Source organism: Corvus cornix, chromosome 2 (assembly GCF_000738735.6).
Source record: "Corvus cornix cornix isolate S_Up_H32 chromosome 2, ASM73873v5, whole genome shotgun sequence".
In the NCBI taxonomy this organism is placed as follows: Eukaryota; Metazoa; Chordata; class Aves; order Passeriformes; family Corvidae; genus Corvus; species Corvus cornix.
In genome coordinates this window covers 127,935,952-128,224,309 of record NC_046333.1, presented here as the reverse complement: position 1 = coordinate 128,224,309, position 288,358 = coordinate 127,935,952, and the positions used below count along the sequence as shown (strand labels likewise).

Sequence of the window (288,358 nt, the reverse complement as noted above, 5' to 3'; positions counted from 1 at the left end):
AGGATGTCTCCTTTGTTTTTACAGAGGACTTTGAGCAATTTACTTAGATACCTAGAGTAAAATAGAGAAGATATTCTGTCCCTGGTGATGCTGGGATACACACTTGTGGAAGGAATTGTTTGTTACTAGTAATAATTACTGTAATTTTTTTCCATATCAAAAAACTTGGTGTTGTAGGTTCCATTAGTCTTTCATTAATTCACAATAAGATAAAGGAAGTGAATAGAATGAAACATAATGCCAAATAAACTAATGACAGAAAAATAGGGCAGGTTAGATAACGCAAAGTAAACACCAAGGTTTTCAAAAGTTTGAAGGCCTATTTCAACCCTACAGAGTAATTCCAGAATCTCTTCACTTATGCATACCTCTTAATCTTTGATGGGAACCAGTTAGCTGCTTTTGGTTTTGAGGTAATTTAGCTGATGCTGCACTATATGAATCTAGTTTTACACTGCAATTATGCTGAAATCAACAAAGAAAAACATTCTTGTTCATATATTCCTGTGATTTTTTTTCTCAGCATTTTAGCCATTGTCATCCCTATTGACTTGCTTATTACTTCTTAATAAGCACTTTTGTTAGTCCCTTCTAATTTTCAAAAAGGCTAGGAAGCTAAACCTGATTTCTCTCTTCTTTCATGGTAGCGTTACTTCACTGATTTACTTGAACACATCTTTCTTTCTACCATTTTTATAGGATAATCAAATAAATGGGTTTCTTATACATATTTTTTTCTTACCAGTTCTAAGACCCTACCTTAGCCTCTTTTTAACCCATCTCCAGTGGGATTATATTTCTTATCATCACTTTATGAATCAGATTAACTTCCCCTGTTGGTGTTCTCAGCAAGGCAGCAAAATCCTAATTTTATGTTTTGGAGTGTTAAACATGTGTCAGGAAAAGGTACAGCTGACCCTTAGGTATAGAACTGTGAATAGGGACAGATAATTACTCAAACTGCTTTGTTTTTGCTCTTTTTAGTGATCTTGCAACCTGTCAAGATCTATATTATCTATTTTGCAACAACAGAAACCCAGGAACAAAATGTGTGGCACAAAAATTTCTCAGTCAAAAGTCTCTGGCAGCCAAATTGTATATTGGAGTATTTGAATGCATCCAAAAGCTCACTGCCTTCGAAAGGACTTCCATCTGGCCAAGAATGGCTGACCAACTCACAGTCAAACCACGATTTATCAACAGATTATAAGACAATTTATAACCATGAACCAGCCTTCAAAAAGCCTGTGAAATCTTCAAATTATGTTTATTTAGATGTTTATTCTAAAAAAGAGGCAAATAATATAGGCTATTAATGGACTTTACTAGATATCATCTACAAAAGGCTTGGATGCTAGAAAAGCAAGAATGACAGAATGCACTGGTTTTTGCTTGTAAATAAAATCCAATGAAATTGACCGTTTCTGCTGTTTCTGTGGGTAAATCATTCAACCTTTTTATTCTTCTTGCTTCTTACACATAGAACCAAAGGATCCTGAAACTCTATGCTGGAATCTCTCCCACAGTAATACAAGCACCAAATACAAAAAGCTGTTGTAGGAAAAAGCAGAAATATACTTTACTTTGGGGAACACTTGGCTAGATCTCAACTGTCAAACTCACTGAGCACGAACTGAAATGTGTCAAAAGCATCAAGCAGTTGATTAAGAGCATGTCTACACTTTGTCACTGTTTTGTATTCATCATGACAATGATAGAAGGTCCTTTGCTTATCACACTTACCTCCATTAAAGATATAAAATATATATGTTGTCTAAGGCAGTGTAGGTGACTCCTGTGAATTACTGAAATACATAAATTTCATTTGTCAGAATGGCTAAAGTCAGCTGGTTTGTGATGTGTGGAGACTATTTATCACTGTATTTCTGAACTTTATATTAATATATATTAACTCAGTATATTATTGTTCTTGATAACCCTGGTATATATTTAATTTTAGCCTTAAATAAATTAAATAAGTTTACTATATTTATCAATGTGCATTTGTCAGTACTGGAGATGTTCTGGACAGTATTTGCTCATATCCTCATTTGCTCATTCAACATTACAATCTACAGTGTGAGGAACAAATTTCTGTGACACGTGGTAAGTGGACCCTAAGAACACCTCTCTGTGTGTGAGATGGGCACTCAAGTCCAGAGAGAAAGATATATGTCTGAAAGTCTTGTACTGAGGGAAGCTGACAGAGAAAGACAAACATTCTCAACACAGTTGGTGATGTTTCCAAACAGGAAAACATATTACAGTGTAAAAGGGAAACAATCTTGCTTTGAAATTCCTGTTGCCTGTAACATTTACCATGAAGATAGCAAAAGAAATAAAAAGAATCAGGAACACAGCCCAAAAGAAAGAAGACCATTTCTGAAGGTGAACATGAATCATATCACATAGACACATTTTCCAGTCCAACCACCTCCTGCTGACAATGACTAATCATTGTCATGGTTTAGGCAATTTAAAGCTAAAGTATCAAGAAGAATCCTGTGGAATGGGGACAATAACTGCTTGGAGACAAAAGACATCTCCCACTGATCATGAAGAAAGTGGGGGTGATCAAAGTGTTTGTGGTCTTTGTGTCCATGGGAATATTGCAGGGTAAACAAGGAATCAAGCTGCTGCACATGCAGATGAGACTTGCAGATGACTTCTGTCTGGAGAGTGATGAGTGTAAACGACAAAGAATGCTGTGTCTGCAGTACCCATTGCAGCACTGGCATTGGGTACTTAGTGTAGGGAGCCCTTACTGAGAATCATCTATATGGAGGAGCTCAGGTAAACCACATTTTCTTCCTCTTTCTTTCATCTTTTCCTTTCTTTCATCTGACTTAATTTCCCACTATAGTTTCAATATTTCTTCTCCAATTATTGGTTTTTGTCATCTCCTTCTCATCCCCTTTCCCTCTTCTGTGGACCTTCTCACATTATTGTGTATCCAATTTTGTGTTTTCTTCTTCTGCAAAAGTATTGCCTCTTTTACGTTCTGTCACATATATCCATCCAAAATACTTTTCATAGGCATAGTCTAAAACTCATTGCATTTTTACTCACTTTCCCCGTCAGCTTTCCTGCTGAATTTCAACCGCACATGCCATCGACAGATTTTGCTGTAATGAAATTAATTACTGGTGATTACCAATTGCTAGGTATCAGAATACAGATTTGTTATTACATGAAGCAATGCTGAAGGATATTATGCCTCTTCCATTTTAATTCTTTAAAATGTAAGACAGATGATTTAAAAAACAAAATTGTGTTTGCAGATGACTTCTTTCTCTCTCTTATTTTCTCTTTTTTACTTTTATTACACCACAATTGAACAGATCAAATAAACCCAACTGGATTTCCAAAATCATACAAAGTGAATTAACCCAATTTTTAAAGTATTTAAACCCACCCCAAGGAGCCCTAAGTCATTATTTGGACCAAATTAAATATTATGAGTCTTTGAGGGGAAAAAAAGCATAGTAGAAGCGTTTAGGTACAGAGAGAGATGAAACAAGAACCATAGCTTCAAATGACCAGAGCTGAAACAAGCTTCTCTCCTTTAGAAACAACGTATTACAAGTCAGTTACAAACATTTGTATCACAGCTTAGAAAACAGCAATTTTCACAGAGAACAGAGGACTGCTTTGTCTCTACCATTAACCAGTCCATATATTCCTCTAGACCTAAAAAAATCACAGCAAGCAGAAAGCAGCATGCAGACGAGGTGCCCTCAAACACAGCGCAAGTATACAGCGTAGCTTCCTGAGGAAATCACATGGCCAAATGAAAGGGCTCACAGTGTTCGTTCAGACCAGTTTAAACATGGCTACATAATCCATATTTTAATTTGAAAACATAGATTTTTATTGTAATGTAGTCATTTTCTGTTCTGTCAAAGCAGTGCTTCCTCATACATAACCATTTCAATTAGTAAAACTTGCTGATAAATATTGATAAGGGGAGATAAGACTTAGAACTAGATGCTTTCTTGACTGGCTAGTATTGGAATGTAAACATATCTTAGCTTGTTTTTTCAGTAGTACAATCACTGGGGGGTTTTTTTGACGTATTCTGGCGACTTAAATTCCACCAAAATCCTTCTATCTATAACTTCCTCATTATGGGCAACTCTTTACGCAGTGCTCTTCTTAGGACTTTTGAAATGCTTTTTGATGTCTAGAATAACCTGATTTTCTTCACAGGGCAGACACAAACCTTATGGAGATTTAAGTCATTCTGAAAATCCCTGAGCTACTGAATGCTTCTGCCTCTCCTTCACTTGAAGTCTCTATGGATCGTTTCAGTGTACAATTCTTTCCAGAGTTTAATAGCCCTTTTTTTTCGAGGGAGAAGCATCACAGCAGGTTTAGGAAGATTCTTTCACAGAAATGTTTATGAAGGTGAACAATTTATGTGTTGAGCTACTACTTTTATTTTAAAGACTTCTTTTTCAAATATGTTTTTCCCTTCATAATATGCTAACTGAAAACTTACCAGTTTAACAGCTCTTCTATCTAATTTTTGTTAAACCTCTTAAATCTTAATAAAGAATGCTCTTAATGTAACACTTTGCCTCAGAAATTATTTTTGTAATTTACAACTCACAATATCATACTGAAGACTTTTATAACTGGATTTATATCTAGTATAGTATTATGTACAAAAATGTGAAGACGTGTATAAACAAAATAGAATGTTGAATGTATTTTATTTCTACAGAATTTCTTGATAATACTGATATTGCAGGCCCATATCAGAAGAAAATAAACCTAACACACACTTGAAACAGTAAAAAAGCATCCACCATGAGAGTGACTCAGCTATAGAAGCTGTCCATGAAAAGGTTGCCATTAATAGCTATGGCATAACATAATTTCATTTTATTTAAAAGGAATTATTTTCACAAAATTTTATGGAATCATATGGAATCACCCCCCCAAATTTCTGAAATGATACCAAAATGAAAGCTCTTTAGAAGAGAATTAGGAAAAGCAGGTAAGAAAACAACAATGATATAGAATAAAATGTCCAATTTTCAGACAGAAAGGGAAATGTTCTTACTAAAATTCAGCCAATACAGATTTTGAAAATCTGTGCATGTAGGCAATAAAAGCTACCACTTTGAATGCAGAATTAGATGTTTAAAAAGAATACACAGAGTAGGAGTAAGAGAATCACAAGAAGAAGATATATTTTCTGCACGTCTGAGATTAACTGAAATAATCTGAAGAAATATGAGACAAAATAGACCAAGCTATACATTACTTGGAATATTTGTTGTATTATTAAGCACATAACCTGTACATCCTCTGCTCTAAAGAATTTATAATTGAATGTACTTTAAGCTTTTTTTTCCTTTTTAAGAAACTCTTAAGACAATACTAGGTATAAATAAAAATAAACAAAAGAAACAGTCATCAATTTCTTTCTTCTAAAGAATTTTTGATTGGAGAATGCCAGTTACAAAATTCAAATTATTCATTTTTTGAAAAAAAAATTTTGATTATAATGGATTCCTAAGAAAGCCAAAGAAAATTAGCATGCAACTTGAATCTGTAACTGTAACAAAATCAGAAAAAAATTAGAATTCATTAAGGAGGACTTCATTGTAATAGTAAGCATGCAAGGACTTAGTCAAATGTTAGGCAGAGACAGGTAATAATGATTCTGAAGCCTAAATGTGTCATAAATCTTCATCTCCTTGGAAAAACAGAGAGGACCAATTGGATGAAACACAAAAGTAGGGAATTATCTTCCTCTGAATTACACTCTGTGGGCATTATAATTTGAAATACTGCCCATATCTTCCAGTAAATGAAGCCCAATGCACAAAATAAGTTATTAAATAATGTCAACCCTATACATATAAGTTTCCATTCTCTGAAGCAGAGATTTCCTGCCTCTTCGAGCCAAACTAGTTACAATGAACACTAGTAAATTAGAAATATTTAATGGTCACTACGCGAGCAAGCTTCACTGCATGACAAATGTATACGTCCTAAAATTATAGTCTTTATATTATTTCTCACAGTACTCTTGTTGTTATATAATTCTTGTTGTTATTATCATTAATTACTTTGTTCCTGATGCCATAACAAAAATCTGCAAAGCCTAATAATAGATGAACAAGCACTGCTTTACAAATTAGGCACTTAATAGTTTATAATACTAATATAAACACATTGTTAAAATATTTGCACCAGGATTCTATTCACAATCTATAATTCAATGAATAACAGCAGTTATTTTAATCTTAGTACTTTTTTAGATTCTAAGAACGGCAGTTTAAAAGAAAAATACCTGTAATGATGCTCTTACTTCTTTGTTTGAAATATGACAAACATAATTAAGGTACTAATCAGATGTGTTTTAATTAAGTTCAAAAATCCAATCAAAAAAGATACTATTGGGTGAAATTCAACTTTATATAAGCCCATTTCCTTCAAATGAACATCAGCTGCTCACACCAGATCTTGTTGTTATGGGGTGAAAACAGATATTGGTAAGATGTTGGTAAGAGAGGAAAAAATCCTTAATATCCAGAAATCATGGCCTTCTGTCTTTCCCTTTTATCTGTTGATAACATGGTTAAATACTTCGTTAAATAAATGGGATTCCTTTTAAGTTGAATTTTTTGACAATTCATTTATCCCTAACCCAAAGAGACTTGTAAATATATATATACATATATATCGGTTTAAAGGGAAAACTTATTAATTTGAGACACAGAATGGCAGATTCATCCTGATGGATCTAGGATATCTCTAAAATTCAGCCTAATAATAAATATGTTTATAATTCTCAAATTTTCCCTAGACTCTTCAGAATTCCAAAATGGCAGCCAGCCAGTCTGTTGGAAAATGCAGTATTATTCTAAATGTTCCTGATCTACCAGAACAAAGTGCTCCACTGCCTGCTCTTAAATTATATGGCAATGGAGCAGACTAAAATTGAAGATGCTGGAAGAAATACTCATGGTATAAAAAAAAGAAAAAAAAAAACAACAAAACGAAGAATCAATTTTAATTTTCATTTCCTAAGGGTGACATAGAAGTCCTTGAGCTATATGTTGTAAGAATGGCAGGGAACCTAAATATAATACAAGTGAATTGAAACAAATTATGTACCAAGCCTAACTGAATTTAGGCAATATATGTGAATTCCTCATTTTTAAATTGAGATTATCAACAGTAGAGACCTTGAACATCTTATTTCCAGAAAAACATCACAGTGTATAGGGAAAATGTTCAAATGAACAATCACATGAAAAGCATACCTGTCCATGGATCTCTCTTTTCACTGATCAGAAAAGTGTGTTAAGTAGCATGTCCCCTTTACTTTAAACTAGAATTTCCCTTATGTTGTGCATCACTAATATGCACGTCTCAAGATGAATTTGTGAACTGGTTATCCAAATTTATCTTGCTATTCTTGGGTCTTCCAATAAGCATTTTTAATCTGTTTTTCTACCATATCCATAAAGACAGTTGTCTGACAAAAATTAGATTAATTCCCTTTTTTTTCGTTTGTTTGACCACATTTACACAGCCCTTAATTTGAGCCCTCAGTAGGTTATGATGATGAGCACAGAAGTATTTGTCTCAGGATAGGTTCTAATGTTTTTTAGCCACTGGGCCATTTGCACTGTGCAGTCCTGAGCCAGTTCATGCTCCTTGTTCCTGCCTCTTACAGCACCAGGCTGGCACGGTTAGCTCCAGTATGTGCTCAGTGCAGGGGAGAAGTCAACACAGAAAGATGTTAACAAAGGTTATAAACTTCTGGTGGAGATCAACCTCACTAATCCCAAAGTATGAGCCACACTATATTGTCTTTTTCTTGAAATGTTCCCCTCCTTCTATTTTTCAGTTTTTCTTCACACCCTCACCATTCTTCTGTCTCCAGAGCCAGACAGCAGTCACATTTTCTGTTGCACAGGAAATTCCAACATTTTAAAATTTGTTTTTCTTCTGTATTAGACATCACGTCATTTCATATTAAGCATTAACACTACTGGCATGTCATATTATATTAGAGTATGATACATTAGCTAAAATATTATATTATTTAATTTGCAGCATTATTTTGATTATGTAAGACTGCTTTTTGTATTTTACTTTTATATTACTTTAATACCAGATGCTTTTTCATTGTCATGCTCAGTGTCAAATGTGGCTCATTGCAAGAAACGTAAAACACACCACATTAAAAAAGTCATGTCTTATTATCTTCTCCTAATTAGAATAAAAGGTTTGAACTGACATTACTGAATGTGACACGCTAATCGCAAATCAACCAAGAGCTCATTGGAAGGAGTTCTAATTTAATCTGTTTATTGGCTTGATCTTTGCAAAATCTTCATTATTTGAGAATGAAGATTTAGAATGATTATATAACATAAAAAAGAGCCTTTATCTATTAAAAGTCCAAATTGTGTTCTCTAAACCAAGACATAGTCCCTGTCAAAAGGAAACAGACCCAATGCTGTGTATCCACCATCATGAATACTGCTCATGTGCAGATACTGCTTCTGGAAATTGTAGCTTTAGCCATTGCAGACCTTCCTACAAAGAGGCACCTATTTGTGACTCTGAAGCACTTGGTAGCACGGGGATGAAGCAGAGTGTATTAGCAGGAACACCAGCTAAAGTGCTGATATTCAAAATATACCTCCTGTTCTGGTTACTTCAAAAGGAAAAAGAGGACTGAAACCAGCCATTATGATTCTAAACTTCACAAATTATGTAAAAACAAAGAATATTAATTAATGAAAAAAACCCCAACAGAGATGTCCTTGTATGTGATACAGGCAGGGCTTAGATAAGAGTTATCCAGAGGAGGATGAAACTATTGAAAGTATTGCTGATTTCATGCTTCTAGGGAGACGAGAGACATTTAGTCTAGAAAACCACCTATGGGCAAGAATTTTTTTTTTTTGAAGCAACTGCAAGCAACGTGATTATGACAAAAGTAAACCACAGGAAACTGTATGAGAAATGTTTTCCGTATCTATTCATATCCTCTTGTCCTTGCCCTCTTTACTATGATTCAGCTTTTCCAAGATGACGCTTTCATAAGCAATATGACAGTGATAAGCAATATGACAGCTTTGAAATTCTCAGCAATGTTCTACAGGGATGTAGTCTGATGACAACTGTCTTTGGTAGATTCTTTTCACTGCTGCTTTGTCATTCTCTCTTACCCAGCATGTAAGGTGTATATATTTCCATATAGAATCAGATGGAAAATTTGTCAACATTTAGGGAGAGCTGAATAGCACAAAAGAAAGAAAAGCTGGAGTATATTTCTTAACATTTCTCACACACAGTGAAGATGAGCACTACAGCATCTGATACAAATTTTCTATATTCAATAATCAGTGGCATGAAAGAAGCATTTACTATTGTTTATTTTTTCATAATTTTGGAGTTAATTCCCTGCTTGATGAATCTTGATAGAAAATACAGACAAAGAGTTACTCAAATTCTCTTCTCCAGGGTCAAATATATGGCCTCTCTACAAATCAAGACTCGCTTTTGTACCTGAATAGCATCTAGTTATTCATTCAGTTGACTAAGTGGTGTTGGAAGACTAAAATACAGTTGAAAACTACTAACATTTCACTTTTAGCTACTTTTTCCAGGTGCATGTTAAGTTCTACTGTGAGACATTAGATTTTCGAACTGCACGAGGAGCCAGAGAGACAAAAGGATGCTGCTGAAATAGAAGAAACAGAAGAAAAGGAAAAGTTCATCAAGCATCTGGCACCAAAGCTTTTTTCCCCTCGTGTGCTCAGTAGCGGTACAAAAGCTAAATAATGAGCAAATGCTAACATATAAGAATCAGGTGTAATTTTAAATGTCTTCAGTATCTAAGCCATACTCACAAGGCAGTTGAGAGATGACAAAGAAGTGATGCCCTAGAGAAAATGCTGCAGGCGAGGCAGGACTCCCATAGGGATCTCAAAACACAATTCATGGGCAATTGAACCAGCTCCTAGGTCTCCACTAGTTTCTGTAAGTTATTGAACACCAAGTTCCCACACAAATATTTGTATTTGGACATTAAAATACACTGAAGTCTGTTAGTATCTAATTTGCTAGTGTCTGTGTAACTGTAATACATTCACAAATTTTGAAATAGGAAAAATGCTTTATATTCTCAAATATTTTTCCTTAAAGTGAGAAAAAACAAAAGAATATTTTATTAGTTTCCTCCATTAACTCCAGCTTTTTAGCATTTCCAGATGAAATTTGCTTTATCAGAAGTTTTTGACCTTTTTCTTGAATTTTTCTTTTCATCATCCACATGGGCAGTTATCAAGGATTCCTGTCATAAAAATGGCCATCTTGGATAGAATTTTAAATGAATGTTTCAGAAATTCACAGAAGATTGTTAAGAGAAACACAGTGATAATAAAATAATTTACTAGATTTGTAACATAAATTTCAACATGACTGGATATTGTTAGATCTGGACTAGTAAATGGTAATTGTTACATCAGTTGCTATCCACTCATACAATGTGGCTAATATAGCATTTCTAAAGTCACAGTTTCTGAAGTGAGGTTGTCATAAGGGAAAAAACCCCTACACACTCATAGTTAAATGTTAAAAATGTGAATCTATAGATCAAGAAAGATAGAACACTGAAGATAAATAAGAAGAAATTAATGTTTAGCTCTTAATTTACAATGCTTTTCAGGTTGTTAAATCATGAATTACACCAAATTTGGCAATACCAGACTTAAATCTAAGAGGTGTCAATATTAATGCCGCATCTCCAACAGTGGATGGTATCAGACTTCACATTTTTACCTCTTTCAGCAAGAAATGTTTAGGCCTCATACATATTAAGGACAATTTTGAAATAAGGTGAGTCAAAGATATTACCTGAACATAAAGCAAATTAACAATAAAGGGCTGCAACCCTGCCACGTTACTTGAAGACATTTTCCTCCTTTGTGAAGGTGAAAATGCAGCAAAAGTGTATGTCTTCCTAGGAAGACAAGGAAACATCAAACAATTACTTTTGCATCAAAAAGAGAACACTTAATGGACAATTTATTGACTTTAAAGAAATATGCTGTTGTTCGTTAGATTTTTCCATTAACCTAAGAGCTGTGCTCAGAAAATCTGACATTGTGAGTCAGGAAACTCACTTTCTGTGAAGAAAAATCTCTCTTAAAATTAGAAAAGTTTAATAAGAAAACATAATTCCATTTCAGGAAGTATACAATGAACATAGCTTTTAAAGACTGGTATTTTTGCTAACCTTATCATTTTCCCCAGCACAAATATCTCACCTCAACTAAAGTTTCTATGGAAAAAAATTGAGAATGAGTGATAAAATGCAAGAGAGGTTCAAACTAGGAGATGTTCCTAAAGCAGTTATGTAATGGAACAAATTAAAAGAAACATTACAATTCAAAGCCAGTCAACCTGTATGAGATGTTCTCGACAACTTTTGCTACTTGGCATTTAAATTACTCACTGTCTCATCATCCTTGGAAAGCAGTCTGCCACTTCTTGAGGGGTTTTTGCAGCTGAGAGGAAGCTGAAGGGGGTTTACCCCTCGTGTGCCAACAAAAGGAAGCCCGGAGGTCAAAGCTACAACCCCTCGGCAATCCCTGCTGAGAGACACACAAAGAAGGGGTAGAGCTCCTCACCCAAAGGAGCTTTCCTCCTGTTGCTGGAATAAAGGCACAAAGGCAAAGAAGAAAGAGAGGGGAGTCTCCATATGTGTTCCACGCAGACTCAAACCAGTGAAACGGCAGGAACAAAGAGCCAAGTTTATGACAGGGTCCAGGGATTTTATAGTGAGTACGGAATAGGCGGGGAAGGGGATCTCAGCCAATGGAGTAAAGGCAAGTAGGTGGGGTTGACAGCAAGGAAACCAATGGGGACAGTACATAGATGGGACTTAGGGAAGGATCCAATGGGGCATCAAGGAACAAAGAACTTTCCAGAACTGATACATATTAAAGAAGGGAAATGAATATACATAACTTCATACATAAACCGGGAGGAGAAACATGCAAACAGCAGAACAAAGGAATTATGGGTTCTCACTGTGACTGCAAAGTTATATGCTAAGCTTGGGTTGCTGACCATCGCACTTGGTTGTCTGAGTTCTCTTCTGGAGATAGAGTGGCTGGAGCCACTTGCACTGCCTCAACCTCTTACATTGAGTTTGAAGAAAGTGCGTGTTATTTATGTGTGCCTTATTCCTTACTTTTTCCTCTCATAAAAGACAACCACTGCTACATAAATACGCTCCAGGAATTTCCAGGCGAGATAGGCAAGTACGCAGTGTACCATTATTTACAGGCTAACAGTATCAGTAAGGCTGTTTGTAAGACTGTGTGGGGTGAAATAATACATTTCTGGATAGGGAGACAGAACTAAGGATGTGTATGCCTACCAGTGCTCAGGTCTGTTAGTACTGTACCACTGAGAAGAGAGTTCCCTGCTCTCTGGGAAGGAAAATGGCATGTCATGTCTATGGCAAGCCCTATAAAATTGCTTAGGAATCCCTAGGTGCAAAAGTCAGCGGCTCTGTGCTGTGTGGAAGGCAATTTGTGGATGCAGATTCCCGAGGGCACTCCTCTGGCTAGCAACATTCTTCTGCATCTTCTTTTTCTACACAAGTCCAAACTACAAGAATTTTTTGCTTTCATGAGAATGCAGAAGACACTGTTCTAGACCAGACTGAAGGTCCACCTAGTTCAGATCTTGTCTTTGACACTCTCTGACTTGTAGTCTACTTTGTTCTCTCGTCCTGATAAGAACCATGTTTTTGTAATTTAGTGCACATGATTCTATTCCTAAGGTTTTTCTTCACAGCATAGTGTGATCTTTAGCCAGGGAGAAAGTTTTGATAATTCCATTATTTTGTCCAGTGAGAGGGTGTTTCAGACAGAACAGATATCTGAGCTTTCTGACTGACTGTCCTTGAGCTTTCCTGTCAGAGGACATTCCTCAGTATTTCATGTTTACTAGTTCAGTGCTCTTATTTTTTTCCAGGAAATAATATATATACTTAATGGAAATCTGATATGCCTGATTTAAACCGACCTCAAGGATTTCTGTCAGTGCTGGCATCTTTCAGCAAATAAATGGATGATGCTGTTCCTTAATCAGCCATGAGGTGGCTGTTAAGTTTTCCAGAACAAATTTCATTCAAGGCACACCTGCCCATCACAGTCTAAGGACTTAATGGTGTTTCTGTCACAATCTATGCGAAAATTGACGCTGCTTTCAGCTTGTGCAGGATCAGCAGTGAAGAGCATGGAGGTATTCAAGTCTGTGAAGTGACAAGAAGTTGCAGCCAGGTGCAGAGTATAGCAGGGAAAACTGTTCCGTTAAGATCACATCTCACTACCTTTTTACTGTTATTAGTTAGAATTTGAAACAGTGTATTAAGAGGTAACTGGAAATGTTAAATAACCTTATATCCTCTTGATTATTTGTTTATTTGGGGACTTTAGGTGTTTGGTTTTGTTTTGGTTTTTTTAATGATTGTCACTTTGATATTTTGTCACACTAGTAGCCACAACTATATGAGCTACAGTTTTAAATCTTCCCTGTTCTGATATAGTGCATCCTGAAAAGTTGCCAAAAATATTCTTAGAAGTTATTTTGACAAAAAGTTCCAAGTCTTCTCCCACTGTAGCCAAAAACTGGGACAAAATCAAAAAGGACTTACAGCAAACAGCAAATTATTAGCAAAACATATTTCTTTTTATTTTTTTAACTTTCATCACATAATATTAATGATCTAAATAAATCTAATAACAAAGATTGAAATAGAATTAGTTCTTCTGAGACAGCAATTATGGTGTCTAAACCAAAGGTTTTCTATAGTAGGACTACAACATCCATTAGATGCCATTGCACTGAATTTATTTACACAGCATTTGTACTGCTCAGGATTGCTGACCAAGGATGTAATAAACTGCTTCAGAAAGCAAAAATATATGAAATATAATGCAATTGTGAACAATAAAACTGACAAACAAATTCATTCAAGTATGATCTGTAAAAGGTGCAAGACTGCCCATATACACTTTGATGTATAATATGTTGCTTTCCCAAAAAATAAAAGACACTACCTGAATTATCAATAAGATGTGCAATTGCTCATGTCATTGATTTGAATCTTCAGTGTTAACATTCACTTTAAACAGACATTGCTCTTGCTTCTGTTGTCTTGTCCTCATAATACAAGTCAGACCTTTGCTCAGAGTAGTAGAATTCAATACTACCCAAAAATTCTTTTATATTAGGATTAGCAGCTTCTGAACTACTCCAGTAATGTTTCACAACAAAATGCTTTAAGATTTTTTTACTGATAAAAACGTTATGAATAAAATAAAAAATATCACTAAAATAAATTCAGGCTTTAATGAGTTCAGATGAAGGTAAAACGCTAGGATTGAACGTGCAGTAAGATTTAAGACATAATAGTATTCACACTTAGAGACATACACATTATTTAAAAAATATTTTATGTCATAAATAGCAAGGACATTTTCCTAAAGAGACATTTACTTTGTCTAAAAAATATTACATTTTTAAGGTTCAAACTAAAGCTATTAAAATAAAAATAGCATAAACCAGCTCTTTTTTTTTTTTTTTAGCATTAAAAAACAGAAAACAAAAGGACTCTTCTAAAATACTGTATTTTAATAAGAGCTTAGAGATTGTGGTTTCCCTTTTATGCATTTCATGACCAAAGCACTGCAAATGCTGTTTAATAATCATCATTTTGTTTATGTTTATTACATAGGTATATTTCTATTCAAAGTGAATTTTAATACATAACTGGAAGCCAGATTTTTTTTTTCAGTCATAGATAGTTTCTAGGAGTAAAGAGAACAACATGTCCTCACCACGTCTCAATGTGACTCCTTTGTAAAGAGGAGAAGTTAAAGATATTTGTAAATAGCATGAGATTGTCAGATAAGTTACAGAAAAAGTATCTTCTGTCATGATTATTTCCTGATTGCTAATATCTGTATAGGTCTTGAGCTTGTGGATTGTAGACAATTAACACCTCTTTCCCTCAGAAATACAATTTGTCTTTAGGGAAAGCACATTTGCCGATATCCATGATAAAATAGATATTTCAGTACATTTTTTTATCTAGCTGATCATGTTAACCACTACTAAATTTCTTTTTTTTTTTTTTTCCACTAACCTTTGGATTTTGAAACTATGTAGTTTTCTTATAGATATGAGAAACAAATTACGCCCTCAGCTGTTTTCAGATAGGTGTTACCTTATATTATTGGCCTTGCTAGTACATAAAATACCTTACGTAATTGCATTATTGGGTTATTCATTGTAGATATGTAGCTTGCATCAGCTTTGATTTTTATTATTTTTAACATGTACTTATATTCTTAGGGAAAATGTTAAAGTTCTTGATTCTGTGGTCTGTATAGAAGTATAGAACAAAATATCCTTAGGAATCAAGCATTAAACTCTGAACACCCTTTGGTTATTTTAACACTTCAAATATGAATACAAGGAACTAAGTCTTGTTACAGAAATACAAGATACATGTTGGGTTTTTTCTTCTGAAACACACACACATATATGGCCACATGACTCAGATGCATGCACACTTAAGAGTAGATTCATTGTTATAGAATTAGGTAAGACTACTAAACATATAGCTGAGAAAAAGGATACTCTACATGGGATGTGAATAGTAAAAAAATAAGTTAAATTAGTATTCTTGGTAAAGCAGAACAACTTCTAACTAGGAAATAAACAAAAAGTAAGACCTACATTTAGTTGATTTTCCTTTAATGCTTTGAATAAATTATTCGTCTTCTCAGACAACAAAATGTTGACCTTTTCTTGTAATACAATGTAAAGTTCACTTTGGGGTGAACTATGGTGACAAACTATTTTTATTACTGAAGATTCACTTGCAATTCATATTTCTTCCTACATATTTCAAAGGAAGAAAAATCTACAGAAACATGAGACTAACACAAATTCCAAATACCTTTGCCAACATCTCAAATTTTATCCTGAATATATTGCTTAAAATTTCTCATTACAACTTCAATTTTTAAGTATTTTAATTAGACTTTAATTCCATGAGTGTAATGAAATATTGTATATTCTATACTGGTCAGTCCTCATAGATTTCCTGCCTTCTAGTTATATTGGCAGGTGGTTTTCATATCTGCAAAGTGTTTCTATATATTTTCATTAATGACTTAATTTCTCTTTTGTGCTGTTCTTGGGAAACAAAAATGTTGTTGCATTTTTTGTGTTATTGACTTTCTAGGAAGAGAAATGACAAACCACTTACCTCCTGCAGTAAGAGAATGTGACAAATCAAGGTTAATGAGGATGAGAGATAATGAACATCATGAATTCCAAATTAAATACTTTTCATTTAAAGTATTGGTCATGAGGTTAAAACTCTTTTCCACAATGCTAACAAATACTTTGGATATGGATACATTACACTGAAAACCTCCTAAAAGTGAAAAAAATGAAGGTGACAAAATCTCTCATCTTTGCATTAGAAAATAAAATGATGTTTTATGCCCAAAGAAGAATTTAATCTATATGTGTTGCTACTAAAACAGTGCTACTTTGAAATAACTGTGACTGAAAAAGGAGTTAGAAGACAGCTTCAGAAAAAGATCTGAGGGATCTGCAGGGTTATGCATTTAGGTACCCATCTGTCAGAGAAGAATAGAGAAAAGAAAGTCAAGTCACAAATGCACCTGGGTGTCATAGACTGGGAACAAAAGGAGCCATCTCACCAGGCGGGTATTCCCCTAGTCCAAAAGGGAAATAAGACATTAAAAATATTTAACCATAGTTTTTGGCACATTAATAGATTATCTACTTACAACTACCCTTCTACAGTACTACACAGTCTCCATGCTGTCTTTTCTGTATTTCTGCTAGGCAATTCTATTATAAAACTATTAAAAACACAAATATCAGTCTCTGAAACTCTATTCCTAGCTCTGCTCCAGTGTAAGTACTTCAGGGCTGTAAAGCACTTTATTCTTAAACGTACGGCTGAATACAATCTCCTTCACTTTTCAAAGTTTAGTGTATGCAGCTCTTAATTATGCATCTTATAACGTGCCAGTCTTAATATTTGCAAAAGAAATGTGTATCCCACCCACAAAATAGGTTTTATATGTATGGGTTGACAGTATGAGTTGCAGGCCCCAAAATTTAGACAAAGGTTCAAAGCATAATTGTCCAGGCTCCCTGTGCAAGTGTGTGCAGTCTGCTGAAGGGAAGACCTGAGGCTGTCCTCAAGACGACTCAGCTCCATGTGGCCAGCAAGCCAGAAAACATGGTATGGCTAGAGAGAAATGGGATCTTTCATCAGGCAGCCTGCAGGCAGGCCACATGATCTCAACTAAACATCTCTTGGGACTAAATCCAGAGGCTGCTCTTAAGAGCATAGACACGTCATCTCTGTGCTAATAACGTCTTCCAGCTTAACACACATAGCCTGGCTTGCAAATGGCTTTGAATTTGTATGCTTCTTGACTTAGTGGTAGAACTTCCAAGGGTCACCCCTCTGTAGCTAATTGAACATCCTGATATTAAATTACACACAGATGTAGAGTCCTTAATAACCAGATTGCTCTGCTTCAAGAAAATGGGAATTGACTACTTGGCAGAACCATTGGATTATTCTGAGTATATATAATTGTTCCAAACTCTTGAAGTAAAGGAATTTAGTTCATACCAGTTTTTGCAACAAAAATTCCTCCTTCCCCTACATGAGGCTTGTACACCCTGTACAGGTAAACAGAAATTGTGTTCATGCACCCATCAAAAGAACAATTCAGCATTTTAATGATAGAGAAATTCCAGTCTGTCACATTACATTTACATGTGTTTTCAGGGATAAATTTACTTGGGTGAAGACTATTGCCTTGCATTCTTTTATCTGTTAGGCAGAAATGTATCAATTATTAAGATATAATTCTTGGATTTCACATATATGCTAGATACGTCCATTCACAGATTTTCTTTCTTAAATCTGGGTATCATTATTATTCTGAGTAAATCAATCTGTATAAAATGGGATGAACAGCCAAGCCTTTAACTTTGCTTTAAAGCTGCAACTGATTAATGCTATCGCTCCATGTCTTAAAAGCTAGAATAATTTGTTGTTGTTCATAAATAATATAGAAATTATTGCTGTCTGCACAGAAAAAAACCATTCTATCTGTAAAGAATTAGTAAAATTTCCTAACAGCACAGTGCTAATTGATCTTTAAATTATTCATAGAATTCCTCTGGTTCTTATTCTCCACAGGAGGGGTTTAGTGTTTTTTTTCTTTTTCCCTGAGTAAAATGACTTTATCATTATTGTAATTTCCTGTGAAGTAACTGTAGCTTTTGTTTGGAGTTTAAATGAAGAACTGAGTGCATTAACATACAGATTTACACATTTTTTAAGTTAAGACCTTGACTAAAACACTGACATATAGAAATCAACAGAAAAATTATTGTCATTTCATAGTAATTACATTAGCACTATCAGGAAAGTTAGAATAATTCTGTCTGCAAAATAATTTTGGCTAGGAAGTTGCATCTCATTGTTTTCCCCCACTACTCATTAAATTTTTGTTTGCCCTAAATAAAATATGTTCAACTATCTGATTAATGAGCTCTGTTAACCTTTGTCTGTGTGTAATTCTGCATGTATTTCTTTTTCATGAGAAGATTCATGTTTTGTGTCTAACTGTATAAATCTAGAAGGAAGTTTTTTCTCCAGTTCTGTTACTTGTGATTTTCTGAGGGGAGGGGGATGTTTGTCTTTAAATCACTACAGAGACAGTTATTTCTCTCCTGAAAATATCTATAAGAATATTTCCCAGGCACCATACGAAAAAAAAAGCAAAGTCTGACCTGGATTTTTGCTATTATGGGTTACAACTTCTTTTCAGTTCTGTTGTTGATATACATGGTGTATATAATCCCATATGGTATATGACAGTATATTGACATACACTAGAAAGAAACTCTGATCCACAGCATTCACATTAAATGACATCTTTCTTGTTCAAGAAGATACTGCCTGAGAAACTGCAAGTACACTCTTGAGCAAGTTTTCCATAGCAGGCACCCAAGTTACATGTACAAATGGAACCGCAGAAAACTAATCATGTAAGGATTAATTAATTAATCATGTAACAAACAGCAGTTTCAGTTCACAACTATCATGAGCTCTTTTAGGGTGCATATTTTACTAATAAAAAATAGGTAGTAAAAAGATACAAACAAATTCAAGACTGAATACCTACTGTGTTGATCTCATTTGATATAGACTAGCTAATCCACCTAGAACCTTCACTTTATATCAGCTTTATTTTCTTTCATTATTTAAGGTGAAATAAAGTGTCTAGCTAACTATTGCAATACAGAGAGTGAAAGAAAAGAGCACTTAAGAAGTATTTAGTCAGTGCTAGTGGTCTTCTGTGTCATTTTTTGGAGGTAACTTATGGATTATATTTCCATCACCGCGCACTAGGACTCATCTAGTATGAAGGTTGGACCAAAAAACTTTAAGAGCTCTTCTGCAGCCTACTTATTTCATAACCCAGAAATAAGACTAAAAGAGTACAGAAACACCTGTGGTAGAAAGGAAAAATGTGCAGTTGAAACATGATACACTTCCTCTATTCTTTTCTTTCTCTTTAGACTACATTAGATGAACTAATCTGCCAATTAGCCTATACTGTGCTAAAGCTTTGTCTTGGGGTGACTTTATGATGTGTATCCCATATCGCTGCCCTATGCCCAGAAATTAATTCTGGTGCCTTTCTATGCCTCTAAACTGAGCCTGAGAGGGGAAAGGAAAAACTGAGCAAAACTTTTTCAAAGCAGTTTGCAGCTTGTTCAAGGTCACATAGAGATAGCAACTTTTTTTTTCCCAGCTGTGGCAGAGGAGCGAGGAAGCTCCCGGCTTGCTGCTCCCAGGTCAGTTTTTGACCAGCTGTTCAGCTTCTCTTTCTCTGGAGAGAGACTGAGAGGTGAATTTTTTTTTCCTTCCCTGGAATTTCAGATTTTCTCCCTTTTCTACTGGACTGCTTCAATATCAGAGCACATCAGGAGGACTTTCCATTGGGCACAGAGGCCTGGCCCTGGGCCAAGCCCCAGCTCTGAGGATACCAAAGGGAGGATTCTGACACTTTCCCAGGTTTTTTCTCCACATTGAGAGATTTTATTATTTAGCATTATTTTCCTTTTCCTGTCTGTTTGTTAAATAAATAGTTTTTATCTCTTTCACTTTCCTTTGAGGAAAATTTATTTTTTCCCAAACCTGGTGGGGAAGGGGTGGTGACCTGCTTTCTCTCAGAGGATATATTTCTAAATTTGGCCAAACCGGCACAAGCTTGTATAGGCTAATTGGAAGATTTCTTTTATTCATGGAAAGATGTTAATTTGGGGATTCCTTAATTAAGAAAATAATATGGAAAAAAGAATTCCCAGATATGAAATAACTGATGGTTAGAAAATTGCTAAGTAGTAGTACCATGTATTGTAGGAAAAGGAGCAGTACTTGCTTCTTTCTTCATCTTCCTAAGTATGTGCTCATGGCCACTAAAATTAAACACTAGACCCTTCAGTCTTAGACATGACTCAGTATGGACATTAGTTTTTTATTCTGTTTATCATCAGGATTTCTCGTCTGATGGTATCTGTCATGTCAACAAATAGTTTGTGACTTTCTTGGACTCTGACTTTTGGCCCAAATAGGTTCACCCAAAAGTTAGCTTTACTCTAAAGTGAAACGGGGAGCTAAATTAGCCTAACAATGTCCCATTCACAGTATGTAGGTGTATTAGCAAGACTGAGAAAATAGACTTTTTGGAGCAACCATAATTTTAAGATACATCCCTTGTGTCTACTACAGCACCACAGCCCAACTGGAATCATAAGAATCACCTAAGAACAAGATGAGTACAATTTAATAGCTATACACAAGGCACAGTGTTGCAGTGTGAGTGGCTGTAGCCACCATGACCCCAGAGGGGACAGCAGCATCTGAGTCCTGGTGGTCTGGCACCGATGTCTAAGATCACCTCCTTGGTGATGGCAAGTTCCCATGATCCTTTGTTTCCTTAATTTGTTTAATACAAGTTGATTGGTTACAGTTCTCCTAGCTTTATGTATAAGGCCATAAATATTTATACCCTTAGTTGACTATGTATTAGTTCTGGAAAGTTCCATGTTACTCGACCCCCCCCCCCCCCCCCCATTGGTTGTTCCCTGTGTTCCCTCCTACAAGTTACCCCCACTGGTTGCCTCCTTGTTAACCCCTCCCCTGTCTCCTTACCCGATTGGCTGTTACCCTTATCCCCACCTTTCCTTCCGTGAGTATAAAATCCCTGGACCCTGCTGTCAAATTGGCTTTTCATCCCTGGACCCCTCACCTGCAATAAACCTTGCTTGTGGAACCCATTTGGAGAGTCCCTCCTGCTTCTTCGCCTCTGCTGATGCCTCTACCACCTTAGCCTGGGGTTTGCTTCTCAGAGTGAGGGGCTCGCCCTCAAAACTGCTGTGACTGGCCTGCCAAGGGCTGTCATCAGTGAGACGCTGTGCTGCCCGCCGAGCTATACGAGCTATCACACGAGCTATCACGCGAGGCTCGGCGTCTCAGTACAGTATGATACGACTTACACTGTGTACAGCTTCTGAATGAACTCTGCACATTCACCTTAAGAGTCTGTTCCACTCACCCTGACTTGAACCATAAAAGATCATTTCCTATAGTAACAATACAACCTATTCCATCTTCACCATTCTTGTACTATAGGATAAATGTATTTGGGAATTTTTACTTATTCCACTCTGCTTCATCCAAGGATGAGATAATCAGATACTTTTTTTTTTACTTTAATGCATTTTTCAATATTGTTTGCTTTATTTCATTTCATGTAAGTAGTCAGTGCACAAATGCACAAACTGAAAAATTTAGATTTTAAGAAGTGTATTTTAAATATATCTGGACTTGACATTAGAACAATTACTGTTTTTACAGCAGTAGAAGGATGTGGAAATCCCACAGAAAAGACAATTAAACATTGTGTCAGGGGCTAGAGAGGATCAGTGTCAGCAGTTATCAGGTAGAGATCAGTTACAGAGATTTTGATATGGCAGTCAACATCCAGATGCAGTAGATGTTTTTCAAAAGGCAAATTGCTTCTCTGGAACCCCAATGTGGTCAATGAGAGCAGCAAATAAAGAACATGTGTTCACAGAAATATCTGCAATCTTCTTTTCATTTTAAGGTGATACATTTCTTTTTCTTTCCAGAGGATTTTTTTTAAAATATACAGAAATGGTTAATCTGGGTTTTAAAATTAACCTAGGATCAGATATTTTTAACATAAAAAAAAATTGCAATCAGGCTAGCAGCTTCTGTTACAAGTTGAAGCCAAATGTAAGTTTAAACAGCCAATCCATAAACTTATTATTAAATGCCATTTTAAAGGTAGTGGTTCCAATTTGAGCCTCCATCCTTCCTCTTTTCTGACAGCTACCCAGCATTCACAACTGTTATTCTCAACCTCTCTCTCCTACTCTGCCCCATTGGCTTCTTTCCTGGTTTTCAATGATATTCCGAAATCTCTTTATAAAATTGATCAGATGAGACCAGCCATTTCTCAAGCTTTTCTAAATTGGTTTCACTTTATTTAGAATCAAAGAGCTCTGCTGCTCCTTTATGCAAGTTGACTAGTAAGCACTGGCATCTACCTTCTTTGAAAGATGCTTTCTTGATATCTAAAACTTGGATGACCTGACTCAGCTCAGCTGAATAAAATGCTAAAACTCCCCTAAGTTTATGGATAAAACACAAGTCAATGGGTATTTTATACTGTATTTTAGATAGGACATGGTATCACTGCAAGATTAGACAAGTTTGATGTGTGCTTTTCTCATTTTTGCCACTGACTCAAAATATATGGCAGGATGCATCAATTTACTCAATATTTACTTATATTTATTTTGAGTCTGAATTTTAATTGCATATTCAGTGGAATGAGACACCTAAATGATTAAAAAACCATACACTGGTACTTTTAGCTGTAAGTATTCCCTATTTTTTACCTCTTTATTTCTTGGTCTCTTTACCTATTGCACATAAATCAGATTGCTCACTCACGTATGTTGAGGTATTTTGAAATGTTAATTGAAAGATGCTTTCCCAGCACATTATTTATTTATTTTATTTTATTTTATTTTATTTTATTTTATTTATTTATTATTGTCTCTCCATTCAAATGGAAATTGAGAGAAAAGCAGCATGCAGGTAATTCCAAAAATATTATAGAATCGTAGAATGGCTTGTGTTGGAAGGGATCTTAAAGATCATCTAGTTCCAATCCTCATGCTATGGACAGGGACACCTTTCACTAGGTCAGATTGCTCAGAGCTCCACATAGGGCAGCTGGTAGATAGATACTCATTACAAACATAAAATCATTCTAGCTTTCCATCAGAGCACTGTGTGAAGAGAATCATTAACAGGTAAATTTTAGAGTATTTTCTTCTTACTACTACTTTGATCTGGGACTTGGGCCTTCAGATTCTAACTACCCAAAATGTCATCTCAAGCAGTGACAAATCTGTTGATGATGAGTCAGTCGGTCAGTTGTGCTCGTCTATTTGGTGACTTCTGTATTCTGCAGAAAAAGAGACAATGATAGTGTTAATAGAGTCAGTCTATTCCTTTTGGGGTTTGCAACAAGATGTTCAAAAACATTTGACAGACAGGATAATGGCATTCTAATGGCTCCTACACATATCTGTTGTGGTGAGGATGGTTTTGGATAGACTTGGACAAAACCTCCTGTGTGTAAACTCTTTTAATTTTTCACAGATTTCTCTGCTCTGAAAACACATACAACCTGCCATTTTCTGCACTGTATTTTGGGAAGAATTGGAATTGAAAAAACTGTAAGAGACACTTTTCTTATCCTATTAAGCCTTTTTTCTCCTGTTTATGTACCATGGATTTTGTTCATAATTTTATTACATTTCTCTCTGTTTGTGTTCATAGCAGGAGGGAGTTTGGCTAAGAAGTATCACAGCAGCTTTGAGATTATTGTTCTTCAGTGGTTAAGAGTAGGATTGCTTCCTGATGTAACATTACAAAAGTCTCTTTTGTGTGTGGTGCCTGTCAATATAATATATGCAGATTCAAATATGACTGCTATTTTTACATCTATAGCTGGTCTACACATTTGTCCCTTTATATTATCCAGTTCTCCATTCCCCTTCCATCTCCTATACAGAAGAAAGGGAACAGCTTGTTTTGCCACTATGTTTCACACAGATAGATACTCTAATAGTAGGGAAGTATTTTCATAGGAGTACAGAAACTGAGAAAGGAAAACATTTCTTAGACCATTTTTTTGTGTCTCTACCAGGCTGAAACTGTTCCCTACAGTATAATTTTTATTTTTCTGTCACCTGAAACTTTATTTATCTTAAATGAGAAGCCTTCAACTGTTTCTCTTTAAAAAGCTATTGCATAACCTACTAAAGCTGCTCGATAGCATATTTTCTGTTCAATATTCACCCAAATATTTTTAAAACTAATTTCCAACAGACTGCATAGTTTTTGTGGCCCTTGGTTAATTTTTTCTTTCAAATAATTATAGAAAGACATTCCTTATCCCACACCATTTGTAATTTTACGTAAATGTATACCAGTACATATTGTGGTTACATTTATTATTCTACTAATCTGACAAAGTACCTTCAATCCCATAGTTTGTCAATTCAGGTATCAGAGTTACACTAAAATTAAAGATCCATTAAAAATATTCATTCAGATATAAAGTATTAACTAAAAATGAGTTGGAGATAAAATGGAAACTGTCTAAATCACTTTAGGGAGACTACAGTATGCAAGAGCATTGTCCAAGCTGGAGAAAACATAGTCATGCCAAGACACTCTACGTAAAATTCAATCTATCAACCAGGCTATTTATAGGAGTAAAACATGTCATTTTCTGATGATTTTGACACAAGACAAATTATATGTTATAGTGCTCTTAGCAATTACTTTAAGGGAAAGCAAAAGACTAGGGGTTTCTTTCAAATCACAATCAAACTGAGAAACTCCTGTGTTTGAACTTTTTTTGGCAAGATTGAGCTACTTGTAATATAGTTTAGTATAATTTGTATAAGCTAGCAATTTTTAATAGAAGGTAAATATAACATAACTAGCAACATAAATACTAGTTTTGCTACTCAGCCTTGATATATTTAATGTGCATTTCAGAATGCCATCAACTGACACCATTCAAAACCTCCCTTCAAGGCTTCCCTGTTGAGTGCAGAAGCAAACCTTAGCAGCAAACTCAGTTGCCAAGAGAAATTAAAAACCCCCTCATCCCAACACTTAAAACAATGAAATATTTTTGAGCACTTTTATCCCAAAAAAAAAAAAAAAAAAAAAAAAAGGAACATAATCTGGAAAAAAATATTTTTCTAATTTTCTTTTACATTTCTTTCTCAATATGTACTCACGTAAAAAAGGTGTTTCTTTCTAACAGATGAAAAATGGAGACAAGGTTAACATAACTGTACATCTAGACTAGTCTTTACAATGAAGTTTTTAAAACATTTGTAGTAAGGAGCTTTCTAACCTCAACCCAAGTAATACAGAAGACATGTTGACAGGAACCAGCTTGGAAACCTCTATGGAGGTCTGACCTTATCTTTTGCTTGAAGATAACTTCATGATGGTTGCCAAGTCACTCACTATGAAGCTCAGGTCCAGCTCTTGCCTTTATGAACCACAGGAACACATTGTAGAAGTAGAAAAAATGTTTTTGTTGTCACGAATAACTGCGAGCACTACCAACCATTAACAAGAGAAGTTGCAATAGTTTTTCACTGCCTTTTCTTCCGCCTTTGTCTTTTCAAATATAGCCATGGGAACATCCCGCACTTGGGCTGCTGTTTTTCCAGAGCCTTGGCACTAGACTGACAGTGACATTACAGCTGGCAAAGCCCAGGGTGGGAAATCAATGAACACTGGAACCCGAAATTGCCACTGATGAGCTTTTGGGGTTGTTCTTTGTCACCTTAGACCTTGAAGCTTTGTCCAGATCATTATCTTTGTACAACTTGTCTCTTCTTACTCTGTGGTTTGCTCCATTCATCCTTCAGACTTTCACAAAGACAGTCAAACCAGCACTCTTTCTCCATGTCACAAGTAGACTGGAGCCTCTCCTCTTAACAACTGTAAAACCAATGCAGAGAGTTATTTGGCAAAGTTTTATATACGACCTTTACTGCTCTATCTTTAATTTGTGTAAAGAAAATGCAGTGCCTTTTGCTCTGTAAGCATTTACCAAAATGTTCTCATTTGAGAAAATGTCATGCCATTAGTATTAAAACGTTGCAAGTACTTGCTAAAAGGTTTTTCCTCCTTACTTTTATGACAGTTTTAGCAAATAATGTTAGCAGTATCATTTCAGAGAGACGCCAAAAGAGGTGAGCCTTGGGGCTATGTTTTCCCACTGATTCACTAGATAAAATTTATTATGTTTACAAAATACATCAGCATGTTCATAAAACTTTTTGTTAAAGAGAAGTGAAAGCAGCTTTGTGTTACCTAGCATTGTATTTCTTTGCAATTTTAATTTAAAGCAACTGTAACAATAAAGAGGTATTGTATTTCTTTTTCAGTGTTTAAATACAAACTGGTGAATGTAGGTTGTGCATACCAGACATGTGTTGCTCCTGCATGAATTAATAAAAACAAACTGAATTTTCATTCCCTCAACTTATGAATGGTGCCAGTCTTACAGTGGGATGTCTATGCTATTATGTGCTTAAGAAAATATACAAATTAAAAGCTAGGCTACAGGGGTGCACATTTTTGAAAGTAATTTCAAAATAACTGTATCATAAGGGGCTAAGTTGTTGCCATGTGTTTTTTAATTTTAGTTAATACTGCATTTTGTTTTAAGTGATTGCCATCCAAGGCACAGCGAGGAAACGGTAATCAAATACTGAGTCCATACATCATGACTCCACTTTACTGGAGACTGAAAAGCCACCACCAAAACCACAGTAACATTTCCAACATTTATTTTCCTTACAAAAGCAGAATCTAAGTTCTTTTGTACCAGGGTAAGGTAACTTGTTCATCTGTGCTAGTGTAAATTAAAAGTAACTCTTCTAGTGTCGAGGACTTACACTACTCAAAGTAAGCCAATCTGTTTTTCTACTGCTCATGCACTAAAGCTCTGGTCTTTCCTGTTTTCAAAAGCTTTTTGTCTTCCTATAATGTCTCACATCTTTACTGATTAGCAAATAAATGTTCCTAAATATTGGAAAATTTAAAGGGGACCTGGAGAACCTGATGACTAAGAGAGCTTGTGGAAGAATATTTATTTCTCTTTCTTCTGAAAGTAAAATTGTTGCACTTATCAATTGCCTGATTGAAGACAGTGAAAATCACTTGCAAAGAATACATGTCTAGTCAGTGACAATTAGAGGGTTTTTCTGCATGACCCTCACAAGATACGTGAGGCTGTGCTCCAGACACTGTTTCTATAGTTGGCAAATTAATTAAATATCTGTAGTCATGCTATTTTTTGAGGTTTTCTTGGAGTAGCCAAAAGTGAGAACTTGCTGAAATAATAAACTTTTCCTAGGAGAATGCATCTCCACTGAGGCCTGGAGTATAACAGAAACCACCAAGCAGTGCTTACTCCCCCTGAAAATCATGCCCAAAATTTGAGTGCTTTGGAATACTTGGAAAAAGAAACAGAATTGCATGTAATCACAGGAGATAAATGCATGTGACAGAGAATGTAATCCTCATCTGAGCAGTTGCAGAGATATAAAGAATGAGCATCTCAGCTACAAACAGTTAGAACTTCGGTAAACCACTGTAGGACGACTGATGGGCTATTAGCAATGCCACATGTCATGAGCTAATCCACATTAAACTCTGCATCCCCAAGCTGCTATTAAATACAATAAAGGGGACACATACGACCTTTCATTTCTAGCCAGGAAAACTATACTTATAAAGCAAATATATTTTAGGTTTACAAACAGGGAAATTGATAAATAGAAATGTAATCTTCACAGCTCCATCTATCAAACTAAACAACAGCCTGTTCTCCTGCTATGTAGTGTGAATTTCCCATAATAGGTGTAATTTTCTGGTAGTGGTAGGTGTTCAGCACCTTAAAAAAAAAAAAAAAGGTACCACTGTAGTAATTCCATGTCCCCCTAGCCCATCTCTGTGTCTGCTCCTCTATCACAGGAATACCCAGCATACGGCTTGTTCAAGTCCATATACAGCAAAGTAATTTAAGAAGTGTCTCTTGGGTACCTCAGGAACACAGTGCTCTATTTGACTTTGCTTCTTCTCTGCCAGTGCTAAAAAGCAAAGAACTACGGATCACACTGAGGCAGAGACTTTATGTTTTCAGAGACAGACATCCACTCTGGAAGTCGCAATGCGGATGTGGAGAAGGTTCAAATAGTAAGTAAGCTGAAGAGTAGAAAAGGTTCAAATAGCAAGTAAGCTGAAGAGTAATCAGAAACTTTGACTCGAAGTTGAGAGCAGAGATATGATGTGTTAGAAAAAGTACCCTAAGGATACATTTTTTCTAATTACTTATTTCTGGCTAGGAAAAATATTGAGATGCTGGAGCATGTCCAGAGAAGGGCAATGAAGCTGTTGAAATGTCTGGAGCACAGGAAAGGTCTGGAGTAGTGGCTGAGGAAGCTGGGGGTATTTTTCCTGGAGAAAGGATGTTGAGGGGGTCTTTAGCATCCTCTAAAACTGCCTGAAAGGAGGTTGTAGCTGGGTGGGGGTCGGCTTCTTCTCCCAGGCAATAAGTTACAGGACAAGAGGAGAAGTCCTCACGTTGCACAGGAGGAGGATTAGATTGGATATTGGGAAAAATTTATACACTGAAAGGATTGTCAAGCAGTGGAACAGACTGTCCAGGGAAGTGAAGGAATCCATCCCTAGAATTGTTCAAACGACATGTGGATGTGGCAGTTGGGAATATGGCTTTGTGGTGAACACTGTGGTGTCAGGTTAAGAGCTGGACCTGATGATCTTGGAGGTCTTTTCCAACTTTAATGATTATATTATTCTGTGATTCTGTAACTGTTAGTCTGAGTCTTCACTGAAACAATTACTCCAACCTCCATACCAATCATATCCAGCTCTATGCAAATAGGCCAGTAACACTTGAATTTTCTGAAAGTCTTGCCCAACTCTTAACTTCTAAAAGCTGGCTAGAACTTGCTTGTAAGGATGCTGTCTGACCTGAGCAAGAAATAACTCAGGGGCCATAGTGGATGCTTTACAGTGTAGTTAGTGGAAAAAATGCATATAAATTGCATCACATTTTTTTTCATATAAATGTAACAACTTTTTCTAGATCAGATTTCTCTCAAGTTTCTCAGCTCTCCCCTATTTCCACACAGAATGTTTCTTGTTTTCTTCTTACACCTATGGCAATATTCAGTCATTCCCTCCAGCTCTTTTATATGTTCCTTAACTCTTTTATGTTTCATTTAAATCTCAACCAAGTGCTTGAAATTTCACTGAAAGATTCCTTAAAACTCAACAAAGACTGGTTTTGACACTGACCTAGAAAAAATTGTCTGGAATTATGGTCTTGCTGTGATACCTTGACTTCAAGAATTTTTTGCAATCAAGAGATGTCCAAGGCATAAATAGATTTATTTTTTGGGACAGCACTGTATGGTATTATATGCCCTATGTTTTATCTTACATTGGGAGCCAACAACAACTGGACATTTACCAGAATCATTCCTTAAATTTATGGAGCGTTTGAGGAATTTCCTACATGAAGTGTCAGAAATTGTACAAATATCGCAATAAAGGTAAATAATGTGGTGTGGAAAATATCCATTTTTTATATTGCCTGAGATTTTTCATGTTTATAGCAATACAAGAAAGGCCATATTTTACTTATATCTTCAGTGGAACCTTAATCTCACTATCATATATAGGATCTTTGCCATTAACTTCTGGGTGGGTGAAGATTTTTTATGAAATACTTAGTGTCTATCTTACTAGTGGAAAACAATGTATACAGAATAGATTTTAGGCACATCTTATAGTGTAAAAGAATAAAAAAGTGATAGAAAAATTGAGCTGAAGGTCAGAAGAGGGTCATTAAACAAAGTACTGCATATGCTTCTAAAGCCAAATCCAAAATACGTGATGCAGACCATTCTGAACCTATACCAGCACTCTCTATAACAGTCTTGTAGGTATATTATTCTTTCATATGGGAATATAACAACCCAGAAACAACATGGAGTCAGTTTCTTTGGAGTATTTAAATACAATTGGAAAAGTTCTACAGCAGCTCAGTCTAACTTATGCTTGCTTTGAGCAGGACCTCCAGAGGTTCTCTCAAACCTTTTTGGTTTGGGTTTATTTTATTATTACTATTCTAATTCCAAGGTAGGCAACGTCCAGATTTAATAAAGCACAAATGTTCAATTATCTTCCACTGTTTAAAAAGCTTACTTGCTTTTTCTAACTTTTAAAAATTAATCCCAACAACATGACTTTTAGACTAGGAGCACCAAAATCAAATCAAGACAGCTTGCTGGGGTCATTCAAATATATTCCCCATTTGTTCTAGAAAAGTTACTGATTCTGAGATCTCATGTGGTAGTATTTCCACAGATGCTGAACAATTTGCTGATTTGTGACTAGAGCAGAACCATGTTCCCGAAGGCAAAAAAAATTCTTAAAAGAGGAAATTGTATACATGACCTAAGAAAGTAAGAGACCATTGCTGACCCATATTTCTAGAAAATGTGCATCTAAAAATTAATACAGCTCAAAATAGTTAAAGAAATAAAGGAAATGTTCACATAAGAATTTTTCCTTTGTCACTTGGCTGAACTCCAGTGGGAGGGGTGCATTTTGCCAGGGGTAAATTCTGCCGTGTGTGTTTAAAATAATTAAGGGCCCAGAAAGGAAACATGTGAAACCAGTGGGAGAATGAGCACTGCACTAAGGTCAGGCATCTCAAACTAGCAACTTCCAAGTGCTCTTATAGAAATCTAGAAACGTCATTGCTTAAAAATATGCCTTGCAAGTGTTACCCCTTTCTTAACCTAGTTTGGGGTATCTTGTTCTTCGTGAGCACTATTCAACTTCAAGCATTTCTGATTATGTGAAAAAAATCCCAATTTGATATATGACAAGATTCTTAATCTTTCTGCACCAAGAAGGAAGGTTATCCTGCAAAGTAATTTCCCCTGGGGAAATAGGAAGTCAGCTGAGAAAACACTTTAAATGACCTTGCAGTATTGAGCTGCCACATCCCATTTCTGGAGATTTCTGTACATTAAAAGGCTTCCCTGGTGTGTAAGGAGACCAGTGATGTACACAGCAGAATGAAGGATTAAAAACCACAGGGATATCACTGGGATAGAAGTAGGCATGAGAAAGATGTATTTGGATAAGTTGGAAGGATAAGAATGTTGGGGTGTTTTTTAGCTGAACTCTTAAAAAAATTCTTTTTAAGTGTTATTTGCAAAATAGGTTTTCTAAATATTAAAGTTACCCATTAGTTCAACATAGAAACTGCTCTAATAAAAGTGGGTTTTGTAAAAGGAGTTTATAAAAAGTCTTCTAACTTATATAAGCAAAAGTGGGCATCATCAGGGCAAAACTATAGGTAAGCCTGGCATATTACAATGCTGCCTCACGTGCTTTTAGTTCAACATCTGCTGTACTCCACTGGCAGCATCATGTAAACAGGAAAATGGGTTGCTTGCAATTGCACTAGAAGGCTACTTGGTTATGTAATCTGGAGAGTATATTACCACATTAGTTGCCCTCTGTTAAGCATTTAAATTTAATAATGTTAAAGATGACCTTAAAAAATATTTTTAAATGTATTCATTTATGGGACTGTATGGTTTCAATATATTAATTTATGCAAAAGTATCATTTCTATACAATAGGACTGTGTAGTGATAATTAATCTAATAATTTTTATTTATTTTTCACTACAATATGCATGCTAGGATTTTTGTCACAAAAATAATGAAAAATAGATTTGAATAAAATGGGAACATTCAAGGACCATGGGTAATGAAAAACACCTCACATTTCCTTACCAGAATTTTTGTTTTGTTCTGATGATGATGATCATGAACCACTACCGAGGGCTGGAACATTGCTGGTTTCAGACCATGTTCCGGCCTCCTCCAGATAGAAACAGAGCTGTCCGGGAGCAAAGGAGAGGCACAACCTCAGTGACACACCACTGTGGACTCTGCATGCAGGAAAAATACTTAGCTGAGTGATGAGCAAGGCTCTGCCTGCAATTTCAAGCATAAACTAGAGCAGACCAAAGGAAAAGAAGAATGTCCTATCAGGCTGCTGTGGTAGTCTAAGGAGGGTGAGAACAAAGAAGCACATTTCAAAATTAAGAGCTGAAAACACTTTTTATTCCATCAGATTTTTTTATTCCTTACCATATAACTACCGCATTTATAGCACATTTTATGAAAGCACCCAACACTTCCCTCTGTCAAAGACAGATTTTTGGACTACGCAAACCATTGTTGCAGAACAACTTGGCAGTTTTCACCCTGCCATACTTTGGGTAAGTGTGACTCAACAAATTCCTTGTGCAATTTCCCTCAGATGTTGAACTTTCATTTCATGCCTTGGCAGACCTGTCACATGGCCCAATACTGAGTCTTGTGTTAGAGAGTCTGTTTGTTGAAATATCAAGGAAGGGATTCAGCTGACATGGGAAAATGTGCCATCAGGAGGAGTTTCTCCATTCTCTGACCAACAGCACTTGGCCAGTGGAGAAGCAAAGACTCTATGCCACTATGATATGTATGAGAGGGATACAGGTAGACAGAGGCTGGGTGGGGAGCAGGTGGGAAGAGAATAGGCATTCTAAATTTCTTGTCAAATAATTTTTGAAATACATTGTTTTCTAAAATAGAGATTGCTCAATGCTAGATATACTGATTTTCTTATTATCATTACATATTGTGCAGGCTTGATACGAATCTTAGTAATTCTTCACTGCAAAAACTACTTAGGGATCCTTGAATAATAGCTTCTGTGAAACAAACATAACTGGTCATAGATTTATTCAATTAAAAATAACTATCACTGGTGTCTGAATTGCAGTAGAGCCAACAAGTCCCAAGCAGAGACTGTGGCCTGTACAGAGAAAGCCCTTTAGGAGACAGGGCATCAAGAGCCAGCACATCGTTTTCAATTAATGGTTTCAACAAAAAAGGTGGAAATAGCTACAGATGTAGGAAGTGACTTATTTGAAAGAAATCTACAGGTGAGCTGCCGCATTATATCCAAAGACTGATCAGGGTGAAGAGAGTATCACTCTCAAAGGGGCACAAAAGAAAAGATCCTCCAAGTCTCCAGGGCTGAGAACCTGCAGGAAACATTAAAAATTGTTTATTTTAATGTTTTCCTCCAGTTTTATTCTGGAGAATATAATTGTGCCTGAAAAGAAACTCTCACACTAGTTTCTTTCAGGGATGGGAATGGCTGGTTGCTTTCACATCAATAAAGCTGATGCTTTCTAGGGCCTGTAAGGTGAGGTTCTGTAAAAACACAACAAATAAAGCCCATCTTCTTCCCTCCAGTTCTTACCACTTGCAGGTACAAGTCATCTCTTATAGCTGATCTGTTAAAGTATCTACACTGTCCAAAACAAACTTTCCCATTTCCAGACAACTGTAAATATCCACTGAAGAAAGAGTAGATTTTTAAAAAAACATTAATTCCAACTTACATCACAGAAAATTTAGATAATAGCCCATTAGTTCTAGACTAAACATATGCCAGCCCATATTTTAAGCTCAAAATTCATGTCAGCAAGTAGAAATGGAGTGGACACTAATTATAGGAGGTATTCATTACCTGTAACATTGCAGACTACACACATTCGTTTGGACAAGTTAAAGCTATGTACAGTCTAAAATTTAACTAGAAAACTTTTTGAAATTTGAATATATTTCATAGGCAAATACCTGGAAGAGGGATGTTAGAAGGCAAGGCAATTCACCCAAATAACAGTTTAGACAAACCAAAGACTATTTGATTTCTGCTGTATTCTGCATTTTTCCATGCATGAGTATGGATGTATTCATGAATATGTAATTTTTGGTATTAGGTTGGATCCCACTGTGATGCTGGCACATAATTAGGAGCTCATCACTAATGATTTATGAGCTGATGCCATGCTATTAACATTTAGAAATAAAACTACCACAAATAACCTTTTATTTATACTTTACCAGGGCTATTCTTACAGTAGCCATATTATTGAGCATCTACAGGAAAAATATCAGGTCTTCCTTCTAAAAGGTGATGTTCATAAAACTCACAGGATATGGGTATTTTCTATAGGGGGAAAAGAAACCATTGATGAAAATTTGAAAAAAAACCCCAACCAAACAAAAAATCCCCAGGAAAATAGTTCCTTGGTTTAGAGACACAATGTGACATTGTCATATCAGGTGCAATTAACAGCAATAATTCAGATTAAAAAAAAAAAAAGAGTAAGGAAGTCTCAGAAAGAAAAAAAAATAACCAAACAAGCAAACAAACAAAAAGGAACAAAAAAATACAGCAAGTGCTATAAAACCAAAAAAATTTCTTACTTATTATTGTACAAATCCCTCCAGATAAAGGTTTCATTTCAGTTGGGAAAAGAGTATTTTATTTCATTTTATTTTCACTTCTTAAATACTTCTTTTTCTATGTAGATAAAGATTCAGTCTGGGAAAGAAAAGGCTTGGAGGGGAACCTATCCATGTATATAAATATTTGGTGGGAGGTAATGATGGAGAGGGAGCCAGGCTTTCTCAATAGTGCCAACTGACAGAACAAGAGATGATGGAGACAAGTGAAAAAGAAAACACACAAAAAGTGTTACATTCCATCTGAACACAAGAAAACAGGGGTTCTTTTACTGTGATGGTAGTAAAACATTGGCACAGAGAGATTGTGAAGTCTCCCTTTGTGGAGAACAAAGAACCTGACTGGAGAGGATCCTGGGCAAGCTGCTCAAGCACAGCTATTAGACCAGATGATCTTAGGAGGTCCCTTCAAACTTAAAGGATTCTGTGATAGTCCCAGCTATTTATAGAAGAAAGGTTTTTGAGGAGGCAGAGCATCTTTTACTAGGCCTTGTAGGAAAGCTGGAAAACATCTACTTTGGGCCCACACAAATGATATTAAACCTAAGAAGCAGCAGCAAAAAAACTAATAGTCATACTGCTCTTAGTTTACTTATCACAATATATTAAATAAAAAAATTATACAACATATTAATGTATAACAACAAAACAGCAGTTAGCATTCACACAGCAGAAGTTATTGGCAGAGAAAGAAGGTGACTAGCACTAACAAGTTAATGCTTGCACGGCTCAGTGGTAGAGTTGAGTGAGTTCAGTCTCATAATTGCATGTTAAATTATATTGATAAATTAGCAAGAGCATGCAACTGAGATTTTTGACCTTGTTACTCTTAGACTTAATCTATATTAGTCTTAAACAGTCAGTGCATTTAAACTTCAGCGCTGTCATTTCTCACTCTGCGATCTGTTTGCTGTCTGGAATGCCAGCCATGCTCCTGTGGTTTTCCTTAGGTTTCAAAGCTGACCAGTACCAGAGAAGCAAGCTCCTTTAAAAGAGCAGTAACACAATTCTGCTCGTTCAGGTGGCCATCTGCACCGTGGAATTGCCAACCCAAATTTTATTTTCATCTGTGGCTCATTCTGACAAGATGAACACAAAGTAGCTGCTGCAAAAGACTTCATCTGCTCAGCTGTGGTCAAACTGATGTATGGGAGCAAGCTGTCTTGTTTACCACAGACCAGATACAGAGAGAAGAAGCACATGAAGAAATTAAATTACAGGAGTCTGAACTGACCTTCAGCAGGGTGATGAATGGCTTCCTACTGCACTCAGCCTCTGAAAAGAACAAATAACTAATGGCAGACAATCTTACTAGAAATGCGGGAGAAGAGCCAACTGAAGGAGAATTCACATTTGTGGTGACTTGTACTGAGGTCGCTCGTCATTTACTACAGAAGATAACTGCTGCAAAGTGACAATGGGCGGAAGAAACATTCAGAAGCTGGCAACACCAGCTCTTGTCTTCAGATTTGCCACAATGCAGTTCCACAGGTGATATTCCCCATTTTGAGGAATCTGGTTCCATGACATTTTCAAGTGATGGTGACATAAGAAATCACAGTGGAAATTTCCTTCATGATCAGCTATGTTCATATTAATGCTGGGTTATATATGCACATCTATTACCCTGTTTTCTGGTTTTTTCCTTCTCCCCCTCCAGTTTCATGTTGTGTTCAATAATTTATCAAGAGAAAGGGATATTGCTCAAGTGTTACAAGAGCTGGAGGTCACTGCCAATATTTTCTGCAGTTACTTATGGATGCAGTGACATGATGTCAGGCAAACAAGCCATAATATACAGTGTGCACTTACAAGGAACATTTCTGGGGTCTTAAATCTGGCTGTCTTAGTGCTAACTTGTTTCAGGTGTGTCTGACTGAGTTTTGGCCCATACCATGCTGTTTTGAACAATGACCAGCCAGTCTGGGCATCACTGCAAGCTCCAGAGTATTTCTGGTAGACTTCTCTGAATTTCAAGAGAGCTTAATAGGACTCAACTAGCACACCCTTTTTCAAAGTCACAGAAAGGTGCGGGGCATGGTCAGATTACCAGTTTATCTATTTAATAGCTACAGATAATTAATATTAATTCAGATTTATATAATATACCCTACCAATTTTATAATACCTGGCATTATAGAACTGTTCACAGGCAATATTGGTTGCTTCTAGAGCTTTTTCTGGTATGTCATTAGAGCAGCTGAATAACTGAAAAGTATGGAAAATGCAGCAGTTTCAGTCTTTGGCTGGAATCTGGTTGTATCTTCCTCACATAGATCCTCTTAGCCATGAGTATATTGCTTGGTCCTTGTGATGTCATGGAGAATGAATGTCAGAAGAGCAGGTGCGGAGACCATGTGAAACCACAGCTGTGAATGACTGCTCATTCACTGAATTAGGAGAGCCAAACTGTGAGGGATATCCTAGCTGTCTAGCTGTGCAAGCTCCTGACAGTTGCCTGCTACAAAGCAGAATCAAGCCTATGCTGGGTGACAGCAACAGATCACAGATCAGCATCTTTTGTTCATAGTTGAAACTTTCTCTGACACATCAAGGCCTATAGCCTCAGGAAACTAGCGCTGCAATATGATCCAGGCTCTGTAGCCCTCAGTATAGGGAGTCCCTGAAGCCCATGGAAATTCATTTCCATACATTACAGCAGCTTAGACTTTACAGTCCCTGAAAATCCCAGCTTATAGCTGCTGTCAACCCAGGTCTTTCTTTTTCCAGAACAGGCAGCTCTTACAGTGATTTCACCCAGACATTTACAATGGACCACACAATTTTTGTTACAATCTGACTATTGAACAAACAAACAGTGCAAGGCTTTCCTGGAAGCTAAGTCAACATGCATGTGTGTGACTCAGTTTCCAGATAGATTTTTTTTCCTTGCTTGATCTGCAGCAGAGTCATCTTTCTTTGTGAGATTGAAAGGGTGGTATTCAAACCAGCAGCTTTGGAGTGACTCTGACTTAGATTTAACTCTAACTTCTTTAGTCTTGAGTTATAGGATATTCTGGGGTGGATGTTGGGGATTTTACAGCATCCTGTGCTAGAGTTCTTCCACTATGTGTAAATGTCAAGCACAACTTTGACTCTCAATAGTAAGAAAGAAAGATTTAGAAGAAGACAGGTTTCCCCTCTCATTTGAGCAGATGCACCAAATTCAGTATCTTTTTCTATTACAATTTCTCCAATGTTATGCCTAAACTGTATTTTTGTTTGCTACTTTTCTCTGTCTTATAATAGAGAAGTATCTGGCATACCCACTTCAGAAAGGAAAAATCTATTTTAAGCAGTCTCTAGTGGAAAATGACACAGGCAGTTAAAAAAAGGGAAAAAAAGAAACAAAAGAAAAAAAATTACTTAGTGAAATAAGCAGTTAAGAAATCTCCTACTGGAATAATTTCTAAAGGAAAAAAAGGTGAGAATAACTGGTTGCTCTTTCAAGCACCAATAGTATGGATATAAAATCAATTTGGCCAATACCCTACTACACTCCCTGTATTGCTTGTGGAAAGGGCCAGTTTGTGACAGAGAGCAAACCCTTGTACTTAAGCATTGAGGGGTGAGATGCTGAGGGAGAGCAGTCCTGTGGAATGAGATCTGTGTGTTTGGTTGATGGCAAGTTGAATATGAGTTAAAGGTGTGTCCTGACAGCGAAAAAGGCCGACCATGTCCTGGGGTAAATCGGGCACAGCATTGCTGATGGTTGTCTGTCCCACTTTATGCTGCACTGCTGCAGCCCCGCCTCAAGCACCATGTGCAGTTCTGGGCACCACAGTGTTCGAAGAATGCTAGACTGTGTCCAGAGCAGAGTGACTAAGGTGCTGAAAGGCCACGAAGGCCAGACTTACAAAGAGTGGCTGAAGTCACTTTGTACCTCATCACACAGGGAGAGCTGCTGATCTCTCTATCGCTGGTGACCAGGAGGAAATTGAATGAAGTTGTGACTGGAGGAATTCAGACTGGACGTCAGGAAATGTATCTTCATTGAGAGTATGATCCTGGAATGGTCTCCCCAGGAAGTGGTCATGGCACCAAGCCTGACAGTTTAAGGAGTGTCTGGATAATGCTTTTAGTAATATGGTTTAGTTTTACATAGTTCTGCATGGTGCAGGGGATTGGAGACTCAGTGATTCTTATGGGTCCTTTTCAACTTGACATATTCTATGAGTCTATGATTGTGTTCACATTATGTGGGATGTAGTTGAAACCACAAATAAAAAATTATCACATGTACAGAAACAGAATTTAAAAACTAACACAGAAAATAGGGGACAACTAACAAGAAACATAAGAGATATCACAGAATTATTTTGAAACCCAATTTTATGCTATGGGAAAGTGTAAACATTTACACTATCAATGTGGACAGCTTTGGATTTCTAAGGACAAACTGCCCTGCATAAATTCCTGATACTATGATCTTCAATTCACACACTGATAAGCTTAAAACAATTGGGTTTGTATGACATACATAAAAATCAGGTTTTCTGTTCTTTTCTCAGCAATACATTCCATGAAATGTAAGATTTTTGACACAGAAATTATAATTCTAACCAGACACAATATTGTGTATTCATAAAATAGAATATAAACTAGAAAACTGTTTTAGTAGACAGTGGACTTCACCTGGGAGTTATAGATTTCTGCTACAATGAAGTCAGCATCATCTTTACTGTGCCTATCATTAAAAAAGGATGACTTTGCTTGTTTGGACAGGCAACTCCTTTTAACCTTTTTATGTATAGAAAGCCTCATAGAAAAGCATAGATACGTGAAGTTAACACACTTAAATTCACATGCTCTAGTCCCTCACTCACCCATCCTCACAGCAAAAACTATCATAAGATTAGTCCTTTCCTAAACTTAATTTTTATTTTAATAGTTAATATCAAGGGAGAATTTTGTCTACATGTATTCATATTGAAATAGTGTCTTTTCATTGTGAAGACTAATATACTGGATGGTAGATCAATGAGATGACAGCAGGATCTCATTCTTTCTCATCCAGCTGTAGGTAGAAGAATTGTGTAAGTCCATCAAACAGGCATGCATTTAGGTTCAATCTTCAGCTTTTGAGCACTGGCCATAGGTGTTTAACTCTTGACTGAATTCTGGAAAAGACCAAAAAAACCCACCAAACTCTAAAAAGAACAACCAACACCCCAAACCCTTAAAAGGTAAAAATGAGAATTTGTTGCAGATGTACTCAAGATTCACTTTTCTGACAAACTGTAAGTAACAGCTTTGCAAGAGCTAACAGTTGGCAATTTAAAGTATGAATGACCTTGGCAGAATCAGATTCCAAGTTCAAAGACATTAATGGAAAATGTTTCAAATGGAAAATTAATAAAATCTACAAGAAAATTAAGGAAATTGGAAAATTGCTTCTGAGTGAAATTTTCTACTAACTTGCTGTCTCTGCTTTTCAGGAAGAGATTAATTTATGATCTTGGGTGTAAAATCCCTTTGGAAAGTCAGCCTCACCTGCTTGTGGAATCTTTTTAGTGGGATCCTTGTGGAATCTCTTTAGTGATCACAGAAGACAACAAATGCATAGAAGAGAGCAAACATATACTCATCTCATTTCCCAAAAAAGGGAGAACTCCATCATGAAAATGGAGAAAGAAAGCTTTTTAAAATATAAATTATAGAAAAGACATTAATTACACTGAAAATAATAGCAAAAAAAGAAATTTTGATCACATTTTGACTTTCAAACCAAGAGACTGTTTTTGTGGTATTTTTATTTCTCTGCAAAGGAAAAATGCAAAACTTGAAACAGGAGCATTATCTAAGCCAGAATGATGAGAAAATCTGAATGTACTAAAGAACGGAAGACCCTGAGAAAGCCAGATATCAGATTTTTTTTTAGTGCACGCTTATCTAGCGAGATGAATCCTCCCTGGCAAAACAATCTAATGCAGAAGGAGCTGGTATTTGGCTTGAAGTTTCTACACACTTTCAGTCTCCTTTCCACTGAATTTAAGAACAGGTAGTGCTGGTTTAAGGTGCCCCCTCCATCTCTTATAGAATTCAATAATCCTCCTGCTGATTACTTTAAAACAATATAAAAAGTATTTTAGATAATATAACCTTTAAAAAAATAATCCTAATTTCTCCTAAAAACTCACAATTAGATTAGTTTTATGGGATACATCTCCTCTCCAATTCTATTTTATTTTTTTTTTAGCAATCAAACTTACTTCCCCCATCCAATCATGTCTGAACATCTGTGTTGACAGCCTTAGTGGTAGCTACAATTCAAAGCTCTTACCATATGTGACTCCAAGTCCTATGTATGCTAGTTAATGGAATATTCTATTCAAGTACCTTCTGCTCCTTCAGACATTACCTAACATCTTTTACCTAAATCAGACATATATCACTTGTCTGACAAGCCTCAGGAATTCAGACTCTTTCAAGTAATTACAAGACAAAAAATCTACTGTAACACACACAGCCCCAAGCCTTCCTGTCTCACACACACAGACACACACACACACTTGCCTCTGGGTAAACTTAATAAGATAATTTACTAAATATTTTCTTTAAAGTCTAAAACTTCATGGGAAAGAGCCAGATACTCCTTAAGGAACTAATGAGCAATATTTGAAGATCCCTTCCATTTAATTTTCAGGCCCTCTGTGAGATTCCTTTGTCATATGCCCATTTAGCCTGGCATTAGACAGATAATTAAACTAGTACTAGGACCAATATCATTCCCAGAAATCTCAAGGATGTTCTCCCTCAGCTTAAATTTTCTTTTTTGTAAGATAGAAAAGATATTGCTCTCAGGAGCATCAATGGCAAGTGCTACATGTTCTTTATACTAGGGGTGCGTATTTTCAAGAAGGCAATCAGAGAAAGGTTTCTTTATATTTATTACACAACATTAACACAAACTGTATTACTCCAGGTCTCCTAAAGTCTATAACTAAGAGTATGAAGCTAGAAAAACCTATTCCTTTACAGATTCCCCACACAGTGTAGCTGCCCTAAACCCAAGCCTCTCAGTATTACATGAATATCATTTATGATGCAATTAATATTTCGTTATTACTGGTTTCTGCTACCCACACGATGATGATTTTCCTCCCACAGTAAACACTAAATAATGTTAAATGCTATACTGGAAATGAAACCTCCCTGCATTTTGAAGGACACTGTGTTTACTAATGAAAAAACAAGCAGATAGGCTGTATGCTTGAGAGTAAAACTTTTTATTGAGATGTGGTGACTACCTGCAACCTGAAAATGTGGAAGTCTTAAAAGTCTGTCAGGGTCTGTGAATTGTAAAAGAAAAAGAAACTAAATCCCTTTATTTCTGCCAGGGAATTCCCAGAAAGTCTGCTGTCCCACAAACTCATGAATGTATAGAGAGTTTTTTCAGGAATGAGAATGTGATTATCTATGCCGTACAATTGTTGGCATAGTCCTTTCCCTGGTACTGGGGCAGAAATGACACAGAGCAACTGGTTTTTACAAAAAAAAAAAAAATCTTGGGAATAGTTTGGGAGTTTGCTAATACAGCAGTCATTCACTGACATCACAGCCCCAAAATAGATTCCTTAAGTGTTCGCTGTGGGGTTTATTTGTTTAACATTTATCTCACACCTGAAGTACAGCTTTTCCAGAGGGAATGATGGACCTCATCACTTTGGGGTTTTCAGGAAAAGAAGAGCTAAAATGCTGAGCTAGTTGTGCAACAAAGACCAGATGCCCCAGAATTTGTCCTGTGTCACTGCCTCTACACACTCATAGACACCGATTGGTGTGGGGGCGACAAAAGGAGAACTAAAGTCCCTAAGTGTTATCCATGTGCTATATCAGGGCCAAGATTTTGGATTTGCTGCTTTAAACACAACCAAATTGTTATAAACTTTGATCCCTGAATCATTTCCATTGAGGGTATCCATATTCCTCTGAGGTCCTACTGACAACTGTGGATTCAAGACCTGACCTTGCCCATGCAAATAACAGTTTAGGTCTCAGTCTGTGTGTGAATGCATGTCACATCCGATTAGGTTTTGAACAACTGAGATTTCTACAGTTTTACAGAATTAAAACTATATAATATTATTGCAATATAGTATCTTCTATTATAGAATGAATTTATGGTCATTTTAAGAAAAATACTATTTGTCCATTCTTATACAGAAGCATGTTCAAACAGTTAATTTATTTTTCTCCTGTCTAGTAGTACAGCATCTTCACTAGATTAGAGTAGCTTCAGTACTTTGGGGAAAATACTATTTAATTGTGAATTTTTGGCTGGTTTATTTTAACTGTATCAGGGGTCGTGACACATAACCACTGTCAAATCAGGGACTCAGCTGCCAAACTGCTCCCTACACAACTGACCTGTGGAACAATATAATGCAAATAAAATATAGAAATTTTATTGTAAAAGTTGCTTTACTAAATTGTTTTTGAATTGTGGGTTATAGGTTGAAGTAACAAGTTTTTTCTTTACTTTTCTCAAGCATAATATAGAGCAGTTCACTCTCATAGCTATATTTATACATTTTGTTGTTACATAAACACCTTCAGGAACACTGGATATTGATGGATATTATTTAGAATGTAGATGAGTGAATGGCTTGTTATGAATAATTTATCTAAATCCTTTATTTATGCCATATCACATTTGAAGGAACAGATTGCAGTTCCTTCAAATTTATAAAATACTTAGAATTAAAATAGCTTCTTTAAAAAGTTGTTAGTTTTAGGGACTGAATATGAATTACTTTTACAGAGTATTTGTGTATTGGATGCCTTGATCAACAAAGTCATATGGTACTGTTCTTATTTCTTGATTGTATAGACATCCAAGAAGCTCTACTAGAAATCCTCACACATGCAAACATAATTTTAGATTTCAGGTTATTTTCATAGAAGTGACCTTGTGTTCTCTGTTTGCAAACATTTTAGCCACAAAAAGTAATTTGTACCAGCTTTAATAAAAAAACCCCAAACCGCCAGGTAGAAAATGTGATTAACAGGAATGCACAAAAAAGTCAATCAGATAATGACAGAAAATATTTTGTATTATCTTCCTTTAGCTGATTTATAACCATTAAATTGTTATTACTTTCTTTCTTTTCTCTTTTCCATAATTTATGAAATAAGGTTTGCAAACTGTCATTCCTTATTATGAGTCTTCTGTCTCCTCTGTTTATTGAAAGATCTAAACCATTTTTTTTCTGTGCTAAACAATTACATGCCCTTTTTGTGACATTTAAAAATCAATAAAGCATAATGTTTAAAGGAAAAGTCAAAGCATTAATTTTTCATGGACAGATTATAAATTAATCTGATTGTTCTGAATATGACTATTTTACAGGCACATGCAACTAACTGAAAGGGAATCTGTTCAATCTTCCTCATGCATGCATTTCTCAGTGTACCTCTCAAGACAAAATATGTATGGCCTATGGCTTCTTCACATTCTGAAAAGAATTAATTTACCACCTACATAAATCTGGTGGGGTTCCTGGTCACTCTGTTGTTCAGATCAAGAGCTGTAAGAATGTATTACAGTTCTTTCTGTAACCAAACTGAGAATGATGTCTGCTTTTGACATATTCAGATGCCCAGGAGATCTCCCAGGTATGTAAACTTGTAGTCTGAGAACTAATGTACTAATGTGACTAGAAAGCTATAAAGGCATTATTGCAATATCTCTGTGCTACTGGGTTATTAGAGCTCATAAGGCCCCTCTCCTTCCTTTGCCCTCATAAATTTGCAAAGGAAGAAAAGTTTGACAACGTCTAGGAAAGAAAAGGATGTTGGAATAATGACATGTTAAAGAACACAAAATAGTTAAGGTCAGAGATATTGGTAGAATAAAATTCTTTCCATTTCTAGTCTTGTGTCCTACCTACTGGCCCCTAATACACTGGCAACTCTTTCCAAGTAAATCTCTGAGGTAGCAGGAGGAATCCTCAAGACAACCATCCAGAAGGAATCCTATTTCTGTTTGACAGTTTTTGACAGAAAGCCAATCCCATTTCAGCCTCTCTCATGAATAAATACATAGTTATATTATCATTTAAATAGCATTTTTCATCTAAGGGCCTCCAAATGCTTATCGAACACTAGTTACTTCCATTGCACACAATTCTTAAAGACCTCAAAGATCCATCACTTGCCTGAAGAAATTTCTCATTTTTCTTGCAGCTTTCACTAAACTCAAAGTTGGGTTCATTCAATTCCGAGGTTCCTAGACCTTTTCACTAGAACTAGCGAGACCATCTGCCCTCTGCTAGCACATGAAGCTTGCTGTACTTTCAAATGGGTGATGTGTTGATGGAGAACATTTTAACGCAACATTGAAGATTTAGAGGAAAAGCAGAAGCTTGAAAATTGGTTACAATAGCCATTTGCCTGGTACATTTTTGTCACTGTGTAACCATCTTCTGGTTGCCACAGTATGGGAGCTGCAATGTGGTGTCCCTACTTACCGAAACTGTCTGGATTTCTGACTCCTGGTTACCTCGGTCTGTATGCTGCTGTGTAACAGTCAATGATAGACCAGTCATAGTCACCTCTGAATATAACTCAGAAATGCTTTTGGGTTCTAAAAAGGTGAAAGCAGTATGTGGAAAATCTATGGAAAATCACAGACATTCTATTGTTTTCCTTGTAATTGCTGAATCACATAAAATGTCTCCTGCAGAAAAATATTGGGCACTATATGGACGGGTTTTACATTTTTCTTCTGTGATGTATATTGTATAGGTTGCCTAAGTCAAAGGAAGCATAAAGACATACTAGTTTTAAAATTTTGTTTAGTCTTGTAAGAACAATATTCCTTAGCACAGATAATTGAGACTTTTTCCATTTCCTTTTAAAGACATGGAAGTTATTAAATTGATGATCTTGTAGGTATTCAAAGGTCAGGGGGGCAATAAACTTACAATGTTTAAATCCAGTATTGTAGCACTTACTGTGATATTTACCTTAGGAGTTCTTTTCATTAGGCTTCAAAGGTTTCCATGACATGTTTATCTAATGGAATAGTATTTCTGTATTTGAAATATATTCCAAATACTTTTAGAAAAATCCTAATTTGCTAACTAGCTTTTACAATAATAATGAAGACTAAAGATGATATTAGACACCACTGAAAAAATACTAATAAATGTTCTTATGGAATTAAATATATAATAAAAATTTCATAGTTTAGATTTAACTGTTCAATGAAATTAATCTACAAATGAGACATTTCCACCAAGCTTTCTTTCCATTTTCCTAGTTGCATTTCATTCTTCTCTGAACCAAGGTTATTAGAATTTTCTGCAGTTGGCTGGATTTTCAGAAATTAGAAATTAGAAATAAAATGTGTTTTATTAGGTGACAATAGTAAAGAAGCAGTAATTCAAAATTAGATGAGCAGTTAGCTGCAGATGGGACATGATCCAACATAAATGAACATTTTCTCTTTGATTTCTTTATGTTTACCACAGGAATCTCATAAGTATGGCCAGCTCTTACCCCCAAAAAATCCTTTTAGCTGTGTGAGTTCCGCTCCAGATTCAAGCCTTATAAAATTGAGCATCTTAGTTATTCCCCAGAGGAGTAGTTAGGAGGAAGCGTAAGTAGTTTTCTTAGCATCTTAATCCTGTTTCCCTCCTAACTCATATATGGGTTCCTTCAGGGAATTATAGCTTCCCAATTCATCTTTTAGAGCTTCTTCCATAGGCAGTAGTACCATGCACAAGTCTGTCTGTCTACTTCTGTGACATAAATTAATAGGACTCTAGAGGACTTCCACCTCCAATCTGAAATCTTGAACGCTTGCCTTAAAGAACAAGCATTCTTTTCATGTAGGCTATAATAGTCTACAGATAATAGACTCCTATTATTAGCCTCTTGCACTAGATATGCTTCATGATAACTCCTCACATGAAGGCTCCAGAAAGGAGGAAATTAGAAAAGCAAAGTTTCTTGGCCCTAGCTCTCTATTTTTTCAGGCATATAAATGATTGCTTTGATGTACATCAACAAAAAGGTAATGTCTTCTATGTAAGAGGAATATGAATGAGAACCTCTGGGTCCAGATTGTTTTCAGTAAGATGGACAAATACTGTGCACAGTCCCATAGCTTTAAATGTTATGAGTTACTCCAGGGATAGAGAAGTTTTACATTAGTTCTGGTGCCATACAGATTTTTGGTGCCCTACATATTTTTCATACTTGCAGCCTATATTCTCCACTCTTTTTTCCCATTTGGTAAGATTTAGCCTTTCATTTCTTTGAACAGCAGCTGATGATGCAAAAATAAAGAAAGAAAACCTGTCTGACTTGAAATATGTCCCCCAACAGATGTTACGTAAGGGTGGAATTAAAGAGGACACATCAAAACTTAATGTAGAAAATTCCTGCTGAGCTAAGAATTTTGTGAGTACTCATATACTCTCAGCTATGTTGAGGATGGGCCAAAGACAATCTCAATGTACCACTACCACTGCTTAATCCTTTCTATGTGGTTTAAGTGAATGGCTCCTCTTGTAATTTTGAAACTCTTCCCGATGTAATTATTTTAACAAAAATGGCAATTCAGCCTTTGGAAATTCTTCAGCAAATCCTTTTCTGATATTATTTATTATTGCACTTACTGCAGCACATAATCTCAGTTACAAGTGTATCCTAGTAATGTAATTAGATACCACTGGGCAATTGTGTTTATAGGACTGCTTTTTCAAGATCTCTTGCAAATAAAATGCAAGTTTCAAAAGAACCTATAAGTAATGATGCCATTCCTTCACCTATTTCCACTCACAATTACCTTTCTGAAATTTCAGCAATGGAGCTACAAATTTCTTACTAGATGTGTGCCTTGGTCTAAATTCAATAAAATTCACACAAAGTAGTTCAACTTTACCCAAAACTGAAGTGTGGGAAAAAACTGTTCCCTATGTTTAGAAAACACCTGGTGGCTATTTCTCACAATACCAGAAGCACAGCAAATATTTGAACACAAAACAATGTTTTACTGAAGATGTGAAGCACATCCCTTTGCCTCCTCTATGAGAAAACCCCACAGGGCTATAAGCCTTTCTAAAATTTATGAGTCACATGTTATCACCAGTTATTTTGAGATTGACTTAAAGCCTATGCATGTGTTATGCACACTTCTGTCTGTGGCTGGGTGAGTACTGTTACCTAAGCTTCTGTGTAATGGGATTGTTCTGCTGGCCTTACCCATGACATGCGTTTTCTACTCGCTTAAGCTGAAGAGAACACTAAACCTAAAACCAGCCTAAGAATTGACAGTTTTCCACCTTAGGCTTATGACCCAAACACTCAGAATATCCCTCAGTGATGCTAAAATTAGGAGATGTGGCAAAAGTAGTGACAAATCTTGGACCTGCATTTGGGAGTCTTGTCATTTACCATGGTAACCACAGAATCAGTTTTTCATACTCTCCAAGCCATGGATAGTGCTTTCTTGTGAACTTGGCTTCTTATCTTAATCTGTTTATTTTGTCTAAATAGATAAATAAATTTGAAAGGATTCTGTTACTGAAGATCAAAGCAGCGATATGTATTCCTAGCTTGTAATGGGGAATCACTGCTTCATAGAGAGTGAAGCCCAAAATATGGGGTTTTTTGGACCTGGTAATTTTAGATTTAAAAGAAGAAGAGGTCTTTTAAGATATGCAAAGGAAAAATTAATGCTTAAAAATGCTTCTTTAAAATGATGAGAATAGTCAAACACCTATCTGTATGAGACCAAGCACATGAAAGGTACATAACTTGCAAAACTTATTTCTTTTATGGTTTAGGATTCCCAGGAAGATTCTGTAGTATCAAATGATCAAAAAGACACACCATCCTCAGGCTGGCATATGGCTTTCTTTATAGGCAAAATAAGCTCAACCACAAAATCCGGAACAAAAAGAGACAAGAATTAGTCTGGTCAAATGAAACATTTATCTGAAAATCCATACATCAATAAAGCTAATGGGAGTTGTGTTGTTAATCTCAATGCCTAAACAGCAACAGTATTCTTAACATTTTAGGAGCTATTCTGGCCATCAAAAATTAGGAGTAAAAGGAGTAAAATTTAAAATTATTAAGTAACAAGTAGGTTAATATTCTTAGCCAAGACTATTCCAAAGAATACCCAGAGATACATCCAAAGACTGCCTCTGGTGCTGCAGTTTGAGAAATATTTTTCTATCAGAAGTCTAGATAAGATGTGCCTAGAAAAAGTGAGACTATTAGAACTCCTTTATAATCAAATAGCTTCTAAAATACAATGACAGAAAATGACATTAGCAGTCCATGACAGCTGTTTGGTCTGTTAGCATTACTGTCTAATCCCATATTTAAAGGGATTTGATGAAGACATTAGTGAGAAGCAGGGTCTACCCTGGCAAACTCCATCAGAGAATACTTGTAATAATGATAGCATTAATTAGTAGCATAGAATAGATTATATACTCTTTATAAAGAGAAGATACTGATCCAGAACAGATTCAAGAGTCATCGCACATGCCTGAGAAACTCACAAATATAGACTACTATTAGAAATATGTGTTATGTTTTTGTTACTATATATACACACATAACACATTTTGGAAAATTTTATATCAAAATCCCAGTGAATATGGCAACAAAAGTGTATCTGAATTACTCCAGTGTAAGTTAATCTGAGAACACAGTATTACTTTACTTGCTAAAATTATACACATTACTGTTCTCAGCTATCTACTTCTTGCCTTCTCTTAAATGTGGAAAGTGTTTCCTGTAGTATTCCAACTTTTATGAGTTCAGTGCTAAAATGGTTATAGGCACTAACAAGTATTTTCTGGATTCAATTGGATGATTGGAATAACAAAACATTAAACAGGAGATTAATCACAAACTATCATCTCTGCTTTTTCCTTTGATAAAAAACTGCCTCATATTTAACAACTGACATTGGTGATTATGTGTTCTGGTAATTCAGATCTTAATGGAGCTCCCTGCCAAACCACCCACAGCAGGAGCTGGCGCAAGGCCTATGCTGTGGATGGATCAGAAATGGCATGTACATAGAATCAAGTAATTGTGGGAGTGACAGCTGCTTGGTGTTAGCCGAAGGTGTGAAGGAAAAAGTGCTGCTTACAGACTGACCTTCTGTGGCAAAACTTATACCTGGCATAAATATGTACCATACCACTGAAGACAATTAAACTGTGCCTGTTTATGCCCCGGCTATAATTTGGTCTTTACTTTCAATTTCATTAGTAGATTGACGCAGTGGAGAGCCAGTCATTCCTAACCAGATATATATTTTGCTGCTGTCTTGCTAATGTAGACTTTGAACTTCTGCCAAAATGCCTATACCAAATTTAATTGAATAAATATTGGAATGAATCTGAGCTTGAATAATAAATTCATTTCTGAGGGAGCATCTCCCAGTACTAGCTTTCATTTGTGCATGATCTTCTCTCACAGGTGACAGGGAGCCACTCTTTCTCAAATCCTTACTGATGGGCAGAAGCCATCTTCCTAGTCACCTACTACTTCTTTTCTCAATATGCTGTTCTCTCTAACGGCATATTTATTGCTACTCTTGCAGATATATGAACTATACCAAGCATAACCTGACCACAGATGGTATAAAGCTGACTTTAATCAATCTCTTGCTGTGTTCCTGGAATCAGAACTGTCCTGGCCCCAACTTCATAAGCTTGTTATGTCAATGCCCAGGCGGTACAAAACATCAGGTGCATGGGGCACTAATCTGTTTATTTTTCCACAACAAGCTATAGACTTTTCTCACAATATAGCTTTCAGATGAGAAAATATTTGTTTGCTGGTCGCTGATAATTTAGGATTTCAAGGGCCAGTAATCTGTCCAACCTGAGTGATTCCAGGCTGTTTAGACTTGTCATTTTCTAGCAGGTAATCAGATGATATAGACAGCTTTGATCTTTAAAAAACTAGTTTAGGTTCATTTTGTGAAAATCTTTGGTTAGAGATAAACATTAAAGCAGCAGGGATTGGCCTGATAACAAACTGGATAAGACTAGACTGGAGAGATAGAAGGTGGCCCCATTTGGCATCTAGTGAGGGACATGCTGGGGCAGCATCTGCCATCGTCTGGCACCCAGCAGCAGGTGAGCAACAGGCCTGACTGTCAGAGATATCTCTGTGGGTATAAGCCAGAAGAGCAGCTCCCCTAGAGGCCCCTTCCAGCCTCCTTATGGAGCATGGCTGGGAACAAAAGGACACAACTGAAATTCCAGCACTGTTTTGTAACACTGGGTTTTTGCTTGCCACTCAGTTTTGAGTGCTCTGACTACTTTCTGTCTCTTGACAAAGGCAACAACCGTGGATTTATATGTATGTTTAAAATGTGACAAAGTTTTTTCTAGGCAAGAGATGGAAAACTTCTGCTCATTCTATTTTAATACTGAGCTAGATTTGAACCCAGGCCTTAAAAATAGTTTTTGTGAGATCATTATTTCCAAGATGAAAATGAGGATGTAGCACTAGGGTCTGCAATGTGGAAGATGGAAATACTTTTTCAGTGCATTGATTTTATTTTTTTAAGCAGTTGGTTGATGTTTCCCCAAGGTCTGGAAATTAAAGTAAATCATGGAGAAAATAGGGTAGTGAATAGACGTGAAAGCAGACAATCTAATTCGAGTCTTAAATGAATGTATCACATTCTTCTGAAAGCTATCCAATGCCAGTACAGTTTACTGCAAAGATAATATCCCTTTCTATAGCCATATCCTTGGATGGACAAAGTATTATATTTATATGATACACTGAAAGTGAAAATCAAATTTCACATAGCTTTTAAGAAAGCATTCAAATACACAAGAATGTAAAATCAGGTTGAAAAAATAAATATACAGAGTACCATGCTTATTTGCTAAAAAAACCTCTCAAGGTATGTTAACTGATTGCGTTATAAGGTATATTCAATTCGTTAAATGACTAGAGAATCTGAGAACTTTTAATGTATTTTACTAGGTTTTTAATCAGGTCAAATCCCCATTAGTTTCAATAACTAGTAAGTTTCTGGTTTTGTAGATCCAATCAAGGTATAATACAATTTTTAAGACCTCAAAAAAAGTGTCTCTATATAAAAAGCCTTAAGCAGCATGAAGTCATTTGCACACGGGTCCTATTGAACATGATGATGACGACACAAAAAGATGGAAAATACAGCTTTGTTGGAACAGCATCCTTGCTGTTGTGATTCTCAAAAAGTCAGTTCAACACAGTTTTCTTGAATGGAACTTATTTGGCATGACCCTGCAAGTTATTGAGTGCTCATAACACTACTAAAATGCAACTCTTGGAATATGTATGATATGGTTGATGGGATTCAACAATTTTGAGGTACTTAGGTCATCCTTGGATGCAAAGCAGTTTGAAATGTAGTCATTCATATTGCACAGTACAACCTAAAAATTTCTTTTGGCGTCTGTATAGGGTTTAGGTTGGTTGAGGAGGGACAATGCCACCTAGTTTCTTTGTTCCAGCTATTAGAGTAGTTGTGACTTTAAAGTCTGAAAGCAGACTTTAAATGACTGTGCATTTTCTGGATAATGTTTTCTAAAGCTCTCTTGGCTGTACTTAAAATGTTGCCTTAGAGCATCCTTAACTACTTACTTTTTACCCAGAGTAATTAAAAAATAATGTACAATGGGCAAAACACAGTCCTATGTTTGCTGTATGAAAGCCACAAAATGGCTTAATCTGATACTTATAAAAATGTGATTGTGGTACAACACAAAGTAAATTTTCACAAGACAATAGGGTTATTGTTATAAGAGCAATAAATGCATCTCAACCTCCCATCATATATAGAATATTCAAAACTTTATGAATTTTAGGATTAATTATATCAAAGGGCTATAAAGTCAGAGAAGTGCTAGATAGGTAGACTTTTGCAGGTCATATAATCCAATACAATTCTTTAATATAGGAGATCACCAGTGCTTAATTAAGCCAGTAACATCTTTGCCTCACAGTCTTGACAAACTCCAGAGATGGAAATTTCATCATCTGCTCTAGCACTGCATTACTCCTTATCAAATTTTTTACCTAATCACCAACCTCAGTATTATAAGCCTCAGTTTGTGGCAGGGCAGGCAATCTGCTTAGTCCCTAGGAAAATAATGGAAGAAATCCTTTTGGTATACTTTCCTGGAGACACGAGAGAGAAGGAAGTAATTGGAACCAGTGGCATGGATTTACCAAAGATAAATCACATCTAACCACCTTGATTGCCTCTTATGACAAAATATCAAGGTCTTTGAATGAGATGAGTGCAGTGAATATCACTTACCTTTAGCAAGTCTTTTGATACTGACTTACACAATATTCTTGAATCCAAATTAGTACATTTCTGTCTAGATGGGTAAAAAGACAATTGGAGGGTAGTGGGCTCAGAGAGTAGTGGTTAATGGATTTGTGCTCTATCTGGAGGCGGAAAAAAGTGTAGAATTGCAGGGGTCTGCTCTGGTACCTGTTCTGTTTAACCTGTTCTGTTTATCTTGAAGAAATGACTGTGCAGTCTCCTCAGGTTTTCAGAACACACTAAAATGGTGTGAACAGCTGACATGGTTGAGAGCAGACTGCCATCCAAGGTGTCCTGGACAGGCTGAAAGTATGGTCCAACAGGAACCCTATAAAATTCCCCAAGGACAAATGCAAAATCCTGCTTCTTAGAAAGAAGAATCCCTGGAAACAATACGGGCTGGGAAGAGCCTGGCTGGGGAGCTGCTCTGCTGCAAAGGACCTGGGGGTCTTCATCGACTGCATGAGCCTGCAGCGTCCTGGCAGCAAAGATGGTCAACTGCATTCTGGGTGAAATGAATAGGGGCACAGCAAACACATATGGGGCAGTTCCATTCTACCCAGCACTCAGGAGACCACATCTGGAACACTGCATCTCCCAGTATAAAAAATATTCTGAACAAGTGAATCAAATTCAGCAAAGAACCACCACAATGGCTGGTGCTGGAGCATTTGCCTTATCAGGAAAGGCTGAGGAAGCTGGACTTGTTCACACCAGAGAATGGAAGGCTTCAAAAAGGCCTAATGGCAACCTACCAGTACTATCAGGGAGGTCACCAGGAACAGGATGGCAGGCTCTTCACAGTGGTGCATGGTGGGGGGACAGTGTACAGCATGCAAAAGTTGAAGCAGGAGAGGCTCAGACCAGATATAAGGACAAACTTTTATACAATGAGGGCAATAAAAAAATGGAAGAGGTTGGCAAGGGAGGTTATGCAGTTCCCATCCCTGAAGGTTTTTACACCAGACTGTGTGAAACCATAAGCAAACGGGTCAAATCTCACAGCTGACTATGTAGGAAGTAAGCCCAGAGACTTCTTGAATTCCTCTGTCTATCCTGAATTATCTTATTGCCACTTGTTGAAACATTTGCTGAGAAGAGTTCTGGTCTCTCATGTTTGTAATTACCCTTCAGGTAGTTAATTCATTGTCTCTTAGTCTTCCCTCTGACAGTCCAAAAAACCTCCCTTAACCTCTTCCTATAGGCTTTTTTCTCTAACCATCTTGGTAGATAACTTTTAATCATGTTTAAGAGCATCAGTTTTCTACAGAGACGGAGACATTGTTAAAGACAGTCATACTCTTTCCCATTGAATTTGTGTCAAATCTATGCAATTGCCTTTCACCTGATCACCCTTCTCACAGATGCTCCAACCCTTTCCACAGCAATGCTCAGGAATAAATCTGCATATCAAAATTATCAATCAAAATATAGTGAGATGATGCAAGTGCTTTGGACATACAGATATGCAAGTATTTTTCCTATGCCCAAACTAAAAAATGAAACTATTAATATGAATTGTCCAGGGAGTGAAAAAGAGGGACATGTGAAAATAAAGACAAAACCAGGAAAATAGAATTTTATCTCTGTTAAAACTGATGGCAACATTTCACCAACTTCAGTTGAACCAATATTTCATCCACTTTTTCCAAGAAACAACTCGTTCTCAGAGACCACTCCTAAATTTCAATCCTCTGTTTTGTGAATAATAAATTGCTCTTGATCTTGTCCATTTCTGGTTTTGCTGTCTGATAAGCATTATTACACATCTGCATACTAATCTCTTCTGCTCATAGGAGAAGAAAAAATACAGTCTGTCTTTGATGGAAAATAGCATACAGAACATGTTCAGCACTGCACCCAGTTAGATATTTCTATGCTTGTGAATCACAAGAGTCCTCTGTTTATCTGCATTTCCTGGGTCATTCCTTTCCTCTGGAGCAGCACTGTATTTCAGGCATTGACCTGAAGACCCAGAAAAAAACCTATCAGGGTATATTGATATCATATGTGACTTATGGATGTGATGTGTATTAGAAAGCAATTTCTCTCTTAAGACACCACAGAAATTTGGTTTTTTGGTGCATATAGAAACAGTTGCAGCTTCAAAAAGACTCTTCATTTTCAAGGAATAGGCAGAGTAATATCTTAGTGCTGTCATAAAAATGAGTTTGTGCTCTAACTTTAGTGACTCAATAACCGGCAACACCAGTATAATTCATCACACTGTCAGAAAGAAAGAACCAAGGAAGAGTGAAATAAAACATCATATTATATTGTAAAACCAGTGTTTGCAGTTACCAAGGGAATAGGATACCCAGCTGATTGATATTTAAATATCAGATGACTAAAAATAGCTAAGTTAATAACTGTCATTTTAAAAAGCTTAATTATTTAATTTAATATATTTTTTTAATTTTTTTTTCTGAAGAGTGCTGTTTTGGTTTATCTCCACCTGTTTTAATAAGGAGTCTTTCAGTTAGGGCTGAGTGAATTCTGAGAATATTACTTCTCATTTTTGATTAATATCTTAAAATTATTATCTTTTTACACTAAACTTTTCTGAGATATAATTTCTGAGCTGATTTAATATAATGGGTCATGTTACTTTGTTTCTAAGCCATTTAGAGAAATGCAGCAGATTTAATCAGCTCTTCACTAAAAGAAATTAATGCAGTGTCACATGGGATGTTCATTAAACCAGGAATGATGAGAAAAAATAGAGGAGCTGTATGGTAGGTAAGAAACTGACCAATGAAATTGAAAAAGAACTGAAATTAGATTTTTCTCCATAGAAGAAACCTATTGGTGAAGTTCCTAAAAGGTTAGCCTTGGGTCTGATGTTATTTAAATATTTCATTAGGGAATTGGCACAGAAGTGTCAATGTGACATGTGAGGATGACTGAATGATTCTGAGGACTGGAATAAAACATAAATGGGACAATATACAAAACTCAAAATGCAGGACCTGGCATTGCAGGCTAGACCCCAAAGTATTCTTAGGGCATAGCATGCTGTGTTTACCTTCCATTTTAGTTGTATAAAGTCATGCAAACTTCTAGAGGTAGAGCTCACATTCATTTGGACAGTGGGGAGAGTAGGTGCCTCTGAAGTCCTCATGAGTGACATCATATCTGCCTAATTTAGGTGCTTCACCTTGGACAAATACACGCTTGCACTAGAGATAAATCTTACCACATTAGATACCTAAAATGGGGGTGTTAGCTAGTTATCTAAGTTAAATCAGCTGTATTTAAACTCTAGGAGAATATTGGTTTGACATGTGAGACCTACCAGTCTGGAATCTAAAATACAAATTAAGAGTCTTGATCTCTTACATTGTACATGGTGTATTAGGCAATCCAGACATTGTTGAGCTAATGCAGAAGTTAGGAAGGGAAGGAGGTCAAAATTGATATCCTTTATATAGTTTAAGTAAGAATCCTCACTGGATTTCCATTTCAAGTATACAGATTGAAGGAAGAAGAAGTAGCACTTAGCACCTTGAGGTAACTGGAGATGGGTCAGGATGAACTCAGGTAGAAGTTCTGAAAAGGGGCTGACAATCCTGGGATAGATGATTTTACACACACAGATTGCCTATACAAACTTGTATAAGTCAGGAAACTTAAGCTTTCTTACATCAGACTCTTATTCCTCTGTTCACAGGCATGAGGAGACATTTATCGAGTCTGCAAGGGACAGATAAGATGGCACATTGTACTTGTAATTTCCTTATTTTTAAGTTGCAATTGAGTCTCACCAACTTTTTATCTTTTTCCTGCCCTCACATATATTAAAAGAAAATTGACTGGATTTCTGCAGCAGCAATAACTGCTCAATATAATATAGCTTAGCCTGCCTTTCTTCTGACACAAACAGCATATTGAATCCTATCATCTCTAATGTTTTTCAAATGCTGTCAAGTGAGCCTTTTTCTGCCCAAGATTCCACGAAGTTAAAAGGTAAAAAAAACTTTAAAAATTGAGGAATATACTATTACAGTTAGGAATATTTTGTTTACTCACCTTCATTGATTGTTTAAGTTTCAAGTGCTTTGATTGGTTTTTATTTGTTTCCTGTGGGTCTAAAGTTTCACTGTTGGTTGTTAGTGTTGAACCACTGTTGGTTTGTTAGTGACTTAATTGTTAGGCTTGAGGCACCTTTTACAAGGACACCAGTAAGGACTGTCCAGTGTAATTAAGAGTAATAAAACTTTGGGGTTTGATTGTTTGCTTATTTAGATAAATGAATCATTGTTCATTATTTTATGAGTCAAGAATGTGGAAATACCACATAATGCAAAAGATTACAAGATGCTTACAGGTACCAGGGTTTTGTAAACTCTGATATGCCAGCAACCATTTGTGCTTTTGTGCATGGCACTGCACTGCATAACATCCTTTTTTCCAGGTTTGTGGGGCTCTGGATAACAAAACTGAACCTTTTTAGAATGTGGGCAAGTAATTTAGGATGTTAGTACAGGCATATCATCTCTTTTTGAGCTATTTGGGGAATCTACGTAGAAAGGTGCATTTAGTTGCTGCCAAACACTTCTATGTACCTAAATCTCTCACTAAATCTAGCCCTCTATCTGTCCTCAGAGAAGTTTATTACTTTTTTTGTGGCTCAGTCTGTGGTTGGTCCAACCTTGAACAGGAAAACACAACCCCGTGGGAAGCATTTATTTTAGAATTATTTGTCAATTTTTTAGTTTCCAAACTACTCTTCAATCCCATTAACCATCCTCAATGAAAGCCTTCCAGACTGGAAGGAAACATCAAATTTCTACATGAGCTGCTCTGTAACTTTAAAATAGCAAAGGTAGGGAAAGCAAAGAAGACACAGCACAAATGGAGCCAAACTCATCACTGCTGCCATTCCATAAATAAGAGCTCTCTTTTGTGAGATGCGTCTGTGTGATGTATTAGCTGCCATTGAGACAGTTTTGAATAAAATTAGGAAGTCACTGTGGTTTTGCCAGTTTTGCATTGAAGCTTTTCCAGTATTAGGTACATCTTGAGGCTTTAAATATCCGTTAAAATGATCTGTTTTCTAACACAGCAAAGTAGGAAAGGTATAAAAAAAAATCTGCTGCCAGCATGAATTAATGACTAATCCAATAATGTTCATGCAATGCCAGGGCAATTAAAATTATTTTTAACACTTTAAAATTTCCATTCAAAAATACTAACCTACTAAAAAACTACCTATCCACATTTTCCTACTTTATTTCAAAGTCTTTATCTCCCTTGCAGATAAGGTATATTCCAATCCTGACTTCTTTTTTTTTACTCAGGGAAATTATGCATTACATTTTAAGGCTCTAAATCAGCACTGTAATGGTATAGTGAAATGGATAGCTCATTCCAATAAAAATATGGTAGTAGAAACAGACTGTAAGGTTGTTAACTCTTCCCTCCTCACTTCACATTATATTACAATATATCTATGAACACATGAACACAACTATGAATGAGAAATTTTAAAACCTATAAAATCAAAGTTTAATCTACGTGTATTTAAAATAAAATTTCCAGCTTACATAAAATATAAAACTGTTTTCAGAGAGAAGTTTTCAAATGCCATGTCAGGGGATACTTCTCTGTTTTCATGTGCTTCAAATATTTATTACCAGCCAAAACATTGCACTACCACCAATGAGAATGGAAGCAAAGGGTGTCACATAAATGCTCTCATATCACAGCATGCCATCAGCATCAACAGATGTTTAATTTTTTCCATTAGGATGGAAGTATGTTCATCCCTATTGTGATGAGAATTTACCAGTATGTTGTTAGGTAAGAGATATTTTTAGAGTACTTCAGGTGAGAAGTATCATTATGATTACACTTTGTGTATATAAAAGGAATAGAAATTCACCACATGCCCTTTAAATCATATATTAATTAGACCATGAATTACAGGAATGTATTCACTTTTCAGTTCAGTGTCATGAAAATCCAACACAGTTCCTGCTAAACTGTCTCGGTGGTTAATTGCTTCCATTAACTGCAGTAACTAATTTTGAAATGAAATAAAATATAATATGGTATCAATTTTTCAGTTTGGTAAACTATCTTTAGATTATCTTCCTACTTTAAGATTAGGTATTCTAGATACAATCCAGAAATTATATTAAAACCTTGATCCTCCATTTGTGAAATATTAAAAAAATACTATTTACAATGGCATCTAGGACTAAAGTTTAATCTCTGATATCTTTCCATAAATAGCAATAACTGGAATAACTCCCTGAATGGATTTATATTTTGTAAGAATATCCAGAATCATACAGAAAGCTTTGAAAATATATGCATCATTTTTTAATAAAATAACAAAAAGAGGTATAACTACCTACTTTAAAAAACAAACAAAACAAAAAGCTTCTATCATATTTCATGCCTACATATATCAAAAAAGATGATCTCTTTTACTGTAAAAGGTTCACAGATAGGGAAGGTATATTTGGTTTGATACCTAAGTATCATGACTCTCTACAGCTGGATTTAAAAAGCTCTAATATTTAATATTTCACATCCAGCATACCATATACTTCATGGCAAAATATATATTTGGTCTGTTTTTACAGTACTTGGCACCATTTCGTTCATCCATCCTACATGTCTACAATGGATCTGTTGTATTTTTCATTTAAGTGAGAGATTCCATTCAGTAAGGCTACCTGAAAAATGTGAATAAACCGTGAAATGGGCACTACCACATTGTCAGCTCTCTTACAGTCTCACTGAGAGGAGGCTAAGGAAGTTGTTACCCTTCTAAATGCAATCTCACCGTTTCCCATCAAATTTTAACTTGCCAGTGCTAATTTCCATTTAAAACGCTGAAGTTCCACTGGTGCTAATATGGTGGAGATAAAATTAAGAAACTGCTTTGAGTCCCCTCATACAAATTAAGTAAAACCTAAAATCTCTAAGTAGTGTTAATTGGTAGGCTCTTCCCTGATACTGTGAAGACAAACACTGTATAATTTTACTTTGATGTAATTCTGTGACTTACACTAGTAACCAGTTCTACCTAGATTAAATTTAGAATCCACAACTCAGATAATCCATTTGTAACAGTGTTCTATGAATAAATGGAAGATTATTCCAAGTACTTTCTTAATATTGATTATATAGGATAAATGCAACATTTCTCACTTAAAAATCCAATCAGGGGAAAACTTGAAATTCTGCTTATTTGTACTATATTTAATAAAACAGATTTTCATCCCTTTGTGGTTGCACTAACTGCTTAAAGAATCTGAAACAAATTAATGTATTGATAAATAACACACACTTGGGAACATCTGATATTTTTAAAGCTATTTATTTTGTGCATTTTCAGAAAGTCTACATACTGCAATAGCTTAGACATTAAAACAAAGTCATGGATGGAATCTGGTGGAAAAAATGAAAGATCTTGCCATCAGTTTAAAAACGGTTTGATTTATGGTTGGCTAAACCCAGATTTCTTATTGGAGGATAAAGGTTGATAATTACTTCTGAATCAGAATGGAAAAAAATCTTTTCAGAACTCCTATCAATGTTAGAAAGATTTTGGTCTTTGAAAGTCTGATTTTGAAAGTATTTGTAATACTTGCAAGGTTTTGTCAGCTCATGTAACCCTTGAGGATGTATTAGGCGTGTTCATTTCTCATAGGATGTCACTCTAGGTCCCTCTGTTGCTTTCCTTCTGTCCTTTATATACTGTCGGTCTGCCAACTCCATGCTGTTGCTCAGAGTTTTCTCTCCACTGTTCTCTCAGTCTGTGTTTTCCTTACAGGCAATATTTTCCATGGGAACATGGGCTATTGCCATTGTTTGGCATTTTGACAGTCGGACGTGATCATGCTCAGCTGTAGATCTTCCTTGCTATAGAGGGCTGCCCACATTGCTTGGCATTCTCCTAACTGTGACAGTCTGTCATTTCTCTGATGGGGTCCAGATGACTTCAGGGGATAAAAATGTTTTTCTAGCTCATCACAGCTTGTTTTGTTACCTGGGAAGATGTTTTGCTGAATCCAACACTACTAGGTAAGGATCCCTTTCTGTTTATTTGCCCTTGTCATCAGTTTCTTGGATGTCTTTCCAAGGGATTATGCATGCCTACTGCTATCCATTATGTTTTCAGATTCCCAGATGCCACTGAACCACTAGAATTCTTCTGTAATGTGTTGCTCATTTCCTGACTCAATGTCAGATAGGTCAAAAATATATCTTTAGTTTTGTCTTGACATATTTTGCCCTCTGGATAGACTTTATCTCAGAAATTGTAAATAAATCTTCTGACATCTAAATATTTCTTAAATACTGATCTGATCTTTTCTAGGTCTAGTGGAGGATTTGTTGAGGCTATATGTCTTCTGTAGTGTTTTTACTACTGTTTGCACACTGTTTAAACATATGCACAATAATCTTGTGTACACAGATACTTGTCTATATTTGTCCAGCGTGAAACATACATTTTTATTAGGTCTGCTCCTAAATCTGCAAGGGCCACCTCTGCAGCTCCCTCAGTAATTTGGCATAGTTGTTCCTTAAGACCTGTCCATCTATTCAGTATCCTTCTTAGCATTTTCAAGAAGTAAGGGTATGCTAGCAAGCTGATGGGATCAGTATTTTGCTTTTCAGAGCTACCCTCTAGGAATCTTGCTTGTGCCACCATGCCAACAGTTGTCGGAGGCAAAATATTTTCAATTAGAATAATTTTACTTATGTTTTATTGGCAATTAACAGAAAATTTTGATTACAGATTCATGTATTAAAAAAAAAGAGAAGGAAAACACACAATTAAAAACAAACATTTTCCTCCCCTCTCCCCAGGCTCACCTGCTTGTTGATGCCAGTTAACACAATTCCAGTTTTTGAGACAGTTTTACGTTGCATTAGCCAGAAGACTTTATGTACATATACTGGGGCCAGTGATGCTTCTGAACATGTTCCAAGGCTATTTTCAAGGCCATTACTTCTGCAAACTGACTAGAGCCTCCAGTCCCCTCACAGGTGGCAGCTCCTCCCATGGAGGGATTCCAAGCAGCAGCTCACCACCTCCTGATCCCTGCTGTAATTTTACAAGATCTATCTGTAAACAAACTCCATTGGTTGTTTACAGCACTTAATTCATCATATGCTGGGGCTTCAATAGCCTGAGGAATTTGGTTTTCTCACATTGTTGATTTACTGGCTACAGACTAATAATCCCAATCTGGATCTTGAGTCAGTGCATATTTACTGGGTAAAGGTCAGCACACATTTTTGCTACATAGCAGTAGTTGTTCTTCCACCAGTGGGTTTTGAATCCTTGAACAAAAAATTCAGGACAGATAGTTTAGGGTATAGTCACAGTGATTGCTCTGTGCCTAGCACTGCAGTGGCATGCAGAATGTCCTCAACAGCAGCATAAACCTCTTACTCCCCAGAAATGTAGTTAATTTTGAATCTTTTGCAGCCTCAGCTCTTGAATCCCAACAACTTGCCTTGCATTTCTTGAGGCGCTCATTGCCATACGCTCTTGCTGCTGTTGTCATAAGCTGCTGTTGTCTCCTGTGCTGGTATATGACAGAATTTTTATGTCTCTCTTTCTGGATTGGTAAAAATGTCATTGCATAGGCTACCTCGTGCTTGACCTGTTCAAAAGTTCAATGCTACTTCTGTTCCCTCTCAAAATGACTCTTTTTTTTTTTTTTGACATCACTATGTAAAAGTTTGGTCAATTGTCTGTAACTGAGGATGTGTGTACACCAATATATATCAATGATCAAGAAGGCATTCTTGTTGACTCACCTCTGCGAAAATATAATTGAGAAAGGGCAAAATCCACCACACGAGTGGTTCCTGAAATATTATTTAAAAAAAACACATTGCTGTTCTAGTTTCTGAAGAGGTAAGGTTCTCTAGAAGCTGAATCTTTCCATAGTTCCACTTTGCTTTGTTCCAAAGTACTTATTTGTGCACTAATCAGATACTTGTCTTAACTCTGGATCTGACAAGATAACCCCTTGCCACTACAACTAACATAACACTAGTTACTTTAGTTATATTAACTCAGTACAAAGATGAAAACACATAAGGTTTCTAAAGATAAATTGATTTTTTATTAAGAAAATTCTTACTAATTTATTTACTTTACAAGCAAAAAGTCTAGCTGTAAATAAGCTGCTTTCTTTCTTCCTTCAAAAAAGTACCCTGCCACAGCCTCTAATCTTCTAAGTCTAATACTATTCTGGCCACAAGCTAACATGGTTTATCAGCATATTTAACCTTGGTGCAGACAGCAGAGACCAGTTACCTTCTGTCCCTGTATGCTTGTGTGGTGTTGTCAATTCTTACTGTATTTAATGTGCTGTTCTTTAAATAAAAATATTCAGAGATAAATGTTTTTGCTTTTATGATGCTTGCAAAGAGAACATGAGTAACATCTTATGGCCACAATACAGCAGTAACAGGAAGCAGGACAATATGCTTACAGTGAAGAAGTAATTTAGAAGCCTAATTTAGAAACCACTCCTAGGACAGACGATGGTGAGATGGGGAGTGTGAGTCATGTATACACCACATTTGAACATTTTGGTAGTGCTGCCCAAAGTTGTTAGGTTACACTGTACTGTTGAAAGGTTTCTTGTGTCTGATAAGCCAAAATACTTTGCAGGAATTTCAGGAAATATGGGCAACAAGGATTAACTGATATCGGTATATATGCATCTGTGACAGCTTAAAATGTTGGGGGGTCCTTTTCCAAACAATTTCCTAATTATTTTGTTCTCTTGTCATGTAGACATTGATACCTAAAATCAAAGCACATTACTTTGCATCCAGCTGGATATTTATTTGCGTGATTTTGTATGGGGCAAAAAAAGTGACTGGAGATGAGGAAGGAGATATATGTAGTTCCCTGGCTGCATTTTCTGTATTCTTCCCTTTAATTTGTAGTTCACACGCTAACCTATGCCAGGTTGATCTGGGAGGTTAGAGCAGAAGTTCCACTGATACTTCAGCTATAATCCCTTTCCTTGGGAGGGATAACATTTGGGCTAGCTCATGCAGTCCTCCTCTCGCAAAACTCTGTCTACAGTTATTATTAAGGACAGTTGTGCATGAAGTCGATGCACATCACACCAAAGAAGATATGCAGATCACACCCCTCCTCTTACCAGACACACTGTACTCTTTCTTACACACCCATTGAAAAGACCAGCTTGTGTCTCAATATTTTGTAATATACTTCAGGATACTTTGAATGTGAAAGACAATGAATAAAATCAGATGTTATTACATTTAATCTTTAGCAAAAAAGAATAGGTGAAAAAGACCCAAGATAAGAATATAGGATGATATATAAAAGCATTTTAAACTTCCTTGTCATCCATTTGTTAAGATGAGATGACAAGTTTCAGTCTGTGGAGAGACAATTTTCTCATTTAGAGGTGAATTCAGATATCATTGTTCTGAGCATTTTTTTCTTTTTATTACTATTTTAACTTAGTGCTATGAACAGAAAAGGGGAAAAAACAAATCTTAAAGCTGCTTTACTTGTTACTTTGTTCATAATAATGTACATACTTCAGTGAAAATATAACAGAAATACTAAAATTAGTTGCATTTCATTAGCATGACACAGCTACTTTCTACCTTGGAAAGAAATCTGTATGTAAAGTGAAATGAGCATTTCTTTTAACATGAACACGCAAAATCCTTTTCAAGGAGAATCACCAAAGCCACTTGCCATCCAAAGTCACACAGTCAGTGGATCTAAATCAGAGCAACTTGCTCAGAAATATTATTTTTTGTATCATTCTGACATTGCTCTGCAAGGAGTTTGGGATAATAATGTTATTTTATAGTGGACTTGAGGCCACTTTATTATAATGGTCCAAGCATATTCATTGCATAATTCAACACCTGATTGAAAAAACTTTAAGTTTATAAGAAACTGCTAGTATTTGTGCCTTTCTTTTGGGAAGTAATAGTGGAGGCCCATCAAGAAAGAAAATAGTGATTGTTTTCATTCTTTTACTTACATTACATTTAAAGAATTGCAAAACAATTCATACTAGAAAACTGAAATAAAAAGTCAGAGAATATTCCTTTCATGACTTCTAATGACATGAAAATGTGAAATAACAAGTCATAAAAAATAAAAATATTTTAACTGTTGAGATCAGACTTTTTACCATGCCAAGCAATTCAGACCCCACTTAAACTGCACTGGTAGTTATTATACATTTTTAGAGCAGTGCACGTTGGTGAATCTAGTCTGTCTTTGTGTCTTTGACTTTACAAAACCTTAGAGGGCTGCATAAGTAAAGGCAGTGCTTTGTAAGAGCTGGATGTAGAAAGTCACACTTTGGACATCCTCTGTATCTCTCTGAGTGAAGTTTTCACCCCACATTTCTTATCTTACTTGTCTGGTTCCTTGTGCCTTAGATACAAAGCTGGTCATGGCAAAGACATGAGAAACCTTCAGTTATTTTGGCAGCAAGAAACTACAGGCACTTTTGAGGAGCGTTAATTACAAGGCATCAGGAATTCTTGAAAGAATTTTTTTAATCTTTCAGAGTCATCTCATCATAGATACAACTTCCTGAAGAATAATTCTAAAGAAAGGATTTTCTAACTATCCTAATGTCATTTCTTGCCTTAATTTTCTGAGGCAAACTAATTGGTAAATCACATGGAGAAAAGGAAGACATTGAAACAAAAAGGAAAAATCCTAAAGGAATACTTTAGTTTATAAAGAAACTTGTTTCTTTTTACTTTTTCATAAAAGTTCTTCTATTGGCGAGGACAGGTACTTGAGGAAACTTTTGTACTACTTTTTAAAGAAAATTAGCAGAGATTCTGATTCAAGCAAAAAATTGGATCACAACCGTCCTGTCTATGATTCACTGGATATTAGTTCTGATTTTTTAGAAATCTTTTATTTAGTAATCTAACCACCGTACATAATAGCACAATTTCAGACTTCCAGAAAACCATACACTATGTAGAGAAGGCCTACATATCTGGGCATATCCTCAGAAAGAAAAAAAAAAACCAATTTATTCTAACAATATTTTATTATAGTTATACCCATAATTATGTCTATGCTTTGGCTTCTTTTATAATCTGTGCAGAAAGTTTCCTCCAGAGCTAGTTCAGCATGTTAAGTCAAAGGAGGAACCCTTCTCACTGACAAAGAAGAAAGCTGTGGAGATTATCCTTTTTTCTACTACACCTCCTGGCAAGTGTTAGCAACTCTGAAAAAGAAAGCCCACTAATCCACTTAAAATTCCCTTATAAGGCATATTTGGTAGAAATCTAAAAATAACTCAATCTTCTACCAGAAAATTAATAGGGTTATATATTATTTGTGCTACCTAGACTCTGATCTTGGTTAGAGCACTTAAGGTCCCTTTAAAAATAATATTTTTTCTAAGTTGCTGAAGGATTAATTTGAAAAGTTTCCATATGCAAAAAATAGAGGCTCTGAGTTTACTGAAAGTTCACTCAGTTACTGAGGTCTCCACAAAAGAGGATTTCACTTGCATAAGGGCGAGTATTGCCTTTTGTTGCTGGCATGACACCTTCCTACCAATCCTGCCTTCCTATCATGGGGAGTGAACCTGTAGTTTTACACTCAGGAGCATATAGTTCTTGAGAGATAAGACTTCACATATCATTCAAGACTATTCTTATAATGAACCTAATTTTGAATTTGTGAGAACACAGTAACAGACAAAGATTTCTTTGTAATACAGTATGAGGTTTATTTAGGCTATGCCATACCTGGATCTACAGCGTAATGCACTGGACAGGATGGTTTAAGACATATCTGTAAGGTTAAGAGAACAATATGTGTTCACAGTCAGATGTGGAATTTATCTCTTCAAGATTATAAATCTAGACCTGTATTATTTCTCAAAGCTTTACAGTCATTATTAGTGAAAACTTGCTCAGAAGCTGATTGCCAAGGATCAGAAAGGAACAGCTGCTTTCTTGGGGCCAGGGGCTGGGGCCCTGATAAGAGTATTCGTTGCATTAGGTAGAGCGTATGTCTTTCCTGAAAGTCTATTCCATTAAAACTTCACTTGGACATTCTGGAGACAAAACCCTTCTAGGCTTTCCAATCTGAGTTTTAATATTTAGGTGTGTTGGTTTTTTATTACATACATACTACCTAGATGTGATTAGGATTTGAATCAGAATTGATGCAGATAAAATGACTTTACAGGTCTGGTACATTTGGGGGAAAAAGGGGAGAGGCCATGGACTTACCTTAACATTTACCCAGGTAAAAGGAAGAGATGGTTGCTTCCACATACCTATCAGAAGGCACAAGGAATTCAGTGGCTCTGGCATAATGGGGCATATAGGGTGTGCCAGAGAGAAGGCTCAAGCAGAATATATTCCCCCATCCATCTAGTGCAACAGTTAAGACCTTCTAGTTTACAGCTTCCTGTGTGAATTCCTCTTGGAGCATACATCAATGTTATTTTATTTTCAGGATTAATTCAATGTTACTACTAAACAACATTTACTCATCATCTCTGACGTCACATCCCAGGCATTTTAGCAGCACCTCCTTTGGCATCTGGAACTTATTTCCATTTAAACTGATTTACCTATAATTTCATATGCATGTTTATTTCCTTAATCCATTTCAGACTTTGCACGTAAGTGTATGTGTATATAGCAACTAGAGATATCATTAAAGCTTGGTTAATACTAGGATGAAATTTAAAGAGAGATTTTATTTCTACTTTTATTGCTCAAATTAATTTGCAAAATTAGTTTTATAACTGAACATAGACTAGCTGGATTTGTTGTTTCTCAATAAATGCATGTAACTATTTTTCTCAGAAGAATAACTAATGTGCCTTTTGTTAATGTTGTCTCATTTACTTAATATATATTTCCTATCTACATGTCCTCTACCTCACAGACCTAGACCTCTGTGAGATCTGACTAGTGCCACGACTACTGAGTAATGTTCCTTTAAATTTCCTTGGCTGCTGTTCCCAGGATTCACAGGTAATGGCAATTTTTCCCTGGAGCAAAGCACTCTTATATTTCTTATAATACCAAACAGAATGGCACTTAGACAAAACTACATATAGCCTTTATAAAGTGTAAAATTTAGTTCTTGTTTTCTCTGTTAAACATCATTCAACTTTTTCAAACAAATTAGAAACATTTTGTTATGGAAGGCTTTGTTTGGAATTAAATCTGCAACAGAGTTGTCAGAGTTCCTGAGTCTGAAGGGTCTTCAAAGTACACATGAAGAAATAAAGATGATTTCTTTTCAATAATTCTTTTTTAAGGTTTGACTTTTTGCAGATAACAGACAACAGTCATGCAGAGAATAATAAAAAAAAAAGCTCTCTGGTGCTCACTAACTCTTCGACTGTATGGACATTGTTTGCAAAGAGCATCAGTTGCTGCTTTTCTTCTCTAGTTGTGAACTGACCAGTTAATGTATCAATTCTCATGGTGACAAAGCCTAAAGAAAAGTGATTTTTTGGAATGACAATAGAAGGCTGTATGCTACATGTTCATGCTAAAGCATGTAGTGTCTTTTGTGGTAATAAGCATCAAAGTAGTAAAATCTAGGTGAAGGACACCAATAGACTGTTTATAAGCTTTTGTTAGCCATTGCACTCCAATGAGTATTACAGAATTACAGAATCACAGAACAAGCTGAATTGGAAGGGACCCACAGGGATCATCGAGTCCAACTCCTGTCCCTGCACAGCATCATCCCCAGGAATCACACCACATGCCCAAGAGCATTGTCCAAATGCTTCTTGAACTCTGTCAGGCTGGTGCTGTGACCACTTCCCTGGGGAGCCTGTTCCAGCGCCCAGCCGCCCTCTGGGTGAAGAACCTTTTCCTAATACTCAATCTAAACCTCCCCTGACACAGCTCCATTCTGTTCCCTCTGGTCCTATCACTGTTCACCACAAAGAAGAGATCAGTGTCTGCCCCTTCTTTTCCCCTCATGAGGAACTTGCAGACTGCAATGAGGACTCTCTTCAGTCTCCTCCAGGCTGAACAGACCAAGTGACCTCAGCCACTCCTCATTTGTCTTCCCCTCAAAACCCTTGATCATCTTCATTGCCCTCTTTTGGACACTCTCTAATAGCTTAATATCTTTCTTATATTGCTGTGCCCAAAACTGCCCTCAGGACTCGAGGTGAGGCAGCTTTCTAGCTCAGTGCAGAGCAGAGTGGGACAATCCCCTCCCTTGCCCAGCTGGTGATGCTGTGCCTGATGTCCCCCAGGACACGCTTGGCCCTCCTGGCTGTCAGGGCACTGCTGACTCACATTCAACTTTCCATTGACCAGGGACCCCCAGGTGCCTTTCCCTGGCACTGCTTTCCTCATCTCATTTCCCCAGTCTGTCTGTACATCCAGGGTTGCCCCATCCCAGGTGCAGAATCCAGCACTTTTCCTTGTTCAACTTCATATGGTTGGTGATTTCCCAGATCCCTCTGATTTGTCCAGGTCTCTCTGCAGGGCCTCCCTGCCTTTGACGGAGTCAACAGCTCCTCCCAGTCTTGTATCTGCAAACTTGCTCAATGTCCCTTCCAGTCCTGCATCCAAGTCATTTATGAAGATGTTAAAGAGCACAGGGCCTAAGATGGAGCCCTGTGGAACCTCACTGGTGACAGGTCCCCAGTCTGATGTCACCTCATTCACTGTAACCCTTTGTGCCTGACCCATGAGCAAGTAGCTCACATGATGTGTTTATCCAGCTGTGTGCTGGATATTTTATCCAGAAGGATTCTGTGAGAGACAGCATTGAAAGCTTTACTGATATTCAAAAAGATCAACTGGCTTCCCTTGATCAGCCAGGTGGGTTACCTTGTCATAAAAGGAAATCAGGTTTGACAAGCAGGACTTTCCTCTCACGAAGCTGTGCTGGCTGTGATCAAAGACTGCATTGTCTTTCAGGTGTTTTTCAATACCTCCCAGAATAATCCTCTCCATAACTTTACCAGGCACTGAAGTGAGACTGACAGGCCTGTAGTTTCTGAGGTCCTTGCTCTTGAAAATCGGGACAATGTTGGCCAGCTTCCAGTCAGCCGTAGCACCTTTCCAGATTCCCAAGACCACTCAAAAATCATCAAGAGAGGTTTTGTGATGACATCACCCAGCTCTTTAAGGATTCTTGGATGAATCCCGTTAGGCACCATAGATTTGTAGGGATCAAGCTGGAGCAGCAGACCCCACACAATATCAGGGCTGACTGGGAGCTGATCACTCTCACAGTCATGGTCTTATTGGCTATCATCACACACTTGCTAGGTTTTCTTAATTCATTCAGAACTTGTGTTGTTAAAAATGTATGTGCTCATTAAAAGTTCACTGAAAACCAGTAATACCTTGCACTCCATTTTAATCTCAGTTTTACCGAGCTTTATCAGAACTGTACCTTCATGGAGTTCAGCTAAACAGCAGGATTAATGAAAATATAAGAGATATAAGAGCCTAACATGGCTTTAACACTTTTAAATGAATTAAAATTCTATGTTTATGAATATTCTGAAAAAATATATTGACACTATAAATAAATTTACTGTAGATTATTCACACATCACTCATAATTCAGTTCTATACTTGATATAGTCAAAAGTTAATTTACTGATGTTTGTTCTGACTTTTTATTCTGCTTTAGTTACATACTAATAAATTAAGTCATTATATAAATAAAATAGTTCACTGATAGTATCGATGTGTTTTATTTCATTTTGCAGATTATTTAAGTGTATATGCTATTTCACCATAACATTTACAATATCAATATGGACAGTTTTGCATTAGACATCTTGAAATACAAATGATCATTCTTATGCATATGCCTGTAAAATGTTTAATCCTTTAGTATAACTTATCCAGTAAAAGTCTGAAATTGCATTGTATTCACCATTTTTGTACACTTTCTGTATAATCCATGGATTAAAATTAGGCTTTCACTTACTCTAGCAATCACTACTCATTTCATCAGATGTGAAGCATACATGCTAGAAAGCTGCAGCAAAACTCTGAGGATGAGGTGGGGAAATGACTGGAATATTGCTTCAGGAATATTCTTTTTGCCATTCCTTGCAGTCAAAACATTTTTGAAAGATATTCCTAACTACTCTTCTATCTTTTCTCTGATTCTTTACTCATGTTTTCCCTCTCATACTGTACGGTTTAGTGTAAACTCCTAAAGGATAGCTTTTAAAGACACTGGTAGGTCTTTCTGCTACTTTACAGGTCAAAAAGGGATTTGATAAGTATTTTGCTTTTCCAACTTCTTTATGTAAGTAAAGGACATTTTAACTAGTAGGACATGAGATTATTGTTGAGGATAAATACTGAAGGACTTAATATCTCAGGTTGAATTACACTAGGTAAATGGGGTCCCTGAAATTCTCTACTTACAAAATTGTCCTTCTGACATTTCCCTTTCTCCTCATTGAATAGAGGACCAGTGCATCTGGAGATGTTTACCAGAGTGTTCATTTGTATGCCTGGAATAGGAAAACTGAAGAAACTGGATGAGTAGTGTTCCCAGTCTGGAGTCAGTACAAACACCCTGTCACTTAAATGGTTTCCTGTGCTTTTCCTTATTCACTAAAATTTTTTAATCAAATGAAATGTTGTTATTTCAGATAGATTAACAATTTTATTGCCCTCTAGTGGACTCACTTATTTGCAATTGCATAAATTAACCTGAAGAGATTTTTAAAAGCATATGCTCTGTAACACAGAACAGTAAATCTGAACCAGAAAGTAACTTTGATTGAAAAATATCCCACAAATTACTTTTCATAAGGTATGGGCTGGGGATTATGAAATTTGCCTGGCAGTGGCACCAACCAGTCAAGTATGGCACGACTGCCTGAGGCCCAAACAATACATCAGGCATGTAGTGACAGGACAAGGGGAAATGGTTCAAAACTGAAAAAGGGAAGGTTTAGATTAGCTATTAGGAAAAAATTCTTTACTGTGAGGGTGGTGAGGCACTGGGACAGGTCGCCCAGAGCAGCTCTGGATGTTCTATCCGAGGAGGTATTCAAGGCCAGTTTGGATGGAACTCTGAGCAACCTAGTATACTTAAAGTGTCCTTGTCCATGACGAGGGAGGTTGGAACTAGGTGATCTTTAAGGTCCCTTCTAACCCAAACCATTCTATGAGTCTATGATTTCAGCTCTTCAGTATGTGCATTAATCAGTCTCTAACTCTCAGACATTATTCATATTTTGTTGTAGCTTCAATGCTTGGTTAAATTTCTGAAATTATTCAGCATGTTTAACTTGCACAGGTTCTGTTGGGGACAGAGAGCAAGCCTTGGAAAATGTTCCATCAGAAAAAAAAGTAAAGAGTAAGCACTGAAAGGCAACAAAAGAAAATATTGTCAGAAGTATGTTAGAAAATTATCAGGCCATGCATAAAATAGAAGAGATTTTTAACTACTTTATAAAGATTAAAATTGAAGGGACTGGTCTAATAAAGATAGCTAAGGTGAATAAAGATGCAGATGGATTTTAGAAAGAAACCACTAGGGTAGGTACTGAACTTGTTGACTTCTGAAAGCATTGTTTAATGAACCTAATTTGCCATTGCAAATTGCACTGAGCATCAATCTAGATAGCATAGCTAGAACTCTTCACATGTGTCTAAATGTGGCCTTTATATATAAAATGAATTAAAATTTAGATTTTTAAATTTTGAACAAGCATCAGTGAAACTCTCTTTGGGATAAAATACGTCTGAATTTTTTATGAAATACTGAGTATTAATGGGAGTAAAATATGGCTTCACAAATACCACATATTTCCATGTTGCAGCATTTCTAATATTAATATAATTTGGCAATTTGATCTCTTTTAAATATCTGGTGAGAGTTGTTTTAATATTTGGAGTCCATCAATAATACTTATTTCGCACAATAAGGAGCTACATAAATATTTATTAAATGATGCATAATTTTTCGAAATCATTTCTTAGCACATAGCAGGCTTGCAAATTTGACTGAGAGAGACTGATTACTGCAAATTCCATTGCTTATGCTTTGAAGTGAATTGGATTACTCTGGATTTACACAAGGGCCCGGAGTACATTAACAGGCTTTAGCTAGCCTAAGCAGCCTCACCTGGATCTTCACACAGCCACTCTTCTTATGGGCATGGCAGTTTCATGAAGCTCATGCCAGGTCACACAGCCCCTGCCCCGTGCTACAGTGAAGGTGTCCCTGAGCCCAGACCTGCCTCCTGGTGTTCTGATCCAAGGGGTTCCTGCACAGACCTGAAATATATGCTGCAGTAGCCTTGTATCCAGCCCTGTCTCCTGTCATTCCTGAAGGAATCTCTTTGATCAGCCCAGACTTGACCCATTATCTCACCTTATATGGGACTGCTGATGGATGCTGTTCCTCTCATGGTCCTGCCTTCCTGCAGTAGGGCTGTTCTTTTTGTCAGAGAGGGCACTGTCCTGCCTGTCCTCAGCTCTTGGCTCATACTCTTCAATGGACAGTGAACCATCCTCTTCTGGACTAGACCAGACCCCTTTAACCAAGGGCTTTTGTTGCTCCCTGGAAAACAGGTACATAAAACAAGAATATTTCCCTAACAAATTTACATCCAGTATCAGCAAATTAGGCACAAATTTATATTTGCTTGAACCGTGTCCAATGCTTCTAAGTTTTAAGGGCAGAGAGGACTTCTACACATCAGTCATAAAGAATTAGGGATACATTTTCCTACACAAGAAATACAATGTATTTCTTGCACCATTCTGGATATTTTTTAATCTGGTATTATTTTGCTCCTGTCATAAAGAAGCCTAATATATTCATAAAGCCCAGCCTTCACTTAAAATCCCTTTTCAGAGCTTTAACTGCTACATTGTATCTGCAATTTAGAATTTGGCTTCAGATTGCATAATTTACCAAGTATATTCTCTCATCAGCTGTTGATTTAGGCAAAAAATCACAGTCAAAATCACTGTGAAAGAAGAGACATCCACAGCTGAAATCTAAAATTAGACAAAGACAAATCATCCTTGAACTATTTGGTGCCTACCTGGGAGCTTTACCTCTGAGGGTGGTGGAAGTGTGCAAAATTAACCTGGTGGTGAAAACGTGGGCAGATATACTGTATCTTACACAGCCTCAGAGAAGAATGCAAGGAAATCTGGCGAGTGCTTTGCCTCTTCCATAATAAAAAAAATTGATCAATTTAAGTGCTTCACAGTACAGGTATCACCACACTGATATAAGTCATCATATACATGGTTTCTAAGGGTGAGAAAGGTGAGATGTGTGTCAGCCATGCAACAATTCCATCCCTGTACTATTTCTGGGGTCAGATAAACTACAAAGAAACTCTTTATGCAGCTGATGAAAGCAAGCAGCCATTTGGTCATAACTGTGACCCATCCTTAGGATAGATAAAAAATGCCACTAACGTGGATTCCTCATATTAGGGAATCTCTCTGCTATTCTGACTGAGTTTGAATTGTGCTTGTTTTATTAAGAATTTCATAACATTATATGAAATTATAGGATTGACTCTATGAATAAAATTGATGGGATCCAGATTTACAGCAATATTTGTGAAGAATCTAGGACTAGTTCTATGATAAACAAGTCTATAGGCAAATATTCAACAAACTGGGGGAACTCACATCTCTGTGTTGTAATTATATGATACATGCCCCTTTGAATTTCAGTGGATTCAGGATTCCTGGTTTCTCTTGCAAGGAATCATAAATTGTTTTCTGTGCTGCACAGTAATTTTGCCCGTGCAATTTCCAGATGAAGGATATTTTCTCCCAGTTCAGTCAAGCAGTAACAAAGTCTCATAGTTCCACTTCTTGATCTTATCCTATTACTTCACTATTTCTTTGTTCCATTGTTCCAATCGTGATGTCCTCAGACAGTATCATTTTTCCTGCTTTCTCTTAGTGGCACTGATACCTCATCATTTACCACATCCAATCAATCTCTGGCCTACATCTGAAAAGGATATTTCCCCCATTCAGTTTAACTTATCATTTTTTATCAGTCATTATCTTTTTCCTTGTTCTTGTTGGGTTTTTTTGCTTTCGTTTGGGGCTGTTTTTGCTGTTGGTTGGTTGTTTTTTTGTTTCTTTGTTTGTTGTTCTTTTTTTGTGGTTTTGTTTGTTTGATTTTTATTATTATTATTATTATTATTATTATTTTTCTGTTCTGTTCTTTCCTTATTATGGAGCAATATGAAAGTGGCCTTCAGATGGATGTCACAAAGAGAACCTACCCCTTTGAACAGGGAAGATTGCTTCTTCCATTCACCACAAACAGGAAAATGCCACCCAAAGGATGGGAGAAGAGGCAGAGGCAGTAGCAAGAAACAGTGAAAGGCTGTGATGCCCTTTTCCCATCTGTAACAGTAAGTTTAGAGACTGTGCTGGTAACTGTTATGAGGACCCATGCCTTTCAGAAAATGAGATCACTTCCCAAAGCTGAACGTGCTGTAATTACATCACACTTGTGTTATTGTCATCATATTCTCAGAACGGGAAGCTCATGTCATTCCAAGCAAGTACATTTTTAATCATTAAATGAAAAGCTTTTGCTTCCAGGAGCTACAGAAAAATATATCATCTGTCCACAAAAAGGAAAGGACAGAATACTACTGTTTCAAAGAGTAGTCCTATTAGTCAGCACGCTAATGTGTTTCACAAAAGCCCACAAAACTTCACATCATGTGGTGATCTTTCCTGACCAAGAAAAAAAAATAACAAACTTACATTTAATGATAAAATTTAATCTATGTACTGCAGAAACGCAAATATTTCTCTGTCCTATATTCCTTCTGAAGGGCTGGAACTAGTAAAGAACTTCTACACATATTTAAACCTATATCAAATATCAATTCGCTTTTTTCCTAAGGTTGATTGCATTATTTACCTGTAATTCATTAAAAAGATAATTAGTGGGTCAGTTATTTGGTCAATCTACTCTGCTTTCAGGCAGGAGTAACTTGAAACATTCTTAGTTTTTAATTCTTATGGCCTTTTTAGAGTAGTCTCTTCCAATGTTTACTTATTATTACAGTAAGGCAAAAAATATATCTAACCTAACTGTCTTGGGTGTAAATTAAGTCAAAGTTATCCCACACTGATGAGGGATAAATGTGTTCTTTTCATGATACTGTACATTTTCAAAGAGATTATTACCGTGTCCTCTGCACCATCTTTCTTTCTAGGCTATACAAATCCAATTTTCAGTTCAAGACAAAAGCTTTTCTCATCTGTCTTTAAATCTCTGATCACTTTGTTGCTCTTTTCTGTTTGTTTTCTCGTAGAGATCAGTGCCCAAACCTAATTTCTAGATGAAGCCATGCCAAGACTGAGGAAGGAATAAAAAATATCATTCAGAGCTGTCAGTTTTTGATGAGCCATTCCCAGAAAAACATTCACCTATTTTGGCAACATCTTATACACCTTAATTCAGACTATGGCACATTTATAGTTTTCTGTAGTCTTTCTTGTGTTGCTCTTCCTCCTTTTGTAACTGCCCATAGAACATCTTTGCTGAGCATGGTACCTGTATACATCATCATTAAATTCAATCAGGTTTGGGATCTTTTCTCTGACATATATTCTTCTCCAGAACACTTGCAAATTCCACAGTGCCAGTTCGATACAATGATGCCAATGTCATTGTGTGAAGTACTGTCAAGTAATCTGACATTTTCCAAAGGGTTGGAAAAGTAAGTATCCAGGGATAATACTTTAAATTAAAAAAGCTCGGTGTATGTGATACGTGTCAGCAAACCACGTTGCCTATATCATTGTGATTTAAAAGAGAAAAAGTGAGTAAAAATCCAAGGAACTGTATAGCAAGATTAGAAAAAAGGCTTAAATTTTATTAAGCATTTGTAAAGTACCGTGATGAAAAGGTACCCTTAATGCACATCCAGAACTACTTGTGGATACTGGTCTTGTTAGACTGAAGACCTAAGTTCTATAGACTTTGCACTTACCTGAAATTCATATTATAAAAAATAACACAATATTTAGTTTTTAAGTTATTATTGCTTCTCTTATCACATAGACATTAATCTATTCTCTGATGCATTAACAAAGCATTTGGTTGTACTGTACTACAAGAAATTACTTAATTCGCATACAAATTTCCTGAAATAAGTCCTTTGGTAGTAAAAGTTAGTTCCATTGAAAACAGTGAAATGACTCTACAGCACATTGAACTGAATGCTGGAAATTACTCTGTCTGCTTTACACTTTTTTGGAGTGGAATTTTTAATCAAAAATTATTTTTAATTCATAGGTTACTTGCAATAGCCTTACTGGAAACTTCCAAGTGTTGTATGAGTCTGTGTAGCCTCATAAGTCATCTGATTATTACCTATGGTCCCTAAGTATTTTCTGTATGATCATATGCTTACAGATGTATTAGAATTCCTCATCTAAATATAAAATCAGCTGTTTTCTTTAGACTATTGATCATTTATATGCTTTGAGGATATTTTGATTTTTAACCCTTAAATTTTAGTTTTTCAATGATAAGCTTTGCTCAGAATTACATTAAATAAGGAAGAAAAACAACTACAAAGCTTAGAGTTCATAGAAGCATAGAATGGTTTGCGTTGAAAAGGACCTTAAAGATCATCTAGTTCCAATCCCCCTGCCATATACAGGGACACCTTGCACAAGACCAGGCTGTTCAGAGCCCCATCTAACATGGCCTTGAACACTTCTAGGCATGGGGCATCCATAATTTCTCTGGACAACCTGTTCCAGTGCCTCACCAGCCTCACAATAAGGAATTTCTTCCTAATATTTAATCAAAACCTACCCTCTTTGAATTCAAAACCATTCCCCCTTGTCCTATCACTACATGCCCTTGTAAAAAAAGTCTCTCTCCATCAGTCTTGTAGTTAGACACTTACAGACTACAGCTCTATGCACATTAACATCACTTTGGTAAAATAAATGAAACAAATAAAAATAGAAAAATACCAACTAAATTCTTTTATGAGCTCATATTAAAGTTGTAATGATAATTAAAGAATAGACTAGCTCTCTTATTTGATTAACAAAAAATGGTAAACTTACAGATTTGAGTTCCAGACAAGACAGAGTTGGTAAAACAGACCTTGCTCAAAGAATTAAGGAGAAAATCTCTTTAACCTAACCTCCATAGTGTCTGTCCATTTATATATATATGTTCTCATTAGGATACTAAGCATACATTTCACACTTGTTTTGTTCAATACTAAACATGGATGAACATCCTATGTTTGATGTTAAGTGCATCTATGGGTTTTGGAAAAGTTTGTGTCTCAGAACTCCACCTCTCACTACTTTCTGGCAGCTCTCTGGGTATCTCTGGTAATGAAAAAACAGACATCATGTTTCTTAAGATAATCTGGAACTCTGCCTTCTGTGCACTCTCTCCCTCTCTCTCATACACACACACACACACACACACACACACACACACACACGTGTGCACACACACATTGACAGTGTGCACAAAATAGCAACTATAGAACGTGTTACAATGAAAAAACCCGTATATTTCTAATGATGCTGTTTTGTCATCCTCTGTCCTCCAGAAATTTTATTCATCCTGACAAACATACGCCTGCTCTAACAAAATGTGAGATCCTTTCTAAAAGATACAAATGTTTTCATCTGCCTTTGGGTCAGTGAGAGCTGAAGGTTTGAAAGTCTGCTAAAGGCCCCTCACCTCATAAAGCCCACTGACTACATTAAGAAGGTGATTTTTCACTAAGAATGACTGGACACAATAACAGTGGAAATAATATGAAGAGTAAGAAAGGTGTTCAGAGCAGTTAGTAAGTTGGACAACTGCAATATCAATCAATTAATGTAAATCCTCAGTAAATCTCAGGTGATGACTTAGCAACTAAATAAACAGCAAATGCACTTTTAAAACAATCATACATATAAGCAACTCTCTAATTATACTATTTCTAATTTCAGTCATTTTTATTTCATACTTTCCAACACAGGACATAGAAATAGATGAAGTGTAAGCCTAGTGTTTTCCAAAATGCCTGTGGGATCAGTTTGACCAGTTCCCATCAAAAAAATTAATGAGAAGTAGTGTTCAAATCCTATAGGTTCCTTTGAAATTTCAATCTGAAAGTATGAGTGCTATTTTGAAGCTTCTCTCAAGCTAAAGGTCTAATCATAATTCTGCCTTTTCTTCAGTTATGCATGAGTAAGAATATGTGCATAGGATTTCTATGGGAAGACTCCTTAATGATACAGAAATACTGTATAGCCAGTTCTTGTGCTTTTATGAAGTGTCTTGCAATGAAGAAGTTAGAAAAAAATAAAATTGAGAAGACCAGAAAAATCCAGGCAGAGGAAAGATAAAAAGCTCTGCACATCTTAGGTTATGAAAGATTAGAAGATATATACATTAAAAATATATAAATAATATTTTTCTTGGAGAAAGATAATATAATGCCTTACAAGGACCAGGATCATACTTGTATTTACTTTGTACAGAGCAGAATTGGGGTGGAAAAGGGTGCAGGCAGGTGGGGTGTGTTGCAGAAATCTTCAGTAATTTTTGTATGACTCTGCTGTGCCTGAGTTATATAGGTCACACCAAACTGAACCAGTAAGACTTGATGAAAGTCTACAGCATAATCTAACTACTTTATATATGCTCTTTCCAGAATACAGATGTAAAACTGGACTTCTTATCTCACTTTCTTGCCAATGTCACTGGCACCAGGCGCCACATATGCACAGACTTTTTAAAGCTAATAACCATTAATTGTGCCTCACCTTTTTATAGAATCATAGGATCACAGATTGGCCTAGATTGAAAAGGACCTTAAAGATCTAGTTCCAACCCTCTGATCTTCCCATTTTTTTCCTTTACCAGTGTGCATTAGAAACATAATGAATTTAGCTCTATTTTAGTAGCTCTACACACCTACAATATCAGCATATGTACAGATAGGTTTGAAATGTGACTCTTTACGTGAGGTCATCCCCACCAAAATGCTAGAGTAATATTGTAGTGCATCATCAGATAGATCTTTTTCTTCTTAACAATCTACACCAGCACCTTCATCCTTTTCCACATATTTTATGCTAATTATTTAAATTTCTGTTGCTAAGGTCATGACTGCCACTGGAATAGCAAAGAACAGCCAAGGTGGCCATGAAATTTGACTGATGAAAGAAGTTAACAGGGCAAAATTTGATTTCAGCTTAATTACTTTAAATAATTTCCTATCCTCTTCTGGAATATAAATTAAAAAACACCTGTAAGAGTAAGAAGAGAATGCTCATGGTGCTCTAATTAAGAAGTACAGTGTCAAAAACAGAGGAACTGAACATTCTTTCGTCAGAGGAGCCTGGGCACAGGAAAACTGAGCCAGGTACAAATTTACATTCCCCAAAGATATGTAAAATCATCTGTATGATGCAACTAAATTCTGTGAGTGTGCAATACATTTTCAGATAGCAACATCTTGGTAAACATGTCCACCGTACTATTCCAAAGAATTCATTTTCTGAATCTTTTCTTCCCTTCACCTTCCCAAATTTTTCACCTTGGGATGTGACTACAGTGTGACTATAAATATTCACCCACATACTAATATTCTTGCACTTAAAAGCTACATTTTTAAGTTAAATGTTTCTTATTAGGCCACCAGCATTCAAGATAAAAAGCTGAAATTGCAAATGGAATCTTTATGCTGGTCTCATGAGAATGTGCACTATTTTATACTCCTCTTTGACTGAACCACTACTTCCCAAATGACAAATAGTCAGTTATAGCAAAAGCATGCTAAGATAATCCTAACATGGAAGGTTGTCAATAAAAGGGGAAAACAAACAGATCATAGTTGGAGGAATACAGATACAGAGAACCCAAACTCTCTGTGTGTGATTTTTCCTCTCTTACTTGAGTAACTATTTCTATTTGGTATGTATCCGTCACTTTGGGTGTATCTGTATTGCAGAGTAAAGTAACAAAAAACCTTAACCTTAAGAAACCTCCTTTTTCTTGAAGGCTGGCCTCTCCAGATATATTTTCAAGTGTGTCCTTTTAGAACACATTTTCTTTTGTTAGCACTGCTCTCCCTTCACAAGAAATATGCAAATTTTTTTTTCTCTAAGCTCTTCTCTCAGCTCTTCTTGAAAAAAAATCTCATATGTGTATGGTATAAAGCAAAATGATCTTAAGGAGTCATATGTGTCTGATGGTTTTGAGGGAAGTAACTCCAGTTCTTGGGCTTCTAAAACAGCAGAACTGCTTTTTAGAACCTAAACTCTAATTCATGCAAAAGTAAGTATGTAAAGAAATTATGCTGTCACAGTAAAGATATTCTTGAATGTATATGTCAAGCATAATAATTATTTTCTTTCCCAAGACTGAAGAAAAATAGCTTTGAGAGGTGCAGCGATTTCATTAGTGACACTGCTAATTAACTCTGAAACTCACCAGTGATATTTAAATATTAACATTCCTATCTATTTTACTGGTACTCTTTTTGCCAGATACATCCAATCCATCTGTGAAATTCCAGTCTTAGATTTACTTCTGCCAAACACAATACTATTTCTCTCAAACTCCAATTCCCAAGACTTATCTTTCCCTATATAACACTTCCAATGTTCATTTCTGCTGTAAACATATGGGAAAAAAATGTACTAAGTGTGTTGAAAGATGAAAAGAGAAAATACAAAATTCATTTTTGCAAACAATTGAACAAATGACACAGGTTCTAAGTACAGTTGATATGGGGACGTTAATTAAAAGAGTGATTTTAAAAATGCCTATTTTAAGCCATCCTGATGTGGAATTTCCAGCTGGGTTTGAGCAACACAAAACATGAAATAATTATCTTCCATTTAAGATTCAAATTGTAGAAGCCATCTATTAACTAGTCCTTTAAACACCTCTGAAACATATTTATGGCAGACACCTGTTTGCGTCTTTCTTGACAAAACCCTTCAATATTTCTCAGGGGATTTCTCAGGGGACCTGGTTACTTTTCAACCCATTTTGCTGTGCCTGGGTATCCTTTCAGAACTCCTCGTGTCTTCCTCCTCAAATCTGCCAGACTCACCTGACACTGCTCTGTGTTATTTTTTCTGTTTCATGTACTGCGTTCTTCTCTTAGCTAATAGCAATATCAATCTTAAACACAGGACACCTCGTAAAAATGAAGGAGATTGTTAAAATCTTAGAACCACTGGACTGCCATTCAGACCCTATTGTAAACTCAGTGAATAATCATGAGTCCAAAGGAAAGCTGGACTACTCGTAAGCTTTTGGCTGTAAAGAATCCTCTAACTTGAGATAAATATTTTGGGAAATTGTTGATGGACTTGATGCTTGATTGGGCCTTTCTTGCTCTGCAAGAAAGCAAAAAATCAGAAAGCATGGAGAGAAGGCATCAAGGGAGGGAGAGAAAAAAGCAGCATGACAATTGTCATAAAGTAAAGAAAATAAAGTTTCATGTGAACAGTTTCACAGAGTAAATAAGTAAGGACTTAACTCCTTCAGTGCATTTTTTTACCTCTTCTTCATTAAGCCAGTAATAACTCACGTTCCTAAAAATGTTATTATCAAAAAAAGAGGTTTTTTAATTATTGTATACTTATTGATGTTTTTCTTCCAGGAGCCATTTCTCTTTCTCACTCTATGTTCTTTCTCTTTCAAATATATTTCTCTCAGTCTTCAGCTACAGAATTCTATTTTCTGTACCTATTTGTCTTGACCACTTCTCCCGCCTTCAAGACAAGATACCTGCTCTACTTGTTGAAATGGGTGTTGTCTCTACAAAGACCAAAATAACTGAAAGCCTGACAAACGCCTCACAGAGACTTTACCCTCAAAATAGCTCCCTGAGACAGAGAAATCACATTGCAGATGAGGAAATGATGCTTGGGTTAGACTAACTTGATTCATAACTCCCTGAGTAAGCACCAGAGTAACCTAACCTGAGTTTCCTCTGCTTTGTGCAGAGTTGGACATGACTTATAAAGGTCTAATTGAAACTAAATTATTCTACGATATTATGGTTCAATGAATTAGACATTCAATTTAGAACTGCCTTTAAAAAAAATTTAAAATTTACACTTTCAGATTTTCTTCCTCTCTGACTTCACTGTCTCTTTGTCAAAAACCCCAGCCACACGTGGACCAAAATATTCTGAAATATTACTGATTTTTATGACTCTAAGCATTTTTGTTGTGATTCTACAACTATGTGTGAGGTTTTACACTGTTATTTCTTGTTATCTTTACTTAGGTTCTTTATAAAGCCATTGACGGAGCTGCAAGACAACATAGTAAACTGCACTGACAGTGTAAGTCAGTTCTACTTCCTGACAGGATAACCTTATACGTACAGTGAACCTTGGGTACATAGATACCTGAACACAGGCAATATGAGTGTAATCCTGACAGGAATATATATTCAATGTAATAATCCCTCCTATGCTGTTAAACTCACTCATTGCCTTCACATCCTGTAGGACCTTTCAAATAGTCAAACAGAATTCATACGGACACATCTATGAAAATCTCATTCCACTAGTAAAAGGCAAGGCATCTAGAAAATCTTTTCCAAACCACAACTAAATATAAGTGTGAAATACATGATATCTACCTTCACTCTTTGTGTTTTGTTATATCTTGTAATGAAGCTCTCTTTTTTAAAAGTTCCAGCTGGTACTATCTGCAGCTAAGCAACACAAAGCACAGAAAGGACGACATGTAATATTTTGATTTTTTTTTTTTTAATTTATCACATGACTTTCTATTCATAATTGGTAAACAGAACAGTGAAAGATTTTTGCCTTGTGTTCAAAGCTGGACATGTGAATGCATCATGTCTATGTCAGATTCTGGTATTTTTTCATTGCAAAGCTGTGACTATAGTCATCCATAAAAGATACATTCTAGAGTCTAAGAAACTCTGATGGTATATGGGCTAACTGGTAACTCAGGAGAGAGAGAGATCTCTTCCTGCCTTTTTTAAAAGGCTAAAAGTTTCAAAACTAAAACTTTCAATTTCAGTTTTTCAATTTTGCTTCCCTGCAACAGCTTACTGCTTATTAATTACTGCTGGTAACTGCCATAAGCAAGAATATAAAAATCATATGGGTATTTGATAAAGATAAAAATCTGTAAGATGCTTATAAAGTACATGACTTGAATCATTCAAGCACTTCAACAAACACTTCCCATTTCTTTCCTATTTCATTATTCTGCTTTCTTCTTTTACTTGTTTACTTACCCTTTCATCTTTGTTGCTTTTTTTGTCTTTTCTTTAATCTCTATCATAATCCCATACACACATAAGTACAAACAGTGCTCTGTATGGAGATTTAAATTCTTTTTTATTTTCTTTTTCCTTCTTACATGTCTCATGAGGCTCTGACCCTACTCTTGTATGTTTCTGCCCGCAGCTTACTCATAAATATTCAAAGCCCTTTCCCACCATTGCTGGCACTTCTTCACTCACACAAGCATTCCTGAATGATATTTTTCACTTCAAATATCTTCTCCGTCCTCCATATGCCTTGTCTCTCCCTTGGCGCTCCTATTCATACATTGTTCTCTTTCCTTACCAATCTCTCTCTACCTGTGTGATCTTTCTCTCTCTTCCTCAAACACACTTAAGAAACATTCAGGTGCCTTTGTTGTCCACTATTCTACTCAAACCATTGTTTTCCTTCTTCTTTCTTCCAATGGATACAGTGTAAAGGAAGGAGGTAGCTGTATTTATGGCCCTGTGCTTTTCACAATAAATAGCCACAGCAGTCCTGGCAGGGCAGACAAATGAAATTCCACTTACAGTAACTTATCTATTTTCATTTCCGTTTCCATTTCTGGATATTGCACTAATGGCAGACTATACAAAATAGACTGGCAAACATAAAGCTAGTGTTCACTGAGGGCACAGACACAGTCCGTTTGGGAAAGACGAAAAACAATAGGGACAGTATAAAGTTAGTGTTTCCTTCATTGCAGTTACGATGATGAATTCACAGTAATAAAAGGAAAGAAATTACTGAATTACTTTTTCTAGAAGTAAAAAAGTTTACTGGATCTCATAATACAATCCACTTCCCTAAGAATAGAGAGGTTAACTACAATAATCCTGCCTATCAAACCTACATATGGCAGAGATTCCACACTTCCACTAGGTAGGTATCTTGTTCCAAATGCAAATTTGGAACATTTTAGTTCCAGTATAAATAAACATATATATATATTTCAGTATATAAACTGTAACATTTTAGAAAATTTTGTCCAACGTTGCATCTGAACTTTATAAAGTTTATGAGTTTAATAATTTAGATGACGTTTTTTCCCAGAAAGGATGAAATATTTGTGTCCTTTTAAGAGCAACACTTATCACATAAAGAGACCATTTATTTCTATCTTCTTAGACTAGTGTTCTTTCAACTTCTACACCCATGTCTAACTTTCTACATGTTTTAGTATTTTGTAATTTTCCTCTGGACTGTCTTCAGTTTGAGTCCAAACACAGCTGGCTTCATCAATCCCTTGCAGAAAAATTATTTGTCCTGTCAGATGTACTGCACACCTATTAATACACTCCACAGTGAGGCTGTCTTTTTTCTTTAATGGTAGCACATTGCTGACTCATATTTACATTACAGCCCCCACGTTATTTTATCAAGTGCTGTTATTTTATCAGTATCCTTTTGATTTTACTTTTTAATTTTTCTTCCCAAATATAATTTGCATGAGTCAGTATTGCATTTTCTCCTGCTTTTTCCAAGACATTTCTTTAACTTGTGCTTAATTGTTCATCTCTTTAATTTGACTTCCTGTATTTGTCACTGAAGTGCCAACAGGTCCTTTTAGCTTGCTGACAACTCTGCATTTCATAATTTCACCATTCACATCACTAACGATCAGAAGAACAGAAAGTGCCTTTAGATCAAGCATTTAACATGAAAAAAGTATATCACATAAGGAATTCTGCTTAAACAGGATTACTTTTGGTTAGGCAGATCAGGACTTCTTCAGATAACTGCCTTACTCTTAAGATACCAAATGGTGGACAACATAATACACTCCTACATTCTGCTACTAGGTGCTGTCAAAATTGTATACATCTAGTCTGCATGTGTTTTAATTTCACCCATTGGCCTCAACTATCAGAGTATGGAAATTTCACGTCTTTTTTTCTTCCAGTTCGTCCCATATAATTATCACGTATCTTTGGATGTTTTTTGATACCCAAACAAGTAAAAGATACGATTTTTTTTTTTTTTTTGTCAGTAAGCTCGGCGTTTTGGGGTTTTTTTCCCCTCCCTTCCCCCCCCCCTCGCCCCCCCAAGATGCATTATTGCAGTATCATGTCCACTGATGTTAGGGATCATCTCACCTTCCTTTCACTGGATGACATATCAAAGGGCCGCATAAAAACTCCCGTTTACCATTAAATCATTGCAGGAGTAGTTCATCTGCCGTAATCACAAGGCATTTTGAACACGGCAATATCCAGCACAAAGTTAGTCTGTGCTACAGCATTTCACACGCTGTTTTCCCTTAAGTGCGTGGCCCTATTTTCGGACGCATTGAGCAGGTTTTCACCCACCCAAGCAGCAGCGCGGGCAGGGGAGCGAGGCGTTCCCCGGGCACGGGCACCGCGCGGCCGCGCCAGCGCCGGCGGGAGCCGCGAGTGGCTCGGGGCGCTCGCTCCGCGCCGGGCGCCTCCCGTGAGGAGGGCGGGGAGGCTCCGGCACTCGTGCGGCTCCTGGGGACGGGACCGTGGGGAAAGGCCGCGGGCCGCTCCCGGGCCGCCGCTCCCCAGCAGCCGCCCCCGGAGGCTCCGGGCCGGGGCCCGGCGAGCCCGGCCGTGCGGCGCTGGCGCGGCGGGGCCGCCTGGTGGGGCCGTCGCCTTTAGGCCGCCTACGGGGCGGGTCCATGTAGGTTTCGGCTGAACATTCTGGAGTGGAGGGGAGCGGCGGGGGGCGAGGCGAGGCAGGGCAGGAAGCCGAGCCGAGCGGGGCCACGGCAGGGAACCGGGCAGAGCCGAGCCGGACCGAGGCGAGTCGGGCCACGCCACGGAGCCGGGCCGGGCCGAGCCGAGCCGAGCCAACCCGCCCCAGGAGGAGGCGGAGGCTGAAGGGGAGGAGGCAGCAGAGGAGGAGGAGGAGAGGCGGAGGAGGTGGAGGAGGCGGGAGCGGAGGGAGGACACGGGGAGGCAGCTGCTGCTGCTGGGCAGAGGAGTCGTGCAGGAGCAGCGACTGCACTCGGACGCCACATTCCTCTTTACGGGGCTGGTGGTGAGGATGAGCGAGAGCTGACCCTGCCGCGCCGCCGCCTGTGCTGTGAAGTGTCTGCTCCTCCTCCTCCTCCTCCTTCTCTTCCCCCTCCTCCCCGGCTGTGGGTGAACCTGCGCTACGGGCTCTTCACCGACACGGGGGAGGTTGGTTTGTTTGTGCATTTGTTTAAGGCAAAGAGAGAGAAAGAGAGAGATCTTCCACCCGCTGAAGCATAGTTCACTATGATCGTACTCGCATCCAGCACTGGAAGCCGGTTGGATTTCGTGTCTCAGTCCAGGGTGTTTTTCTTGCAAACCTTCATTTGGATTTTATGTGCTACAGTGTGCAAAGCGGAGCAGTATTTCAATGTGGAGGTAAGATCAGCCGGATGCGTGTGCGAGCGTGTGTGCTTCCCCCTCTCCCTTTCTTCCCTTCCCGTTTTTTATGTCCCTCAAATCAAATCAAATAGCCAGCTGCCATGTCTTCCAGCAGCCAGGGCATACGTCTGTGTAGGCATTCCTTCCAGCAGCCGGTAGCTAGCTCCCCTCCCCGCGCTGCCCCGCCTGATGGATGCGTTTCAGCCGGAGATCCCGTTATCCCGGCAGCGCGATGCTAGCGCTGGAGCGCAGCCCGTGCCTCCCGCTGCCCTCGCCCGCGGGAGACGGGAAACCCTCACCCGGGCACGGAGGAAACCTGGGGCGCAGTATGTACATGCAGCTCGGGAAAGGTTCGCTGGATGTCTTGGACTTAAGATACCACTGTATTGCTGGGTTTCCCCAGCCTTGTTTGGTTTTGTTTTTTTTTTTTTTTTTTTTTTTTTTTTTTTTTTTTTTTTTCAAAGAAGAATGAATGGAAGAGCATTATGGGGACAGGAGGAAGGAAACTTGAGATTTTTGGCACGTTTCTTTGTGGTAGAGTGTCTGAAAAAAAATAAGATCTTTTTCCCATGTAGACGTAAGAAAAAGAGTTGCCACTAGAAATAGTGAAACAAACGGCATAAAGGTGCAACTACAGCTCGGAAGTTAGGGGGTGTGGAGGACAAGGAAACAGTATTTTTCCGAGAGAAAATGAAGATTAAAATGTGGGGATACCAAGGTGGGGCAAACCCTAGGAGTTTACACTGACAGTTCAGTGAACATCCATTTCCAGTCACCTTTATCTAGACTCCCAGTTTTCCCATTAAGAGTTTTTACATAGTGCTTCCACTTAACTAATGTTCCTTTACTGACTTTGATCATCTTTGCATATATTCTTTCCTCCTTTTTCTCAATACTGTCCCTCCATTTGTTCTGCTGTGATCCCTTACTATACTGCAATGTGATGTGTCTATTTTCCTTCTTTTCCTTGGCTGTTCAACTTCTTGATTTTTCTTGTTATGTCTCTGTAATTTATATGTGCTCTTTCAGCTTCTTATACATAATTCTGGTTTTCTGTTAGATCACTCGGTACCTTCACTTTCTTCTGTCCTGCTAACCTCACTCAAAACTTTCTGCTGCACCCGTTCACCAGCCTTTTTTGGTTTTAGTCTCTTTAGTCTCCTGGGTTCCCATAATTCTTTCTCTCAGAAAAATAAAGTCTGTGTCCCTGTCTCACACATATGCACACTTGCTTGTTTTGTATGAGCTCTTGTTCTCACTAAGTGACACACATTCTTGCTCCTTTCTCTGACAAGATTGCTCATGCAGATCCTCCTCCGTTCCTAGACTGTCTCCCTTTTTGTCTAAAGTTCTTACCTGTATGTTTTCTCTCTCTGTCTCATGCAAGATCACATCAAATGTATAAAGAACCCACATTTTCTTTCTCCGTGTCTGTTTTCATCCTACTCTTTCCTTCTCTACAGGCAGTTTCCTTTGCAATTCTCTCAGCTTAACAACATTCATCCATTGCTTCTTTCTTTGACTTCCATCTCTCCAGAAAGTATTGTCTTTTTACTCCATCATTAAAATCTCTCCTGATTATAAATCTGACTCTTTTTTCTCTGTCGTCTGTGGTCTAGTCACTCATTTAATCCTTATCACAAATTCACATCTCAGCTTCTGTTTGATTGCAAGCCCTTTGGAGCAGGACTCATCTTCTCACGTCTATTTATCTGGTGTGTACCATGCTCAAGTCTGGAGTAAAATTGTGAGACTTCTGCTATATGAATATTAAAGCTGCATATTTCAGAGCACACACTGAAGTTTTATCCTGCTCATGTCCTCAGCTGCCTTCTTTACTGATGAGAAGGGGAAGGAGTGTGGAAGAGAGGAAGTTGCTCTCTGTATCCTTCCAGGCTTCACAGGCTGGCCCCCTGCAGAGTATAGGGATGAAATTCCAGCGACAGAACTTTCTCCTCCCACAGCAGTCTGCTTTGCTGGCATCTGGCTCTGCTGGAGAGACGGGCGGCAGATGGAGCTAGTGTGGGAGGAGAAAAAGATTGGTTTAGTCAAGTGGAATATGAACAGGAGGCCAGCTCCAGTCAGGAGGAGGTTTTCTGAGGAAAGAAGGGAAACACTTTCATTTTTGCCACCTCTTCCATATGGGAAACAGCACTTTTTGAGGGTAAAGGCAATATCAGGAGTAAGAAACACTGTTGGATAGAATGAAGTGGCATGTGTGTGTGATGAGGGCACATATTTCTCCTCTTTGAAATATGCCATCTCCTGCTCTTCTTTCCAGCCCTTCTGAAAACAAAGAGTGTTGTCATATGCCAACGCTTCCAGTCTCTTCATATTTAAGTCTTTGAGCAACACATTGCTGGGAGCCAGAAGAGTGTTCCAGGGGATTGCTGTATTATATGAGAGTTGTCCTAATACGGGGCTTTTCCCTAGGTCACTGCCTTTGACCACTGCTAGTGACATGGTCCTGGCCTAAATGAACCTCAGATTTGCCCCAGAACAGCCATTGCCGTGTTCACGTTGTTTGGATAGTGCCGAACATTCCATTTTCTTTTTGCTGGGAACAGCAAAGGCTAAAAGCATAGGAAATTTGAGGCAAAGGACTTGGCAACAGTAAGTATGTATTGTGCTGTACAATTCTGCATGTCAGCACAAGTGCATAAAGCAATTGTACTTCATAGTAAATTGTGAAAATGTAACAGATTTTTTTATGACAATGAGAATAAGTATGCAAAGTAGGCTTCAGGAAAGAAGTGGTGTACATATAGTTGACTAAAACGTCACTGAAAAAAGTGCTTAGGATGGTTGGAACGCAGATTACCTTTTCATTCTTTCTTGTCTTTAAGTAAAGTACAGATAATACCTGTTGATCATTATAAAATGTGGAGATGATTTATTTCCTCTTGTTCTGTCTTGTTTGATCCAGTTTCCTGACTGATAAGTAAAATCTGTGCAGTCTTGTTGAATTTTTTGGTTTGTTTGTTTCAGTGCTGTGAGCCAGGGCAAGTCTTAAGAGATATTACTGTAGCTCAAAGACATTAAATAATAATGTTTCCTTTTAAAAGTTAGAACACAAAACTGAAGTTTACAAGCTTGTATCAACATTTCTGTTCCTTGTAATTTAGTTGTCTCTCTGTAAAATTTCTTTTAGCCAAACAGGTGCATGGAGGAATTCCTCAAACTTCCAATGATAGCTGAATTCAGCTGTCTATCCTGAAATGTATGCAGTATTTCATGTAATAGACACAGCAGAGTAGGATTCAGATCATGGAGTATGGTACACGAGAGGGTCATGCTTGCACTCTATACTGGTGAGAGCTTTGTGCTAAAGCTTCATGAGAGATGATTGTAAATGATAGGTTAAGAAATTATGATGAAGGGCAGGAATCACATAGTTGTATGTGAAGGAAGCTTTTAGCATTAATGTTCGAAGTTCATTGATTACCAGTAGCATTTTTGTGAGACTTTGTTTCTGACACCATGAGAAAAACTAAGGACTACACTGTTAGCTCCGTCTTTTACAGCTGAACTATTGGTCCAAAACAGTAACCTCTTGTAGTATATTAGTGAAAGACTATGTCATCAATGTAGAGTTTTGCTGCTATTTTCAGCTATTTCAGTTTACCAGCAGGGGAAGATGTCTACCAGTGAGATAGTGAATGGAATAACAGTTATTAAAAGAGCATTCTAAATATAAAACTGAGTCAAATACATAGAAGATAATTGTTACTAAAAAATGATAGAGCAATGAACTACCTTCTTCCCCCTACTGGGCTCCTCACTATAGTATTTGTGTGGATCAAAGATAACTCTTCTGTGTGTTACTGGGAGTGTCTATAGATGGTCTTTCACAAGTACCATCCATCTAGTGTGTATATATATATATATGCTTTCCTGAACCAAACAATATTGCACTGTTTGAGCTGGTATTGCTCTGCAATTTTATCTCCTAATGTCATCCCTTAGATTTTGTATGGACTTGAATAATAAGTGTGTTTATATTTTATAAAATATTCAATATAAAAAAATGAAAACAAATGTTACCATTTTGTTATGGGAAACATGGTTATTGAAACAAAAGTACCCTGATCAGAAGACAGGATCAGCATGCATCTAGAATACAATTGATCTCCGGAACATAATACTGCTTACTCTTACTCAGCTGAGTATCTGCCTAAGCCCTGTTGTGGAAAGTGTTTTTCGGCTTGCACCTAGGTTCATTGACTGTATCTGTGATGTGGGAAACACTAGAGAGAAAGCATGCCGCATCATCTCTCTCCTCAAGCTGGCACTTATGCTCTGTTTTCCTCCTTCTAATGCTAAATGTATAGACTTGAATCCCTAGGGGAGATCTTAAAATGACTCTTATTTTAGTGTGAGCAGCTCTTTAAAACAATACAGTCGTCTCCCATTTTCAAAAGTGGGATAGTTAAATTGCATATTGTGGAACAAAACACACTGGAATCCAAACTTCAGAAAAATAACATCAGTTTCCTCCATAGTAATAAGTTTCTGAGAACCCCATTGTTTTCATTGTTAATAAACTTTACAATTAGCCTCCAGCTCCTGCTAAATGGTAAGGCATGACCTTTTATTCCATAAGCTTTTAGGCTTAAAATCAGACCAATTTCATTCTTCAGCTGGCAACTGAAAAGGAATAAACATTTAGGAGGGAAAAAATCCTCCAATATCACTGTTACACACTTTTGAACTAGTGGGCTTGGTTGTGAGGTTTACAGGCACAACACAGTACTTTTATAATTCATTAAAATGCAAGCTGAAAACTATGGAAAAGCAATTAAGGAGGTTTTGTTATCAATACTGCCATGTGTCCTAAGAGGAAATTACAGGTTCTTCTGCACTGTTTTTAGTTGCAGTCACTATGCATGATTCTCAATTACTTAAATTCTGAATCTCACTCTTGCATAGGATATCAATGAAACAAACTGGACTTTTTTTAGAACAAGGAGTTCAAACTGAAATTCTTAGAAGGATGGAGAGGAGTTACTGAATCAGGTGATGAAGCTGATTAGTGGGTGAAATATTAGTCAAGGAAAATACAGATAAAATGTGGTGTATTTCTTCTTTGCTTATTGATGAAATACAGATACAAAGAAAAGCTCCTGTAAAGGTCTCTGATGAGCAGATATATCTAGATAAGGAAAATAATTGGAAAATTGTGTCTGATGGTAGGCAACAGAATTCTATTCTGTCGAAGCAGGCAAATACCTTGAGCTGGTATTTGATCTCATTTGATACGAAGAAATACATGTGTAGACTACTTAGTTGTTAGAGTGTATTTTCTACTGTAAAGTATGAGATTATTTTCCGCTACTAATGTTGCAGGGAAGTTAATGGATTCTGTTGCCTATATTCTTTTCAAAGACAGGTTGGAAGGATGGTGCCTGTTCGTATGGGTTCACTGCTGACATAATATCTTATATCTTAGGTACAAAAGTTATTTGTTTATTATTGTAGTTCAACTTGTTTTCCTGTTGAAATTTTTTGTGAGTTTAGTGTTTAAGCATCACAGCTATTAGTGAATCTCAATTCTACTAAAGAAAAGAAATAAAATGGTTAAAGAGATTTATGTAATCACTTGATGTAGTGCAAGATAAAGCTACAAAAACATGTATTCCTAATGTCTTCTGACATGAGAGCTTACTAAAATAAATATAAAATTTATTAGCCCACCAGTAAACCGTGAGCAAGCCCAAGCTCTCCCCATTCCATTATTTGGAAGGCATAATGTAAAACTCCTGCAGAACCATTCATTGTTTCTTCAAAGTGGATATACTGTGTTCTTTAACTGATTTAAGATTTATGCTGCTCTTTGTCAGTTTTATTTGAATCCGTCTAAAAGGTCAGTGCTTGCTCTAGGCACCTCAGCTCTGCTTATGCACTCAGCAAGACTGTGTTGTAAGAGTTTATAAAGATAGAATGTGGTATTATATAGATTTTTAAAGCATTTCAAACTGCATCTGGTTTTAGTATTTTAAAGTCTGTCTCATCCTTCTACTTTACCAAGTGATTATTTTGTGGTGTTAAACACTGGAGGATTTTGTGTTGATACCATTTGAAGATCCTTAAAGAAACAATGTAACTTAAAAGAAAAATTAATTACCCATTAAAATTGCTTAAATCTTCTCAGCTCTGTGTTTCAGATTCCAGTTTATTGTCTAACCTGTTTGCCATCCTCAAACTACATTGTTGACCATAATCTGAAGGAGCAGGTTGAGTCTGTTTAATTTGTTATCTGTGATACATCAGACGACAGATTTGGTTTCATTTTGTATGAGGAAGGCCAGGATTAGTGCTGCAAACATGATTTTAGTTGGCACTGAAATGGATTTGAAAAATAATTATGATTAGAGCTTTATCCTTTAAAGAGAGGTCATGCTATTTGGAACCTTTATTTATTGGTTGCCTGGCAACTGTTCATTCATGTTCCTGCTTATCGTCATTCATTGTAAGCATCTTTGCTGTACACTAAGAGCAATTAAGTGGCAACACTTTATTTCTGTGATGAATTAAATTTGACATAAATTACAGATAAAGAAAAAAAAAAATTCTGTAGTTTTACTTATTAACCAAAACTGTTGATACAGTGTTTCTTTGCTTATTAACATGTGGTTTATAGCAGCTGAGGAGTTATCTGCACTTCAGCTGTGATAATAATGTTTCTAGCATACCTTTTGAGGTCTTACAGCACATAATTGACTTAGCAGCTTGTTCAGGTATTTTTACCATGTTTAGAAACTCCTGTTAATTTCAAGATCAAGGCTTCAGGGTGCAAGGAAACTTATGTCCTGTTGATTTCAGAGCTTAATATTAGGTAATCCAGTCTCAGGTGTTGAAGCTTGAACCTAGTCATTGGGAAAGGACTTTCACATTCTGCTGTGCTAGGGGATGTGCAGCTGAAGCAATAAGCTGCAATACCTCTGAAGAACATTAAAGTCACTTGATGCTTACTCTCTGTAGAACAATAGCAGTTTTTATTACACTGTGAAAAAAACATAAAGCATATTATTCAACAATTGCTTTGTGACTGTGGATGAAAATATTTTACTTTCTTTATTAATTCATTATGAATCATATCACGATTGACCCTTGTGTGGAATAACAGTGTGGAATGAGACAGTTGGGTTATGGAGTATTTGTAGAAGATGTCTTTGTAAAGAATATTGAAGAAAGTTCCTTATGACTGCATCTTAAAAGAGCAGCTACACTGTATGGCCAGGGTCGAAGTAGATTTGTGTCTCTGCTGCTACCTCTTGGTAGGATTGCCTCTATGCTGGTTGGGTCAGTGCTTTGGAAAAGAGGCCATCTCTATCTACATGGATGACAAGTAGGTGATCAGGAGTAGTCAGCATGGATTTACTAGGGGTAAATCATGCTTGACCAACCTGATTGCCTTCTATGATGAAACAACTGCCTGGATGGATGAGGAGAGAGCAGTGGATATTGTCTACCTCAACTTCAAGACTTTTGACACTGTGTCTCACAGCAGCCTCACAGGCAAACTCAGGAAGTGTGGACTGGGTGAGTGGACAGTGACATAAACTGAGAACTGGCTGAACAGCAGATCCCAGAGGGTTGTAATTGGTGGCACAGGGTCTAGCTGGGAGCCTGTCACTGGTGGTTCAAGGTTCATTACTGGGCCCAGTATTGTTTAACTTTTCGTCATAACTTGGATGAAGGGGCAGAGGCCTCCACAGCAAGTTCCCTGACAACACAAAGCTGGGAGGAGTGGCTGATACCCGAGAGTGCTGTGCAGCCCTTCAGAAGGACCTCGACAGGCTGGAGAGATGGACAGAGAAGAACTGCCTGAAACTCAACAAAGGCAAGTGCAGGGTCTTACACCTGGAGAGGAACAACCTCATGGACCAGTAATGACTGGGGGCCAACCTGCTGGAGAACAGCTCTGTGGAGAAGGACCTGGGGGTCCTGGTGGACAATAAGCTGTCCATGAGCCAGCAGTGTGTCCTTGTGGTCAAGAAGGACAAAGGTATCCTGGGGTGCATTAGCAAGAGCATTGCCAGCAGGTCAAGGGAGGTGATCCTGTTGCTCTACTCAGCCCTAGTGAGGCCACATCTAGGGAGCTGTGTCTGGTTCTGGGCTCCTCAGTACAAGAGCATCTCTCCTGCAAGGAAAGGCTGAGGGAGCTGGGCCTGTTCAGCCTTGAGAAGAGATGCCTGAGAGGGGGCCTCATTAATGTCTATCAGAATCTGAAGGGAGGGTGTCAAGAGGATGAAGCCAGCCTCTGCTCAGCAGTGTTGAGCAATAGGACAAGAGACAATGGGCAGAAACTGGAACACAGGAAGTTCCACCTGAATATGAATCAGTGCAGTGACCACACACTGGAACAAGGTGTGGAGTCTCCCTCACTGGAGATATTCAAGAACCATCTGGACACAATCCAGTGCCATGTGCTCTGGGGTGACCCTGCTTGAGCAGGGAGGTTGGACCAGATGACCCACTGTGGTACCTTCCAACCTGACCCATTCTGTGATTATGTGAAAGAATGTCCCTCTGGGACTGATGTCCTCTTCTTTGAGCTTCTGATTGTATTAACTCATGAGTACTCATCATATCATGCCACAGTTAGGGGGAGCAAAGTAACTGCTGTAAAATCTATATCAATTTTCATCAGATTTTCGCACTCATGTGACATGTTGGTAATACATGAAGATTGTGTTGTGTGTTTTCTCCCTTTTACAAAACAGTTGAACTGGTTTCAAAGCTGTATAGATAATTTGAAAAGAAATGCTAACCTCAGAAAATCTGGTCTTTAGTATTTTTCTCCTCATGATATTGTAGCGAAAAAGTTGTTTTATTTCATTGGTACTGTTCTTTTTTGCTGGGATGTAATCACAAATTCACTTGCAGGTGTGAAATAGATGTTGGCAATGGGAAGACTTACTTTCTCAGAAAATTACCAGCTGAAAGCCAAAAAGAAAATTATCAATGTCTTCAAAATATAGATAGTAAAACAGAAAAACAAGCCTCCCTTTCAATGGGGAGGAAGATACTTCATTTAAATGTATTGGTGGATATTTACAAAGTGTACAACAGAGGAAATTGCTTTCTTTTTGTATGGCATGCGGATCTGAAGGTGATGATCCTGTCACATTTTTCTTTTTTACCTCAGACATTGGTTGTGTGATGCTCTTCTAGGAAATTGCTTTGACCTACTGTCTTTGCAGAGAAATTGACAGATTGTATCTGTCTGTGTTGTGGTTTATGTTTAATTGCAAGTGAAAGAAATGATCTTTCACACCATAAAAGGTATTATTATTATTATGAGAAGTAATAGAGTTGTACTGCTAACTGTGCATCATGATTTTGGTCTTGGCATGTGAGGCTTTTTTTTTTTTCTCCCATTGCTTCTATGTATTTAGAAAAATGAAACAATAATAAAAAAGCCTCAAACCAACTCAGGACAGTGTTCCAGTTTTTGGTTTTCCTTGTTGATTATGAAGTGCCGAGCTCTGATACTTCTGTCCTTCATTACTTGTACGTGAAATGTCAGTTTTAGAAAGGTCTTTATTATATTTTTCTCTATTGCATATATTTTTAAATATGTAGGGAAAAGGATGTGGTTTAAGTGGCTGAGGCATTTTTCTGGGGGGGCTGAAGATGCAGATTGTGTGTCCAGTTCCATCATGAGTCTTCATATGGATCACGTAGTTTATCCATCTTTGTAACCTAGCTTGCACAAATGTGCATTGAACTAATTGAAGAGTGTTTCCAGCCTTTTCCAATACATATCAAGAGCAGTAGAAGAAAAGTCACGTAAAAGAGCCATGAATATATCTTCATCATTCCTTTATCTTGGGACTGTTTCACTTCTTTTCATAAAATGTAGCAGAGGAATATCATAAAATATAAATACAGCATTTCAATTTAATCATCTGTGTAATCGTTCTAGGAGTGAATGTGTTAAAAAAAAAGTACCAGAGCAGAAAAGGTGAAAAACATGTCTATAACAGTTTGAACACTGGTTTTGATTTTTTTGTGGTTGGTTTTTTTTAGGGCTTTTTGGGTTTTGGTTTTTTGTTTGTAGTTTTTTTGTTTGTTTGGTTTTGTTTTGGTCTTTCAAAATATGAGTACCAATACTTGGTAGACAACTCTATTAGGATTAGGTGAAGGATGTCATTAGATGACTGAAGATAGAGTATCGCAGTCTCTTTCAGAATGAAAGTTTGAATTAGATAATTTTTGTTACCAAAACATACTCAAAATAATTTTAAATAAATGTAAAGTTCTTAACAAATAAATAAGTTTTGGATCAGATTGTAAATACCACACAATGAACAATTAAAAACCGTTCTGGTTTTGAGTGAATGTACCCTTAAACAAGTAAGTTGTTCCACATACATTCATGTTTCCTTGTCATCACAATACCTAAGCTTCTCCTTTTGTATTTGAATATTTGTGGATTTTTATGACATATAATAAAAGATGCACTGCTCCAGGCATTTAATGTTTTGTATAAGGCACCACTGACAGGCAGACATGCTGTTCACCTACCCCTGGATGTTAAGAAATTAAAGGGGAGAGGATAAGGTAAACAAGATTCAGTTGATGATTCTTGTTCCTCAAGGTTCCTATACCATCCGTTCACCTTACAAATTTCTTTTTCTTTTTCTTTTTCTTTTTCTTTTTCTTTTTCTTTTTCTTTTTCTTTTTCTTTCTTTCTCTCTTTCTTTCTCTCTCTCTCTCTCTCTTTCTCTCTCTCTTTCTCTCTCTCTCTCTCTCTTTCTCTCTCTTTCTCTCTTTCTCTCTCTCTCCCTCTCTTCCTCTCTTCCTTTCTCTCTTTCTCTCTTTCTATCTCTTTCTTTCTTTCTGTCTCTCTCTCTCTCTCTTTTGCTCTTTCCCTCTTTTTGTGTTTCTCTCTCTCTTTTCCTTTTCTTTTCCCTTAGTTTTTCTTCCTACAGACCATTACCTGCAGCCCAGGAACATGATCAACCATTACTGGACCATAGAATCAGAAATATTAGAGGTGGGAAAGACTCATCAAAAACCTATTTCTCTGCCAGTGTAGGATTGCATAGTAAATCAATATAGCAAGTATAGCTGGAGATTGTCAAGTCAAGTTTTAAAATCCACAGTGGTGGGACTTCCAAATTTTGGATTAAAAAAGCCAAACGTGATAAAAGTACAGTAGGGAATTCTACCATGGAAGAATTCTCTTCAATAGATTTTTTTTTCCTTTGGCTACCAGCAGCAGTTAGCAGTTGGCTCAGGTTAAGCAATTTCTGATTGTAAGGTGTGGCTGTCCTATAATTCAAGATGACAGGGGCTGTATACGAGCATAAGTGGCATGCACTGATAGGTAGTTCAGTGTATTTCTTTGGCTTTAGAGAATGAAAAATAAAGGACAGAGAAAAATAAGGATTGATTAAATTTCCACTCCATTTGAAATCCTTATTGCAGCTGACATGGACTAACACTGCCTGATTTTAAAATATTTGTGTGTAGATTGCTGACACTGTCTCAGGAGGGCTTGATTAGTTTATGATTTTCTTGAAGTATTATGCCTTTTTGTATATAAGTGTTGCTACTTAGTTAATAAAATTGGATACTAGTAGGAGTGTAATGGATATCTAGATCTTATGCTCTGTTAAAAAGTGTTAGTTTGGTGTTTCCCACATTCCATCATTAGTATGGTCACGAACACAGACTTCAGGATGTCCATGACACTGGCAAATGTGAGCGGTCACAATATCCATGTTTTGCAAATGATGTAACACTTGCAAAATGAGGATATCAAGTTATTTTGTGTGGGAAGGTTGAGTTTCTTTGCTCGTATGCATCCTGACAATGAGATTTGTGCAGGATGATTTGCATGAGGTATTATTTTTCTTCAAGTATGCAAGCTGCAGGGGTAGAGGGGAAAGGGATTCAGTTAGAGAGAACAGTACTTAAATTTAGTGTTCAGATATTCCCTGTATATTAGTAATGTTCTGGTGCCTGCAATCAATGAAACAGAGCCAACCAAACAATTAATATATACCAGTTCAACCCACCAGTTAATGTATGTTTCAGAGTGACTTGAAGTATTTTTCTGAACTCTCCTGTTGGTATTGACCAGAAGTGTGATTAAGTTGCTCACATGTGAGTATTGAGCACCTTTTAAGGTGCCTTTGGCCAAGATGTGCACAAGGCTGGCAGAAATAACATGGGACCAACAAAAGCTTCCTCTTCAGGCTAGCAATAGGAAGCCAGTCTCTGTGTTCTAAGTCAGCTCCTATGACTCTAGACACTTCTATTTAGGTAACTAAAACCTGTTTCTAGTTTTGAGTGTGGGTGGAGAGTGATGAGACCTATCTCTAGGGCTCCCCCAGGTAGACACTGGCATTCCAATGTCATAATTTGGGGTTGAATCCCTTCGCTCTGCAATGGTGGGATTCATTACTTATGTAGGGACCTGGTGCTGTTTAGGTCCTGTGGTCTGACTTGCTTGGTCTCTAGATACTGTTCCAGAAAATCATGGGCCTCCTAAAAGTCCAATGATATATCTCCCATCCCCTGGATAATATTGATCCTCTCAAATCACACCAGACACCTGTACTCCTGTCAAAACCAAGAACAGAACTCCATCCTTATGTCACTACAATTTTTACCCTGTCACTCTGATGCCCTGCACACTATTAAATATATTCATCCCTTAGTGTAAGAGGTTAACAGTACTGTACATCTTTGGATCTCATGTATTCTAAGTATTTAGTTAGGGATTTAAAGAACACAGCATTTCTCTACTGTAACAAGGCACTTTTGCCTTCAGCTGTAATGAGATCAGGCCTGAGCCTGTTGAGATCCATGTAAAACATGTTACCTAACTTAGTGCAAATACTTAGGGCAGGTTTTATAAATTTACTGCTTCTGTTATTTGGTGCCTTACCTTAAATGGTTTTAAGGGCTCTCTTTTTCCTAAACTTACAAAAATCTAAACAGCTATTTGTCATCCTCGAGGGGAGAAAACATAATGTTAAGCATTTTTATAAAAAGCAAGTAGTAAGAAAATATATTTTAGAAGAATAAGCTTGCTAAGTGCCTATTGCCTGGTAGACAATCCCCAACAAGATAAAAATGAAAATGATATTTTAATAATTTTTTTGGCTAAGACCCCTAGACTTTCAAGAATAATTATCCTGTTTTCAAGTACTTTTGTTATGTAAAGCGAAATGGGGATTAAGTCAACAGAAATTTGCATTTCTGTATTAGTACCAGAATTTAGATCTCATCTAGGCAGGTATGTAATTTCATTGATTTATTTATACTACTTGCTTTAGGTCTTCAAAACTGTAATATTAACTGTCAGATTGAGAGTGTAACTGACCACCTTGTATTTATAAATTAGCTTATTTTCTTAATTTGTTAATCCAAAATCTGAAATACTTAAGTATGCTGCCTGATGTACTATTTAAATGAGCTTTCTGCTTCCTATAATTAGAGAGAGACTAGATCTGCTGTGGTTTTTTAAGTTTGCATTTGTGAAGAAAGAGTGATACATCTACAATGTTTTAATCCAGAAGAGCTTCCTTTATAATATATAGCTCTACTCTTGTTTTGTACTCACAGGCTCATTTAGAGATAAACCAGTATTTTAGGTCCTTTGTGAACAATTCCATCATTTTCCTGAATGTCGAGAGAATTCACTTTTTGTCGTAGCAGTCAGATAAAGATATAATCATTGTTCTTCATAGATTAGTTGCTTAGATGCCATTTCCACCGAGATATTAAAGAATTTTTCTACATGCAAGATCTTCCTGAGGAGGTGATGTCAATTTAATTTGGACCAAAAGATCTGGATTCTGTAGAAATATGTTCTTTCTTTAACTTTGCTCAAAATAAAGATTCTGTTTCATTAAAAGTTGGGGGGTTTTAGTGTCTTTATGAATATTCGCTTCCTTATCTAAATTTTCAGTACCAGAGGAAATGATTCTTAAGGTGAAATTAAGCTTTAAAAATGATGGAACAATACATTCTGTGATGTTTTGTAAAAGTTATGAGTGCTAACGGACAGGGGAGCTTAAAGCAATTATAGCTTCTCGTGTGTCCCATCTCCAGTAATACAATAGAGAAATTCATCATGTCTGTTAGCAGGCTAAAGCCTGATAGCTAAAAAAGGTGACAGGGACTTTAAATGTCCTGCAGTCTGAGGGCTTTATAGGTTTTAACTTGTTTTTAGAAATAAAATAGCTAAATGTGTGGTTGAAAATTGTGTAATGGTGTTTGGTGAAGCAACTAATAAAAGAAAAAAGAAATTTGTTACTTTTTTTTAATTTGAAACAAAGGATTCATAGAATTCTTGTTGAAAGAAGTCAAGAGCCTTCAGAATTATATAGAAATGGAGAGTATAATTTCGCTCCATGCTTTCTTTTGTTTGTAGCTCACATACTACCTGTGTTTCAGTGATAAGAAGAAACTAGAGACAGGAAGAAGAAAGGGAATCCACCCATATTTAATTTATTTTATTTTATGTAACTGTTATTTGTTTACTTATGTACTTACTAGCCTAATAAAATATCTCGTCTTCACTGGGAAACTTGGATGAGACTCTAACTTCATGGAATTGGTGAAATTGTGCGATTAATTTCATTGCATCCAAGGTTTTACTCCAAGCTGTTTGAAAATCACTGAATTACTAAACATTTTAACTGAGTAAATGAAAAGTATGTATATTATAGAATCACAGAATGATTTGGGTTGGGATGGACTTTTAAGATTATCTAGTTCCAACACCCCCTGCCATGAGCAGGGACACCTTCCACTAGACCAGGCTGCTCAAAGTCATCCAACCTGGCCTTGGAAAGTTTCAGGAATGGGGCATCCACAACTTCTCTCAGCAATCTGTGCCAGTGTCTCACCACTGGTACAGTGAAAATTTTCTTCCTGATATCTAATCTAAACCTGTCCTCTGTCATTTTAAAGTCTTTGTCCTATCAGTACGTACTTTCCTCAAAAGTTTCTCTCCAGATTTCTTGTAGACCCTTTTAGGTATCAGAATGCTGCTAGAAGGTCCCTGAAGCCTTCTCCATGCTGGGAATTCATATAAGTATATTATAATATATATTTAATATGACTATTTATTAAATATTTAAGATAAATACTGGTGTATTATATATACCTGATGTGATATATATAAATATGCCTACTTATATAGGCATAACCTATATAAGGGATGAAATCCGTACAAAAAAGTGGAGATACACTATTTATGCATAAGCTGAATCTTGTAGTTAAAAGAAAGTTCAAAATCATAGAGGGATGTTATTCTTGAACCACTTTCCAAAAAGAATAGTAGTGGAGTCATGTAGAGAAGAAAAAGTTAACTTGAGATGGGATCTAACTGTTTAATGAGTGGGCTTACAAAGTATATCTTTACTCATCAGCAATAATGGACTGGATTCCTTCCTTGTTCTATACTGTGTCTAACAGTAATTTCCTCATTCAGAGAGGCTGATAGCTCTACTGACAGCCATTGACTGTAATGTTTATTCTTCTGCATTAGTGTGTCTGCCTTAAGAACTCTATAGCTATTTATTAGACCGAAAATGTGGGCTATATTGCATCAATACAGTTCTCTGCTTCATTGCTTTTTGTCGTTTACACTTTTCAGTCACCATGTGTGAAAGTCTCTCTTTATCCAGTAACATTTAATTCAATGCTGAAAGTTGTAAATAATGCCTGTGGAATCAACCAGACTTGTTTGAAAATCAAAAAAAAAGGCTTTCAGAATATTTTTGTTTGTCTTTTTCTTTTTGAGCCCTTCGGTTCACATTTTTTTTCTTTTTTTCTTTTTGAAACAAGAGTGAGAAATTCACAGTTAAAGAAGAAACAGAATATTTTCATTTTATACAGTAAGCCAAGTCTTCAAGAAGCTTTCCAAAAGTTTAACATGAAAGCTGTCTAACACTAGCCAAACTGCTTACTTCATACCTCTTTTCAGTTTTGATTGTTTTCAAAATGGTATTTGATGCTATTTTTGCTCCTGATAAAACTTGCCACTTCAAGAGGTCAAAGTACTTCTAACTGCTGACAAACACTGTTTTTCATTATATGATGACTGTTAACGTTACACAATTTGCATAACACCTTTAAACTGTTTAACAGTAGCTAACTGGCTGACCTTGTGCATCACTATGGCAGGAGACACCTGCTTGATTATGAGATTTAGATGCTAATTGTTCTGAAATTTAGCTTTTATTTTTACAGGTGTTGCAATTTCTCCAATAGGAAAAGGAAAACAGATTTTACTGCTTTTAAACTGTGTGGCTTTGTACTCTTGATTTGGTATTTTGTAGCATTTATAAGAGAAAAATAGTGTTGTAGGTAAGGTAGTACCACTGTCACAGAGGTTCAGGATCAGAACTTCAAAACCAGCATATCAAAATACCAGTATCAGTAGTGACGTACTTTTAGTCATATGCTAACATTAATTTGTGAACTAAGGAGTTTAATTTAGATACTAGTATTCAAATAATACAAATTAATTTTTAGATGAGTATTTAGATAATATAAGTCCTCCCTTCTCTTATGTAATCTGGTCCTTTTTATTTTGTTGTTTTATTTTATTGTTTTATTTCACTTTGATTGAGATACATGAAATTTTACAAGATAGGACTGCTTAGTAGCTGATTGCTTAGATAATATTTTCATGTGAAAAATCCCCATGATTGATACATACTCAATGAAAATTGGTTGAAGGGGGAATAACACAACATTATAGACTACCAACAATATAAACTGAAACTTCAGAATTACCATACTGATTGAATTCATGTCATGAATCAGGAGCTGAAAGTCAGAGGATGGCCTCTGGAAAACCTGCTAATAGGATTCTACTTGCTCAAGAATGCAAATGGAGAATTTAACATTATTTTAACCATATGTATTTGTAATAGAGAGTATTTTAAGTCAGCCACCCCATTTCTGTCCTACAATTCAGAAAACATTTCTTGGGTAGAAAGGAGACAGCAAGTAATGAATTTCAAAAAAATAAAGAGAAACAGACTCTAACATGTCAGAAAAGCAGTGGATTGTGTGGCTTTCAGTTTTGAAAAGACGAAGGAGGTAATCTAATCAGACATTGCACTTTGATTGTATTAATTGGGTTAGATTCAGCTCTTCAGCTGTAGTCCCACAAAGGATCTCTCTAAAGATAGAAGGAGCATCTGAGTGTGGAGGTGAAAGAATAGAATCAGCTGAAGCAGAAACATTGTTACCTTTGATCATAACCTACACAGATGGCTCTAGTGAAACATATCCCTGCAGTATGTTTGCAGTACCGCATAAATTCCATTAAGATTGTGGATTGTGGATGATGCAAATGTTACATTGTCACCTCACAGTCTGGCCCTTATTTCGGGGTAAAGTCTCACAGTGGATGAAATTCTGCTGGAAAATGTGTGCCCCTTTGGAGAGAAAACCAAAGGCCCTTTGAGGTACGTGGACAGTTATGTGCTGGTGACACAATTCATTTCTGGGATATGATTCAGGGAAAAGAAGAAACCAGCTTCCGGAGTCTGTTCTGCTGAAGATGAGGCAAGAGAGCTTTCCAAGGCTCATCGTTGCTTGGTGCTTCCCGAGACTGCCAAGGAAGAACGTCACTGAGAATTGATCTGTACTATATTTTTGGGAACTGAGCTGGGATGATCAACTTGTTTTATGTACTAGCAGCCCTCTGAACTCCTGTAGTAGCAATGATGTAGCAGTATTAGCCTTTAAGACCACATTCAGAGTGGTGCTTAGAATCTTCTTATGCTTTATTCTTTTCCATGTCTCTTTATAAAGCTTGGCCTTGTACATAACAGGGGACTTTATCCTTGATCTAAAACATGCTATTGAGAACTGTGTTTAGGAAAGCTAGACCAGTCAGCATCTTGAAAGGAGAAAGCCCAGAGTGGCTTTTTGTCATTGATATTATTAGCCTTCTCTGATAGCCTGTGAAATACTGCCTTCAGAATAATCTGTGTAAACAAAATCAAGCTATTGATACCTACTGGGCTTATTACTCCTACACAAGTCAAATGTTTTCTCTTGATCTGACACCCTCCATTCTTGTTTTGAAAGCTACGTCTTAATCTCTGTGAGCAACTTCTCTAATGTCTGACCTTGTAGGTGAAACTTCTGTGTGATGCAGTATTAACTGATTTGAAACTGAGGCAAATAAAGTGCTCATTGTGTAAAATGTATCGTCTGTCATATAAGCAATACATACAGTGTTGCTGGTTTTGTTTTTGTGCTTTCTCAATGAATTTAAGTTACTCTGGCTGTTCTATGCTGCTTACAGTTTTAAAGTTTGTAAATGAGGTCGTAGAAAGTATTTCCAATTTCTGTTCTAAAAGTGAAGTCAGAGTTATTGGATTGCAGTTTTTCAGATCCTCCCTTGTTCTTTATGTAAATATAGTTATTACCATATACTATATGATTCTTTCTCTCTGCTTTTTAACATCATTTCTTTATTCTAAGTAGAAGAAAGGATATTGAAAATACTGTGAGACTAGTGGCAATGAAATCCCTACAGTGAAATTGTGTCCTGACTGAAAATAACAGGAATTTTACTCTGACCCCTGTGGTTTCACCTGGAGCACTTCTCTTACAAAGCTTTCAGTTCAAGTGGGAGGGGTTATGTCTGAAGCTGTGAATCCCCTGTCACCAGCTCGAGTGCTTCATATTACTTTGCTCTTTGCTCTTTGCTTGCAGGATTAGCTCTTACTAATTCTTATCAGTGCTGTAGCTTGAATGCTGCAGACCACGGGGTAGCTGTAATTCAGGGGAGTATTTCTTGCAGGATGATAATGTGGCTGATAATTTTCCAGAAATGTTTCACATGTACTTGACAAAGTTATCTTCAGGTCATTAGGACCTATTTCTTTTATTTTATTTAGAAAATGTTAAAATTCAAGAAAATATCAAGTGAGGCAACACAGCTATTTGAGATGAGGAAACCTAGTTAGGAATCTTTTCAATAAGGTGTCCGGCAATTTTCGAGGTAATGCCTAAGTTTAAGCCACTTACAAGTGTGGCAAATTATTATCAATATGTTTAACTTATCTATATCCACCAGGTAGATATATACCACATCACTAGAAATATTTTTGTTGTATCTCATCATGATATAGAATGAGAATATGGTTTCTGCACCGACTTGAAATTATTCTCCCTTAAATTTGTTTATTCTGATCTGAATGATCGCCAGCAGAACAAGGTGTAAATGTTGTTACTTTGACCTAACCTTTTTGCTTGAACTGCTCCTGGGACAAATTATTTGCAGTTCCTTTCCATGTGGATGAGGAGAGCATGAGATGGATTGCACCACTACCATTCCACTGGCATTAGCAGTGTTACTGCTTCTTTCTTTAGCCAAGGACCACATGAAGTGTTTCTTTTAAAATATATGAGATACTCATGTCACTATAGTGATGTATAGGTTTGTGATACTGTTTGTGATATGCAAGGTGGATCTGTCCTACAGTACAGAGTGAAACACAGATATCCTGAAAGTTACTGGTTCTACCTGTGCTGTGCTTTGATTGGACTCCCAACAGCAATCGTACACTGCCATGCCTGACCCCCAAATCCCCATATCCAAAGACAGAAAATTAATATCTGCATGAGTAGATCTAAACCTATATCACTTTACTCCTTTTGGACAGAGATCTTGAGGAGATCCCTTCCTAACTTTAAAGTCTATTTTGCTTTATTTCATTTTGCTAGTGAGCCTAGCATTTTGTTAAGCTATTGTCTTGGCTTAGCCCGAGGAAGCAGATGAGCCCTACACATCCCACTTTTCCCACAGTAGGATGGGGGAGAAAATTGGAAGGGTGAAAGTGACAAAAATTGTGGGTTGGGGAAAAGGCAGTTATATAGGTAAAGCAGAAGCTGTGTAAATGAGGAGAGCTGACAGGGTATTCATTTCCCATGGTTCAGCCATCCCCAGCAAAGCCAGGCTTCATCTTGCGTAACAGTGACTTGGGAACTCACCATAACTTTGGAAGTCCCCCCATGCCTTCTTCTTCTCCCAGATTTATATGCTAAAAATAACACTAAATGGCATGGAATATCTCTTTGGTCAGTTGGGGTCAGCTGTCCTGGCTGCATCCTGTATTTTTGTATTACTGTATATAAATGTGCCGTTGCTCAAAATGCTCAACAAACATCATCAAACTAATTCTCATAACAATAATAATGCTGAGTAAAAGTATTATCTCTGCACTTTCTGTAGCATTTTACAGGACATTTATTGAAACCTTGTATATATATGCTGAAAAACATTAGTCATTGTTCCAGACATTCTTTTCAATCACTCTGCCACAGTCTGTACCACTTTTACATTCTAGATGTGATCAATCTTTGTTTAATTATCCCATTTGGCAAATGCTCACCATCCCCAGTGATTTCTATGGATCTATCACATGGCATAGCAGTTACTATGGTGTGGTGGTAAAGTTGTAAAGGAATCATGGTATGGATCCAAAAGTTCTTGCTCCAGAAGGCTTCCTCATATATAGCAATTCAGGTATAAGTGAGATGTTTGGTAATGTGATCTTTGTGGTCAAAAGCAAGCCACAATGCACCATGCTTGATGCTAATACATTTTTACCATTCTAGCCTTGTGAAACTTCAGCAGACCTTTGACCAAAGTATGCACTCTTTGTCAAATGGGATTTTTCTTAAATGCTTTTGTTAGTCTGTCGCAGGTATATACATGAGGAAACTGATGTCAGTTAATCTGCCCAAATCTTGCTACAAGAGACAGAATCAGAGATCATGATTCATATCTGTGGAAGAACAGTGTCAGACCACAATGTCACACATTCTCCTATTAATGAGCTTTAAAATCCTATGTACACTAGCACATAAGCCACACTGTCTGCAAGGGTTACACAGGATAAAAAGAAATGGGGATCAAATAACTAACATCAGAGTGCTTAAGAGTTGCTAAAGGAACCTGGAGATGGAAAGAGACCCAAGCAACCATAAAGAAAGGAGAAAATTGCCTTCCTCTGTTTCAAGTTATGGCTTCCTGTGACAGAAGACAAGGGCATGTACATTCTACCCCATATTTCCTTTCCCCGGAAAGCATAAAGAAGAAAGAAGTAATTGCTTTGGGACAAGGTGAAAATTAATGCATCTAGTGTAAATAACTATTTCTTTACCCTCTTCTGTGTTAAAAGAATCCTGAGTTCTGTAATAACATCTTATGTCTGCTGTAGGGTTCCTGTTCAGAGAAGACTGGAAAAGCAGGTCAGTAGCTGAAAACTAAGTCCAAAGAACCCATTTCCTATGTCTTCTATGTCCCACATGATCATGATAACATGAGAGGAAGCTGTATGTCAGGAAATGTGATTTTTTTTTTTTATTCCCTTTGTTTCTTCGACATATACCCTCAGCAGTCACTGAATCCATCTGTTACATTTTGTAGCAAATTTTCGTGGTAATTGTTCTTTCTATATTTTTCTCCATGTCCACTTATGCTGTGTTCTAAAGGAAAAATGTGTCAACAGACTCTCATTTATGCTATATCTTTGCACATGTTAGAAATAAAACAAATTAAGCTATTATATATTTTTCTTTTTACAAGTAACAGTTTTTAGAAAAGAGATTTACTTACATCAGTAACTGCAAGGATTTAAGGGCTGTAAGTGCAATATTCAGGGGACAATAGATAAATTTAAGGCAGGTGAATAACAACCTTTTTTTTAACAAGCTCTATGTTCAGGAGAGGATAAAAGGCCTGTCTCTGGAATAGATTACCTCAGTTGGTTAGAGCATGGTGCTAATAACACCAGGGTTGGGACTTCCATCCCCATACAGGCTGTTCACTTAAGAGTTGGATTTAATGATCCTTGTGGATCTCTTCCAAGTCAGAATATTCTGTGATTCGAAATTAAATCTCTCCTAGTCCATTTAAATCAGCATGGGCATCAGAATCATCAGCACATTTCCTCAACTGTCCAACACTTGCTGGTGTTTGTGTTACCATATCTGGGTTTTTCACACATTCATAATGAGGTCTTCAGATCCATGATAACCAGGCTGTTCTATGTGCAGCCTTGGAAGCAAACCAGACCTGTCAAAGCCAATGGAAAATAAATGTAATGGCCAGCTGGCTTAGAAGGCTGCAGTTAGATCATCAAGAATGAAAACTCCCCTCAGAGGTCTTCCTTCTCCTGAAGTGGCCTTTGGTCTTCCAGCAACAGATCATGCTATCTCTATCTGAGCTGCAAGGCTCTAAACTTAGGGTTTTTTTAGCACTTCATAATTGAGCAAAATGACTATACTTGTTATAATTTTCTGTCTGAAGTGTGTCAGAGCATCAGCAGAGATTTTTTTGTGTGTTTTAACAGTCTCTTTCTAGACAAGGGAACTCTTGTTTTTGGTGTGATGAAATTGTGAGAAGATGTCCCACGTGCCTTCTGTCCAGAAAATATGGAATGATGAGTCAGGTTTCTGAATTGTTTCATGCCAATATATGACTCTTAAAAAAACCCCATCTTCTCTGGAACATGAAAAAGTATTGTTTTAGCTTTTTTGCCTCCTTAATAGTAAGACTGCAAAGACGAAAGAAATATGTTGATAGGGTGGGTTTGGGTGGGTGGACTGGGATTTAGACTAGGCCTGGTGGTTCTGACAGCAGGGGTTGCCTGTCTTTTATCTCCTCAGAATTTTCAAGAACTGCACTAATTTCTAATTTTCATCTATCAGGTTTACCTCAGTAGAATCTATATGGCTTACATACATGCGATTGCCACTGGGGAGGGACACTGTTGCAAAATGTAGTGGAACTTCTGTTCATGAACTTTAATTTGAACATGGAGAATCTCTGAAGGAGTATTGAAAATCAGAAGAGGTTGATTATTTCCACTCAGCCCTCCTGTACTTTGACTGCAGTGTTTAGTAAACCAAAAATCTGTAAGGAAAAGTGATGGACAAGAATATTGCTAGAAAACATTGAGCCTAAGGAGAAGGTGGGATTAACAGTTATAGAGAAAAAAATTAAAGGAATTAGTCCATTATAAACATAGGTTCTGCAACCCTAACAGGGGTGTGTATGTCAGGCAGTGGGAGGTTCTGTAAGACCTTCCAGGGTAAGCAGTCAGAGATACTCTCCTTCTGTTTTCAGATTTACCACACAGAAGTCATGTGGTCCTCTCACTTACGTACTTGTGGTCTCATACTGTAAATTTCCCCATTATCACCTATAGAGAGCTCACTGTGGCTTGCAAAAGCTATATATATAGTACTATGCTGTATTAATGTGATGTCAGCATTCCACAGAATCACTTTTTCCAATAAATGTGTAAGCTTGAGGACGTGGGAATGTGCTAGAGGGAGGGGTTTTATATGGTTTCTGGAATAAACAGGCTTACAAGTGAGACAGAAAAAGAATCAAGACATTTAGAAGGTTGCAGAATACAGCTTTTTAAGGTTTATACTTTATATTGCTAATAAAAACATGACCAGGCTCTTGATTTAGAGGTGATTTTGGGTAATAAAATATGGTGATGTTTAATAACAGGTGCCTGGAGAACAAGATAGTCAAGGAACAGCACTATACAGCAGGAAAAAAGGAAAAGAATACTGTTTATGAAGTTAACCTGATCTACTATAAATACATCAGAATATACTTTCATTCTTTTCATTCATAAAGCATACAAAAATGCTGGTTTCATGTTAATGAAAAACATTTAGTAAGAAATAAAACAAAACTTCAATAAACACAGTTCAAAAGCATTTTTCCTTATTGATGTAATATTATTTTTCCATTTTTGACTGCTATTTTTTTGTGTTTGATAATAAATATGCCTGTCTTTTTAAAGAGTGATGAGAGAACTCTGAAAATCAGTATTCGACAGAAACTATACAAAAGAGGGTAAAAGAAATCTAAGCAATAAATCTTACTTCTATGTTAGGATTTTATTTTACCCCTCCAAACCTATTTTAGTAATTTAAATGAGTTCTAAAGAAAATCTATCTTTAATAACTTTCCCTCTGAAATGTATAGGATGAGCTATTTGTTTGAAGAGCAGCAATAGCTCTTACTAATAATGGAGGGGTTAGTACTTCTTTCATGTAAAATAATAGTTGTGGCAGTCCAAATAGGAACTGCTTAATGACTCATTTGTCATTTAAGTCTTTCAATGCAGCTACAGCAGATGCTTTTATATCCTTATTTTGCTGCTTCTTTTTTTTTTCTTTTCTTATTTTGTTATACCTATTGTTCACTGCTGAAATGAGCATGGCTGCTCAACTGATGCCATTTTTCACAGTCTTTCTCTGCAAGAGAGGGAGATGAAGCTGCATGTAGGTCTCCATGGCGACCTTGGTCTTGGCCTGATGCCTGCAGTCTGGCCTGCTCACAAAATGCTGTGCCCTGATGAATTATTTAGCTCTGCTGAATCAAAAAAATACAGCAACAGGCTCCTAGTGAGTAACTGAGGAGAGCAGTAAGGTGACATCAGTCAGCTTATACCAACGCGTTCGTCTGCTCTCACCAGCGAGCAGAGGGATTAGTTTGCTCTTTCCTTTCTTAAGGCTCTTAATGTATTTATCATTGTCCATGTTGGATACCCTTATTTTGTCAATGTTTATGAACAGAAAATAAGAGAATAATAATTCAGTAACTTGATAGTCTATTTTTCCTTTGGCGATCATTTAATTCAAACGATTGTGTTCTTCCATTTTTAACAACGCACGTTCTTAGAAATGACAAGAAGAGTTTGAGATTGTAATACACTGAATTATTAAGACCAGAAATAACTATGTCCAAAATTTATATGTGTTTCTGTGTATTTACATGATTATTAAAGAGTATTTGGCAGTTGTCAATACTTTCTAACAACTGACCTTTTTTCTGTATATGCACTGTTACTGCACTTGGTTACATGTATTTAACCCCAAACACACATATGCAGTTCTGGCTTTTGAGGCCAACCTGCAGGTAGGGAGGGCAAGCAGAATAGACAGGAGTTACTTTTTTTTTTTTCTAGCAGTATAATCTGCTGTAGATGTGAAGAAAATTTTGACTTCTGGGGGAAAGGTATTGTATCAAGTGTACATTGCTTGGTTTGGCGCCTCAGACTTTGCGTACAAATTTTACCAGTTAGCCTGATTTTTACAAGTTCAGTCTATAAAGGGTTTTTCCTGTGCATGTACTTCAGGGCAGAGTACTATTACATGAATGTGCATGGCTCAAAAGACTCTCTTTTTCAGAAGAACTCATAATTTTCTTTCTAAGAAAGGGAGATTACATCATAGTACCACTGACTAAAGATCTTGTTCATATTGATAATATTAAATATCTAAAATAGTTTTTACCCTAGACCTGGTATATTTTTGCATGTTTTTGAGCAATACAATAGCTCATCTTATGCCCCATCTGGTACAACAGCACTAAGTAAGGATAACAAATGAGCTGTTCGATGGGTTCAGTGGGGAGCATGTCTTTGTCAGGGGGTTGAAGTTCAGGTATATGTTTTTGCTTGACTGACCAACTCCTTTCAGTGTTGACATGGAAACATGACCTGCCTGAAATCTGAACCAGCAGAAAGAATGTTCCCTGCTTGGCATACTGCTTAATTTGTCCATGAACTAACCTGGCAAAATGCTACCAGTGCTACTCCTCGCCATCAGTGGCTTGCAAAGGAGCCTAACATTCACTCCATTCCTCTTTGCAGCTTTATCCTCAACCAGAAGAATCATCTTAACAGCTCTGTCAGCTTGTAAGTCCAAGACAGGACAGAAAGAGGTGGCCAAGCTTACTCTGTTCCCTTGCACTCTGCTTTTGTTTTAACCAGAAGTTACATAAACTAAACTTAGCTAGGTAAGATTATTAGAAGTAAAAAGCTGCATGTTGACTATTAAGTTCTTATTTTGTAAGCAAGTAAGTTAGTCTAATACTCTCATTTTGCCTTGGGACTCACATTTCTTGAAAATGAAACATGCAATAATTTGCTAAAGGGAAAATTGTAACTCCTCTACGTTTCAAGAATTCACGTCAGTGTCTTCTGAGTGTAGCTAACATCTTTGCATCTGCCAGTTGCAAATAAAGATGAATTAGTAAACACAGAACTCAGTTACAGTCAAGTAAATGCAAGAATGTGAAGACCTTACAAAGTCACTGTAAAGATATATAACATAATTCAGAGGCAGACAGCTAATGATAAAAAAAGAAAAAGAAATAATCATTTTTTGTCAGAGAAACATACCACAGTAATGAAGCGCTGTGGTGAGGAAGCATTGGTGGCTTCAGCAGAAAAAATGCACAGATTTCTGAGTATAGCAAATTATGAAGTCCACATTTTCTGTGAATAATCAACAAGTATTTTTCTCTTTTTTTTCATTAAGCCTTACTTTATCACCTTTAGTTTCTTCATTTGTAGGAATGTTCAGTATTCTTGGGGGAACTGGTTCTGAATCTGTAAGTCATGCTCTACCTAAGGCTATTAGGCACTTAATTACAGCTTTTAGATTGTATTATTTTTGACAGGTGGAACATCTGAGTATTGTTATTATATGGATATATTTACTCCCAAATCATCATGCATGTAAGCTTATACTTAGTTTCACGTTAAAAATCTTACAAGAAACATGACTTCAAAATTTAAAGCATCTTTGTAGAAACCATCAAAAACAATTGTGCAATAAATAAGTTCCTTGAAATATTATTGCAACAGTAGAGATAAAAATCCATTATAAAATCTCATTAGACTGATCTCATTAACATTAGTTGGATAATTTGTAGTTCTGAAGAAGGTACTGAGAGATGGGAATGGGTTCCTTTTGCTTTTAAAGTAATAGCATGTAGGAAATATATTTCATTTTCAGATATGCATATTTTCAGATTTTTTTAGAGTATCAGTTTGCATTAGTCATCCAAGCTGATGGCTGTCTTGCTACTTCCAAGGCCTTCACCAGCTGTGATTACTAATTGACAGTTACAGTGATTTATGAGATATGTCCTATTTTTCCAGCTCTGGCTTTCGAGATAACCTGGTGTTAACCTGGTGGACATGTAAAAATAAATTCTACTAGCAGTGTAGTGTGTGGGTTTGGCTACGATGCTTCAGCACTGCTTTTAGTACAACTGACTATTTTAATCCCCTTGTGCCATTTTGCCCTACTGAAATACCTCCATTTCCCACTGAACCTTTCTGAAGAAAGGATTTCAATCTCTGTATATCTGCTGGTTTTCTAAAGGTTTGAAAGTCATAGTCAAAATACTTGAATCACTGTCTTAGGTTTATTGCTGAATGGCTCAGCTATGTTTAGAACTGAGGTGTAGAACCTCTAATCAGTATGGTTAAAAATTTATCAAAGCATTACTTAAACTGATTTGTCACTGGTCTAGCTGTATAATGTGGTATTAATTTAGAATATTCGCCATGTTTGTTCTTATGTTGTCTTTTGTTACTTGAAACAGAAGAGTCTGGAGCAGGGATAAATGGTACTTTAAAAAATATTATGAGGCTTGCACATCTTTAGTTTGCAGTTTTGTTTACTGAAGAGTTCCATTAAGATAATGTGACTTCAACTAAGCCATCAGAAATGCATTTTGTGCTTTACAAAAAAAAAAAAATCTTTCTAAAAAATACAATAATCATGGCAATCAGAGTTCTCCAAAGCAGTTAAATATCTGTTATCCAGTTTAATATATAATTTCAAATATTTTCCTGGCATGTTTTCTGAATCAGTGAATTTTTTGTAAGTCAGTTTCAATTTTACAGTTTTTACATAGAAAAAAACTCTGTTCAAGTGCACTGCTACTATACCTATCATTTTCATCCTAGAAAAGGGAAGACAGTTTTGCCCCAAGTTGTTCTACAGAATTAATTTCCATGTCCTTAAATTTATGGAGAAACTGAAAGAAAATATCCTAATTAACATTTAATGCACTGTATGATCTCATAGCTCAGCTGAAGAAGATGACTGTAATCCATAATTTAAGAGTGTGAAATGCACTTTTCTTTACTTTATGCAATTAAATCCAACATTATTAATAAATACCTTTCATATTAGCTGGCCTGCCTTTCAAAAATACAGGACAATTTAGATATGGAAGAAGTTTCTATTGTAAATTATGACTCAAAAACTGACACTTTAATTCTTTTTGGTTCATGCAATGGGTTGAATATCCTTCAGTGCCTGCTTACCTTAATCAGCTTTTGGTATTTTCCATCTGTTGAACACTGGCATGAATAAAACAGAAAAAGAAGCCTGAGAGGATTCTCATGACACATCCTAGCTTCTGTAAAGACTGCAGAGGGGAACGGCTCTCAGGGAAAAGGTGTTACCTGGCATGGATTTGGTGTTTGGTATGGGTATAAAAGAAGTTGCAAGTAGAGAAGCAAAATTAGTGTATTCCCCACGCTGCTGAACAGTTTCCCCATGACCTGGTCCTCTGCAGCTGCCCACCTTCCTGTGTGTGTTGCTCCAGAAATTCCTGCTGGTCTGGGTATACTTCTGTCATGACAATGAGCATGAACATTGTCCTGAAATTAGTCTGCATTATTCAGTGTGCTGTTGTTAAAATTAGAAAGCATCAGCTTCAGACTAACTTGAAAAGCATAAGTCTCAAAAAAACCATTTATAAAAGTAAGATTTAGGTAAAGGATTAGTAAAACATACTTGAGGCTTATTCACAGAGTTACAGAATGGTTTCTGTTGGAAGTAACCTTAAAGATCATTGAGTTCCAGCCCCTCTGCCGTGGGCAGGGACACCCTCCATTAGACCAAGTTACTCAAAGCCCCATCCAATTTGGCCTTGAGCACTTCCAGGGATGGGGTATTCTGCAGCTTCTCTGAGCAATGTCACAGTCTGAGACCACATTGACAGTGTTGAGACTAATGGGGCTCCAGAGAGGTGATTGGTGTTGTGGGCTTGGCTTCTCTTGTTTCAAACAGCTGGGTTGGATCTGACTTTGTTATTCATGAGGCACTTCTTTTGCGTTCTGGTAGATGGTTGTCTGACAACAGTCAAGAGGTAAAACCTAGGTAGGGTTGAGTTCTTGAATTGATAGCCAAGTCTGTGAAGTTGCAAGACCAACAGACTAGGTACAGCTCAATTCTGTTATTAGCTATTTTCCTTGGTGTCAGTTTTGTTCGTTTCTTTTTACCAGGAACGTCTGAAGCTTTCCTGATTTGAGAAGTTACTTTTTAGTTGATGGCACCCCACATCAGCCACTCTTGTAAGGCAGATGTCTGTAAAATTTCCTTTTTAAGGAGTTCTTCAAAAGAAACCAAAAGGCTTTTAAATAAACAAGTAAATAAGTAAATTACCTTTAGGTTTTGTTTGAATATAACTAGATTTCATAGCTTCCTAAGAAAATTCAAAGAGCTTAGAGTGGCAATACAAATCAGAATAAATGCAAAATCAGACAATTTCAACAAAGAATGTGCAGCAGATACTTTCAGAAAAATACTCATAGCCTGTGTGTGAAGTTTTTTTTTTTCTATTTTTGTCTGTGCATGATTTTAAAATTAAAATGTTTCATTCCCTTATACATGCAGACAGTTTTGTGATTTGATCTGAAAATGATCCTTCTTCATTTCAAGGAATAGTGAAAGGTTTTTCATTGGGGGCCACTTCTAAATGTTCCTTCAAAATACACTCAAACAGAAGTATTTCTCTGAATAATGCATAATGGGAGTGTTGCATACCTTTTTTTAATATGATGATCAGTTACTTTTCTTCTCAAAAGAGAGACTTAAGAGCAGTGATCCTGGTACCTGAGAACAAGCCATTCAGTCACTGGTGTGTTCTTGATTGTGCTGCTCTGCCTGTAATTGTGTGTATGTGTGCACATACAGTTCATGGGGTTGGTGATTGTGTACATGGAGGAGAGCTTTTTCAGGGGTCAGCCTTATGAATCCCGAGTCCTTATTCATCCCCTTGGTGACAGGCTGTTTAGTGTCCAAGGAAATGCCTCAAGCTATTTCTTTTCCTTTCATTTATTGTGGAGTTTAGCTGGTGAGGTGTGTAGGTTGGACGTCTGAAAGCACTTCTGGTGTGACGTGATAAGTGACTGTGAGAATTGGGCACTTTTACTTATGAAATAGGTTATATAGATTTTGTAAGGTTTGCTTGGTGTGCAGCTCTAAATGAAAGGAAACTTTTCGTTTCCATAGAAATAAGTACAGCATGTGTTTAAAAACTTTGAGTCGTGGCCCTATTTAATACTATCAAAAGAGATTTAACAACAATGTAAATCTGCCTGCTGAAGTTGAAAGCTATTTGCTACTTTATTCCTATTTAACATTTTTCAGTTTCTGGAAATATTTGTATATGCATTGTTTCTCTAATTTTTGAAAAGTATTTTTGCATCAGCAGCTGTATACTAGATTAAAGCTGAACATTCATTCATTCAAATTACTGTTCATGTCACAAATCAAAGTAAAGAAATAGTAAGTTTAATGTGTGGCTTTCATTTCTGCTGGTTATATGTGATGTATAAGCATTGCTGTCTGTTTGCAGCAACAACAGTGCAAAGCAGCTCAGAAACTGAAAGACTGTGTATGGAAAAGCTTTGACAGAACTTCATACTGGGCATCTACTGGATGTTGTTAGGGTTGGTGGCTAGGTATGAATAAGTAAAGAGAACAAAGGAAAACAAAGACAGGTGTGAAAGTTTCATCACAACTTGATCAACAGAGGGATTCCAGGTCTGTTTGTCATCCTGCTAATATAGCCTAATGCATGTTGAAATCTTGGAAGAAATGTCTGGAAAGCAGTTTGTGATAAACTGGAGCCTGTCATTCAGAAACAGAATCCAAAGAGAAGGTTATTTCTAAAAGCAGACAGTAAGTTAGTGGGGTCATGATTTCTTCTGTAGTAACTAAGGCTGTATGGAAATGGATATTTTTCCATTCCTTTTAGGATAGGGAAAGTTTTGCAGGAGCCTCTTGTTTTGCTAAAATATTGCTAAACTAGTGTTGCACAGAAAAAACACAGATTAAATGAGAAAGGCAAGTTTACAATAGCTAGTGCAATGCAATTTTCCCTTCTCAAGCATTGACAGCCATTTCTCTAGTTTTGACCTGCTTGCATGCCAAAATTCTCTCAAGTTGAACACACTCAAGTCAGCCTTACAGTCTCAGAAAAATATATAAGCATACCAGTGTCTTAAGGAGGTGGCATGTCATTATAGGGGAAGTCCAGATTTTCCTTAGAGAAATAATTGCATAACCTTATAGTTGTGATTACATTCTAGAACATTTTAATAATATTTTTCATTATTTCTATTCAATAGAGATTGTGTATCCCTGCAATAGATTTTTATGGTTTGGGATTCTTGAGGGGCAGCTTGCTAAGTGGGTAGAAAAAAACTTGAACTGTTATGACAGATTATAAATTTAAAGCAGGCATGAGCATAAACACGATGATGCTGATATCCTAACCAAATATTTGATATTTTAGGACAGTATCTAGATGAAGAAAAAAAACCTGAATGTATAGAAGGAAAGTATGCATGGTAAGAGAGGCTTATCTTCTTACATAATTCAGGAGATTTAAAATTTAAATTTGTTTTCACCTCTATTGAAAACTTATTAAAGAAGTTCCTCATGTCAAGGTAGACATTAGTGGAATATAAACTGGTAAATTCATCCACCCTGCAGTGTAAAGTAGTCCTGAGAGTACCAGAGTATCACTTGTAAATGGAAGTGTGAAAGGATAATTTTTGAAAGTGAAATATTTGGAGAATGTAGAAGAAACCTCCAGGTGAAGGATATGAGTAATAACTGGCTGTTCTGGCTCAGGAATAGCAGGTACTGTTTCTGTAACTGTTTATAAAACTATTGGACTGCTGGGAGTTTCAAACAGTAAAGAGATTTCTTGGTATAACATAGAGTAGGAAGATGTGGGGAATCACTGCAAGTGAAATAAGCTTGCATTACAAGACAGGGCATTTTTAAGACTCAGCTCCCATAGTACCATATCATTCAGGGTTCATTATCAGAGTATGTTGTAATTTGGGCATGTGCCTGGAACAGAAGCTGACAGTTGTGTTTGCTGATAACTATGAAGTGCTTCACAAAATAACCTGAAACTTACTCAATAAGAATCCAGGAGCCTGTGATAGTAGCCAGAGCCCAAACAAAAACAAATTGATGGGTTTGGGTATTCTGAGTCAGTTCAGATGGGAAAGCTCAGCATCCATAGTGTTTCAAAGGCCATGAAGCAGTCTAGGTTCAACAAAAGATGCACCACCTTGGAAATTAAAATCTAAGAGCAATGTAGTGTCAGATCTCAGGAACTCTCCTAGGGAATGTTCCCACAACATGATGCAGTGGTTAGTCTAATTAGCTGTGGCAGAACATTTCTACAGTGCAGATGTAGAACTGCGTCCAGTATTTGAGCTGGCTTGTGCAACTCCACAGGCAGCATTATATCCTGCTGACATAGGCTGGAATTCAGCTTACTGCCTATGCAGAACAAGAGCATTAGAGCTCAGAGGCAGTTTGAATGGAAATTCAGGTGACAAGGTAAAAATACAAACAGAAGAGTAGGAGTCTATTTTCGTTAAACCCGTTTTCTGTGTTGATGTGTCTCGCTTCTTTCTGGTGACATACTTTCCTGTCCTCACCATGCTGTACCTCCCCATTGTTTCATGGTGAAACAGCCGGGCCCTTGATTATTACTGAGTGAAATGGAATGGATGGGTTAATCCCAGCTTCCAACAGTACCAAAGCAAGCGTGGCGACTCTTCCACTGATTGTTTTGTGTTGATGTGTCTGTGGTGATAGGACAAGGAGTAATGGGTACAGACTGAAAGAAGAGAAATTTAGGCTACATATTAGGAACAAGTTGTTCACTGTGAGTGTGGTGAGATACTGGAACAGGTTTCCCAGGGAGGTTTGGGCATGCCCCAACCCTCATAGTGTTCAAAGCCAGGTTGGATAAGGCCTGGTCTAGTGAACAGTGTCCCTGTCTATGACACGGAAATTGGGATTAGCTGATCTTTAAATTCCCTTCCAATCCATAATATCCTACATTCTATGATTTTCTTTTTGTTTAGAATTATCATGGAGACTTATTTGGAGGTTGTGTAGTCAATGCCTGCAGCTGTATGTAGAAAATTCCTCCTCCCTTCCCAAGCCAGGGTGGTTTGAACACAGCTGTTATAAACAATCCCTTCTAGGGAGAACATTTCTGGAATCAGCATTTATTACCTCAATATCAAACAGAAACTGTAAAATAGACCTTTCTTTGGGCTACCAGTAAATAGGAGAAAAGACTCCTGATTACATCATCCTTCACTGAATCTCACAAATAAATGTCAACTGTTAACAAAGATTAGCAGAAACTTGATATCTCTGCCTGGTTGTTGAAAAAATCTGAATAAGTAATTTCTTCTGGCACAGGTTTACTCAGTTCTGTCTTCTCTGTTACACATTCTTTTTTTTTTCTCTCTTCTTCCTACTCTTTAACCAAGCGTTTCTGTTCTACCTCCGGCTAGAGACCAGTGTTGTTGGTTCTTTCTGCGTGATCTTGTTCACATACACCAACAACAATGTCATGGAAGAACATTGGCACATCCCTGCAAAGCTTAGTATTCTGCCTCCCAGCCCCATCTCTGAATCTTTTTTATTTTTTTATCCTCCTTTGAGAGCAAAGCTGGAAGGAAACAGTCACAGATGGAAATAGGAATTATAGGGAAGAGCGCTTGTAAAAAACCTCCAAGTTGGAAAAAAAGGCCTAGAGAATTCTATTCAAAATTAAAGGCAATGCCAAAAAACTAAGCCATAAATTTACCTCTTTTAATGTTATTACTTATAAGTTTAGACCAAAAAGACCTATTTTCAAATTGAAAATGAGGGTGAGGTTGGAATAGGAAAAGCGTGGCCCTCCTATTTCATTATAACCACATTTGTTGCCTGGGTGTGTTTCATATGGCGTGACTTGACAGATAATTAAACTAAGACATGTTATTTAAAGATTTTATTTGATCCTTTTAGATATTGAGTTAGCAGTTCTACTGAAAGAAGATGTGTTACTTTTTTGTTACTGATGATTAGTTCTGGAATGACCTTACTGCATGAAGGGGAGTAGGACATGAGTGACAGTTTTCAAGGAGGAGGTAACTACTGACTCACCACAAGTTTTAGCGATGTTGGGCAGTCTGCAGCATGTATGTAACATACATGAAAGCATCTTCCGTCTCTTTAATCTCTTTTAAGAAAATATACAAAAAACATCCTGGTACATGAATGGAAATTCAGATGGAATGTTAGGACTTGAATTGAAAAAGAGTTTTTCAAAAGCCCTGCTCAGGGCTGACCACTTACCTACAAGATGTTTGGAGATCATGTAATTTTTGTTCAGGGTGCTCAGGACCCATAACCCTGTTGAGGTTTTGGAACTTCTCAAATGATGAATCCTTAAACTCTGTAATCTTCTCAGCAGTCAATGTAGTAGGATGGTTTGAGGAAATTCAGAGGATCTCCATAAAATTAGAGGACCTCTTTTATAACCAGTGCAGTTGTGTTTCTTTTGCTCTAAACAAACAATTTGAAATAGTCGGTTAGGTAGATATTTATTAAAGAGGAAAGAATTCTGATTTTCAGAATATTAATCAAAAGCAGTTCTGAGGGTGAAAAGTATATGTATTCTAAGGTTATCTCTATCTGAGGCCAAAAGACAAAACATCTTTTACAGATGTTGAGAAAACTCTGAAAGGGTTTCCCCTGTTTAAACAGGATTAGATTACCTGGAGATGCATTTTATGTGTTAAGGGATGTGATTAGACAGTCAAAGCCTTTAAGGTTAAAAATATTTAATGAAAAGCAGTATGAAATTTGATTTTCTGGTTTTCTGGATAATCCATGTCTTATAATTCTGAAAAATAATTTCAAGTACTTGATGAACACAGTTTGGTCAAGCGGTCTTCACATACCAGTGAAGAATGTTAAAGCAATAGTATATTAAATTTGATATTGTAATAAATCAAGACTAATGTAATTGATTAAACCCTGTTGTGTGAGAACATGACATCACTGCCGAAATTTTTTAAACTAATGTCTAATGTGGTCCTGTTTTGGACTAGCTTTGTCAGAAGAGCTTTCATTTTGGATGTAGACTGTATAAGGGAGCTCTCACAAGATGTAGCACTCTGAAGACATTTTTATTATATTTTTGGGTTTATAATGTCAGTGGAGCATTTCCTACTCAGTGCTTTTAGCATAGGACAGGACAAGCTAAGAGCCAGGTGGACTATTTTTATTAGGAAAGAGCACGTGTCAGAAAATGCTTGATAAACCAGAAAAATTTCTAGTGTATCTTTTCTTCTACACTTATTTTCTCCTGTGATGAAGACTCATGAAATATTGGATGGGTTTATTTTTTCTGTCTTTGTTTCTTTGGATAAATCCAGGTTGGTGATTCTGAATTTGTAGCCTGCAGCTGTGAATGGTGCTGGTTACATTACTACATTCTACCTAGCAGAATCATTTCAAAGCATGATAGCACTTTCTTGATAACTGAGGTTTACACTGATTTTACTGTATTTACTGATCTACTGGCATAAGCCCTGGAAGGAACCAAAGAGCTCCACTCAATTTGCTAGTTATATTTCTTTTTAAAAACAATATGGTCTTCTTAAAAAAAGGATAACTTAGGCTGTAACTTTTACTATGTTGACTTACAAGGTGCCTGATATGCGGAGTGATAACTCCCTATTTTCTTCCCTTCCTCTCTGTGTTCCATGAGGCTGCTCATGGTGAAATCACTTAATCGTTTGTTTTATAACTTGGAAAGGCTAAGAGCAGAAGGTGTTATTACATCAGATAAAGTGTTGCTATGTACTACAGATGCCATGCTAGTACAAGATACGCAGTCTATGGGGACATCCTCCCATATGGTCTGTGGTAAGATAAACTCTTGGCTGATGCCCACTATATTTTGCGATTTTCTGAATGTAAATGCCGATTTGTAAAACTTGAGTAAGCATTTATTTAAAATTTATCTTCTGGGTGGCTGATTGAATGTTGATTTTTGGCACGCTCTCTAAGATATTCAGTTATTTTTTTCTTCTCGTATGTCCACTGAAATTTAAAATGCATATGAAACCTATTAGGATAAAATAGGATTGTCTTTTTATAAATGGTGTGTGTTCACTCCACACTCTGTTTGTGTATTGAGCTTTTATGTTCAAAGTGTTGCTACACATTTTATTTCTGTATCTGCGTCTTGAAATGCTTGTACTAGCTCAATATAAGTGATGGCAGCTGCAGAATTTTATTTAATCCTGGAGGATAGCACTTTGACTGTTTGAATCTTCCAGAATTATCTATGCATGTTTATTTTAGATTGTTCAGAATATGATTACTAGTCAGGTTTCTGTAAGTAGGTAGCCAAAAATAGGGTGCTTTGCCATATTCTTAGATTTGTTGTATGTGCCTATTCTTTTCTTTTTTTTTTTTTTTTTTAACTAACTTGAATACCTTACCAGGAAAATATTGCAAGGAGCTGTCTGCTATTCTGGTGTCTGGTTCTAATACTTTAGAGTGTCTTTAGGGTATCTTTAAGTAACTCGATAGCTTCTTCCTGTGACTGGTTGAAAAGGGAATAAATGTCTTCCTAATGAAATGTGCTCTTAGGAACCAGATCTTGATATTTTGCTTGATTTTATTATTTCAAGTAGAAACATGCTGACATTTCAAAGAAGGAAAAAAGTGTTGCAAGGAATTCTCAAATTCCATTACAGTTTTCATCAAGTTGTTTCGTTTTTATCTATTGTTTGTATTTCCAGTTAGTATCATGTAGTTCTATCTATGTCACTAATGAGTTTTGAGAAGTGTCTAGAATGTTTTTTCTTGTGAATTAAGCAAAGAAGAGAGGATACTTTCTGGGCAAGAATCCCCATGGTCCTACCTACCTCTGGTGAAACAGACAGCATCAGTTGAAATTAACTAATGTATTTTCCTGTTAGAAGATGAAGACAGAGTTAAAAGTTCAAAGAAAAGGTGATTTTCTTTTCTCATCCTGAGATTTTAAAAACCTTTATTATTTAAATAGGCAAAGCTATTTTTTTCACTGTTATATCTAGAAATTACTGACTAAGGTGAACATGTTCTAAAATATTTAAAAAGCTCACTATGGCTTCCTGTTTGTTTTTTTTTCTTTTCCTTCTTCCATTTTTCTGTTCTCTGCTTTCTACCATTATCTGTTTACCTTACTCCCCTTTCCACAGAACTTGACCTAACATTCTACTTCCAGAATGCTTTTATAACTGCCCTGTGTCCCCAAACCTTCTGCTTTTTCTTTCCCTTTCCTTCCTCAACTTTACCTCCCAATCTTTATTACTCCTTCCATTGTATTTCCATTTGTCATTGTCCATGTCCCTCCCTGGACACTGTCCCATTAGCTACCTTATTCTGTTCTCCATTTGCAATACCGTGTCCCAGCTGATGAAGTTTTGGTAACATCTCAAATGAGAATATGGGATGAAGCAACCGCAGAATATACCCTGCGTGACTGCAGGCACAGCAGGTGAAGCAGATATCAAAGCATAGCAGAGAAATGTTTAAGAAAAGTAAGCACTCCACAGGTAGGTCTGGCAAAAGCTATTTCAATAATACATTAGAATACCAATATATGCTTAAAAATTTAGAACAAACTTCTGCAAAAAAGTTAATGGGGAAGGGGTGAAGAGAAAGCTTTTGTTCAGCTCATCCATGTACACTGAAGAGAAATATGCAGTTCTGCACATTTTCTTGTTCTGTGACAGCAACAGACAATCTGCACTGCTTATCCCAGAACTCTTCAGCTAAAGGCAGCTGTATCCAAACCTCTGACCTTAATTTATCTTGTCTGGGCTAAACTGTGGCTGATGAACTACTGAAGAAGTTTAATCCCACAGTACCAGCTAGCTAAAGCTATTACTCTTAAGATTTACTATTGGAAAAACTTTACTTTTCTGTCTGTAAGTGGCTGCTGAGTCAAACACATGTAATTCAGAGATGGACTGCAGTTCCATAAATGCGACTTGCTTTTTCCCTGCTGCAAAGTGAAATACCCTGGACCAGCTCCAATTTTCTACTGAAACAAAATACATGGAAGGTTTTATTATAATTTTTAATACGCTAGGCTCTGTAGACAAAGTATTTGTAAAAAATTTAATATTGTCACACAGGGGTACACATGCAAGAAATTTTGTTGTGAATAAAACCTCTGTAAAAACAGGATTTTTTTCAGTGTAATAACAACTCAGCAACTGTCCTAAAGGTCACTCTTTCTTTTCCAAATGCCTTTGAAGATCTGTATCTGCAAGTTACTAGAGCTATGTATTTGTAGGGAAAATTGTAATTGACTCCATGTATCATTCATTTACAACATATTATGCATACAGTATTATTTTCTGGTTAATTTTTTCTTTGAGACATAAGTAATCCTTATATACTAATTATTCCTTAATTTTTTTTTCTTCTCTCTCTTAATAAAAGTCAGACACTTCAGGGCATAAGCACAGCAGTGTTTGTTACTATATTAGCAGTACAAGAAACAAACCCCAGCTTTTTATTCAGGTCCTCAAAGATAATGTAATCAGACTACTTTGATTGCAGTGTAGCCAGAAGACAAACAGATATTAGTCTGGCATGATACATTATTAAGTAATAGCATGCCAGACATCAAATCAGGCTCAGCTGTTGAGTGTTATCTTCTGCTGCGTTGTAGTCTTCAGATCCCCCTTAGCTAGGATGGGTCACTGTTACTGTAGTGTGTTATTAGGATTCCTAACATCTCTGTTTCTGTAGAGTACACATTGAGTCTGGTTCTTTGCCTGTTATGCTGATACATTTGAAAAACATCCACTATACCTAGGGTTATGCAACTATCAGTCAAATGGTGGTAGCATACAGACAGAGATATATGGAAATGTCAAGACACTGCAAGTTGGAGTTACTCTTGTTAAACAAATGCAGACATGCAAATTTCACTTCTGCTCAAGGCACAAGGAGAAAAATCAATGCTTTCCAAATATATATCAGTGTAAATATGTTAAAGTGTATCTCTGTCTTCTTTTACTTAGTTATAGTTTCTAGTGGGTTGTTGCAGTCAGTGCACTGAAAACTATGAACATAAATTGAACATTTTCTTACCTGAACAGGATAGAGGAGCACTGCTAAAAAATACTTTTTCCTTTAAATTCTTGGCTTATATTTGAAATTCTTTACTCCATTTCTGAGTGTATAGATTCCTGAGAATGTGGAGTTTAAAACACATATGGTTTATGCACTTTATACATTGAAATATCCATTTTATGTAATAATAGACAGCTATACTTATAAACATATAAATGAGAAGAATTTGCATGGTTAAGAAGCAGCACTTGACTGAAATTAGACAATAAAGGGAAGCAAGTCATGTTTGATGGGTAATGGGTTTGTTCTTAATGACCTCTAGTCTAGTCTTTGAAAGGGTTTTATATGATGTGTGCTCAGATACTAGAACCATAATAAAATAATACATAAGGTATAATTTTATGAGAATTTAGCTATATTGTGAGCAGTTGTTTGAAATACCATTTGCAGAAAAGAAATGAGAACCTAAAATAAATGCTGCAGACTGAAAAGAGTGATACAGGGCCCTCAGATATGAAAGGATTTGCAAATTCAGGATGGTAAGTATCGCTTGCAACATAACAGATGTAAGTACTGCTGTATGGGGAATTAAGACAGTTCTTAGCCTCTGTTCTTATGCAAACACCACCTTCTCCCCATTCCTTTGAAACTAAAAGGCTTTGTACTTTTGTATGGGATTCATTAAATAGATCTATAGGCAGATATATGTGGCCTTTATGGAATGGTGTTTAAATGGTGATATGACAGAGCGTTCACATAATCACAAGTTTTGATTCTTTTATAAGCATAACCCTTTAGTTTTGTAGTTTGCATAAATATACTTAACAAAATGTGGCACTATTTTTCGGAAGCATTCCCACAGTTCCATCAGGAATCTTTAGTGGGAGGAGAGTGCAGATGCAGCACATTTCCATTTAAAGACATTATGCATATGATATCTTGCGATAAAAGCCACTGTGTTGCAAATTGTTTGTTATTTTCCTCTCTTGGAGGGGCTGATATTTATACTAATTATATAAGATTTTTTTGTTAACCCTTAAGGAAAAAAATCCTTTTTGCCTTTTCAGAGCAACTGCATCTATAGAACAGGTTCACATTGCATATACATACTACATGGCATTCATTTCTTCATCTTTGAAACACTTTATCCTCTCTTCTTCTTTCTACTGTTTACTTTTCACCCAGCACTATGTGAAACAGTGAACCATTGCAGCTGCTTTTGAGTAGTTCTTGCTTTTATTATACCATTTTTTCTTTTTCTTTTTTACATTTTGCATAGTCAAATAGAAAGAACTCTTTAGAAATGGCGTCAAAAAAAGATGGAGGTATTTGCTTCCTGGAATTTTTTAGTCTGGAAGAGAATTTTATGTTCCTTAAAAGTTATTAAAACTGAATTCATATATTTCAAAATGCTCTGTAAACATAAATGAATTTAATTATTCATTTTTGGCATTGCTATGAAAAAATATTACGAACATTTTTGCAGTGAACTTTCCTTCCACATTTTGTGCACCTAAGTGCTTGAGAGTTATGAAAAAAAGGGAGATATTTATATTTTCAATAATTATATTATCAGTGCACATATCTGATGTTATCTTCCATTTTTAAACAGCTAAAGTGAGAAGTGTAACTCTTCTGAGGTAATTTTGGATGTTTGAATGGGGAAGAAGCATAGTCAAATATTCAGGAAACTTTTGGGTTGCTTTTCTCAATTGTACTGAATTGCAAAACTCAGGCAGTTTTGGACCAAGTTATAGAGTCATAGAATCATGGAATAATTTGGTTTGAAAGAAATTTTTAAAGTTAATCTAGTTCAGTGGTCCATCAGTTACTCAGGTAAAATGCCCCTACATAACTGGGACAAAGTCTTGCCTAAGAAAGACTAATTGTATCCACCCCTCAGTGAGATGCAGGTGGAAACTGTCTCTTTCTCTCCAGGTACTACAAGGTCTTTCTACAAGCAAATCCTTAATGTTCCCAGTGACCTGTACTAGCCTTAGAGCACAACTGCTTCTGCAGTCTTTGTGCTGCTACTAATCTTCAACTTTTCCACAGGAAATTCTCAGCTTTTTAAATAGACCCGTTGACTTAGATAACATCAATTACATTCTTAGTAGTTAAATATATGCTTGAATTACAGCCTAATGGAACATGATAAAGTATATCTACAGCAAACAATTCTGGGCATTATTAAGATACAGTTAATGAAGATAATATTTAGAGTATGAGGCGAACTGTTTAGCTTGGGAGGAGTACCCAGGCAAAATAATTTTATAACATGTTCATAATTGAGCACTACTCCTGATTATACCTATATGATTGTTAATAGGCATGCTATGTGGTAGAGTCTGAAGCTTATATTCTAATTAAAACTTATGAAGAGGTCTGACAGTGGGAATTACAACTATTTCATAACCTAGCCATCTTCTTGATCTGTTTAAAAACACTTTACTGCTGAAGAATGGTTGTAGGAAAGTCAGCCAGGGCCTATTACTCACATGATTGATGTTTTAGTTGTTGACCTTGAACACTATGGCTCAGTGCTGCACCTTTAATTGCACAGCCAAGTGCTGCAAAATGCAGGTGTTTGATTAGGTAATCTAGAATTTAACTCCTGACTACCTAAAATATTATGAAAGGTAGAGGTTCTTTTTGTGCAGTCAGAATGATTAGCTGCCAAAACTTAATTCTTTGCTAACAGAGATGATAGTTTACCTGTAAATATTAAAAATGAGATGTTGATTTATGGCGAAGAGGTAAGGGGGGTTTATTGTGCTTGTGTAGTTTTTAAAAATATGAAAAAGTAATTAAACCACTAATACTAGCAAACATTAAAAAAACAAAGTTGGGGTGTAGTAATTTGTATCCTCATATAGCTTGGCTTTACTCAGCAGGTGAAGGTGGTTGTAGCCTTCCTCTTTAGTTCTGCCACACAGTCTAAGTGTGGTGCAGCTGCTTGACTGTAGTGCCTCTCCGTATTTTCTGCCTGTCTGCAATCTCCCAACCTCTCACAGACTGTGGCAGCATCCATCCTGATACCACTGTACTGGATGCTCTGCTATCATTTGTATGGTGATGAGATCCCCGCCCTTACTGGCGATGCTCTGTCTGTAGCAAGGGCAGGTGACAAATTGTTATTGAATTTTATGCCCAAAAATATGTACCTATTTTTTAATGTTGCTTAAGTCACGTTATTCTTAATTGATATACAACTGCCCTTTATTCAAGGTGAGCTTCTAGACACTGAAAATAGCCTGCAGAACCCAGTGCCTGCAGAACCCAGTGCCTGCAGAACCCAGTGCTTCACAGTGATTACAGAGGAGCATTCTCAAATGCTCACATTAATCTTTGGGGCTGCTACTTGTGCTGCCTGTCTGGTGTTACTTGCCTTTAAATAGTGTGTAAAGACATTTATTTTCAAAGATGTGCCTGGAGTTTGTATCTGCCAGCATTTTGGAGAATTTGGAATAGATTGCAGATATGTTCTGATATGTATATAGGATTTCTAAATATTATCAGTCAAATCGTTATTTTCAATGAAGATAGTTATTAATTGTCTACATTTACTGATAAGGGTAGTAGTTCAGAGAAATGATCCTTGCCATAGTTGTCTCTAGGCTGTGTACAAGCTGGATCAAGATTACTGGGAAAAATCTGAGAGAGAAACAAGCTTTCTGGATCCCATGCTGACAGCTTGAGAGGGGCTGGAGGGTGGAGTGGCATGCTTTGTTATTATCTTGTTACTTGTAAACTGATAAATGCCATTAAAATACACTAAACACTGAGCTGTGAGGTGCTGTTTCCACAGAAACATTCCTTGGGGTTGAATCACCCTTTAAAATTGACTGTGCTTACTGGTTCAAGAAGCATATTTTGCTGTGCTGCATTCTATAACTATGGAATGGTTGATGATGGCTAAGGTGCCACCTGGACTTGAAGATCTTGGTGTTTTGGGGTGTTTTTTCCATGTATGTCTGTCTTTCATTCTTATTTTGAATATGATTGCTGCTAAGACTGTGAGAGTTAACTTTTTTACAAGTGAACTATTGCCCAGTGTGGGAAGATGTGAGAGACAAAAGCAGTATTATTGACATTGATTCCCTTTGGGAAAAGCATGGATGTTCTTTAGGCAGGGCCATTTGCTCTGAGCAGCTCTCTGGCCAGAAATCCAGTAGCAAGTGACAGGAGCATTAGAGCAAAAAGAACTGCTGCTGAAACAGCAGAAATAAGAACACTTTAAAAGGAGCTTGGTGTCTGGAAAAAGAAGGCTGCTTTTGCCCAGAAATGCAATATGAAGGAGGAAAATGAGCAAGCTTCTGGATGAGCATAAAGTTTATTGGAAGTTTCAGAAGTAAAACAATATTCGGGAGGCTGTTGTTTCCTTAAGGAGTTTACTTTTCCCCCAGACTCACTTTTTTTTTTTTTTTTTTTTTTTTTACTTTTTTCACATTTTTCAGGAGAATAGCATTTTTGTGTGTTTTAGAAATTCCTTTGCTGAAGCTGAGTTCTTTCTGTCCGTTACCAACTTGTTGTTTCAAAAACTGATGATATGCCAGCATCTCTGATATAGCCATTTTTTTCTAGGAGAAATATACTCAATTAACTGTGGTACTTAGGAGGCTAGAAAGGCTGTTCCAGAGTTGAGACAGCTGAATCTGAGGATCCTGCTCACCTGGAATAGTGTCAGATTAGAATTTGCATTGAGAGAGCCAAACCTAACCATGGTTTTTATCCACTGCTTGAACAGGGGGAACTTTATAGCATGTCATGTTCTGTGAATTCTATCAAACAGACTAGCTTTCACTGAGAATGGCAGAGCTGAACCAAGCTGTGATAGAGGGCTTGGTTTTAATGTTGTTATCAAGGATGAACCCATTGAAAATATGTACACGGAAAGAGAAAAAAAACCTATATTGTGGATTTTCAGTGAGTTGAACAGGGAATAGATTATATGCTTGTCATTTTACTGTTTGCACAGTTGAAGGAACAGAAGATGACATGGCTTAGGACCACAGTGATGAACAGAGGGGTTCGAGCACCTCTCCTTAAAGACAGGCTGAGAGAGTTGGGGTTTTTCAGTGTGGAGAAGAGAAAGCTTTGGGGAGATCTCATTGTAGTCTTCCAGTACCTTAAGGGGTCTTACAAATAGAAGGGAGAAGACTTTTGATATGAACAGGTAGTGACAGGACAAGGGGCAGTGGTTTTAAAATGGAATACAGCAGAATTAAATTAGATGTTGGGAAGAAATTCTTTGCTCAGAAGCACTGGAACAGTTTGCCCAGGGAAGCTGTGGCTGCCACATCCGTGGCAGTGTTCAAGGCCAGGTTGGATGGGGTTTGAGCAGCTTGGTCTACTGGAAGGTGTCCCTGTCCATGGAAGGGAGGTTGGAATGAGATGATCTTTAAGGTCCCTTCCAACCCTGAGCATTCTACAATTCTGTGTTTCTATGATTCTAACCAATCCACTGAACTCACGGGAAATTTAAACTTTTTGGTTGCACATAAATAAGAAAAATTAATAATATTTGGGCACTGATATTATTTACAGGTATGCATTATGTGGCAATAGATTATCATATTTCTTTAGTGTCTGAGTAGATAGTAAAGAAAAATTTAGAATATTTGTAATGAAAAACTGGATGCATGGATAAAGGGACCTGTTTCTTCTCAGTAGAATACATAGTGCTGGCTACTGGAGCATTGTTTTGCGTATAGTTTGCATATGGAATATGGTTCACTTAAGTATGAATCAAATAGAGTTTGGAAGTGAAGTTTAGACCTCTCAAAATAAGCAAATGAGAAAAAAAAATGTTTGTAATGTTTTGTGTCTGGTAGAATTATGGCCTTCACTGATTTGCAGTAGTAAATCTGTAATGGAAAGAAACATTGTACTAATGGGAGAAGTAGGGGTGTGGACTTCAGCCAGACGTGTCATTTTCTCATTTACTTTTTGTGCCCTACTTTTGCCTTTCCCCTGTCACATAAGAAGATCCTTTTTCAGTGCCTGCAATTAGATGTTTACTACTGTCAAGTGTTCCTACCCGGTTACGTGTAAGGAAATTAATTGTGCTATGTGAGTGAGCTAGTGCTTCTCATTCTGCCATACATCAGTTATATTTGAAGCAAATTGGAGTGGTCTGTCTCCTTTGCAAAAGAGGTATCAGTATGCAGTAGCTGTTTCTTGGGTTTAGCATCTGTCCCAGATAGGAGCAGTATCTCTAACATCACTGCTCATGCAAATGAGTTTAAGTTTGGAAAAAGATGAATAGGCTGCAGAATTACTTTGCTCTTTCACAGGAGTAGAGCAATGCTCAAGATGCATCTTTGTGCATTAGAGCTACTTAAAAGGAGTGCTAATAAATCAATTCTCACTCTTAGTGTAGGTGCTTTACACTACAAAAGAGGAGAGAAAAACAGTGTTAACACTAAGAAACAGTGATTGTAGGAAGACAAATTGGTGTGGGAATTGTGGGCATGTATGTACATGCAGCCACTTTTAACAGTGTATTTGGAAACTAAGATTATTTCTAACTCAATCTGCTAAACACAGATGTATGTTGTGCAGGTTAATATGGGAACACTATTTTTTTCTTCTGTAACAGGAAATTACAGTTTCTGATCTTGCAAGTCCTTAAGGCAATGAGCAGGGTATACTGGAGTACTTTTAAATAAGATAAGAATAGATTTTATAGGGTTTAATTTAAAGCTTTGAATTTCTGTAGGTCATACATATCAGTGCTTTATGCTAACCACAAGCAATGAAGATCTACCCGCAGCTGTAATTAAGCAAAGTCAGCATTCAAACCAGGATGTTGCTGTAGTAGACTTCACTAATGATAGCTGAAGGATGGACACTTGCTTTTTCAATTAACAAGATAAAGTCTTCTCTTGCCTAAATTACACTTGTAATGTAGTTAGTTACATAGGCACTGTATTTCACTATTTGTTTGGAAGTAGAGAAGAAATTTAGTGCCAAGGTGGCACAACAGAGCAATGGAGCCAGAAGAGCTGAATTCTGTACTTGACTTTGGCCCTAGTCCATCACTGAAAAAAGACATACTGCATAGGTAAAATGACCATAAATAAAATTTCTGTGGGGGTTTTAAAATTTATTTTATTTTTATTAAAAATCAGTCGAAGACACCTTCTATGCAATCTCTTATGAGACTAGCATAATAATTAATTTTTAGCTTTTCAGAATACAAATTGAAAAATGATGAGTGTATGCATAGTTTACCAAAGTGACAATTTTCTAAAGAGTATGTTATTTATCTTAGACTACTAAACTAAAAAAAAATATGGTGTTATGGTAGATTTTCAGGTCAGTCTTCTTTAAAAAGATAGATTAAAGGAAACTGAAAATCCTGTATCATCTGATGATTTAGAAATCATCTTCTTTCATAAGAACTCTCTGGCTATCTACAGGTTTAATAGGAAATAAGACTTCACAATTCAGCAGTTCCAGAAGAATTATAAGATTATATTTCATTAAATATCCAGAGGCAGAGGTGTATGAACTTTCGCATGAGCGACTGCTCTTCATTCACTTATGTTGGTTCATTGGTCAAGTCTCCCTCTGTGGCCTCTGAGCTGCTGTGGAAATGACCCAGTGGGAGCTTGAAATGACCTGGGAGACTGAGAATTGGCTTGGCAATTATCATAGTAGTCACATAAACAGTGAAGTGGCCTTGTTTGCACTGTGGATATAAAAAAATAGGGAGAATTTCATGTCTGCTTGATAACTATTGCATATCCACAACTGAATTTATTTTTCATTTAGAAGTAAGTGATTGCACCCTGTGGAATTCACCACAGATAAAAGGAAGATTTGCAGGTCTGTAGATTGTGAGTGAAATGCAGATTGCAAGGGTACAGATTGCCTTAGGAGGCTACAATATCCCAGCAGTATTGAGGTCAAAGGCAGAGAACCCTTTAACTTCAATGAAAGCAGCATGGAACCCCTGCAGAGTAGCATGGTTTGGATGATAGTATATTTTTCAGTCTGAAAGTGAATTAGCACAGTTGTAACAACAAATGATACAAGTGATATCTTAAAATGTCAGGAAAAAAGTCAGTTTCAGATATACTTATAGATCTTTTTTGAATGTGGTCTTGATATGTTGTGCCTGGATCTATAATTAAACCATCTTTTTTTTGGAGCAGCTCACAATGGACATTTTTCATTCAGGGAATGAAAATTGATTCTCTTCAGCTGATCCAATGCTCATCCCTTTGATCTAAATACAGGACAAATAAAGATTTATACAATTGGATCTACAAATAAAGCAAAAGAAGTGTTACTAGCTACTTACTGAGTAAGAATTTAAATGTAACTTCACAGTAGCAAGAGCTGAAAACAGGAACTGTATGTTATTTTTTGAATTCACTCTTTCTTTCATAAAGTGGCTGTAGGCTCTTTTAGGAGCAGTCCAAAGCCATTAGTTTGTGAAATTCATATAACTGGTTTCTATATGTTTGCTTGGAGATATTGAGAAGTTGCCTGATGATGACTGTTGTTCATTTGCATCTAAAGTTTAGTGATTAGCCTTAAACATAATTACTTCATAGTTTATGCTTTTTCAAAACAGAGTAAAACCAGATAAAAAATCTGTCAAGCAACAGAACAGCAATGAAAACCCCACTCCTGTTCATTCTTCTGTAACATTTACTATTGAAATGTGACAAATTCTAAAGAAGGGGCAGATATTTTCTCCTTAATGCTCTGAAGGCATCTTTCTTCTCATTTATTTGACAGTATGACAAAAACTATTTGGAACTACTAATTATAACATCTTTGCCTTGTCAGAAATAGAAAGGTGCAAATTAGTCTAAGAATTAAGCAAATACAAAGCTTAAGGACTCTGGGAGAAGCAGAGAAATAACTGAAAGCTGAGTTTGGTAGCTGCATATGTCTCCTTCATTAAACTCATGCCTCAAGCCCAGTCAGTCGAAGAAAAAGTTCCATGAACAGCCTTTAATCAGGCACCTACTATGTGCGTATAAATCTCTTGGAGATTGGTTTTGAGAACTATTGCAGATTCTTAATGAAATAAAAAGTTAAGCACATGTAACTGTTCAGAAAACATGGGAATTTAGTTAGTTAATTCCTTGAAGTTTTAAATATAACCTCTTTGTTGTTTTATCATGTTAGTACATGATAAAATTTTACACTGCCAATTTCAACTGCACTTTTCAGGAAGGAGTTAGTGGGGCAGCAGTCTTTCAGAATTTATGATCACCTACTTCCTGTGTAAGACTCGAGTCTCCTAGTACAAAAAATGGTTGCAGGGAATTAATTACTCGTTGCTAGAAGCATTATGTACTTTCCTGCCTCTGCATTCTCCATTCTACAGCCTACATATTTTTGCATGTATCCCAAAATATACTCCAAAAGAGTCCAGGACTGTATTGTAGTGATGAAAGGCAGATTTTTTTTTTTTAGGTTTTTGGGGGGTTTTTTTAGGTTTGTTTGTTTGTTTTGTTTTGAACTTAAAACCTTTAACTAATGAAAACATGTCTGTAAGAAATGAAAGATATTGTTGAGAGTGATTGGTCTAGAAATATTGGATTCCCTACTCTAGATTAAAAAATTTGTGACATGACCCATATGTATTTGCAAAACGTTCCTTTTGTCTTAAATGCCTGTAATGAAAAGTTCATTCTGTTTTGTTTTCTAGGACTCTAAATTTCACTGGACTTTTTTCAGAATTCTGCTTTGATCATAAGTTCTCAGTACAGTTCAAACCTTTGTCTGATATTGTAGATGTGATTCTTGGACCCCACTGCTGGACAGCAGAGTATGTGATATTAGTAAAAATCTATGAATAGCACAATAACATTGTTGGTTGGAGGATCTGTTAGCAAGAATCTGATTCCAGTGAATTAAATTTTAACGCATATAACTTGCCTAAGAGCCTACAATTTATCACAGTAAGATTTTCTTTTCAGATCTTTCCAGCCTGTTGACATCTTTTTGATTTGGTGATTTTTCGTCTCACAGGTGTGTTCCTTAACTAAAATGTCTAACAGTTTTTGACAAAGTTCATATAAACTGGAACACATTCAACCATTGTTTTAATAGTCTCCTTTTAAGTTTCTTTAACATTTTAGTGTCATTCAATGAGCAAGATTTTCTTCAATGTGTAAGGTGAACTTTTGGAACATGTTACGGAATTTCTATAACATTTTTCTGCTAATAAGAGAAAAAGCTTTGTTCCCTTCTAGTGAAAACTGTAAAAACACCTTACTTTGTTGGCTCAGGCACTATAGGCTACTGCAAAAGCAAACCAGAGCTAACTTATTATTTTAACATCAAGGATGAATAAATTTCTTTGTAACAAAGTCTAAGATGGATTCATAACATCTGACCCCTCTATTTTTTAATCTTGAAATCCTTGAATTTTTGAATTTCCCTTGAAACTTTTCCTGGTCCTTTTTCATAGACTACATTACACTTTTCAAGACTTCTTTTCAATATTTTCACGACTACAGTTTTATTTCAGCTTTGGCATTTTTAGTAAATTAGGGCAGTGGAGTGATGGTATTACTGTGTCTGTAGGAAATCTGGGTATTGTTGAACCTCGTGGGTCTTTTGTTGATTTTAGTGTTCCCCTTACTTTTAGAGAGCTATAAGGTTTGCATTGGGCCTTTTGGCTTTGTTGGGGATATTTGTGCAATTCCGAAGGTTATTGTGCTATAGCTTTTTTAAGTTGTCTTCTAGTGAACATATCTTATCTCTCAGTATTTAGATCTTTGCAGCTTCTCTTCCTCTTCTTTCATTTCTGTTTCTTATCTGCACCAGAGCACCCTACTCATTATAAACTGTCATTATATGATTCACTGTAATCAGATAAACTGAAAAAAGTGTTTCTCTGTTTTACTGTCTTCAGCACAGTGTGAGGAAGACACTTTACACCATCTCTGAAACAACACCAGATTAAGGCACTTTTGGAAATCATGGAATAAATTAAATTATCTTTTGCTGTCTCTGATAGTTCTTTTTTTATAATGCTATCTATCTTGTGGTGGGAAAGACTTAACATATACAGTGGTTTTAATGATTAGGTTTGTATAACCTTAAAGACCCCAGAAGCCATCTCCTATATCTTCTTGAAGAGATTGCAAGAATAAACTCAAGATACCTAGAGATAAGGTCATTTTAGTGGAACCTTTAAATAGACATTAAAGAAAGCTGCCATATTTAGGTCCAGCTAAAAGGAATAGAAAAACATGGGAGAACTTCCAATGATAGCAGTCAATTATCTTATCAAAAACTGGACAAGAAGCTGAGCCTACTGCCTTCTGGGGAAACTTTAAATATTTTTAAACACGTGTAAGCCACAATGATTGACATTTTCATAAATGTTTGTACTGTAGAGAGATTGCTAAATTGCCAGGCATTTGCTAGCAAAATGTAAAAGAAACCCTCTCTTAAAGATTAAGCTATACTGCAGAAGGATGAAAAAGTTTTGCTGTATCAGAATTATGCGTAAACCAATACTGAGAAAATGAGTACTGAGAAGTTCTCATGTGAATGCAAAATGGCTTAATTCAATGTAAATTAAAAGGTTAAAATGCAAATAATGTCTCTCTACCAGTTGATACTTACCAAATAAGTGTTTTAGTTTGTTTGTTTTGCAGCAGTGTATGTGAAATGTGAAATATAACATTGTCTATTATGGAAATATTCAATCTTACTGGAATTTATTATTTCTTGGAATTCTTTTTTCATTTAAATTGATTTTAGGACAAAGGACTTCTACATTTTTGACTCCTATGCCCAGTCTTTGAGTTAGTATTAATCTGAGATATTAAATCAGCCTTATATGAGCAATGGTTTTGGAATATAATTGATCCGTTAAAATTTTTATGGCATTTTTCAAATACATATATAATGCAAATTATGTAGACTCTTTCTAAGATCTCTTATATCCATTTCAATAATATGAATTATGCCTTTATTTCAAATTATTATATAAATGTGTAAATATTTGCAGGTTTTAATGTATTTTTTCATCTCTGGATATGCTTATAAAATTATAGATATGATTACAGTATTTTTGATATAAAAATTTTTTACATGTTCAGTGTCTCAATATATATGTTTATCTTGAGAAAGGGTGAAAAGTATATATTGCAAAATGCTCACCTCCTTTCAAGGACAGGCTTGTCATGGTAGGGATCAAGCTGTTATATTGGCCCGTTGGATATTTCTAACTATGGGGACAGCTGAATTTATGTCTGCATTCCTGTTCTCTCCAAAGCATACTCACTGAGGAAGCAATCTTCTTTCACTTGTCTGCTAATAATAAAAAACCCCCCTATATTCACATAAATTCTCTTGCACAATTAAGGTGTTGTGCAGATTGCCTCAAAATTGCATCCAAGTGTTGTATTATCAGTGGTGAAATTTCCTGTTGGAGATAGAGCCCTTTTGCAAAATTACCTCCATTTTGTCTAGTGTTCTGAATACACTCTCAATGCTTCTTTTAGTATAAACTAATTAATTTAGGTTAGTAAAGTCACACTTTTTTCATTGTAATCTTTGTAATTCAGAATTTCCTCACAGTTCTGAAGATAATTTAATGAAAATTCCAGTCATAATGAGATCAAGGTTCATGACTGGCAGGTATTCACATCATAAGTACTACTTTAAAAGGCACTTAGGATTGCATTGCTTCTGCCTAAAGCAATGACAAAAATGTTCAAGTCCTAAAAAACATATCTGTAATAGAATAGTTTTTAAGTATTAGCATTGAAAGACTTGATTAATATAGTTAACAGCTTTAATTGTGAGGCTTACAGATTTTTTAAACATCTTTGTTTACTCTTCTGTTTGATTTCTCTTCTATTAGCATAAGTGTATATATATAGGCACACAATTAATAGAACTCATCTGATGAATTTCAGGAAGATACCACACTCAATTTTCAGCTCACTCAGCCATGAGAAGAGGACAGTCAGATTGCAAAGAACCATAGAAAGGTTTGGATTGGAAGTGACCTTTTCAAGATCATCTGGTACAACCCATCTGTAGGCAGGAACATAATTCTTTAGGCCAGATTTTTCAAAACCCCATCTAACCTGACCTTGAACACTTCCAGGGATAGAGCATCCACAACTTCTCTGGACAACCTGTTCCAGTGCCTCACCACCCCCACAGTAAAAAATTGCTTTCTGATATTCAATCTAAATCTACTCTCTTCCCATGTAAAATAGTTGCCTCTTGTCCTGCCACTATAAGCTTTGGCAAAAAAGTCTCTCTTCAGCTTTTTCATGTGCTCCCTTTAGCTATTGAAAGGCTGCAATAAGGTCTCCCCTGAGCCTTCTCTTGTCCAGGCTGATCAACCCCAGCTCTTTCAGCCTTTCCTCACAGCAGAGCTGTTCCAGCCCCTTTCACTCAGTTTTGAAACATGTTAATGACAAAGACCTACTTGTAACTTAAGATATCACTTAAGTTAGGCTGAACTATTCACGTATCTGAAAATTGAGGCAGGATTCTGAAAATTATAGAAGGAGAGTAGGAAAGAGTGCAAGTTAAAACTGCTAAGCACTGAGAGTTCTCTACAGAAATATCTGAAGGGCATCTAGAAATGTTACTTAGTATGGATCACAGAGATGCCATGATTTTGGACTGGTGGGTGAAAAGGGTAAGACCTATTTTGAAAAGACTAGTCAAGGAAAACTGGTAGAGTTACATTTCATTTGACAAATGTATTTCTAGTTTTCTGATGTTCAAGCAGAAAGTGAGAAGTAGAATTCTTGGAGGCACGCCTTCACCAGCTGTGAAGGGAAAAGAAAAGGGAAATTGTCATTCTTGGGATCTATTGTAGGCAGCTTAATCAGAAGAGTGGAGACACTAGAGACATCTGAGTGAATTGGTGTGGTTAAATTGAAGAGCATTGGATACTCAGTTCCAAAAATAGTGTGTAAGCATAGAGAAGGTCTGATATATGAACAACTTTATTTTAAAAGATAAAGTTGTTATTATCACAATCCGATTTGGCTGAGACTAAGCAATTTCTGAAAATGGATGAGTATCTCCACTTGGAAGCCAGTTTGGGTGAAAGTGACTATAAAATGGCAATATTTATGGGTTTAGGAAGAAGCAACCATAGTAGTAGAACATGAACAACTGACTTCAAAAAAAGCATACTTTAATGAACCTGGGGACCTAGTAGAAGTGTTCTCCTGGGAAGATAATCTAAAGGATAAATGAGTGAAGGAGAGCTAGCAGTTGCTGAAAGAGAACATGTTAAAAGCAGAGCTGAAAACTGTCACAATGGGCAGGGAACATAGGAAATATGCTCAAAAATATGGATGCATCAGGGTACATAAATAAACATGAAAGCTTTGGGGGAAAAATTCTGAAGGTGTTAAAATGTTGCATTAGAATGATAAAAGGATAGCCCTGGTCCATTACTCAGCAAGAAAGAATAACAAGAAAAAGAAAAAAAAATCCCCTTTCTGTAGGCATGTATTTAACCAAATGACATTACCAAGTAGGTACAAACAAAATTGGGAAAGAACAATTTGAAGAATATTAATGTAACATGATGTATTTGTGTTGACAGAATCCAATTAAATTTGCCCTTAAGTACTTAGAAAACCTAGCCTGCTTAATCCCTGAACCATTAGCAAACATAGTACCTAGCTTCAAAAAAGGAAAAATGGACTATTGTAGAATTACAGATGAATCAGTGTAATTTCAACATCTGGAAAGTTACTGGAACAAGTTATTAGCATTCAGTGTGTATGTACAGAGAAGATAATAAAAACAGCTAGAATGGTTTTGTCAAAAACAATCACATCAATGTACTCTAATTGCTTTCTTTGATGGGATTTCTGGGTTAATCGGATCTGGGAACAGATAGGATTAATTTTGACTTCAGGCAAGGTTTCTGACACTGTCCCATAAAGAGTCCATAAATAAATTAGGTCAATATGATCTAGATGAAATTAAGATGAGGTATGTAACTAGTTGAAAACAATACTTAAATCTGAGTTATCAGTATCTGATGACCAAGAAGGGTCAACAGTGGGCCTGTTTTTTTTCGACATTTTCATAAATTACTTTGTAGCAGACTAACAAATATACTTCATATATTTTATGGATGAAATATGGCAGTTTGATAGCTTTTCAACAGTAGGAAAAAAGATCATTATCTTGGGAAATTTTAGCTGTTATGTATCATGTGCTAAAATTTGATAATAAATAAAATGATTAGTGAGAAGAGTGAAATGAACAAATAGAAAATTAGGATTAAGAACAAGGTATTTATTCTGAAGATCAGTGTCTGAATGCCAGAGTGGACCACAGAATCTGTGAGCTAAAAAATAATGATGGTTTTGAAAAATAAACATCAGATGTCATTCTGGTTGTCTTAACCAGATTGCCATATGCAGTGTATATAAGTTAGTAATTTTACTCCAGACCTGATGAAGACTTGACTATGAAGTAATGATGAAGTAATGCCTTCATTCTTTGCCTCAGTACTTCAGAAAAGAGCTTTCGAGCTGAGAAGACATACTTAATTGATTTCATCTAAATGGTGGAACTCATGAGAACAGATTTTCAGTATGCAAAAGACTGTTATAAACAAAAGACACTCGTGTATATAAGCAGGTAGTTTAGTTTTCAAGAAAAACCCTAGAGATAACAACCAATCAAAGGCCCTTGCTTTAGTTTTGGTATGTAGAAAAACATTTGAGAATGAAATGCAGGAATGCTGACTAACAGGAAACAGTGGGGGTCTCTTTCACTGGGGATTTTTAAGGAAAAAAAATGACCTATATAGTCTAGCTGCCCTTTATTCTGCTTTTGGGATAAGCAAGTGATTTCATTACTCTTGTACACTCAGGCAACCTTCCTTTTTTTTTTTTTTTAATGGTTCTTTGCAAAATGCTAAGTCAAAATTCTGGGTTTGCCCTCGTCTCTTTTCTTTTTAAACTTCTATTTAGTTTAATGTAACTTTTAAATTGGTCTTTGTATCTGGGGAACCTGACAGGTTATCTCAAATATGATGCCTTCCTAATTAATCAGTTACTCCAAATAGGTTTACAGGTACAGAAGCAGGGAACAGAGTTCCTGAATCAGCTCAGGGTGAGTCACTTGCCAGACTGCTGCTTTTTATTACTGCACAGATACTTTCTCTACAGTTTTGCACGAATGCTTTTCTGTCTTGTGGATGTTCCAGATGTGCATCTGGAGCACAGCAGCCTCTCTGCAGTGGACTGAGAATGCCACCTCTCCAGGGGACGGTCTTGTTTATTTGGGGCTTTTTGATGGAAATGGCAGCCACCATATCTGAACACATGACATTAGAGCTAGCTGGAATCACAAATTTTGTCCCAAGGCAATTCTAGTCTTTTGACATTTGTTTTCTGTCTTCCTTACTAGATTAGATCTCCTCTATCACATTGGTTTCATTTAGACTGCAGTGCCTCATGGAAGATGTAGCTCAGACAGTCTAACAGGTGTTTCACCACTGTCTTAGAACAAAATGCGCTGGGTATTCCGTTTGCTTGCATGACTTTTGTACCAGATCAGTTATATATGTTTTCATATAGTTATTCCTTATTTGTGCCTGTGTAAGCAAGAGAACCTCATGCAGATATGTCAAACTGTGTGAGTCAGTAACAAAACAGGACCTTATTTCATAATTGGAGCATTGGGTTGGGTTTTTTTCCCCAAGAATATTTCATGCTCTTATTTAAGAACTGAGAGATTTATGTGAAAGCACAGGTTTTATTTTCATTGATAATGAAATTAGTTTCCACAGATTTCCCCATCTTCGTTGCTTCAATATAGAAAAATAAAAGGATCCTTGGCTGGAGTAGGGAATGACATGGCTTCAGGAGCAGCAGTAATGTAATAATGTAATACTTTCTTTTTTTTGCTCCTGCCCAGCTGATGGGTGGTATTTAAGGGTCTTCTAGTTTTTAAGCAGGATTCTTCTGGTTTTCATTGTTAAAGTGATTATGTAAGCAAAATTGTTTGTTGGAGATTTTTTATTATTTCTGGCAAAACATTCACATTTTCCCTGAATATATTATACTCTAGCATATGCAGTTTATTTGTTCTGAAAAATAAATAGTAGACTACCATGTCATATTGTTTTTCCACGTCAGTTCACTAAAGCTATAATGTTCCTTGAAAGCATTAAAATATTTGCTGTTTTGTGAATAATGAAAGCAACCTCATACAGAACTACTGTCCATTTAAACTGTAGCAACCATATTTCTTCATCCATTGTAATGCTTTTGTTTCGGGTCCAACAAATGACAAGTATAGTTTTCATAATTCATTTATCTTCATTGATTAGTTGTGCATTTGCATTTTACTTCTTTTTGTCATTGGAATTTTTTTTTTTTTCTCCATGGCTCATTTCCAGTAGCTAAGTGATGGGAATTTCCAAACTGGTCTTATATGTGTTTTATTTTATAGAAAAACCTGAACAGGCTCTTTCTTGCCTTTATATGTTGTTTACATGGGTCGTATTTTCAGACTTCGTCCTTTTACACGGGAAGTGATATCTAGCGTTTATGTCTTGCTTCGGTCCTCAGCAAGAATAAGTTGTTCTGCCTTCATTTTCTTTCCTTTCCTCAGAAGAGCACGGGCAGAAAAACCTAGAAAACTGACTTCTAGGCAAGTGATACCTAGTAGTAGTACCTGTCTGGTGGAAAATCCATGTGAGCTTGCTTCCTTGTCCTGACATAACCACCTCTGAGATGTGTCTGTTGATGGGGGAGTGTGGAAGGTCTCTGTCATGGCATCAGTAGGCCCTGCAGCACCGTGTTAAAATAGGAGCACCTTATCCAGCAGGCCCTCCCTGCTTCTGTTCCAGATAGCTTTTCAATCATTTTGAGTTGTGTCTGCTTCTATCATGGCTAGATTTTGACTTGTCAGTCTATTTCTAGTAGTAAAGTCAAGCAGCACTAATGCCAGTCTCCCTGCTGCAGAGCTACATCTACTATGCTGGCTTTTATCTGTGACTTTAAAACTCCTCAGGGCTTTGTCCCTGTTATTCGGTATAATTACATATTTTAAGCACTATGTAACTTTTGGCAGTACCAGCTTATATAACAGAATGCAGAAAAAAAAAATTTTGATAGCATTGGTAGTGTGTATTTTTAATGAAGCAGGATGATGTTTCAATTTATTTGTTTGGATTTGTGATAAAGTAAAATCTTATTAGAGAAAGCTAAATTATACTGCAATCTCTAGTAAAGCAGACATGTAGTTGATTAAATAATTTACTACTTTGCCTTTTTCCTATCTTTAATTTAATCTAGCCCATCTCAATTGGACAAACAGGGCTCTTTGAAGTTTTTCCTTTATGACAACTTGCATATATGGCCCTATATAACCAGGTTTGAAGCTTGTGTTCGACCGCTCTTATAACAGTAATTAAATGCAATATTTAAAAAAGAGCAGTAGAAAGCTTGTAGAAGTAGAAAGTAGATTCTTGCTCCAGTACTTTGATGTAAGTCTTCCAGCATGGAACACCAGCTTTTTCCCCGATTGCCTCTGCAAAAGCAAGAAATAATTCCACCAAAGCTATCAGGATTAATGAGAGAATTATCAGATCTGTTGTTTACCCAAGGTCTATAGGGATGGGAGAGAGACCTGTATTCAGGATAGGCTGATTTTACAATGAGTAAAGCAACTTAAAAGATAATGAAGTTAAAATTTTGTAAATCTTCCATTAATATCCCAGGACTTTAAGTCCTTCTTTACTTTGATATTCCAGGTTAAAAGGCAGGTTTTGCTTATTATAGTATATAAGTGAGAGTCCTAGAAGTTGTTTGGGTTTAGTCAGAATGAGCATGACTTCACCTGGTAAAAAAAAAAACCTAGAGGCATTACAGACAAAGGTGACAAATAGGCAGCAGGAATTGAGAGAAAAGAAATGAGATCAACTTTCTTTTATTGATTATCTGGTCTGTATGTAGATCATGCTGGGGGTGCAGTCAGCAGAATCAGCTCTACTCTGGCTTTGTGGCATTGCTCAGAAGTCCAAAACTCTGTGGGGATGGTTCACTGCTTTCTGATTTGAGCTGACTCTGACGTTGGGTGTCATTAATGAACCTTCCAAGAAAAAGAGAAACAAATTGCCAGGGATGGCAAAAGGAGAAAGAAGAGGGAGCAATGAACAGTTTGAAAAGAAGAAATGGACCAGAAGTTTATAGATATCACAGAATTGTTGAAGTCTGGAAGGCATCCCTAAAGATAATCTAGTCTAACTCCCTTTCTCAAAGAATGATCATCTAAAGCAGATCACCCAGGGCCTTGTTCAACTGGATTTTTAATGTCTTCAAGGAGATTCCAGAACTTGTCTGGACAACCTGCTCCATTGCCTGACAAACCTGACAGAGAGAAAGATTTTTCTTACGTAAAAAGGGAATTTCCTTTATGTCAAATTACGTCAGTTTGTACTTATTGCCCCTTGTCCTGTCCTCATCCTGTCTCTGGAAAGCACTGACAAGAGTCTACTTTTTTCTTACTCTTTCTCATTAGTTATTTATACACACTAATGAGGTCCTTCCTGAATCTTTTTTCTTAAGGCTGAACAACCCCTGATGTCTGAACTTTTTGTGTGCCCTACAATAATCTTCATGACCCTTTTCTGAACTTCCTCCCATGTGTCTATGTCTCCTTTGTATTAGAGAGTCCAGAACAGGACACTGTAACTCATGACATTATGGCAAATGTATTCAAAGTGTGGAAATAGGAATCTGAAAAGAGGCAGCATCAGAAGCAGGGCTGCTGCACCTAAGTGATCCTCTATATCCACATTGTCCTAAGCAGTGCTGTCTCAGGTGGTTTTGCACCTTCAACAGAAGTTTTGTGCACAGAAGATTTTTATTTATTTTTAAATCCCAAATCCTCCAAAACTACGGAGAAAATACCAAGGGTAAACAAGAAGGAGTACTCTTGAGTACTCTTGTCTTTTTTTCTTCATCCAAGAATGGTTTCCACACATTTATATGAGTGCAATATGGAGTTTGTGACAGGAGGAATTAGAAGAATGAGGAAATGTCTCTTAAGACATATTCCATAGGTGTATTTAGAGTCTCTCATGTGGGCTCTGAGAGTGCAATGTGAGTTGAGCTGAATCTGAAATATCTCTGTCTATTGACAGAATGCTGAATTTGATCTGATGTATTTCATTATCTCAGGAGGGCTTTTTTTAATTCAGGCTTAGCTCCATATAAAGCAGGTTCGTCTTGGCTAGCTCACAGTGTGGGCAGAATGAACTCATTATCTCCTGTAATGCACTGTGTAGACTCATGTGGGCCATTGCCAGAAAGGCTATAATCTGCTGTGGAAGCTGTTGGCTTGGAAAAGGCAGGCATGAAGGCCAGAGTAAAGCCTGAGTGAAGTGAGTGAGGAAGTACGGCACTCAGAATTCATGATTTTAAATCCCAAGGCAGGTAACAAAAGAGGAGGAAAGGTAACATTGTCTTGGAGTTTGTAGAGAGGTCAAATGGGGTGTAAGTAGACATAATCCAGAACTGTGTAAAAGTTGAACAAGGCAGAGGCAGTGCTTTGAATGTAAGTTTAAGTAGGTAGAGAAGGCAGGTGGATGACAGCAGGGAGAGCTTTAGGAAGAGTTTCAATCAGGTTTTCAGAGACAGACAAGTGGGCAAATAAATGGAAGCAATATATACCATCATATAAAACAATATACTTAATATGCTTTTAAGAAGGAAGACTGTCTAAATAGCTGGTTCATGAAGGAATGTCTGATTCTTCTAAAATCAAAATTGTATTGCAATTTATTTAATTCATAAAGAAGCTGTGGTGAAGCACAGTGCAGTTGATATTTACTCTCTCTCTATTCCTACTTCTTTTTAATCAGAGGGCAAAGACATGAAGTTGTTGAAGATTTTTCCAGCTGCAGTTTCTCTCTTTACAGTATAATCAACACACAGCTGCTTTAGAGCATACTTCAGGTTGATCATATGGATTTAGTTCTGCTGATAGCTGCCTGCATGTTTTTATTTGAGAAAGCTTACGCATGTCATTCTGTAATGGTTCCTATTTCCATTTTAGGTCAGTATGCTTATGATGGCAAACTGCTATAAATGGCTCCACCAGGTGCAGGCATAAGAAACCAAGCAGAAGAATCTCTCATCTCAATATACCCACAAGTTTTCCCCTTGACAGCGGTTTTTCTCTTTTGCAAGATACAAACCCTATGTTTCCAAATAAGTTGTCATAACATTCCATAAAAAAAGATGTTATACTGCAGCATTATCATTTGTGAGGCTCTTGATCTTTCGTAGTGGAAGTCAAATGCCTGTTATATATTTAGAAGGTGATGGGCACTTGAGGTTGTGATGTGCTGTGGGCGATCTTTAGACACATTTGTGTAAATGTACCAGGTTACATTTTAACCAACAGCAGTAGCATGGGTGTCCTTATCAGAGACAGATCTGACTATAAAATATAGTTCTGACTTTCACGCTGCTTTAGGGTAAGCAATAGGTAGCTCAGTTTTCTTTTTCTTCTGAGTGGAAATATACAAGTGCATATATGTTCCATAAATTCCACAGACCTGTCATCAGCCTTCTCATGCCAATCCACTAGCTGCTTGTGGTTTTAAAATTATTATTCTTTTCTTTGTGTCCAAAAAATCCTTAAGGGGTTTGTTTTTGTTTGGGAGTTGTGTTTTGGTTTACGTTTTCCCTCAAATGGAGAAAAGTATTTCATAAATGATCTGGGAATTATTTACAAATATTCGTAATTTATAAAAAAAAAACTAGCAGTAAGGCTTCAACCATATAGGGCTTATGTGTCCTGCACAGTGTAGGTGAGAAAAAAAGAATCAAAATGATTTTCACATGTCATAGGCAAACTGCAAAATGTTTCCTGTAGACAAATATTGGAACTTACTTGGAGTCAATTGTAATTTTTGTCTTAGAAATACATTTGTTTATGAAGATCTTATACAAATTTGAATATATACTATTATGCTATTCTCGTCTTTTGTGTTTTACATCACACTTATATTCCACTTTTCTCTCTTCCTCCTTGCAAGGAACCTTGGAGGAGTTCTGGCAATTAACAATCTCCCACATGACATGTGATGGCTCACTTTGCTTAAATCTTTTGTACACTATGTTTTGACCATGGAAATCACCTGCCACAACCCACTTTTTCCCAGAGATCTGAGAGCTTGCATGAACAGTAGCTGGGTGAACTGTGATTGTCAGGTGATCAAATGTTCTGAGAAAGATTCTTGAAAGGATGAAGTAATGGTGTAACATGTATGGAAATGGAACAGGAGAGAAAACTGGTTAGAATTGTAATTCTTAACTTCTGTTAACTTTTTTAATTATTATTTTAAAATACTCCTTCACAAGTGCCAGAAATATGTGGCTGTGTGGGATGTGTAGTTACTCTGAACTACACTTTCTTGTATCTTAGAGTTGTCAGTTTTCCTAGACGTTTCAGCTGTATAATTTCTGCTCTGCTTTTGCTTAAAACAATACTAAAGTGTGTATTACTGGGCTGTATTGTACAATACTACTCGGGAATCACTGGGCTGTTTTCAGAGTTCAGCTTTTTAATTCTATCTACAACATCTAGCTGCATATTATTATACTTCAAAAGCAATAGCTGAACATTGCATTACTTTTAAACGACTTTTATCACAAGATTAAAAGAGAGAACCTTACAATTGAAATTCAGATCTCCTCTGTCCTGTCATGTTTCTGGATATTTTTTTTTCTGCATCTGTACTAAAAATGATACTGTCAAGGTAGCTGGAACTCATTCATAAACTGATCTGCCTTGACAGTTGTACCACCTGGAAGCTGTTACCTTTTTTAAGTGAAAGATGTATTCATTTTTTTTCCAAGTAGTAGAGATTTTTATTTAGAGTCACAACTGTAACCAAGTAGTGCTTATCATGTCTTAAGTGGTGAATGGTGCAAACATCACTTCAAGCCTGGTTGTTTTATCAGGAAGCTGGTCTCAGAGCACAGGTGAAGACTCCAAGTGGTGTGATTTGACTTGCACTGGCTGGCTGTGACCCCAAAGGACTTTTAGGACAGCAGTGGTTTTGCTTTGCTTTGCTTTGCCTGTGTTTCCTGACAGGCTTTACTGCCCTTAGCTGGGGCTGGTGAGAGCTTAGTGCAAGCTGTCAGGATCAGAAGGTTGAATACATTTCATGCTCTAAAAGTGTATGGGGATCACTGTTCATCCTGACTGTCTGGAAAGCACTGAGCTAAAATAGGAGCGTGCACCGCTTGCAGTATGTATCATTGCACAATAGATGGGGGGCATCACTCTAATGCAAATGTTCTAGTTGGACTTCTTCATGACAACTGTGGAGCTGCACCACTACCAGCGTTGGGCTACAGACAAGTCTGAATTGGTCTTGCACTTAGCAAAACCGTCTGCTGCTGTTGTTCTAGTCCAGAACAGTGATTGGCAAACTGTGGCATACCTTTAATGGCAACTCATACACCATCTATTCCAAAGTAGCATGCAAAACTATAGTATGACATCTTGCTCCTTTATTCACAGAGGAGGGGAATGACAGCTGGTAGCCAGTAAATAGCCCCTCCTGTACCTGTGTTTGGCACAGAGATGTGCCAGCTACTACCATTGACATATGGAAGAGGTGGGACAGGAGCCCTCCTAAGTGTGTTTGTGTGACCCTGCCTTGACTCTGCAGCAGTGGCTGCTCGTTATACAGGGGAAGCCCTGTGGAAAAAATGACATATTAGAAAACATCACAAGCAAGGGGGAATAGCCAGAGAGCTGAGGCATTTCCACATATTTTACCAATAATTGTCTAGCTTTCATGTGCTATGTTTTGTTTAAAGAAGCCAACTGATGATGTAAAATAGGTTTACAGTTTAACTTAATATCAGCCTTAAGTGATTCTTTGCTTCCTACCATTCCAATGGGACTTAGAAGTACTAAGCTACTATGCATGAAGAGTGTCATCACACTGTCCACATTGTATCACAGTCCATATTTTGTTTAGAGTACTCCTTTTAAGGCATTCTTTAAAACAGTGGTATATTTAAGGTGACTTTAGCTTTTCATGCTCATTAGGTGGCACTACAGCAGCTAAAAGATGTGATAATCTTTAAATCATTCTTATCATATTTGACTCATTTTTAAGATCAGTGACTATCATAGGTCTGAGTATCTTCTTCATACTCCAGTTTTATTTAATATTTGTGCTTCTACCTGTAGGCTGCTATGCTAGATTGGTTGCAGGAGACAATCTAGTCAGCATGATAAATATTACTATTACTGAATTTTTCTTTCAGTGCTAGTAAAACGAAAAAGAGAAACGGCTATGCATGGATGAAAGAATTAGAGCACTTAGTACTTCTGGAAGTTATAATCTGCTTATTGTAAGTTACCTTGGTGGTTAAAAGATATCATTAACTATTTAAAGAACTAAATAAATAATTTAATTTAAATTTAATTTAAATTTACTTAAGTGTTCCATCCTGCCAAAGAAAAAAATAATCATATTATATAAGTCATTATTGTCCATAGTATTTCAACAGTGGAAGGTAATGCAAGAGTTTGAGTCACATTTATATTCTTATATAGACTTCTGATCGATCAGTTATACCTTGTGTACCATAGAGATTAAGCAGTGCTTGATATTGGTTTCAATAAAGCACTCTGTAGCTTTCTGTAGCGTTACTTCTACTGTTTTTTTCCTACATAATTTTCCTTAATTCTGCACAGGGTTCATTGCATGCATCCTTGTTTCCATGTAGTGCTTGTATTCGAATTTTTCATAGTTACCTCTGAAAGTAAAAAGGTAATGCTGAGCTTCCTTCAAGACTCAAATGTCAGATTACTGGAGTTATTTTTCTGACATATCCATGGAAAAAGTTCAACTCTGAGCAAAGCAAAGTGTGAGTAATTCTACCTTGCTGTCACATTTTGAAGAGGCATACAGAAGGTCAAAGTGTTCCTGCAGATCAGAAGCTCTGAAAAGTTGCTGAAGGGCATTGTCTGCACAGACAGGATTGAGTAATTCATGAAGGAATAAAACAATTAAAGTGGGTTCATGGCCTGGGGGTTGTTTGACTGAACAACTTTGTAACTAGTTAACCAGAATTTAAGCTTATACATATTTTTCAATTAAAAATAGACATAATTTTACAAATACTTTGAGGCATTTTAAAAGTGATGATTTAAAGAAAATATTATTTCCTGAAGTACTTTTTTCTGATAACTTTTCTAATTCATTCTTTCAATGATGTCAAATGGTTTGAAGTGTCTCCTAAACTGGAGTATTATGCAGATTTGAAAGTGACAACATCAAAGAGAAATCAATATTTGCAAAGATGTTAGTACTTATCCATAGTGTGCCCTGATATTGTGTGATTGATCAGACTAAAGGAGAGTATTTTCTTCATCCAAACTGCTGAATTTTGTTGTGTTGGATACGGCAAGCAAGGTTGTCCTTCTGCATTGACCTTTCTAAAGCTGAACATGTCAGATTCTCATCACAGATGGCATTGCTTAGAGGTTCTTTGTCAGATACTTTGTCACTGAGATTGTGTTTGAATTTTGAGTCAGTAAAATATAGGCTGATAAAAACCTTGAGAGTTATTTGGGCGTTATCTGAAAATGCAGTTCTTAAAATCATCTGTGATACTATTGCATATCAGAAAGTTTATAAAATTTATGCCAGCAAATTAGGTGAAATAAAAACTGCCCTTCCAAAACACTAGTCATAGTTTATTTAAATTCTGAAAATACTAAAAAAGTATTGTTTATCAATTCTTGATCAAAAAGAGAGCAAACAGTTGACACCAAGTTTGACTTCATGCTGCTTTTAAGCATTTCACAAGATTAAACATCTGGTGAGGCCACTTTAATCCCAATTTTAATAATATCCCATTTAGATAATGAACTTCTGACTTTCATGTGCTTGAAGCTAAGCCTTTCCTCATGTGCGAGCTTGCATGAATCTGTAACACACAGGGGAGGACATCTGGATCTGGATTTAATTCCATGTTTCCACAACTAAGTGTTGAAAAAATAGCATAAACTTAAGACTTTCTGTTTGCAGTTCATTTTATTAATTGGAACACAATTATCAACAAGAGCTTGAGTGTTACAAGCAACATTAAAAGCCTTGCTTTTATACATTAAAGTATGGTGAAACACAGAGTTCTATGTACACATTTTATTGTGAAGATGGAAGATACTGAAAGTCAAGCCATTGTTACTAGGCTCAGCTACAGTAAAATGGTAGTGTTTAAGGTATCTTATGGATCTATGGGCCTTATTGCTGATAACAGGACATGAAAAATGCCTGGTAAGAGCTGTGCTTGTGGAGCCTCTCTCCACATTTAAAGCTTCTGCCTACCTGCCAATTTGTGTAATTATTTTATGTTGTAAAAAACTACCAAATGTATACCATAATAAAACTTAATTTCACAGTAAACTGAAATGCAGTATGTTTAATCAAATGAAAGGCATTTAAAATAATAGAACAGGGGTAAAATTGCCTGTGAAGGACAGTAAGCAGAGTCAAGTGATATTCATTAAAGTATTTTGAAATTATGAGACAGTTAATGTAATAGTAATGGAAATAGAATGCAAACACACTGAAATTCATAACTCATTTCTATCTGGCTGCAAACACAGCAAATGCATATAAGGTATGCACTTAGTTTAAGCAGACTAGTACATGTAGAGTCTGTCTGCAATTTCATTTGGAGAAATCTATGCTTTTTTGGTTTTGTCAATTAACATAAAAAAGAGAAACTAGTTGTGGTTTCAAAAGCTCACTATATATTTTTATGCCTTAGATGCCTTGTATTATTAATGTGTATGGACTCTAGTAGTGTTTTTGTTTCTTTATTTACAATTGGAAATTTTTTAACATTTTGTAATAATGACCAATGTAAAATTCAGGTACGTGTAACTATCTGTAAAGATATGCATTTCATATGTTTTTGTATATTTTACTAATCTTCAGATTAATAATGAACGGTATACTGTATGAAAAACATGTCTTTATTTGGGAAAAAAACATTATGCTATAACCATCCTGGCCAGAAATGCATAATGAAGAAATCCTCACAATATGTAGCTTGTGTACAGTTACACCTGACCTACTCATCTGTCTTCCAGAAGAGGCCTTGATTTAATTTTTCAGGCTTTTGATTTTAATGGACGCATTTCCAGATTATAATTTGTGGCTTTCAACTGACACTGAATATGTGTTCAAATTCACTATTAGATTTCTCACTCTGCCTCTGAGTAGTTGGTCTAGACTTAAACAGCTTAAGCTAATAGCTGAGGACTTTTGAGGATTTGTTCTAATTATTCCTGTTATTCTTCCTTTTGTGCCATCTATGAGCCTTGAAAAACCCTAGATGCATTCCAAATTTTACATATAAGGGTGTGGAGGACAGTTAAAATATGAGCTTGTTTTCATCACAAGGGTGAATGCCTCCCTAGGTTGCCTGCTCTCCTGTATAGGATCTGGGTTTTTTCCCCCATTATTATGCTCTTTTCCTAAATTTTTTTAATATATGCATTTTGAGCAGTTCATATGGATATTCACTGTCATATATCCTGCATGCAATCACCTGTGAAAATATCAGACCCGGGAAAACAGGCAGACGTTATGTGACAAAATTGAGTGTTAGCAGGGCTTGGACTGCAAACAGAATTCAAAAAAATTATGTCCCAGATCTGCATTCTTTTAACAGGAAAGGGAGAACAGGGTATTTATCAGCCTGGGTGATAAAATACCTTCAGCTTCCACTCACAACTATGGACAAGAGAAGCTTGTTTTTGTCAGTTACTTTCCTTAGGTTTTGTCAACTTAAAGAAGCTCTTTGAGTAGCATGGTCTTTGAAAAATATTTAGATGGTACTGAGGAGTCATCAAATTTTCCATTGTATTTTTTTAAATAAAGCATTTGTTCATATTCTAGGCTATTCTTTAGCCAGTCCCTTGTAATAGAGTGTTAGACTACAGGCAAGTTTGAAGCTCTCCACCATCTGGAGAAGTACTACTGTTTAGGAAGAGTGCTACATGAAACAGTGGGAATGCCTCCACAGGGGCACAAGTAACAGTATGGGTTTGTATTCTAGTGGTTAGAATAGGAAAAAAGGAGATCAAGACCAAAGGTTGTTGATTTCGCTTCCTGGTGAAGGAAATTTTCATGCATACCTCTGTGATATAAAGATCTTTCTGAACAGTAAAAACCTGAATTCAGAGCAACCTGAGGAATCTGGGGTGATGCTTATGCTATCCAAGGAAAATGTGCTTGTCTCCAAAAATAAAAGAGTTGAGCAATAGGTAATACACTAAGAACAGTTACCAAATCTACAGAGTTCTACAATAAGGGGTTTAAAGGAATCCTGGGGTACATAAGTTCAAATAATAGCTTTTTAAAATTGTTTTATTTTCTCATATATAAATATTTATTTATTTTCATAGGTTTTAATTATGAATAGAAATAACTTACAGCATGCTAGTTGGTACTGTATATTTTGTAATAATAACACAGTATAAATATATTTACTTGCTTAAGACATGAAAAATTTGCAGTTGTTTTAAGAAATTAACATATAATCCAAAGTAGGGTTTGGGGTCACATACGTAAAGCTAGTGAGTAATGCAAGAGTCACAAATGCAGATTTTTAAAGCTGTAGTATTTAACCATTATGGGGCATTACTTTTAAAAGTATACATTTAAATAGAAAATAAAGTATTAATTAGCTAACAGTTAAATACAACTTACCAAATTGGCTCTAATATCTGAATAGGGAAATAATTTGTAGCAGTATATGTACTTTTGTACATGCAGCTCCTTTTGCAAAAGACCTAAATTGTCCTGAAGCCTTTACCTTTGTAAGTATGATGTATTTGACAAACCATTTAGTCAAACATCAGGGTGAAAGTAGTTTAATCAACTTCAGGCACTTGAAATTATCACGATGTTTGTTCTTATGAACCAGGAGGAAGCTCACTTGGTGTCCAACAGTTTTCTCCTCTCCTCTCAGTCTCCTATCAGAGGTTTAGAAGCGCAGTTCCTCATCTCTGGAAGAAGATTACCATTGTTTCCCCCATCTGATCTGCTATAAGGATAAATCTTCTAAAATGCAAAATATTCAGACAAACTAATTTTTTTAAGACAAGGGAAAATCTATGATAGGTTTTTATGTGTACATGTCCATGGAATGAGCCTCTCTGTAATAAATGTTTTCCAGTCTTGTGTGGAAATTAAAGTCTGAGTATTTCAAAATTAGATTATATACCTTTCTAGAAAGAGCAGCCACTCTAGAACGCTTTCAGAATGGCAGAATAATCCCTGAGAGTAGCAGATCCATATTATATGCAGAATTTTCAACACATGATATGAGAATCAAAACATTGTTTCTGAGATATTTCAGATACTTTCCTGCTGTTACAAGTTCTCAATAATTTAAAGTTAATAAGGAAAGAAGAACATAAAAAGTAGCCTAAGTAGAAGAAAAAAGAAGTCTTGCCATGTATTTCTGCTAAAATGTTGAATTGTGCGCTACTTGGCACTATCTGAAATGTTTCATGACCTTCACAAGATTGGGAACAGACTTTATATATATTTTTCCTACACTGATTAGTGGTAAGGATTTTACAATATTTAGTACAAGTATTGAAAAGTAGCATCTACAAAACTTGGTATGTTAGCTGCCCTATGTGCCCTACAGAAACAAACAAAACAAATATCTCGTTTTGAATCTGCAAGCAAATTTTAAAAAGTAATTTTTTTCATCATATGTCAGAAAACTGGCCTTGGTTAAGTTTGAAAGGATGCATACGTATATTCCACCTCTCTAGACCTTGTGTGCACAATAAAGCCATTTATATAAACAGCTGTTGATCCAATACACCATCCAGGGCCTCAGTGGCAGACTTTTGATCCGTTTCTCTCAGACTCCTTTCCCTACAAAGCAGTTCAGTGCTCACTAAAACCACATGAGTCTTTTCCAGATCCTTCCAACCCCAAACTGGTCTATATTAGTCCCTCTGCAGATTTATGTCCTGCTTTGTTTCATTAAGGCTACTGCACTCTTCCCTGGAGGCATCAACTGCCAGACCTCCCAAAGTCTTGTGATGCTATCACTTAAATATACAGCTTTTGCTTTTGGAAAGCTTTACCTCTTTGCTGTCACAGCCTCATGTGTTTTTCTGGAATGAGATAAGGTGAACAGGCACAGAAGACAAACTGGTGATTTCTAGATCATGATATCCAAAAATTCAAATCTAATAGCTACTGCCATGGTGATTGTACCAGTATTCCATCACATCCTCCTCTTCATGAAAAAAATATTATCTCTGAGAAGATCATTAATTCTAGGAGGAAAATTGTGAAAACTTTTCTCACAGAAGACTGTTGCTCATCCTGCTTCCATAGTAAAAGTTATAAAACTTCCCAAATTAATTCTACTTTGAAATAATACACTCCATCCTGATTTTCAGCTTCCCAGTGAAAAGAAAATTTCTTAAAATTTGAAAGTTATTCAATTAGCTACTTTTGCAAGACCTTTTCCTACAGACTTTGTTGAGAAGTTTATGATGAGATTTTGAATTGAGAGAGAGAGAAGTTATTTGCTGAGTGCTGTAGTAAATTCTCAGTGTGGATTGGAGTGAATGGTTGTCAATTTATTGAGGGTGGCAGGTGAAATTTAGTCCTGATGGGGTAATGCTAGAGGGATAATTTGAATTCTTCACACACATTGCAGATTTCTAAATTAATTGTAGCCAGTGAGGGAAGAGAGTTGGGCAGTGTTTTAGACAGCTCAGCAAAAACAGCCATTCAGTGTGCTACAAAAGGAAGATGTTAGGACATTTAAAAACAATTCTAAAAATCTTGAAATATTTTAATACCATTAAAATATTCTGTTACTATTTTCTTACATACTTTTTTTTTAGGTTCTGACAACTTAATCTCGGAAAGTGATTCATCAAGAAAAGACAGAATTCTAGAAAAGTGTGAAAGGAAATTTGAGTATGGGAATGGCATTTTGTAAGGTTCTCTATTAATATTGTTTCATTCAAGAAGACTAAATAGGATCAGCCTTAAGAATAAGAAAAGATAGACTGAGTTGTATTTCTATTTTCAAAAATCAATGTGGATCAGTTGAAGTGGACAGTAAACTTTAAAGTGAAAATTGCTTTTTGAAAATCAACCTTTAGCTGATGGAATTAATATAAATTTTCTCAATAGTCCTTAGATGGGAAGAAAGAAGAAAGATTACTTTTCATGAAAAATTGCTTATAGAAAAAACTATAGTGGCAAGCGTATATTAAGAAAAATGAACCTTAGAATAGGTATGACGATGGTCAGTTGCAGAATTTTAAGGTAAGTAAGGAAGTAGCTCTTGATAAAAATGGATTTTATATTGCAGATGTTTATCATACAATCATCACCTTTAAACAGTGTAAAAACATACTGTTATCTCTTACCTGTAGAAAGGTAAAAAACATTGCCAAGTTTCTAAAATTATTTCTACTCTGGCTGTCATACAGAAAAACAGCACAACAATATGAGAATACTTGTTCCATGATGTCCACCACCTACTGGAAGGTCTCAGTTGGAAATATCTTGTGTATCTGTTCTGATTTGGAATAGGATGGACTAGAACAATGAATCCGAAACAGTTTGGGTAACATCAACCATAATCTGAATCTTTTTTGTTCAGTATACATGGGTCACAGTTTAGAGGTTTTTTGGGTTCCTTACTTGCAGCTCTGAGGTACCTTAATCTGTGGAAGAGCTTGATGTTTGCAAAATTTAGGATTAATTTGATTCCTAACTCTTTCTCTCTTTCTATTTTAACTTTGTTTTTCCTTATTTTTTGTGTTGGTGGGGTTTTTTTTGTTTTTTTGGTTTTTTTTTTTTGGTTTTCAGTACATCAAAACGTATACTGCTCCTTTTTCCTAAGGTTTTTTCCTCCCTGTAGGAGCTGAGAAATACAGTATTCAGATTGTTCATTAACAATTGTTAACTCAATTACTATCCTAAAATATTTTTTTCTTCTTTCTAAGACCAAAACTGGAAAAAAAAAGTTTAACTTTTCTCTGGATCATATATATGCATACACAGGTAAACTGTTGTAAGCACCTTTGTCTTTAAAATACACAAAATCTGTTCTCACTTGCACTTTGAACCTCTAAAAAATGTATACATACTTTTGGAAATTTGGATTTAACATCTGAATGGATAAAACTAGGTCTAATTTTGCCTCTAGTTTATGGTAGAACAAGTCTAAATAACATAGGTTACACTAAAAACAAACGAATATCAAATAAACTGCTGCTTGGGATGCTTAATATTGTATTCACAGGATTAAGATACTAATGACATTGCTATGAGGGCCTGTGATAATTACTGATTGCAAATGTAATTTTCAAAATGCACTAGGTTACTTGAATTGCATATTAGCCTTCTTAATTTCATGGAAGACCATGTCTTTTGGAAGAAGAAAACAGAAAAGCATGCACATACAATTTTCCCTGGCCTTTTCTGCTACTTTGGTTCTATCTGCATGAACTAGAAAACCAATGTATTTATAAAAAAACCCCCAACCTCTAAAATGTCTGAACTTTGCAAATATTACCAGTGATATGTGTAAGGAAATTATTTTCTTTAAGCAAGTTTTTTTTTTTAATACATATAAATTACATATAAAATACATATAAAAGTATGGATAAATCCTAATCTTGTTGTTGGTTGGTAGTGACACTTGATTGAGTTGAGCTGGGTACTGAGTGCTCTAAGCATCCATCTGAACCTATGGCTACTGAGAGCACTCAGGAATTCACAGCATCAGGTCCTAATTAAGGTCCAGGAATTGTTCTACTACATTTTAAAATTGCAAAACACATGACCACAGCCCATAGGGGAGCTAATAAAAGATAATCCTGTGGCTTGCTTTGAAGCAATTACTCTATGTCCCTTTCTGCCTGCAGGAATCACCTTGCCACATCCCTCACATGAATTAATCTACCACTTCCCCTTCCCCCCTTCTATTTTTGTAATTCTGCCCTTTAACAAAAATAGAGTTTAGAGGATGACATAAAAAGGAGAGTTGCAGATGTATTGAAATATATTCAGTTTTTCTGCTGCGCAGGAGGCTTACAAACAGCTGGTGAGTTAGTGTACTGCAAGCAAAATAGACATCAAATGATGTATAAGGATTTTTTTGTCTTTATGAAAGTAAGAGGCTAATACAGCCAGCCTGAGTTGGTCATATTTTGCCACTAATCTACACAGTCATTGTTTCAGGGAAAAGAAATATTTTACCTTTTAATTTATGTGTCTTTATTATAGCAAGCAAGATAGTTTCCTCTATATCTTCTGTCCTTTTTCCTTCACCTTAACATCATTGGCAGGAGTTAAATGCTATGAATTCCGGTACTGAATTCACCTTTTCTTGCTAAATAAGATTTGAACTCTATACAGAAAAGCTACTGTATTCATCTATTGTGATTCTTGCTAAAACAGAATTAATGAAAGATATGTGATCATTGTTGAAGATGAATAAAAAAAGGTAAAAATGTTTACCCAGTATTGTTGTTACCTCTGTAGCTCTAGGGCACTATCTGGCTTCACTTGAACAACATATACCAGAGGAAAATAAGGACAGGTGTAATTTGCATAAATTATCAAAGAGAATCATTAGAAGCAAGCATGTATAAATGGCAGTGCTAAGTTCTAAATGATCCCTTCCCTCCCTGTGGCAGAGTCATCTCCCACAGGCATTTTCTGAAGAAGTGCTGGAAATGAGGGTGGGAAACATTAATTATAGATCAATATCCCATGGAACCTCTTCTACTGGACCAGCATTTTTAAAACTGGGGAATAAGTCAGAAACTAAAACAATATGGGATAGAGGACAAGCTATTTTCTGTACTGCCTTTTCATCCTTAAGGCCTCTGATCACATACATTTATTATGTAGCTGAATTGATTGTGTTCATTGAAAAACAGTGGCTGAATTGGCTGAACTAAAATATTGTCCTTCTTCCTCATGAAGAAATCATACAATTCACAGAATTTACTTCCTTTCTTTATTAGCTCCATAGACTCCTTTCAAATGTTCTGGGGTTTTTCTTTTAAATGTTCTGTTGTAGTATTTAATTTTGTTTTCATTCCACCATGTGAACAAAAGAAAGTAATTTGGGAATGACAGTATTACCATTTTTTGTTCATTACATTTTCTTCTTGTCTCCCTTGGAAATGACAAACTGGTATCATGCATCAATTTTATGTATTTATAAAATCTGTGTTCATCTTCTGTCTACAGATTTCTGCAGGAAAACATAAATCAGATTTTTCAAAGATCTATAATAGTAAATATCACAAATCTTAGACCAGTCAAAAAAAGGAGTTATTTCTAAAATATGCAATGACATCCAGCAAGGAATTGCAGGGTCTGAAATTTTGCATCTTAGATATCTGACTTTGAAAAGCAGAAGGAAAAAAAAGAATAGTTTCAGCTTAAAAGTAGATATAGCATATATTTATATATTTACATTTAAAAACTCTTTTGACTGTGGTAAACAAACATACTGTGCTATAAAAGTTTATGTTGCTAATAGTCATGACATCATTAATTGCTTAAAAATACATAGAAAGAAATGAAAGTAAAAATTATATTCATCCAAATAAAGGAACTAACTGGTTCAGTTAAATACCTCCTGTTTTCACGGGAGGCAGCTTTGCTCTTGACTTTGGCACAGCCGTTTGGTTTTTTACAGACACAAACTTTTAAACACTGCTTATGTGTGGTTAAGTATGAATTTACATGCACTCTTATCTATAAAGGTGTAGTAAAAAACCTATGAAGTATAAATCAACAAAAAATATGCATTGTGCTGTTGCATTTCTATCCTTTTGCTTTAATGCAGTTTTAGTTTAACCCATAATATGAGAATATTCATGATATTGATATTTATTCAGGAAACATTTATGTAGACATTTAGTGGATGTTTCTGTGATTCAAACTATGATGTTTCTTATGTTTATAAAGTGAGAAAAAACCTATTATAATGAGGAAAATTAAATTCAGGTAATATGGGTTAAAAAAAAGTTTGTTCAAGTCACATTTCCTTTAGATATTTAAGTTGCATTTCATCTATTTCAGTGTTGTAAATTGAAACTGCATAAATTATAATAGTAAAGTTATTTTATCTAATGGATTCAAATACCAAGTGCCAAATATGGTTTGAACAATCATTTCCCCAAAGGAACTTTGTAGATTGACCTTTTCCTTTTATTACAACGGACTACCTTCCCACAAGCCTTTTTAAAGCAGCACACCACCATCTGTTGGTACATTATGTGTTTATGTATTTCCTATATAAATGTCTTAGAACAAAGTTTTACTACTTTTATTAAAATTATTTCAAACAACCTGTTGGGATATAAAAAAAGGAAAGTGATCATTACTGTATTTTTGGTCAATACACTGCTGGTTTTGTTTTTGTTTTGGTTCACACGGCAGCATGTAATTTATAATTGCACCACAGAAGACAGAAATACCAAATAACCAAGATTTCTTACTTCAGTCTTATAGTAGTATACAGTTTCTGTTTCTGGTGTTGCTGCTGCTGCTAATGATTTGACAGCCCATGAGGAAAAACTGTATATTTTTATTAAGTTTTAATGATGCAAATACCTCCCTTTTAGACTACATGGTTGCCTGCAATGATATTCTCAAAACCTAAAATAATATGTGGTCATTTCCAGCTAATGCCAACCACTCGGGGACTTTGCTGCTTGTAGGATGGCGATTGAAGCAATGAGGCAGTCCTCATGAATTCATGATTAAATGCATTGCTTTGATTGTTTAGAATATGTGTGTGAGGGGAGATAGGCTTTCTCTTGAGAAATCTAAACCAGAAGAAACAGAAGTTCAAGCAAGTACTAAGCTGTAAGATCTAAGCGGCAAATTCTGTTTCCCTAGTTGTTCAGTTCCTTGCTTGCTTTTTTTCTAAGAATAAACAACTCTACCCTAAAATGTTGTGATGCTAAGCATAGTCAAAATTATGGCATCAATACATATTTGGATTAGACCAAAATAATCAGCTTGCAGGTGAAGTATTGCAAAGCTGTAGGGGTCAAAGAGGCAATGACAAGGCGGGGTGATCTTCTGGAGTGTAGTGAAAGACTCACTTGGAACTCTTGCCTTCTTTGATATATCACCAAACTGCAATTGCATTTATATAGTGATTGATGTGTTCAAAGCCTTGTCTAAATGCTTGCAATGCTGTGATGAGGAAAGTTGGGAGGTGTCACTCATTTTTGCTACCAAAAAGTGAGTGATGATTCTCCAAGGAACTCCTCATGGGCCTTTGGTTCAACCAGAATTGCCCTGACTCCAGGCTCATCATTGTTTTTGTTGTATGTCCATCACCTTGATCTGGTCCGTTGTGTTCTGGGATCCAGGCATCTGAATAAACTCCACGGCTACATATAATGAGCCACAGAGAACCATAAAAGAAAAAGAAAAATCTAAGCCTGGGAAAGATCAGGGATGTTCCAAGTAGGAACATGAGTAACCTCTCAGAAGATACACAGAGAGGGACAGAAAGAGGCAAAAAAAGTAAAAGATTTGAGTCTTAAAGGGACTGGAGGTTATGGAATCTTGTGAGCAATCTCCATTCCCCACAATATTATGGTTATCAAAGAAGTAGACAGCAATTCTTTCTGGACGTATACCATTGCTTAGCTATCAGGCAAAAAGTTGCAGAGTTGCACCCATGTTCTTAGTTAGTTTGAAATTCGTAAACCAAAGGTGTTATTGAATAGGTATTGTGGAAAAAGAGCTCTGTCCAGCCCCCTTCCCAGGACCATGTCCAGATGGCTTTTGAGTATCTCCAAGAATGGAGGCTCCACAGCATGTCTGGGCAACCTGTTGCCAGTGTTTGACCACCCTCACAGTAAAAAAGTGTTTCCTTAGACCTGAAAAGGAACTTCATGTGTTTCAGTTTGTACCCATGACCTCTGGTCATGTTACTGGGCACTGCTGAAAAGAGCCTGACTCCATCTTCTGTTCTCCCTCCTTTCAGATATTTGTGTACATAGATAAGATACCCCTGGAGCCTTCTCTAAGCTGAAAAGTCCCAGCTCTCTCAGTCTTTCTTCATAGGAGTGATGCTCCAGTCCCTTATTCATCCTCATGGCCTTAGAAGTTTCTTTTTATTCCTTTTTTTGGAAGCAGTCAGGACATATGCAGCCAGACTATTCAATAAAGCATTCTTATCCCTGCAGAGCACTTAATACTTTTCTAGAAGCTATAGAAATTCTAGTAAGATGCAGAGACAGTGTCCTTTAACATGAGCTGTATGATTGAGTATTTATATCTACTAGAACTAGAAGTTTTATTTGTGGAAGTATTTCCACTTGTCTGGGTCTCTGCCAGACTTTGCCAGAGGTTTCTATTAGTGATTGAAGAAAATTTCCCTGAGCAAATAATGAATAAGGTCCACATTCTGATGTCAGTTATAAATGTGCTACAGGAAATTATCAAGGGTTTCTTTCCAGGCCAGGGATTTGTGTCAGAGTTGTTATACCGCTAACCCACTCTCCACACAGACAGTAGAAGTAGTGAATAAACAATGTAGCTTCTGCATTTGGAGCTGGGTAGTGTCTTATCTCAGTTCCAAGCATATTTCAGTCGCTGAAGGACAGTGCTATATGCAGACCCCACATCTGCTGCTCTCTGGTAGATTCCCATCTGCCTGGGATCTGTAAACGGCTCTGGCCTGGTGCTCCTGACAGCTCTTTTACACCTCCCACTTCTGCTGCTCTCAAGCTACATTGGTTTTCCCATGTGTAAGTGTGGCAGTAAAGGAAATTATTTAGATTATTTAGACTAAACTTGAATTACAAATGAGAGGAATTCAGCACACAGTTTTGAATACATTTTGCCTTTTTACTTGTGTCATGCCTTGGACTCTGAGTTTGAATCAAAGTCACTTACAAGGCAGAGCTTCTAGCCTTGGGCTGCAGTCTTCATTCTTGAGCTGCCTCCCACTGGGAACAGGAATACCCTTTTAAAATTATCTCTGTCACCATACGTGTGAGTGGGGAAATTCCAGATTGTCACCTCTCTGCTGACATGTAGTATCATGTGTTGGTAAATCTGGTTTTGTGCTGTTGGAGACTAATATAATAAGATTGTTCAGTTTCACATCTATTTTGTAGCTAGAACACAGAAAAAAACAGTAGGCAGATACATAATAGAACAGTGGAGGTGCCTCAATTAATTTTGAACTGACTAGCTGCAGCAACACTGCACTCAGTGAAGCCCAATTTATTCTCTTCCATGACCCACTATGAGGTCAATTCTGCTACTTCTAGTACTGTATCTAAGTATTTACTGTAGTGCAGGCTGCAGCCTAGACATCCCACAGCTTTGTCTGAATTATTAAGTCCCTGCTACAAATTTTGTAATCTCCAGTAAAGATTACCATCATTAATGTGTCTAAGACTATGCCAGTGATACATGTAAATTGTTTACTGGGGGGTTGTCACAATAATTGACAAGAAAATAGGTTGTTCACTTTCTAGTTTATGTCAGTGGAGAACTAAATTTTGCAAGTTGGTGTTTTGACTTTTTCTTTTTGGCATGTTCATAGTGAAAAAAAAGGTAATTGCTTGGTCTGAAGGTGCTTCTTTCTATTTAAGATCTTTTCCACACTGCTACACAATTTCCAAGAAATTGATTTGTTTGTGAGCTTCAATGTACTCTGAAAGTACAAGCTGGTTTTTTGGTTAAGAATTAGTTATCTCAACTTAAAACCGTGGGTACTAAACCAGTCATGACCATTAAACTTCTGTTTTATCTATCATAATTCTTTTCATTCTGTAGACATTGCTGAGAAACTAGGTTAGACTCTCCTGGACTATGTGTTCTTAGGTGCTTTTTTTTGGAAGTATTTTTCTGACTAGATATATGCCATGCACCGTATACCCATTCACATCAGGCTGTTCTGTTAAAAAAACACCACTGGTGAGGAACTGATGTCACTGAAGACAAGAGGAAGGAAAAACATCAGAAGATTTCATCTAATGCTCTGTGTAAACACTTTGGTTTATTTCTGGTTGTCTATCAAGTTGTCACTGAAAAGTCGGTATTAACTGCCATAGGTAGGTCTGTAATTAAAACACACCATTAACCATGATTATTTGACCTAAACAAAGAAATAATTTGGTCATATGGGTAGTAATTCCAGAGCTAGCTTATTTATACTTACTATAGTTAAAGCCTTCAATCGCTTTTCAAAATTACATCAGCACTTGAACTACTAAATCCTGTAGTGATCAGTAAGTTAGATTCATAAATGTATGCTTTTTGAAAATATAAAGCTCCTGAATTACTCAGACACTTTAAATCATTTCACTTATAGTGTCTTTGGTGGAAGTGTATTAAAAAACAGAAGTCAAAATATTTTGAAATTATGAAATATCACAGTTTTACTCAGTGCAGTTAGGAATTCTGTTTGCAGATAAAATCTAAAAAAGGAACAGGAATACATGAATAATAATGATATGCAGCTGCACTACTGAAGATGTTTATGAAATTGTTTTGATCTGTGTTTTATTAGACTGATTTACTTTATTAGACTGATTTACTTAACTAAGCCTTCAGGTTCATAGACCGTAATTGTACTGTAGCTTATACTACGTACTGTCATTCAGGAACATTAATAATTTCTTGATAAGCTTTCTTCTATCTTAGAAATCAGTAATCTCTCTGAAACTCTGATTATCTTAATAATATTCTTGTTTAATCTTTAATGATGATAAATGGGTTCTCTTTGTTCTTAATAAGAGTTTGGTGCCAACATACTGTTTTTAAGATCAATCTTTCTTCCTAAACTAGCAAAGATCTGAATGATTAAAATCCCTTGGTGTGTTTAATACACTTTAAGTTAGCCCATTCTTTATCCTATAGAGGAGAAAAAAATACAGCAGTGTGAGAAAGTGCTATCTGTTCCATAGCCAGATGAGCCACACAGAATAGCATAAGTAGCAGTTACAAACTAAAATGAAAAGATTTTTTTCATCATGTCAGGAAAAAAAACCCCAAGCCCTAGGTGTCTAGTCAATGACATCCAAAATCTGGAAGGTGATACAGCTCATGTGCTGAGCACTTACAGATTCCATGGATGCCTGCAGAAGTGTCAGGTCCTCAACAAACTCCTATCATGTCTACAGATTTAATCACCAATGGATTTTTTTTATCATTTTCTTTACAATTATGAAAACAGAAGGTGGAATTAGGGTGAAGGAACTTTTCTGATGGGTAAAATATGCAAATCACGGGTTTAAATTTAAAATGTATAGATGAATAGGACATAAGTCTTGAAGTTCTGTTGCTGAATAAAAATATTTTTAGGCTAATTTTATTTCTGGTTTTTCTGTTTTTTTGTTTTTCTTTCCTAAATGAAATATTTGTGTGTCCATGTTCTTCTGAATTACTCCTAACACTTCAGCTAAACTCCAGTGTTTCTTAATAGGCCAACAGTGGGAACTAACATAGAAATCTAGTGCCACCAGATGCTTAGTAAGGATAGATTTTAGCTTCAAGTTTTCTGGAGGTTAATGCAGATAATGAAATATGATTAAGCAAAAGAGGTTTCTTCAGTTCATTTTTAAAACAGTAGAAAGAGTGACTCACATCAGAAAGTTCAAATACATAAAAGGCTGCTTCAGAGGGGAAATTAATAATTGGTTCCCTTTACCTGCAGCAGGTAAAATAAAAAGTTACAGGCTTAAATTCTAGCAAGAAGGAATCAACTCTAAAGCAAACTTCACAGCAGCAGGATACTAAAACACTGTACTAGAGAGGGAAGTGGTGGAACCTGTTGTGTTCCAGCTGTGTTTTTCTGTGGCTACATGAGAGGTACCATGGATCTCATTTGGCAGCAGGACAAGAAAGTCCTGCCCAAAAACTTGACTTGAAGTAGCAGTATTTTATCTTCCTAAATTGTATAAAGGAGTGAAATATATCACTTATTTGGAGTCTGTGCAAAGGGTCCCTGTTGGCATCCCAGACATTACATGTTAGATGGATCTACTTCACTATTTCTTTGTTCCAAGACTGATGGTTTCCTCAGGATGGGGCTCGCCAAGACATTGTCATTGTTGAAGTACATTAAGGCAGACTAAGTCTAATTTCAGTAGAGGGGAGGGGAAAATTCTTCTGGATATAATTTCTTTTATAGCTTGCCTCAAAAATACAAGACAGATAGAAAATGATTTTCTTTCATTTCCCTGCTCAAACTGTTTCTTTTCCTCTTCACTGTTTTGCCCACCTATGCATTCTGGGCTTTAAGTTAAGCTTCTCCTCTACAGTTCACAGCATTTGGGCTATACACAATAGAATCTGAGGTGCATATTTCAGATATATAGTAGTCTGAGCCAAGGTCCTTCAAAATTTTCTGTCCTTCCTGCAGAAAACTACAGAACTAGATTTGCTGTCTTTTTTCTTGCTTCATAATCCTTTCTCATAAGGACAGAGTAAAGAATTTTGTAACACTAAATGCTACTACCTCTCAAACACTGTCTAACATGGAGGTCAATTTGTCTGATTTTTCAAAAAGAAACTTACTTTCAGAGTGTCATCTGACTTTCCAGTATGTTGGCTGTGTCTTCTAGGCTATTTTGAAGGCTGAGGGAAGACCCAGGTGGTCTACTTCCTTTGTTAATGATTGGGGGTGGCTTTCAGACATCCTGTATTTAACTTGTATGTAAGACTTCTTAGATAGGGAAAGGCTATACTGTCCTCTCCTGCTGTTTCTGAGCCAACTCTCTTTTCCTTTTCTGCCAAGCTTCTCTGCAATGGCACTCTGCAAGATTCCAGTTTGTTCTCCCTGCTCCACTTTTCCCATGAGCAGTAGTCCCCAAGATATTTTTTCTGTCTCCGTCTTAACAGCTTTTCTAATTCAGATATCTGAAGGTTTAACTTCTGGCAAATTTTCTTACTTGTAAGCCCATACCTCTGACTCCTTCATTTATGCCACAGTGGGGATGGTTTTGTGTGATGATAGGTGACCTCCCAAGGCTACCAAGCAATTTTGTCTGCCCTTGGCACCTGAGAGCTTCATAAAAAGCCCTGCTCTATGTTTGCATACCAAATTCTTGCTGAAAAGGTGGCAAGAAGGTGGTATCATTTTACATAACCATGACATACTACCCAGAACTATTTTTCTTCCCTATTTGTTTTGATATCACTGACTTCAGAAGAAGAATATGAAAATAACCCCATTCTTAAATATACTCATTGTAAATATTCATTCAAAGAGACTCTACATACTACACTGAAATCAATCCACTCTGTGTCAAACTTATTTAATTCTTAGTTGCATGGTCTTGTTTCCACATATTACATTGCTCTTGCCAACATTCAGGCACTGTCTGGCCTGTCAGAGCTATCTTCTGTAAGGAAGAACCGGCTTCATCTGCAAAGTGGCAAGTAAACTAAATTATTTCTGTAACTACCCAAATCTTGCACACACTTAATGTACACAAGTTCTCCCTTAAACTGAAAAGTGTAAGAAGGTAAGAGTATGTAAAGTTGGATGTTAGGTACTGATTGTAGCAGTTCATTTATATTGGACATAAGAGCATTTTCCTATCTATTAAACAAATTTTTGTTCTTATTCTGAATGGTTCCTGTATATAAAGATAGTGTGAAGGTGAAAGACTTTAGTCTGGGTCTTAATCCTTTCTATACCTTGCTGTCATGTTGTATCTCCCTGTTGTGTGGGGCTCACAAATAGGTTGTGGGTTTGATCCCTGTGGGCCAATCACTTAAGTATTGGATTCGATGATCCTTGCGAGTCCCTTTCAACTCAGAATATTCTGTGATTTTGTGATTCTGTGATTGTTGAGGTTGTGTGTGAACTGCATAGGTAAATGTGTGTTTAAGGTAAACATGTTTAAATTAGAAATATCTGAACTCATAACCTGAAGATTTCCGCAATCATTAATGTCAGTTTGATCTTTTACTTGCACTGAGCCGATGTTCACCTGTAATACACGTTCAGTGTTAGCAAAGAGAACCTTAATAATGAATTAATTCCTCATGATCATCTGCACTGTGTTCGTAAAAGGGGAGTGCACCACGACCATGGTTAACCTGCTATAAAACTGAAACAGTGGACTCTGCAAGATAAATTTAAAACTGAACATAGATACGTAGGTTGGTGTTAGGCTGTAAAAAAACAGTGTATATACAAACAGATAAAACCCAGAAGTGTTGTATGAGGCAGAGAGAGCCCACAAAACACTATAAGGTGTAGTGGGCGGATAGCGTTCATTAATGTAATGATTCAGAATCTGTGAATTGTGATGTGATATGTTTGAAAGAGGTGGCTGAATCAATTTTTAAAAGTTTTTTTTGTTAAAGAACAGATTTATGGGGTCACAAATATTTTGTTACTGGGGGGAGTGAAATAGCAGGAATGCTTTTTAACTGAGTCTTGTAGAATGGCCATATATGTACCTTTTGTTCTAGTGAGTACTTCCAGCCCTCAAATGAAAAGACATTTTTAAAGCTGTATCAGTGCCCTCACTTCCTCAAAAGTCTTTCACTGTTCTCTGTATAGTCTTGATTTTGAGAATTCATAGAAACATTATAGCTGCAGCTACTTGTTTATGAAACATTGCCTCAAGAGGACAGCATGTTTCAGAGGGTTTGTCCAAGTGTTCTTAAGATAGTGGCTTTAATCCATGAAGCTTTCAGTAATTTGGGCCTCACGCTTTTACGCAATTAAGACCATAATCAGTTGGCATTAAATCCATCTTGATTTAAAAAGGTAGTTCCTCTTATCAGAGTTTTCGCTAAGTGAAGGCAGACTCTGCTACTTCACTGTCTCCTGGACACCTGCTTTGCCTATAAGTATGTGATTTTGACGTTCTTTTCAGAAAGCTGAATGTCTCCCTACCCTCTCTTTTATATTCTTTGAGAGACAATAACAATATAGTGTAAATGTGTGAGAGCTATTGTGGATTTATTATTGTAGATGGTGAATATTATTGTGTGCCCTGTGGGTAGTCAGTTGTATGTGGCATATATTGTAGATTTATATTTTGTCTGCTTAAAACACTACTAGAAGTGCCTAGAGCCAGGGTTAGGTGCTTAAGTTGTAGCTTCAAATAAATAAATAAATAAATACATTAAATAAATAATTGAAGCAGTCAGTTTCAGATAATAGAGAGAGATTGCTTCTGGGTAGAAAACTCTGTAAGTCTTACAGCAACAGAATCTTTAATAAAGAAGGTTAAAGAAAATCCCCGAAGAATTTCTTGTCTGCAGATAAATAAAAGAACCCCAAGCACCCAAACTAACAGGACTTGGTGAATTAGAAGCTTCTTTATGTATGGTATAAAACTAATTACTAGGGAGCATTTTATTTACCTCTAATTTCTATTTAATAGCCACTGCACTTGTCATTGCAGGTATGGTTACAAAAGTATGGCTACCTTCCACCAACTGACCCCCGAATGTCGGTGTTGCGCTCTGCAGAAACCATGCAATCAGCTATAGCTGCCATGCAGCAGTTCTATGGCATTAATATGACAGGAAAAGTGGACAGGAACACAATTGAGTAAGTAACCAGTACTGAACTGCTCTTGACTTTTCTGTTTTAAGCAGGGTAAAATAGAGCTGGGAAGCAGCAGTGTAACCGGAGTATCCAAATAGTGTTGCAGCTTCAGATGGGGAATTAAATTTTTTCTCTCTTTCCTTGCCTTTTCATTTTCTTCATCTACTGTATTTTGTGGTAGCAGGTCATCACCTGCCTAAATGCTGTCTGCCTTTGGGTGAGTGATTGTAAACAAGATGTTACAGGGTTACCTAAAGAAAGGGTCAAAAGGTTGTCAATGTGGAAGGGAAGAAACGTATTTGGAGCTGGCAAGAATCCATTAAATGTTCCACAACTGAAGGAGTCTTTTTTTACTAGAAAATCTTTAGTGTAAATTTCTTTATTCTCATTGAAAAAAAATATTTGGCACACTCCACTGGCTCATTCGTTTAGTGTTTTTCAGTAACAAAAAACTAGGTGTGGTCATTTTAATATGCAGTAAAATTGAATTTGTTTTGCATGCCCTTTGCAATTCTGAAGTTGTTTCAGGCTCTCAGTGTCTGATTTTAGTGACAGAATGGACACAGAGAAACTTTGTAAAACAGACCTATTAAAGGACACTTTCAAATACCTCTATACTGTGCCAAATATTAAAAACATGCCAAAAAATTAAAAAAAAACAGCGACTATTAATGCACAACTAAGAAAATGTGTCTGGGATTAAGACAGCAGGACCAGGCCAGAGATAATGCCCCTGTACTTCACATTGGTGGGGCCACTCCTCGAATCCCGTATTCTGTTTTGGGCCCTTCATTGCACTGCAAGAAGGACTTTGAAGTGCTAGAGCATGTCCAGAGAAGGGCAACAGAGCTGGGGAAGGGTCTGGGGCACAAGTCCTGTGAGGAGCAGCTGTGGGAATTGTGGCTGTTTAACCTGAAAAAAAGGAGACTCAGGAGGAACTTACCACTCTCTACAACTACCTCAAAGGAGGTTGTAGCCAGGCGGGAGTCAGCCCCTTCTCCCTGGTAATAAGTGACAGGACAAGCCTCAAGTTGCACCAGGGAGGTTTAGATGGATATTAGGAAATAGTTCTTCACCTAAAGGATTGCCAAGCATTGTAACAGGCTGCCCAGGGAAGGGTAAATGTGGCACTTAGGGACATGGTTATATGGTGGATTTGGCAGTCCCATGATAATGGTTGGAATCAATGATTTTAGAGGTCTTTTCCAACTTCAGCCATTCTCTGATTCTCTGATTTGAAGTGCTTGTTGGACTCATTTCAGTTAAATTGTGATAAAGACTATCTTGTGATTTCAGAAAAGTTACTTTCCTTGAAAAGCAAGCAATAACTAAATAGTGCTGTCACTGCATATTCAACATTTGCTTCAGTGAAATATGCTTCTACTGCTCTAAAATGCTTATTTGGGGGGGAAAATCCTCCTTCATTTCCCATTTACCACCCCCAACCTGATGTGTCATCTTTTGTTATTCTTTTAGGGTAAAGTAGCTGACATTAATGATTTTTCTATCATTTAGAGTTTAGGGAAGAGACTACACAAAATGCTGGCAGGATTGGAAAAATCATTTTATTCCACTGACACATACTCTATTGCATTGAAAAGCAATAAAACAAAGCAGATTTTGTGGCTGCCCTCAGGGGAGGTGAGTTGATCACACATCACTCCGTTTAGGAATTTAAAGGACCTTAGACCATGCAGTGCAATAGCAGTAAATGCCTTGTGAGAGAGCCATGCTCAAAGGTATGTTTATGGCCCATTCTGCAGGGTGAAGAGTCTGTGCTCTTCATACAGCTTCAGTGATTGATCTTTGAGGAGAGTGTGCTGCTATGCCAGTAACTAGTGCCCTTTTAAAGACACATTAGTGGCAGCTTTGTAAGCGACAATATGTTTCACTAAAATATTCTGTTCGTAGCAGCACAGAGGAGACAGAAGGGGGTAACCCAAGGGAAAGCAGAGGCCATCTCTTAGTTTAGAGTATCAGCTGGAGAATTGAAAAAACCAAACCAACCCAAAATTCTAAATTCAAATGGAGGTGGCTAATGTTGCTAATTTGGCATTTTGGCCACCAAGGTTTTCTTCACTTCTGCAATGTAAGAGATGAAGAAATCTATCTATGCAGCAATCCAAAGCATTAATCTTATAAAGTGGTGAATATTGAGTCTGAGATCTTTTGATGCATGATTTTCTTCTACACAGAAAGATATATTAATACATTGCAATTCATATGTACATGTAACTCACGCTGGATGAATGCTGCATTTACTCAGATATTTGGAGTCACATTAACTTGAGTCAAGTTATGAACAGAATTGATTCTTAAAGGCTTGTCACACTTATATTGGTGCTGAAAAAACCAAAACAATGAAAAACTTATCTTTAACTAAATTCTTGCCTCAAGACACCATCAGTTCACATCACTGAATATTCATGGAAGATATGACTAATAAAGGGTAGATTGTTTTTCAGTTGTTCATTTGTGGCAATATTTTGTACATTTTTGAAATGTACAAAATTTGTTTTCACTTTCATCTTCACAGAAATTATATATACTCTTTAGTTCAGAAATATGTGATATTTGTTTCTCTGGGATTAATATGCTGTAATCACTAACAATGCTGGTGTTACAAATAATAAATACAGCAGGAACCTCATAAAAAAATATGTTACCATCTTCTGCATGAGGATTTACCTGCTTCTTTTACACATCTCGAGAAGAGATTATGATGTGCTTCTTTGTCTTCAAAAGGACAAACAATTTAAAAAGTTATAGTGTTAACTTGATAGGAACCAACTTTGGGGGTACTAACAAAGAAATATTGTCCTACAGCAGCAGCACCATCAAAAGTCTCCTGGGGGGATTTTGCTGCTCTGAGAAGTAGATAATCCCTCAATGAGTATTTTGGTATGCATAAATATGAACAGTATTCGTCTTCTCCCTACTACTCAGCATTCACTGGTTTTTGCTATTTTTTTTCTCAAGTGACTTGAAAAGAATGATGCATACATATTGCTGGGGGTAAGGAAGAGTGAGTGGTAGGAAGAGACATCCTTATAATGGTGTAAAAATATTAGGGAGGTTCTGAATACAAGTACCAAGACAGTGGCAAACCCAATGAAAATACTGTCTGAAATTTGCATGGAGTGTCACAGTATTTTCTGTATTTCATTTATATGCTACCAAACACAGCCAATGTTTCATGAAAAGAACACTTCTGAAACTGGACCCACTGTTGTTATTCCTGGTCTTCTGCATCCCTAAAACAAACTAGGAGAGAGAGAAAAAGACTAGTTGTTCTTTTCTTAAAACTGCTATACATGTTTATTCCCAAAACTTGTTCTGCAGTTTTGAGGATTACATTGCAAACTTCTTGATAGACAGTTGGAATGGTCGTGTATAGGATGCTGACTAAATCTGTGCAATAATAACAAAACTTTCATTTTATTCTAATGCCATCCTTTATAAATAAATGGCAAATGTGCTTATTTTATTGCTTAGATCAGCTTTTAACTAAGTTTATGCTCTCTGCTGTTTTTATATTAACTATCAGTCACAAAGTTAAATCTGAGCTGTTGAAATTGATCCAGTGGTTTATTTTCTTAGTAAATAGTAAAATTTTTTGTGCAAAAGTATATATAAGGTCTGTACCCTCAGCAAATATCCAATGAGAAGTCTTGTAAAGCAATCATCAGGGCTGACATACAATATCTTACATCACTCTTTGACTGTTTTCTATTACTTAGCAAGTATCAGTAACATCCTGTAATAGCAGGCTACAGTAGGTAAAAGCAAAGATGCTTAGAAAACATACCTCTTTCTGCTCACTAAAAGTTTAGGGGTATAATTCAGTAGTTTTCTTAAATAGATGTCTGTAGTTTTTCCAGCCACTAAGTTAAGTTCCAGTAAGTCAAGTTGAATCCTCCCTTTTAGTTTCCTTTTTTGCTATAACTCTGCCCAAAATAAACCCTAGACCCCACAACAACAAAACCATTGTGCAACCTTAGCAACAATTTTGATTAGGGATAAAGCAGTTGGGGCTCTTAATGAAAGGTATGGTTTTTAATGTTTTGATTCTGTGTTAGGCCAAATTTTTTTCCTGAAGGCTTAAGAAAAATAAGTGACAGAGATTTTTTCCTCTTAACTACTGAAGAACAAAATATGGTTAGGCAAATGGCTTGAGGTAGAAGAAGTTCGGTTTCATCTCTCTTTCTACTGGAAGAGCATCACAGTTTTGCTGCATATTTTTCTTTTAATCTTTCTAGATTTGCTGTGAGTCTAAAATGTTTAAATTTTCCTGACATACATTCCTCAAGATTCAACCTAATGGAGTTAGAAGAGGAATGTGATGTGACATAGTGTACAGATAGAGAAGTTCAGTCACAACTAAGCCTCTTTATTGAGTACTTATAAAATACTAATTTTGAGGGGCTGCTGCAGAAAAGATTTCTACAAGTTCAAAAACAAAGTGATGAGAAAGAAGCAAAGTCATTACCTGTGTGCACCCTTTTAAAATGAAACATATTTCAAACCATTTAAAAAACAGGTCAAAAAATTAAACTCCAGCAAGCAATCAGAAACATAGAAGACCTTGATCATAATACATTAAAAGAATCTATATTGGGAAGAAAATAGAAATCAGTGTTTTATTTGTCACTTCCCCCAGTGGAAGACCATATCATGCCCTAAGTATCCGGAATGACATGAGCTTTAATGATTATTACTAACAGAAGTCTTCCTCCCAGTGAGTGTGAGAAAAATTACTGTTGAAAAAGATTTAAAATATTAAAGGAATAAAAGGGAAATTTATGTGTCTGAAGTTGTTAACATTTTGCCTCATTTCTGTTCTAGAAAATACTGAGCTCCCTTACTAGTCATGCACTAGTTTGTTTAAAATTCTACTGCTAAACTTAGCTCAGCTAAGATCTAGGTGATGGATTTGGTGATGTTCCAACTCTTCAGCTGCGAATTGCATCTTTCCTTAAATTTTTCATGAAGATAATTTCCCAAAAGCTACTGAACCACTCATGCAATGACTTCCATTTGAATTATATTTGGATTTATATTGTGTGAACTACAGTCCCAGACCTCATGTAAGAACAGTAAGAACATTAGTGGTCCAGACAGCATGACAACTTGGAACATCCCCTGGTTGTCCAAACCAATAGAGATACAAGCATAATGTCCTTGATAGGTACATACTACTTCAAAATCAATGCAAGAACAAATTGTGACTGCTTGAATTTCATAATGTGTTATTTTGGGCTATGTTTTGTTAAAAAAGGATGGTCAGTAGTTGTATTAGGATAATACAATGTTGACTTTTGAATCCATGTTACCTGTTGTTCCTGACTTTTGGTATTAATTCTAAAGTGTGAAAAAATTTTTACATTAACAGAATTCTCTATAAGATTATTGAATCTTTTGACTTGAGAAATTATTTCAATAGCTTTGAAGATTAATTTTTAAATTCAGAACTTAGAATATTTACTCTTATCTGCCCCTAGCTTGCCAGTGAGAAAACCCCGTTATTAAAATAGGTCTCCATCAGTTAAGCTAAATAATGTAAACTTTTTGGAGAGGGGGAAGGCCTAACTCAATGACTTAGAAGTCATTGCCCTTGAAATGATACAACTATAAGTGATATATATTTTATACAATATGTTTGGAAAGTGTTTCTTACAAAATATAATAGTTACTTGGTTTTGCTTTATTCCTTGCTTCTTGCTCTTGGTGTAGGGATATCACCTGAAGGTGAGAACACTGATCTTTTGTTATGTTTATGTCTTTTTCTGCAATGTGTGTGTGCGCAGTTTCGACAGCATAATTTATATCTACCCTGCCATTAAAATGCTGCATACTGATCTAACATGCACTGTGTAAAAGTATTACTGACAAAGTGTCTAAAAGTTTTTGAAGGTCTGAACCAATTTTAATCTCATGAAGTGTAAATATAACATTTTACTAAGAAGAATATTATTGCCCTTTGGTCTGTAACAGAGGTTTACTTCTTTCCTTCATTTTCTTTCATTATTAGAGCAAATTAAACTTTTCAATAATATTTGTCCCAAATAATCCCTAATGCCTACTTTGTTGAATTGTTACTTTATTTCAAAAACCAAAGGAACCTGAAGTAAAGTTGCAGGGTGTTTCAGCAAATACTGGTGGGGTAAAGTTTTTTTAGATTTTTGCAGTATGGTCTTTGCAGGCACTAGGGAAAGAAGATTGTTTTCCTTGCACATCAGCTGTTTTATGTGCCATGCATAAGTATTCTTACTAGAAATTAGAACAAATCATTCTATGTTTCTTATTTGAAACACGTAATTGTGAACTTGATGTCTTCAGTTAAGGCAGTTAAATTCATGAGTTTTGGGTTCCTCACTTGTACTACTCAATAGATTTGTCACCCATCAGAGTTTTTGCAGGCACTTCTATAGCTCTTATCAGTGCAAGTGGGGTGTAGTGCCATCTTGGTACTATCAAGAAAATTTTGTACTTTCCCACAGGCTGGTGAGCTTAACACCTACTTGTGTCTTTGAAAAACAGTTTGCTATATATCCGTAGCTACAGCATGTATGAAGTGTTACAAGTCTAGCTGTACTAGAAGTACTTTGAAACCACTTCACACACATTTATGAAAATGAGATTGATGGTTGACTGTTTGCTTTTTTTGAGTTTTTTATTACCTGTGCATGTTTTAAAGGGAATCTACTTTCTGATGACATTTCAAATTACTTTTCTGTCATCCAATCACACATATACAGCTGATGCATGTACATTTATTTATAAAACAATGCCAGTTTAATGGTCAGAAATTCATCCATGAAAGCCTGAATATAGGGTATGACTATTTTTCTGGTAAGTGCCATTGGAAAACTATAGCTTTTACGTAAGTAATTGTTTGGCATGATAGAAATATAGTTCAATGAGCCAGAAAAAGTAACAGAGGAGATTTGTCTTTTGTTTATGCAGTAAAAGACTTCAGTCTTATTCTCTTCCTGACGGTAAATTGTCCTGCAGCCATTCAACTCATATAAAATAATAACTTGAGCTGAATTTTGTTTGAACTAGATAGTGCCTTACACTACAAGTGAGAAACAGATCAAGGATATTGCTGCAGAAATTATGCTTTTGAATTAGATATCATCTTAATTACAATATATTTTGAATGCTGGCAGATTTAAAGTTTTTGAAGTATTGGAAAACATTGAAATATTGAAGAGCACTGTAGAAATACAGCATCTCTCTGGGAAGTCTGGTGCTGCTGCAATGGTCATTTTTATTGTATGTGATTTAGACTTTTTCAGCTTGATTTTGTGCAGAACATTAAATATTCTAAGCATAATCCCCGAGTTAAATATCTCCATTAGGAGCTTACAGTTGCAATGTTGCAACTTCTCATTATGTGGAAAAAGAGGAAGATAGAAGAACCTGATAGCATCATAAAGTTAGCAATTTCAGTATCTTGAATTAAAAGATCACCAACAGTCTGTTGTTTTTATTAGTTTATATGTTAAATAAAATTATATATACAAATAATTACATGTTCTTATTAGTTGGATGCAGTGGTTATGATTTTCCTTTCACGTTTCTTTAATTGTGTGGTGCTGTTTCTTGCAGCTGGATGAAGAAACCTCGATGTGGTGTGCCTGACCAAACAAGAGGTAGCTCCAAATTTAACATTCGTCGGAAACGCTACGCGTTAACAGGACAGAAATGGCAACACAAACATATCACTTACAGGTACTAAAGATATTTGTATAGGTATACAAATGTCACTAATAGTGATGACTTTTAATTTAAATATAAATTCCTGAATATTTTTCAATATTTTGAGAAGTTTATTATTAATGTATGATATAAAAGTGCTACTATGGATACCTCTTATAAGTGTGTATGTGCTATATAAAAACCAAGCTGTTTTCTTGCATTAAAATTGCACATATTTAGTAGCCAGTAAATTCTCCAAAGCTTACAGCATCAATTTAACACCCAGTATGTACTTAATGTTACCTTTCAACTTTCTTGGCAGCTTCTCAGATAATAATGCTCTGAAGCTAGGAGTGCTGTAATGAAACTCAGATCTCTAATTTAAGTATGTAAAATAGGTTATTGAAAGGAGTCAGTCTCTGCAAAATGTGGGTGCCCATGGGTCTGTTCTAAGTACAAATTAATTTGATTATAATTTGATGAGTCACTTACCCGACCGTTTCCTGCGTAGGTGATGATGGGCGTAGGGGTGTGTGCAGGGCAGTACATCTGTTAAACTCCTGAGTCTGGCATGTAGTTAGCACAGTGTGCCTGCTGTCACACTGAGGCCTTGGAGGGAAAGTTAGATGGAAACTTTCAAGATATACTCTAGAGCTCTTTCAACCAGAGAAAGTGTGTATAAGTGTATATATATAATATAGAATCTATCATTTGTCAGCAAACCAAGGATTCCAATATAGATTGTTGGAAAATTTACACAGTCTCATCATGGATTCCTGTAATATCCAACAGGGGTAACTTCTGAGGGATAAAATAGTTTTCAAATTCATTAACTGGCGCCAATATTCATCAACCCATACAAGTACTAAATTTAAAGTTCATAAGCCCTAATGGTCATATAGACTGTTCCTCATACCCTGGTGAAGAGATAGTTTCATTAGTAACTCTATGTCACTACTGTGGTTTATGGCTGAATTAGAGAATTCTAGTTTAACTCATTACATTTTGATATAACATCAACCAACAGACAACCGACTGCCTTGGGGTTGGTATATTGCATTGGCTGGAATCCTTTATTGTTAATGTAAATGTAATTTATAGTTGGTTAGAATAAGAATGCCCACCTACAGCACTTTACACTTATCTGCATTTTAGAATTTAAATGCGGTCTGTGCACACTTAGGAGGCATACATGGTCATCTACTAAGATGTGTGGTTTTCTACCACTCTGATTTGTACAGTCTGATTCCCTATTTCTTCACAGAATTTTTTACAATAGTCTAAATCCTACCACTTGTATATCTTCTGGACTGTCACCCAAGGCATTAATCCAAATAACAAATGAAGGTGCCCAGTATTAAACTAAGTGACAACTATCTAGTGATCTTTCTCACTTTGAAGAATTTATAGCAGTTCTTTATCTCCTGCCTCCCCTCTTTGAAAATGTTCACTCTCTCACTTTGACAAGACCTCCAGTCAAACAGAGCTTTGAAGTGAACAAGTCTGTAATATTTTTTGCAGTGAATTACAATACAAAATACATTTAAAATAGAAACCCTAAATTTGATTAGAATTTTGAAAAATGTTCCATTATCTTTTTGAATTAGAAAATAACCCAAAGCAAATAAGGACCAAAAAAAAGATCTAAGATTCTTTACACACTTCTCTTCAGCAATTCTCTGCTTACAGGCTTATGACTTGTTAAATGAATGAAACTTGCTTTGTTTCCTAAAATTTTAATCGTATCTCTAGTATCATTTATCTGCTCTATTTTTCTCTGTGCCACTCCTCAGTCTCTTTATAGCCTGCAGGTTTCCAGCTGCATTCTGTGCCTTCCTCGCCAGTCAAACCTTGTAGTCTGAAGTGTGCTTGCTCTCTCTCATTTCAGTGTATGCTACATCTTACAATTCTGGAAACCAAAACCAATACCCCACAGCAAATACTCCCAAAAGCAAGCTCCCCTCCCCCCTCCTTGCCATGGAACTTCTCTTTATTTTCAACATGTAATTTTTCAACCTGAAATAGTTCTGCAAAATTTCAAAATGGAACTTCAAAGAAGCAACTTATAATTATAACTAGAAGTTACATTAATAATGTATTTTTTGGCCACATATTACCTTTCGAACATTTATTATATCATTTTGGGAACATATTAACAGTTTAGATTTGATTTACATCAATGAAAATAAAAAGGTTGTGTCAACAACTTATTCAAATTTTATGTGTGTTTCAATTTAACAGTTTCATATCGAGTGCAGATCTGTAACTGTCTTACTTCAAACAGATTACTGACTGCATCTTTTTACCTACTCTGTTGAAATTCCTGCTCTTTCATCTATTTAAATCTCAGATTACTGATTTTACACAGTCATGTGAGGTATATCCTGACAATCTCGTAAGGCTCCTGAAGCTGATGCAGCCAAAAACATGTCAGTGAAACATGGATAATTTCTCTTTTAGGATATTTTCAGGAGGGAGTGGGAAGGGAAGGAAAACCCAAAGCTTTTCTGAAATCAATAGGACTCAGGATTTCTGAATAACACTCTCAAAACAATACTCTTCTGGCAGCTGTAGAAATAGTAAATCAACATGAAAAGTGCATATCAGTGATAAAATCCAATTGTTCTTGTGGAAGACATGTATTTTAAATATATAATATGGCTTGAAACCACTATCAGGCTGAAAATCCTACAAAACCAACAATAATCACAAAAAACGTTATCAATTGATACATGGCTGTGGTTGTCTAAGGATAACAGCTCTCAAAACTTATAAAAAGTATCACTCAGTTTATTAGTTTGCAAAAATTGGCATGGAAGTGAATGTTTCATCTTATAGATTGCCTTTTGTTTACTAAAATACTTTCCCTTGGAAAGTAATTGTAGGATCTTCAATCTCTTTATATAGTTGCACTGCCAGTCTGGTCAAGATCAGCTTTGAATCCTTCTCTCATTTGAACTTTGCTGTGAAATGATCATTAGACTTGAGACTAGGAAAGTAATACTTAGAAAATAAAGGATTTTTATTATTAATGCCTTTGTCTTGCTATGCTTCCACCTTGCAATAGGAGTGGTTCTGAGTTGTCATGTCCTACACTTCTATTTGAGCTCCATTATCTGGACATGTTGAGTCCAAGGTACCCAATGCCTCTCTTTTTTTTTTTTTTTACTGCCTGTGAGAGTCACCACTATTTCAGGTGATTGCTGGATTTAAGATGTAGATCTAAATGTAATAGAAAAGGGCTCATATGAGCCTTTATTTGCTGCTGCAATCATAGGTCTAAACTGAAGACTTTTAAAAGATGAGTCGTAGTATCCCTGGTAATTGATAGGCTGTCTTTATAGATTGATTTTACTGTACTTCCCCCTTGGAGGTTGTATGATAAACAACATGAAAGAAATGTAACATAATTTGGGTTTCAGATGTCTGCACTGGTGGATTATTTTAAGCAAAGTTCCCAGCAAGACAATTTCAATGTTTGTGTTGCACAGTGTTAGTATTTGCTCTTTTGGGATTGAACCTGTGTTGTGTTTAACACATTAAAAATGGACAGTTATTTTCTGTTAATACTCTTACATAGGAATAACTGCTGATTTATATAATTTCTCTTTCAAGCTACATTTTTCAGTATAATCTTGCCCACTCCAGAATACTGGTTTGGAAGCTGGAAATCTCTCTAGTTTTAATACAGAAAGTATGCTTTGAAAAATATTACTTTACAATGAATCTGGAGATGTAGGATGCTATTTCAAAATAAGTCAATAGCTGAATCCCATGGAAAATGTCTGCTATCATTGCTAGTCTACTCTAGCTTGTGAGTGTGAAACTAGCACAATGGCTTAATTTTTCATTTGTAATCAGTGATTAAAACTTAATTCAATGTGCTGAAAAAGTAAGAAATGTAAAATGAGTTTTAACATTTGAGTCAAAATCTTTTAGACCAATTAATTAATCTATTTAACACCAATAGAAAATTCCAATCTATTTTTATCCATTTCCTCATTTCACATATAATAGCAGAAGACCCTTCTTTTGTTCTGTTTACTAAGACAAAGGTGTGTCTTTGACCAATTAGTAAGATTCATAAATACAAAAAAACATAACAACAAAGTCCAAGCTGTACATTTCACATGAGCTTTTCCTACATCAGTATTTCAGTTTTGCTAGACATGCTCTGTTTTCTATGAGAGCCTGTTGAGTCATTTGCCATACTCCTTATACATGGCAAATAATAGAGGCTCTAATCCTTCAAAGAGCTCTGCTTCAGGCAACACACGTGCCTTAGAGAGCACACACCAGGATTGACTAAGAGCACATCTGCCAGCTTTTTAAGAGACATTCTTAGCATAGCAACAGGTGAACCGTTGTCAAGTTTTGTGTAGGGGCAGTATAAGCGTGCCATTGTGATGTGGTTTGATTTTGTGTCACAGGACAGGTTGTAAAATGCTGTACTTTCTCAAGGGGCACAGACTGAGTAGTTTATGAACTTGCTAATTAAAATGTCTCAAAGAATCCTAATTCTCAAAAGAGAGGGCTTGCAGAGAGGGGTACTGCAAGGGCTGATAGAAGATCCAGTGTGTCCAATATTTTTTTAATCACAGAAAAAGCAATGCAACACTGATCATAAGATTACTGATGAGCAAATAATTGTGAAAGGGCATCATAAAATGCACTTTAAATCACGTGATATTTACATCATGTAGAGTAAGGTCATGCCTACAGATCAGAGGACATTTTCTCTCTGACAGCAAGATCAGTACTGCAATACTTTGTAGTTATGACAGAGTCAGTTTTAAAATAACATTAAAAAATTGGATTGAGTTGAATAAAAATCACAGAAAATATTTAATAGACTGGAGAAAATGTCTTATAACAAGAGATTTAAAGAGTTCAAAATTCTAATTTGTTAGAGACATAAAAAGGTAATAACTTTGCAGTGGAGAAGTGTCTTTTAAATGTCTTTTTATAGGGGGAAAAATGTTGAAGTTCATGTATGTGAGAGAGAAAGACACAACAAGAACCAATAATACAAGCTAGGCAAAGAATAGAATAGGCACAAGTATGTAATGATTGGTTAAATCACCTTTGGAACAAAAGATCAAGGAAAGCAGTGGATTTCCTACAATATATTATCTTATAGCCTGTGTTGATATGTCTTTGGAACATACATACCAGCTAAAAAAAAATTATGCTTTTGTTAGACAGCACTACTGGACTCAGTACAATAATATATTTTTGAGTGGAAGTCCAAATAGGTAACTTTATGCTTTCTACATGAACCTATGAACAAAATGTATATATGAAGTAAAATCTATAAAATTACACTTGAAAGATTTGTTTCCATTTATATAAACATAAGTACCATATAATCAAGCATATTTAGTGTGCCAGACAAATCAATCATTCTAGATTTATTCATGAAAGTGTATTTGTTCTCCTTTAATGTGCCATGCTTTGTAAACTGACAAAAATATTGCATGTACTCTAGAACTATGCAATTTCTGAAATTTGTGCTGGACATTCAGTCAAGCACATGTCAAATGAACAAAGAGAATCTGATTGCAGCAGTTTCAGAGCAGACACAAACCTAATAGAGTTTTTGCTGCCTATATGAATCAAGTGGAAATGATGCAGAAAATTGGACAAGTCTTAAATTGATTATTGACATTCTTTCCTTGAATTCAATAATGAAAATACATAAATATTTTTTTAAATGATTTCACTATAATTTACTAATAACTATGATACTAAGCTTCAATTCTGATTTTTTTGGCCTTTCTCATATATATTGCACTTAAAGAAGTAATGAAGACTGAAATTTCTGTTTAAATACATATTTTTGAGTCTTCTCATGTCTTCTATAAAATGATTTCTCTGATGGATTCTACAGTTTTATGCAAGATTTATAGATGTAATCAGATCATAAAAGGACATCTTAACCTGTATTGAAGTCAAAAGGCTTTGTTTCTGATAAGGAATTTATCTATCCAGTTGCAAATGCAACAAGGCTTTGTGAATACTGGTTGGTGGTCACAGCATGGAGCTCGCTTTTGGTAATGAAGTTGCTAATAAGTTAAAATTTCATTTAGCTAAAAACACTTTTCCTTTGATCAGAAAGGACATGACATTCTTTAGCTGTGATGGATTCTAATTGTGGTCCAGGAGGTAAACAGTCAGTGGTTGATTAATCTGGTTATCCCACTGTTAAGAATTTTTCATTTTAATATATTTTTAATCTTCTAAAGATAAGATTTTTTGTACTGCTGGGAGTAAGCTAGCTAGCATAATAAATTCTAGCTTAAAGGGCTGTACAGACTGACACCATAATTTTGCGCCAGCTTGTTTAAAAATACTCTTCTTAAAGTATATAGTGCCAGACTAGCATGTTTTGTTAAAAGCACAGAACTTGTAATAATTAGCGGAAAATGGATATTAGCAGTGTCACCACTCTGTTAAATTTAATCTATGTAATGTTTCTCTGTTTCTTTCAGCATAAAGAACGTCACTCCAAAAGTAGGTGATGCTGAAACTCGTAAAGCCATTCGCCGTGCCTTCGATGTGTGGCAGAATGTAACTCCTCTAACATTTGAAGAAGTTCCTTACGTTGAATTAGAAAATGGCAAGAGAGACGTGGATATTACTATCATTTTTGCATCAGGTTTTCATGGAGACAGTTCTCCCTTTGATGGGGAGGGAGGATTTTTGGCTCATGCATATTTTCCTGGGCCAGGAATTGGGGGAGACACTCATTTTGACTCAGATGAGCCATGGACTTTGGGAAATCCCAATCATGATGGTAAGAGAAGATTTAATTTTAAAGTAAATAGATGAGTGGCATGAATTTTCAGCTAACAGAACTACTTCCATGCTCCCCTGTTCCTAAAGTCACATAGTTTTCATTCCTAGGTTAACATTACTTTGGAAATATATTTAGTTGATCGGTCTCTTTGAATCCTAGGCAGAAAAATATCTGTCTAAATGTGATACAGTATAAGAACATGTTTTGCTTGAAAAACATTGAATTCTTACTAGGAAACTTTGTGATCATTCAAATGTTGTACTGTTGAATGTTTACATAAATTAATTTTGCACTTTTTAATATGTCAAACTTATTTACGTTTAGGGAAAATGTGGAATATTCGTTAGTACTGATATAAGAGAGGTTAAGATCTCCTCCAGCTACCCACCAATTTGTGGATACCAATGTAAAAAATAAAACCTAGTCTTCAGTTTGTATTTATGATGATGCAGTGGCAGCATTTAAAGGCAAATCTTAAAGGTGCAAGAAAAGTTCCAAGAGAAGAATTGGTGTTTCCCAAAAACTTTTGAATGTCTTTTGGAATTGTTAATTTTAACACATCCAATTTACTTAAGTAGTACATTCCCCATAGTCAAATAAAGACGGCATAGTGCAGTTGGCGTACCTAAAATTTACCAAATAAAGACTAAATATGCCCTTTAAAGTTACTCTTCACAACTAAAATCTGGCCATTGCCAAGCTCTAAGGTGATGTGACTAAATTACTGCCATTATCTGGGAATGCTAAGTTAAAGCTAAGTCTAACTTTGCATCTCTGAAAAACAGTATCAAAGAAGAGCTTTTCTGTAGACATATCCTGTGTTCGATGCTGTGACAGGTTTTGTTTCCAAGTAGCTTCAGTTGTCCAAGTAGATCTCGCTAAGCCAGTTACGAGAAGTTTGACAGATCTCTTCGGCAGACAGTGATACTCAAAAGAAGATGCACAGACGCACAAATAGGATGTTTCTGGCATACAAAAGACAACAGGGATGACAAGAAGTGCAGAACTGTTGTATTTCAATGTTACACTGAGTTTGTGAATGATGAGAGGCTTTATCTAATTCCTTTCCTTTCCCTTTCTTATCTGAGATCTTCCAAGTGAAATTCAGAGCTTTATCTGTAGCAGTATTTGTAGCCTGGAGTCTGCAACAAAACCTTAATTTAATATTTTAGGAGTATAAATATGCTGTTGTGACTATTCCATTGGTGCAATACCTCTGTGCCAGCATCAGTTGAAGCAAGAGCTGTGTATGGCACTGTGAAAGCCCTCAGCTGCACAATGGATTCAAGACCCTTTTTTCTTGTGAACCAATCCCTAGATTCTTACTGGAGCAAAATCTGTGGTGTTGCACAGCTTGTATTTGCCCTCTTCACACGTTTAGCTCAAAGGAGCACTGGTGGGAATCCTCTGTTTGTGCAGTTCAGGTGCATACTCAGTCACAGCACTGTGAGGGTAAATGAAGGTGATTTCATGTGTCTGGTTTTTTATGTTGGTTGGAGACCAACACTGCACGCAATTTTCTGTGGTTTTGGAGCTATTGCTTCAAGCACTCAGGAAAATCTACAGGCGTGTGTACATTGAAGTCAGGATGTCAATTTAAATCGGGATAACTCTTTTGGAGCAGTTCCACACCTTGTATGAAAATGAGCGAACTTCTGGCTGTCTCATTCTCCTTTAACTTAAACAATTTGCATAGTGCAAAATGGCACTCCTTTTTTATATAGCTTTTGAGGTTGAGTTTTGTAGAGCAGTTTTCAAAAGCTACTGCTTGTATTAAAGAATTTTAATATATTTTGATGAAAAAAATCAAGGGATAATAAATTGATGCTATCGCTAGAACTGTGCTTTTATGCATCTTAGAACCTTGAACTTTTATATTAAAAAAGGTTTGTTATCTATATCATGAAGGTTTAATAGTTATCATTGGAAATTTTTCCTGCAAATTTAATAACTTATGCACTTTGGTGTGCTCATATATACTTTTTTGAGGGACATATATTCCTGTTAAAATGGAATGTTCACAGTAAAAAAAAGAAAGATTTTTAAAAAATACATGATAATTAATAAAAATACCTTACCAATGCAAGTTCTCTGAACAATTTTGGCAGCTGTTTGTTTTATTGTTGAAATGGTATGAACTGTGGATCATAGGTAATAGCTGTTGTCCAGAGAAAATTCACCTGTCATTGTAACCCTAGAAATTGCAATATATGTGCATTTCATCTGCCAGTGCAGGGTGCCGGTTTGTCTGATTGGTGACTTTTAGCTATCAGGTAGGCCGGGTTTTCCTGATTGTCTTACTGATTAGCTTACGTTTAGGAATCCTGGAGGATCATGCAGGGTTTTGTTTTGTTGTTTTTGTTTTTATTTTGTTTTGGGGTTTTTGTTTTTGTTTGTTTGTTTTGGGGGTTTTGGGGGTTTTTTTTGTTCCTGGAAAAAATTTCCAGGGGAAGAAAGAAGACAAGCATGCCATTTAGGATTGACAGGAAAGAAAGACTTACAGTTCTCTTAGGCTTCCTATCATTTTGAGCTGAGTCTCAGAGCATTGAAAAGCAGAAGGTTGAAAAATATATTTATTATCCTAGCTATGAGTCATTTTTCCCAGATGAGTGTCAGTTTTAAGATTCATTGCTCCAATAGTCCAATGGTCACCTACATGTTGTATTATTTGAAATCCAGTAGAATGGGAAAAAGATTTGGTGATTTATTTTTATTTTTAAACTAACTCTCACCCCAAGGGGCTGATTTTCTCTGATTCCTGTTCCAGTATTCCAGAGAGATTCAAAAACACAGAGCAACTTGTTTACTTAGCAGCAAGAATGCAAAGATAAGGTCCTTTTGAAAAGTTCTAGCCTTATTCTTCACCTTGTACTGTTCTAATGAAAACAATTTACATATAGTCCACCAGTCCACCTCAGAAAAGACAGGCAACTTACTGAAATGCTTTCATAAACTGTTGTCCTTTTTAAAGTAATTTTCATTCCAAATAAGGAATCATATACAAAATCAGTATTCTGAGTGTAGTTAATTACTACAGCAATTTATTCTGACTAGTTAATTGCCGTGTCTTCATACTTCAGGTTTTTGGTTGATTTGGTGGGGTTTTTTCTTATCATGTTTGGTCGATTTTCTTGTATTTTGCTTTGGTTTGATAATCCTCTAGACTCAAAGGACAGTTGCAATAGAAATACATCATCTGCACAGTGCATTCTGCTTTCCTTTGTTCTCACTTCAATGGTATGTTATCTTATCAATCATGTTCTGGGAAGAGATCTGTGCTTTGACTCCTCCCTCATTCTGAAGAATGAATGAGGCTTTTGTAGGAGTAAAGACTAATGGGCCCGTCGCTCAGGAAAAAACCTCCTGTCATACAATTTTACACTCGCAGGCTTTCTACAATGATCTATTTCTTTGCTTTCATAATACCCTGTAAGCAGGGTACAGCTGGTACCTCAACTCCAGCTGAGCTGTGGAGGTCTTTTCTCTGAATTTCCATCCGTGGTGCCTGCAGGTGATCCTAGAAGTATTGCCAGAAAGAAGGACAATAGACTTAGCATCACAGGGAAGCAGTGGAAACGAGGACAGAATTTCTTCTGCTGGGGAATGAGGGAGAAACTGGAGGATAAAATATGATGCCCTTTTTTTCCTTTTATTTTTGCTATTTTATTTTTTAATAAGGAAAGGGAATGGTATCCTTTCAATACTTTATACAAAGTGTATGCATTGGACTATAACCTTCCTTCAGTCAGCTCTCATCTTCTATTTTCTCATTTAGGACAACTACTTTTCAAATTCCTGTAGGAGTAGGCTGTTTCACTTACAGTAGACTCCATTTCCTCTATGATCTGCCTATCTAGAGTTCAGGTGAGATAAGAGCTTTAGCTTTGTAAATTATTTGGAACAGAATGGTTTCTTCAGGCACCTTACAAAGTATCTTGTGCTCCTAGGCAGTCTCAATTAAAACTCTGGTAACGCTTGGCAAATACAGCAGAAGAAGAAATACTGGTCAGGAACAGCAAATCAAAATGGATGTGAATTTACAGGAAAATGTTCCACAATATTTACACTTAAACATGTAAAAAGGTAAAGGAATAAACAGGAGATGGAAATCAATTTGCATAAGTAAATATCTGAAAAATCAGCACTTATTAAGAAAATTTTTAGATCCTTATTTTCTTCTGAACTTAAGAACTGTAAAGAAAAAAAGAGAAGAAAAAAAGGAATAGGAAGAAATCTTAATATACCAGTCTTCAGACTTGGGAGACATTTCCTTGTTCCCATGACCCCAATCCATTTAGAAGATATATATGACCTCTTTTTTTTTTTTTTAAATTAAAAATTTATGGACAGTTAAAGATGTATCTAAATCCAGAACAGGACAATGACTTCTCCCTAGGAGTGGCAGTACTTCAGAGATAGTGTACTGTCAAAACCCACAACAAAAATATTTTTTCAAAGTATTTTCTTCAATGGCAGTATTTCAAATGACTGTGATGAAATTCAAAGTCACTGCCAGGGAGCATCTGGGATAGGTACTGTCTCTGTAAATTTTCTAGTAGCTTGCAGAAAAATCTTGTCTTATGTCCTATCTTTCTGTACTAAAACTGAAAGGGACATTCATATTAGCCTTATTGCTCTGGTTTATCAAAATTGATTTCACATTTTTCTGTCCACATGTACTTAAGTTAGTTTAAACCTTTTTCAAAGCAGTTATTTTTTCTGGGAAGTTACTGAATGCATCTAAACCTATTTTAAGGGAGTGTTACACCAGTTTAAATTGAGAGTGCACTACTTTTAACTAGATTAATTTAAGATTGACCTACTTGCACAAGTGCAGCTTTTTAAAACAGGGCAAGATTTAGAAGTAGTGCTTGGGGAAAACAAGGATTTCTCGAGAGCTCAGTTTTCAAGCACATTAGACATGATAAGTAATGTACCAATTACTGGATAAAATGTGACCATAGAACTATGTCTTCCAGCAGCAGAAAATATTTGGCAAAAAACTAAGTGTAGATAAACACAGTTGATCAGTAATGGTAATTTGATACTGTTATCTTCATATTCACATCAGAAAGAGAAATAGAAGTCAAACTAAAATACATTATCTTTTACCTCTGTAGCAAATTTACCAAGGTAGCTAGTGTACCATACTGAAATTCTGCAGAAAACCATTCTTCCATCAAAGAACATACAATAAATAATAACAAGTGAAACTCCATTACAGAAGTAATAGATGGTTCAGTGTACAGTGACATGTAAGGAGAATATTAATGCATGCTACTTACATACATGTGGAATATTTGTAATGTGTGTATGCATAAAACTCCGTCTTTGGGAAAACAAACTCAAAAATTCAAGAATTCAGTTATTCAGTTTTGCTTATTTTTATTAACTCTCCGGCATTCAAAAAAATTATTCAAGTTTGCAGGCTATAACAAGAAAACAAGCAAACAAACCTGTCACTTTGTACCATGCTGTTTGTAGATTGCCAAGTAAAAGCTTCTTGGACCTGATGCAAATACAGTGTCCTGTGTAATGTACTTGGACTCCAGTTAGTGCGTAGATTCTGCTGTGGGCACTGTGCTGGCAGCCAAGAAAAATTTATGAAAATCCTGATCTCTGAACTGCATAGATCAACTTGTAGTAAATTTCTTTTGGCTGCCAGTGTGGTTGACACAGTGCAGGAGATATATGCTGCTGGAAATGTGAACCAGTGGAGTTGTGAAAACCATCTCCTAAGGGAGCTCTGTGTCTTGAACAGTGCTCATGCTGTGGCTTGGTATAAAGGAAGCCAAGCATTACAGATCAAAGGAAGCTCTGTATTACAATGTTAACATGGCTTTAATTTTATAAAACATAGTGCTCTTAGTTGATTATGTATGTTTTTAATAAGCAATTATCAACATCAAATTTGATCTATAACCAAGCAGTGTGACCTTGCAGTTGTCACGTGCTTATTTTCTAGTTCTGCACTAGGATAACTATGTAAAAGATTAATATCTTACTTGAATTTTTATTTTATAGTAGTTGTGTATGTGCTTGTAAACAGAGAATTTCAAACGTGGGTTCAGATCAAAGGTTATCCTCCAAAATATTCTGTCTCCAGTTAATAGCTATTAACAGATACCTAAGGAAGAGAATAAGAGCAGGGTAAACATATGGCAATAAAACCCCAGCATATTCCCTCTTAGCTTCCAGTGATCTGCTCATTGAATTTCTGAGGCACAGGCCATATTTTTGTGTTTAGTAGCCTATGAGGGATTTCCTTTCATTAATCAGTGTAATCTCTTTTTGAACTCGTGTAAGCTTTTGGTACCCACAACATCCTGTGACAATATGTCCTATAGTTTAAGCAGATGTGAAATACTACTTCTTTCTGATTTTTTTTTTAGACAGATGGACGCTCGTATTATAAGAAAGTAGTTTTCTAATAATATTATCTATTCCATTCATATTTTATGGCCCTCTGTCATATCTTGTTTACAGGATAAAGAGACCGAGACTGTTGAGTTGCAGCCTTGTTTATATATAATTATAAGGTTAAGGAAGTACAACTTCCATTTTACATTGAAACTATTTGAGTGCAAAATGAGAGAATTAGCAATATTATAAAGGATGACAAAACCCAACTATTACATTTATAATATTACACAATGATGAAGATGCCAGGATAATATTTCAAAGAGCTTTGCAAGTTGTGGGCATATGGAATAACGATTGATTCTTTTAATTTCACCATTTTCCCTGAAATCCAATTTAATTCAGGAATCAATTAACACCAGTAATACTTTCTGTCACAAAACTACACAGTCTTCAGTATTTAAAAGCAAACCAGTCTTTCCCTTATCAGTAAGCGCATTTTGTGCTGATAGAACTTCCTCCGTCCTTAAATTTTCCAAACCTTCCTGGATTATACTTTCTGGTGTGCCCCTGTCCCATATCCAGTCATTCCAAGATCTTACCTAAAATCTTAACTCTCAGATATCCACCGTCTGATGCATAAATTGTATCCTTAAAAATATTATCATGGTATGCAAAGCTGCTCTTGAGAATAGAAAGATCCCTTTCAGCTATTGAAGAGGTGGAAATGATCCAAAAAATCATAAATGGCCCTGACTGCTTGTGAGGACTCAGTCATTGGACATAGGACTATGCAGATAGAAGAGGATCTGTTTGCTGGACCCCATCTACTGGCTGGAAGCCAGATGATGGAAAATGTTAACTGTTGGTAAAGTACTGACCTCATTTTTATAATTTTTGGGGAGGATTTTGCTTTCATGGAACACCCTTTGGCTTTGAGGAAAGCACTTCATTTGCATGTTTTTAAAAAGGAAATCTGTTTAAAACTGGCAGTCAGTGAAAGAAGTCTTGTAGATGAATCCAGCCCCATCTTCTAGATGTGCTTGACTAGATGCTTTTAATACATCCCAGGGGCTCTCAACGTGCATTATCAAACTCTCAGCTTCCTTCTTGGCCTAACATTTCTATATGCCCTATTATGCAAACTGAAAGAGAGGCTGAGGAATATAAGAGAATTGACTTTGTGATATTCTTAATTAAAGCAGTGGGATTGTAGACTAAGATGCACATTTTACATTGTGCTTTTCATGTCTGTAGAAGCAAGGTGATATTTAAACTGTAGGTTAATTGCCAGAGATGGTCCTGATGCAGGTTGCAAACCAAAAAGGCAGCACAGCTCAAGCCACTAAATTGCATATTGCTTCCATCGTGGCGTAGGTAAACACAGATCATTGCAAGCCTATATGGAGCAGTTAGGGAAGTTGCAAACTCAGCTATCCATTCAAACTGCAACTGGAGGTTATTTCCCACTTACCAGGGCCAGCAGAACCTGCTTGCTTGCTTTCATTTGCCATCTGCCTCAGTTTGCAATCAGCTGGCCTATCTTAAACTGCTAATGAAAAGTGTTAAAGCGGATCTGGCTGACTTTGCATAGAAATAAATGAGGAAAGTTCACATTGTCTGTTACATCGACTTTGCTGCCAAGGAAACATCTAGCTGAAAGGCAGCATGGGTCCTTGCAGACAATTTTGGCAGCATTTGCACCTACAGTCACTGAAAAAGAACTGCCTTTTTTGGTTTTGTGGGTTTTTTTTTTAATTTTAAAGATGTCTTTGTCTCAAACGACTGTTTATGCAACAATGAAGTCAAGTTTATCTCCCAAAATGGATTCATTTAATCAGACCCTCGTATTAGTATATCAGGAGAATTGAGTTTACGTGAAGAAATTTGGTTGAAAAATGTGAAATTTGCTTGAAAAATATTTGTTAAAGGGATTAATAAGTTGAAACTAACAGTGTTGGAGTTTTTGGCTCCTTTTTGTCATTCTCATGTTCCCCCTGCAGTATATGAGAAAAGAGTATTGGGAAGCCATTTTTGTTCAGGCCAATAGATTTAATTTAAATGAGTCCAAACATAAAATGTGGGCCAGCCCCTTCACGATTATTTTTATGACCCCACAATCTCTCACACACAAAAAACCCCTAACACTACATATACAACAAACAAACAAACAAATAAATACTCCTACCTTAATCTTTTCTCCTTTTAGAAAGAAGCTTAGCAGATTTTGAGTACTGAATCTGAGAGAGTTTTATATAATTCTTACATCTTTCAGAAATTTTTAGAGAATGGGGGAAAAAAGGGGAAAAAAACCCCATGTTCCAGTTCTTTTTATTCTTATCCTCTATGCATTGATATAATTGTTTACCATCAGTCTACAAAAAGGCAATATTTCTTTAAAATGTATGATAAAACTAATAGTAATAAAACTAAGGCTAATAATAGAGAAACTGACTGATGAGCCATGAGATTTCACACCAGAGACTGAATTTCAGGTTCTTGAAAGATTATTTACTATGGAGAGCTTGTGAAAAGCCATGTCTCAAACATGTTGAGTTAGAAAAGAAAAAAAAAAGAGAGAAAATCCCTTTTATTATTGCAAATAAGTCGAAAACAGTTTACAACTCAAAAATCAGATAATGAATGAACGGCTTGAAAATATTTATTTTTCTTTTAAGTCTGGTCTCCTAGTAGCAGTAATTTAGGAAAGAGGCATTATCCATGAACGTAAAATTCTCCCTTTAGACAGAAAGGGACATCTCAGTCATTTAAAGCAGGTTTAGCATTCCGACTGCCATGTGATCCAGGGTTCCTCAAGTCTCTATTTGTTGCTAGGGCCACTTAATGGAGACTTTTTCTTCAAGACAGCAGATTTAGGAAATACTAAAGATGCTCTATAGAATATTATTACTGTATTGCCATCTCATTTCCCCTGCCTTTTTAGGGGCAAACAGAATATAAAAAATCATGCTGCTAATTAATATGGATGTTGTCATGGTTTCCTGAGAGAACAAGACAAGGATTTTACAGTAATTACATATTTAATTACATTTTTATTTATTAAGCAGAAATGTAATGGATGTTGAAAAAGTAGAAAGATGTAGATAACCCTAAAATATAAGATAATACTATATCTGAATTTTAAGAACAGTATATGATTAACTAATGAAAGATTTTCTACAATATTAGTGTTCTCAAGTCTAGAGTATAATTAGTGCTTTTCCTGACAATTCTTCTCTTTAAAATGCCCAAACCATATGTTCTTGAGGCCAAAATGGTTTTAATCTATATTTAGACTTCCTAACTGTTTGGGTTCCAAAAAGTGCTGAGCAGCTAACTCCAAAATCTGGAAACATATACAGCTAAAACATCAGGTTGTGAAAAAAGATGAAAGCAGAAAAATAAAAAAAAACCAAGTAAGTTAAAAGAGCAACATTTTTTGTTTGGGTTTTTGTTTGGTTTTTTTCTAGTGAACAGATTTAAGTCTCTCCTTCAAGTCAGTCTATGATAAGTACTTCCTGGGTTTGTACATATATCACTTAAGTCCATATCCTGTACTTCTATAATTAATGTTTTGCCAGTGACTTAAATGAAAAGAACTAAGTCAAAAGCCTGAAGACTTGAGGGGGTGGAATTAATCTGACCATATGTTGATGTTTATATCTGAGTTAATCTGATGGAGTCCCTTTAGAGTTATAGGAGAGATACACTGTCTTCCTGGGTAAGGTGTGTTGCATCCTGAAGGAGGTGTCTAAAACAAACTAGATGAATCATGTTCTGAAATACCTGTTTCTCATCTCTTGCTGTGAGAGGTGCAGGTAGAGACATTTGTTACAGTTTTGAGTAGCTAGATAACTTCCGCCAGTGATGTTGAATGGTGCCATTTCAGATTAGAGGAGAACTGAAGTGATAAGAACTTCAAAATAGCAGCACCAACCAGGGTCAAAAGAAATCTATCTCAGCCCTAGAGATGGATGTTTTGGGAGCAATTCAGTACAGCAGTCAGAAAAGGCATAGGCTGTTCCCTGCTGCTCTTGGTATGGCAGGACAAACACTTGTATTGGTCTGACTATGGTAATTCACGAGTGGGTTGCACCTCTGAAATTTTGAAGGCATAGTTGGTAGTATGGTGATGTGTAAACATACTTTTAGTTTCCCATTGCTAAGAATCATACAGACCACCTTTCTTGCGATGCAGTTTAGAAACTGATACTATGTAATTATGAGGAAATGGGATTACCACTGATTATTCAGGAAGCTGAAGATTTGGTAGTTATATGGAATTAATGTTGTTAGCTGTGCTTCAGCTAGCAGTGCTACCAGAAGCAGCAAAAATATTAGGGCCTGAGCTTCAGGAAAGTTATCAACTAAAATACAGATATAATCAACTGTCACTTCTTAACTGGTTTTTGTTTTTAATGATCACTTGTGACACTGGCAGGGCTGGCCATAGTGGCTGGCAGAGGTGCAGAGATAATGGTCCCAACCTGCCTGAGTGTGGGATGTGGCAGAGCAGATGTGGAAAACTGTGCCCCCAGTGACTCAGTGTTCTGCTCTCTGCTTTCCCAGTGGGAATCTCTGGTCTGAGAGCCATCAAACATGGAACCTCTGGCACTGTCCCTTCTTCCTGCTGGGGCCAACTGCTGTCGCTCCAGGCTGGGGTCCTGCTGAGCTCCTAATTCAGAGAAGGGGAAGTGTGCCAGGATTGACTTCTGCCCTGGTCTACATTCTCATGTCCAATCTCTCCTGAACTTTGTCAGGGACAACGTATTCCTGCCTTCGTCTTCCTGTCTAAGCAAATTCTTGCATAGGCTTGGCTTCCTTCTGCTGGGAGGCCCAGGAGTATGGCTTGGCTGCCTGACCATCTTGTCCTCTCCAGCACCCTTTGCTCTGCCCTCTGCAATCTGTCATCCTGGAGGCTGCCCTTCCATGGCAGGAGCTCAGTCATCTCCATGCCAACAAGTGCCAAGAGTCACTAGTGCAAACCGACCGTATTCCCCGAGTTCTAGAGAGACATACAGTGGTCCCTCCAGCTAGAGGAGCATACAGCTGTATGGATATAGAATCCTAGGATCTTAGCAGGAGGTTGTCCAATATATCAGAGTATTTCATATGAGTAAATTTTAACAAAGTAAAACCAAAGTAGCAGATTTGTCTTTCTGTCACTTTCTCTGTATACAGGATCCCCAGTTTGAAGTTGTCTTAACTTAAAATATGGTGCAAAGGTTTCCCTTTGAAGTCTGCAGACTTCTTAGAAAACTTGTCTTCTTTTCAGATCAGAGAACTTTTAATGATTTTTTCTTCTAATCACTTTGCCAATTAGGATTCAAAATTCCCATTTCTTTTTATCACCAGTTTAATGAAAAAAACCCAAACCATGGACAAATCTATCTTGACTTTTTTTTTTCTTAATGTGAATTTAAAAAGAAAAATAACAGTGAAGGAAGAATTGTTCATATAAAAACTTTATATATATATACAAACCACTATGTCACTGTTTCAAAGCTCTCAAAGTTCTATGTCTGTGTTAAGATACAATGGTGTGTTAATAATAATAACCTGGTTTTGATGGATTTAATGTGATTTAATTTAGAGGATATCATAATTACTCTCAGTAATTTAACTCATACAGGGTAAAAAATTTATCTAACAAAAATTTAGCCAACATAAGATTGCCACATAAATTAAATTCTATGTGCATTCTGTTGTGGGATTTCGGGGATTTTGGTGATCTTCAGGACTCTTTCAGATTTCTAAAAGGTGGTGAGATTCTAGAACAGGGTGCCCAGAGAAGCTGTAGATGCCCCATCCCTGGAAGTGTTCAAGGCCAGGCTGGATGGGGCTCTGAGCAACCTGGTCTAGTGGAAGATGTCCGTGCCCATGGCAGGAGGGTTGGAACTGAATGGTCTTCAAGGCCCCTTCCAACTCAAACCATTCTATGCTTCTGTGATTTCTGCCCCATGACAGATTACATCTATTGTGAATATTTGCAGTATGACTTTGACCTTCTTCCTAGCATTTACGAATATTTCTTCATAGGAGGACACACAGGACATAGGGGTAAATGAATAAAAATAAAAAAAGCCACCATGTTAACAAACCAGCACTTTATCTGAGTGGCTTAGAGGCAAACCCTATATTTTTTTTTGTTAAAGCAGCGGTTCAATTTTAATATGGCCTCATGCACAATTAAGACTCTCTTACATTTATTCTCACTCAGAGTGCCACATAGCAGTGGTAGAAAAATGTACATTCCCTTCACAGGAAGGACCCACATGGACCAGACCATGGAGGATAGCTGAGAACCATGTGATATCTCATGCACATATCCAAATCTTCAACCCCAGCATGTATTCATTTTCACAGCCTTAAGAAAACAGTTTTAATTACTTCTCTAGCTTATTCTTCCCACTAAAATTAAAAATAGAAACAAAGAAAAGTCAGGAAAGAGTATAAATAGATAAGGCTGTTACAGTATTTGCAGCATTTCTAGTATGAAGACCTTTTCCAGCAAAAATGCAAAATTCCATTAAAATCCAAATTTATTTAAGATAGTTATTGTCTAAAGACGACCATGAAAACACCCAAAATAAAACTTTTCCATCTGTTAATCAATATGACCTTATTACTAATAGAATGAGAATGCCATTTGAGAATAATATACAGTAGTAGACCTGAGTGATGAAGAAGTTGATCCGAGGAGCTAGAGATTCAACCTAAATGTGGGAGTTTGTTTAGTTTGCTAGGTTCCCTGTCACAGCAGGGTTTCCTCAAAGCATGAAATAAAGCCATAAGCATTATATTTTCAGAAGGAACACATACCATCATATTGAAGCAAACTCTCATGTCTTCTCTACCTCCCCTAGGATCATTTCCAGCTTCTTCGCTTGCCTCTCTTTGGAGAAGTTGGTATTGATTCACTAGTCAGAATAGTTTTCAAATTTTTTCAGTTCTAGTGATTGAAACTGTGAGAAAAAGTGGATATATTCTTATATCCATGCTTTTTATAGGAAGAAATTTAAGAATATCTAAAGTAATTAATTCCACCCATTTCAAGCAATTTACTAAAAGTTGTACAATGTGCTTGGTAACAGATCTAAGTAGTAAATCAGAAATTCTTATCTTTTTCATGTCTTTGCCTTCTAAAGTACAGACTGATATGCATTATAAAAGAAAGTGGGGTCCTGACTTCTAAATTATGCCCACATCATGCAGAAACTGTAAAGCACTGCCAGGAAGGACTTACACACGGCTAAACTCAAATGTTCTCAACATGTCTCATCAATGATCTGAGTCACCTGAAGACAGCCTTGCTCTGTTAGAATGTGCCCTTGTCAAATTTCAAGGCAGCAATTTTAAATTTCACACAAATCTGTTCATCTTTTTAAAATAGAATAGTTTATCAAAAATATACACGTACGGGTGTAGGTATTCTAAATTATGCACAGAGTAATTAGCACAAACTTTGTATATAACAAACTGTCTGTACCTCCCATTCTGTCTGCATATATATATATGTATATATGTATATCTCACTAAGCCTACTGGAAAGGAGTTTATCGTGTGTGTTATGTATTAATAGAGGGAAAGAAGGCATTTTTTATGTCACTGTATTTTCTCACAGTGAAAAAGCCTAGATATATAGATATATTATTGAAAAATGATTGTTTAAAATACCATGTGTAAAAAATAGATACACTAAGTTCATATAGAAAATGGATATTCTCTATATGATACATTCTTATTTAAACTGACAAAAAATTAGTTTTGTTCTTCATTTTTTCAAAGGTGCTCCATCCATCTTTTAGCAAAACTTCCTTTCCAAAATAACCACCAGACTACCAAATTTTAGTGCCAATGGCAGTTGAGATAATGTCAAGAAACTATATAAGATTTCTTAGACTGGAAAATGTAGCACCTTTATTTGGGTAAGAGTATTCCTATAATTTATATTCAGGTCCATGTATATTCTCAATATAGCGTATATATACATATAAGGTGCTTATGTAAGTGCATATGTAATGTATATGCTCAGTTCTGCTGTATTGTAATAAGGTTATAGAGAGAAAGAATCTTCTTTTATGACTGACTGTTGAAATATCATCTTCGAAATTCTGTCCTGTCTGGAAAGGATAAAACAAGATAAAGCTTTTTTTTTTTTTTTTTTTTTTCTTTCTGTATGCGTGTGGAGTAAGAATCTTACTCTACAATTTGCAGCATGTCAGCTGTTTGGATGTGTCAGGTGGTGGTACAAATGAACAGAATAATGAAAATGCAAATTCTGCTTACATCGAACAGAAAGTGATGGGTATTTTGTGTGTGCGTAATATTTCTGATTAATTGTAAGTTTGCCTTTGAGATACTGTCTTGTTGGTAAAAGGACTATAATAGAAGTCTTGTGCAGATTTACATTTCAGTTTGATATGAATTTAGTTAGAAAACATCTATCTACATCACATGAAAAATTAAATAAAATACTCTTTGGAAGAAAGAGTGTATGTCTATGTATAAAACAGGAAGAAAGAGTGTATGTCTATGTATAAAATGTCTTTGTATTTTTACAGTTTGTCATTTGAAATTCAGTTTCTAGGGTTTCTTTTTCTTTTTCCTCTGGATGGAAAAGTCTTCAAAATTGAGGTCACGCGTTAAGCCATAAGGGTATGGCTTTTATAAATTGAACTCACATACCATTTAAAATGGAAATTAATATCTTCAGAACTAGGTTTTCTTAGTATCTTAATGTGGACAAGCATATTAGCTTTGTTTATCTGTAGATGTGAAAAATAATGTATATATAGGCTAGAGGGAAAGTCTTCCCCATACAACATGCTCCACACTGCTGGCTGTTGAATATTTGATATATTAGTACATATTTATATTCTGTAGTTTGGGCAGTGTTTGTAAAGTCAGGCAGATTTAGTGCCTAAAATAGTTTATAGCCTCAGAGAAAAGTGTCAGTATAAAAATAATAATTTTATCTTAGTTCTTTACACACAGTACCTTTTTTTTTCTTCCCTTGTGAAATCAAACTTGAGATAAAATCAGAAAAACAATTGCAATCTTTTTGAGCTTACAGCCATTCTATTCCAAATCTCCATGCTAATAGGGAACACAAGAGGTGCACAAGTTTTGGGCTAGTGAAATATATTTCCCAATATTTTTCTACTACTCTGTGGATATACAACAAGATGTAACTGAGATTATCACAATGAATATTCACCATTGTATATCTTTTGGTGGCAACTTTTGCTTTAAAAATCATTGTAGTCATATGCATTTTAACTCTGTTATGACTTGTTAAAGTTTGTGATGGTGCTTCATTTTGCCGTGTGGACTGAAATATGTCCTACTTGGATAATGTATACTGACATATAGAATCATTTGGGACTCTCTCCTTCAGTGGTAGCAAATGAAAATGTAAAAACTACCCAATGTCAATAGGATAAAAAGCTAGCCTGAGCTAGTATGAATGCTCACGGAGCACTGGCCAAGGAATTGAAGGTGGGCTACTGTCAACCTTGCAGTCACACTTCTGTGCAGCCTTGAGAAAAAGAGCAAGCACTTGCAGAAGGTTGTCCTTCTGCACTCTCAGGAGCTTTTTACAGTAGCATTGAGGTACTCCGGGCAAGTCTGCGCCCTAAAGCAAAGAGGCACTGAATAATTTTTGCCTAATTAGAGAAATCTAATCATATGCAAAGCACAAAGGGTGGAAACTAAGATAGTAATAAGTCCCTACCTGTACTGGACTCAGACAGCTCATCTTGGGATGGTTTAAACGTGAGTTTCAATTGCACTAAGTTATTTGGGTCAGTTTAAATTCAGGATGCCCTGGAGACAATCATGACTCTTGATGGAAATTGTTATGAATAATGGGGCTATTTGACTACAAGTAGAAAATATGTTCCCTGTTAAATCATTGTCACCCCAGGCAAGAATATTATTCTCCCAGCTCTTTCCTGTGACCTTCTCACTTCCCCCTTATTCATTTGCTCAAGGGCTGTTCTGCCTTTGCCACACTTAATGGCTCCCCTGATGGCTACAAGTTGCATTGCACGAGGTGGAAATAAAGACTAAATCCAGAGGGGCAGTCAAGACACTGAATGTAATGTTTGGGATTTTTTTCTTTTTTTTTTTTTTCTCTTTACATAATCTCCCCTATCCAAAAGACGAAAAGAGAAACAGCCAGCGTCTGCGTAATATCTGTTGTCTGACATGGTCCCACTGTCACTTAGAAGTACTACTTTAAAAGTCCTCTACCACATGCTTATTATCTGTGATTCTGGAAGGAAGATATGCCAGTAGCTGAAAGTCGATTTTATTTATTTCCCTGTTGCTATTTATTTCACATCTTTCAGATCAACATGGAACAAAATGTAGAAATTCCAGAAAATCTGTAAGGGAACTCAATAAGGACTGATAAACAAAGATGTATTGATTCTTCATGTATTGCATAACTGGCACAAATAGAAGCAATAGACTCTTCCAAGACTGTTGATTAACTGTGGCTTATTGAAATTTTAGAAATTATAACAAGTTAACTTCCCAAACCTCCTGCCTCAAACAGTAGAGGTAAAACATGCAGAACACTCCTTGATCTACTGATACTAACAAGCCTAATGATAGTGGTAGAATAAATACTATTCATTCAAAACGATTTGAAAATTGTTCAGTACGTAATGTGGCCAACTTGTTAGGGCATTTCTTAATAAGACTTAGACTAGTTAATATTCTTAATTATGATGTAGGAAGCATGGTATAGGAGGGAAATTTGCTTTCAGAAGGTCTGAAAAGCAAAAGAAGGTTACTTCTTAAATACTCAAATTAATACCCGGGAAAGAAATTTTGAATTCTAATAAACCTGATTTAGAACCTTCACAAAACTCAGAAAAGAATTGAAAAATAATGTGAGACTTTTCATGATAGTATGAAAGCTGTAGTACAGTAACATGCTCATCTTTTTAGTCTTTCCATCTTAAACCTATGATTATTTAAAATTACAATAATTGTTCCATTATAAGTGCAGAATGAAAACCTTTGCAGAGTTCTTTCTGTGCATCACTTCCTATGCGGAGTTTAGCTACAGAAGCTGTGGATTTTTCATATGAGATGATGTCAACATCAGCTTTGTTTGCATATAGAAGGCCAGATTCAGATATCAAGAGCATTTGTCATCAGGACAGTCAGGCTTATCAAACCTATTGAAACAGCACATTGACAATCTGCTTTTCTATAAAAAGAACTGCATCTAAGAAAAATATTGTCATAAAACATTTCATCTGGAAACCACATAATTATAAATGATAAGATAAACTCATTTCTAAAAGTACATTATGTCACATTAATTTTTGAAAGATGTGATTTTTCTGCACAGTTATATTGAATAGAAGATCAAGAACATTTAGTTTTCATATTTTCAAATTAAGAATCAGAAGTTTTGTTATGAGAAGACTCTGTGAACTAGGAATATAGTTTCACTTGTGTCTGTTTTCATGATTTCATTCAAACATTTATTTCACGAACATCAGCATGGCTTCAGACATCGTGAAGGCATCTACTGCCAAGTGTTTCCTCTTTCATATGTACTTTGGATAAAGTTTATTTTATTGTGTCAACAAGAGGAAATACTTGAGAAATTGAAATACTGTCAACTATGTCCTCAAAGTTCTGTAATGTATATACGTGTAATTTTGTTGCTGATGCAACTTAATATTATTACTACTGACATTTAAAAGTACTTCCAGATCAAGTTCCAGCAGTGGAAAATAACTGTCTATCCCCAAAGAATCTACAGATTATAGGATAAGAGTTAAAGATGAGCATAGGCCTTTCATTATTTATACTTCTCTTTCAACAAGAAACGACTTACTATAGGTAACACCAGTTTCACATAAGTGCAGTGATTAAAAATTAGATGGTCAGCATAAGATGCTGATCTAGAGTATTTCTCTTGTCAGTGGGACAAGATCACAGTTCTGGAGGATGGTTCTTCCCATCCCTAGGTGGTGAAATGGGCGATATTCTGGATGTGACCCTTCTCAGATGACTGGAATCTTTCTCCTGATGTAAAATATTTTTCCAAAGCCTCATTTTGTGACAGGTTAAGTATGACAGAATCTGTATGAAAGAGTCACAGAAAGATATGCAGAATGATGTCTTAGATGAGTAAGAAGAGACAAAATTAATACCATAGATGTCCAGCTCTGAAACTTTTTTTAGAAAAGATCCCATTGGCTTTGATTTGTATTTGCTTCAGAAGAGTGCAATAATTCTACTGCCAAAGTTGTGTCTAATACTCTGTAATAAAAAATATAAAGATGTTTTCAGAAGAGAATTACAAAAACATTAAAGTGGTCTATAATATGAGTCCATGTTTTTGCGTTTTTCTTTAGTTCTACAAAAATAAAAAAAGCTCTAGTACTTAAATAAGCAACTACACTTCTTACAGGGAAATTGCACAGTGAAATATTTTAGGACATCTATTTTCCTTATTAGGATTTCAGTTGCAGTGATTCAGAAATGGACAACATCTACATATAATCAGCAGGGGTCTGATTACAAGTGTTTGAATGACTAGGTGCCCTGTGGGGTTTGTCCTAAATAGGTAGTCTTCAGTTTGTGAAGTTTACCAAACAAAGTCAGGATATTTTCCTTTTGGAGCTATGTCTTGATGAAAGCATTTTTAGTTGGGTTCATGGCAACATCAGGTTCAAGTCATAAATTGCACAAAAGCCTAGACATGAACTATGACAGTTGAACCCTACACTTACCATGTGTATCAATTAAAAAGGTTTATGTTTATGATGACTGTAACAGTACCATACATTACAGCATAATGCTTTCCTTGTTGGAAAAAAAAAGAGAAAACTGCCTTTTCTGCCACATTATCCTTGGTATCCTTGATGATCCATTAATTACTACACATTACCTTGTGAAATTCAAATGCAGTGAAAACATCTTGCAAGTGCAGAGACCTCTATGTGTGTTATTTTTGTTAATATGTTTGTGGATTCAAAAGTCTTCTTTCCTTTTCTTCTCTTCACAGGAAACGATCTCTTTCTAGTTGCAGTGCATGAACTTGGACATGCTCTGGGCTTGGAGCACTCTAATGATCCCACTGCAATCATGGCTCCATTTTACCAATATATGGAAACTGACAACTTCAAACTACCTAATGATGATTTACAGGGCATCCAGAAGATATACGGTATGTCATGTTCTCATCAGACAATGCAAGCTTTTCAGTTTAGAATACCTTTGAAGTCCTCCTGTCCATATCACCTCTCCGAAAGAGTTCATTAGTGTGGGCTTCACCAGTTGTTATGCCACAGGCTCTATGTGAGTAAAACATCCAAAGATTTTGAGGACACTCTTACTTCGTTTCTCATTCTTCTCAACTTATATTCAAAATCTTCACTTGCCTGGAATAGTAATTTTAAATGTTTTAAAAATCCATAAAGAAAACATATGCAAAAGGATTCCAAACTATGAAAATATTAAGAAATGCAGGCCTTTAACTACAATGAGATTATTTACACAGGTGTCCAAGCTCATGTAACTGGATGAATTGATTGCTTCTCAGTTTACCAGTTATAATACAGAAAATTTCCCTCAAAATCTGAGGTCCCAAAAGCACCCTTTCTTATGAAAAATATAACAAATTGATCTCAAAATAATGTTATCACCAGCCCCTACAGAGGGTAAAGAAGGGCCTACTTCTTTAAAATATGTTAATTTATGTTTTTTATGGCCTGATATAAAATACACATGGTACAAATTTGTTCTGCATTTAACAAGGCAATTGAATTTTTTTTAAAAATTCAAAACAATAACATAATTGTGATTATGGGTTGAATGTAACACTAACTCCCATATTACTATCCCTTAAATTTCCAAAGACATAATTTTGGTTTTGTTTTTGGTTTTAAATAGTCTTCTATTTTTTTTTTTTTAAATATACTTTATTTTTAGAATTGAAAAATCTGTGGTATCTCTGTGTTAACGCTTTGTATCCAGTGTATATAATTTGGAATTGCATTGCTTAATATTCTTTAATTAAATTTGCATTGGATTAAATTTTGTACTCCCAATTTTTCCCGTGTAAAATTTGTCATGTTTATGTTGAATATTGTGAGGGCCCTTCCTTCTTTATCTTTTCTACCAGAAAGGGCAACTATGATCATGTAGAATTACTGTATTGCTAACTTGACATCTGCAGCCTCCATGGTGTAATAGTAACAAGAATTTTAAAGTATCATATTAACAAGAACAGATATATATTTTCATAAAGCATAAATAGCAATTTCAAAATGATTGGCTGATCAAGTTTTGTTTGGTTGGGTTTTTTTCCTGTGTGATTAGCTGGAAGGAAGGTTGTTTCTCATGACCTCATGAGCTGGTAGTCTAGACTTAAGGGCTAGACAAGAATACTTTGCTGAAAACTAGCTGCTAAGCTCAAACAGCTGTGGGCTATACATTAGGAGAAATGTGTTACCCCTGGGAAGTAATATCTGACATCACCACCAAATGGCATAAAAAAACTTTGATTTGGGGTTAAAAACTTTCCAACATAGGCTACTGCTAACTGATTCCTTTGCTCCCTTTAAAATCAAGATGTGATCTGGAATCATATGCCTCAATAAAAATGTCACACCTATTAAAATAATTACTTTGGTCTGCAGTATTCCTTGAAATACTGTTATTAACTGTAAATTATAAATGTCACAAGTCTTAAAATTGTGAATGAAATAAATGCCTTAATAAATTGCATGACAACCATTTGGCGAGTTTAAGATTTCCTTACATAATCCATCTTGTTCTTTATAAAGTATGTGGTTTTTTTGTAAAATTCTCAGAAATTTGAATGCCATTTGTGCAGTTTTAGAGTTTTCTTACTATTCAACAGTGTTTCTGAATCTGGTCATGCAAATGGTATTTATTTTTTAAAGTCAACATGTATTATCTATTTAAGTGATTTGAAGAGAGGCCTAAATAGAATGAGCAAAAATTAAAACATTCATCTTGTTTCCAGAAATCTTATGGATCCAAGTGAAGCTCCTTGTCTTTTTGTCCATGAAAAATAAATGTTACTAATATGTGTAGAGACGGGAAGGCATTTTCAGTATACTCATTTCAAGTCATTCAGTATGTGATTAAGGTTATGATCAGTATCTATCTGGGATGGCCTGATGAATTTCAGGTAGAGATATTATGAGTGGGATAGTCATTTCATCAAACTCTGTATATTGTGACAGATAATATATTTGAAAGAGAAAAAAAGTGGTTTAAGACTGCTCTACAGAGTTTCAGTTTTTCACTTGAAGAACATATGTGAATTACGGAAGAGGAGTGGTGTAGTGTGTGTAGAATGCCCAGGATTTGAAGTCCAGTTTTAGGAGCTCCTGTACACAGCAAGGGACATTGGAAAAAGCTGGGAATGTCCTGTCTCTAATGAATGTGACATTACTTGATCTAAAAATTTGGTCGGTTGGAAATAGCGGGTATGGTACGTACATGCATGTGTGAATTGGTGAGTATAGATTAAAGATATAGGTTGAAAATCTATTAACTGATGATGATCCTATAAGGAACAAGATTTTTTTTCATTTATATGTACAAGAAACAATGATTCTGTTGTAAGAGCTCTTACTAAGTTGCTAAATAATGTGCTTTGAATTACTTCTCATCTGAAATGATGGTGGCCTAAGCATCCTTTGAAGGTTTTACTGGAATGTTGTTCCAATAAGGAAGACTCTGGATAATGGAAAGTAATTATTTTCCTTGGTTTTGGTAGTCATTCTTTATACCCGTTATAACCAGTGCCTGGTCGGTAACTGGAACAGGCTCCCCAGGGAAGTGGTCACAGCACCAGCCTGACTGAGTTCAAGAAGTGTATGGATAGTGCTGTCAGTCACATGGTGTGACTCTTGGGGTGTCCTGGGCAGGGCCAAGAGCTGGACTCAGTGATTCTAAAGGGTGCCTTCCGACTCAGCATATTCTGTGATTCTATGATTCAATGATTTCATAACATCAGAAAGGTATGTTAGGTCACTTTTTCATTCCCCTTTCACTGTTGGGTTTGTACAGCTTACAGCTGGTTTTTGTTGTGTATGTTTCCTTTTGTGGGTTTTTATATTACATCCTGCTGCTGTATTTTTAAAGGTCCACCTGACAGGATACCACCACCAACAAGACCTCTGCCAACAGTGCCCCCACATCGTTCAGTCCCTCCAGCAGACCCGCGAAAGAATGACAGGCAACCTAAACCTCCCCGGCCACCCACCGGTGACAAACCTTCCTATCCCGGAGCCAAGCCTAACATCTGTGATGGGAACTTCAACACTCTGGCTATTCTTCGCCGGGAAATGTTTGTTTTCAAGGTAGGAGCCTGTGAATTTTTCAGTGTTACATCAAATGTCTACATTTCCCCTTTTTTATAAAGCAAACTCTCATTCATCATGACTCTACATTCCCAGCCTCCCCACAGTTAGAAAGTTCAAGAAAAAAATTTAAAAATAAACATACACATGGCTTAAACATCTAGCAGGGGACTGCTGCGATGTTCTATTTTAGGAAAATACACGTCAGCAGAAACTGTAATGCTTCAAAATGTAAGGGTAAATAAATGCTGCATGTTATGGAAAGATGTGTAAATCAATGAATAATAGGGATGCTTTTGTAGGGAATACAGCCACACGCCAACATACAGTAGATACTGTGTCTTCAGCACTTGTTCTTTTTTTTTTTAATGGATCTATAATTTTAACTTTACAATTAGATCTGTCATTTACAAAGGAAGTTTGTCATTTTGTTGTGGTTGCATTGAAACCACAATATCTCACTAAAGGTCTTTGCTACAGAATTCTTACTGCAAATGTGTCATTGTTTATTTCCATTCATCTTGCTCTGAGCTGAAAATGTGGTGTATATATGTCTTGGCACAATATAAAACAAGTTGAAATAAACAAACTGAACTGAAAGGCAGTCTTTTAATAGAAGCACTTTGCTAAGACTCATGGACATCAAAGATAACTTTAGGAGGATGATCAGCAGTATAGCTTTCAGAAGGCATTGAATGTTGAAGAAAAATTACAGAATCACTATTGCTCAGTCTCTTAAACCAATATGCTGACAGGTAATGTGCAAAAATTTCAGAAACAAGCAACAGGATTATCGGTTTTTTTGAAGTGATAGTGTATCAAATTTGCTTAAGCAATAGGAAGTGTGAGATCTTTGTTTTGTAAATGTATGATAGGATCCTTTTTATCTTCAATATTACGGGTGGAGAAGAAGGGCCTTTCATGTGAATAGATAAGCGTTTTCTCTTCAGCAATAGTGTAAATGCAAGGGAAAGGCAATATATTTGTCCCAAAACATGAAGTTTCCTGTTCAATTTTGTTGTTCTTTCTGATAGGACCCATTTCTCCCTTATGTGTTTTCTTTTTATATAACCTATCTTACCAGATAAATCTTATTAGCAATGCTACCCAGGCTTTCACTTTCTTTAGCATATCTAAAAAAACATGTACAAATAGCTTTACATGAATTCATTCAAAATTATTGAGCTACCTTCACAATCCAATGGACAGGAAATATTTTTCCCAAAAACAGCTAAGGATTTTTGCAGCCTGGGGCTGTCAGCCCATTCTGTTTGAATAGATGGTATATGGTCAAACACTGGGAGGTCCTGAACCATCAGTCTTTTATGACTAAAACGCAAAGGTTGAAGAAGAACCTAATTTTCTAACTTGACATTAAACAGGATATTAAAATACGTACTTCAATCTCATGTCATCTACCTCAAGAGCAATAGAACATACTCTCATTTAGTTTAGACATAAATCAATAAACTTAGAAATGTTGTTCCACTAATATAAAATTTCCTGTCTAGGCAAGTCTGTGTTCCTGTATAAATATATTCACCACCATTAATAATCACTCTTATCTGTTCTGATTGAAAACAAATTAAGTTTTCTTCAAAAACGTTTACTGCTTAGTGCCTTAACACCATATATTTACTGTAAAGTGTGTATGCTTGCTACTCTGCAGACTGCATTTATGTTCCAAAATTAAAATTCCTTTCATGTTTGTTCCAATGAGGAAATGCGATAAAAGTCTCAGAGAAAAACGACCAGTAACAGAACGCTTACAGATTTCATGTATAGAGTCTGATTCTCCAAATGAAGTCACTGCAATCATAAAAGCAGTGTGTTAGGAAGGAAGGAAGAGGTCACCTTTGTTGAGGCTTATTTCTTTAGGGTCACACAGTTTTCATTTTCCCCTCAGGTTGCCTGGGAACATAACAAGGCTTGCCTTGGGTTAGTGTGCTAAGCAATGGATTTTGCCTAAGTGTAGAGATTTTGACTTTGTAGAATGAGTGTCTTTGAATGCTTGACTTAGTGAGCCTTAACTCTCCTGTTTGTGCATTAATTTGCTAATGAAGATTTTTGTCTGCTAAAGGATTTTTATTAACTGAGATTTTTTGGGGGGAGCAGGGGGTGATGTAGAGGGAGGACTATAAAAGGAGCAGAAAAGGGGAAAAATTAGAAAAGTCAACTTGCAGAATCCTCGGGCGTGGGACAGGTTGTAAGGAAAAGCTCAGCATGTCTGCATGTAGCAGAAAAAGGGCAGGAATTAATTCTTAGGAGGTATAAACAGAAATAGGGACTGAACACAGGGAAAGCATCCAGCAGTGGAGGAAACCAAGCTGGAGGTTCTGTGGTCTGTCACAACAAAAATAACCCAATGTCGCAGCAGGTTTGCTATGCTGGACAGTGAGGTGCCGCGACCTTCCTAAAAGCGTCTCCAAGGCGAAGCCGCTCAGCAGGACCACCACACACTCACACACGTGTACACGCACACACACATGGATAGCTCCAGAAAATGGGTCAACGACAAAGAGCCAGGAAGGGTCTTCGTATGGGGTTCCACGGGAGGAGTTTAATGCAGCCACACGCATGAAGGGATCCAGGGACAAAGACAAAGAACACAGGAGGGCCCAGGTTTATATATGGGAGCAGAGTGAGCATCAAAGGCCAGTGATCTGAGGGCACGGGGGCAGTACAAAGGCGGGACTGGGGTATGGGAGCCAGTGGGAAAACTCTGAGGGAGTGGTGATGGGGCAAGGGCCAATGGGGGAACAGGGAGTGGAGAACCTTCTAGGGCAAGAACATATAAGGCAGGAAGGGGCAGGGAGGCCAACGGGCCAACTGGGGAAGCAGAACTGGAGTACATTAACATAACAGAACAGAGCATCCTGGGGGAAAGCCCTTTTTTTCACCCCAACCTGGGGAGGATCTTTGGTACTAGGGGCTGTCCCACCATTGGACTCTCTTTGTCCCTTGTATCACAGGCCCACCAGCCTCCACAACCCAAACCTCTTTTCCCCCACCAGCCTCCACAACCAACCTCTTTTCCCTTGCCCCTTAATGGTAGTGCAAGGGAAGACTGGGAAGGTATGAGTGATGGGGTTGAGAGCCAAGTACAGAAAGGTAGAGAACAGGGGATTGATGACGGTACTGTGCCGGGTGGAAACAATTAAAGAAGAATTATGACCTTCATTGGAAGAATTATTGCTGGGTAGTTCCCAGATGAGTTAAATGAATAAAGTTGGAGGCTAATCAAATTAAATCCTTTTCTTTCTTTGTCTTTAACCAGAGGTCTGTAATTATTGTGTAGTGGCAGATTTTACTGCCTCCTGAATGGAATGTATGCCATGTACCAATTTCAAATTGAAAATAGCCACATTTTTCCTCATGGGAAACTCTCAAAATCAGGAGCTCAATTTGTTTAAATAATCCTTGAAGTTGCTTGGGAACTTAGCCACAGAGTTGAAGAATTTGAGCACTTTTGAATAATTAAATTCTAATTTAAGCATAAAACCGAAGCATGAAATCTATGTTGAGATACACTGTGGATATTCATAGTAGATGACAAACAGTATTAATTTCAAGATTGTTTTCTCTTGGCTGTTGAGCTATTAGGTATACTTAAGAGCATCAGAATATTAGAAACAATTTCTATGTTCAGTCAAATTAATGAGCTTTGTCTGTGGTTTTAAGACTATCTGGCATACTGAATAGCAGTAAACTTAAAGAGAATATGCTATTTACACTTATCCATCCCTTTTTATTGTTTTGCCATCACTTTGACAAAGTAACAATCCTAAAAACACTTGAGAAAAATTATAGGCTTATAGAAAGGAAAAACGGGGGAACTGTTCTTGATCTTACATAAATATTAAACACAAAAGTAAAGCAATAAACTTACTAACGATTCACCAATGATCACCAAATAAAATTATAATTTTTCAGATCAACTTTTTTGGTAGGAATGATTGGATTTCAAGTAATTATAATTCTTTTATGTCAAATATACACATATCTGGGATATAAATATTTTGTCCCAAGAAGATTTCTTCCAGAATTCTTTAAATTAGATGCCTTTAAAGTGTCCCTGCCAGCTGTAAGGTTTGGGGGCACAGTATGCTATGCAACAAAAATGTTTGTTAAAATCAATACATTATAATTATTGGTTTCAGTATAAATACTTCTGTTATTTGATTCATGCTTGAACTGGTGTAAGGAACTATCAGGACAGAAGAATTTCTATGCCAAAATTCATGTGTGCCAAGTTTTTATCTTTGAATATCTTAGCTTCTGTATTTATTCTCTGCAATTAGTACTTTGCTGTCACACTCTTTTCCAATCTTTTCTCCTTCTGTTTAGTTAGAAGTCCTCTGGGACACAGAAAAATGGCTGAAAATGTTGAAAAAAAAAAGGTCTTCCTTTTTTGGGCAAGTTATGCAAAGTGGTAGGACAGTGTCTGCCTTTAATGAAAATCCTCTCTGCCATTGTGTGTAGCAATAGGTGGTATCCAACAGTACTCTCTTCTTAATGTCTCCTTAGAGTACCTCCAGGGCTAGTGCATCATGAAAAGGAACCCCATTGTCTAAGGTCTGCAGAAAAGATTCATTTGTGAAGAAGTTTGCAGCATATACTTCCCCTTTCTGCCTGTGTCCTGTGCAATCCCTTGGCAACAAAATTACCTCTAGCTCTTCTTCAACAAACAGTGTGACTGCTGTCAATATCCTTTTCCTTTACATTCTTTTCAGTCTCACAGATTAAAAAAATCCTGTTTTCTTGAACAAGCTACATCTAGGAAAGTAAGCACTAAATATGTGGAATTTGTCCTTCATAAGCATCAAATTAGAGTCACGGTCCTTTTTTAATGTGACACAGGTTCTTGTTTCACAGAAGAATATTTTATAGAGGTTGCACTGGTGCTTTGTTTAATGCTAGATCCCTGAGAAACAAATGAATGGATCCTATATAATTGCTAATGATTTTAGTATTCATGTTGGAAAAGTTAACTCCTTGATGAACAGCATTTTTAACTACTATCATATACTGGGGTGTTTTTTGAAATGTAATTTAAGTATTAGATCAAGAAGTTTGTCCAGCAGACAAATAGCATTTATGGCTCAGAGAAATGTCTTCTGAACATTGCGGACGGTAGAATATGGAACCAGTTTTAGGAAGGCCTTAACAGGCTGTAGCAATTTCTCCACAACTTGCAGAAATTTGTTTTCTGACTCTTCATCTGCTAAAAACCATTGTAAAAACATTTATGACATGCCAAACAAGCCAAGGCAATTAGGCTGTAATTACTCCTTGGCATTAGTTTAGACTGCAGTTGCTTTCATATGTAACTGTATAGGTTCTATTTAATATCCCTCTTAGAACTGTGTATTTATATAGATTATGCTGTTAAACACAAAAGGAAAAAAAATCTGATTCTTGATATGTGGTAAACACATGAGGAACTTTTAAAGCATTTTAGCATTGGCTATATAATAGTAACTGGTAGATCTAATTAAAAATCTGTGAGGCAGAGGGAAAATACCACTAATAAAAGCAGAGACAAAGAAACAGCTATAGTATGAGACTTGATTTCACTGTATTTGAAAGCAGACTTTTTCAGAGCTCTTGTGGTCTGTTTGTGTAGCTGGTTTTTGTCGTGTCATGCTGTGGGTGTCTGAGCTGTCAACTGATGACTGGGAAAGTTCAGCAGAGGATTCTGAGGAAGTAGACACTTTGTGATCTGAGAGGGAAAACCACTTAACATCTTAGCTATAAAAGACTAGGAACAGTAATTCAGAAGTAGCTGTCTGCAGAGAGCAGACTCCTTCCCCCCTATTTTTTGTATTTTGTTAGGAAGAACAACTTGATGGAATTTGCCAATTTTTAACTAGTCAGGAAGGAAAGCTGCTTTAATTCAGGTAATTCAGTTTATATGTTGAAAAGGAAGGAGAAGAGCAGCAAAAACTCAGTGGAGATTTCAATGTATCATAATAGAACAAACTAACTGGAAGTGTACAGCATGGATGTTTTATGAAACAAAACCAAATTGTAGGATGTCATGAAGGATAAAAGCAGGGACATGATGGGATGCTAAAAAGTCCTAGCTTGTCTGTTTTTGATAATTGAATATTTTCACTGACAGATGTAAAAATATTCTCCAAATGCTACCTTAGCCTTTCAATCTGCTTCTAGGCTAGGAAAGGTTTTTAGCTAACACATTTCACAGGTTTAAAATGGGAAGCGCAGTCTGTTCCTTACAGTGTGGAAGGGGGTAGCATATTCCATCCAGCTGCAGAGCAATTGAGACAAGAATATAGTCACCTGGGTAATAATTGTACCAGAATAGTTCAGTTTAAAATCCTGAAGTTAAAATCACTTTTTAAAAAGTTGTCTTGGACTTTATTACACGATTTGAAAGATGGCAGCCCAATCATAGCAATACTCATTAGCTAGCACCTACGCTCATATCTGTGTATATATATATAAATTTTATGTATAGAAAGTTCTAAAAAAATCTTAACTTTATTTTTATTTACAAAGGGCTTTATTTACAAAGGTATCAATATAATTGATATACATCTTGTTGAAACTTACAAACAACTTGAACTAATTAATAGTCTGTACTATCTACCTAGTAAAATTCCTGTTAGTCATGTAGTAGCCCATTAAGAAGTATAACCTTACCAGGATGTATGACTCAGTATCTTCAGCAGGGCTTTAGATTTGTCAGGAGAGAGAGTTTTTTTCCAAAAGCCTATGTTTTCATTGGCAAACAGTATAGTGTAAAAGGATTTAATCAGTAGTGGAGCAGATGGTACTGAGTTCCTCTCATGTCTATCATATGTGCTTTGCTTTTAATTAGATACAATTTGTCCTCTGAGGCCAAACAGTTGCACAATACATGTGGTTCCGATTTTTCAGAAGGGTAACTATCCCTTAGACACTGGTGTCTTTGACTGTGGACCCCATGAGAGTGCACCGCACAACTGCTTCATCTAATGGAGGGTGTTACCATCTCATTAATATGTAATTGCTCACACCATCTTGACCCAAATAAACTCTCAGATGCAAAATATATTATTATTTCTTCTCATGCCACTTTTTGCATGACACAATTGTACCTGTTGCTTGACTACCTCCATACTGCAAGTTTGCATTGCAATACATTTCAGGAAGATGAGATAGATTTAACAGCTCTGCTCAGGCATTGCCTTGAACTTGATAGCTAATATTCTTCTGAATTTTATTTTCCCTGAGAGAAAAGCAAGACAGATGATTTGTTTAATTTCAATTTAAACATAAGAAAAGAAAAAGTGCTTTCTGCGACTTTTTGTAGCAACAGAACTTAACAGATCACTTAAAAGTCACAGCCTCCCAAAATGTTTCTGTCACTTATTTTCCCCACTTAACTCCAAAGAAAGTTTCAAATATTCCTTCACACTCCCCTAAAACCTCTCGAGGTCCTTTCCAACCTCAACCATTCTGTGATTCTGTGAATGTGCTGAAATTTGACTGTTTTACACACTCATTTCCCAGTAGCATTTGCTCCATCTCCTTTGGAATATGATTGTCAGAGGCAATAGCTAGTGAGATTTGGTCAGGAGACTGTTTTGTGACTTCTTCATTCCAGCTCAGAGAAAGAGAAGACTGGGGTGTGTGGCAGCTGCTCACAAACACTAACAAGAGAAGTGCAGGGGAGGGAGTGTCCACCCTTTCTGGCTGTGCGAGACAGATGCTGTGCTGCCTCCTTCCCCTGGATCAGCTTTCAGAGGAAATCATCCTCCTTCCTAGGGTCAGGCTCTGAGCTAAAATACGTTATTCAACGGTTGACTTGGTCCTGTCTCTTTGAAACTCTCACCATCTCATGATGAGCCATTAATACCCATGAGGTGCACTCCCTAATCCAGAGAGTCCTCACAGATAAAAAGGAGCACTTCAGACTCTTCAAAGATTTTCACAGAGAGTTGGACACTCTGCATTTAACAGGAATACTGGAGTGAATTGTGTGAATTATTATACAAATGTGGCAGCAGGTTTTGGGACAATCTTTAAAAGGTTTGGGCAGTTAAATGTGAATCTAAACAAAATCTTATTTCTGATTTAGTTTTAATCTAATAAATACTGAAAAATGTGATACTAAATATTTGCAAACCATTGGCCACAATTCAAAGAATTAGTCATTCTTTAGAAGCATTTTCTAAAATAGAATGGATTGGGAGAATCTGAAGCTCTCTGGTACTAGCTTTATGCAAAAGGATAGAGTGCATCAAATTGTTATATATTCTTAAGAAAGTACCTGTAAATTGAATAAAAAAATAGAATTGTTACTGTTTCTCACTCCAAAAAAATAATCCTCCAACAAATGACGGTGTGCTTATGTTATGTTACTTGTGCATTTGGAATTGCTATTTTTATTAGTTGTTGAAAATAAGTATACTTTTTTTCCTCCCTATATGACAAGAGCTTGTTCTAAAATCTACTTGACCATTAAAAATTGTGTTTTCAATCACAAATTTTACATACTATCAAATATAAGGAATACTGAACAATTCCTGCTCTGCATAACACTATTGCATAAGAGAAAGACATTAAAAATACAGATAAACAAATGCACGTGAAAAAACTCTAATGTGGTAAATTTATTTCCTATGCATAATACAACAATAGACAGAGAATTGCAGTGGGGAAAATAAATGACTTCAAAGGATGTTATCACTTGAGAAAGGACTAATGATGTCAATTAATTAAAGTGAAAAGATGAAATCCTGGGGACTTTTCCCCTCACAGTTACTATATTTGTTTCCTAAACTCAAAGAATCCTGTGACCCTATTAATTTTTCACTTGTTATTTTTATACAGTAAAAATGAATAACAAAAAGCTTTAACAGAATTCTAAGGTGCAAAAGGTATTTAATTTTGTAGAAGTTTCCTGTTTTCAGAGACTCAGTGTTTGGGTGTGCTGATTAATAATATTTCATTGGCAAGAGAATAGAAAAAAGCATTATTGACAAAAAATAATTGCAAAAACTCGCAGCATGGAATAATCTAAAATTACATGGAGGCAATATCTTCAGTTTTGTGCCACCAGCAAGTGTTATCTTGTAGTATTAACAATACATTTTAATTGAGGTTACATCCTAATGGAACCAAAGGGAGTAATTGCAGAAACTCTTCAAGTGCAAGGCTTAATTAAAATTTCTTGTTGTATAAAATTGTGGCCTTTCAACTAATTTAGGTAAACATTTTGGAAAACAATTGGAATGGCTTGTAATGTAAGCTTTTTCAAGCAGTGGTATTATTTGCTTATTCTTACTTAATCTTGGTTTACAGCCAAAGCTTTATATCCTAGCAGTATTTGTATATTTTTAATTTCTTTGATACTTTTTTTTTTTTCATCTTTCAAGGAGTTGAGGGTCCACAGTGTAAAATTTGACAGGGGTTTAAATGCAAATAAACTAATCTCATTTGATTTCTCTGAATTAGCTATTTCCTATAAAAAACACTGCACTACTAAATAGTTGAGGTCTTAAATAATGTAAAACAACATGTATGTTTATTTTTGCAACAACTTAGTGAAACACTATTCAGACTATTGACAATCTATTGAAAAATATCAAAAAATTTTAACAGATATTTACTTAAATGCTGCCTTTCCTTCTTTTTTATAAGCTATAGCTTGAATATTTTTTTAAGTGTTGCTTTCCTTGCCTATTGAGTGAAAACTTGGCCCACTTGAAAGTAATGGGAAAAAATTCCACTGACTAGAACACACTGATGATTTCACTTGGTTTTAACTACCTTTGGTGTAACGGGGGACTATGTATTATGAGTAATACATACTAGGTAAAATCAAGACAGAAACAACAGATAAGCTTGTAATACCAAGTATATGAAATCAAAAACTGTTTTGTATACAAAATCAAATTTTATTATGATACATTTCCTGTCAATAAATCAAAATGACACAGGGACAATTTTAATTCATGATTTGGCATATATGTCTGTCTTGGTTTGAAAGACAGGTGTCTGCTAAGGAAGGCAGGAGCCTCCCTTGGAATGGTGACCCCCCTTCCCTCCGAGTTACTATAATTTTGAAATCAAGGGGCCCTTAGGCAAAGATGTGGGAAATAGGAATAACAGTTCTTTACTATTATATATCTATATGTGTATAACCAGTCAAACAAACAATAACTACGGCAGTAACAGCGAACAATCACAAACCCAGTGCCAGCCTTCTCGGCTGTCGGGCCCTTTCCCCTCGGGTGCAGTTCCGCTCGCAGCCGGCAGGGGCGCTGGCTGGCTCCCGGTGAGCAGGGCAGGTGCGATGGTTCCCCCGCGGCTGCAGGGGGCGCTCCGGAGCGAGCTCGGGGAGCACGCGGCACCGGTGCCCTGGGATCCCGGGAAGGGGATGGGACAAAGGCTTCACAAACCCCTGGGCAGCCGATCCCGGTGTCCGGCCGGACCGTCAGGAACAGCGGGCTGGAATGGCAGGGACAAGCACAAAGCCTGGGTGGCAGACGAGATGTATCCAAACTGCGGGAGCTGCGGTGGGAACCCCCCGGAGGTCTGGGCAGGCAGGGCGAGCGGGCTACAGAGCAGCGAAGGCTCGAAGCAACGGTGGGGCAGAGCGGCGGGGGAGGGAAGGCGGGCTTGGGATCCCGGGGTTTCTCTGGCAGAAGGAAAAGCAGCCAAAGAAAGCAGCCTCCCTCTCTGTCCAAAGACGGGACTGACTGTCCACATACTCAGGTGAAACAAAAGAGTAGCCAGATGTACCCCACCTCAATGGCAGGTCTTTTGTTTTTCTTAAATACCCAGCAATTTGTCCCCCTAGCAACATGTATGGGGAAAATTCCTTTAACAGAAAAAAAGCCAGGAGAACTCCTAAAACCCCAACAATGTCTAGTGAAAATATCTTTACCAAGGAGAATAGACTGTATTAGGTCAAGGTTATACTTAATAATGGCAGAGTTCAATCTTTTCCCTTTCTCCCTAAGACTGCACCAGCATTTCTCCTCAATCTTACCACAATGGAGCCTTTGATGATGTGTTGGAGTGATGTCTGGCCAGCCTTTTATAACACCCACAGCCACTTACTGCTTTAAATTGTACATTCCCAGCTTATCTGTAATTAGATGTGGTTTATGATATTATGTATTCACTGTTAGAAGTTCCTTCACTTTCTTCATGATCTAATCCCTGTATCTGAGTGACAGTGAGCAAAGACAGTCGAATATCTATCATTTTCATATTTGTGTTGTCATGACAGATGTTATTGTTGTCTGCTGTTTTCTGGATGTTTCTCTCTTAATGGGCTGGTTTTCTCATTGGCGACTGCTGTCAACCTCAAAGCTGAGAAACTCCAGAAATGTCACTGTGCACTCACTGATTACTGTGGGATCTTCTACAGTCTTTTTCTTAATCCTACCATGTCCACCACAGAGGAGATTTACTTAGCCTTGCTCTATACCATTCAAAGTCAGATTTGGTACCTGGATTTTTATTTTTGTCATCAGCACAATATCAAAGAATACAAGCAATAAAGTGAGATCAAAAAGCATATATTAGCCTCTTATCTTCCAGCACCTTGAATCCAATATCACTCTCATACTCTCACTTACAGGATATGGAGCACATTTTTCAAAGGAGAGAAAGGACTTTAGCGCAGGAGCTACCAGGGCTCATTGACAAAGCTTTAAACTAGATTGGAAGGGGAAAAGGGGCAAAACCAGTGATAAGCAATTGCCAGTGATAAGTAGTAGGATGGCTGCTAGTGAGATGAACTGCTAGTGAGAACTCTTGGGGTTGAAGCTGCCCAGAAAATGTGGGGGACATCAAAAAGAGACTATAGTAAATGGGGTTACATCAGACTGGTGGCCAGTCACTAGTGGGGGTCACATGACTCCATCTTAGGGCTAGTTCTCTTCTACACTTTCACAGACAACTTGGACACAGAACTTGAAGGGATACTAAGTTTGTGAATGACACTAAATTGGGAGGAACTGATTACTCCATTGAGGGCAGAGAAGCCCTGCAGAGACCTGAAAAAATTAGAGGGCTGGGTAATCACCAACCATATGAAGTTCAACAAGGGAAAGTGCAGGATTCTCCACCTGGGACAGGGCAACCCAGGATGTACATACAGATTTGGGAACAAGATGCTGGAGAGCAGCACCATGGAAAGAGACCTGGGGGTCCTGGTTGATGGAAAGCTGAATGTGGATCAGCACTGCCCTGGCAGCCAGGAGGGCCACCCGTGTCCTGGGGGGCATCAGGCGCAGCATCACCAGCCGGGCTAGGAAAGGGATTGTCCCGTTCTGCTCTGCACAGGGACGGCCTCACCTTGAGTGTCTACTTGTTATAAGTATGCATATGTAGACAGAGGTGGTATGACCCTGAAATGAACAGGATAGGTCCTCTTCCATTTTCCCTACAAAGAGTGTATTAAAAGAGTGAGATACTGTCTTGAGAACCTCATCCTGGTTAGAACAGCTTCAGTATCTTGTTTATGTATGAACTGCCCTAAACTACTGCAATCAGGAGGAAATATTTTAATTACTCAGTCTTTCTTGCTTCCACCCGTGGTTCTGACATGACTCATCAGGGTATTCCAAATTCTTCTGGTCTCAGAGATTTCATGCAGTGTGCAGTGTGGAGAAGGCAGAGAGACAGGATAAGTGGTAGGATGATCACATACTGCATCTGCACATAGGATCACATTGAATTGCATATGTGTGCAAAACCATGAAATTTGGTTTCATGAATTATGAAGATTCAAGAGAGGCACATGATATTTTAGTTTTTCAGAGACATAATAAATGTCAATGTGAAAGTTACTGACACAGCTGATTTCATGTGTTGTATTTCTTGATGTGTATATGATGTGTATATTGTGGTTTCCATCAGTTTATGTTGTGTCCTCACTCACTGACATGCCTCTTTCTTTACAACTGTAATGTCACTGTTCCATTTACTGCACATTTAATTTATTCATTAAATGTTTTATTTTTTTGTCTTACTTTCTTGTAAATGTTTTCCTTTTATTAGTTATAGAATCATAAAATCAGAATGGTTTGGGTTGGAAGGGACTTTCAAAGGTGATCTATTCCAGCTTCTCTGCCGTGGGCTGTGACATTCATTTGCATACGGAAAGAAACATATTTGCATAGGAATTTGTGAATGTGACAGAAATATGAAAATACAGGTGATATAGTGATAAGTCATATAAATAATATAATATAAAATACCACAAATCTTTCTAGTAAAAAGGTCACAGCTTAAAGGAAATGAAATCTTTTATTACATCTAGAAAAAAATGTTCAGAGTACTAATTTCTGTGTTCCTGCAATATCAATGATAGACTTTTGATGGTTGATTTTGGATGATCCTGGTGGACATATTTTGTTACTGCCTCATCTTCAAAAGCTTTTGGCCAACTAGAGTGAATGACAATGACTTCTATATTATTTCCACATGGAAAACAGACGTAGAAGCTTCCTTTAGCAGAAAATTATGCTAAGTGATCTCATAGACATGCCATAGTTCACAAGCCACAAACTTATTAATGCAGGTGCACATTATTTTCTTACCAGGTGAATCCTTCTCTACTCTATTTGGAGTTTTCTAATCTTCATGCTTTGCCAGGGATATCTACCTGGGTTAATGAAACTAGAAATAAGTATTCATGGCTTTGGCTTATTCATAATTTCTCCATTTGACTTCTTTCAGTGTTTTTGCTGCCTGCATCTAGAAATTTCGGTGAAAAAGGTCATACCTTCTCTTGGATTATCTGTAACTTTTGTTTATCAAGGCCTATAGCCTCCATTCCCTGCTCATTTAATACCCCATATATTTTGGGGGTAAAAATTAAGAAAGATAGTTGAGTTAGCTCTACTCTGGCCTTTTTGATTTTCAGAGAGTGCCTGAGTCATTACAGAGAACGTGATGATTCAGACGTATCTGTAGTAGTTTTTAAAATAATCTGCTCACCACTCAGGTAGACGGTGAAGCATCATATTGGAAGTGATAAAGTGATAAGGGTAGACAAGTAGAAAAAACCCCAAAATTATTCTGATTTCATCACAGTGGTTGGTCTGTTTTGCTTGGAGAAAGACAAGTCTGTCCTGCACCATTTTCAGTGGTTTATATGTGAAGTTACAGAAAAAATATAAGGACATAAACCCCATTATTCTTTATTCTCCTCTCATGGGCCAAGATGGATAGCAAAAATAAACTCTGAACAAGTGTGGAAAAAAATCCTTAATTTTTCTATAGGATCCTAGGTGGTTCACTTGGTCTTCTCCAGGAAGGAGATTCCTGTTCTAAAATCTGTGCTATTGTTGGAAAGGCAATATAGTTTTGTGATAGGAAATACTGTGCAGCTGGGAAAATAATCTTGAAAATCCTGTTATGCTCATATTCTGTCTATTCCTAGAAAAATTCACGTTTTCAAATCTTTTTTACAATTTCATTAAAGGAAAAAATGTAGTACACAGTTATTGATCTTTTTTTTTAAATGAAATGGTAAAAGGGGTTGCAAAAGGATAGAAGAAAAGTGAAGAGTATGAAGAGTATGACATATAATATCAAAGATTATTTGGGGGATGGAGACAGTTGTACAATTAGTGTTACTGAGCTTTCAAATAGATTAGAGGCAATCTAATGACAATGTTTGTCAGATTTAAGCTAGCAAAGTGTCATAGAAAATAATGGGTTATCTAGTTTCCCAAAGAGTGCATCAAAAGGGGAAGAGAAATTGGAAGAGAAGCATTAAGAAGTAGGTGTTGGTCCATGCAAAAGGAGATTTAGCTCATTTGAACATTATGTTCGTCACATGTCCCATGATATTTCCAAGAACCATGATCATGTGTTGACATAACCTGTATAAATGCAGGCCTCTGAGAGAGCCAGTCTACATTCTAGCTTGGTGTTTCCCACTATTATTTAGAAAGAGGAAAGGATAGCTACTACAAAGCAAATATCTTCATCTCATATCATAATGCAACTACATATTTTCACCCCTTTTTGTTGTTTAGTCCCTTCTATATACCTGCCTGATTTTAAAGATGATCTATCAAGGATCCCTTGTTTATATCATTACATAGGCAGGTGCATATGTTAATGAAATTGTGATTTTTTTTAATATATTTGACTCATCTTTGTTAGAATATTTACAGTTTACATATAGAATACTTCAACAGAACACTTTTTTCTCAGTACCAGGAGAAAGGTTTTCAATTCTAACCAAGAAAATTTGTATTTTTTTTAGTAATAAAAAATGCCCAATTTTCTTATCTTTCCATGGTACAGAACACACCACTGCTCCATGAATTAACAGAGCTCATTGCTTTTATGTTAACTCCCTGTGGGGAGGGGCAACAGAATTGGGTTCAAGAAAATTTACGCATGGTTTTGTAGTCTCAATGTGCAATCACTACTGAGGAAATAAACATTTGACTGCTCTGTAAAGGCTGAATGTTCATCATGTGGATGAAACATTTTGTGCAGTACTTCATGGACATGTGCTGATACCTACAGAGTGTTAGGGAGAATTTGAACATTCCAGAGATTCCTGGCTGCAAGCCTAGATTTGATGTCTTTACAGGTCTTTATTTTGCTTCTTTTATGTCTGTCTATTTGTTTATTCATATTGAATCATAACCATGTGGCAATCAAAACATTTTATAGTGTCTCAGTCAGTTTAGTTATTTGGACAAAATCAGAATGAATTGAAATGCTCAATTCAGTGAGGAATACAGAAACCCATCCGAATGGAGATTGGTTTTATTTATCTATTTTTGTTATTATTTAAAAAAATTTATATGTTTGGTTGGTAAATATAAAACATTGATTACCTGAGTTGTTACCATTTATATATATATTGTGGGACAGATCAGAAAATGCAATATCATCTCCAGCTGCATCATAGTGCGAGGTCTGTTAGCGTCATTCTTGTAATCTGAAGAGATACAGTGGACAAGTTCTCATGTGGAAGATTTTCCAGGAGGAGCCAAGTGCTCTTTGAAAGTGTATAGTGGTGATACAGTGCATGGAAACCATCCACATAAGGCCCAGATCAATCCATGGTGTTGTTAGAGGTCTCTAAATTTGCTGAGTTTCATGTATAGTGTGAGATCTAGTGTTTCCCAGCTACTGGTGTTAGCCAAAAACTAGCATGTTTTATATGGATTCTGCAGAACAGATTTTCCTTGAGCTGAAAGTGTTTTCTAAAAACTTACAGCTTTTGATTACTTCAGAATATTTTTGAAAAGTTAATGTTTACAAAGAGAAGAAAGGATAAAATACCGTTGGTGCTATGCACACAGGAAAAATAGAGATGACAGATGGGTATGCATCAAAAAATTGATAAAAAGTTCACATACAATTTGATAGTGAAGAAATTATTAAACAAAATATTTAGTAAGACTGAAAGAATGAAAATAAACTCTGTAATCAAAGAATAATTTACTAATGAAAACAGAGCTGTAACAAAATGAGGATACAATAATAAAAAATGTTGTATATATATATAAAACAAATGTACATCAAAGTATTCTTAATTACTTTGATATAACACCAAATGCTAATAGAAGTTTTAAGAGATGTTTATTTTAGAATGATTTTTTTCTATATGCAGTAATAGATTTTTTAAAATTTGAAATGTAGAGAATATATTTTTTAATAAACAGCTTTCATCTGCACTAGAAATTGGGCAGGGCAACAGCAATCATATGTCCTTTGCAACATAGATGAAAGTAAGTTAGATAGTTACTGCAGTTATTTTCTGCACTTAGCTGAACAGTGACAGGAAAGGGCCAGGATTTCAATCAAGATGTTTTCCAAACAGGAACTACAGCCATGGCTGTGGATGCCTCTGCAAGTAGGCTACATTTGCTACCTTCATTGAAAGAGGTACTTTCTCAGTCAGTTCACTCTGTTTATCAAAGACCATTTATCAAAAAAAAGAAAAATATTGGCCTTTGAGCATTTTCTTTTTAAGCCTAGGGTCTATTTTTAAGAGATACTTTTCTTTGTATGTCTTATACATTCAATATTCAAGGAATCTCACAAAGTGTTTGGATACACTAATAGTCAACTAAGTAGATGTCCAAAATAATTTCTGCACAGCAAATGACCAAACTGCACATGGTACTTGGTTGAATATTTTTTTATATGTTTTTTAGGAAGAGGTCATGTAAGTTCACAATATTGTGTACTTTTTACATATTTGCCTTGTAATACGCATGATAATTAGGAAAAATTCAACATATGACAACCAAAATAAGCTTCACAGATACATTCATGGCATGATTTGATGGGCACAGTGATATTCAGTCAAAGGTTGGACTTAGATGGTCTTAGAGATCTTTTCCAACCTTACTGTTCCTATGATTCTATGATTCTAAAAATGTGAATAGTTGAGCTTTGATGGTGTACCCTTCCTTCTCAGACCAGGGTAAAAGAGCAGAGGAGGCTGCTGTTCTGCTAAGTTCTTTATTTCATAGTCTCATAGCTTTCTTGAAGGCAGAGTTTGAAGGGGGTTACATGATAAAGGCAAGCAGCAACAGCAAACAGCAGGCAAAAAACATCTGCTTCTTCTTCTATATGCTCTATATTTTTTCTTACAGAAGTGTGGGTTATATTTGTTAATTGACCAATGAGATTAACACACGATTCTATTTTTTTCTTTTCTTAACCTATCCTGGTCTAATTCTAACAGTCCTAAGTCTTACAAAGTGTTACATAGGTATTACACAGATTTGCGTGTACAGTTTCTATCAGTTCTTATTGTTTATGTGAACACTCTATCTGTAAAACGTGAACAGTATAATTCTATCTATATTTTGTCTAAAGTAAAGAATTCTGTGAAAAGGTAACACTGCTGCAGTAAGAACTGTGTTTAAGGTCTCTGCTGCAGCTTTTTAATGTCTAAGGCACTTAGCATATATTTCTACTAAAAGTTTAAAAATCTGTATTTCTATTTCACTTTGGTGTGGCTTCATGTATCTCAGCTTGTCCAAGGGTTTTAATTCAACCCCTGTGCTTTGGCTTCCCTCTGGGCCTGAGTCCAGAGGAGCTTTCACTCCAACAAGTAGTTTTATCTTCTTTTTATGTTTATGATGTTGGACAAAATAACACCACTTCAAATAGCTGAACAATGAATGTTGTCTTTCAAATGAGAAAAATGTAGCACAAAGGAGTGATTCGCAGAATCTAGTTTAAAAATGAACAAGTGCTCTTCAAAGTCTGTTGAAGAACTGCAGAATTCTTGTGTAGCTTGTCAAACGTTCAGTATTTTTATATTGGAAATAAAATGAAAAATTTCTCAAATCTGCTGCTGATCATGAAACTGTTTTGAATATGAAAAAACCGAGTGGGGAGCAATACTTTTGGCCTTTCTTAAATGTATTACCACAGAGGGAGCAAGTTGGCTGAGGTGCTCAGCCATTCCCTGCAGTATTCCAGCACAGGTCAGCCCTGCATCTACCTCTGGCAGTGCTTGAGCACCAGCACTCTGAACAAATGACCAAGGTATGCATTAGAGAAAGAGTAAAACAAGGAAGATTAGACAGAAAGGAAGAAATTAAAATACAAAATAAAGGAGAATCTCTGCATCCTGGATCCATCACTATGCAGCACTAGAAGAGGAAATACTCACATGCAGCTTATTGAAATCACTACAAAAATTCAGGATAGGTTTCAGAGGGACTGCCAATGTTTTGGGCAATCAACCATACTTTAGAATTTGATATTGAGGGTAAAGGAGGTTTTTTTGCTTCAGCTTCAGTCACAGTTCCACTCGCTACATCCTGTTGTCCTGGCAGTGCATAAACCAGATTTCAGGTAAGTGAGACTGCATATTGCAATTTTGTTGTATATGTGGTCCATGAAGGAGATCTGTACAGAAGTTTACAAATGAGGGAGGAAAAGAGGTTTCTCTTGTGAAGAGAGTCAGAAGGTATATGAAATGCCATAAGCCTTTGAGTCCTTTCTGAAAAATAAATTGATTACTTTCATATTTTCCCTGATCTTTGAAGTCTAATTTCTGGGTTGCTTTAGCTCTTTTTTTTCTTAAAGCTTAGCTATAGATTTCAGCATGAGCAATGAAAAGCAGTTTTGCACATATCTCAGATGAGTGAAAGAGAGTATTCAGGCCAATAGTTAGGACTCAGAATAAGATGCTGAGAAGACAGGTTTTAACATAAACAAGGCCATTTTCGACCCGGAATAAATTACTTGACATCACTTTATTGTGTTAGTAATACAGAACAGCAGATAAGTACAGATACTAGAAAAAAAAATGCTTAGCATATTCCTTAACAAAGATTTCCTTCATAAAATCACTACATATTTGCACTTGAAAATGTATTTACACAAGTGAACCTCAGCTTAGCTGAAGACAGATACTTTAAAGCAGGCTCAATTTCACACTTCCAATATTCAACAGAGGGACGTGTTTGCCAGTTTTTCACTTGCTCCTATGCCAAGTCACAGTAGTTAATTATTTAGTTTATGGTGTTAGTTAGCCTTAGCATGTTGTTAAGGAAAAGAATAAGTCCTTAACAAACAATGGTTTTAATTTCTCTACAGGAGTTCTCCAGTGTCTGGTTAGGTACCAACGGTAAATAGTAACAGTGCTTAATAATTGGCATCAAGGAAGTAAATTCCTTACTTGAGAAAGTAAGGAAGAAACAGAACAAGCATTTGGTGACATCTTTGCATATCTTTGTTTTGAATGCAATGTGTTGGTCTCATTTCCAGTGAGGATATCATCAGGAGGTTCAGGATCTCAACACAGGAAGTGCTGAGATTTTTTTGAGTGGTGTTAAATGCTCTGACTTCTCACAGTGACTCTCAGACCACATTTATGCCCTGTTCTAACTGGGTAACTGTGCTGTTGTCCCAAACACATGAGGAAAGATGAATTATTTCTATAAGTTCAAATAAGTGATGCATTGTACATCCATCTGTTAATGAACGGATAACGGTCCTTTATAGTTTTAAAGGAGCTTTGTTTGTTCTTAATGTGAACCATCTTAATAATGAGCTGAGCTAAAGTATTCTGTGTGTGTGCAGAATAGTGCATTTAGTTAATTGTTTCCTAAAATGAGCTAGATTGGTAGTATCTATTTAATGTCTGATTCTGGTCTCAATACAGCCAATTGTTTTCTGCAATGGAATTAAGTAGGAACTGAAGTAGGGCTAGTCTGTAAGTTTCATTGCAAATTCTATATTGAGAAAAAAAAGAAAAACAGAAAAGAAAAATCATTTCAGAATCCTTCTCATAGCTGAATTGTGCTAATAATTTTTCTGTACTTAAATCCCCTAGACTGTATCTTCTATTTTCTGCTCCATGAAAATTATGTCCCAGAAAGTTGCTCAAAAGTTTTTTGGGTCATTCTTTCCTATTCTGTGCAGTAATGTCCTTTGGCTTAAATTCTATAAATTCCAAATTCAGAATGTTGAAAACGGATGTTACTAAAGAAATAGTGGAACTCCCCAAATGAGTAGCCCCAAAGGCTTTATTTCCGTATGCCACAGGCCTGTTTTTACCAACATTGAGATTCCCCGATGAAATTCACGACCTGAGGAAGTAGATGTGGAAAAGTGCCTTTTGAGATTAGATCAAGATTTTTAAAAGGATATTCCAAATTTATTTTGGTTTAGTTATGATAAATATACCTTGAATTTCCCAAATTCAGTTTCTTAATATCCCATAAAGGTGTATAGTAGGAGAACTTTATTGTCTCCTTGATCACAGTCTTGAAATGTAGGTTTGGCAGGCTCTGTCCTTTGGTAAATTTCTCTGTATATAACCAGAACTCTTCTTCCTCTCTAAGAGAAGAATTTAAAGCTATTAAATACCTTAGTATATTATCTGCCACTGGCTTCTTTTTTTTTTTTTTCCCTGCAATCCTCAGATGAAAAAAAAGTAGAAGGATACTCATTAGTCTGAATGTTTCAGTCTGTTGCTGCTGTTTTGCTTAGCTGCTGGGTGTGTTCAGTCTTCCATTCACACAGGCTTGCTTTTGCGCATGATCAGAGTATACTTGTGGGAGAACACAAGACCCAATGTGATACCTTAACATATTTTGTCAGTAATATTAAGCTATAGTATTGATTGATATTTAGTATTTGATTTGATTGGCACTTATTTAGGGCAGAAGTATTATGCTTATTTGACTTTTTCTTTTTTCAAATTAAATAAGCCAAACACTAATCCTGTGGAATCTAGAAATAGTAAAACTTCTCTCCCTATCAGCTGTAGCTATTAAACTTTGCATCTCACTCCATCATATTAAAGGAATACCCCTAACAGCACTATATATATATACAATTAGACATCAAATCAGGCAGAAATTCACTGAGATTTTTGCTGTACAATGCAAGGGTATTTCACAAATTACTGGAGGTTCACACACTTTTTTATAATCATAGTCAAAATAAAATAATTTACAGTTGCAATTTGTCCTTGTTTTGCACCTGTCTGCCTTAAATCTTTACCTGCCTTCATCTCGAAGTAGTTACAAAAGGTACCACTTCAAAGTTTTCTGATTTTTTCCTCCTTTCTAGCTCATTGGAGGTTTTTTAGAATGTCTATCACACTGGGCAGTCTTTCTGTTTTTACTGGGTATCATTTGAACTTGAGTCAGAGTGTCACATGTCATTACAGAATTGTAGATAGAGTTCATTAGGTATAAAATAAAGGTCAGAGCTCTAGACAGTTTGTAGCAAATTAATGTTTTAATGTTGACAATGGTTGTTGGTCCAGAGACATAAGAGAAAATTATGTCCTTAGACAAGAAAGCTCCATTAATTTTTCACTAAAAGCTCCTCTAGTTTCTGTATTATGGATGAACCAAAATACCTCGAGGTTGTTTTTAATTCTCATACATATCAGTTGTGTCCCTTAAGGAATCTGAAAGATATTTAAGTTGATAATAAATACTGAAATGGAAATTAATTATTCATAGGAGTACAGATTTAAACATTCACAGAATGAAACATAAAGAACAATTTAACACAATCATCACTAAAAAAGGCAAAATCATATATTCTAAGATTCGGAGGAGACTGTATCTACCAAAAAAGTATGAAAATTATGCATTATGAGACAGATTTTTTTACTCTTATAGTCTTCTTCATTCAAGATTCTCTGAGTTGTTAATAAATGGTTTTATGAGGAAGGTATATGCTATGATCATACACAGTATACTATATTATTAGTCCCTTTAAATGCACAGGAAAAAAATGCCTAAAGCATTTACTGACAGTGCAGAGTGATTTATGTATGACCTTTGTTTAGTTGGTTTTCTCTAAAAAGCTTTCTCATCTTTTTTTCTCAGAAATAGCTCATCTTCTAAAAAAATGTCAAAACATTCAATTTGAGTGACTGCTACTGCTTCTTCATTTGACTGTTACTCTTTATCCATCATGTTTCTGAAACAGCTTACAGTCTTCTCACTCAATGCCCATTTTCTGGGTTTTAGATATATTGCTCTATCTTAATTAAATGTTGATTTTTGTTTGTTTCAGTTTTGCTTTTTGAACTGGGAATAATTGTCCAAGTTTAATTTACTTGCTATATCTATAGTCATAATATTTAATGATCCATTATTATGCCAGATCTCAGCTGCACAGGAGTAATCCATGTTTTTGAAACAATTGGGTATCTGCAGATGCTTGTGAAGAGGCATTTGCTAGCCATCAAGGAAAGACACTAAAATCTATGCATTCAATGTATGCATTTGTCAGGCTTTGCATAGGAGTGCATGTGACAAGTCATGTGTTCAACCTGTCTGCTGTAGTTAATGTGTTTTGGGGAAACAAAATAGTAAAAAGTATACTTAACCAACATAGTGGGAAAGGCAAAGGGTTTCTCAATACACACCATTTCTCAAAAGACATAAAGCTGTGTTTGTTCAACATAAACAAATACACCGAGAAGTGTTTTGCCAGAGAAACCATTTCAAGCTATTTACTTAAAGTGTGAAAGAGCTTTGTCAGAGTGAATATGCTTTCTCTAGGACTGTAGCTTTTTTGAATTTCAATAATAGCTAAACTGTTGTGACAACATACTTTCAGTAATTGTACATGTTTATCAAAATGCAGATGATAAAATTGCTGGTAAGTATAACTTTAAGATAAATTAATTACATTTACATATATGTGCTGAAATTATGCATTCTTTCTAAAAGCAGAGCCTATCCCATCTGATACTTCAGAAAGGTTCTTGGCATACTTTACAGCTACATGCTGGATTTCTTGAGTTCCAGAGTTTGAATTCTGTCAGTCTAAAACCATTGAGTCCAGCACATTCATAGGAAAGTCAGCCAGGAAAATTAAATTTACATAAACAAATTATTCTATCAGCCTCTGCCCACACCTACCTTCCCCAATCTTATAAATGGTCCAAAATTTCAGTCCTGCCCTCAGACATTTCCAGATATTTGCTGATTCCCTGAAATTACATCTATTGACAAATCATATGCCAGCCTCTGTCTGTTTAAATAAGACCATAGAAATGCTAAAATTATAAATTTTTAAAATTTTAGTTTTGTGGACACCTGTAGGATCCTTACTGATGAGCAATACCCCATTGTTCATGGTTCTTTCAAGGACAGGTAAAGATGATGAAAATAGATAGGAAAATGAGAAGTCTACAAGAATGCATCAGGAGAAGAGAGAACATGGCGTGTTATATTCAGAATTATGCTTCAGAACGGAATATTTAGACATTAAAGGCAATGGCCCATATACATATATATGTATACATATAAACAGATTTAAAAACAAATTTATGGGGATATGCTGAATGAATCAAACACTCCATTTTGGCATAATTGTATTATTGTTAGGATTTTAATAGTATAGCAGGAAAAATTATTGGTTTGCTAAGGAATTTGAGCAAATAATAGATAAGAATATTCTAAATATTATACTGCAAGTCAGCAACGTGAAGTATGAAATACAGTTTGACATACAACTCAATAACAAATCTGCAAAATATAACTTTATTGGTCTTGTTATCAAAATGAAATAATGCAAATATACTCCACGAAACACTAAGTCTGAAATATAACTCATTCTCAAGAAGATATTTGTTGACTTGATGATTTTACAGGTTTTGTTGCACTGTGGATTCTGTGTTCCTTACACAGAGGAAGAACTGCCATGTAAAACTGTGACATATCTGACAGAACATCACTTTCTTTATTATTAAGGGGAGTTGTTTTAAATAATACTACTGCTGAAAAATGTTCAAATGTGTAAGAAGTTAAATACTGCCTTACCCTATTTTTCATCTCTAAATATTGAATGAGCTGAAACAGTTGTTAGAAGATCTGAAGAGGTACAGCAATGATATCTTTACTGATACCCATTTAATGTGCTACGTATTGGATTTAGCTGGATTTAGCACCTATTATATATAAGTATATATATATGGCTGTAATATTGAACATTCTACTTAATGTTGCTTGGAAAGACTGCTAAACTTCACTACAGCAAAATTGTCATCACAGCGTAGTTCTTACTGGACTGATGTAGTAATGTTACACTATATCTAAAAACCTTTCACTGTCAGCAGCCACTAAGAAAAAAGTGGCCTGCAGAATTAATTGATCTTCAAAGCCTGTCTGTAGTCGCATTATATTGTGCATTCACAAAAGCATATGGTTCAGTCTAAAAGCACTTGTAATCAGACCGCAAATTTTAAATTGGGCCCCTTATAGGAATGAAGTTGAGAAAGTTACATCATCTCATACAGCATGCCGTATGTTCCACTGAGAGCTATCTGCTCCAAACACACAGTTCACGTGTGTAGCTTATTCCCAACTCAGCAAAAACCAGTTCTGAAACATTTGGAATGTGACATGAATGCAAACACAATGTGCTTACCCAAACAGCGAAAGGTCTGCTCTAACAATACTAGGATAGTCTGTTTAGTATTTTCAAGACAGCGAGTGAACACATATAAATGTAGTAAGTGTATGTTTGGTTTCCAGGATCAATGGTTTTGGCGAGTCAGAAACAACAGGGTGATGGATGGATACCCCATGCAGATTACCTACTTCTGGAGGGGACTGCCTCCCAGCATTGACGCAGTTTATGAAAACAGTGAGGGGAATTTTGTCTTCTTTAAAGGTAAGAAAGGACAAAAGTAAAATTTAGTGTAATACTTTTGACTGTGATGATTTCTTGAAACACGTCTTGTTTATTTTTACTAATAATTCGTAAATCTTGTTGCAAATTGGTAGCTGAATGAAGAGTATATAAGTTAAGATTTTCTTGTTTGGCAACTACATTTTTAACTTATGATTACCCTTCACAGTATCAGGTCATTTGCTCTTACATATTCAATAAAAATTTGGAAGTATAAATATGAGACATAGAAAGGAAGTGACCTATTATGAAATAATTTTTGAAAAATGTGTTTTAGGAAAACACAATGAACACATTTTCATCATTAATTTTTTTGTCGTTCTCTTTGCTTTCTTCCTTTTTACAAATGAATTTCTGATAGATTTAAATGGAATCTCTGCTATATATACACCTCACTGTACTGCATTGTATTTGTTTCATCTAAGAACTGTGATGTTAGGAGTTTCATGTGGGGAAAAATAATCTTTCTCATAGATGTCTATTTAGTATTTTTAAAGAAGCATAAAATCCAGAAAATAGGTGGTATAGATTGAATTGTTGCTAATAATTCTTTCTAAATTTCACTCCAGAAATCAGCTGTTCTTCAAAATCAAGGTTCTTGAGCATCTACCTAATTTAAATTTAATAATAAAATGATCTTATATGTTTAATAAATGCATACTTAGTGACAAAAGTCTGAAAATTATGTAAAGTATGTTTTATAAAATAATCATTTGGGAGAAGAAACTGAATAGATAAAAAATATGTGAAAAATTATTCAGCTATTTAGTTTGTTTAGTGTTGTGAATGATTAATTTTTTAACTCATTACAAAAAAAGGTAGATTTTTTAAGTTGTTATATAAAAGATTAATTCATTTTTACAAGTGGAGTCATTTACATGGAGTTAGAAGTAATATTTCAGTCACTACAGAAACAGGATCTTGGGAATGCTAAATGAAAAATATTTAATAACATGCAGAAACACTTCATAACAGTGCAATGAAGATGAAGTTTGTTTTACTAATAGTGAAATTGTATTTTTTATGTGAATCATAAGGAAAATTACATTCCATATAGTACATTTTCTATTTATATGACTTCAATACAGCAAATGCTTTTACTTCTGTTTCCATAAAATAAACCTCAAGTCATTAACTCTGGGAATTTGATATGGTTGGGAATCATGATCAAGGTACCTCCAAATCTCTATCCCACTGCTTGATTTTTGGGTCCATGGGAAATGGAAGGATAAAAATACTATTCTATAGCTATTCCTTTGCACCACTTCTACAAAGAGCAAAGTAGCTACCCTGTACATTCCAGACTTCTGCCTTGATAATGCTGGGATCCATTACTGAGCTCCAGACAGAAATTATCAAGCTTACTCTTACAGCTGCTTTCTTTTCCTTCCCAGTGACCTTGAAATATGTTTTATCATTATTTGACTCTTCACCCAGTGCTGACTGGCTCCTGTTAGGTCTTAGAGGAATGGGTTGATTCTGTAGTCTGTGGCTTATAGATAACAACAGAAGGAGGAGGGAACCTCTCTATTTTCTGACTGGGAAATTAAATCAAGATTAATTAAAGGAAGCAGGAGCAGCAGGATTGCACTCTTAGAAGTCAGAATTGTGTTTTCCTTTCTCATCATCCCCACCTTTTGCTATCTGATTTCAGACCAGTTAGTTTTGTGCCTTCTAGCTGATATCATATGATACTTGGATTTTCTGCTGTAGGTGTTTTTCCATATGACTTCTTTTCAAAGTTCCTTCCAATATTTTTCCAATGACATTTGTATTATCCCTTTATTTACCTAGGTCAAAAGCCCTTGTATTTCCATGTGCAATTTTTAAAAAAAATTTTGCTTCTCTGCGACTTCTTCATGACTCTTAATATCTAACTGTTGGAGTTTGTCTATAAGTGTAATTCGTGTTTTTCCACTGCTACAGAATCAAAAATTTCAGCTGAGTCTTCTGTGTGGGTGCTCTTGAAAATTCCTGTTCCAAGGATCTCAGCTGCCTTGTGGAACATGTTTACAGAAATCTATATAAATAGACTGTAGGTAAACAATCATTATCTTGTATCTTCTATTCCCTCACAAAATTTCCTGGGAAAAGAGTACATGCCCTCCTCCCAAAGGTGCTAGAAATAGACAAGTGGATTGTTGCTAAGATGATGATCAAGCAGAATGTGTTATCCAGGTAGTGTGCTTTACCAGTCTAAAATTGGTCCAAACAAGTAAGTTCTAGAAGGAACTTTAAATCTGAAGTCTAGCACACAGATGTGTTAACAAAGCACATACCTAAGCCAATATCCACATCCATTATTCAGAGAATAAAATAGAAAAGATGAGGTGCCAGCAGAGAACTTCTACTGGATTAATATCACTATGCACTCCTCTGATCCGCATTATAATGCTGCCTGTTCCTGCCCTCCTTTAGTGCTGACCCATAATATACTACAAATATACAGGCTAGACATTAGGAAAAAAAAATCTTCACAGAAAGAGTGGTTGGGCACTGGAATGTGCTGCCCAGGGAGGTGGTGGAGTCACCGTCCCTGGAGGTGTTTAGTAAAAGACTGCATGTGGCCATGGTTTAGTTGGTAAGGTTGGTTCATAGGTCAAACTTGATGGTCTCCAAGGTCTTCTCCAACCTAGCTGATTCTGTGATTCTGTGATAAACTCCTCATCATCCCAGCACAGCTCCATGCACTCCAGGCAGTCATTGATGCAGAGGGCAACATCCCCATGCCCTCTTCTCTACCCATCCTTCATAAAGAGCCAGTAGCCTTCCATTCTAATATTCCATTCATAGAAGCCATCCCACCATGTCTCTGTGATGCCAGTAAGATCACAGCCCTGCAGGTGTGCACAAATTTCCAAGAACATCTCCAACTCCTGTTGCTTATTCCCCATAATACGTGTGTTTGCATAGAGGCATTTAATTTGGTGCCCCCAATGAAATCAACTTACTGGCTGGAGTGGCTGGAATTCCTTTGTGCTGTTTCAGGTGCTCTCCTGCTGACCTGTGATCTCTCTCCAGGCTCTGGACATCTCTTGCTGGCACGGGCATCAAACTGGTAGGAGTGGGATGGATTGAGGTTCCCCCTCCACCAGCAACTTTAGGTTAAAGCCCTCTTTACCAGCTTGGTAAGCTTATGACCGAGATGCTCTTCCTGTTCCCTGCCAGATGGACTCATCAACCCCCAGTAGACCAGACCGTACTCATAAAGTACACAGTAATCTGGTGGATAGCGGCTTATAAAAACCAGATGTTTGCATTCTCGTTATTATTCATTGCCAGTGCCCATGTTGAATGATAATAAGAAGATGGCACCAGAAAGATACCTTTTTATTTTCTATTTTCTTTCTTTTTTTTTTTTTTTAATGAGAAAATGTGAATAGTAAAATTCATTCTGTGTACCTGTGGGAATTTATATAGTGCTAAAAATGAAATTGTCAAGCCATCTGCACTGTTGAATGTTATGGTAAACCAAATGTAGCAATAGAAAGGCTGCTGTAAAACTCATGCTACCAGTGCCTCCATCATATCATTCAACTGCACTTACCCCATGACCTGACAGTTTTATATTGAAAAATAGATTTACTGTAGTATCAGATCATGGAACAGAGAAATAACAGAAACTTGATGTGGGAAATAGGGAATGGAGAAAAAGGAACCATGAATAGTAATTTTAGGATCCTAGTAAAAAGACTAGATACAGGCTTGAAAGACCAAAATTAAGAGGACTGTTGACTGGAAAAAAAAACAAACATTGAGGATTAGATATTAAAACTTTAACTGATTTCAATTACATGTAATTCTTTAAAAATTTGGGAATTCATCTCACCACTCTAACACAGTGATTATATGCCACGCACTTCTTGCACTATACATATACCATAATACCAAATAATATGGACAAAAAACTTTGTTGCTGGCAACCCAGAAGCACAATTATTCAGAACTCAGATTCTATAAAGAAAGAACTACAGTTACTAAAACCTACATATTTGTTTGCAGTAGTCAGTAGGTTGTTTAACAGTCTGAAGAATATCTAGAATATTGTTATTTTAAGTGAAGCATAGCAATACAGATGTCCTTTATTTCCAGTACTTTTTTTTAGAATGTTGAGAGATAGATGTTGAGAGATTTCAAATAATTGCATGGTTCATCCTTCTCAGCTGTTTCCCTACAGTGATGATATTTAACAAAGCATTATTGCAAGAAGTAAGACATTTTAGCTTTTTTATCACTTGCTTCACTCTCAGCTTCTGACCTTAGCAATCTGCTTCTTATTATATTAGACCTTACATTAGGGAATAAAAGCAGAGACATTAAACATTCTGAAGTTTCAGACTTCATGAAACATGTGGTGCTGTATTCTCTGTGAGAATAACAAATCTACCAATGAGACCTTAAATAAACAACTTTTTAAAATAAACACAGTGGTGGTTTCTGCCAAGGGCATAGGTTATGACTCTGAAAAAGCTTTATTTATCTATAAGAAGAATAAAAATATGACTAGTTTGGTTATAGTTCTTTCCATTATGATCACAATTAATGAAGTCTTACTGACCATTTATAAGTGGAAGTGGAATATGAGCTACATGGAAGCATACTGACTTTAGCATTAGTATGTGCTACACTTAAAGTTACATAAATATGTTAGAAATAAAATTATCTCATTCTCATCACAGTTGGGCATCTTTTGAGCTGGTTTTCAGCTTTAGCTTCTCCTGACATCAGGTTTTGATAAATATTCTGTTGATCAGATCAATTCTCTGATCAATAGTCACCCACTTTCCTCCAGCTGAGAGATATAAAAAAATCCAAAACAAGACCAGCAACAAACCTCCTAAAACCTCCTAAAAAACCGACCAAACAAAAAACTGAAGTGAAAACTGTCAGCCAGATGGAACATTTGGATTTCTTATATACAGTATTTCTCATTAACAATCAACACAGTTATAGCAGACTAAACATGTCTTCTAAAGCAAATGTTAAATAAAATTCCCTCTAGTTAGCATCAATAGGACTTGCTCACATATGTTAGAGCTCTCAATGCTCCACTGTCTACTTAAAATACAGTTAAATTTACCTTTTCTCTGTTTTCTAAGAAGAATTTGCTTCTTAGTAAGAAATTATGTGAAGAATTCAGTTTCTTAAGTCTGTACCCACATTTACACTTTCCTTTTACTTCAGTATCTCTGAATATGCAAAAAATACCTGGTTCAGTGGTGCTGTCACTTATTATGGTTTATGCATAACCATTGTTTATTTTGGTATGACCTGATCTTGTTAATAGTTAATTTTGCCTCCTTGGGTATGGCTGATAATGATCTATTCATAACAATTGCTTTGACTTCTATTCCTTGTGAGGTACAGAGAAAAGTATTGGCATTACATACATCACAGCATACACCTCGCAATGCTGTGCAATAGCTGTCATTTTGAATGATCTTCTGAAACAGAAATGAGCTGGCTCAGGATCATTCACTGGATGCCATCTGTTGTTCACACCATAAGTACCAACTAGTAAGGTCCAAAGCGCATGACTTCTCTTATCACTGCGTTTGAAACTGCCATTAACATCTGAAGCCTTCTGTGTCCAGTCATGAGAATTGGAAAAAGACAAACCACATAGGAGGAGGGACAGAGAATGGAAGATGCTCACCTCTGTCATTATCAAACCCTATAAAGGAAATTTTATAAGGCATCTCAGTAAAGGTAAATCTCAGGTTAGCAGCAACCTTAATCCCAGGTCAACAGAGAATTCAGCTTTCCATGACTGTTCTTCATAGATCTCTGTGTCTCTTTTATTTTCAGTACTTTAAATGGCTGTGTACATACTCATTCTTTGAGTCCTTTTGTCCTTCAACTGGCAGGGGAGTGAAGATGGATCTGTTGAGCAAACTGTAGTGTCTGTGTTTGGAAGTGGGTGACAAGCAGCTGTAAAGAAGATGATAAAAAATTAACTCTGGAAACCCAGCATGAGAAGCATGGAAACTATACCTCCTCTCCTAATTAAACTCTGAAGAAATGAAAGCATGCTTAAAATCACCACAGTACAAACAGGGAGATTAAAAAAACCCCTTCCTTTAAACAAACATTTAATACCACTGAGGGATAGCTAAAATATAAAACCAACTGCAAAACAGCACTCAGGATTTTCCCTCTTGATGATTCTGGCATACACCTGATCCTAGGTCTTTGGGGTAATATTACGTTTCCTTATAAAATATTTATACAACACAGTACCTTAACCTCCTAAATCTGTGTAACAGACTATCTAGCCTTAAAGGTAAGTACAAAAACTAATGTGAACAGCCATTATTTTCTCTCTTACATCCTCTTTCCAAATGTATTTGAGCAAAATATGTTTTCAAATTTTTCCCCTTATATTTTAAATATCATTGTCATGCATAACAATGGATAGACCAAAGCGAAGTATCCAATAAGGCCAATTCAATATATATGTTCATGGATCTTGTCTAGATTTTTCTGTGATTTATCTCAGAAGGGTCCATGTGATGTCAAAGAGTATCTTCTCCTTCAGTGTAATTATTACTAAAACTAGCAATGCTTTTTGGAAACAATGATGATGGTAGTGCATTGAAGAGAAAATAAACACATGGTTCTTACACAATGGAGCCTATAGTCTATCTTGAGAAGAGTGTCCCTGTGGTCTAGGTGACATAATGCAAAGAGAAGACAGGCATCAAAGCAAGCCCATCAGATAAGTGCATAAATGCAAGTTATGCTCCCCCTTCCCTATTTCTAGGGGATACATGGGGATCTTTATTCCCTTTTTTCAGCCAAAGCTGTCTGTGTTTGAAAGAGAAATCTGCTGAAAAGACACAGGTGAGAAGTAAGTTTTGAAGAAGAATTAGGAAAAAGCAGAAATGTAAAACAGAGAAGATACTTGCAAGATTAGCACAGGTGGCACACTATGCTGAGAAGTTCCTAGGAGGACAACAAAATTGCTGGGGAAAATGTTGGACTATAGGCTTAATATGAGATGATGAATTAGGTGAGATAATCATGGAAGTGTTCAGTGAAGAAGAGCTTGGCCAGGAATCTAGAGGAAAATCTAAAGCTTGGAAACTGGCGTTGTGGGCTGGTGAGGTAAGCTATCCAGCTGGAAGAGAGAGTGCAGGAAGCATCCTCTCCCACAAACTGGTACAGAGGGCATCTGTGCTATTAAACACTGGTGCAGCTGCTACTTCTGTAGGCATAGACCCCTATGTATACAGTATATTTATCTAGTAACTGCAGTTACCCCTCTAGCAGTAGGGATTTCAGCCACTCAGCATTGCAGTCCAGGAAGCCCTGGTAACCTGAGAAACCTGGGTAATCTGAGGTTTGTGTAGACACTGTGCTAACATCAACTGGAGCCATACAACTACCTTGTATTTTCAGCATGCAATAAGTCAGTTGGGTGGTTTTGAATGATTTGTCACCTACAGACAAAGCTTAAGTCTTACTGCCACTGGCAAGCCCCCATTAGTTTCAGCGACAAAAGGTTTTCACCTCTGGGAGTTCAGATTCTCAGTTTGCTGTCTTTAGGCCACACTAAAGAAAATACATTAAAAAATTAAATTCTATGATTATTTCTGAAATAATCATACATCCTTCATAAGTAATTTAACTTCTTGAGGAGAAATACAGAGTAGTAAAATTCTATGGTCTCTATGAGGTTGTAATTTCTATTTTTTTTTTTGTTTTCTTATTTTCTTATAAAATTCACTCTTTCCTCATGAAACATAAAACTGTTGCATAGTTTTTTCTGTAAATGTCTTACATTATCAACCACACAGCCTCTTAAGGTGATTTCATTTTCATTCTACTTTTGATCACTACATAGTTGGTATCAAAATATTCTGTGGACTTATTTGAAGAAAAGTGCTTTATAAATGTAAGATACCCATAAAGCATATTTAATTTTGCATTATCTGCAGTGATAGAACATTTTTCCTTTCACAGTACTTGGAAGAACCAATACTATAGACCTTTGGGAGACTTTCTTAGGAGTGTGTTAATATTTATACTGAGAGTACTGATGACTAACACTTGTATGTGTGTGTATATATATGCTTTTGTACAGGTAACAAGTTCTGGGTTTTCAAGGACACTACTCTTCAGCCAGGTTATCCTCATGATTTGATAACACTTGGAAGTGGAATTCCTTCCCATGGCATTGATTCAGCAATTTGGTGGGAAGATGTTGGAAAAACCTACTTCTTCAAAGGAGATAGGTTGGTATAGGATTTCTGCAAGGGAACAATTCAATGGATATCAGCTAAACATGTTAAGCTTTTCCTCTATTTCTCAAAAGAAGAAAAATTGTGAATGAAATTAACTCCTCCTGCATAGATGGCTGCACTGCTTTCACGTCTTACAACCTAAATTATATTTGTGTGAATATCCTGGAATGGGTATATGTATATCCAGTAGAAAAGTTATGTTTTAGAAGTCAACAGGCAAGTCACAAATTTAAACTTAAATATTCAAAGTGATGTGTTTATGTACACTTTTACCTCTTTCTTTCTATCTACATTTCTAAACCCCAGTACATAAGCAGGCAAGACATGATTCAAAGCTTTTAAGGTCAGTGAAAATTACTTCTTTACTACTATTTCATGAGGTAAAAAAGGGAATTCAGAGCTAAACCTGGGAGCTAGAGAAGAATTTGAGCATTTTCTTTGAATTACTTCTAAATAAATCTTATAGGGACACATATTTATGATTAATAATGAAAGAAAACCCAACACAACCCCACAACAACAAAAAAAAACAACCAAAGAAAGAAAAAAATGTAAAATCCGAGGTTTTTCTATTCCTGCAATACTTGTGCTAGTCACTTAGTGTCTGTATCTTTATTTACCTGTCAATAAAATAAGGAAAAGAATATTTGTCTGCTTTATAGACATGTCAAGAGAATTGATTACTTTTTGAAACACTGCAAGTTATCTGAATGATGGATTTTACAGGTTTTTAGTATGATACTCTTTGTTGATTGATGTATCACTGCAAATTTTGTGTGCTCAGAGACAAATTATTCTATATTAGTAACGTTAATGTTTCTGTTAGTGTTATTAAAAGTAGGACTGCTTTTGTTACTCTGTGGTACTTAGTGTTCTCAGACACTAATAGTATTCATGGATCACTTAAGAAATCAATTTAATGCACATCATAGAATATGTTTAGCATACTACAGTTCGTAATTTTTTATCAGTACTGTAAAAATTGCACTACAGATTGCTGCAACAAATTTTATTGTTAAAGGTTTTTTTATTATTTAAAAAAATATAGTTCTCCAACACTCATGGTAAGGGAAGTAGATATCTAAGTAAAATTTTGTAATGTTTTAAAACTAGGTATCATTTCAAGCAATCAATTTTCATAGTGAGTAGAAGATGCCTAAATAATTTGCTTCCTACTGTTGAGTCAATTTTTTTTAAAATTCAAATTCATTTTCAGGTAATAATTTTCCACCTCCACATACATATTGTAAAAAGATGTACAGTAGGAATCTTTTGTGACTTGTACTTCCTTTAGACTTTATTCAGCAGTGTGCTTCTATATTTCCATGCATAGGCAGCTACTTATAGTCAGGACTTTCCTAAAACACGGTTGGTAGTAACAGAAGACAAAAAGAACTAGCAGAGAAAACATGTGCTGGCAGAAAAGTTGCTACTTAGTGCTAACAAGCACAATGAAACTCAGCAGGATATAAATGCAATACGGAATGTTAGGAGAAGATTGAACATGAGCCTTGCAGAGATAATTGAGCCATTACAGGATATTGACCATCAGTAGGAATAAACCCTTACAACAGTTTCTCAATGTGCATTGCTTACGACATCAACTATTGGCTATAAAATAAAAATAATAATAAAAATGTCCAAACAAAAAAATAAGCAAACAAGAAAATCCCATTAACCAAACCAGAAAGAAGATTTAAAAGTCAAACCAATGAATAGTCATATGTCTAAAGCAGCTCATGTATGGAACATTATTTTTGATACTTGACATTATCTATTTCAACACTAATGATAATTGTTCCAAATAATAGTATGAGACCCAAAAAGGGGAAGAATTGACTACAGAAAACATTAGTCCCTCTGCCATTCCTCTCCTACCAGAAGTGAGTCATTTGGGGCTAGAAGATAATAGGTTTGATGAACTTCTTGACACATGTCCTAGTTTATGGCCCTGTTTGTTGTGACTGGTTTTATGCACTTTAGAGTTTAAATCGATGGTTTTTCTTCATAAAACATAGTCATCTGATGGCTCAGGATATCATTAAGTCAATAGGCTTAGATATAGAACATATATTAGCAAATATTTTCCAAATTCCCTTTTTCTAAAGCTATGAAGCGGACTTTCATTTTTTTTCCCTCTGTTGCTTTGTCAGTCTTTGAGATACAGTAACAAATTTATATAGTTCTTAGAGCTCAAACCATTGTTAGGGAGTTTGCTTGTGAATATTTGGCATGCCAAGTAGAATCAAGACTAGGCTTTTCCTTACCCTGTAGACATGTTCATTATTCCAGCACAGACTGTTGAGGTGGTGTTATGATCAGTCCTTCCCTAATAGGATTTCTCATCAATGATGAAAACCCAGCAGTTTTGTGATTTCTGAGTGCGCACTGAATATGTCCTCAAAGACTTTAAACGACAAAGTATGTTTTTGTAAGTCATTTAGGGATAGTGGAAAACCAGAGGTTATTAAAAGAAGGCGCTCAAAAAGGTGAAAATATTGGAAGAGAAAAAGGAAAAGATTGGAAGAGAAAAAGGATGGAAATAGAGTTCTGGAATAGAGGGAGAGAAAAAGAAAATATATTTGTAAAAAAAAATCCAAACTAAGGACCAAAAAATTTACAGTTAAAAGATGAGGAAGAACTGGTTTCAACAGTATTAATGTCAGAGCTTTGTTTAATACTTCTACATGTTCTTTTTGCATGTAAAATTTCAAAGACGTTACATATCCAAATAAAGAGCATTGTTTTGTTGGCTGGTAGCTGATGTATATGTGACTAGATTAAGAATTGAGGCTATAAAAATAATTTAAGCATAAGAAAGAAAAAATAAATACAAATGCCTTTTTAATCTCACTTGCCAACCCCTAACCCACTTGAAATCTGCCATCTTTTAATTTCATTGAAAGTTTAAAGCCAGAGAAATGCCCCACAGGGAGAAATACCAAAGAGTTTAGACCACTATACATTTAGAAAAAGATTAAAATGTGAATCAATTAGAATGCCTAAGTACCTTCACAGGGACAAAATATCACCCCCTTAAGAATTTTTTAATATATGACGAGATCATAACAAGGATTTCTAAAAACTGAAGTCAAAAATTAATTCAAATGAGAAACAGGGTCAATTTTTTAGCAGTAACCAGATTATCAATGATAGTGATAAAACTATGCTCTAAATTAATGGAGTCACTCAAAATATGAAATGACCCACCCACCAAAATATTAGGATACACAGAGGATATTAGAGATGTAGTATTCTTAGAACCAACTTCTAAGATATGCATAGCAATTTAATCAGCAGTATAAGGAAACAGAAATTATCAATATTATGTGTAAGTGTATATAAATCACAAGTGTAAATACTTCTCAGATGTTCAGGATTACTAGAATTGCATGCTGAAGCTTTTAAAGTTTGAGAAGGGCTGGCTGGCAAAAAGTCACAAAAGCGGGTTGAATTTTGTAATTCACTGCATCTGTTTAGTGATAATGAAATGAAAAGCTACATATGAAGAGTTAAATTAAGATCGCTGGAGGTATTTTAATCTGAATCTACCATCACTCTCATTATTAAAATATTATCTAAAACACTAATGTATATTGTTTTTTTGTATATGTTGCATTTCTCTGTGTCACTATGCAAAAGTCCTAGGCATCAAAATTGTAGAGATTATAAGTGAGATGCATGCTGATTTAGTTGCTGAAGTGCAAAAATCTTTAATCTTCTATCTATTTACATGAAACAGCAAATAGATTTATTTGTAATCTAGTAGTATGTTCAAAGAGAAGAAATCCAGTGTTCCCACTTGTGGCTAATGAATGTAGCAAGTGTTAGAAGGGGAAAATACAAAGTTACTCATCTGCTACCTTACAAATACACTTTTTTTCCTTTAAAAAATATTTCAGGTACTGGAGGTACAGTGAAGAAATGAGATCCATGGACCCTGGCTATCCCAAACCAATCACAATTTGGAAAGGTATCCCAGAATCTCCTCAGGGAGCCTTTGTTCACAAAGAAAATGGTATGCAAACAAATTCTTGTTTTAATGATTTATTTACATCCTTTATGTAAGATAGAGTAGTAGAGGGATGATTGACTATTCAGGTAGTTAAGGAATTCTTGATATCTGAACAGAATATTTCCTGCTATAGAACTGGCTTTAGTGAAAATGGCTCTTTGTTTGCATTGTACTGTTTAACGCAGGGCTGAAAAAGCTTTCAAATTTAGTATTATAAACCTTACCTTCCATTCTTTTTTTCTTCTATCTTAATTAATTTTTTTTTCTCTGCTGAATTATTGTACCTCTTAAAACAAGCTTCATAAATACAGTATATCACTGTTGAATTTTCAAGGTATCGCCTGTTTAAACAGCTTAGAAGGTATTGCTTTCGTTCTCAAAAACTAGGAAAGGGAAGCAAAATCTTTATCTAAGCAGAAATATCCCAATGAATGTATGTAAATCAAAGATGTCATAAGTCCATGATGTAGAAAGGCAGATAACAGGGATTTTAATGTGATATGTTAGTACCTTTTTCAAGATGCATCCATACCTAGAGCCTGGAATCTCAGCTGGGCACACCTCAAAACAAATGAGAGCAGCCAAAATCTCCTCCATCTTAGGAGAATTCAGTGCTACCCAGGGAATGGTGGCCAGCTCCCAACAGAGCCCTCAGCTGCCCAGAGTTTTTAGATCCTTTTGATGGGAATAAGAACATGCATTTGTTGTATCCTATCATTGTTGGACAATTGTTATATGGCATATATGATTTATTTATTAGTAGGTTCTGGGTTTATTATGTTTGCCTCATAAGGCAGGACACGTCTATTGCCATATTATTTTAATTTCCTTTTAATAAGAAAATAAAAATATTTCTTTCCTTTTATAAACATTTTAGTCTCCTATTTCAACCTCTAACTTGATTAAGGAATTTACCATGGAAATGTTTGGGGTTTTTTTTTAGAAATATATTTAATTGCTTCCTTGCTTTGTGTCTGTTTTATCCAGAAGAAGCCCTGTCTGAATTTTGTCCTTTTGGCTAGAATGGATTTTTTGTGTTGCTTTTAACTGGAAAGTAGGTCAGTCAAGATGATATTCTGCATACATCACACTCAATAATTAACTGTTTTTAAATACACATATATGTGGAAATAGTCACAAACATTATAGAAATAGATATAACTGTATTTACATGTATGTCTTTGTATATATATCTATCTTTGTATATTTATGTATATAAATATATATTCTGTACTGAGTTCAGGGCCATGTGCCTCCCATTAAAAATGAAAATTAACTTACTGTAACACCCAGACCAGTGAGTTTGAAAGCACTACAGAGGCAGAGCAGGCATTCCTAAGGCAGGAAAGACTTTGGGTTACATAAAAGCCACTTCTCTTTCTAACTCCAGTGTTTTTGATAGTCTGATGGACTCTTTGGATGTGGAGGTGCGTAAAACATGACATGAGATTGTGGAGGAGGTGAAAGGAAAGAGGGAATTTTTGAGCATCTCAGAAAGCCTATAAGGGCCCCAGGACTGAAAATGACACCATAAAGTTCCCAAGAAGAACACTAAGACATTTTCCCTGAAATGAAGAAAATAGAAGTCTTAAGAAACAGTTCACAGCTTTGCTGTTGTTTGTATGAGGAGAGAAGGAAACAAAAGCAGATGCAAATAAGAAAAACCACAGCTTATTTGGAAAGAAATTGATTGCATTTTGCCTGAAACTGCTTTTATTTCTTTGGATAGAAGCAGAGTTGATAAAGAACTTTTACTATAAACCTTCATGAGGGAACAACTGAAAGCATGTCTTTCAGGGAATCCATTACATTTTAAAGCATAGTTTTTTTCTTTCTTTTGTCTTTCTATTGTGAAAACTATGCAAATGAACACCTACAATAACTCTCATCATGCAGGAGTTTCCTTCAGTGATGGCAAAAATTTTGGGTAATCTTGCATTAAGAGTCTTGGAAAGGATGAGAAAAACCAATTTCTAGTCAATGTCCTGACTCAGTATCCTAAAAGCTTGATAAGGTACAGGTAACACCTTTGAAACTCTCCCTGCTACTTCCCATATTGTGATTTGTTTTCTAAAACTTTGGTAGAAACTCTTGGGAGGAGGTAGAGAAGAAATTTCCTTTCTTTTGCTACACAGAATCTGAGATCAGACAAAGTTCTCCAAATTGGAGAAATCTTTCTCTCTGCATTAAGAGCAGCACAGAAAATTTAACTTTCCAACTAGAAATTCTGCTAAAGTGGATGGTGGGACAATTTTTAGGTAGAAGGAGGAGAAAAGGTAGTCTGCTTTATTAGTCCACGGGCCTTTTTTTTGCCTTGTACTTACTAAATAAGTACATTTGACGTGGTAGTGACTGCTAAGCCCTTCAGTGCTGTTTGTGTCATGTATTGCCGTCACTACTCAGTGAGTACCTAGAAATTTGTAAGGAGCAGCTCTCAAAGCAGGCTTAACACATCTAGCAGATTAGATGAAATCACTTTCAGCAGTTGTGTGGAGTCGTTTGTTCTGTCAGGAGAAGCAGTAAAACTACTCAGTCTCTTAGAACTGTCTTTCTCTGCTGGTAGCTTCCATCTTTCAGCTGTAACTGAATATTATCCTGGTTCCTACCTCAGCAAAAATAGCAGAAAAGTTTAAACTATGTTCAGAGTTTTCCAGTGGAAAATGTGCTCTAATTGAAAAAAATTGTATTGGATCTCTAGCAGCTGGCAATTCCTTTGCTGCTTTGATTTTATGAGTTTTAATTTGACCTTTTGCTGCATAATATCAATTGCTACTAACTAAAGTCTGTATTCTGACTTACCTGTACCCGATGTATGCATACATGTATTCTGCATGTATGTATGAATACATAGATTTAGAGATGTCACATCTGTATATGGTCTCTATATATGTATTAGAGTATTGATAGGGATAATATATCAAATTTCTATACTTCAAATATTTGTCCATGGCCAGGATGTGCAGTACTTTCTGAAGTGCATATTGTTATATTGAATGCAAAGATCGGGTAGCTGTGGTTCAAAATACTGAAATTTTGCATTTGATAATGCTTTCCATTTTAAAACTTCATCATATTTAAAGAATTCCAGTCCTCTGTTAGGTTTTATTCCAATCAGAATAGAAGGCATTTTCTGAACAAGTCTAGCGACTGTCTTGATACAGATCAGTCATTTTTTTATCTTTACTTTTTTTTTTTTAACTGTATTAGATCTTTCTACAAATCTACTTACGTATTTTCAAGTAATAAAACTGCAAGAGATTAAGGAAAGGAAAAAGGAAAATGGTACCTTTTCATTTGCTAGGAAGGCTATTAAAATTACAAAAATACGTAATGTAGAAGAATGTTGAAATGCTCAAGTTTTTCTGAAAAGTGGTAGTAGGGGATGAAGACTTTTTTACATTTTGAGCTGCAAAATATACTATCAAATATTGAAAGAAAATAACCGTTGATTGAATAGGTGCTTAATAATGTTATCTCCAGATAGCCAGTTACCAGCCTTTTCAGGAAGCATTGGTAACTACAAATAGTGCCCAATCTGCCTTAGTAGCCTTTAATACTGCAGGAAATGTATAAGATGCGTAAAGTGAAGACAAGGAAAAATTCAGCTATTTCCATTCAGTTCATAAACAGTAGGAGAAAGTTCACCCATCCTGAAGGTTTGTGTCTTGCCAGATCAATGCCATTTTTCAGCTGGGATAATAAAGTAGTATAGATTTTCAGCAAGAGTCAAGTTTGTTTCACTATTTAAGCCTGTTTAATGATAACATTGGATTGTGCCTGAATGAACAAATATTGGGTCTTTAAAGAAAACTTAAATCTGGTTACACCTGTTTTCTCATGTGAGAGATGCTGTTATTTCATCCAGTCTCCTGAAGTACAGCAATAGGCTATGTGAGATTAAAGAGGGTCAGTTCTCACTTCTGGATAGCATAGCATAGCATTGCAATTTGTTTCAGTAGACTTCCCATCTTGAAAAGGTCATGATGCTTTAAAGTCCTGTCCCTGAGGATTCCAATCCAGTTGGTTTTTCAGTGAATGAACAAACTGGACAAACCTTGATTTGTCATAGACCATATTCTCTGGAATTCTTTGATTATTTTTGTAGTAATGAAAGAAAATAAAATCCCAGTTTACTGAATAAAAGAACAACTAAGGAACAAACAAACAAACAAAAAACCCAAAACAAAATTCCCAAACTTAATGTTTGATTTTCTAGAGACAGTAAAGAAATAAAATTTGTCAAGAAGATTTGAAAGACCTATAACTGAATTCTATTCCTTATGTCTTTTGAATTTTTTAATTGCAAAAAAAATGATACCAGTAATTTCCATCGTGATATATTGTTGACATGATTTCATATGACCATGAATAACTTCAACTTTCTTCCTCAGGCTTCACATATTTCTACAAAGGAAAAGAGTACTGGAAATTCAATAACCAGATGCTCAGGGTGGAACCTGGCTATCCCAGATCCATCCTCAAGGATTTTATGGGTTGTGATGGACCAACAGACCGAGATAAAGACCGACACAGCCCTCAAGATGATGTTGACATTGTCATCAAACTGGACAACACAGCCAGCACTGTGAAAGCCATAGCCATCGTCATTCCCTGCATCCTGGCCTTGTGCCTCCTTGTCTTGGTTTACACTGTGTTCCAGTTCAAAAGGAAAGGAACACCCCGCCACATACTGTACTGCAAACGCTCTATGCAAGAGTGGGTGTGATGTAGGGTTTTGGTTTTTTTCTTTCCCTCCTAGGAGTTTGTGGTAACTTGAGATTCAACACAAGAGCTGTTATGCAGTTTCCTAGCTAGGAGCGGGCATCTGTCAGTCTGAAACAAAGCTGATCTTTAAAACCCAGGGGGTTGCCTGTCCTGCACATGAGTGGCGATTCGCTCAGCTGGGAAGTTTCCATGATACACAGTATCTGCTGTTTCTTCAGTCCTTTGTCTTTCTTTGTCATTAAATTCTAGGCCTTTCCTCTGCACGCTCAATGCCCTATAAACTATCAGGATTAACTAACGAAGAGGAATAAAAATATCTCCAATGTTTCTACATTTTTCCCTTAAGGCCTGTTCCCCTTTGAAAAATTTTTTGCTGAAAGTAAATTTTTTTAGAGAAACACAACAACCAACAATGGAACTTTCAGGAAAGTGAGAAGACCCAAAACAGCTTTGTCTCCAAAGAGGATTGCTTTCTGTCTGCTACGGATAAAGTCCTATACTCCTACTTCCAGTTTTGTCAGGTGGGAGACTCGGATGACACGCAGGACTTCAGACTGTTTGGACAGCCATTTTCCAACAAACAAGGGGCCAAAATATCTGCAATATAGTAACAGCCTTAATAATACATTCATTTTGTGTTTTTTACAGCTGCTCTGGGCTACATCCTCAATGTTTTAAACTCATATTCAATACTATATTCAAGCAGAACCTTTTTATTGGTTTGATTTTTGGTTAGTTTTCCTACATTATCTTTCCCAAGCTGTACCAAGCCAACTGCTCCAGGCCTTTTATAGGTCTGTCAGGAGCACTCATTCCAAAGCATGGTAAAAAGGAGTGTGTCTCTGAAGTGGATTTCAATAAACTAAAACAACAGACATGCTATTGAGAAACTTGACACTGGCATTATATTGGTGGTGTAACCCTTTGAGAACTATTGCATCCAGTTTTCAGAGTCTGGTGGTTGTTAATCTTGGTATCATTCAATTATAGAATTGTGTTTGGGTAATACAGGTTTTAAAAGAAAATCAGTTTTTCAAAACAGATTTCTTGTGACTGCAAGTGTTTTTAATTATTTGCATTATTGATAGAAAAGCATTTGTAACATGAATAGAAAACAAAATACATTTACCAGCTACTTTCTTGTTAAAGGAACCAAACGTATTTTAGTAATTTCTACCACTTATCAAGAATTTTTCTGAGCTGGCAACAATTTTATAGCTTAGCCTCTTACCTTAAGCATCTTGGATTTCTCTTTTGAAACTATGTTGCATGACAATTCAATTTGCCTCTGCAGGGGTAGAGTTACAGTTTCAAAGGAAAGCTAAGATGATGACTCTGATAGTGCATGAGTATCCTCTGGTGTGTTACCCCTTTGCATGTTCATCATAGTTCTCAAAGGGTTACAATTTCTGGCCTTCAGTCAAACATGGTATCACTGACAGAGCCAAGGAACCGCCAAAACATTTTGTCATTCTGTGTAATTTGTGCTAACAGCAGTATTGTCATTTTCATGTGACCTGCAGAGCAGGTTTGTATCAATAATTTTTTCCTAGAGAAAAGTCAGCAACTGACAGACCTCTTTATTGATTTTAGGAGCTGCTTCTTGCAGTGATAGGCTTTACAGTCACTGGGCTGTGAACTTATTAAAGATGGTCAGAATGATGCACCCCAAAAGTCAGACACCTGGTTTTTTATGAAAGCCAGGATTTGAGGGGAGTAGCTTTTGCAACAATGAACAGCTTGCCTTGAACTTGATTATTGACCTGTTGACTGTCATTACCAAGTTAAACATTGTCTTCTGTGAACAGCTTCACTGTCTGAATTTCCTTAAAGTGTACTGTCCTATGTCTTTGACCTTTAACTTACAAACTGGCACAAACTGAAGGGAATCTGGTGTTGCAAATGAACTAAGATGAGTTTTATTTCTTGAAAGGCCTGGTAGACATGATCCAAAATTTGAGAAAAAAATTGAAGTGTTTTAGTAGGAGAGAAATGACATAGACTAAAATATTTATGATAGGTCTGTAGAAAGGTATTTTGCTATGTATACATGCACACTCTAAAAATGAATTACCGCAGAAGTTAATTTTTATTTAACTTGAATACAATTTTCAGTATAAAATTATTATTTCTACAAATATCTAGTTATTAATGAAAATGTTATAGGAAAGTATTAAAATACTTGAAATGGCCAGTATGGGCTTTTACATAAAATGAGACTTTTATACTACGTTCAACCAATTTCTTACTGGTTTCTTAATCCACATAACTGGATCACTTTTTAGAGAGTGTAGGTATATATACATATATATTATGATTATTATTGTTTTGGTAATGGATAGCTTGACTGCCTTGAATTTATATTTATATTGAGCATAGCATGGAAAATAGTATGCCTTTTTTTCAATTACATGATTTTGTATTGATTTGAGGACTTATGAACATATGTGGCATGCTATAAAGCATTGCAAACTTACTTCGTAGAGCATAAACAGATATACATATGTATGGTTAACAAAAATGAAGATTAGAAAAAGATATAGTTTTACAACAAATATGCAATGCAGATGGCATTTTGGAGATGTTTTGTAGAAGTACTGCATACTCTAGCTTAGAAGCGCACCAGTATCAGCCCATAGCATTAATTAGTAAATCCAAGTCAGTTGTTGCTGAAAATATAGATTTATTGACAATTTAGTTGCACAGGATTTTTGCTGCAGATCAGGTCATTTGGTGAATTTGAAATTCTATGCTGTTTGTCATATGTATTAAGATGTGTGTGTTTGTATACTTATAAAAGCACACAAACACACACATATGCAGACATGCACATTTTAATCCATTCAGAAAATTTTATTGTCAACAAACTACTATAACTTACGTTCTGCTATAGGCAGAACAAAATGATTGATGTTGCTGTTCCAATTTTTTCCCTTAGATAGTTGGAGGAAAATACTAAAAGCACTACTTATTCTGCATTTGTTTTTCCTCTACAATAGGAGAGTTTATATTATTTTAAAGTTAGAACAGCATCTCATCAGTTTTTTTATTCACTTGAAAATTTCATTTCAATTTTGAAGTATCTTTAATGGCAGCTTTAACTTCTTCTGCAACCGTTTCCCTGACAGTAATGAAGTGCTGAGCATGTTGACTGTTGTTCTTTGATAAGGTAACAAAAATATTTGTGTTTGGAGAATTTAACTGTAATTATGCAGGAAGGTAAGTGTGATAATTCTAGTGCTTGGTATATGGTACATCGTAGATACATGAATACATGATAAGTTGATTGTTGAATCTATTTTCTTTTACTTAAAAGTGCATATATTCTATATACAGAGAGAGGGAGAAAAAATATTATATTGGCATGTTTATGTCATGCAAAGCAAGATTGTGTCAACATTTCTGTTACGTACTCATGTTTTCAGTAGGTTGTAACGCAGTCATAAAGGTTTGCTTTAAGTAAAAGATGTAGGAGCATTTGCGTTCACTGTAATTTCCAAATACATACTGGCTAGTTTCAAATTACAGACGTTCAGAGTAAATTAGGGATGTTGTCTGATCTAATTTTGAACTCAAATTTGTAAAAGTTCTAAGATATTTTTTTTTTTTTTATAGTTGTTTCTCTACAAGGGCCTATAACTATCAGAATTAAGAAAAAGCAAATCAAAAATATTTTCAGTTCTGCAATCTGGGTGCCTGCTCATGTGCCGTAACTTTTTTAATAAACATTTCCATATTGCTATTGTCATGATCTGTACTGTGGAACAATACAAAACTGAATATGTATTGTATTAATCAGCTACAGTCTATCAAGCTGACTACACAAGGTTGTGTATCTTCAGAGTACTATGGTCTGTATGATGCAAAAGGCCAGAGTAGATTATGGCAGTGTTTCCTTTGGCCTTTCAATATCTAAACCTATGAAAAGATTATTGACTGCAGACAAAATTAATTTTTATCAAAAAATACATTTTAAAAATATGTAACTGTATATTTACTGGATAGACTGGGATGGAGAGACTCAAATGGCTCCAAAGGAGCCCTTTCAAGTCTCTGAATAAATGTAATACATATTTTATATATTCCTATGAACTTTTGTTCTTTTTCTTCTTTCAAAGTGGGACAAAGGGAGGGGATAATTAAAGAAAAAGATTTTTTTAAGGCTAATTTTGTGAATGAAAATAACATAAGCTTATAGATCCAAACATAAGGGGCAGACTTACACTTTTTCTTAGAAGCGTACTTCACATCCCCAGTTGCTTGATCAAGACTCCTGTACCATTAGCACTGTGGGTTAAGAACTGAGTGTAAGGCTTAATTTTTGAATTTTCAACTTTTTTGGGGGTCTTACTTTACAATCTAAATGTCAGTTAAATGTAGCTTTTGGTACCAAATTATATAGAATCTAATTCTAGCTTGTTGGTTAGAAAAAAGTGCATAGTCTAGGAAGTTGGTCTGCCTATTAGCAATGGAAGCATTACTTCCCTATTCTATTTTTTTTTTTTTTTTGCATTTGAACAATTGTTAGGACAAATCTTTAAAAACACACATAATAAACTGAACAGTGAATGTTCCAGGCACTGGATTATTAAGGAAGTAGAAATGCAAACTACCATACCATTAGCAGCCTACTTTGGAAAGAGCATGAGATGACTGGGCAGAGGAGCAAGGATATGACTGCAGGGGCTTGCTCCATCCTGGCTCCCTTATCTCCTCACAACATGGCCTAAGTTTTATTACCTATTGCAGAGGTGAAGGAAGCCATGAACCATGGCAGTGGGAGATGTGAAGCAGCCATTACAGAAGAATAGCTCCTGGTTTGCCTTTTTTGTCAAGACTGTGTCTGGACACCTCTTTTTCCAGAAGTATAAATAGATGACTGCAGGTCTATGAGCCATAAGGGAAGTCATTACTATCAGCTGAGGAAACAAATGTCACTGGCCACTTAGGTGTCCAACTATGCCGTAAATCAAGTAATATTGTCTGGAAGCTAAGGAACAGATAACCTGTTATTCAATACAGTGGCATAGTTGTGATACCCCAGCATTGTAATGTTATGCATACTTCCTCAGCTCAGACTACACAGACTGCAGACAAACAGAGTGGTTCTCATGAGATAAGACCGTTTAAACATATGTCAGTTACAAAATTGGGTGTAAATGAACCATGTGCTCATAAAATTAATCTCTGATATATGCATGTAATTCAATGAATTTTCTGCCACTAGTGTCATGAAAAATGTGTAATGTGTGAGTCAAATTTGTCTAACCCATTCTTGTGACTTGCCATCTGAAATGTCAGAGGCTGAGAGAGACAGACATTGTCATCAGTGCCATCAATGCTGAAAATGTCTGGTAAACATCAAAAGCATACCATCACTTGTTGCAAACTGGTTCCGTTTGATGCTTGATCTAAGGTAGCCTCTAATGTTAGGCAGCATAGATTTTGTATGATGTGGCAATATTTGATTATGTAAGTATTATGTAGGAATGCCCATTAATAATCAGAAGATCATATTTTGAGGGATCATCAGCACGTGACCACAGCAAGCATCTGTTCCTAAAATCAAAATGTATTTCAAGGAAGGATATAGATAGCATTAAACACATGCATTATAAACAGGTCTTCTTTCCCAGTATACATAAGTTTTAGCATATCGTTTACAAATTGTGGTCAGTTAATTAACATTTGGAGTTGCGTCTGCCATTTTGTCTTTGAAAGAGGACATTCTGTGAGTGGCATCCATAAAGTGTGTTTAGTTTCTGAAGATGGCCTTAAGTATTGCTCTGGTCTACCAACAGTATAGATGAAATAAATTTTAGATGCAGAGACGATATAAATGAATAAAGGCTGATGTAAACTAGCATGCTAAAGACAGTTTTCTATACTTGGATGTGCATGCAGCATAGTGCTACTTGCTGTCACAGTAAAACTTCATAAACAGTAATCATTATACATGCCAGCCATTTATGAAGGCATGAAGTCACATAGCTTAGTTTCTTCTGCTTCTGTAGAATAACATTGTCCACAGATTATAATTACAGCCACCACATAAACCAAGGTTTTCTGTTTAGTTAATAGTAATTTCTACCATATGAAATTGAATCATGTCCCTTTTATAACTACAATTTTAATCTTCTTGGAGCAGCATATCTTAATTCATAGCCTTTCATGCCCTTTTGTTGGTTCTTTTTTCTTTTGCTCTTGCAGTAAAATATATACTGAATATTGTCTCCATCTTGTGGGATAATCATTCTGTGCCATGCATGTGTCTTGGATACCCCATTTACCCATCCATCATTCTGGGAACTGGCTTTCTAGGAACTGGGATTAGTAACAAAATGCTGACATAAAATAACTTCCTAAAGTACCTGGTTAGTCCTTAACAACGTGACAATGGAGTTTGAAGAGTTTTTAATGAAGTATTGTGTTACTTACATACCGGCAACAGAACAGTATAACTCTGTAGTAAATGTCCATATGGGTTCACCACTTGTAGAGTTGTGTGTTGAGTTATAAAAGAATGTTTCTAATTCATATTTTCATCCTGATATGTTGGTGTTTAACACCCAGTTTACATACACATTCATAGCTTACATGGCTGTGCATAAATTCATCTGCCTTGTCAAAGCCAAGAGTACTTAGTATCAGCAGGTAATCAGTGTTTATAAGGTATAAAAAATTTGATTCCCTTACTATCATTTTGCAACCTTAAAGAAGAGAAAATAGGTTTTTCCATAGTATAGAGTGATGGTTTCTAGTCCTCTTTATCAGTGTTTAAAATTAGATGATGTTAAATAGAGCTCAAAAAGTACTGGTTTACAACAGATATATTGCAGGTAAATGCACAGCCTCATGTTTGGGCATACAATGATTCTAAACAGAGAAGAACACATCTTATCTGCTATGCTTGGCCATCGCCATAAAATTGCCAGTGCTCACATACCGATCACCTTCATATCTTCCAGGATCACTGTGTTGAAGTCAACTCCGAGCAGTTTGTCTGCTTGGATAAGAGCAGAATTATGTAACTTAGGGAATGATACATGTGATGGCATACATTCAGAAGGCATCATAAGCAATGTACAGCACTGCTTTAAATGACCATGACAACTACAATTCATACCTGCAAGGCATAGCTGCAGCTTGTATGTACATGATTGTGTTTTACCTCATATGATAAACTGCTATGAATTCTGGCCGTGCATCACCAGGCACATGAAAACAATTGAAAATACCTTTCAGAATAACCATTGTCAATATTCACAACTTATGGAAATAACTGAGAATAACTGAGATCATTATACTCAACAAAATTTAACCTTGAATAGGAATCCAGAGTTGAAGGAATGCGTGATGATGAAAATAATCTATTCCCAACTCTTACTCTATGTAATGCATTAGATAAAGCATTGTCAAGTGTATATATATATATATATGTCTTTACTATGCTTCTAAAACATACAGCTATCACTTGTCAAATCACGGTATTGTCTTACTGTGTCTGGTTGAAAATAATTTTACAGGATAGATCAAAGTTCATGATCCTCCCTTTTCCCCTTTCTAGACATGCTACCACCTTCAAAGGAATGCATACTGATAGCAGTCCTTGGATCACAGTGACAACAAATACAGTTTTAAATTAACACCCTGTTGAAGTCTTTCTCAGAGGAAACTTAAACTAGTCATGAACTTTCTTTCCACGACTTCTAGGACCCACAGGAAAACCACCTAGGTCTTTTGGTCAAAGACTGCAGACAGACATAGGAAAAGCAGCATAAGAATGTTTCCATTTTTGATTTCCAAAAGAATATAGGAAAAGGAATGAAAACATTTTGACTTATAAGCGCAGGTGCAACACCAATTTGTCAAAAAGAGATGGAGACAAGGATCCCTAACACCACTAAAATTTCATATAATCAACAATAAAGGAGAAGAGATATTACCAAGAACTTAGTGGTAACTTGGAAAGTATTATTGGCCTCCAACAACAAAGACACCTGTTAGGTATCTGAAAGTATACCTGAAAGTCCACTGAATTCTGTATTTGGAGTCATAACCCACCAGACAGCAGTCAGTCAAAAAGCTTCTCCATTAAGTTGCTCTAAACAGACTGCAAATATATATATAGTAATATATATAGTACATTATTTATCTGGTGCAATCAAAATCTTTTGAGATGGATTTAGTCAAACTAATATTAACCTGAATCTTTGTGCAAAAACTGGTCCCAGTGAAATGTTATTTTGTTTGTTCTCAGAAATTAGATCTAAGATGATTTGAAGAACTCCACTGCATAAAATACTGAAGGATAAAGAAGACTTTAACCTCTACTAGTTTATATTAGTCATGTATCTTTATTTCTGTGATAGTCTTGAAGTGTGTGATATGACAGAAATAGTTTTATGGCCATTGGATGGATCATCGATTTCTATTTCTATATGTAAATTGATAAATACAGTCAAACTTCTGATTCCCCTCCACCCCCATTTCTCACTGCACCTTGACATGTTTTCTGACTCATTAAGGCAATATTGAATTTTATATTCTCTTGATAGGCAAGTGGGAAATGATCTGTTCATTATACAAAGAAGCAAAGAAAAAACAATTTTGTTTTCTATCTCATTTAATCATATACAACTTTTTACACTTTTTCACTAGGAGTTGCAGTGAAGAGGTAGTACCTTCTCAAATCTCCTGCAAATATTTGCAGAACTTGATGTATATCTTTCACTGAATCTTGTTAATTGTCCAATACTCCAACACTGAGCTCTAACTTAGATCAGATTTTTGAAGTCTTTACCATCCACTGACATTGCCATCCTTAAGTCCTTTATGAAAAAGCCATGCTACAGCCAGCACTGATCATCATGGATTCTTTATCTGCATCTTGGAAATATTTGACTTGTCAGATGTACAATAGTCTAACAGCAGAGACCTACCATTTTTGATGCCAGCCATTGCACACCATTTGTATGCATGGCCTATGACCTCTCTGAAAGGTAAGCAGACTAGAAAGCTGCATTTCAACAGTCTGTGTTATTTCCAGAGGTTCCAGTTCTCATGTTTAACCTGTTCTCTTTCTCCTTTGTATTCTGATGCCTATAATCTGTGTCATGGATATTCAGACAAGAATTTTATGGCTGAACTCCTTCCTCTACCACAAGTCAGTTCATACACATCCATCAATTGCCATTACCTTACCACTGTGGCATAATAGGCTAGCACTGTTGCATGGCAGAATGCTTTGCTGTTATGCACTGTTTTCTGATTGATCCTAATTTTCCAGTATCACAAATAACATATTTATAAAGAACTCTCTCTGTCATCTGCTACTGTAGTCTTGGATTCATTGCCCAGTTCAGTCATAGCTTGCAGAGAAAGGTGCAGGTGTTTGACTTCTGAGGTTTACTTTATGTTATAGGTGTTCCTATATGGTCAGAAACTCTTTGAGGGATGCAATGTCTTCTACTTGCCAGTCCTGTGGTAGTATTGTTAGCAGTTAAAGCATGTGAAGCTACCTTTGTCAGTCTGTAGTCAGCTAGAGTTTGATATGGATATATACAAGAAGGGTACATTGCTTCATACACATCCTTGTGTCTCTTTATGAATAACATGCACCTTGCTTTCTCTCCATGTGCTGTATTCTTGTATCTATCAGAACTTGATTTCTTCCACAGTTCTGCTTGTTGGGTGTTACTTTAGCAGCTGATTCCATTTTCCTTCTCGTTGACATTTCTTCATCCCTGTAATTCCAACAGAAATTGTTCTGGTTCCAATATGTTAGCTAGAAGCTACTACAATTGTGACTCTGCCTGCACAGTGATTTGCTTATTTATCCTCCATGTCTGAGAAAGAGGAAGTCAACCTTTCATGCAGAGACAAGGGTGTTTGTGCAGTTGATAGGATATCTCTGAAAGTGGTTTTATGCATAACATGACCATAAAACTCACATATTGTTAAATATCAACTCTTCAAGCTCTACATCTTCAACCCCCCAACAGTTGTTCATTTAATTTTCAAAGCCTGACAAATAAGTCAGAATATGGATGTGATGATTTCCCTGTGTGAAACAAATTTCTCATTTTTATTCCCTTTTCTCTGCATAGCTCCATATTCATTTCATGCCCATGTTCTGCTTATTAGGGTGTGTGTTAGTATCAAAATAACTGGAGCATTTATTTGCTTTCTGCAAGTGAATTTCATTTTATTATTGTTATTTTATTTTATTGGCTCACACAGCATTCTATACAGTAACCTTTTTATAACTGACATATGTTATTCCTTCAGGTAGCTTCTACTGACAAACACAAAGCTTGTTTGTGTGCAAATGCAAGGCTGACTAAATGGTGCTAAAGTGTATTATGACTGTCAGATATAATCAGGCAAAATTTTGTGGTGCTTAGACTGATTTTTTTCATTGATTTTATTGATCAATGCATTGAACAGTGTTTTATTATACACAAGTTGTCTTTTGTTAGTAAATCAAGACCTCATAGTGCATTGTTAAACTAAATGGGTTAATTAATCTATGTAACAGCTCACCAAGCTAATCTCTTTAACTCCTTATACTGTTGTGTCATTAAAGGTCAAGGGGTCATGATAATAATCTCATTGCTGTAGACCATTAACATGACTGAACATTTTCAACAAAGTACTTATGTTTACAATGCTATAACCCTTTGACTGCTGCGGCAACCTTTAACCACCGAACGTCACATGCTAGAATCATCATTATGGTTCTTGCCATGGCAATCAAAGAGTTAAGGGCTGTGCAGTGATTTGTTTTATATTTATTAATTTATATTTATTTTTTGTTTTCATTTGAGAAGGGGGAAATTGGGGTGGGGCAGTTCTTGTCTGCTGTAAGTGTCTTAACCAAGGGAAGGGTTAAAACGGCTTTTTATACTATTGCATCTTATGTACTTACCATCGTTTCATTGTGTTGTAATTAAAAAAAAAAAATCTGTCAATAAATAAGAGAACAGAAAAAAATTTTCATAAAGGCATTTTGGTTTAATTGGTATATATTGCTGTAAGTTTTTTCACTGCTGTTCTTTAGATATTGTATAGCATTAAAGCCAAATTTAGCCTCAGAACAGGAATGCCTAATAACAGATAATGACAATGTATAGAGATATTATGGATGTGGCTATGAGCAAGATGAAGTAAACATTAGTTAATTTTTCTAATCAAGATAGCGTAGGAAAAACTAATTTGTGTTGGAAAAGAGGTGGAGTAAGTGAGAGTGGACCTACTTCTGTGATGTCTGAGAGATTGCTGTCACAGCCACTGAAAAAATGAACAGGTGGCTGACTTCCTTCCTTTGTTGTATGTAACAAAACCATGACAAACTTAATGTAAAGAAAAGTTGAGTCGAATGATTCAAATTAGAAAACGGGCAAAGAGTAAACACAACAACAAAAAAAATTTCTTGAAATCAAATCACAATAGAAGACCAGAAGACTAAGAGACTAATAATACCTAAGCTACTTGAAGCTTTGCTCTTTTCCATTCTAAATGAGAGATGCATGTGTAAAACAGAGGTCACTGACTGCAGTTCTCAGACATGAGAGAGGAAAAGATCCCTGGCTGGGCCTTACCTACAGGTGACTAATAGGAAAAACACCAGTTCTGAATGGAATGATTTGGGGAGTGTCTCTATCTCATCATCCTTAAGTTCATGGAAGTACATTGTTTCTGAAAGATTGGAATTAAAACAACTTCCAAGCTGATTCATGTCTTCTCAGTACCACTCATTTCATAGGTAAGGGTGATGTTACCGGCAGAAAGTGATTAATAAATATCAGCAATCACAGTTAACATATGAGAAATTTGCTGCTGTTTTTCAGATCTATTGCCATACAATTATGTTGCAGATAATTAGTTTTTTTTTTAATGTTTGGGCCTAAATTCAAGATATAGCTTCCAGGTATTCTCCTACAAAAATCTTTCCAATCAAGAAATAATTACTATGTTAATTAACTAGACAAAAATGATTGTATGTAACAGATATTCTTAATCACTGCTTGCCAATCACTTTCTTGTTGCTTATTTGAATTATTAAAAATGGTGAACACAATCAACTAAACATTTGGACATCAATAGCTCTCAGTGGAATTTAAGCTTATGAATATATTATATATTACTTTCTTCAGGTCAAAACAGCATTCAATGGCATAGAATATGCTCATTTTCCACTCAGAAGAAACTAAAAATAAAATAAACCAACATTTTATGGAACACTTACTGAGCCAAGTGGGAAAACTCTGGGAACTTACTATGAGTTATAAGGATTACACTTTAATGAATATTATTCAGTCCTAAAATCCACAATACACATGAGTAAACTGCCTTTTCTCCAAGTATATTGGCAGTGTACTGCTGGTGTTGGTGAAAATGAGTCTGTGTTGGTAAGGAGATTTTTGCTATAAGATATGCAAATTTTAGGTGCACATTTGATCTGTGCTTCATGAGTATAAAAAGCTAGACCCTAATCAATGCCTAAGCAATGTTCACTCAAGTCACTTTCAACCCAAAGGGAAGTACTATGAGCCTTTCCACAAACATTCAGAATGTGAAGGAGTTTTCCCAAGACTTGACAAAACCTTATTCTCTTACTTCAGTATGTGTCATATTAAATGCAACATACAGACTTTTTCATTTAAGTGCCTCCTTCCCCCATAAGTTTTAAATTTATTTTTATATTTTAAATCTGAGATATTCAGATTCAGGAGAACCCAAGTATTTAGCTGTAAAGGTAAATCTTCATGCAACAACAAAAAGAAAAGTATTTGAAAAATATTTTTTAGATGTTTTTATATTAGTATTTAATTTCTGAAAAGTTTTCAGGCTGAAATAAATATCATTGCTACCACACCACTCAATATATTGACATGAAGTTTGGCTTGCAACTTATTCATTCCTTTACAAGTTACTGCAAGAAACAACTCTTAAAGAGCATGCTTAATTTCCCAGATGTTTATGTGAAATTACAGTCATTAATAACCATATTGATTATCTTTCTTCATTTCTCCAGAATTCTTCGATTTAAAATTTTACCCTGAAGCGACCTGCAGAGGCTGTCTTGTTATCCATGACTTGCTCACTTGGTGTCTCAATTGCTAGATGAGAGATTTACTGTGCAGTGATTTTTTTGTTGTGGTTCATAGATAATTCTTGCTTTGATTTTCAGCATCAGTCAAACATTCTCACTGTGACAAACAACAAGTGTGGCTGCACTCCCCTTGTTTCTACACCAGGAAGCTGTTATTCTGTCACACTGGCCAGCTTCCCACTGCATGCCTTTGATCATACTGTGATTAAAGTAATAGATTCAGTTTAAAAAGATCCTGAAGAGCATGTTGTTCTTTTGCAGTGAAATATTATCTGTGAAGGACTAGTTTTACAAGGAAGATATGGAGTATCGAAATACTGCCACAGTGTCAAATAACTTTGTTGTCAAATCTCTCCCAGGTCTGGTTTCCATGGCAGTTCACACTGTGTATGCTTTGCAGATTTTCTCTTGGAGTTCACTAGCTAGACCCTTTAGATGTAAAACCTGTGTTTACTTTTGTGAGGCAGTTATTCCAGGAATCACAATGGCATACTGGGTAAGATAGCATCATCCTTGCCATATGATCCCAGCAGGTAGAAGAATTTCAGGCATAAGGCATGTTCTGAAAGTATTTCAATTCAAAAAGAAATAGAGCCTCACAGTTCATGAGAAGTTCAGTTCAGTTAGAAGAATTATGAATTTGTGAGTCCTGTTTAATTGTCAATGAGTCAGGCACTCTTTAGTTTCAGAACTGAAGCGAACTCAAGAGGTAAAGTTTGACCTTCTCCAAGGTCAGCTTAGTCTATCAGAAAAACAGTTTGAGATCAGAAACTTAAATGCCCCTTACGAGTTTAGCAAAGGGAATAATTGCCAACTTGTAGCTCCTAACCTGTGCCTAAATTAACCACATTAGGGCTCTACCTGAATATAATAGATTTGTACCATAGCTGGGGGCCTGCGGAAGTTGGTTCCTCTCTCGGTTGAACAGGCAGATACATTTAGGAACTAATTTAAGACTCTTTCTCTTCATAATACACATAAGTTAAATCAATTGTATCCCTTTCACCCCTCAGCCAGGAGAACAGAGATGCAGACAATAGAATAAATGCTGGGTACAGCAAAACTTAGAAACTCCTGTGATGAAATGAAATGGGGTATGTCAACACTGTCAGGTATCACAATACAAAGGAAATGAAAATGGAAAGGCAGCTCAATACATGCTTCTCTGTGGTTAAATACATGACATAAACTTGCGTACCTGACTTTCCTACAGCTTTGTACTACCACTGGACACTGCTCAGGAAACAACCAAACCTGAGTATCCCATTGGAGCCAGTCCTCCACAAACTTCTGCACAGTGAGTCCTTCTCACAGGCTGCAATTCTTCATGAGCTGCTCCTTTGTGTGTCTCTTTCACAAGGTGCAGTTCTTCAGGAACAGGCTGCTCCAGCTTTGGTCCCCCGTGGGGTCACAAGTCCTGCCTGAAAACCTGCTCCAAACTCCTTCAGAGTGATGGTCCTCTCTTCATGGGGCCACAAGTCCTGCAAGGTGCCTGCTCCAGTACAGGCTTCCCATGGGGTCACAGTCTCTTTCAGGTACCTCTGCCTGTGTGGAGTCCTCCACAAGCTGCAGGTGGATCTCTGCTTCATCGTGAACCTGCATGGGCTGCAGGAGCACAGCTGCTTCACCATGGCCTGCATCAGGGGCTGTAGGGGAATCTTTGCTCCAGTGCCTGGAGCACCTCCTACCCCTCCTTCTTCACTGACCTTGGTGTACTCAGAGCTGTTTTTCTCCCATATTATCTCTCTGTCTGCATTTGCAGGGGTTTTCCCTCCTTCTTAAATGCATTATCCCAGAAGCACTATCACCATCACTGGTGGGCTCAGCCTTGGCCAGTGGCAGGTCCTTCTTGAAGCCAGCTGCTCTTGGCTCTGTTGGACATGGGAGAAGCTTCTATCAGCTCCTCAGAGAAGCCACCCCTGTAGTCCCCAGCTACCAAAACCTGGCCACGCAAACTCAACACAACCCCTTCTTGATTTCTTTTGTTTAAGTCAGCTAAAATTCAGCTATAATTAAGTCACCCATCACCTGTACCTGTTGCTCATATGCTGGCTTATATCATACAGCTCAAGCTTATAACTTGTGAAAAATGTTACTGCACTGTGTATACTCAGGTCTTTCAGAGACCTGAAAGTACCTGTACTGAAAGAACAGGTAAATGAGTACACAGGGAATATTAATAATTTAATAAAAAGATGGAAATGGGGGAAAGATAAACAATCTGTGACAAATGAAAAAAGCAAAAAGGACAAGAGTATTTATCAAGAGCAGTTCTGAGCTGTGCTTTATACTATATGGAAATTAATTTTGACAGTGGAGTTTCTATTTATTTAACTTTTGGGAAAATCTGGACCATGCATATCTTTTCTGGCCGTATTACTTATCAGGCCCAGGAAAAATCAGCAGTTAAAGAGGAAGCAGCAAATAAATCCAGATCAAAAGTACTGGAAAATATAAAATGCCTGGATATGAGATGTTTTCTCAAGTCCTTTAATATGAAAGGGGCATTGTCTAATGCCATAAAGTCCTAGTGACCTTTGAAACTCCAAACAGGGAATTGTAATCTCATTTAAATGTTAATTAAAAGAATTGAACCTAAGTGGCTCAGAGAGACAATAATTTGAAAGTTCTAAGATTAAATTATTCTTCTGATGGGTCAGGCTACATGGCACTGTGCAGTGTGTATGCCACTGTTGATGTGGGCTGCAGGAACAGTTCCTTGGGGGACAAAAACTTCCGCTTCACTTCTCCCACCTCTCTCCAAATTACACTGACACAATCGTATGTACCTGTTTATCTCAGAAGCTCTACAGTTCATGCAGAGCTTTCTTCTTTATACATAAAAGTAATTATTTTAGAATTGGTAATCCTATTCCCCCATGTCGCTTTTCCTTCATAGTCTTTACATGGATGATTGCAGGAGTTAGCCACAGATTGCAGCCTGGCAACCTCAGGAGTTCCTGATTCTTTCCATCTGCATAGAACATAAAGTAGTTTTGCAGCTGCTTTGGTAGTCTTGTGGCTACAGTGAGAAAGATACCTAGGTCATAGCAACACTACCCTAACTGGAATAATATTCAATTTCCCAGCACAGTTACATTGCTTTTTTTTGACCTTTGGTGAATCATATAGTCACCATGGCCAGGTGTTTCAATACTCTGTATTGAGTAGAATCACCAATAGTGTGACTAAGCACTCCATACGCTGAGCACCAAAGATGTGTTTTGTAACTGTCAACCTGTTGAGTAAGGTGATGCTTCAGCTTACTATTAAGAAGCACTGGAGAAGGAAGACAGTACAATTCTGGCTCTACTTTTCTAGACACATCTGGAGCTCTGAGTCATCATCAACTGATGAATTGGTAAACTTCACATTAGTAGATGGTTGGCTCATTCAAGCATAGTCCCTGGAGACTTATAGACTCCAAGCTTCTCAGCTGAAGGAAATCTATCTATTCTTAGGAACTGGATGGCTTTCATTATCACAGTCTTCTTTCCTTTGTGTTTAAAAAGGGAAAATTTAGATTTTTGGTTTTCAGAGTTTTTACCATTCATGTACTTAACCCAAAGAGAGAAGAAGGATTTGAGATACTCTATTTCTTCAGTGTTTCTCAGTATTGTTTTTACTTCAGTCTTCATTTAGGAAATATTATGGCAACTGATGTGAATCTGATTCTAAACTGCCTCTCCAGTCATTGCAGAAGGAATTTGGATGCTAGCTTTGGTATGAAAACAAAGACTCTTTGCAGTAGGTGTCTTAAGTTGGGCCACTACTAAATTCTGTGTTTCTTTTCATTCTTAATGTTGCACCTGTCACAGCAAGTTCTTTCTCAGCAGAATATGTTGGCTGATCCCCTTCCCAGGGACCTCTGGTGGCTTACAGGAAATTTAGGCACTCTATATGCTGCCAGTGCCCAGGTGCTGGCAGAGCAGCTACAGGCTGGTCTCTGGAGGAGAGCTGCTCCATGCGGCACACAGTCATTCCGTGATGGACACAGCTGAGCCTGTCAACAAAGTGGGTGGTCCTTCTGGGAGGATGGGTGAAAACACTGCACATGCAGTGAGGAGTGAGCTAAGAATGGTGAGAAGCATCCCTCCAATCACCAGGGTCAGAGATGGAGGAAGGGGAGATGGTGCTCTAGGTGTTGAAGCAGAGATTCCTCAGCAGCCTGTGCAAGAGACCACTGTGGACCAAATATGGACACTGTGCTCATGGGGATCTCTAATCTGGAGCAGGTTCATTCTGAAGGACTGAAACTTTTGAGAGACCCCACACTGGAGCAGTGAAGAAGTCTGAGGAGGAATGGGCTGTAGACAGAAGTTGTTTCTGACTGACCACAACCCCTGTTCCCTATTCACCTGCCCTGAACAAGGAGAAATGTAGGAGAGTCAGGAACGTAAGAGTGAAGTTGAGCCTGGGAAAGGGAAAGGGTGAGGGGAGTGTGGTGCTTTAGTCTGTCTGTGTTTTTAACTATCGAAACTTATTTTAACTGTCAATAAATTGAATTCATTTCTCTCCAGACTCTGTTTGCTGATGACAATTATTGCTAAGTGATCTTCCTGTCTTTATCTCAATCCATGAGGTTTCCCAATCTATCTTCTGCCCCTGTGCTGTGGGCAAGAGGCTGTGAGTAAGCAGCTGTGTGGGTGTCTGACTGCTAGACAAGGATACTCCTGCAACTATTCTTTAAGTTTATTTTACTTTATTTGATGGTATACTGGGCACTGTTTCACTTCTGTGGACAAGCAAAATTCTGTATCTGCCTTAAGCATAGAAGAACATGGAGAGGTCAAACTGCCTTCCTGGATGTGATTATCACAGTATTGTCTAGAGCTGAAATGTCAGTATAAGATGTTACAGAGTAGTTAATGGGATCATAAGTATCAAATTTCTGCTGTAATTTGCTTAAGTGTTCTGAAGGAACTGAAAAAAGGATTAACTGATTTATGAATTTTGTTGATTCATGTCTTCCTAAAACTGCCTCATGACTCGAAGGTGGTTAAAGTGGAAGTGATTCTTTAGAGAGCTTTGTACAAAATCTGAAAAACTGCAGCCAAGTAAACTGCTCTAGTGAGAAAAATGACATTAGGAGAGGGACTTGTAAACACATGGATAAATATAATACATGAGAGTTGAATCAGAATTACTTTAGTGGCAGAATCATTTATTAGCGTTCCTGAAAAATGTAAATACTGCTAACCAAGTTGATACACTTTTCTGGATTTCTAAGAAGCATTTAATAAGATTCTTCTCCAAACAATCTTAAAGAAATTTAGTTGTGACAGCAAAAGAGTTAAGGTTCTCAGATGGATGAGTAAGTTACTAAGCTACAAGAAACAAAAGAAAGCATTATTACCTAGTTTCTACAATAGACACCATAAATAAAAGTCTCTGACAGATTTTTATTCACTATACTCATAAATGATCTGGAAAAAATTGTATGACAAAATCTGCTGATGATACTAGCAGTAATAAAGACAAAGAATGAGTGCTAATAATTATAAAAATAAAATCTGCATAATAGTAAGGGACTTGGTAATGAAATGGTACATAAACTAAATTATGTACAAGGGAAACACATGTAAAAAATAAAATTCGTATATATAATGATGTTTTCTGAGCCAAGTATTAGTGTTTGAAAAAAACTCTTAGGACTATGAGAGAGAAATCTGTGAAAGTGATACTTCAATATGCTGCGGCAGTAAAGTGACTGAGACGTTAGAAGTTGTCAGAAATGGAATAGAGAACAACAAAAAAAATAATACTGAAAAATCATTATGCTGCTGTATAAATCCATTACATACATGCATCTCAAATTCTATTTGAAATTCTGCCTCCATTCCTCCACTTGAATGTTAAAATTTGTATAGTAGCAAAATAATAATATTCTATAATGCATCTGTGTTTGGATAAAGGCTACAAAGATGAGCAAAGTTATCGAAGTTGTTTCTCTTCTATAAGAAATGACTACCTATAGGAGGACTTTTCAAACACGATAGCTTAAGGGAAACAGAAATGGTCTGAAAAACCGAGTTAAATGAATAAGTGTATAGCAAGCAATTTTCCACTGACTTACTTACCCTGTAAGTGATTAAAATGAAACTAGCAGGTGATAGGCTTTAAGTTAGCCAGAGTAGATTCTTTACACAGCATACAGATAAGGTGCTCATCTGCTTGTTATAAATTATCATAGACACTAAAAGTTAACATCTAGTCAACAAATGAATTGATAATGCAAAGAAACCAAATCTCTTTGGAGTAATGTAATAGAAACCACCACCATAGGCACAAGGAGTCCTCCAGACAGCACATATCAAAATCTGGGACGGTTGAAAAGCATAAGAATAATGCAAATTTGAGGTAGTATCTCTAAGGAAGTGGCTCAAGATACTAGACTAGATCCCATACTGTCATTTATGTGTTTATATATTGAGTTGGTAAACAAACAGCATTTGCTCTAATTGACTTGACTCAGTGAGGAGTGAGCTACCAAGCTTCCCACTGTTTCGGGTAACTGAAAATTCAAATGGAAATGTGAAGGATCTCCATTTACTGGATTCTGTATTTCATATCAACCCATACATAAGTAGATGTACTTAATGTCAATATTTAAATGGGATAAGTGCATGTAATTCTTTTCTGCCTCTTCACTGAATCCAGACACAATGATAATCAGCCACTTGGAGGATGATGAGTTTTGGGGTAATGATCATGAAAATATGTTTTTGAAAGTTATTATAACAGTAATGCTCACCATTAGCAATTGAATTTTGCACAGATGAAGGCCTAAACTGAGACAAGTATTTCTGTGTGTCATGTTATGACAGTCTCTGTTTCACAGATCTTTACATTGTCAAGATTTGTATTGTGTATGCTCTCTGTGTGTCGGTGCTTATTATGATTCAGGAAAAGACTAACTTGGCACACTGAGGCCAGCTGAGTACCTCTTTATTAAAACTAAATATTAATCTTGGGAATAGTTTAAATTTATCTTTTTCCTCCCTAACACAGTAAGTTAATCAGTATAATTCTGTATGCTCAACTCCCCTGTAAAAAATGCATTATGTACATGGCTCAGAGTTACATTGAGTGTAAGTGAAAAGTGGTGTCCCTTAGGGGTCTGTAATGGGACCAGTGTTATTTAATATCTTCATGAATGGCATGGACAAGACACCCTCAGTAAATTTGGAGATGACAAAAAGCTGTGTGGTGCAGTTGACACACCTGAAGGATGGGATGCCACCAAGAGGGACCTGGACAAACTCAAAAAATGGTCCCATGGGAAACTCATGGGGTTCAACAGGGCCAAATGCAAGGTGCTGCACCTGGGTTGGGGTAGTGGTATCAACACAGGCTGGGGAGGAACAGTTTGAGAGCGGCCCTGCCAGGATTATACGATTCTGAGATTAAATATATATATATTTGTATTCAAGCAGGAAGGTTAAGAAAAAAACAATGTACCTGAGGTGCAGTTTGCAATGAATGAGTTATTTCTCATAGCTTATCAATAGAAGGAAAGATACTTTTCCTAAGGTGTAAGAAAATTATTCAAGTGCTATAGTATGTGACTGATTAAGTAAGACTTTGTCAGATGGCTTCCTCAAAGACCATCACTTTAAAAATAAGTTTAGAAGCAAAATTCCCTTGATTTTTATGGATTTGATAACTCTTAGTGGATATAATAATGCTGATAAGCTTTGACCACCATGAGGTATCTTACTGCCCCTTGAGAACAAGCAAGGTAACACAGGCAAATTTTGCCTTGTAATTTTGCACTGGGGCTTCTGCAGTACTTGCCTCCATAGTTAACAGCTGTTCAGTTCTTTAACAATTTTGGATAAAACAAATAGACAAGATAGGTCCAAGATGTGAGTGACATTTTTAGTCCTAAAAGAATTAAATTTGTCAATGAAATTGAAAGTCTTTCCCTTCCTGAAAACGATAAAGTTTTCTGGTGTTTCATATATTTGTCAGTGTTTTGAAAGAGGTCAAGGAGAAGTAATTTTGTTGTCAACCTACATATTACTTATATAAATACAAAATAGAAAACCATCAAAAATCCAAATAGAATGGGAAAAACTAGCTGACAAAAGAAATAGCACTAACATTATTTCCCTTCTGTCACCATTTCTTCCCCCTTCAGTACACTGGAAAGATAAAAAGAAATGGGTTCTTTATCAATAACACTTGGCCATGAATCTTTGATACGTAACAGGAAACATATTGCAGTGTATCTGTACAGGGCTAAATTGATTCCATAGTTCAGATTTTCGCCTGGGCATTTTTGTGGACAAGAAAGAATCTTTTCCCTGGTACTTGGACAATTCTGTATCAGAACTACACTTCACCTTCTTTAAGTGATATAGAGGATAGCCATGTTAGGCTCGTTCTGCACTAGGTACAGGACATAGTAAAAAATACATTTTTGCTTTTATTAATGTCAATTGGGTATGTTGGGTCTGTTTAATGTGGCTCAGATCCAACAAGCTGTCAGTTTGCTGGTCAAGGAAGAATTGTGCCTGCTTCCAGATCAGATTCACAGGAAACAGAAGCTGTTTGGCCTTCTGTGTAGCACATGATAGGGCTGAAGGCTCCTTAGGAACTTTTCATTACTGTTGGAAATGGGGCATTAGAACCTTGATTCTTCTCTTTGGAGGCCATCTTCTCTCTCGTTGTCATGTTGATTGCTTTTGTTCTCCAAGAAGTTCTGTGCTGGAGACATGTAGGGACTCTTGCAAGGAGTCAGGGTAAGGCTTAGGAACCCAGTGCCTGCAGATCTCTCCATCTGTATGCAAGGTGAGATTCAGAAGGGTTGCCTAGGACCATGAACTTTAAAGGGATGGGAAATCCAGTGAACTTCAGGACCAAGAAAGTCTTCATTGTGTTGGTAGAGACACACTGAAAAGAGGTTACCCAGAGAGGGGTTAGATGCCCCATCCCTGGAACCCTTCAAGGACAGGTTGCATGGGACTCTGAGAAATCCACTTGAAAATGTCCCTGTTCATTGCAGAGGCGTTATACTAGATAACTTTTACAAGCCAAACCATTCTATGAATCTGTGATTCTATGATCCCATTCTTTACTGCAGGCTCATTAGCTTCAAGGCTTACAAACAGAGCCTACACTCATGCACTCACAAATGGGACATTCTGGTGACTGGCCCTGTCCTAGAATGTCCCCAGTAGCTGCTCCCAGCATGACCAGTATCCAGCCCCAGACCTATGGCCTGTACAATAACCAGCTCCCAGGCCATATGATATAACTCGCTGGCTAGTGCAGCTTGCAATTTGGTAGCATCATGCACACATAAATGGATCCATCTCTCTGGCCTTAGACCATCAGCCCATCCAGTAGCCAGCCCCAGGTCCCAGTCTCTCCAGCTGTCAGACCCCCTTCCTATAAGCCCCTTTGATCTGCACACAGTCTCTATTTTCCATAGCAGCCACTTAGACCACTCTTCCTGCTGACCAGTTAGTCCAGCTTAACGACCATTGGCAGGTCTCACCTATGTATAGATGCTCGGAGCACACTCAGGTAGAAGAATGACAAAAAGGACACAACATAGAAAAGAGGAGAGGTGCTTAATAAGAAGACTCAGAAAACTGTGGTGATAATGGCCAGGGCTCATGCAACCAAGTGTGCCAGACTAGCAACTTGTTTACGCACTTACCTTCTTAGGCCCTTCTAAGCATCCTATTACAAACTCCACAATCTCACAAACCCCTTTGAATGGCCCATAATAAATTTCTTCTTTATCATAAATGTCAGGATAATATTGTTTCCCACTTCTTATCAGTTACAAAACATCTGCATGAATCTTCTCAAGGCCTTGCATAGTTCTATCCATGTCTCAATCAAGCACCTGAAATCTCTGGTCTTTCATATTGGCTCTGTTATCTACGGCTCATTAAGGTAAGTGCATCTGGGTGTTTAATTTATTACTTCTCCTGTCTCTTTTCCTAGTCTTTTGTGTTGAGTACCCACTAATAAGACATCCTCACAAACTGCACATCCTTACTTCCACGTATTCCACTGCATCTATGAACTGCACGTGTAAGTTATTTGACTATTCAGTTTAATTAGAGACCGTTTCCTAAGTATACACATCTTCAGGAGAACTTAGTAAAGAAAATGTAGGGACCTTCTTTGCAAGACTTCCTGCATTTCAAGGCTTTGTTGGTAAACCAAAGTCCCTGTAATGATTCCAGCAAAGGTTCCAGGAACACCAGTTGTATCCAAACGTTGTAAATGTCTGAATCAGTTAAAATCTCTGACTGGATGGGTATGGTTCCTTGTGCTTTAAGAGTGATGCAATAAAGGAGCAGCTGAACTGTTTACATGTACTCATGGAGAGAGACATTTCGAGCGTATACTGAGCCATTATAGCCCCAACTGTATGAGATATTTAAGCAGGAGAATTAAGACCTATTCAGCAGGGAAATTAAGCTTACATGTATATGTTTAAATACTTTCTTAAAGGTAGACAGGCTCCTGAGTTTGGGCTCACTTGCCTAAAGTATTCAATGGTAGTAGAAAGGGAGAGAACAATGGAAAGACATAATTTGTGATGTACTAAGAGCAATGATCATCTCGTAGTCATCTTTTAGCAGAACATTTTATATGAATTAAAATATTCATATATGATTCATAAAATTGAGGTAAGGCAAATATGTCTTCTAAGATTATTTTGTACCAAGCAAAAGTTATCATGTTGTTTCTTCAAGCTGATTGCATTAGCATCCCTAATGCTTCAAGAATGTTTCTTTTTTCTTTACTATATCTTCAAACTACAAATTTAAGATTGCTAAATGTATTCTAAACATCACTAAAAGCATCAAATAGCATAGCAATCTCTCTGGCTTGAGAGAGATGCAAAATAGAACAATTATCAGCAGAAGGACTCTCCTATTTTTCAACTTCTCTCTCTCATCTGCATCTCAAGGGTATGCTACATACTACATTAGATGAAAAAAAACCTGTTAACTAGAGGCAGAGTGGACAGCTGTCTTAATTGACTTTTTTCTTACTACTACTGTTCCTGGAAGGATTGATGTAAGAAGTTCAATTTTGTTTTCTATACACGACTGTCTACCTAACCCTGGGAGTGAAAGCTATGAAAAGCAACAGAATTAAGCTATTTGTGAGAGACAGACGAGATGAAGGTCGTCCTGGACTCCAGTTTTCATAATGTTGCACTTTTTTCCACTGCTTGGGGTGTCCATGAAGGGCCATGATGCTAAGTCCTTGCAGAGCCCCAGTGCCACAGGGTCATGACAGAATTATTGCTGATCTTTCCTCTCCAAAGTACATCCTCTCACCAAAAACATTTTCACATTTCTTAAACTTCTTTTAGAGCTGGCTCTTCTTATTCTTCAAAAGTTCTTTGATAATTCCCTGGTTATTATTTAACCATCATCATCATCATCATCATCATAACCTTCATCATCATCCTTGCTACCATGTTCTTTCTGGGGTGAAAAGCATTCTCAGGCAGTTTTGGGAGTCCCCTTCACACATATTGGTACACCAAAGTTCATTTCTTATCAGCTGACCTTTTGGCAGTGTGAGTACCCCAAGAGCTGATATCTCTTACAACTGATACGAAACCAAATTTGAACCCACTTCTTTCCTCAATCACTCATAGCATTAAGATTTTTAAAACAGAACATAAAAGAAGAAATAAATTTGGAAGAAATATTTTATTTCTACTTATATTTAAAACAATAATATCTATATCTATGCTTAGGGCCTAATAGAATAATGGAATGCTTTCCATATATATATATACTTTTTTTCTGATGTCTTGCTAGCTACACCATGGAAATATTTTCCGTTCCTAGTAAGCCAAGTTTAAACTTCAATTCAAACATTTTATTCAAACAAAATTATGCAGTCAATGAATCTGCTTTTGTAAAGTACATGCAAAATAATTTTCCTTCATATTTTGCATTACTTTGGGATTTCTTGGAACCTATAAGTGCTCTGAGTCTCTAGACCTCATCATAAATTTGACAGTGACACATTTAGTCTAACTTCCCCTGTTGGAACCTCCTCTGTTAACAAACATCATCTAAGTCTTCCTAGAGCATACACCTTTGAGTTTCAAAATGTGTGTTTTCAGTCCCACTGGAACACAGAACAAAGATCTCCTTTCACTTGGATGCTCTTGAAAGATGTTTCAGTTCTTCCATCAACACTAGGAGTAGACAGCACATGTAGCCAGAAAACTTTTTCTGTGCCTGTTGGCAGCAGGATAGAGATGCTAATGAATCTATTATCGGTAAACACAGTCTTTATTTTCAGGTTTTTTTCAGGCCTTGAGTCATTATGTGATGAGATGTCAGTTGTGCGTATGAATGAACCACTGTTCCTCCTCTGAAAAGGAGAACTTTGTCATTAAAAAGGGACATTTCTCAGTCTGTGTTTCAGAGCTGAATTTGTAAACTGAAGCTTCCATGACAGAAGTAAAGTTAAAAGAATTAAAATTATATTTTTATGCAATTTGTCATTTTAAGACAATACAGAAAAGATTCTGTAACATAAAGGTGGAATCTAATTCCAACATAAATGTCTGTAAACTGAAATTCTCACACATCCTTATGACTATTTTGGACACCTTTTCCTATATTTTGGATGGAGAATTTTGCTCAAGGGCATATGACTTTATTAAAATCCTAAAGATGGATTTGTGCAATTCTGAATCTGTTAAAATAATTTGAGGTGTTTCAGGCAGATGTAGACACCCTGAAAGTGGTTTGGAGAGATATTACAATAAAGGTCTTAGGATTGTATAACCTAGTTTAATTTTTTTTAATGCTGGCATATCTGCAGTCTCAGTTCATTCACTTCAAATAATTAGTTATAGTAATATAAAATCTTTTCCCTGCTCTGTTAGTTCAGTGCTGGAAGATTTAATTGAATGAATAGGCATGAAAAACACTTAAGCTATGCTGTGGAGTATTTTAATTTAGGAAAACTGTCATACAAACGATGAACCCTACTTCCAACAAGGAAAAAATATGCAGCAAAAGTTTTGTTTCCTAAAGAGATGATACTTGAGATACTGCCAAGTATCTTCTTTTAAATGGTCTATATTGATGAACTAAATACGTCTATAAAAGCCTGTGAGTGACTATTGGTTCACATCAGATGCAATTATAAATGACATTGAAAAGGAGTTCAGGATTGTGATTATTTAAAACCAGTGGAAATTAAACTCCAGATAAGCCACTCCCTTTGCCCCCTTCAGCAGGAAAGAGACAACAGTAGAGACTATGGGTTGAGATAATAATTTAGTGAAAGCAAACAGGAGTGGAATAAAAGCCAAAGAGTAACAGCAGCATATTAATAACAAAAGTATGTGCCACATTGGATGCTGGACTTGAGTCTGCATTGCCACTTTTGACTGCTCTGCCTGGTTCCATTTGGTTCCCTTTGTCTTGGTTCCTTCCAGCTTATCTTGGTTCCTTTTGGGTCAGGTGAGACTTGGCTGCCCTCAAGCTCCCCTCTGCTGCTCTCTTCCCTGCAGCTACCTCCTGCACTGATGCCACTTTTTCAGCGCCACATCTTGGTGCCTCACCTTGGAGCTATGGGAAGAGGATGGCTATTGGTGGCAGAGGAGGAGGTCTGCAGGCCTGATCCCTACACCTCCCTTATGGACAGAAGGAGACAAAATAATGCAGTTCCAGGGATGCTTTCCTTTTTTCTCCCCCTGGAACCACAGCCGCCAGCGAAGATGCCAGTGGTATAGAATAGCAACCTAGCCATGCCCATGTGGCTCTAAGCTCCGCCCCTTCTCTGCAACCTGGACAAGTCTCCTAAAGCTATGGAGATTTTTTCCACAATTGTACAACAATTAAGTAAAAATATTTAGGATGTTGACACTGCATCTGAGCTTTAAATCTGAACAAGTTCTGTTTTTCTGAATTATATCAAGAAGTCCAGATGGTTTAAATGCTAATGACATAACAGGGTCTGAGTTCTGGGGGATAGGGAATTATTAGTAATTTATGATGATCTAAGACAACTCATGAATCATATTTTCTCTTCCATTTTTTGTCTCTCTTAGTAACTTCATTTTCATTTTAAAACTTCTTCTGCAGAGTGAACAAAGGTTCTTTTGCAGACACATGACCGCATGTGAGTAGTTGGTTGAAATTCAAGCTTATTATATATAAATATATATATAACTGGTTTAAGTAACAACTTTATTATGGTGATTTCACATAAACCAAAAAAAATAGATTAATACAAGCTATTGCTAATATGTTTATTTCGTTAAATAACTTTACCTCAATGTCCAGTGAAAAAGTGAGCCTAGCTATTGGTAAAGGTAGATATTGCTTTGCTAGTCTAACAGATATAATCTGAACACCATCCCATTCATCTTCCTTCATCATACTGATCTGCTATGACAACTGGCTAAACTAGACCCCCAAATTAGGCAGGCCCTATAATAAACACGCCATTATCAAACTGCCATCCATGTTGTACAAACCCACTTTAGTTAGAAAAGTGTAGAGCTAGAATATAATTCCAAGACTCCTGTTTTATTTTTAGCTAAATAGAAAACAGTCACAACAGCATCTCTTTTAAAGTTATTTAAAGTGATGGGGGTCTAAGAACAACTGCCATCAGCTTTAAACTGTTTTCTGTCATCTTCCTGCAGATTAATGTTTTCTTTGTTTTGTTTGTTAAACAAAGGACAGGAAGTCCAACAGCCATGTCAATTTGCTTTGAGTCTGAGAAAAACAGGACAACTCATTTTTATGGGTTCTTAGCTGTCTGCTAAAGCTAAAGCTCCTCTCATTCTGGAAGGTGCAGATATGCAATATACATCAGTGATGTTTGCTTTCCTCTCACTGGAGAAAGCCAGGAAAAACCATTAGAGTATAAAAATAAAGGGAGGTGAATCACTGTGGTGGGCATCACCAGACACCTACGCCACACAAAAAGTTTGATTTAGCAGAATTATAGGCAGTGTATCTGGGGCACCTGTTCAGTTCCTGTTTATTTTCTGTTTCTGAAAGATCAATCACTTCAAAACTCCTGCCTTTTTAAAGTTTACTTTTAGCAGTGGTTGAACATATGGTAGAAGCTCCTGTGAGAATGAATATATTACCATGCATAGAAAAACAACAAGCAACAGTATAAAGACTTAAGTTAGAAGGAAATAGAAATTCTCTTCAAATACTTTGCAAACACTGAGGATCCAATCAATTCCTTCACCAATATTCTGAGCATTCACATAAATCAAATTAATGAATTACATTTCTTATATGTAATTGAAGAATATAAGGTTCTACAGAGAGCTAGTGACAATGATACCTTGCAGAAGACACTGCCCCTAGGGGACAAAGGGAACAAGGTGTAACCAGGCAGCACTGAGAAGAGTATTTGGCTTGATATCTATCATAGAAGAGTTTGGATTGAAAGGGACCAATAAAAGTCACCAAACACAACATGTCCTGTAATGAGCAGGGGCATCTTCCACTAGATCAGGTTGCTCAGAGCCCCATCCAACCCAATCTTGAATCTTACCAGAGATGGGGCATCTACTTCCTCCCTGGGCAACTTGTTCCATTGTCTCACTACCCTTACAGTAAAGAATTTCTTCCTTATAGCTAGTCTGAATCTACTCTTTTGTTGTTTAAAACCATTACTACTTGAATTTTCTCAACTGACCCTACCAGAAGATTCTGCCCATCTTTCTTAGCAGTCCCCTTTAAGTATTGTAAAGTCGCATTAAGGTCTCCCCAGAGTCTTCTCCAAGCTGAACAATCCCAACTTTCTCAGCCTTTGCTCTAAACCAGTTATCATTCAGATAATGGAATTCACGTAAATAATGCTTTTCTTAATGGCCATATATCTTTTCACCAATGAGAACAAAAGAAAAAACATTTTAAATGCACAAAACAAATAAACAAGGAATTGTACGGGAAAGGGAAAATGTTCAAAGAACTAACAGGCTGATATCCATTATGAACTCTGAATTCCTCCCCCTCTCCTCTCCTGTTAGTGGGAAACTAACTGAAAAATCCCAAGCCAAAACAGACAGAGACCACCACTAGAGATATGAATCAGAGAACCTGAATACCCCTCTGAAAGTACATCTCTCTCCCCAGCTACAAAATATCTTTCCAGATTAGATGCCTTGGATGCAGTGAATTGTTCCACCTCAGTAGGTCCCACATTTAGATGCCACAGAAGTATTTTAAAGAGTCATACAGGTGTTAATTATAAAGCCTTAATCAGCCCATAATAGTGCTTCTGTCAATTAAGTCTTGCCTTGTCTGCAGAGCCTGCTTTAGCAAGTAACCCTAGAGCATAACTGCTTGAATGACTAGACAGGGAGAAGTAGAGGCTTCCTACACCCCATAACTTCCAGACTCTGAGTTTAGGAACTATTTATAGAGCTTCTGGCTGGGACTACACATGATGCTCATAGAGATGTGTACTAGTTTGAAAACAAACCAGTGGGAGGCACCAAGTCAGAATAATAATTTAATAGTGAAATTTAAAAAAAAGGCAGAAAACACTGGTTCAAACTGACAGAGTCAGGATACAGCCTGACACCGTGTTAGTCAGGGTGGTGGTAGCAGTCCGATAAGATGGTGGCTGCAGTCCTCCTGAAGTGGTGGATGTGGCTCTGTCGAAGCAGTGATCCTGTAGAAGGGTCTGCTCTTCCTCAGAAGGTCCAGTGGTGGCTGTGTAGCTCCTGTCCTCTGGAAATCCAGTGGAAAGGGTGTCTGTGGTGTTCAGAATCTCAAATTATATCCAGGATGGAATGCTTGGTTCCTCCCTCTGGGTAGAGCATCTCACAATGGGATGATGAGTCATGTGGCAGGGCATTGATGGGCCAATTAACAGAAGATAGTCTGGAGGGAGGAGGCAAGGAAACACTGCCCCACCTGGTTTCAACAGCTCATGAGGATGGTAAAAGAGTACACTGCAACCCAGGACAAGATGTTGAGAGAAGGCAGGGCAAACCCAAATATAGTTGTACTTTTCCATTGTGAATCCTTACCTTACCTGGTGATGCTTATGTCTTAGCATTTGTTTTTATTGAAGTGATTGGTAACAACTTTTATAACTGTTTGCTTGGATTATCCTTGGATTTATTCTTTGGAATAAATACGTTAATTTAATTTAGCGTATTGTGGTGTAAAGTTTGAAGTAGCTATATAGATTCTTTCCAGAGTTACTGTTTTGAAGCAGGCACATGGAGAAATGGAGATAAGGGTGTCCTCTATATGGACAGACTTCCTATATAAAAGAAGACTGCTATTTATTTTAGATACTTATTTAATAATAAAATGAATATTCCCATTTATTTCCATTGCCCTTACAGGAAGCCTGATCCTCTACAGAGCCTACCTGACCTGCTTATTCTAGATGGATATTAGTGTCAGCTTACAAGACAGCATCCCCATATTCCATTTTGCCAAATAGAAAGAAGAGGGAAGATGTGCTTATTGCATCTGCCTTGTTCTCCATATTCTTAACCAAATTATAGGATGATTGCTCATATATTACTTAGAAACTAGATATTTTAGGGAGAGGAAAGAACATTTATGAAAAAAAAAATGATTTATTATGTTAAATTTAAGATTAAACAAATCTGCTTTAATTTGTTTATGTGTTGTGTCTATTGGTTGGGGCATGTTAGTGATTGTGTGTTTGATTCTTAAGAGTTATTCTGTTTAAGGCTAGAGGAACTGCTGTCCTTGTATGACAAGCAAAGAAACTTGTCAAAGATTCATCAGTGTACTGTAAAGGACTGAAAAAAAGGAAGGTGCCCAGAATCAACTTTAAATTACTGTTTTTCCCCTCCAGAATTTGAATGTATGTAAAATGCTCTTTTGGCTTGTTTTTTTTTTTTTCCCTATTTTTCGGGTACCATTCTCATCTCTGTAATGTAGTAAGAGCAGAGCACTATGGAATAGTATGAATTGAAAAATTACTGCCTAATATTTTTTAAATGGGAAAGCCACATTATATGACCTTGTCATTCAAACTATTCTTAGAATAGGAGCCAAGTTCTGTCTCAGAAAAAAAGAATCAGAATGCTAAAGAGAGACAGGATGCTTTGCTTGCTGCTCCTTGTAATGACTTTTTTTTTTTAAATCAGAAATAGTAATGTAGTTATCAGAAAGGTAGATGTGAAAGAAAACAGTTCAAACTTACTGCAGCTGTGTATTACCCAAGAGAGGGCATCAGGAAGCACTGCCTTAGCAGGCAGTCAAACTTCCTATGGATAGGGGCTAATTGAGAGAAGTGTTACAATGCACATCAAAAGGGTAGATTGATCCCATCAGGTGAAACAGCAAGTGGTAAATCAGAATATTTAAGATATATCAAGGAAACTACTTAGATGTCAGCTGCATTCCTCTGGCAGCTAAACAGAGGGACAGATCCAGAAAGGAAGGAAAATCATGGCAAGGCCAAGACCATGAATATCAAATAAATTGAAACATCTGGGCAAGAATCATATAAAAATATATATTTCCCATCTTAAAAAGTGAAAAAAAATACTTTTACCAGATCATATCTCTGTGTGTACAGCTGGCATCTACCTGTACAGCAACATAATCTAAATATCTAAAGTAATGTATGGACCTTTGTGATGTTATGCATTGTTAAGGAAGTTACTTACATTTCTCTTGCTTAAGTAGCCTCATTTGTAAGTCATTTTTGAGTCTCCTATTAAGAGACATGGCATACTTGCACACCCCAGAGCCCCCAGAGGGTGTTACAGTGAAGGACTCTCTGATGCTGAGACTGTGCCCTCATCTGTTCTAAGCTGAATTTTTCAGGTGGCCTAGACAAGCCCACATCTGCAGATGTGTTTTCTTTTTCATTTAAACAGAACCGTTTTTTTTAAATCCTCGCACGCCTTTATTTTACATTTGTAGTTAAGAAAAATGAAAAGTTGAACATCAAAAGATGGGTTGTGTGGAATGTATCTATATGTTCACATGTTCAACACAGTGGTGAGGGTCTGCTTCAAAGCGGTGAGAGAAAAGAAAGAGAAATGAAGGCTCAAAACAACCCTTACTACAAACATTTTAGGAAGGATATCCCAACAGTTTTTGTAGAAGGCAGGCACACAAGCACCTATCTACAAAAGAGGACTCAGCCTCTGGGACCCATCTGGTCACAGATATCTCTGGAGCCTTGAATCTAAGGGACAAAGTAGGGTTTTGGTTTGTATTGGGTGACCTGAATAACACAAGGGCTGTGATGGGGAGTTTTGGACTCCCTCTTAAATTTAAATGGATAAATGGGTCAGAGAGTCATAGAATCATTAAGGTTGGAAAAGACCTCCAAGATCTTCGAGTCCAACCTTTGACCAACCACTGCCATATCAACTAAGCCATAGCACTAAGTGTCATGTTCAGACATTTCCTAAATACTTCCAGGGAAAGTGACTCCACCAACCCCCTGGGCAGCTCGTTCCAATGCTTGACAGCCCTTTCAGTGAAGAAACTCTTCCTGATGTCCAGTCTGAACCTTCCCTGGTGCAGCTGAGGCTCTCACTCGGCCACTGGTTGCCTGGGAGAAGAGACCAACTCCCACCCTTGCTACAACCAGGCAGTTGTAGAGATCAATAAAGTATCAGCAGTCCTATAGTTCCCCAGATCCTCCTTCAAAATCTTCGTATAGACGGACATCGCTTTGGCTAACCTCCACTCATCTGGGCCTTCCCAGTTAACTAGGACTGATGATAAATGATGAACAGCAACTTGGTGAGCTCTTCTGCCAGCTCCATCAGTACCTTTGTATTACTGCAACCCTAGGGTATATCACCGTGTCCCGCAGCTGTAGGGAGGAGGAGAGAAGATCCAGCAGGCAGGAAATATGCAGCAAGATTGATTTATTTAATTATTTTACAAACTCTTTTTTAGACTTTTTTCTTCATAGTCTAATTGGACAAAGGATCAGCCACCCCTTGGGGTGATTGACTAAAATCCTAAAACATCCATTGTCAAAATATTTTTCTACTGTACTATAAACAAGACTTTTCAAGGTTGCAGGTGGTTTAGTTGTTTACATAACTCTGCTACCTCTTCTGTGAGAGAGAAAAGCCTCTCATGGGCTTAGAAAATAGCAAGAAAATCCTTGCTAGCAGCATTTTTGTATCTACACCTTTGGATGAATCCCATCTGCCCCCATATTCTTATGGGTGTCTCAGTGGGTCAGTAGGCCTCTAACTACTTCCTCCTGGATTGCAGGGGCTCTATTCTGCTCCCTGTCCCTGTCTGCCAGCTCAGGGGGCTGGTTGCCCTGGTCTTTCTGTTAAAGACTGAGGCAAAGAAGGCATTAAGTACCTCAGCCTTTTCCTCATCCACCATGTTCCCCTCCATATCCAATAAAGGATGGAGATTTTCCTCAGCCCTCCTTTTGTTGTTAATGTATTTATAAAAACACTTTTTATTATATTTTACAGCTGTGGCCAGATTGAGTTCTAGTTGAGCTTTCACCTTTCTAATTCTCTGTCTCCATAACCTAAGGACACCTTTGTACTCTTCTTGAGTTGCCTGCCCTTTCTTCCAAAGTTCATAAACTCTTTTTTGTCTCCCCTGAGTTCCTGCAAAAGGTCCTTGTTCAGACAGACCTTCTTCCCCGCCGGCTTGTCTTTTGACAAATAGGGACAGCCTGTTCCTTCACCTTTAAGATTTCCTTCTTAAAGTATGTCCAGTCTTCCTGGATCCCTTTGTTATTAAGGACTGTTTCCCAAAGGACTCTCTGAATCAGTGTCCTGGTTCAGGGTCTAGTTGCTCTAAGCACTTGGGCTGTCATGTTAAAGGGAGCTCTGTCTATATGGGAGGTCAGAACCATTAATCACATTTTTGAAAAATCTACTAAAACAAACATGAGAGATGAAATAAACATTGAAACACAACATTTGTGAATATTCCTGACATATACAAGGAATTATTCACTTCTGCTATGCCATTTATGGCTTTGCATGAGGTCAGCAGTATGTGTTCAGCACCTGGGATATCTTTACTGGTAAGCTTAGACTTCTAAGGAATTTAGGTATCTCCTGAGTTAGCTTTCAGCACAATCCAAATGCCCAGGAAAGGCATCTAAATCCCTAGAGAGGGACTTGAATAGGCAGCCTTAATGACTGGCATTTAATCTCAGTTAATCATTTAACACCAAGGAGTCATTAAGGCACTGCTATTAAAGGAAGGTCATTAAAAAAATAGTATCACCAGATGCTTATGAACAAATATTTTATCAAATTTATATGATGAAATTTAAAAAAAAAATCACAAGTTTTATTGATAAAGGTGAAAGTTCCTGTCTCACATTTTGGCTTTACTGGATTTTAAATCAGAAATCCCATACAAAAAAAATATTTTAAATGGATTTAAAACTTCATTTCTCAGAATGTCATTCTGAATGAAGAACTATCAACTCTTCTGATTTTACTGGAGCCCATGGTGATCTATTCTTGGTTATACAGTATTTAAAGTTTTTCAGCTACATAGAAGACATAAAATCATTACCAATAAAATTTACTGTTGACAAAGATTGATGGAGTGGTTATTACAATGAAGAATACAGATCACTAATGTAGAAAGCTGGATCACCTTGCAAACTCGGCCCAGTCCATATGTTTCTGCCTCCCTCCATGTAAGATAATAAATATATCTGGAGCAAAGAATGTAGGTTGGGCATCCAATATGAAACCTAGAAAAAAAGTGAGTCTGAGGGACATCATATTGGAGCGTCAGCTGGAGGTCCAGAGTAGCACTGTGGTTTATAGGGATTACATATAGAGAGCTGAATGTTGTGTAGTAGAGGGAAGTATCTAATAGCACTATCAGTGAGAATGACTGCTGCTGCTGAGATGGGATGTGTGCCCAGCTCTGGTGCATGCCTTTTATAAAAAGAAAATTGATAAACAGGTTATGTTCCAGAGAAGAAAGAAAACAATTTAAAACCAAAGTTAAAAGGATCTTAAAGCATAGAATATTCAAAAATGATGCCAGTCATTAGTCAATGTTTCTTACACTCTCCACCTCAGGCTTTCCTTTTACCATAACTTCCTTGAATTACAGCAATTTCCTTTAAATCTTTCTTTCTCTTACATCTAGGCTCTTCAGAGGCTTTTCCCACAGCTTTACTTCAGTAGCCCTCTAGTTGTTTTCTCAGATTATTAATTATTCAAGAAAAAACTTTCAGGAAGCCAGGTGAGAAAAACCCTTTCCCAGTAGCGAGACCTTGGTTCTAATCTTAGTCCCATGCCAGGTCCCATAGTCAGAGGGCACATTCTGCCAACACACTTACCTCTTTTTTGCCTAAAAGGTACAGTGACCTGCATGACTAGCACTTGGGATGTAGTATGAAAAGTAGATATAAAATTAAGATAGTTGTGCCCTAAAAGATCAGAAGACATGTTTCAGAGCATTAGATTAACCTAATGTGTTTCATTTATGGACCTTCAGTATAGGTGTATATTTCTGAAAATGTTTTGTTCCAAGTGTTTTCGAAAAAAGTGAGCCACAATAGCTTTCCCTTGCAAAATAAAATGTACAAGATAGAGAGTAGATCCAAACTATCTCTACTGATGTCACAGGCAGCATGAATCTCATTTTGCCTGTGTGTATTAAAGCTGTAAGCACAAACTTCCCCAAAGAGCACTCTAACACAGAGGATCTGTCCTAATAGTAAGGGAGGGTGGAGTGGGAGGGTGGGAAGTTGCAAACTATCAATGTTTATAAAATATTTTCTTTTTATTGAGTACAATTGTCAAAAATATTCAGGAGTCTGACTGCTGGATGAAATGCGAAGTCATATGGTCAGACATAATGTAGCAAATGCTGAGAACATATCTGCAACAAATTATTCCAGTTGAATTAAGTTTCACCTCTGATCCCAAGAGCAAACCTCTGGAAAGAATGGGCGAAGGCTACTATAACTATAAAGAAGAAGTGATAAATCCTCTTTTACTTGATTAAAAGCTTCTTGCTTTTCAGTCCATCGAAAGCCCTTTGTAACACCCACAGAGGAAAACAGAATAACAATTTGAATACCAGTAAGACCTGTGGTGTTACATGGTACTGCACCTCGTACTGGGACTTTAAGTGAAATCATCCACTTGAGAAAAAACAGAGAACAGAAGCTGAGGACATCTCCATGCTCACACAAGATGAGGCTTCTGGTGTAAGAAGAAGATTCTGTGCTCTGCATGCTGCTGTTTGCTTAGCCTATCCTAAGAACCTGATGCTATTTCTTTCACTTTTCATCTTTGAACTGGAGTTCCTTGCTGACTTACTAAAATTGGATCATCACTTTCTCTATATTAACTTGTCACAGTTATTTTACTCAATTTTAAACCCAGGGCTTCATTCACTTATCCTTTGTACACTTATTGATTTTATTGTAAGGGTTGTAGGAGAGCGTTGATACACAAGAAAAATCCATCTACCTTACCCTTTTTCTAAACCACAGTCTCACTATATCCTAACAGGGAGATTTTTCTTTTCTTCCAGAACCCATGCATGGTTATTCCATCTTCCTGAACATGCTCTCAAGTTGGTTTGCTTATCTTCTGTTGAAGCAACAGCTGGTAAAATCTGGAAAAGAGACCTGTTATTAAGAAGAGAATCAATGCATAAGATTCTAAACAGAAAATGACCACATCCCTCCTTCAGCAGTTTTGTGAGGACTTTGAAAAAGAAAAAAGCCTGGATTGGTCCCAATATTGGTATACAAACCCACCTACCAAGAAATTTAAGCAGTGAATAGAGCATCATGTTACACTTGGCTCTGTCAAATACTTGAATAAAGCCATTGTGTCTGAAAACCAAATTTGTTCTGCTTATGCATCCAGGATGCAAACTTGAATTTTCAAAACAAACCCATGGTAACAGAATGTTTCCTCCAGATGGCAAGAAAATGCCTTTAATTCTCTGTCACAAATAAAGTACAGAACTCTAGTCATGTTTGTTGCTAAAAGAGGTTGTTCCTTTCTGGAACTGCAGGCTGGAAACAGCTTTATTTTCTGTAACTATGGATGAAATTCTGGACTTAAATTCAGTAGATTCTTGTCATTGGTTTGAGTGGAGTGAGAAGTTGACAAGTCATACTGTAAAGGAAGGAGTATATATGTGTATGTGGTGAATATGAGTATATAAGAGTATATACTGAAAAGAACTTGGAGCTTCCTTTTACAGGGGAAATGAAATGCACAATAAAAATCAATTAACCTGAAATGGAAGAGAGCTGCTCTGACTCATCATTGGAAATATGAATATTGTTTGGCTTTGGCTCAAAGGAAGCAGGCACATATAAACATTTCTTCAAGTCTCTTTAAAATATAAACATGAAAAAATATAATGTTTTTTATAAGAAGACTAGGTCTGCATGTATAGGA

At 36.4% G+C, this 288,358-nt stretch overlaps 1 protein-coding gene across 1 annotated transcript; it reads left to right on the top strand.

The window, feature by feature from the left end:
* The first annotated feature begins 87,310 nt into the window (after positions 1–87,310).
* Positions 87,311–261,845, top strand: MMP16 (matrix metallopeptidase 16). The gene is made up of 10 exons (XM_010405008.4): positions 87,311–87,759; positions 171,337–171,485; positions 179,097–179,219; positions 185,678–185,982; positions 205,388–205,549; positions 208,504–208,721; positions 233,708–233,846; positions 241,951–242,101; positions 246,013–246,128; positions 250,517–261,845. The coding sequence occupies exons 1-10, from the start codon at positions 87,628–87,630 to the stop codon at positions 250,849–250,851; spliced, it is 1,830 nt and encodes a 609-aa protein (XP_010403310.2). The 5' UTR covers positions 87,311–87,627; the 3' UTR covers positions 250,852–261,845.
* Positions 261,846–288,358: the final 26,513 nt, after the last annotated feature.

Bases quoted from the DNA above. Each gene is read 5' to 3' on its own strand.
- MMP16 (XM_010405008.4), top strand. From the start codon at position 87,628: ATGATCGTACTCGCATCCAGCACTGGAAGCCGGTTGGATTTCGTGTCT. The intron at 205,550-208,503 runs GTATGTCATGTT...GTATTTTTAAAG, and splicing joins GGGCATCCAGAAGATATACG to GTCCACCTGACAGGATACCA. The intron at 246,129-250,516 runs GTATGCAAACAA...TTTCTTCCTCAG, and splicing joins CTTTGTTCACAAAGAAAATG to GCTTCACATATTTCTACAAA.